Raw genomic sequence first — 288,358 nt, 5'->3', positions numbered from 1 at the left:
AATACGCACAGTTCATGGCGACCGTAGAGGTGTTCCGGGACCGCTGGGCTCCGCGGGGTGTAAATGCCATCATTGATGAGGATGGCAATATATTGGTTTAAGATGTATTGTCTGTTTGTAGTGTAGTAAATATGTTAGTCACTGGTTTTGTAAATATTGTATAGCACCGACATTTGTAATAAAGAATTTTGTTTTAAAAAAAAAGGGGGCAAGAGGAAGAACCCACAGCAGTCCTGGACAGACTACGGGAGAGGCTCGGTAACCTGGCCCCCATACCCACTTCACAGCACGGAGAGAGCCCGACCTGCGTACCCAAAGACCTGCAGAACTGTAAGTTTCTTTTTGTATGACGGGGCGGACACCGGGCACCGCTACAGCGGCCCTACGAGGGGCCGTTTAAGGTGATCAGGAACAACAGGTCCACATTCGTGCTGGACAATGGGGGGAGAGAGGAGGTTTTCACGGTGGACTGACTCAAACCGGCCCATGTGGACTTGGTGCAGCCGGTCCAGGCTCAGGCACCGTGGCTCAGGGGCAGACCTCCCAAACAGAGGCCGATCCGGACTGTGGACATTGGGGAAGGTATCGCCGGTTCTGGGGGGGGTTATGTGGCGACCCACTTTCTAGCACACACGAACCAGCCCACGAAACAGCGTGCGCAGGCAGAGGGCCGGCCCCAGAAAGGGCGCCAGGCCATCTTCACCAGCGGGGGGAAATCCCGCACGCGGAAAGGGTCTGGGAATATGCATTCCCCACAGCAGTCCCACCCCAGGGAGGGCAGGAACGGGAAGGCTTTAAAGCAGGCCGCGAAGTTTGAATAAATCTCTTTATCGCAACTCCAACTCACCGACTCCGTGTGGTTATTCTAGCACTGTGTGTAGCACACCGCTACAAGGTCACCTTTATACTTAATTGTTATAGACAAAACTTTCCACAAAATATGCCTACCATAGGGTGTCAGACCATCCATGGAACTTTTATTTGAGGCTGATATGATCGGAAGGCCATCTTGAAGAAGAGCAGCAAGTTCCTTGTAGCCTTCATTCAGCAATGCATTATAGAAAGATATAACAGCATAATTGTCCTTCTTAAGTATCAAATCGATAAGCAAAGCAGCTCGTTCTTTCTGTGTAGCCTAGAGAAAAGTGAAAATCATAAATGAGAACAATTCTCCAACATAACACTTTCTCATTGTTAACGGGCAGGTTTAATTTACATTTTGAGATCTGTGTATAACTGACAAGGCACATATTTAATAGCCACCTTTGGTGAGATGGTGGTAGCAGCTTTACTTGAACCACTTTAATTCATATATTAAATTACTCTGACAAGCTACTACCTTGGGCATTACAGGCCTTTGGTTAAGCAACTATAAAAAAAAGTCTCAACTGAGGGAACAGGGAACTTGAAGATGTTCCTGTTCCATAGAAATAGGAAAAAACAGAAGCAAGAGCAAGTCATTTGGGACTTCTCTCTTACTCAAGACAAACATAGCTGATCATGCACTTCACTATCATGCTCCTGCCTTCTCGGCACATCTCTTCATTCCTTTGGTATGAAGTTCTAGCTTGCCCAACCTTTCTTCATGAGATGCGTTCTCCAATCCAAGCAGCATCCTGGTAAATCTCCTCAGCATGTTCTCTAAAACTTTCATATCCTCCTATAAAGAGGTGATCCAAGTATGCCCTAACCAGAGTTTTATAGAGCTGCAACATTACCTCGGAACTCTTGAATTCAATTTCCCAACTAATGAAGGACAACACACCATATGCCTTCTTAACCTCCCTATCAACTTGTGTGCCAACGTCGAGGGATCGATGGACGTGGAACCCAAGATCCCTGTTTCTCCACACTGCTAAGAATCCTGTCATTAACCCTGCACTCTGCCTTCATGTTTGATCTTCCAAAGTGTATCAATTCCCAGTTTTCTGGATAAACCGCATCTCCCACTTCTCAGCCCATCTGTGTACCCAGCCTATGCCACATTATAATTTACAACAACCTCACAATCCACAACACCACCAACCTTTGCATCATCTGTAAACTTATAAACCTACTCCTCCACTTCCTCAGTTATTTCTAAAAATCATAAAGTTTTTTTTCTGTGATCACAAAAATCACAGGGTCTCAGAACAGATCCCTGCAGAACACTATCTATCACCAACCTTCAGTCAGAATATGGTCCCTCTACTAACACCCATTGTCTTCTGTCTTCTGAAGGCAAACCAATTCTGAATCCATGCAGCCAAATTCCCCTTGATCTCATGCCACCTAAACCTACTGAGTGAGCCTACCTTGTCAAGCTCTTTACTAAAATCCATATACACATCCACTGCTCCACCTTCATCAATTTGTTTTTGTCACTTCCTTGAATAATTTAATTAGGCTCGTAAGGAAAGACCTGCCGCTCACAAAACCATGCTGACTAACCCTAATCAGACTGTGTTTCTCCAAATGCTCATAAATACTTTCTCTAAAAATTATCTCCAATAGTGACCCACCATTGATGTGAGAATCACTGTCTATAATTCCCAGGATTATTCCTATTACCTTTTTTGAACAATGAAGTAACATTTGCCACCCTCTGATCTTCCGGTACTACTTTTGAAGCTAGTGAGGACAAGAAGACCATTGCCAAAGGAACAGTAATCCTGTCCATAAGACCGTAAGACAAAGGAGCAGAATTAGGCCATTCAGCCCATCAGGTCTGCTCTGCCATTCCATCATGGCTGATCCCGGATTCCACTCAACCCCATACACCTGCCTTCTTGCCATATCCTTTAATGCCCCGGTCAATCAGGAAATAATCAACTTCCGCCTTAAATATGCCCATGGACTTGGCCTCCACCGCAGTCTGTGGCAGAGCATTCCACAGATTTACTACTCTCTGGCTAAAAAAAAAATTCCTCCTTACCTCTGTACTAAAGGGTCACCCTCAATTTTGAGGCTGTGCCCTCTAATTCGGGACACCCCCACCATAAGAAACATCCTCTCCATATCCACCCTATCTAGTCCTTTCAACATTTGGTAGATTAGAACGGCTGTTCCTCACCTTTCTTCTCCAAGTCCTGGTTCATTTCAACTTCTATCACTGGTTGGTCCTACCCTCACTCTAATCATCCTCCTGGTCTTCACATGCATGTGTAACGCCTTGGCGTTTTCCTTAAACCCACTCACCAAGGCCTTCTAGCTTTCTCAAGTACCTTCATAAACTCCTTCCTGGCTACTTTATAATTCTGAAAAGCCCTGTCTGTACCTTGCCTCCTAGACCCAAGTATGCTTCTTTCCTCCTCTTCACTAGTTGCTCCACATCTCGTTAACCATGGTTCCTTCGCCTTCCCATCCTTTGCCTACCTCAAAGAGACAGACTTATTCAGAATCCCAATTTCTCCTGATCTTAGCTCTAAATGGAATTGCTGAGGTTGTGGTCCCCTAGTTCTGGACTCTCCAGCAATAAGGAACATCTTCCCTATATCAGAAGCCTAGTCGTGTTAGAATTTTACAGGTTTCTTCTAAACTCCAATGTAATAATCAAACTATGGACATAACAGGATGCAAATCGATCATACCTTTTATTACATACATCAGCAAATGGTCAATTACCTGAACTTTAACCTTCTGTTCATCATCAAGATTCAGAACTTCTTCACTTATTAAGTGATCCATAATGTATGAGGTCTTGATATCTTGCTCAAGCGCTGAACGATTCCTCAACAAACAACTGCGGGTTTGTTCGTCCATGCTTCCTGTCTGAAGTAGGTTTAATAAAACCATATTAAAATTGAAATATTGCAGCTGAAATCTTCAATATTAAAATTAAACTGAGCACATGTAATAATGTGTTGTCTAACACAACTCAGCCATTTAATTAGTAATCCTTCATGTTTCAAGTTTGAAGATTGCTTCCTAAAAACAATTTTACCACCACAAAGGATTTTCTTTTTACATTTAAACAAAAACAAAACAAACATTAATACCTTCTACGGACAAAAACTTGGGCAAAACTTAGTGGGTCAGGTAACATCTATGAAGAAAAATGCATTTTCCTTATTTGTTCTTACTTTATTTCTCAGAAGTTTTATGTTTCCAATTAATGGATAGTGCTTTAGCGTGCTAAACCTGTTAAAGTTATTCAGAGCAGTGTCTGGGGTGAGGTCTCTGTCAGTTGCTGTCTAATCACCATAGAGGTTTCAAGATCACTTTTAACTGCGTAGTGCAAAATGCTGGTGCAGCAATAGGAGCAAGTGTGTCTGGTTCAGCGTGATCCAGTCCAGTTTGTTTTTAGTTGATTCAGAGAATAAATGCCGGTTTCATTGCCAGGAAACTCCCCTGCTCTCTAAATAGTGCCTTTGGGCCATTCCTATCTTTCTCAACAGGAAAATGCTACTCATCTGTCACGATCTGTCCAGAGAAGACAGAGGGTAGTGGTCAATGGAACTTATTCTGGCTGGAAGTTTGTGATTAGTGGTAAACATCAGCTAACCGTAAGACAACATGATCCTCTGTCACTCATCTCAGTACATGAAGACCAAAGACACAAGTTTGCAAGGGAAACTACAAAATCCTGGCAGAATCACAAAACAAGAAATCAAGAGAGTTCTAAGAAGGTTGGTTCTCAATGGAAGACCAGCATATTGAATTGGTTGCAATTTACAAACCTATGCCAGTGCGGGAGTGGGGCCGAGGGGTGAGCCATCAACACCCAAGGAACCCACACTCATATTGACCAATAATCAGGGATACGGGCCAGCAGAGATCACTCAGCTATCCAGTTGACTGGGATCCAGCAAAGACTAGCAGCCAGTGAGACCGCCAACTGATCAGAACAAGTCAAACCTATAGAAATGCAGAAGCAAAACTCGATTGTGCAACGATGTCACCTTCAGTGGTGACAAAACGTTTGCGACCTAACCTCCAGCTTCAGTGAACAAGCAGCCAAGCTGGGCTACCAATCTCCTCTTTCATTTCAATCTACAGTAGTACACAAGAGGCTCTTAGATTGGCACATGAATGTGCAGTTCATGAGCAGGATATGAACATTGTGTAGGCAGAACAGATTAGTTTAATTGACCATTGGATTGGTAATTTAATTAGTTCGGCACAACATTATGGGCCAAAGGGCTTGTTCCTGTGCTGTACTGTTTTATATTCTACCTGAAAGGCCGTAAGATACAGCAGCAGAATTAGGCCATTTGGCCCATCGAGTCTGCTCTGCCATTTATCATGGCTGATCCATTTTCCCCTTCAGCCCCAATTTCCCCATATCCCTTCATGCCTTGACTAATCAAATATACCCAATGACTTGGCCTCCACAGCCGCCTGTGGCAATGAATTCCACAGATTCACTACTCCCTGCCTAAAGAACTTCCTCCTTGTGTTCTAAAAGCCTCCTCTCTATTCTGAGGCTCTGTCCTCTGGTCTTAAGACTCCCCCACCAGAGGAAACATCCTCTCCACATCTACTCTATCAAGGCCTTTCACCATTTGATAGGTTTCAAAGAGATCACCCCTCATTTTTCTGAATTTCAGTGAGTACAGGCCCAGAGCCATGAAACGTTCTTCAAATGACAAGCCATTCAATCCCGGAATCATTTTCGTGAACCTTCTCCAATGTCACCACATCCTTGCTTAGATAAGGGGCCCAAAACTGTTCACAATACTCCAAGTGAGGTCTCACCAGTGATTTATAAGGTCACAACATTACTTTTATATTCTAATCCTCTTGAAATGAATGCTAACATCACATTTGCCTTTCTCACTACCAACTCAACCTGCAAATTAATCTTTATAGAACCCTGCACAAGGACTCCCAAGTCCCTTTGCACCTCAGATTTTTGAATTTTCTGCCCATATAGAAAATATTCTACCCTTTTATTTCTTCTACCAAAGTGGATGGCCAAACACTTCACAACACTGTATTCCATCTGCCACTTCTTTGCCCATTCTCCTAATCCAAGTCCTTCTGTGACCTCCCCACTTCTTCAAAACTACCTGCCACTCCACCCGTTTTGTATCATCTGCAAACTTTGCAACAAAGCCATCAATTCTGTCATCCAAGTCATTGACATATAACATAAAAGAAGTGGTCTCAACACAGATCCTATGGAACACCACTAGTCACCGACTGGCAGCCAAACAGAAAAAGCTCCCTTTGTTCCCACCCTTTGCCTTCTGCCAATCAGCCACTGCTTTATCCATGCTACTATCTTTCCTGTACCACCATGGGCTCTTAACTTGTTAAGCAACCTCATTTGTGGCACATTGTCAAAGACAGTACCTCTAAGAATATAATAAAAGCACCTCCGAATTCTCCTGAACTTCCAGTTTAGTGTGCATTTTGTTTTCTTTTTACCAGCAATCTGTTAATTGAACAACATGTTCCTTTGGCTGGGCAGCTGTTTGACTGTTCACACCTGATTCATGAAATATAGAACTGAATAAAAAAAAATGTAATCTAACCTAATAAAACATCCATAATGTACAACAGATTTCTGGTTTTGTCGCAATCCATCAAAATCAGTTCACACCACTACTGTGAGGCACTTTGGAGAGATCACATTATTTGCCCACTAGAAATTAGAAGGGAACAACTGCACGGGCCCTTTTCAACCACAGACGTTTAAAGTAACAGCAGCAAAGAGAAAAGTAAAGTGTAGAACAATAAAACACAACACAGCCCATGATCTCTGCCAATCTCAACCTACTGAGATTAATCTCACCTACATCACCTTCCATTTTTCTATCATCCACGTGCCTATAGTTGACTGAAAATGTACATGGAAGCAGAAGACCATTTGGAAAAGTGTTCTTCAAATATATATTAAAAATAAATTCATTAATCATTATCAGGTTTAATACCACTGGCATATGCTATAAAACTTGTTAACCCTGTGGCAGCAGTACACTGAAAAGCCAGGGGTTGCTTTCGACAGAGGGAGGGACCATCGCGTCTCACTGGACAGCTACCGCCCACCTCAAGCTGGGCGGCCCCCAGCCAATTAGGGGCTGTCCCGCCACGGTCTGCCCGCCCCACTGGGTGCACGGGGCTTAGGCATACAAGTAGCCCGAACTGCGGACTGTAAACGCTGCACCAGGCACAACTAGAAGACAAAGGAAGAAGCCAGCACTCAGACTAGGATGCTGGAATATACGAACCTTGACAACTGGTATATCAGATGACCTTCGGGAGATCAGCGACACACGCAAGACAGCAGTGATTAACAATGAACTGTCGAGACTCCAAGTGGACATTGCAAGAGACATGTCTCGCAGAAGCTGGAACCCTAGGTGAAAGAGACTATACCTTCTTCTGGCGGGGAAGGGCTCAGATGAGACCAGAGAGCATGGTGTCAGCTTTGCCGTGAAGAACTCGCTACTGAAGATGGTAGAGCCTAGTGAGAAAGGGACGGAACGAATTTTCTCACTTCAACTCCACACATCAGACAGGCCTGTCAACCTTATCAGCGTTTATGCCCCAACCCTCTACTCTACACAAGACGCAAAGGACGAGTTCTACGACCAGCTCTCAATGATGATACAGGAGATCCCAAGTCAGGAACAGTTGCTACTACTTGGCGACTTCAACGCCAGAGTGGGCGCTGACCATGACTCCTGGCCAAGCTGCCTGGGGCAGTATGGGATTGGCAGCATGAATGACAACGGGCAACGACTGCTCGAGCTTTGCATGCTCCACGAATTGTGTGTCACCAACACCTACTTCCAGACCAAAGCTCAGCACAAAGTGTCTTGGCAGCATCCCCGCTCCAAACACTGGCACCAGCTAGACCTGATAATCACAAGACGCCGTCACCTGAGAAACGTGCTCACGACTCGCTCTTTTCAGAGTGTCGCCTGCGACACAGATCACTCTCTGGTTTGCTGCAACATCAGACTTCGGCCGAAGAAGATGCACTGCGCCAAGCCTCCAGGCAAGCAGCGCATCGATGCCAGTAAGACACAACACCCAGACAAAGCTGCAGAGTTCATCAAGTCACTGGAGGATGCTCTCCTTGCAGACCCACCAGAAGGGGATGCTCAGCGATGGGACTCTCTCAGGGACACTATCCACAGCACTGCACTTAAGGCCTTCGGGAAGAAACGGGGCAAGACACAGGACTGGTTTGAAGTGAGCTCAAGTAAGCTCACCGCTGTCATCGAGGTGAAGCGTGTTGCACTACTAGAGCACAAACGCCACCCCACCCAGGCAACACTGCAAGCGCTAAGGACAGCAAGAAGCAAGGCCCAGGAAACAGCCAGATGCTGTGCAAATGACTACTGGCTACAACTATGCGAAAGAATTCAGTTATCATTTGACACAGGCAACATCTGTGGAGTGTACGAGGAGATCAAGAAAGCCATCAGGCCAACCCAGAGCAAGACAGCACCATTGAAAACCATAACAGGCAAGACCATTAATGACAAAGGCAAGCAGATGGAGAGATGGGTGGAGCATTACTCGGAACTCTTCTCCAGAGAAAACAGCATCTTATACAGCGTGCTAGACGCCTTGGAATGCCCGTCACGGAGGAACTTGATGCATTGCCGACTGCCGAACAGCTGAGTAAAGCCATCGACAGCCTGCCCACTGGGAAGGCACCAGGATTGGATGGCATTCCACCAGAGGCCATCAAATGCGTAAAGGGCGTCCTGCTAAACCACCTGCACGAACAACTGTGCTAGTGCTGGATAGAGGGAACAGTGCCGCAAGACATGAGAGACTGCAACATTGTCACCATATATAAGAACAAAGGGGACAGAAGCGACTGTAACAACTACAGGGGAATCTCCTTGCTGAGTATCGTTGGGAAGGTCTTCGCCCGCTTGGTCCTGAACAGATTGCAGAAAATAGCCGAAAGGGTATATCCCGAATCTCAGTGCGGTTTCAGGTCAGAATGCTCCACAATCGACATGATCTTCTCCCTTCGACGGCTACAAAAGAAATGCAGAGAGCAAAGACAACCACTCTACATCGCTTTCATTGACCTTACGAAGGCTTTCGACCTTGTGAGGAGAGACGGACTGTTCAAAATCCTCGTCAGGATTGGTTGTCCCCCCGAGGCTCCTCAGGATAGTTCAGTCATTCCACACAGACATGAAGGGCATCGTTCAGTTCAACGGCTCTTCTTCAGAGGCCTTCAACATCCGCAGCAGTGTGAAGCAGGGCCGTGTGCTTGCCCCCACCCTGTTTGGCATCTTCTTCGCAGTCATGCTGAAGCACGCCTTTGGAACATCAACTGATGGTGTCTACCTCCACATCAGATCAGACGGGAGGCTGTTCAGTCTGTCCCGGCTGAGGGCGAAAACCAAGTACTCATCAGAAACATGTTGTTTGCAGACGATGCGGCACTGGCAACACACTCTGAAGAGCAACTGCAACGCCTCATGGACAGCTTCTCAAGAGCCTGCCAGGACTCCAGCTTGACCATCAGCCTGAAGACGACCAACGTGTTGGGTCAAGGCGTTGAGCACCCCCTGCTATTACCATCAACAACTACGATCTGAAGGTAGTTCACGAGTTTACATACCTTGGCTCCACCATCACGGACAGTCTCTCCCTAGACCCTGAGATCAACAGATGGATCGGACGAGCAGCCTCAACACTTGCCAGGCTGACAAAGAGAGTCAAGGAGAACAGAAAGCTGATAACGCACACCAAAGTTGCAGTCTACAGGGCACACTTCTTTACGGCAGCGAGACCTGGAGCCTGTACTACAGATAGGAGCGGCGTCTCAACGCCTTCCACCTTCGCAGCCTGAGACGCATCCTGGACATCACGTGGATTGACCGAGTCACTAACAATGAGGTCCTGGCCCACGCCCAGATACCCAGCCTCTTCACCCTGCTCCAACAATGCCATCTCCGCTGGCTGGGCCACGTACACCGCATGTCAGATGGGAGGATCCCGAAAGACCTGCTATACGGGGAACTGGCCTCCGGCAGGAGAGCACAAGGGTGGCCCCATCTTCGTTTCAAAGACGTTTGCAAGAGAGACAGGAAGTCACTGAAAATGAACGTCGAGAGGTGGGAGGATATCGCAAGCAATCGCTCTCACTGGAGGCTGGAACTATGCAGAGGTCTAAACAGAGGAGAAGAGAAGCTGAGGCTTGCTGCTGAAGAAAAGCGCACTCGTCTGAAAAACAGCACCAAGACAACACTGGAGGACAGCGCCTTCAAGTGCAGTCGCTGCAGCCGAGACTGTCACTCCCGTGTGGGCCTCTACAGCCACAACAGACGCTGCTCTAACACAGACTGAAGCAAGACTTTCCAGGCGCAGATCCATGGTCTCACGAGACTAATGGATGCCACCGTCCACACTGAAATACATAATAATAAAAACTCCTTACCAGATGGTGTTGCAGCAGTTAGAATGCTCTCCGCGGTGCATCTATAGAAACTTGTGAGTGCTTCAGAGGCATACCAAATCTCCTCAAACTTCAAATGAAATATAGTCATTGTCTTGCCTTCTTTATAGCTGTATTGATTTGTTGGGACCAGATTAGGTCCTCAGAGATATTGACACCCAGGAACTTGAAATTGCTCACTCTTTCCACTTCTAATCCCTCCATCCCTGTGTTCCATTGTCTTACCCTTTCTAACGTTCACAATCAGCTCTCTGGTCTTACTGACGTTGAGTGCAATGTTGGTGCTGCGACACCACTCAACTATCTGTATATCTCGCCCCTGTACTCCCTCTAGTCACCATCTGAGATTCTGCCAACAATGGTTGTATCATCAGCAAATTTATAGATAGCATTTGAGCTGTGCCTAGCCACAGCTCAAAATGAGTGCATTTTTGCAGACAACTAAAACATAAAGAAAATACCCATTTTTCTCCAGGCAGTCAATCAACATTCCCTCTAACATTTATTGCAGCCAGAAATTGCGTGGCCTTTAATTTTTTTTTGTAATAGGCATAATATGAATATTTAGAATTAAAATTTAGAAATCACATATTTTAGATTTAATTTCTTAATTGAAGGGTATAATGAAATACAGTACAACAAAGAAAATCTTTCATGTTTTGTAAACATTTTCTCGTGTCTTTATACCAGCTGCGCAGCAACAAAGGCTATGCGTGCAGGAGCATTTCAGTTAGAGCGGCCGAGTTAAGAAGGAATAGTGCAGATGGCGAACAGTAATCCTTGACAATTAGATTATTGACTTTCATGACATGAGGAGTGGGTCACTGTAGCAGTTGTTCCAAGACAGTCTGGTTACTGCAGGATAGCAGAAATCTGATTAATGCTGAGCCCCCAGAAACCTGGTTGCTTACTGACAAACTTATAAGATTTTGAATGTAAGGATTTATTTTTAAACATCATTTATCTCAACTCTATTGTGGCTAAAGGAATGCACAAAAATGTAAAGCCAAATAACACTTAGAAAAAAATTTTTAAAACTGTAGGTGGCCTACTTAAAAGTCAGTATGATATACTTTATAAACAACGTGTACAGTAAAGACCAGAGGGAAACACTACAGCACTCAGATGTAAGAGTACACTTGAAGATCATTATTGTGCAGTTTTAATGAAGCAATTTCTCCAACATCATCACAGAAAACTGTTACAAAGAAAACTACTTTTGACTTCACGTATACATTTTTTCTTAACTTCACATTTTTCATAATTATGCAGAAATTCTTTGTTGTTTGAGTGGCTTCTCAACATCTGGCAACAGAACGGTGCATTCACTGCCCGGATGCAGACAACATCAGAACCTCGCTAACAACCTATACCTTTCATTGCAACAGTACGAGTACCACAGAAAAAAATGATTTTCCAGATTGAAATCATTAACATAGTTGATATATTAACCTGATTGACATTGGTAGAATGTGTCTGCTTTCTGATTTTCCTGATCCAATTAGTTTAACTACTACTGACAAGCCAGATCATTCTTTGCAAACAACAGGAATTCTGCAGATGCTGGAAATTCAAGCAACATACATCAAAGTTGCTGGTGAACGCAGCAGGCCAAGCAGCATCTATAGGAAGAGGTGCAGTCGACGTTTCAGGCCGAGACCCTTCATCAGGACTAACTGAAGGAAGAGATCATTCTTTGTGCTGCTTTATGTACAGCAAGCACGTACAAAGAGAAATAGGGTGTGCGGCCTTCTGAATTTTAGTTATGCTGAAATTCACGTCTGATCTGATTGGAATGTCAACACCACATTCTTGCCTATCTCATAACGTTTCATCCCTTTGCTTATCAAGAAACTTACTCTAGTACCTCTGTCTTTATGAAAGAGAATTCCAAAGCCACAGGACCCTCAGAAAAAAAATGCTGTCTTCAATGGGCAAGTCCTCATTTTTTTTAAAACAATGACTGCTAGCTTCTAGACTCTCCCACAAGATTGAACATTCTTTCCACATACATCATGATAAAAAATCCCCTCAGCATCATATATGTTTCAGTCAAATCACCCAATTTTTCTAAACACCAGTGGATACGGCCTGTTCACCTTTCTCTCAGAAATCCTGCCTGTTCTGGGTAGCAACCTTGTAAGCCATCTATGACCTACCCAATGCATTGCCATCCTTCCTCATAACAGCAGGCCGGTGCTGTACGTAATCCTCACAGCCCTATGCAACCAAAGCACAACTGCCCTAATTTTGTATAAATTTCCACTCATAAATAATAAAATTCTGCGAGCTGTCCTATTTTCTTGCTGAGTCTAAATACAATCCTTTTGCAGATTGTGCAGAAATTGTGGGATACCCTCCTCTCGGCATTACATATTATTTAGATCATATGTTTTTTATTCCTGCTAGTAGAGAAAACCCAATATTTTTCACATTATACTTGGTTTCCAGATTTTTTTACCCACTCAGTATGTACATCCCTCTATATCCATAGAAAAAAATACAGACAGTTGTATCTGATTTGACAGACACATCAATTGTATTTATGAACCTGACATGTTTTAACTTTAAAACTAAGACTTTGAAGACTTAAGACTGTAAGAGAAACTTCTGATTATTTAAAATCTCCCACAGGTTCTTTAATATCCATCAGGTTTAACATTTCATTCTTCTTTTCTTATATTGCAGCATTCTCCCACATAACAGATGCATCACCCAAGATTAAACAACGTTCTGCAGTACAGCGCAAACCCATAGCAAACCAAATGAGAAGAGAGAATTTTCAATTAAAACAAGAATGCACCTTGGTTTCTAAGCCAGCACTCATCTTCGGATCTGAATTAATATCCCACAGTTGTCACCAACTTCATCAAGACCTGCATGGAAGCTTTTGAGAACATACTGGAGATACCAAACCAAAAGCAGTGGATAACCAGGAGATTAGTAATCTGGCATTCATGACCAGTGACCCAGAACTTTACAAGAAATCCAGGTACAACCTCTGGGAGGCTATTTTAAGAGTCAAAGAAACAATTCCAATTGAAATTAGAGACAGAATCAGATGCATATCAGCTCTGGCAGGGTTTGCAGGCCATTACTTCCTACAAAACTTAACATGAATGACTGTGATGCTTCACTTCTAGATGAGCTAAACAACTTTTATACACGCTTTAAAAGGGAGAATAAAATCACTGTAGTATCTGGTGACCCTGTGATCTCAGTCTTGAAGGCTGACATCAGAACAGCTTTCATGAGGGTGAATCCTCACAAGGTATCTGGCCTTGATAGTGTACCTGGTAGGAAACTGAAAACCTGTGCTAACCAACTGGCTGGAGTGTTCAAGGACACCTTCGATCTCTCACTGCTGCAGATGGAGCTTCTTACCTGCTTCAAAAGGGTGATAATCGTACCAGTGACCAAGAACAGCGGGGTGAGCTGCCACAGTGAATATCGACCAGTGGCACCACATCTACTGTGAAGTGCTTTGCGAGGTTGGACATGTCCAGAATCAGCTCCTGCCTAAGCCAGGACCTGGACCTGCTACAATTTGCCTTTTGCCATCATAGGTCTACAATAGATACAATCTCACTGGCTTTCCACTCATCCTTGGATATCCTGAACAATAGCAATACCTGTGTCAGGATGCTGTTTATTGATTACAGCTCAATGTGCAACACTGGAGGGAGGAGAAGATGGCAGCACAACACAGCTCGCAGTGGCCACTCCGGTGGTGATATCTGCTATCTGTCAAGTAGGGTGCTGTGCACAATCCTGATTTGATGGAGACAGACATGAGAGCACAGAGGAACATCTTGTGAAACTTCTGAAATGCCTGCTTCACTGCCGCTGCTACTGTGTGATCCAGAATCTCCGGAGGGGAAGGCCCTGAGTCCTCGGCTTTGTGTGTTGCTCGGCGGCCGGGGAGGGGTCGAAGCGCTCGGCAGAGGATGCTGCTTGGTGCTGGAGGGCTGGTCGGAGGCTCGAAGTTTTCGGACGGACTCAGAGTCCGCTACGGTCGGGTGCTTCCAATGGTGCTGCATCCGCTAGGTTGCGGCGCTTAGAGGTTCATGGCAGGGAGAGTTTCTTCCTTCTACCGTCTGCGTGAGATGATGGGACTATCGGGACTTGAAACTTTTTTTAAACCGTGCTCATGGTCTGCTCTTTATCAAATTACGGTATTGCTTTGCACTGTTGTTATATGTCATAATTATGTGGTTTTGTCAGTTTTAGTCTTGGTTTCTCCTATGTTTCTGTGATATCATTCTGGAGGAACATTGTATCATTTTTTAATGCATGCATTTCTAAATGACAATAAATGGGGACTGAGTGTCCTCATAATCTAAAAAAAATAAACTATTATACCCTCAGTTCCATTCAGCAAGATCTAAAATATGGGCCTCTACCTCCCTCTAAAACTAGATCCCTTGACTTCCTGATTGGAAGACCACAGTCAGTGCAGATCGGAAATATCACCTCCTCCTCGCTGACAAACAAAATTGGCACACCTCAAGGATGAGTGCTTAGACCACTGCTCTACTCTCTCTACACCAACGACTGCGTTGTTAGGCACAGCTCACAAACCATCTATAAATTTGCCGATGACACAGCTACTGTTGGCGGTGATGAGGCAGTGCAGATGAGTGAGATAGATCAGCTGGTTGAGTGGTGGTGCCACAATAACCTTACAGTTAAAGTAAGACCAAGGAATTAATCGTGGACTTCAGGAAATGGAAGTCAAGGGAACACATCCAGGAATCAGCAATGGAAAGAGTGAGCAGTTTCCAGTCCCAGGGCATCAACATCACTGAAGATCTATCCTGGGCACAATATATTGATGTAATTACAAAGAAGACACAAGAGCAGCTATACTTCATTAGGAGTTTGAGGAGACCTGCACAGGTACGTCAACAAAGACTCTCGCAAATTTGTACAGGGCATTCTAACTGGTTGCACCACCATCTGATATGCCACTGAATAGGATCAGAAAAATCTACAGAAAGTTGTAAACTCAGCCAGCTCCATCATGGGCACTAGCATTCCCCAACATCGAGGACATCTTCAAAAGGCAATAACTCAACAAGGTGGCATTCATCATTAAGGATCCCCATCACACAGGACATATCCGCTTCTCACCGCTATCATCAGGGAGGTGCAGGAGGGGCCGGCTGGTGGCGCAACGACATCGGCGTCGGACCCGGGAGCGGAGGTTCCCGGGTTTGAAACCAGTCGGGTCCGCTCCCGAGTACGCTTTCCATCCATGCCAGGTTGAGTGTCGAGATCACAACTCGACCTCATAAAATAAAAAAGGGAAAAATACTGCGAAAATGTCTGTGTGAGGAGTGGCTCACCACACAGTCTGTCTCTCGCTCCGCGCCTTGTAAAAGCCATGAAAAATATGACATCATCAAGGACGCGCACACACGCATTCACACACAGACACGCACACACGCATTCACACACAGACACACATACATGCATTCACACACAGACACGCACACACGCATGCAGACACACAGACTCGCACGCACACAGGCACATGCCAAAAAAAAAAGAGGTGCAGGAGCCTGAAGACACACACACTCAATGCTTTAGGAATAGCTTCTTCCCCATCAACAGATTTCTGAATGGACAATTAATCCATGTACACTACCTCACTATCTCTTTCTTTTTTGCTCTACTTTAATTTTAATATATTTCTTAATGTAATTTATTTTTTATTACGTATTGCAGCCACAAAACAACATTTCATGACCTATGCATTCCAATGATTTTAAACATGATTCTGATTAATTTTGAGCCAACACAAGGAATTACGGATAGCAAGGAAGGCTGTCAAAGCAGAATATGGATCAGTTGGAAATATGGACAGAGAGATAGCAGATGGAATTTAATCCGGATGAGCGTGAGATGATACATTTTGGGAAATCAATTGCAAGAAGAAAACATACCTGCAGATTCTGACTGTCTACCCTGTCTATGCCTCTCATTACTTAACAGACCTCTATCAGGTCTCCCCTCAGCCTCTGACGTTCTAGACAAAACAACCCAAGTTTGTCCAACTTTTCTTTATACTACAGCTCATAACTTCTAATCCTTCTATGAGCAGCATCCTTGTAAACCTCTTCTGCACCATCTCCATGTTTTTCCAATAATAAGGTGACTAAAACAGCATGTAAATATCCGTGCAGTCTGACTACTTTTACATAGCTGCAGCATGACTTCCATACTATTATATTCAACACCCCTACCAATGAAGGCGAGCATGCCACATACATCCTTTAACACCTGATCCGCTTGTACAGTCACTTACCTGGACTCCAAGATCCCTCTGTACCTCAATGGTACTAAGGAGGCTACAATTAGCTGCATAATTTCTCCTTTCATTTGACCTCCCAAAATGCAACATCTCATACTTATGTATTTAATGAGATACACTGCAGAACAGCCCTCCCCACCCCACCTCCAATTAAATCCTAGCCTAATCACGGGGACAATTTACAAAGACTAATTAACCTACCATCTTTGGACTGTGGGAGGAAACCAGAGAACCCAGAGGAAGCCCACACAATCACAGGGAGAATGTACAAACTCCTTACAGACAGCAGTGGGAATTGAACCTAGGACCCCAGTACTGTTGTGCTAAGCACTACCCTACTTGTCCAGATTAAACTCCATCTGACACTTCTCTGTAATCAATCTATATCCTGCTATATTTTTGATAGCCCTTTACACTGTCCACAACTCCACCAATCTTAGTGTCATCTGCAAATTTACTAATCCACCCATCTACATTTTAATCCAAAATATTTGATATATATCGTAAACAGAGGCCCCTGCACCAATTCTCCAGAACGCCACTAGTCATGGACCTTCAGCCAGAATAATTTTGCATCCCTACTCTATCTTTTAGGAGCAAGCTAGTTCTGAATATAAATTTGCAATTTATACTGAATTCCATACAATATTTAACTTCTGAATCAAACTATTATGAAGTACATGTAGATACCAACCACTGCCTTACCCTATCAAGCTCCCTTGTCACAACCTCAAAAAGAAACAATCAAGTTTATAAGGCTTAACCTGTCTGTACAAAGGCGCGTTGATTGCCCCTGAGCATAAGCAGGCTGTGCCTTTTCAAATCTGCATAAATACTATCTCTCCGCATCCTCTCCAGTAGCTTCCTTGCCCCTGAGGCAAGGCCCTCTGGCTTCTAACTGGATTATCCTGATTTCCTTTCTTGAAGAAAGACGCAGCCTCTGTTACTCGTCAGTCCTCTGGGACCTCAGCTATTACTAGAGGATATAATGTTTTTTTTCAAAGCCCCAGCAACCTCCTCACTTGCTTTTTTTCAATATTCTGTGACAAGTGCCACCAGGCCCCGGGAAATTATCCACCTTAAAGGTTTTAGGAAGACCCAGTACTACTTCCTCCTTAATCTTAAAATGACCCAGCACATCAGCATGCCCCTCTCCGTTTCACTGTCCTTCATTTATTTCCCCCCTTGATAAATACCAACGCTAAGTACTTATTTAGTACTTTAGCCACTTGCTCTGTCTCTCAGCAAGAATTCCCTCCTTTATCCTAGAGTGAACCTGCCCTCTCCTGAGTTACCATCTTTAAGTATAAAAAGCCTTGGGACTCTCTTTGACCTAAGGGCTCTAAACTGCCTGATTAAGCACTTTCCTGCTGCGGTTATAAGGGCCCAACCTGAATTTAGCTTCCTAAAACTTGTATCTTATGAGGAATGCTGGTCTAAAGGAGCCAAATGTTGGAATCAAAATTGCCGGACGAAATATTAACAACCTCAGATATGCAGATGATACTACTTTAATGGTTGAAAGTGAGGAGGATCTGAGGAAACTTCTAATCAAAGTGAAAGAAGAAAGTGCAAAAGCTAGCTTGTTGCTCCATATTAAGAAAACCAAGATTATGTCGATCAGCCCTATTAACTCCGTAGTAATAGTCATACTTTATTGATCCCGGGGGAAATTGGTTTTCGTTACAGTTGCACCATAAATCATTAAATAGTAATAAAACCACAAATAGCTAAATAGTAATATGTAAATTATACCAGGAAATAAGTCCAGGACCAGCCTATTGGCTCAGGGTGTCCGACCCTCCAAGGGAGGAGTTGTAAAGTTTGATGGCCACAAGCAGGAATGACTTCCTATGACGCTCTGTGTTGCATCTCGGTGGAATGAGTCTCTGGCTGAATGTACTCCTGTGCCCAACCAGTACATTATGTAGTGGATGGGAGACATTGTCCAAGATGGCATGCAACTTGGACAGCATCCTCTTTCCAGACACCACCGTCAGAGAGTCCAGTTCCATCCCCACAACATCACCGGCCTTACGAATGAGTTTGTTGATTCTGTTGGTGTCTATCAAATATGTGGAAAGGAAGTGGAAGCAGTGACAGATTGTCTTCCTCAGTTCAAAGATTTCTATAGATGGTAACAAAAATAAATGGCGCTTACTTCTGGGGAGGCAGCAATGGCAGATTTAGATAAAATACTAAAGAGCAGAGACATAACATTGTCTATGAAGATCCGTATAGTCAAGTCTATGGTTTTTTCAGTAGTGATGTATGGCTATGCGAGCTGGACTATTGATAAGGCCAAATACAAAAGAATCAGTGCCTTTGAACTTGGATGCTGGCAGAAAGTGTTAAGAGTTCGTTGGACAGCAAGAAGATCCAACAAGTCAATACTTGAAGAAGCCAGACTGCTTACTGGGGGGGGGGGGTGATTATGAGACAAAAACTCATATTTTGGCCACATCATGAGAAGACAGGATTCCTTGGAGAAGACACTCACGTTACGTAAAAGAGAAGGTAAAAGAAGGAGAGGACAACAGGCTATGATGGATAGATAATATTACTCAGACAATGTGTATGACCCTGGAGGATCTTAGAGAGGCAGCTTCCAACAAGGCTTGGTGTGCAGGAGTCCACAAGATCACGAAGAGTTGGACTCGACTAAACAACTGAACAACAAAACCTTGTACATATTTTCCTTTCCTTTCAGACTAAATTTAGAACCATTTGGGTCATCCAAGGTTCCCTTACTATCCTTATCCTTACTTCCCACCATAACACGCTAAACACTGTCCACATCAGGCAGAGACTTGTCCAACCACAACAGCTCCCAGTTAACACCTGACTTATCCTGTCTTAATTTGACCTCCTGCAACTTAGTACCCTCCCACAAGATCCAATTCAATCCTTAGCCATAACTACCCGACATCATGAGTTGTGGTCACTGTACCCAGAATGTTCACCCACTGTCACATTGTGTGTAATTCCAGTAGCTACACTCCATAGCAGACGTTCCCAACCTTTTTTTATACCATGAACCAACCATTAATTGAGTGGTCCATGGACGCCAGGTTGGGAACTCCTGCTCCATAGGAAGGAAATGGAGACTTTTTGGAAAGTGTACACAACAGGTTCCACAGGCTGTTACATGAATTGCAGTGTATTAGTTCTGTGAAGCGGCTGCACAAACTTGTTCTCTTTGAAGCAATGGAGGTCAAGAGTCATCCTGATCTAGGTATACAAGGTTATTAGAAGCAATGGTAGGGCAATTATTGTCTTTTTCTCCAGACAAATAATGTCAAATATGAGAGGATAGAGGCTTATGGTGAGAGTGGAAATTTAAAAAAAAGATTTGCAAAGCAGTTGATGTTTGATGGAGCCATTAGCACCTGGAATATGCTGCCAGCAAAAGTGGTAGTGGCAGATGAAAAGCAGCACTTGGGGGGCACACACAAACGGACAGGGTAGGGAAGGATATGGACCTTGTCAGGCAGACGGGATTAGTTAAGATTGGCATCAGTTTAGCAGAGTTCTGGTAGGCCGAAGACACTGTTCTACATCTTATGATGTACTTCAAAAAGATGGGGGAAATGACAGAATAATAGACATCACTCTAACGTGGAATCTGTGCTCAAATTCACCATTCTAGAACGATCTAGGCTATTATAAACTGACCCATACCCCAGGCTATTTGGACAAACGATATCTGGAGTACTGCCTTCAACAGACCAATGATAGGAAACGGATACAGAGGCAATGTAACTGTAGGTCCTTCTGCTCTCCAAGCTGCATGTGCCAGTCAACAATATTCTGGGCATGTTCTGGACTTCTAATTAAAGAATTTGTCACCTTGCAACCTTCCGCTCTTCCAACTCTAGGACAAAACCATACACCCCTTCACTCGCTGGTAACATTTCCAGAACATTGTAGGTTCAAGCACAACTCAGTGCATTTAACAAGCGCTCTCCTCTGCAACACCAAAGGAGTTTTGCATCATCGAATGCAGTCTGACTGAGATACTATAACCGAGACCACAGTCGTTCTTACAAATAAGACTTTTAAATATCTCCATGGCGTTAAAAGCTCAGCCGACATCACTAAAGGGATTGTCTGGTCAATATTTCAGTGTTATTTGAAAATGACCACAGAGACTACACTTAAAAGAACAGCAGCTTTGTACAAATGTAAGTTACTTCTGTTACCCTGGACGAACTGGAAGTTCCGGGCAAGCAGCAGAACCGCAGGCCATCGGGGTCCGGGCCCTGACAAGCCGGGCTGAATCACTAGACTGGTTCCTGGAAAACTTACCCTAGATGGGAGTGACTACCGTCTGTTTTTAGCCCCCCTACTGGGCAAGCCGAACACCCTAGACGCACACCGCCGCGACCGCTGCAAATTCCGGGTGCGTCTGTCCGTACGTGGACGCATAATAAGCCTGGGCCGAGAAAGGCCGCGCAAAGCGCGCAACACGGTCGATCTGAAGAGCGGGCACGCCCCCGGCCGGGGTGCAGCCGGCGCGACAAGCCAGCCATCGGCTGGAGGAATTCAGTGAGTCGAGCGACATCTGTTGGCGGAGGGAGGGAATGGTTGACGTTTCGCACCGGAACTAAGCACCAGGTGCGTGATTTGCGTGCGCGCGATGGAGACAAGTGGGACGGCGTGCGCGCTCCCGACCGCTGCCAGTGAGGTGGAATCGGGGCAGTTGGTGGTGTCAGATGAAAGATCTCGATCCGAAACCATTTCCTTGCACTGGTGCTCCCTGACCTGCTGAGTTCCTCCGGCAGTTTTCGTTTTGTTGCTGCTGCGGACAGCGCCGCTTCTCACCTGTCCACACCCTATTACGTTTCACCTTATATCTAAAATGTAGGCGGCTCCACTTGGCCTGAGGCCGTAATGCAGTTCTTGAAGGATACCACTATCTGCGTCGCCAAGGAAACATTGAACTCACACACAAATGCGCCATTTCTGTGTGACCATGTAGGTTTCCTTCCAGTTATTGTCGTACATTTTAATTGGTTATTGTAATTTAGTCCCACTGAAGTTGGGTGGAAGGAGATTGAGGGGGTGACAATGACAGAATAGGATACAGGGAAATGAGTGGGAAGATGCATTTGCTCTGAGAGCTAGCAGAATTGATGGGCTGAATGGCCCATTTTAAAAACAGAAAATGATAGAAACACTTGGCAAGACAGCAGGCAGTTGTGAAAGCAGAAACACAGTTAACATTTCAAGTCAGTTTTGACTTTTCATAAGAGGCTAGCAATATATAAATACAATAAAAAACTGAAACTGTGAAACAAAAACAAAATGCCCAAGATATGCAACACCTCAGACAGCATCTATAGAGATAAAAAGTGATGAATGTTCCAAATCAATGGCTTTTCATCAAACCTATTGATGTACGGTATATTACAAGCACACTTCTTTGCCATTTGTACTGAAGCTGTGGAAAAGCTGCACTGAGGCTTCTGATAAGTGGGTTGCATGCCAACTATACAAACATTCCTGGTGTAGTAACACGAAGTAGGAGGCAAACTCCCATACATCACACCCAAATGATGAGAAGTTCTTACATGATGGGCCTCTACTGCACCTTGTAACTCAATTGAAATCTCTGGTGAAATAGAGCTCAACAATCATCCATTTTGTTTTGTTACATAATTGCCTGCTATTTTTATGTGAAAATGGCTATCTTCCATTCAATACACCAGCACAAGTGGTGCATGCGAGCTCAATTTCAACATTTAAGCAAAGTTTGGATGGGTACATGGATAGTAGGGGTACAGTGAGCTATAGTCCTGGAAGAGCTTGATAGGAGTGGTCAGTTTAAATGGTTTTGGCATGGACTAGATGGGCCAAATGGCCTGTTTCAGTGCTGTACTTTTCTATGACCATCAAAACATTCTTATCCTGACACTGCGCATGCTTGCAAGAGCCCTTTGATGCAAACACAAGCCCCTTAACTCCTTACCTCATACCAGTCGAAGCCAGCAGTTGGAACAGTCTGTTTAGTACACAGGTGTGCTCCGGAGGGCAGATGTTTGAGCTTGCAACCAGGTCTTCCTTCGTTATTATGGGATCTCAGTTTACATGATGCACATACACAAGAAGGTCAGTGCACAAACGACGACATCAAATACTGTGAGTGGTGGCATGTTGCATTGAGCAGGATGTATATTGACAACCATCATAGCATTGAAGTTCACATTTTTACTGATATACCACTGGAATAGGCTCTTCCAGCCCTTCGAGCCACACTGCCCAGCAGTCCCCCGATTTACCAACCCGTAAGCCTTTGCACTGTAGTTGGAAACCAGAGCACCCAGAGGAAACCCACACGGTCATGGGGAGAACATACATACCCCTTAAAGGCAGCAGCAGGATTTGAATCTGGGTCGCAGGTACTGTAAAGCAGTGTGCTAACCATTACACCACTGTGACACCCCCAATAAATTTACTTTGAACCCACTCATCTTTAGGAGAGAAGCAGAGCACTCAGGGAAACATGCAAGGTCACAGGAGAACGTGCAAACTCCACATGGACAGTGCCAGAGGTCAGGATTGAACCTGGGTCTCTGGACCTCTACCTGCTGCACCATTCCTGAAGCAGGTTACTCAAGCATCTAATGCGGCTGAGAAGGAAGTATTAGCCATGCTTGCTTTCATTGGCCAAGGTACTGACTGTAAGAGGTAGGGTGTCACATTGCAGATACACAAAACATTGTCAGACTGCACTTTAAGTGTTGTGTACAGTGCTGTTCACGGCACTGGAAGATTATGGTAGCATTCAAAAGAGTGCAGAAGGGATTCACCAGGATGTTGCCTGAATGTAGAGATTCACTTTTCAGGAGAATTTAGATAAACTGGGTTTATTTTCACTGTTATGTAGGAGGCTGAGGAACAATCCAAAATTAAGAGCAATGTAGACAGTGTCCTTTTCCTAGAGTGGGGCAATCTAAACCTGGAGGGCATAAGTTTAAGTTGAGAGGGAAGAAATTTAAAGGTGATCAGAGAGGTAAATTTTTCCAATGATTTCACGTTCCAGCTGAGTGTTCTAAGGTCTGGTAGTCACACTGAAAATTAAGAAAGCAAAATAGCAACAGTGATCAGAATTATGAAGTAAAGACTACAATAAAAAGTATCATGAATTAGCAAAAGAACTCAGTCCACTTAAAAGGCTAGAGCTTACTATAAATAGTGCCTACAGAAAAAGTCTAAGGAGATGATATAATTTGACTAGGCTATTCAATGGAGTGGAGGTTCCAGAAGTCACATAACACAATAAGGAAATGAATTCCTCATGATCAGGATGGTTTAGTGACCACTAAGCAAGGACAAAGTAGTAAGCAGTACAAAACAACAGATCATTTCTTGCAACACACATCAAAGTTGCTGGTGAACGCAGCAGGCCAGGCAGCATCTCTAGGAAGAGGTTCAGTCAACGTTTCGGGCCGAGACCCTTTGTCATTTCTTGTATGTTTTAAAACTCTTTCATTCATTGCTATCTTCATGAGATACTTAAAGTGTAAAACTTAATGCAACAAGAGCTGTGCTAATTCATTGCCAGATAAACAAAAGAGTAGTTGACATGCCAAAAACTCAAATTTAATTGGATGTCATCCAAGGTATTTACAGCAATACATTTAGATCTGCATTTTCATCTTAAATTCATTTTTGTGTGACAGACATCTCAACCGTGACACATACAGTATGTATATACCAGTTATTATTTATTGCATTGATTCATAAAAATAGTTCTCCTCTTGCATACATTCTCTTGGCTGTTTTGAGGATTACGGATAGTGGCAGAAACAGAAGCAGAAGCCACTCTGGAACCTTCCAGAGATAATCACACTTCTGTTAAATTCCATCACTTTAGAAGTCCCTGATACTATACAAAGCTGACGTTAGTAGATTGATAGCTCGACGATATGATGTCACTATGAATTAAGAATTATAATGAAGTCCAGTTGCAGCCTAAAATAACCACAAGAGATATTAGAAAATGTTCTAAAACAATTGATACAGAGGAAAAAATAACACCGTGAAAACCATATTTAAAAATAAAACTACTTTAAAAATGAATGTACAGAGCTATTTTATACAGGATGGAGAAATAAAATACATATTTATCAATTGGTAAAAGATACATATTGCAGCGGGTTTACAGGTATACCTCGACAAAAAACTAGACAGCTAGAAGTCAGGGTTCCAATAAGAGATAAAATAAAGTTAAATTAAAATACCTTCATTATTTAAAAAACCTGAAAAAGTTTCCTTCTGCATATGAATAAAAAGAAAACACAGAATATACAGTAATATTTCGCTGAACTCATTATCAAATGTTGTAACCATTTTCAATAGCTCCTCCATTGCATTCTTTAGTGAACAACGTTTAAACACTTTAAAGAAATCATTAAGTCGTTACAGAGTAGAATGGGTTGGTGGATGAGGCAAATTTTCTAGAAATCTGCTAAAAAGCAGGATTGAAAGCCACTATTTTCAGATGCGATAGGTTTAGAGGCTGCAATTCTCTGCAGAATACATTTCCGTCTCTCCTGCTGCAACCAGTAAAGCATCTCCACTTTGTCCCGCTGCATTTTCTCTACATATGGCCGTCCCTGTAAGCAGAGGTTGCATCCTTTTAATACAAATTATTGACAAGTGTACTGTCCACAGTAAGCAGACAGCTACAAAATTGAATAGTTCAAAGTAAATTTACTATCAAAGTACATATGTTACAATATACAACCCTGAGATTTGTTTTCTTGTTGGCATTCTCAATAAATCTAATGAGCATAATGAATTAATGAAACACCACACCCAACAAGGCAGACAAACAGAATACAAACGACAACAAACTGCGCAAATACAAAACACGGGAAATAATAAATAAATAAATAAATAAATAAATAGATAGATATTGAAATCATGAGATGCAGAGTCCTTGAAAGTTAGTCAGTAGGTTGAGGGAACATTTCAGTGATGGGGCAAGTGAAGTTGTTCCCTGTGGTTCAAGAGCCCGATAGTTAAGCGGTAAGATGGTTAATGGCTTACTAAAAAGTGAAAAGAATTTCCCTCTCCTATTATATAAACTTAATAAAATGATTTTATTATTAAGAATATTTAATTAGCACTTAAGCCAAAAACAATTTGAGTGTTTTTGTCTTAGAGTCATAAACACAAAATATTACACCAATAACAAAACACACGGAATGCTGGAGGAACTCAGTAGGCCAGGCAGCATCCATGGAAAAGAGTAAACAGTTGACATTTCAGGCTGAGACCCTTCATGAGGTCTGAAAAGAAAGAGAAGTCAGAGGAACAAGTTGAGGAATACCCTATTTAGTAATACTGTGCAACACATTAATTTGTTCTGGTGCTTATGGACCTAGGATCCATACACTGGCCAATACATAGCCCGTGTATTTTAATAAAGGCATTAGCCTGGGCTGTGCACTGCATTGCGAGGAACTCTGTGCTAATCTTCCTATTGCTGTGTATGGCTGTCTCAAGAACCAAGTACAAATTCCTAATCCCCGCCTACAGGGTGCTCCCACAAAAATAAAGTGTGAGGGCTGAGGCTGGGCAGGCCAGGGTGAATGGATACAGAAGTTTAACGCTGAGGGCTGCACCTAGCCCATATAGCAATTGTGAGCCACGGCTGAGGACTGGCAGTACCTGGACAGATCACACATATCCTACAGTTCTTGCAGGAGGTGACGAAAGATGCCATCCTCTCAGCACTTCCTGGTCCATACCCTTCCACCTGGTAACATATTCAATGGTGACCGCTTGCCATTGGACCATTAAACAAAAATTCCAGGTTGGAGAAAGCTGAAATAAAGAGAGTCAGTGGCTTCTAACATGGAGAATATGGATACAGTAATGTCCTTCAGACAATGTCACAGCCAGGGTGCAGTCTTGTGTCCCCACATCCCAGAAATGAATGGCTGCATCACTTGCCCCAGTAACCCTCCCACCTCCCCCCCCCCCCACAAAGTACCAACTCTCATGGGTGACCTTTCCACATTGAGCCATGAGTGATTGTTGTTGCCGGCGCACCAGCAGAGAGAAGCAGGATTTGTGTCAGTTTCCCAGCACAGCAGCAGGGAGGGGAAAAGTCTGCAACGGGCCCCTAGCAGAGCTGCTCCTGTGGTAATATGTCTCTTTATATAAAATGCAAGAATTAGTACTAATTCCATTGGCACTCTCTGCTCTGGGAATGACTCCTGAGAGCTAAGCAAGGCCTCAACATATGCAAAACATTAAAAAACATCTAACCACATCGTCCAAATTTTGTATTGTAGTTCAGGTGCAAGACAAATTCCCTCAGAAGTACATTTAGAGAGCAAAGAATTGAACACCATCATCTCTACCTTGAAAGTAACTACATCCTCAAAATTATCTTTGATTTTCTTTAGTATTTTGGATAATGGATTTTCAATTTGTGATAAGTCAGAATAAAACTTATCCCTCTTCTTGGACTCCTTTAACCTCATTACTGAAGTACCTGCATAACCTGTGAAACAAAATGCAGAGAAGGCATGATTACCACCATTTTTTTTCAACTAAGTCCAAAAAAAACTTTTACATTTGAGGGAAGAATAAATATCATAAACATCAATCATCTTTCCAAGCACAGTAGGAGGCCATTCACCCAACAGTTCTATCTGCTCACTGTTTGAACAAAATAAAATGTGCCTCCACCATCACCTCTCCCCACCCCTGCTATCCTGCTGGCTTATCCCAGAGCCCTGCATCTTTCCCAGTTGGAATCTTTGTCCAATTAATTACATAAAACCTGCAGCAATCTCTGGAAAGGTTTTCACAGGAATAAAGAATCCTATGAACTTCATAAACCTCCTTATTTCCTTGTTCCTTTTCTTACATTCATTACAAAATTTAAAAAGTCTATCCAGATTAACAGATGTTCAATATCATTAATGGAAAATTATTCTTTTCTGAATCACGGATGTTGAAGTAAATGGATCGCTGAGAGAACAACTGACAAAAATTTCATGTTAATTACTGAGACTGAAAATTTTTACCATCTTGTCCTAAGGGCAAAATTGTCCTTGTGGAAACAATGAGATTTTCACTTTCATTGAATACAATAGCAAGCTTGTAGGGAAAAAAAAACTATCATTGAGGCAGATGAAAGTGGCAAAATATTTATGATGAGAAATTATCATTATTGCACTGATTTTTTATGCCCCTAAATTCAAAGACCTTCAAAATGATGTTTGTAATGCATGGATATGGAATGTATCAGACAAGAAGTCTTGTTTTTAGAGATCCATTTAAGTTCTTCATCCATTATTAACAAAAGAGCACTTTATCTTTTAAAAGCAAAAACAAGAGTAAAAACAAAAAAGGATTCAAACAGCTTGCAATGCCAATCTTATATTTGCAGGCTTAACCTTAAATACCTAAACATAACCTATAGCCACAGAGAAGATATCTCCACTCCCAACATCTTCTAATACCATTTAAAGGGAACCTCGCCCACCTGCAGGTTAGATAGCCAGTGAATTCTTCTAGCTGTCACTGCAATTTGACAAGTATCTGATCCTCTCCAAACTTATATGAATTAGCAAACGCTTATTACGAATGCTCAAGGACTTCTCTTTGACTTCAAGGCTTCAACATAAAGAAGTTGATGCCTGACATGCTGCAATAGTTGGATTAGGATTCAGCATGCCTGGGAGAATAAGGCTACATAAAGCAGGACAAGTTAATGGAAGAGTGCAGGAAAGGAGGAGAATGGTTTTCAGCAGGGGGCTTTTTCAACTAAACGTGGGACTAGTTTTCAACTAAATACTTCTACCTGAACTTCAGCAACAACTAAACTGTGAGATATCTGTACATCAGCAATTCAGTAAAATCTGTGAAGTCACAACATCTACCTCGCAACTGAGCCTAGGCCACATTAAGTAGCTGTTAAGGACAGTGAATATTTTTCAATCTGTCCTCTTTCAGGCTAAAGCCAGAATACTTGCAACATCCACTTCTTTGTAAGGGATACCTGGGAGTCAGTAGTAAATAGAGGGATGTTGCAAAACTTCCATCAAAACTCTCAACATAAAGGAAGCCATCTGCTTTTCACTCTTGCAATAAAGAGTAACTGGACTTGACAGTTGTTTGAGTTTCCCCTGCTGCAAGGTTCCATTTATTTAGCGCACTGTCTACTGTTGCATATCAACTATTCCCTGCAATGATACAGAAAGGCAATAACAACTAGTGTGTGAACATAGGGAACAAATAATACAAGTCAATGTCCTGTATTCTCACCCTAAGGCAGCTGTTATGTCAACTACCCTTCAGCATATTTAAAGGTGGCTAATTGATCTTAAAAGCTATGTTGACAAAAAGGATAATGAGGCCAGTGAGCAAGCAATTTCTAAGTCTATGACACACATGAAACAAAAGCCATGATATTACAATAAATGAAATGAAATTACACCAAGTAGTGGGACTGCAAGGTGAGCGATGGTTAGCTACAATCCTTGATACAAACAACAGCTTCCTAATTCACCTTTTTCAAAGAAGCGGTTGGGGTTGGATGCAAATTGTTCAAAATGTTCAAGTTTGCTCAAAATACACTCTCGTTCTTGAATCAGTTGGACAGCCTTTTCCCATATATCCAGTGCCTGAGACAAAAGAAGAAACAATTCTCATTCTCATAGTCTCAGCATCATTCCAGATGATCTGAAAACAGCTTCAGCAATAATCAGGTGATGAAAACACAAATATGAGGTCAAATTTACGACACAGAAGACATTTTAGATCACCTCCATCCCAAAATAAACTTGAAACTTCTACTATTTCCTACTATAAACTTAATCCCCCATTGTCACTGATTAGAATTTAAATGCCTTATTCCATGTTGTGTCCTTATGTTTAGTAATAATCAGGTATGGTAATAATAACGTGATATCTTGATGGGAGAGGAATAGGGTTTTGGAGATTGAGGGCTGGGAAAGACAAAGGAGATGGAGGAGAATTAGAGAATGAGGATGAGGAAAAGAAAATGATGAAATAAAGTTCAAAGTAAACGTATCATCAAAGTAAATATATGTTACCATATACCTTGATAAATAACTTAAGATTCATCTTCTTGCAGGCATGTACAGGGAAAACACAATACTGTAATTTAACACCGAACTTTACATAAACAGAGACCAATAAACATCAACATGCAAAAAGACAAACCGAACAAATAAAAATAATACTGAGAACATGAGCTGTAAAGAATCCTTGAAAGTGAGTCTGTAGATCATAGAATCAGTTTAGTGTAGTGGTGAATGAAGTTAACCATGTCAGTTCAGGAGCCTGATGGTTGTAGGAAAATAACTTTTCCTGAAACTGGTGTGTGGGACTTAAGACTTCTGTACCTCCTGCCTGATGATAGTAGTGAGAAGAGGGTGTGGCTTGGATGGAGAGATTCTTTGATGATGGGTGCTACTTTCCTATGGCAGCACTCCATGTAAATGTATTCAATGGTGGGGAGTGCTTTGCCTTTGATGGACTGGGCTGTATCCACCACTTTCTAAAGTTTTTTTCAATTCCTGGGTATTGCAGTTTCCATTCAAGACTGTGATGCAACTAATTAGGATACTCAAGCAACACACAACAAAGTTGCTGGTGAACGCAGCAGGCCAGGCAGCATCTCTAGGAAGAGGTGCAGTCGACGTTTCAGGCCGAGACCCTTCGTTAGGATACTCTCCACTGTGAATCTATAAGTTTGTCAAATGTTGTCAATTTTTGGTGACATGCTGAATCTATGCAAACTTTTAAGAAAGCAATGGTGCTGTCATGCCTCTTTGTGACGATACTTACATGCTTATCCCAGTTTGGAACCTCTGATATATTGATGCCAAGGAATTTAAAACAACTGCCCCTCTTCCACCTCCATTCCCCTGATGAAGACACGCTCATGGACCTTCGGCTTAATGCCAGGAACAATTTTTTGTCAATGGAAAAGAAGTCAGACAGCTTGAGGAAAGGTCAGTCAAAGATTCTGTTGAGGAAGCAATCACAGAAGAGGCATGCTAGAGAGTCAGTCGCAGGTTAAGTAGCATGAAGAAATGAAAGCACAAAAGGCAGATGTGGGGAGAAATGACAAAGGAGAAAGCTACATTAGAGACACGGATTGAATTGTGATCACAAAAGGCGGCGAGATTTAAATTATCAAATGGATTTTCCAGTATGTCAGCAAAACCATAACAAAATTATCTTAAAAAGGAACACTTAGTTCTAACCTGTTAGCTTAAATAATGCAAACTAAGAAATTTAAGTTGCTCAACAGCAATGTTAGATATTGAGAGCTTGCAACTGAATTAAGATTCAAGGCAGTTATTTTTAAATCACAATATTTAAATGTGGAGAATGGCTCAACATTGTAAAAGACTGAGATAATAGGGGAATTGTTCAGTTCAATGAGAGGGCAAGTCACATTAGAAAAAATAGAATTACCCGTATTGATCACCATGAAGATGGGATGAATGTTGCTGTGACAACTAAAAGAAGAGCAAAAACAGTGGTTTTTCCTATAGCATTGTACTTGAGAAGAAAGCACAACACTCCAGGGAGACAAGGGGAATGAATTTCTCAGTCTTACATAGATCAATTATTCGCTTGAGGCAATGAGATTTAAGTAAGGACTTTACATTTTATATGTAAAATGTGACCAAATAATAGAATAGAGAAAGCGATGATGTTTGTAGAAAAATAAGAAAATAGAAGTTTACAGCAAACAATTTATAGGTCTTCTTGGGGGCTCAAGACTGGGCCAGCCAGCCCAGCTAAAAATCTCAGGTGATTTCATCCTGCGCAGCACCAAAATTCTGAGATAAAGGTTAATGCCAGAGCCTTTAAGATCTGGACTTTCGTAGAACAGATGGAGCTTTGCAAACAAGTGCAAGTAGCTTTCAGGATACATACCTGAACAAATCCTGCAAGAGAATCACAACATTGTCACTGGGTTTGGATGCCTGTGTGACTCAATTTCCCAGAGAGCGATGTTGGCTGCAGTGAGGGCTTTAAACTTTGACTCTTGGTAGGGTCACCCATTCCAAACAGGTCAAAGGGTAGAGGACAGACTAAGCATGGTCCACTGGTCCTCCAGGTTCAGAGGTTCAACTTGGGGCTAGCAACCCTGACTGCTAAAGCAAAACAGCAATGAGGAATCCTTCTACATCTGGATGTGATGGTATTCCTGAGTCGCCACCCAGGACTTGCATGACTGACAGTGGTGAAAACCGAGAGGAAGCTACTGACGCAATGAAGGAAGGCCTGAACGCTGCCAGAGATGGAACACCCTCATGCTGCCATAAATGCCAGCAGTGTAACAGACAGTATGTAAGTAAGGAGGTACCTTAACAAATGCAAAGGAACCTTGTGGGCAAGAATATTTCAGGATAAAACACAAGTACACAATACACTGATATTTCCTTTAGGAGTTAAGTTATACTTGGCACTGTGTTGTTCTTACAGCATAGAAACAACATTAAGTTCTGAGCAAAACGGGCAACATATTTTTATCTACATACCTTGGAGACCTGGGCTCTGTGTTTTTGTGAGCTATATTTAATGGCCATATCAAGACGTTCTCTATCGGGGACATGGAGAAGGATCCAAATGCGTTGTAGTCTGTTCTGTAAGTGATCTATATCTTCAATATCAGGGCTTTTCCCAAGCTGCATCTGAACCTGTACTTTTTCCTAATTTTGGTGTTGGACAAAGAATAAACAAAAACAAGTGTATGTTGTAGAGATCTATTTTGTACAAATTTAAAACATTATTTTTAAAGAAAGCATATTACATTCTTCAAAGGTGCAGAGACCTGACCCCCCCCTTTCTAATCTCTCATTTTTCTTTTTTCCCCACTTCTAAGCTGCTAGATTTTCTCCAAAAGACTAATGCATGAAGCCATGCATGCAATTTTCAAAAGATTTCTCCCATCCATTTTGTTTTATAAGTCAAGAGTAATGGAAATTTGGCAATAAAACAGATTTGAGATCAAGTTCAGAGTAGCCATCATCTTATTAAATTTCAGAGAAAGTCTGAGAGATCTATTGATTATTCCTGCCCCTATATTCTCATTCATGTTCTCACTTTCTTTATCCCTGACACTGTTAACTGTTTCTCAAAAATCTCCAATTCATTGTGGACTTCAGAAAGAGTAAGATGAGGGTACAGACACCATAGGGATCAGAAGTGGAAAGGGTGAGCAATTTCAAGCTCCTGAGTGTCAACATCTCTGAGGATCTATCCTGGGCCCAACATATTGATGCAGTTGCAGAGAAGGAACAACAGCAGCTATATTTCATTAGGAGGCTGAGGATATTTGATGTGACACCAAAGACATCCTCTAATTTCTACAGATGTACCATGGAGAGCATTCTAACTAGCTGCATCGCTGTCCGGTATTGAGGAGGGGGCACTGCTGAGGTCTAGAATAAGCTGCAGCAAGTTATAAACTCAGTCAGTTCCACCATGGACCTCCTCAGCATCCAGGACATCTTCAAGGAGTGATGCCTCAAAATGGCAGCATCCATCATTAAGGACTCCTATCACCCAGGACATGCCCTCTTCTCATTGCTACCATCAGGGAGGAGGTACAAGGAGACTGAAGGCACACACTCAATGATTCAGGAACAGTTTCTTCCTCTCCTCCATCAGACTTCTGAACAGGCACTGAACCCATGAACACTGCTTCACTACTTTCTTCCCCGCTTTTTGCATTACCTATATAACTGAACTTTTTAAATATATTTACTATATTCACTGTTTTTATTATTATGTATTGCAATGTACCACTGGCACATAACGACAAATTTCACAACATATGCTAATGATATTAAACCTGATTCTGATCACTCTTGGCTAGCCAATAACAAAGATATAGTGTCACCTACTGGGTAGGCAAGGAACTAGAGCTCTTGTGTTTCTCTTCTAGTGAGGAAACATTCACACCAATTTGGCCTGTTTGGTTTGAAAAAGTGAGGGCACAAACTAAGTTACTAACATCAAGATGACAGAGAAGTGATTGGAAATATCTTACAAAGATTCCAGAAAGAATGAATGCAATGGATGAGAGGAATCCTCTGCAGTACATGGCTTTCACAAAGGAGTCTACTGGAGAAGCAACAGCAGCTGAGAATGAGCGGGTAATTTGATAAAATAACTGGTTAGAACATAAAGAAAATACATAAAATAATTTTTCAATATAAGATCACCTTAAATAATCCAAAGGATTCTTCTCAGAGACCATTTCTCTTCACTGTTTTATTAAAAACAATTTGATAAGAAAGGCATCCAATGTCACATGCCATACTAATATAATAGATATTATAAAAATTAAGGAAAAAGCATTAAAGCAATCTAATAAGTTTGTGGTGTGCTGAAAAGGTTATAGACGCAGTTCAGTTTCATGACAAGTGATATGTTTGGGTTGTAAAGTAAAATTCGACTAATATGGCAGAGCAGAGAGGTGTGGTTCAGATTTCTAATCTTAAAAAGTGGGTATGTGGATAAGCCCTTATGAAAGAAGCAAATAGATTACTGAGGATTATTGTAAACTATTTGAAATATAAAAGTCATGGTGTAATGAGAAGTCTGTGTCTAATTGTGGAAAGTCTTGGTTTAAGGAATATGGGTTTGTCATTAAAGGGATGTCATTCAGGCAATAGAATACAGTGCAGACTGAGTTGGATACTATTTGGAATGAAGAAAAGTATGAAAACAGAATTACAACTTTTGTATCATTTTCAATATAACAAAGGTCTATGGGTCTGTTGGAAATTTAAAAGGCAGTGGAAGGAGAACATGAAGTCCAACCTCTTCTAGTAATTGAGCAGTTTAAAATAATCGGAAGAAACTGTAAAGTTTTCAGGTCAAACAGTAGGAAAAAATAACCTTTGTTTTGCAGACTTATGAGGCTGAAGTGGAGTCTAAACGTGAACATTTCTCACAATGTGGTGTTGCATGTAGACAGGGTGGTGAAGGCATCCTTTGGCACTCTTGTCTTCAGCAGTCAGGTCATTGTGTATAGTTGGGACATTATGTTGCAATTGTACAAGATATTAGTGAGGCTGCATATAGAATATTGTATACAGTCTGGTTTACCTTCTTGTAGGAATGACATCATTTAACTTTAAAGAGTGCAAATTAGATTTATGAGAATCCTGTCAAGACTCAAGAGCCTGCATTATAGGGAGAGTTTGGGCAGTCTCAGACTTTATTCCTTGGTGCATAGGAGACTGAGGGTTCACCTTATAGTGGTGCATAAGTCATGAGAGACGTACTGTAGATGGGGTGAATGCCCAGGGAAAGGGAATCAAAAACCAGAAGGCGCAGGTTTAAGGAGAGAGGGGAAAGATTTAAAAGAGACTGAGGGACAACTTCCTCATGTAGAGTGTGATGTAATGGGACAAGTGCTAGAGGATGTAGATCAGGCAGATATAATAACATTTAAATGACATTTGGACAGCTACATGGATAGGAAACATTTAGAAGGAAATGAGACAAACGTGGGCAAATTGGAAAGGCTTAGATGGGCACCTTTGTTGAGATGGATAAGTTGGGCAATGTGATCCAACTCCATGCTGCATTACTCAACAATTCTAAAATATTATTTCCTTACCTGTTTGCCGGTAATCTTACCTTAGCAGCTGAAAGAGAAAACGAAAAGCATAACATGATTAAAATAGTGGAATTCCAATTAACAAAATAACCACTACATTACTAAAGTTTATACTAAGGCAGTATCAAACAGAAGTATTTGAATTTATATCAGAATATCCATGGGCTGTAGTTTGGGTATATCCTCCAGAAATAAGATGTTAACCATATAAACAGACTCAAAGGATTGAATTTAATAGACAACACGTTACAAATACAAAAATGCGAGCAGGCAATTCTGCACACCAGAGAAAAGAAGATCCAAGTCAATCATTCATCTGCTAATAACCTTTTTATGTCAGGATTGAGTATTTTAACGTCCTATTGCAAACCTTTACTAACCACCGGCTAAAGCCTCACAGCCACATCTCACAAATTGTATGCAGTCAGCTTTTCAATGTCACACAACCATATTACAAGGCATCCACTTACATGTGTAATTAATAATGCAGAAGACAGCACATAATCAGCGCATCCATCAACACAGTGAAATGAAAGTGAAGTTACATTGTCTCATCACCTGAAGGACATACTGCTTGCAGTACTGAAGTCACAGGCACACAGTCCATGACCAGTGTCAACAGAATCATTAAGAATGGTGGTAGCCACATTTTTAATTGTCCCTCTCTTTCACTTTCCTCACATCTCAAGAAATCTTATATTTTAGAAGTGGTGTAAACGTGATTTTTTTTTTCTTGCACACCCACACACCTCCTCTTTCAGGTACCCAGCAATTGGATAGAGAGAAGTAACTAAGCAGTAAGAGAGGAATTTTGAAGGCATTCTGTCACTCAAGTCTGACACTTTCATCCACTGGCACAATAACTCTAGGTTAGCTTAGAGATAGAACTGGCATATAATTGAGTGGCTGAACACAAGAAGTTTGCAGCTTTGGCAGCAGGAAAGGATAGCCAGTGTCATCTCTTCACAGGGTGAGGGCTCAGATCAGCATTTCACAAGACATCCAAGAGAAGAAGTTTAATGTTATTCACAATGAAATCCTTTGTGGTTTAATAGGTCTATCAGGAGGCATATACATAGCAATGTTAATAAGTATGAGCAAATCAACTCCAAGCGTGTGAATGCCTTTGTTTATAACTTAAACCCTTTCCTTTTCAGTATGGAAGTAATGGTGATTTCATTTCAATATTTTGCACTGAAATATCCTGCACTGTCTTTTGGCCGATGCCTCTACTTCAATAGCAGAACTAGCAATGTCCAGGTGCTCAATAGAAGTTCTGACATCTGTCAAGCCAGCTCAGACATCTGCTATCTTGCCTTTGGATTTAGTGATGAAGTGTGTTTTCAAGATGACCACATTATTACTTATCTCTCCAACAGATTAAAGGGAATGCTGAATTGGAAGTATTGGGGAATTGGTAGAGGATTCATTGAGTTCAAGCCTGTTCTCTTCTCTGAGGACAGCATTTCTGATCTCACCACTGCTACTGTTCACGGTGAGATAGTGCAATCTGAAACAGCTCGAAACTTCGTCAGATCATCCTTCAGGGCTACCAACATGACAAGTTAGATGCTTTCAATCAGCAACCAGGAAGAACATCACAAGAACACGAGGGCAGGCATGAATGAAATGGATAATAAAGGAATCCCATGAGTAATGGGTAAATTGAGATTACAGTGGACAACAAGAAATTAACTTTTATTGAATATAATGCATTTAATTGCATAATAGTGCTGATGCTTTGCAATAAATCAACTAAGCTAAAAATGTTTTGTTGATGATTTTCGTTTGTCTGAGCGTCCAACAGTAATCAGCAAGCATTGTTGGATTCCAGTCGCTCTGATACAGTTTCTCCATGACCACAATGTCCTAGTGAAACATTTCACCATGCTCGTCAATGACAGCACCAAGATTTGCAGGGAAGGAGTCTAAATGGGAATGCAGAAAATGAATCTTTAGTGACGTGTTGCACTTCACAGTTCTGTATGCTTGAGGTACGTCGGCAAGTAGCTGCACATAGTTTGGTGCTCTCTAGTTGCCAAGAATATTTTCACCAACATCCTTGAATGTCTTCCATCCAATTTTCTTCAGCCTCACTAGCAGTTTTTCGAATTGCCTGTCATTGATTACCTGCTTGATTGTGGACCAACAAAAGTGCCTTCCTTAATCTTGGCATCAGTTACTCTGACTTGAATTATGAACTGAAATAACATATTTAGGTGATTTTTTTAAAAAATGGTGCCTGATAGGGAAATTTCATGGTAATTTTCAACAGCAGCAGCTCAAAATCCATGAGATACACTCAAAAGTACTTAGGAAGCAAAAAATTTGTCACCTAGTGTTACATTCATTGAAAACATAGCTTAATCAGTTGTTTTCTCATTGATCACAAAAGGACACCAGACATTGCCTCCTCCTTTCTTCTTCCTCTTGCTAATCTTTTTCCCCTTCCTCTGCTCTCCTGCTGCAAAGATCCTGGCAAGAGATGAGTCTGCTTCATGGTCACAATGTGGAGAATGGAATAGATGATGGCAAGTTCCAACACTGTGCTGCAGTTTACTATAAGGCACTGTCAATGGTATCATAGAAAATGCGTCATTTCAATATGATCTGCTTAATTCCCCTGCAGATGCCAGCATGATTCTCAATTTATAAAAGTTATTGTTTGGGATGCTGACAGGCAGATGGTTGGAGATTAACTCTAGACCCAAATAGCTGCACTGGAAGGCATAGTGACTGTCCAAGGGATGAATGATACACACAAGAGATTCTGCAGATACTGGAAATTCAGAGAAGCACACACAAAACACTGGAGAAATTCAGCAGGTCAGACAGTATCTCTGGAGAAGAATAAACAGTCAACGTTTCAGACTGAGACCCTTCGTCAGGACTGGCTAAATGATACTCACTTCCCAGATATCACAATTTAACCATCACAGTTTTCTTCTCTACTGCATGATCAGGAAATGAAATTGCAATGTTCTTAATATGATGAAGGTGAATTTAATTACTCCCTGCCCCATTGGAAAGTCCTTGGATTCATAACATTTGCAAGGTGCTCTTTTCCACGTGCTATGAATTTAACTTCCGAAGACTGTTCTCTTTCCCTCAAATAGAGCAAAATTCTACAACTTACTTATGGAGCTTAAATCTGTACAATTTTGTACAAATCTGTACAAATTTGTAAGTCTTTGATGACATATGAAGTGACTACTCCTAGCTCCTAATAAAATAGAGCTGTTGTTGTGCCTTCTTTGTAATTGCATCAATATATTGGGCCCAGGATAGATCTTCAGAGATGTTGACGCCCAGAAATTTGAAACTGCTCACCCTTTCTACTGCTCAATAACGACCGGTGTGTGTTCCCACAACAACTCCTTCCTGAAGTCCACAATCAATTCCTTGTTTCGACTGACGTTGAGTGCAAGGTTGTTGTTGCGACACCACTTAATCAGCTGACCTATCTCACTCCTGTATACCTCTCACCAACATCTGAAATTCTGCCAACAATAGTTGTGTCAATGGCAAATTTCTAGATGGTGTTTGAGCTGCTCCTACCCACACAGTCATGGGTATACACCCTTAGAAATAAGCATACGCATATATATTCAAAGTCTCCTAATGCTGTTTGGCACACTTGCACGGAAAGTACAACCAAAACATCATTGTTAGATAGGATCTCCTGCTGAGCAGCAGCATACTGTATATAAAAATGAAAAAGAGCAGAAACATCTTTCAGTCCTTTGCAGTAGCCCCTCCATACCAGACAGTGATGCAGCCTGTCAGAATGCTCTCCACGGTACAATTATAGAAGTTTTTGAGTGTATTTGTATCCATCATACCCATCATCTGTACTAAAATATCTTCTAATTGCCTTCATTTTGTTCAGAATACCGGCTATACCTAACGTACAAAGATAAACACCAACACCCAATGCAAAACAACAAAACAGCTAATAAATATTATTTGGATGGAATCATTTCCAAGCTCTGTGCAGAGATCTGAGACATTCTCCTCTAAACTTTGAGCACTGTATAAATTGCATGCTCCATTTCTCATTTCCTAGTTTTTCATTTAGAAACAGAGACCTTAAAGTCAATGTTAGATCCATCCACAACAGAGGAAGTATGTGATTTCTTCTCCAGCTATCATGAGTTCCCTGCATGATGCTTACATAATCCCTGAGAAAAGGTGTATGCAGTATACTCCAATTCCCATGCATTCAGTTTTTCAAGTTATAGGAAGTTTTCTTCACATTTATGTTGGTGATTTTCTAACTGTTTTAAAGTAAAAAAAAATAGAGAAAGCAATATCACCTTTTGGAAGAGGTTCTTTTCCTAAACCTCCAAGCATTATAGTATTTATATTCCATGTCCCAGTGACAAATTCTTCTTTTACTAAGCGAATTTCTGAAAGTTCCATTTCTTCTTCTCTGTCATTAAGAAACAAATGATCAGATTACATTCTATTAGATCGTCACTGACTGGAAAAATAAAATATAATTTCAACCATCTTTTAAATTCCTGTTATTAAATAAAATTACACACTGCCACATTAAATAATGTGGGGAAAAAATCTTTCCAAAACAAGTTTACCGTTTCAATTCCAATTCTCGAGCAAAAAGTGCTCTTCTTTCCTCATCTTTCTCATCCTCATTCTCGTAGAAATGATAGAGAACTGCCAAGTAGTCAGACCCCTGACAACAGAAAAGCAGGAGAAAAACCTCTGACTAATTCCACTGATTCTTATTTGGGCTATATTTTACAAAAAAAAGTTTGGTTCTAATGATAATCAGCAGATCAAACATTACATCCTCAAACAACAACAAATTGGAAGTTTTGTAATCCATAACCTAACAAGAAACTTAAAATTATATACAGTGATGTGCAAAAGTATATATATAAGTAGCTGAAGGGTCTTGGCCCGAAACATTGACTGTACTTTTTTTCCCTCAATGCTGCCTGGCCTGCTGAGTTCCGCCAGCATTTTGTGTGTGTTACTTGGATTTCCAGCATCTGTAGATTTTCTCTTGTTTATATATGGCTCGGGTGCCTAAAACGTTTGCACAATACTATAGTAAATTTATATATTGTACTGTACTGCTGCTGTAAAACAAAAACCAATTTCATGACATGTGAGTGATGATAAACCTGATCTTGATATGGGTCTCTATTGTGGACTGGGAGTGGGAAGGGGGCAGGGAGAGGGGAATCATGTTTGGGAAAAGGGGAAGGGGGAGGGGAGAGAGCAGGAAGCATCAGAGGGACATTCTGTAATGATCAATAAAACAATTGCTAGAAATCAAATGACCCTGCTTGGTGTCTCAGGGCTGGGTCTGTCTGCACCTGCACCACCCCCCACCCCTGGCACCCCTGGTTGTCCCACAACCCTCGCATAACACTCCACCCTCACCATTCCTAACATCCTTTGCTCTTGCTAGTTTTACAAACTTGCTCTCTGCTCTACATGGACAAATACAGTACTGTGCAAAAGTCTTAGGCATCCTAGCTGTACAGTATATATGTGCCTAAGACTTTTGCACAGCAGTGTAGATTCTTTAATGAAGCAAAATATCTCAAGGTGTATCACGATATTGTTACTACACAGAAAATGATGTAAGGTTATTAGTGCAAATGACCAACAAGCTTGGTCATTAATGGGTTTTAAGGTGCATCTTCAAAACAGAAAGAGAGGAGGATAGGCAGAGGTGTGAGATGGGAATTTCCGGTTCAGAGCTTCACCAGCTAAAGACACAGCCGACAGGAATGAAGCAACTGAACATAGAACTGATCAATAAAGTGGAAACAAATAAGCGCAAATATCTCAGAGGATTATAAGATGCAGAAAATCATGGGGACAGGGAAGGTTGAGATCATGGAGCAATCAGAAGGCACGTGTGAGAAATTTATATTTGAGTTCCTCCTTAATTAGGTGTTATTGAGCCCAAGCAGCCACTGCAGTGATAAGCAAAAGGGAATTAGGAACTGGTACAATTCAGATATTACCTCATAGTTACAGAGATTAGAATGAGGGAGGTTAAACAGGAGTGCATTTAGTATAGTCAAGTCTCGAGGTAACAGGAAATGTTACAAGTAAAATGCATATTATACCAGCACACAGTTAGCAGCAATAACAGCATAATTATATGGGAATATTTGAAAAAGAAACACAAAATGCTGGAGTTATTTATATCATTCAGCAGCAAGTATGGAAACATATCAACCCAGTGATTATGTAACAAATTTTAATAAAATACAGGTGTAAAGAAAATGGAAAGGAGAATACCTCTGATTCACTGAAAGGCATTTACACTTCCAACAGATCTATTTTTATTTTCTTCACTTGTTTGATTGCCACACTCCCTTATCTTACACACCATCCTCTTTCGTCACCTCTCGTCTTCTACTTTTTCCTTTTTATCCTTTCCTCCCCTTTTTCTCTGCCTCAGCATTTAATCATTTTCCTGATCTTCACTCAGAATTGTTATGTTTCTTTCTCTGCAGATACTACATTGAAAATAGATACCCAAGGGGTAGCAGCAGAGAAACAGTTGAAAAGGGAGTGTACTTTACAAAGTGTCCAGTCACTACGCACCAAGATCATAAGAATTGGGTGGAGATAACAAGTAATCAGTTTTTTTTCTGCCTGTCCTTCTTATTTATTTTCATAGTTTGCAACGTGAAGAATATCTAAACTGAAGAATGATGCTTCAATAATAATTGGGCTATTTCATTCAATCTCAAAAAAAGTCAATCAGTTCAAAGAATGAATCAATTGATTACGTAATTTTTACATTTGGTTTTTACCTGCAGTGGGTTTAATAGTCAACCACTTCAGTTATCAATATTAATCTATTGCTTCAATACAGAGACATATTGCAGTCTAATATGCAAGATGCAAAAAAGACGTAGAGGCAGCAAGCTGCTCAAAGTATTTTATAATACAATAAATAAAGTCTGAATCATGATGTTATGTATAAGTGCAAACATGCCCTCTTCCTACAGTTTGTACAAGAGATTACCAATCTTCCAACATCCTTTATACCTAGAAATATTTTGTAATTACACTCCTGAAAGGCCTGATGTAACTTTTAGACTATGTTCCTCACTTCAGTTTTCAACCGGTGTAGACAGTTTCTATCTACCCTCTTTTCTTTTATAGCTTGAGAATTTCTAGCCCCTTTTGAAATTTAACTTTCACACAGCCACATATTATCCAAGTCAATGTACCATGAAATTCCCTCCAAAGCCCAAGCATATCTTGGTATTCCAGGGATATTCTAAGTAAAGTACACAAAATGCTGGAGGAACTCAGCAGGCCAGGCAGCATCTATGGAAAAGAGTAAACAGTTGATGTTTTGGGCCAAGACCCTTTATCAGGACTGAAAAATAGTCTAGGACTTAAACTTCGACTGTTTACCCTTTTCCATAGATGCTACCTAGTCTGCTGAGTTCTTCCAGCATTTTGTATGTGTTGCTTTGGATTTCCAGCATCTGCAGATTTTCTCGTTTTTGATATTCTAAGTAAAGCTTTGACTATTTGCACTATTCAATTACACCCACACTGTGGCTGTAGGTACTGGGAAAAACCCGTATCATGGTTTGAGTCAAAGCAGTATATTCATTGATAACAAATACAGCCAAATCACTCCCAGCATCAATTTGTAACAACTGCCAATATAAATAAAAATTAGTCAATGCTTAGTAATATCAGGCCCACAAAATGGATAAGTATTTACTATCTCCCATCAGGCTTGTGCTGCCATCTCCATAAATCCAATTCATTCAATAAGTGCAGCCAGTGTACACTGTACAAACTGTTTTTTGAAATAACTAAATATGCTTACCTTAAAAGGCAAATAAATTTAGTTTTGCACATAGTAATTCAATGTGGTATAGATTAATTAAGTGCTACTATAACTAAACCAATATCTCATTTGAAACTTGTAATTGCCTGTGTCTCTTTAGAAAAGAAAGGGTAATCCTTTCAATCATTTATTCCTAAACTGCCATCACAAAATTACTTGTTTAGTAGATTGTTGCTTCTGTTGCCTTAACATCTATAAATTATCTGCCAAGTTTACCTACACTTTTAAAGTAATTCATTGTATTGTCCTGAAGGATAAAAAGGTGCTACACAAATTGAAATGTATCTTTGTTTTGTAGCGTATTCCATAGAAATAAATGAGTGGATTCATTTTACTCAATTTTACTCCAAAAATAAAGACAATGTGTTTTTTTTAACTGATTCTCATTAGGTAGATTAATAAATTTCTTGCATGAAAATAAATTAATTAACTTAAAAGGACTGCAGCCTCAAATTTGCATTATTAATATACAGGTATGTATTTAGTGTAAATCAAGTGCTTTAGTTGAATCGGACTCCAAAGCAGAGTCTCATTTCACTTATTTCTAGTGCCAGATGAGAACCCAGTTCCAAAAGGTTGGGGGTGCTGTGGATAGTCTGGATGGTTGTCAGAAATTACAGCAGGACATCAATAGGATGCAAAACTGGGATGAGAAGTGGCAGATGGATTTCTACCCAGATAAGTGACAAGTGGTTTATTTTGGTAAGTCAAATTTGAAGACTGAATATAGTATTAATGGTAAGACTCCCGGCAGTGTGGAGGATCAGACAGATCTTGGGGTCCGTGTTGACAGGACACACAAACCTACTGCGCAGGTTGACAGTGTTGTACGGTGTGTTGGCGTTCATCAACCATGGGATTCGTTCAAGAGCCGTGAGGTAATGTTACAGCTTTAAAAGACCTTGGTCAGACCCCAGTTGGAGTACTGTGTTCAGTTCTGGTCATCTCACTACGGGAAGGATGTGGATACTATTGAAAGAGTGCAGAGGAGATTTACAAGGATGTTGCCTGGATTGGAGAGCATGCCTTATGAGAATAGGTTGAATGAACTTGGCCTTTCCTCCTTGGAGCGACAGAGGATGAGAGGTGACTTGATAGAGGTGTATCAGATGATGAGAGTCATTGTGGGCCGAAGGACCTGTAACGTGCTGTAGATCTCTATGTTCAATGTTCAAAAAGCCAGCAGTTATCCAGAAGTCTATATAATGTGTAAATGCAGCAGTTAACACAAATATCTACATAATACATGTTCAAGTTCTCAAGTTACAGTATTGTGCAAAAGTCTTAGGCATGTATACATAGCTAGGGTGCCTAAGACCTACGCACAGTACTGTATTTGTCGACGTGGGGCTGAGAGCCAGTTTGTAAATCTGGCAGAAGAAAACGATGTTGGGAATGGTAAGAGTGGAGTGCCGCAGGAAGGATGTGGGATGGGTAGCAGGGAGGGAGTACCACGGTGGAGTTAGCGCAGATGCAGACACACCAGCCCTGGGACATTGGGCAAGATCATTTGATTTCAAACAATTGGTTTACTGATCATTTCAGAATGTCTCTCTGATACCTCCCACTCCCTCCCTTCTCCCTTCTCCTTTTCCACTCTCTCTGCTCTCTTCCCACTCTCAGTACACAATTGAGACCCATATCAGAATCAGGTTTATCATCACTCACACATGTCAAAAAATTTGTTGTTTTTTTTTGTGGCAGCAATACAGTGCAATACATAAAATTACTACAGTACTGTGCGTAAATATTAGGCACCTAGCTATATAAATATATATGTGCCTAAGACTTGCACAGTACTGTACTTCATTATAACTTTTTAACTTAAAGAGCAACATTAATATTTTGGAAGTGTTGCAAATATGCACAATAAATCCAATGAAAACACTCAGTGCTTAATTAACTTCTGACAAACTTTGTTAACATCCCCATAACATACCTGTGTAAGGACGTATGTTAGGTAATCATTTAAATTTATATTTAAATCCTGCTGTGGAACAACTTTTTGGAATTGATTTTCAGATTTAACTTCTCTTTTTTCAATTTCTTTCTTTATTAATAAATACCTGTAAAAATTGGAAATCATGTTTAAAAAGAAGAAATAGATTCTTCTCACGAGTAGCTGAATTTTTGGTCTATAACTTATTAATACGCATAATAAAGACATTAGCTCTACATATTTCAGCAATGTTCATTTCAAATACAGATCAGTTAGTTAAGAAACTGGGTGTCACAGTGATTCTCTTTTTTCTAAAAAAAAGTAGAATCCTAGGTAATGGAAGCCCCTTTAAAATGGACCCCAAAGCTACAAAATGTTTCCTGTTTCATTATGAATGTGAATATTCACCCCAATTGATATACTTGCATAAGTGAGTTCATCAAATTTTTTCTGCATTAAAGTGTCTTGATGGGAAATATGAACCTATATCTCGTTGCTGCACAACAATTTCTTAGAAGGAGACATCATCATAAAAATAGAAAGAAAGTTGCAAATCATTTGATCAGGAGCCTAATTTGACTACATCTATAAGGCTTCATGAACACAATTTTGTTCTAGTTTTGAAATGTCTCTGCTGCATTAAAAGCCCTACATACATTTTCCTATGTACTTCACAAACTTGCTTGCACCAGTTTGGCCTTACACCTTCTAACACTAAAGTATCACAGGTCCTACCATTAAATGAAAAGTAAGCCTGAATCTACCACACAGAAGAAACTGTTCTGCTACCTTCATTGCAAATACAACAAAATATCACTTCTCTGTGGAAAAGCATCAACTCCTGTAGCAGCATATTCTTTCCAACCCAGATTGAAGGTTCCCAATTATAACCTTCCCAGATTTGTACAAATAATTTGTCATCTAGAATGATGTGTCCTCCAAGAGGACCACAACTTTGTTGTGGTTTTGAAGTTTGCATTCCTCAATGACTGGAAGAGCTATGTTGGTTGGAGTCAGGGCCTATGCTTTGGCTCTTGGTAAGGTCATCCATATGAAACAGGTCAAAGTGTAGAGGCCAGACTAACACTGGTCCAGCAGATCTGCAGGTTTTGGGGATTCATCTCAGGGCCAACAACTCTGAATGGTGAAACAAAACTGTTAGGAAACAGTAATGAAGAATCCTTCTACATCTGAGTGCAACACTACTCCTGCGCTTTGATCCAAGACTTGCATGGCTGACCGCAATGTAAACTGAGAGGAAGCCATTGGCATGATGAAGGAAACCCTGAACACCGCCAGAAATGGAACACCTTCATTGCTGCCCATTTGCTAGCAGTGTAACGGGCAGTGAGTAAGAGGAATAATGTGTGGTGTCAGCATAGTAATCAGGTAGTGCTCTGTGATCCGTCTGAAAACCAGAGCTACAGGGCTACAGGAACTCCAGCAGTTCACATCTGCATCACTGATCACACTTCAATTAAAATGGTACCACTCATCCCATTTCCAGCTATAAATGTACATTCTTCCTTTTCAAACATTTATCCTATTGCAGCTTAAATGCTCTGCTGCAATAGCCATGTGCGTTAAACTTCCAAATACTTTACTTTATTTATTTAATTTAAAGATACAGCACAGAACAGGCCGCTCTGGCCCTTCGGGCTGTGCCACCCCATCCCTGCCCCCGATTTAACCCCAGTCTAATCACGGGACAATTTACAATAACCAATTAACCTACCAATTGTTATGACTTTGCACTGTGGGAGGAAACTGGAGCACCTAAAGAAAACCCACGCATTCCATGTGGAGGACCGACAGACTCCTTCCAGATGACATCGGAACTGAAGTCCGAACTCCAACACCTCAAGCTGTCAGAGCTTTGCACTAACCACTACGTTACTGTGGCCATATTATTTACCATGGCCAATAATATGTGTGAAAACTTATTTAGATTACGAGCTTGGATTTTGATAATAATTTTCTCCATTGATTTTTTTGAAATTGGTCTTTTATTGAGTCAAATTTTAACGATAACAGGCTAAGCTTGTTGCATAAAAATGGGCTATTGAGCCTGAGTTGACTCCTTGTAGTGCTACCTAGTCATTCCCATTCTCCTGCTCTTTTCTTACAGTGTAATTACTTCAAATATTCCATAAGTGAACTGCATCTACAACATCTTCAGGGAGTGAATTAGAAGTATTGGATACATGGTGTAGTAAATATTTTTATCTGAAACTTATGTCATACATTTTAAATCAATGTCCTCCTATCCTTGACCCTCCACTATACATGCTCTCTACTTCGTTCATTTCCATGACCATAATTTTTCTTGGCAAATATTCAACAGAAATGATTTGCCATTGTCATCTTCTGGGCAGTGTATTTACAAGACAGGTGACCCCAACTATTATCAATACTCTTCAGAGATTGTCTGCCTGGCATCAGTGGTCACATAACCAAGATTTGTGATATGCACCAGCTATTCATACGACCATCTGCCGCCTACTCCTGAGGCTTCACATGACCCTGATCAGGGGGCTAAGCAGGTGCCACACCTTGTCTGAGGGTTAACTGAGGGAAGGAGTGCTTTACACCTCTTCTGGTAGAGATATAATTCCACCCCACCACCTAGGCTCTCTACTTACCCTGTCCAAATCAGTCATGGTTTTAAACACCATAATAAGTCTCTTCTCAAATTTCTCTGTTCCAAGAAACAAACACAGACATTTTCTCCTGATAACAGAAAGACTTCACACCTGCAATTATTCTGGTAAACACTTTCTGTATGTTTAAAAGGGATTCATATCCCCACAAAATTTAGTACCAATTGAAGCTCATAAGAAAACAGTATGAAGTCCAGTGATATGCATTTATATAATCTTAGGCAGACTTATGAATATTGATTTGAAATAATTCTCTTGTAAAATAACCTGTCATCAAGTATACAAAACTGTGCCAGTACCTGCTTCAAGGAGCAAGTCAGAATCAGGGTTATTAACACTGTCTTATATGAAGTGAAATTTGTTGTTTGGGGCAGCAGTACATCCAGTTTCACAATCAGTCAGCTGCATTTGCCTCTGGCATGCTTGCCTCTTCTGAGTCCATTAATAGTGACCTGCTGGAATTTACCATCCTGATCCAAAATGTGGAGATGCTGGTATGATGATTGGACCTTGTACAATGTAACAGTATTATGTTGTGGAGCCCGAACGATACCCAAGTACTGAGCAGTTAGAGAAACAACAAGACCAAAGTCAGACGGTGCAGCCTCCTGCCTAGTACAACATCACACCACCACTGTTCCTTCTAAGCGGCACGGGTGCACAGCCGCACAGCAACTGAAATGTTCCCATGCACATTGACTTTACTGTCACGCAACTTGAATTTTCTTTTATATAATATTAATATAATTTTGAAGTTTATGTCTGTATAGATATAGTATAATTGTAATATAATTGTGAATACCCTGTAATAAATTACATTAATGAATATAATCCATATATTTTCTAAATAATAAATGTGCCACAATCTTTACGTTGAAATGTTTTAGGGCTTCAATGTACTTATGTTGTCAATGTTTGAAGTTACAGCATTGTTACAAACTGTAATGACAAAGACAGAATGGAAATCGATAGCTCACTGTCAATAAAGTGCCAACCAACACTGTCTAAATTTAAAGGTTTATGAAACATAAAAGATTTTTAATTGTGGTGTATTTCATTCTACCCTTTGACTAATTAATAAAATCAAAAGTATGTGATTTTTCCATTTTCATTGTAAACAATCATTGTATGCATATTACCAAAAAAAAATTTAGAATGCTGTGCAGTTTTCAAGAATCGAAAAAAGTTCCTGATTAGAGCAATGATTGGTCCATGCAGCTGTATAAAAAAATAGCGGGAATGTTGCCCATTGCCCTCATAAACACACATACACCAGGTCTATAAACTGTCAAAGCTATAAAGGACATTCAGAAACATTCATAAAACCATAACTATATTGCAATTAACAATTTAAGAAAATCACTTAAAATATATTTAAATTGGAAAAACATCAAAGTAAACTCAATTTTTAAAAGTATTAATTAACCTACACTTATACTTCTCCCTCATTGCCCTTCTCTTTCAATCAAATAGCCTTGGTTCTCCTGACCCAGTTCAGCAGGCAGATTTCTCAATAGCACTAACACAATCCTATATCACTGCACCTACAGCTGGAACTGAAAAGTTGTTAAAGCAAATTTGGGGCTTCCACTTTGGGTGACAAATGTTGACAGTTCAGTGAGGATTTGCTGATGTTTCCATGCAACTTTATCTACTCATAAGATCATTTTCATGCTGGTATGAACCTTCAAAGCCAACCTCTGTCTTACCTCTTGGTCCCGTAATCTGAATCCAATAACTTCAGCTCAGGGTTAATAACACGCTCCTTCACCCTCCCAGTTAAAGTGTCAGATGGAAAACATCCAGCAAGATCCACATCTACTGCTGGAGGGACTATTACAGGATCCTAGAGAAAAATATGAAACATTCAGAACATTTTATGATGTCTTGCTTTGAATTCATTAACGTGGGTTTGTTTGAAGTGCAATTACTCAAAACCAGAGCTAGTTGGTTCCCATAGCAACTTCTTGAAAAGCAAGCAATAAGCCACATCGAAAAATTCTTGAGATTAAAAATCAATTTCCTGAAAGATATTCTTAAATGCAACCTTCTGGCATTTGTGAGCGGAAGCAAATTTCCATGTGGTCTGCAGCTGGCTGCTTGGTGGGGTGGAGATTTATCACTAACAAAGGAGGTGTAAGGCACACAATTCCTCCACTAGCCTGTAGGTCACCCTTGGGCAAGCTGTAGCACCTGATTAGCCCCCTCACCCCCCGATTGGTGTCACGTGAAACCATGGGAACAGGTGGTGGATGGTCATATGAGCAGCTATTGCATATTACAAGTCCTGGTTATGCAGCCACTGCGCCAGGCGGACAATCTCTGAAGAGTACTGATAATGACAGGGGTCACCCGTCTTGTAAATACCATGATCACCAATGCCATATGACACGACACATAACGAAGGAACAATTGAACAACCACATAACTGGGATGGGAAATATTGTGATGCACTACTCCGATTGCATAATCCCAAACCTGCAATGTGCAGTACCAAGAAGGACAAGGAGGCCAAGTGTATGGAACAATGTTATCTGTGGCTCCACTCCAAGTCTCACATTTCCATATACTGGAGATATATTCCACTCCATCAGCGTACTTTTTCTAAATCCTGGAAGCCCCTGTTCAAGCGCACGATGAAGTACCTGCGCCTGGGGGGGGGGGGGGCCACATTACTTAAACAGAAGTTCATTGCCACTTCTGCAGGATAAGAAATGCTGATTTTTCCAGTGACATTCATGTCTCAAAAGGTGAATAAATGAACAGCCTTCAGCATTAGTTGGGCATCTCACCATTAATATTTTCATGATGAAGTACATGGAAAACAAGCAGGAATGTTAGATGAGGCCAATAATCTCATCAGCCATGATCTTTTAGGTGGAAGAGCAGGCTTTAGTCTGCCTTTACTCCTATTTTTAATGCCATTTTCTTATCCACAGACAACACTTTTTTGCAGATGTTAAGCCAATAAATTAAAACAGTGCTCTAATCATTATAAATACGTAAATGAATATAAGCTGTTTAAATGTGTAAAGATTTACAAATTATTTAAATGCTAAAATTGCTAATTACAACATCTTAAACACAATGTACTGTGTCACAATTTGAAACGCTGTAGTGATTAAAAAATTCAAATTAATAAATATGGATCTCCCCAAATATAAAATATGTTGATCATGATTTGGCTCACCATCAAACATTTAAATGTGCAATCACAATAGAATAGTGTCAGTTTCCACAAATATTTAGGGTTGAAATGAACTGAAACTTTCACTTGTATATATGGTGTGAATGAAGCAGTTTGCCTAAAGACAACTATTATTTAACCTTGGTTTTATATGGAAGGCCATGTGGGTTTCCCAGCGTGCACACCACAAAATACAACTTATATCACAAAAATAGAATATTTTTGCCTAAGATATATAATTTTGCAGAGGCCAATAAATACAGTGGTGTTAGAAAGTTTGTGAACGCTGTAAGATTTTCTCTATTTCTGCATAAATATGACCTAAATGTGATTAGTTCTTCACGCAATTCCTGAAACTAGAAGAGAACACAAATAAACATATTTGTTCATTTATTTATTGAGAAAAATGATTCAATTGACATGTATTTGTTTGAAAAAGTATGTGGACCTTTGCTTTCAATAACTGGTGTAATCCCCTTGTACAGTAATAACTTCAACCAAAAGTTTCCAGTAACTGTTGATCAGCCCTGCACATTAGCTAGGAGGAATTTTAGGCTATTCCTCCTTAAAAAAACTGATTCCTTGCATGAGCTGCTTGCTTCAGGTCCTTCCACAACATTTCTATAGGATTAAGGTCAGGACTTTAACTCAACCATTCCAAAACAGGAGTTTTCTTCTTTTTAAATCATTCTGTTGTTGATTTACTTTTGGTTTTTTTTTTGGATCATTGACTTGTTGCATTATCCACCTTCTATTAAGCTTCATGTGAAGGGCTGCTACCCTGACAATTCACCGGTAAAATGTCTTGATACAATTTTGAATTCATTGTTCCCCCAACAATTGCAAACTGTCCAGGCCCTGAGGCAACAAAGCAGCCCCAAACCATGATGCTCTTTCCACCATGCTTCACAGTTGGGATGAAGTATTGGTGTTGGTGTGCAGTGCCTTTTTTCCTCCATACATAGAATTGTGCATCTCTGCCAAAAAGTTCAACTTTTGCATCATCTGCCCACAGAACTTTGTTCCTGAAGCGTAGAACACCCAGGTGGTCTTTTGCAAACTTGAGACATGAAGCAATTTTTTTTTGGAGAGCAGTGGTTTCCACCGTGGTGTCCATCCTTGTTCATTATTTTTCTTATAGTGGACACATGAACAGAGACTTTAGCAAGTTCTAGAGATTTCTGCAGATACCTTGCTGTTACCCTCGGATTCTTTTTCACCTCTTTCAGCATTGCAACTTGTGCTCTTGATGTGATCTTTGCAGGATGCCCACTCTTAGGGAGAGAAGCAACAGTACTGAGTTTCCTCCATTTGTAGACAATTCCTCTTACTGTTGACTGATGACCACTCAGGACTTTAGAAATGCTTTTGTAGCCTTTTCCAGCTTTATACATCTCTATAATTCTTCTTTTAAGATCCCCTGAAAGTTGTTTTAATTGAAGCTTGGTGCACATAAACAGATCTTTATTGAGAAGACTGGGCGCTACTCAGTAACCTGACTTTACGTGTCTTTTTTATAGGACAGGGCACCTATACAACCCACACCTCCAATCTCATCTCATTGATTGCAAAGGTTCACATCCTTTTTCTGACAAATACATGTAACATTGGATTTTCTCATAAATATTTTTGTGTTATTTATTGAATTGGGTTCTCTTTATCTAGTTTTAGGACTTGCATGAAGATCTGATCACATTTAGATCATATTTATGCAGAAATAGAGAAAATTCTACAGGATTCACAAACTTTCTAGCACCATTGTACTCCTCCTACTTCATAAATAATTGATTCTAAAATAACAAAAAGTCTACAAGTTAGCAGCTCTTTATAGTAGGCTTCATTATAGGAATTGAACAGTGCAATTTTTTGTCAAATTCTGCTCAGCTCTAGATGTCTCCAGTACTTCCTTTCATCCTTAGGATGGGCAGACTAGGGCGCTGCCTACTACCGATTTTGTAACGAAAATCTTAAACTCATGTGACAAACATCACAACCAGAAATATATTTTGCTATCAAATTTCCAACTCGATAGTTTTTATTACCCTTAGTCTGGTAAATTTCTTGTCAAATTATTGCTTGTAACCAAAGAGATTCTCCTTTAATTTTCTTTATAATTATTTATCACAATTCGGTCTTACATAAAATAAGACTTAATTTCTTCAGCATGAGCTTTGCCTTTCTGTACCACTTCCCAGGTAAAACTGTTAAGTTTGTGGAAAACAATTTCTTTTAAACAAAAAATAAAAAATAATGTATTGCTCTTCATTTTTTACTTTCTAAGAAACGTCTATGTTGCCAAGTATTTGAAAATAGTTCCCCATCTGAAAATATTTCTTACCTCATCAAATAACAGGTGATCGTTTGGGATCATTTTCAAAAGGTCCTGATAAATCTCTTGAAGCTCTTCTCCAAAATATAAGTTTTTGTCCATTGTTTTTACCATTTCCTGGTCAAACTAAGAAAATTATATGAAATATCCCTGTGTTAAATAATGCTCTTTTCTCTTCCATAAACTGTAATTCATAAAAGTCCACACAGAACAATACCTGACTTTCCCAGTTGTTGAATTGAAAGATAAAAATGTGCAACTATTCAAGTATTGCTATAACCACAAGAAAAATTGCTTGCCTGAAGTTAAAAATAAACCATTTCTATAAGCCTTTTTTAAATATCGCAAAATAATCAAGACATATGTTATGATCATGCAATGTCAAGGAGCATTCCTGCTTTTGAAATAGAATTGAATTGAATTAACTTTATTACTTACATCCTTCATATACATGAGGACTAAAAAATCTTTACGTTACGTCTCCGTCTAAATGTGCAATTTATAGTAATTTATAATAAATAGTATGTACAACAGGACAGTCAATATAACATAGAGATACAATATTATCAGTATGAATTAATCAGTGTGATGGTCTGGTGGAAGAAGCCGTCCCGAAGCCTGTTAGTCCTGGCTTTTTTATGCTGCGGTACCGTTTCCTGGATGGTAGCAGCTAGAACAGTTTGTGCTTGGGGTGACTCGGGTCCCCAGTGATCCTTTGGGCCCTTTTTACACACCTTGGTAAGGGCTCTGGATAGCGGGAAGTTCACATCTACAGATACGCTGGGCTGTCCGCACCACACTCTATAGAGTCCTGCAATTGTTGGAAGTACAGTTCCCAATATGGGCAGCAATCCAGCCAGTCAGGATGCTCTCAGTTGTTCCCTTGTAGAAAGTTCTTAGGATTTGGGGGCCCACACCAAACTTCTTCAACTGTCTGAGGTGAAAGAGGCGCTGTTGTGCCTTTTTCACCACACAGTCGGTGTGTACAGACCACGTGAGATCCTCGGTGATGTTTATGCCAAGGAACTGAAAGCTGTTCATCCTCTCAACCCCAGATCCATTGATGTCAATAGGGGTTAGGCTGTCTCCATTCCTCATGTAATCCACAACTAGTTCCTTTGTTTTTGCGACATTCAGAGAGAGGCTGTTTTCTTGACACCACTGTGTCAGGATGATGACTTCTTCTCTGTAGGCTGCCTCGTTATTATTTGAGGTAGGCTAATCAGTGTAGTATCGTCAGCAAATTTAATTAGCAGATAGGAGCTGTGGGTGGCGACACAGTCATGAATATACAGAGGGTAAAGGAGAGCGCTTAGGACAAATCCCTGAGGGGCACCTGTGTTAAGGGTCAGAGGGGCAGAGGTGAGGGAGCCCACTTTTACCACCTGCCAGTGATCAGACAGGAGGTCCAGAAACCAGCTACACAAGGCAGGATGAAAGCTGAGGTCTCTGAGCTTTCTTGTCAAGCCTGAATGAAATTATGGTGTTGAATGCTGAACTGTGGTCCAAGAACAGCATTCTCACATAAGCATCCTTCTTCTCCAAGACCCGAGTCCAAAATTTAGGTTGATAACACAAAGATGTGCCAAGATGTACTCTACTGCCAAAGATGCTGTCTTCCATATGAGATTTTTAAAGTCCCTTCTACCCTCTTGGTTGGAGCAAGGAAGTACTTTCTACGTCCTGGCTAAATAGTTGTCTCACCATGACTTTATCTGGTCATTATTACATTACTGTTTGTGGGAACCTGGAATGGGGAAATTTTGAGTGACATATTCTCTCTACAACAACAGATAAAGATTGGAAATGTTTCATTTGTATGCACTTTGTGATGTATAGATACTGTTAAAAGTGCTAATTGAATGCAAATATTTATTTACAAAATAAATCTTATTAGAAAAGGGCATCTCACAGCATTTACATTTTCACAGCGTTACATTTGCTTCTCTAACCTCACGCTCAGGTATGATTTATAATGAATCTTGCCAGGAACATGAGCTAACAAAGGCAGGGAGGCAACTGGAACCTTATTGCACAAGATCAAGTGTGAATCTCCTCAAACAATATGATTTAAGAACAAAAAAAGAACAGTAGGGAAACAACTGAGGAAAATGAGTCAAATCAGCAAAGGTAAAAGAAACAAAAAGAGGAATATAAAGACTGGATTGAAAAGGGGAAGGATAATATTGAAACAATGTTATCCTATTTTACTAGTTGAAGGAATGAGAGCCCAGATATTCAACTCTTTATCTGGACCAGGCAGCTTAGTTAACAACATTAGCAATGAACACAAATACAGCATTGTTGCTGTTAGCTTCAAGAGATAAATTCTGCAGGAAATTTAATGTGCAAATCTAGCAAGCCCTGAAAAACATTAGGGAGGTTCAGGATTAAGTTACCACTGATGCAAAAAGTAAACACACCAGCACATTGTGGTACGAAAACAGAAATGCTAAAAGAACTCAGTCAGCAAAAAGGAAAAAAAAAAGTTAATGTTTCAGGTTGAAGACTCCTCATCAGATCAGTGACCTAACTTCTCTTTCTACAGATGATTTTTGACCGAACATAGAACACAGAACATAAAATAGTACGTCACAGGAACAGTCCTTTCGGCTCAGTGTTTATGCCAACCATAATACTACTTTAACTAAACCCATCTGCCTACACGTGGTCCATATCCATCCCTTTGTTCCCTGCTTGTCCACATGCCTCTCTAAATGCTGCTTAAACAATGTTAACAGAGACTGGCTGAGTTCTTCCAGTATTTGTCTCTGTTTCAGCTTCCAGCATCTACAGTTTTGTGTGTTTACCAAAGTTCATTGTAAATTTATTATCAGAAGTACATATATGTCGCCATATACAACCCTGAAATTAATTTTCATTCATGGGGATACTCAATAAATCCACAGAATAATAATCATAATAGAATCAATTTTAAAAATGCAACAACTTCAGTGTTCATTCAATGTCCAAAACACAACAAACTGTGCAAGTAAAAAAAGAAAAATAATAATAGTAAAAAGGCAATAAATATCGAGATCATGAGATGAAGCAACCTTGAAAGTGAGTCCATTGGCTGTGAGGACATTTCAACAATGGGGTAAGTGAAGTTGAGTGAAGTCATTCCCTTTTGTTCCAGAGCCTGGTGGCTGAGCCGTACTAACTGTCCCTGAACTTAGTGATGGAGTCCTGAGGCTCCTGAGTAAATTTGCATCTTGTGCTAACCTCTTCAATCTATAAAATTGTTAATTTTCTTAGCCACTAATGATAACATGCATCATTAACACATTGCCCTATTTTTCCCAGAAAGATCCAACCCATGTCTTTTTTGTTAAAACAAACAATATTCTTATGTATTACAATACCTCTTCATGTTGGTGATCATATATAGCTGGATATATCTCAAGACAGACTGAGTCAGTAAATTGTCTGTCTGACACACGAACATCTGCTGTTTGTGCCATCATCTTTTGGGACAATCTGATGTTGACAATAGTTGGCTGTACGTGTTTTGGCCCCTTTGGTTGAACTCTCTGCTTTAGTTCTTTTTCCTCTTCTTCCTCAAGTTCCTAAAAAAAAAGCAGACATTTTACATAAAATTTTTGAGCTGCAAATCACTCACAGAAATCATAAAATACATTCAACACACAATCAAAGTTGCTGGTGAACGCAGCAGGCCAGGCAGCATCTCTAGGAAGAGGTACAGTCGACGTTTCGGGCCGAGACCCTTCGTCAGGACTCATAATTTACATTGTTCAGTTTTATTTTTCATATGTTACCTAACATAAAACTGTGTTATTTACTTTAATATATTTATGTTACATTTTGGAATCGGTTGTAAATATTTATTGGGCAACTGAAAAATGTACAAAGTATTGTTAAGTTTTATGCAGGTTACTATATTGAAGATAGCAACATGGAATATTAAAACATTGCTTAGTATAAAACTTATTTTGGAATACAGGTTTGGTACAGAATCTTGATAACTGAAAATCTATTTACAAGGTACTGTTCATTATGAAAAAAACCTCAATGTTTTAGTTGTATAGCATGTGGTTTAAGTTATATTGTCAGAGATTATTTAACATTTTGAAAACCACAATGATTCTTTGATGTTAATATCTTTAAAGTATATACGGTACACGGGCCGAAAATGAAGAGTTTAATTTTTATAAGCAGTTGTTTGTGTGTGTGGGTGAGACTGTTAATTGCTTCACTTAAGTGAAGGGCATTAATTCAGGATAGCATCAACAGCAGAGAGAAACACAAATCGAGGTAAAACTCTACCTTCCTTGCCAAACTTTTTCATCAATGACTGCTATTTTTAATGTCGCTGGCTCATTTCTACCATACATTGTATAGGGAATATTTATTGGCAGTCTCATTAGAACACAACTGCAGAAGATGGAAAGCTAATCCTGAATAAACTGCAGCGCTCATTGCCCATTACTGCAGAAGTCTAATGGACTCCTGTTGGCAAAAGGTGAAAATATGCCAAAAAGATAATGCAAAGTGACATGCAAGGACCTTTTCATTTTTCTCTGCTCTCTTTTATTTCTAAGTACTTCATTTTCATTGATGGTATTTCAATTCATCGCCAACCAATATATTTGGAATAAAACACTAAAGACAGAAAAAGAAATCTCATTAATCTCTAGTCAGTACAAGCATATGACAAAAAGTATTCCCTAACCTGGAAGTAACCACAACTCTACATTTGGATGACTACAATGCATTAGTGTTTGTTCTTTTCTCATTTGACGCAAGAGTCATGATATACTGAGACAGAAAGTACAGTACTGTATATTATACATAAGGCGATGTATTAAAGGCAATGTCAGCATGATTGATAAAATGCTCCTTTGTAATGAGGCATCTAGTATTTTCAGCAATTGCATACACTAATGCTATTAATTTGACCATAAAAAGCCAATTTCATTTCTTGTAATAAAATTACAGTGAAAATAGACTAAACATAAAAGGGTCAGGGTGAGAAGCAAAACCTTCTCATTGATATAGCTATACTTGCCCAAATGACTGAAGGAACTAGCCATTTCGTCCAATTCTATTTTGTCTCCCAGCAAACTTAACAGGATTTATTAATTATGCATAAGGCAGAAAGAAATGGTAAAATAAATCAGTTGCTTCCACAGCATAACGCCAGACGTAAAGTAAAAGCTGAAAACACCAGAAACACACGATGAGATAAGCAGAATATATACAGTATATACATGAACAGAGAAATAAACTCAAGGATTCAGGTTGGAGACTCATCACCAGAAATGGGAAAAAGAGAAGAAATAGATTTTCGAAAGGAGGGAGAAGGGTAGCCAGAACAAAGTGAATATCTCTATTACATTGGGAACAAATGGACTTACACTGCAGCTGGAGGTGGAGGATGCCTTGCTGTCTATTTTATGTTTTGCTAACAGAAAGGTAAGATTATTTTTGCTTCAAAAAGTACACTCGTTTTGAAAAATATGATAAATGTTTTTAAAAGATTCAATGGTTTAATTTAATCTCAGAGATCGTATAGAGTATAGAACCTGAAATTCTTAGTCTTTGCAGACATCCACGAAACATAAACAACCCCGAAGAATGAATGGCAGAAAACGTTAGAACCACAAAGCCCCCCTCCCATGCACAAGCAGCTGCAAAATCAAACCTCCCCCCTCTCCCTCCAACAAAAGCATCAACCTCCACCACCCACCATGCAAGCAATAGCAAAGCCCCCAGAGACCATGAACTATGATCCATCAAAAACTACTGTCCTTCCCAACGCTTCGACATCTCAGACAGGCTCTCTCTCTCTCTCACTAACAAGAGAAAGAGAGGTATCACTCCTGCCACGATGAGAGGAAAGACCAAAAGCTCGCTGTTTCAATGTTGCATTCTAAATTATATCCACAAAGACGCGTGTATTAGAGAGAAAAAGTTAGCATACATATTTTCCATGGGAAGAATTGTTTTTAAGCAGGTGCTCTTCAAAGATTAGAAAAGTTACTGGTTCACTTAGGATATTTAACACAGTATTCATTTCTTTCACATTATGTACCTTTAGCATTTTCTGTTGCTTATGCTTTTTAATTTCATTACTCCTATCATACGTGATTGCTTCAATCAGAGGAGGAAGAGTTGTTTCTGGATCAGCTGCAACCCCTTGACCAACTGTAGAAATTTGCAACAAGCTAAAGGAAATCAATAATAACTGTTATTTATTGCTGAGCATTTCTTTTTTATATCTACATTATACTTTGTATTTTTCACTGACAATGATTTGAAATATTTTGTGACATCTTTTGGATCTTTGGGGACATGAAGACAGTGTCCTTAGGCATTCGTGCTAAGTAGTTCCACAATTCATTATCTGTGGAGATATAAACTGATATTCCAGTGTTTTTAAATTCACCCATTCTTACTGTCATTTGTGCCCGTATTCATTTGCCTCACGTAATGAAAACTATAATCCAATAGAGAAGTCAAATTTCAGGTCTCAGGAACAGGGGGGTGCAGTGAAGAGTGACACTGCTCAGTTTATGAGAAGCTATGAGATCAAAGTGGAAAAGCAGCAGTTGGGTAGGTGGAAGTTGTGAGGAATCCTAAAGTACAAAAGAGATTACAACAAACAAAGAAAATGAAACTTATTAAACACAGAAAGGGGAATAGGGGAGCAAAGAACTTTAAACAAAGAAATCCAGAACATAGATCACTGGCAGCTGAGGGCATAGCTGTTGAAGACAGGGTGTCTCAATCTGGGAAGGTAGACAGGGTAGCCATCTCAAATGGGGGTTTAATTAAAGAACACAAGGTAGAACAGTAATGTGGATGTGTGCCCCAAGGTTAATTTTAGGGTTAAATACAGCCCCAAATTTGTGAATATATGGTTCAATTTCAGTTATTCGATAGGAAGGAATTTTTTTCATGGCTAGTGACCACAGCAGACTGGTAGGACTTAAGAAAATGATTTTGCTTTTATGAATATTTAGATGAAGCACATTTCTGCTCTTTTCCCATTATCTGTGAGCAGCCCAACAATTAGAGACAGTGCAGAGATCAAAAAGGCTGAATTAATGTGGAGCTGTATATGAAACTAGAGTGAAAATTGTTTTGTATTTTCACATTCTGCTGCTGAGGAGAGAAATAGGAGGTATTTCTGATCTTCTGAGCAGTAGAAGTAATGATGTGAAAGTGAATTGAGAAACTAATAACTATAACAGACTGTAACAGTATAGATAAGAGAAGTAAGCCTGCATACTTGCCCTCAGATGAACAATGGTGAAGAAGTCCTGGTAGAAGATGGTGTGGTCAACTGTATTAATGCTGAAGACAAGTCAAGGAAGACAAGGTGGGACAGATGACTTTTGTTATAATCGTGAAAATCACCATTTGATAGTTTTGAGAACAGCAAAAATAGGCATGAATTTGAAAAGCTAAAACACATTCAAGGTCTTGAGAGAAAAGTAAGCTTGGAATACAGGTATCAGTTTGCTTGATTAAAGTTAAAGGGAGGGTGGTCAAAGATCCAGAAGTTCCTACAGTAAGAGTCAGGGTTCTATCTGTATGAAAAAGTAACTTCTCTCTACAATCACACCCCTCTCTAACCAATCCTAAAGACAATAAGACAAACCATGAGTCAAACATGGCAGTTCAGTTTTATACACCCAGTGTTTAGCTTGACAAACAGATGGGTTTGAATTACACAAGAAAGAAAATGAAAAAAATAATCCATCTGTTCATTTGCCAAACCATCAAATGATGTCACTCCCACCAGTACCCAAAGTCAACTATAATTTCCAATGATGTCACACATTAACCTTGCAGTTCAAATGAAAATCGGTTTCAGAGGAGTATCTACAGCACTCTGCTCCAGCTTACCGTGACCATTCATTAAGCTGTCCATTTGCTTGACACAGGTGATTTTCAGACAGTAGACTGATCTATATAGAAATCTCACTCCTCCATGAGACGAGAATTTTATGTGAGACCAAATTCTGCCACAACTTTATTAATGTTCAGTTAAGAAAGCTTTTTTTAAGCATATTACAAATCGGGCTGTGAGATTTTTGAATAATCCTGATAATCCCGCTTTGTACATGCTGAAATTTATTCCTCTTCGAGATGTACAACAATTCAATATTACGTCTCCAGGCCACTACGTTTGCAAAAACGGTGGTCCCATGTCCTGAGGCTTTTGAACACGGTTGATAAGAACATCCAGCCCTTGTCATGCCCAAGCTTAAATCAAAGCAATACAAAAGAGTCCAAACGTACCAGCTGAACTCTAATTTAGTGTCACTGAATAAAAAGAAGAGAAATAATATTTTGGGGTCAGGAGTGGGAATAGTGGGAATGGATGAGATGGTGAAAGAGATTGATCCCAATGTTGGACTGCATCATAGAACGATCAACCATATTTACCTGGATGTTCTCACCCACAATGTTGCAATTTTTTGCTAAGTCTGTTAAGTCTGACTTTTTTTCCCCTTATGCATGATTGTTAGGGCTGTACTTTGTAACTCAGCCACTCTCAGTTCACACCTTGTATGGCAGAGCACTGCATTTGTATTTACTCCTGCATTACACCAGTCTTGTTATCTTATTGACAAAATACTGCAAGGATGATCTCAACAATCAAATACATAACTTATCTATTTAAATCGTAAGCTTCATAAATTATTTTACAATCACAACTTGGATATTGCCCCGCAATAAACGAATTCAGAGAGTTCTGTGAGGCTTACTTCTGCAGATCATCAGCAATGGACAAAGGGTCATTTCCTTCATTTCTTGTCTTTTTGCAGAAACCAAGCAACAAATTGCTGTGGGAGGTTGAGCTAAAGGAATAGCTATTTTGCTGTTCTGATAAACCAGTTTTTGTAGTTTGACTTAATTTCCAATTCTGAAATAGAGACAACATGTGATTAATCATATTAACTCCAACAAACCTTTTTAAATATTTTTCACTACTTATATTCAGTTTTACCATCACCTTGATAAAGTTATCACAAAACACTAGTTACACAACTGAATTCCATATATAACAGCAGTCAAAGTGCTTCAGCCAAATTCTCGACATGGAAAAACAAGTCTATTATACTTCAGTTTTAAACTCCTTAACCATTTCACTACCCCTAGAGGAACAGAAATTGGGTTTATTACAACTCAGTTATATGTCATGAAATTTGTTGTTTTGTAGCAGCATCGCAGTCCAGATGTAAAAATTGCTATAAATTACAAATAAATAGTGTGAAAAAAATCATCGGTTCATGGACTGCTCAGGAATCTGATAGCAGAGGGGAAGAAGCTTTTCCTAAATAATCGAGTGCGGGTTTTCAGGCTCTTGTAAGCAAAATGTGAGCATATCCCAGACAGTGAGGGTCCTGAGTGATGGATACTGCCTTCCAGGGACTCCACCACACAGAGGTGATTAGAGCTGAACTAAGAAGGATCACAAGTACAATTTTAAAAAACACCTTCATACTATTAATATTACCTTTACGTTTACTTGATGTTCTAGCTGCATTTTTTTGGTTACGTAAACTTCTTTATTTTGTTGTTCTTGAAGATTAAGATTTCGTACTGCAACAACTGGAGACAAAATAGGATGTTAATTATTTGCAGACTTCCTTTGAAATATGCTTTTCTTCAGTCCGTAAAGTTGTATCAGTCAAGCAATGACTGAAATGGCCATCTATTTCCAAACCTTGAACTCACAGATGAAGTTATTTCCATTCACACAATGATTTCTTTTAATTTTGACCTTTTTTTCTTGCAGTGAAGTTAGGCTCAATATAAGGTACCTGGAACTCTAATCCAAGGCCTCTTCATGATAGTTTAATCCTTGAACTGTGCCACTGTATTATATGTATAAATGAGACTATCCTCACTCTACCTTGATAGTTTTTTAAAAATCCTTTATTAATTTGACTTACAAATTAAAGTACATGCTGAAGTTTTGAAATCACTTTATGGTTTATGATAATGCTCAATATTATTTAGTAAACTGCTGGCAAACCTCCATTCACAACATTGATTCAAGTTAGTTTGCACAACCAGAGTCACATGCAGAGGTTGGCAATCACTTTCTAGCCACAGAGTTTGTGGCCATTTCTCCTATGTTCACCACAGAAGCCTGAGGCTGATGGGATCAAATTTGAGAACAAATAGTGATTTATTTGATGGGGTATTGATCTTGTTCCATGCTCCTTTTATTGGTCACCACTGTTGACTGTTGATTGGGCAATGTCTTTGAGTAAATCTCAATTCTTCCTTGATTTAAAATCAACATCATGCTTGGTCACAAAGTAGTTTGTGGATTTAGAATTTTGAGTTCATATAAACTATTTGCATATTTCAGACTACAGGTATCTGTGTACTCACAGAAATGAAATCCCACAATTTGAGTTAAATTTGGCATATTTTGCAGTGTCTAGTCACAAATTCTGTAGAGGTTTGAGAATTCCTCTGTCTTGGCTCTTTCTCTCAGGCTTCTAGCTAGGCCTTGAAAGTCAAAATACTCGAAGGATTCACCAGAAATTTCAGGTGAGCATGAACCTGCAGAGCGACCACAAACTTTGTAACACGAGTCTTGCTGGAGTTGGAACAAAGCTTCAATTGCTCAAAGGCTGGAGCATGTTTAGGTTGTCTGTGACTAATCAGTTGATCCCTTTCAATAAGGGTCCTAGATCAGAGTCAGAGGTACTCACATGATTTTGTACTCAGAGTCATACGGGCTGAAAACAAGCCATTTGGCCCACCACATCCACAATGAACAGTGGGCACCCCTCCATAATCTTTCAGCACTTGGCCTGTGATCTTCTAATGCCAAAGCGATTCAAGTACTTCAATGCTGTCAGCAACTCTGCTTTCACCATTCTGTCAGGCAGTGCATTTCAAATACAAATCACAATCTGTGTGAAAAGGTCCCCCCTCAGATCCTCTCTAAATCTCTCACCTTTTACCCTAAATCTAAGATTTTGAGCAGGCTGGCTTCAAAGGTGTGTCCAGGCATTTTAAAGAGTATCACACTGTTAATTTACTGGCTGTAGGAAAATAGAAGTTGGAAGACTGGTAGCTTGTTTGAATTTTGAATGGTTTTTCAACATTTGGCAGGGAGATCCCTTCTGATATATGCCAACTTTTTAGCGGGATTGCTGTTCTCATGAATGCCAAAATGAAAATGCCAAGCTATGTCCTGTGTTAATAGTAAAAATGCAAACAACTTTTACTTACAAACTTCATAAACAGTGCAGTCACTTTTTTATGATGCAATTAGTTTCCACTTACCTTTCACTGTACATCCTGAACATTCTGCCAAGACACAGCTGAGATTGGGGGGGATGTTTGTTTCTAACATTCTGCCTGCATTACACTGGAGGTGACCAGTAAGTGACACAAACAAACCACCCATGTGACCAACTATAAATATTCCTTTGATGTTAAGAAAAAAAATAGCCATTACAGCTTCCCTCGCTAGTATTCTGAAAGTTGGCACCGTGCAATGATTCCATGGAACATCTGTGAGGGCAGGTTCATTTTTGCATCATGTCTTTGTAAACATGTAATTAATAAGATGTTTAAAAAGAATTGGAGCTTGGTAGTGTAATGTTTTGTAACTTCAAAATATTAAACTAATTCGAAGCAAGACATGAGAATCCGAAAGGTGTTTTATTTCAAGTGAGGTGCATGCTTATCACACAGCAGTACGATGATGTATGCAATTCATGTATTTGCACGTATAACTTATAATGAATTATTTAAACAATGTTTGATTAAACAATATAAGATTACTCAAACATTGCTGAACTATTGAATACACAACAGGTAGCACAGCAGCTAACGTAATGCTAGTACAGCGCTAGCAGCCTGGGTTCAATTCCTCTGCTGCCTGTATGGAGTTTGTATGCTCTCTGGGACTGCGTGGGTTTCGTCCCATGTTCTAAAGATGTACAGGTTAGTAGGTTAATTGGTCACATTGGTGAAATTGAGTGGCATGGACTCGAAAGGTCAGAAGGGCCTGCTACTGTGCAAAATCTCTAAATAGTAAAAAAATATAAAGAATAATCTCTTACTCTCCATTGGTTTGTGATCGCCAGATGATTCAGCTTCATGAAGTATCACATTATAAAGCTGCATTAGATCCAGCTGTGGAATACTGTCGTTGATCTATAAAGAAACACGGTGCAAAAATTGAGAAAAATTCCTTCAATCTCCATGACCAAATTCTGCAGTTCACATTGTAAGATTTGACCAACCTCTTTAAGGTCACCTTCTATTGTTTGCTTCTTTGGTTTTGGTGGTCTCTTGGGTCGGCTAAGGTTGAAGAGGTACTTGAAGGTAAAAGGAGCCTCAGGAGATGTTGATTTGCTGATCATAGGTTTATATTTGCCTGCATTTTCTTGTTCAGAAATGTTGTCATCAGTTTCTCCTGATTTGCGCAGGGCCTTGATTTCTTTAGAAACTTGATGTTTTATAGCTCGCATATTCAAGCTTTAAAGTTTTTAAAAAATCATAAAAATAGTTGAATCAGAAGAGCTTAAAATTAATTCAGCCCTCCCATTGTACTCAGTCTTTTCAGAGCTAATATCTATTTTCTATTACTCTTTTCAGAATTCTGTGCCCTTATTTCTAAGTTATTAGCTAATCTTAAGGACAAAGGCAAAATGTGACGTTCCTGTAATTTCCGTAGGAGCTTCCAAAGGATTCTATCAACCCAGGATTTAACCCAAGGTAATATTTTGTTCAAGTATGTTGTGGGCATGCTATGTTGGCACTGGAAACATGACTAACACTCAGAATGTGTTTGTCGTTGACGCAAACAACAGATTTCACTGTATGTTTTGATGCACAACTGACAAATAAAGATCATCTTTAAACGCTTTTGTTGTGGAGCTAGCTAAGTCTCTAACCAAGTTGTTGTCAAGACATTTGCAAAGTAATGTGGAAAATCTCTTTGATACATCCTGTTCATAAAAGGCAAGACAAACCCAAGCCCGCTAATTATCTGGCTAATCAACTCTTAATCAGCACAACAATGGAGAGTATTGGTAATGGTGCTTTATAATAGCTCTTACCCACTAATACCCAGTATAGGTTCTGCCACTGTCTTTAAGCTTCAGACCTCATCATTTTAATTTTATTTATCTTTATTTAGAGATATAGCGCAGAACAGGTCCTCCTAGGCCAACGGGCTGCGCCATCCAGCTGCCTATTTAATATTAGCCGAATCACAAGACAATTTACAATGACCCACTTACTGGTATGTCTTTGGACAGTGGGAGGAAATCGCAACACCCAGAGGAAACTCTCGTGGTCATGGGAAGAATGTACAAACTCCTTACAGAAGATGCTGGAATTGAACTCCAGCTGTAAAAGCATCATGCTAACCGCTATGTTACTGTGGCACCACAACATGATCCAAAAGCTGAATTCCAGTGAGAGATGTGGGAGCCCACCCTTGACAGCATGGCAGAATTTGGCCAAGTGTAGCATCAAAGAGCCTCAGTAAAAATGTTGTCAACAGGTATAATTTTGAAGTATCAACTCACATTATATGTGATGCATTTTAAATTTTAAAAAATGACCCCCAAGAGTTACAAAAATAGGTTAGTAGATTGGTGAAAGATGATTGAGAGGCTAAGAATAAAACTTAAGATCATTAATGGACAACAATATTTAAAATCTACTATACAAAATCTGGTAGTACTAATGAGGTTAGGATATACACCATGAATGATGTTCCTCAGGTATATTGAGCAATAGAGTGACCTTGGTATACTTGTCTAAAGGTCCTTAAAGGTGGCAGTGGGGGTAGATAACAAGGTTAAGAGGTTAGATATTGGTCTTCATTAGTCAGGACTGAATATGTAAGCAGGAAAGTTATCAGATCCGGCACCAGGATTTATTTCAAGAGGTAAGAATTGAAAAGTACGTTATAGTCAACTAATATAGAACTTTGGTTAGACAACACTAGAAATGTGCACTTTCTTTTCGCCATTTTATAAAGGAAACAAAGGAATAATGGAACTGGTGTAGTGAAAATGTACACAAGTGATACCCTTGCATATCAGAGAAGGACTCAGTCATTTTTTTTAGTAAAATAAAGCCAAGGAAAATCAAATAAGAGTCCTGAAAAATAAGAAAATGCTTTGATACAATGAATTCAAAGTGCAAATAAAATTTATTATCAGAGTACATAAATATCACTATATACAACCCTGAGATCGTTTTGCTGCAGGCATACTTAGCAAATTTAAACAACAGTAACTGTAAACAGGATCAATGGAAAACAAACTGTGAAAGTGCAGATATAAATAAATAGCAATAAATAACAAGCATGAGATAACAAGATAAAAGAGTCCTTAAATGAGTGTAGTTATCCTCTTTTGTTCAAGAGCCTGATGACTGAAGGGTAGTAACTGTTCTTGAACCTGGTGGTGCAAGTCCTGAGGCTCTTGTACCTTCTACCTGATGGTAACAGTGAGATAAAGAGCTTGGCCCGGGTGGCGAGGATCTTTGCTGATGGATGTTGTTTTCATAAGGCACTGTTTCATGTGCTCAATGTTTCAGAGGGCTTTACCTGTGATGTATTGGGCTGAATCCACCGCTTTATATAGGATTTTCTACTCAAGTGCATTGGCTCCCCATACCAGACCATAGTACAGCCAGTCAGCACACTTTCCACCATGCATCTAGAGAAGTTTGCCGAGGTTTTTGATAACATTCCGAATCTCAGCAGAATCCTGAGGAAACAGAGGCGCTGTCGTGCTTTCTTCGCAATTATATCTACATGCTGGGTCCAGAACAGATCTTCTGAGATAGTGACAAAGGAACACCCAGGAATTTAAAGTTACTGACCCTCTCTAGCTCTGACCCTCCGATGATTACTAGCTTAAGGATTTCTGGATTCCCTCTTCTGAAGACTGCAGTCAGTTCCTTGGTCTTACTGACATTGAGTGAGAGGTAGTTGTTATTACTCCACGCAACCAAATTTTCAATCTCGCTCCTGTATGCTGATTCACCACCTCCTTTGATACATCCCACAACAGTGATGTCATCAGCAAACTTGCATATGGTGTTGGAGCTGTACCTAGCCACACAGTCATAGGTGTAAAGCGAGTAGAGCAGGGGGTAAGCACGCATCCCTGCGGTGCTCCTGTGCTGATGAAGATCATAGAGGAGATTTTTATGCCAATCCAGACTGACTGGGACCTACAAGTGGGGAACTCCAGGATCCAATTGCACAAGGAGGTCCCAACTGCATATTGAAGCCCAGGTCGTGGAGTTTACTGATTAGTTTTGAGCAGATGATGGTGTTAAATGCTGATGGGTGATTGACAAAGAGCATCCTGATGTATGCATCACAGATGTTCCAGGGTTGTGTGAAGAACCAACAAGATAGCACCTGCTGTAGACCTGTTGCTTCAGTAGGCAAATTGGTGCGGGTCCAAGTCGCCTCTGAGACAGGAGCTGATATGCGTCAGCGCCAGCCTCTCAAAACACTTCATCACTGTGGATGTAAGTGCCACTGAATGATAGTCATTTAGACAGGTTACCACACTCATCTTGGGCTCTACTTGAAAATATGACTATTTCTATTTGTACATGAGCATAAATGGGGAGAGCCAATCTCCTCTGTACAACAAGCATTCATTTAATCTCAACGACAAGGCAGAATTTCTTTTAATGTTATTAAAAAAGGCTTTGTTCACCACTGCAAAGAGCAGGAAACATGTTAGGAACCGGCTTTCAAAGAAAGGATTTTGTGAAAATCAGCAGTGTTTAACAATCTTCTTAATTAAGCTAACGATAAGAAGTCTGTAAAATAAACTGCAATGTATTTAAAATATCAAAAAAAAAACATAAGCATCTATAATCTGCCACCTGGCAACAATGGTCACTGGATAAAAGAATTGTATGTTTCAGTTTAGTGAAACAGTCATGGTTTGCTATGTCCTCTCTGGGAAGAAATTGATCAGCTTTCAACCTCCTTGCTTGTCACCTATAGCAACGGGAGATTAGGTGGAATTTGAGAGCTTTATTGTGCCTCCTTATATATAAGTTTTCACCTAACAGAAGTCTCTTTCTGAACCTACAGTCATCAATAAATCCACTAAAAAATTTAGAAGAAAATTTTGTACTCAAGTTATGAATGGGAATGTGGAGGTTACAGCCTGGGAATTATAAAGCAAATATTATTGTGCATTAATAGAGCTGAGACAAGGAATATTCAGAGAGAAATGGGTACACTGATAGCCCTGGGTGAGGAAAGAGCTTGAGTGGAGTACAAAACATATCATGGGTCTGATTAGGCTGAATAGCTTGTTTATCTGCTGCATCTCCCCTGTAATATCAGAATCAGGTTTAATATCACTGGCATTTGTTGTAAAACCTGTCAGTTTTATGGCAGCAGTACAATGAAATACATGATAAATAAATAGAGAAAAAAAACTGAGTTACATTAAGTGTGTGTGTATATGTGTGTGTATATATATATATTTGTTTGTTTGTTTATTTATTTATATAAATAGTTAAGTTAAAATAAGTTGTACAAAAGAACAGAAATAAATAAGGTAGTGAGGTAGTGTTCATGGGTTCAATGTCCATTCAGAAATCAGATGACAGAAGGGAAGAATAGGAATCGATTAATTATGCACATATGTACTGCACTTCATGTTCTCAAATTAATTTCTGTAAAGAAATTTGTGAAATAAAACTGAGAATAAAATACACAACGAGAGTTGCAAAACTTACAACTTAGTGCAATCATGAGCAAGTTGGACCTTTAATCTAGTCAGGTTGGCCTCATCAGTGAAAACAGAATGCTGTCTCACTACGTTCACCATTCGAAGATAGTGAAGGAATAGCTGTTCACACACTGTAATGATGTGTGTAGTCATTCGTCGGCTCAGCTCTTGGTTTTCCATTTTTGTCAAAGTACCGTCATGAGAATAGAGCTCAAATTCCTTCCAGAGGAACTTTACATCTGATAGAATGATTCCTCCCTATAAATAACAACACCGGATCAAAATTAGTTTACGCAGAAATAGGACAATTTTCAAAATAATACTTGAAACAATTCAAAAGACTTAGTTTGTTATTCCTTTGAAGTACAGGAATGCAGTCATAGGTGAAAAGGGAGTACAGAAGAGGGCTCAGCACACAGCCTTGAGGCACGCCGGTGTTCAGGATGAGAGTGGAGGAGAGGTTGTATAACTTAACAAATATATACAGTACTGCATTTAACATAGATACTTCAGTTCATTTTATAATACCATTATAACTATGTTGTGGGGTGCATCATATTCTAATTCATATGCAACTTTGTTGGTAAATAAAGATGGTATGTCCTAGTGATGAATAAAAAGGAACTCATCACCCTCTGGGGAGAGAAATAGGGACTGTCAGGAGTTCACACTGGACAAGAATAAGTACAGAGCTATTATTGTGTTTTCTGGTAGATAACATTTTGTGAATTTTGGCAGTTTTCTTCTCACTATTTTTGCTAATTTTTCTAAGTGTGATTTTTGATGCACCTAATAACCACCCTTGCACTAAATCCAGCCATTTTTCCTTTGGTCATAACCCAAGTATTTACAAACGTGTAGATGTTGTCAAAATGGGACACGTAAGGCATTTGAAGAAGTCCTTCATGGTAGGCAACTCCAGATAGTTGAGGCACATGGGATCCACGGCAAGCAGTCCTACATGTTCCAAACTTGGTTTGGTGATAGGAGATAGAGGATGGTGGTGGAAAGTTGCTTTCTTATTGGAAGTCCATGATTAAGTACTGTTCTGGAAGAACCAGTGCTGGGATCTTTGTTGTTTATGAAATAACAAAATGACTTGAAAGGAAACGTAGATAGCGGAGTCAAGGGATATGGGGAGAAGGCTGGAAAATGGTACTGATTGTGGATGATCAGCTATGATCACAGTGAATGGTGGTGCTGGCTCGAAGGGCCGAATGGCCTACTCCTGCACCTATTGTCTATTGTAGGGAGAACAATTAATAAATCTGTAGATAACACAAAATCTTGTAGTGCATGAGGAAAGTTGTCTAAGGCTCCAGCGGGATTGAGATCAGAAAGATGAGCAGAGTAATGGCAAATGGAATTTAATCCTGACAAGTGCAAGGTAATGCATTTAGGCATGTAAGGAGTAGGCCATATGCAGAAAATATTGGAAAGATATTTTTGATATTATTTCAACAGTTTTGAATACAGACTTACAACCTCATCCAATTACTGCTATTTTTGGATTACCAATGATAGACTCAAATTATTTAACCTCTTCAGCACGCCAGATGATTGCATTTCTTACTTTAATGGCTTGAAGTTCCATTTTGCTGAATTGGAAAGAGATTAACCCTCCTACTGTATTTCACTGGTTTTCACAAACTATGTTGTGTTTGAATTTGGAAAAAAAATAGAAGTATGGTTTATGACCCTTCCATTAAATTTGAGAAAACTTGGAGGCCATTCATTCAACATTTTCATATGATGTAATTTGACCATTTCCAGACTTATTTTATTTCTCTGTACTGTTGGTTGAGAGGAATGGAGTCGTCGACACTAAGATTTTCTTCTCTTCCATTTTTACGTTGTTAGAATTGCCCAAGTCTTTTAGTCTAGTTTAGTTGTCTAATTGTGTTTAGTTTAGTTTTTTTTTGGGGTGGGGTTTGTTTTTTCTTCTATTTTTTTTTCTTTTTCATGATTTTTCTTCAGTTTTTTTTGTCCTGTATTATTCATTGTTATCCTACACGATTGGGAGTTTTGTCAATTTCTACTATTTGGTCTTATAATTACTCATCTTAAGTACAACAATGTATCTCCAACTATTTGTATTATTGTTATTTTATGTTTATATTTTATGAAACTAATAAAAAGATTGAAAAAAAAAAGAAAATGATAGGGCAATAAGGAGTAATGAACAGAGGGACCATGGAATTTAAGTCCATAGTCCCCTGCAAATGGCAGAAGCGATAGATGGGAGTTGTAGTTCAGGGCACAGAATATAAAAATTGGGAAATTATTTTGCAACTTTACCAAACATTGGTTAGATTGCACTAAGTATGCAATTCTGGTTGCTACACTACAGGAAGGATGTGATTGCAAGGGAGTGCAGAGAAGATTCACCAGAACACTGCCTCTATTGGAGGACTTTAATTATACAGAGAGATTGGTGGATAGTCTCTGTGTATTTTCCCTGGAGTGAAGGATTCTGAAGAGGTGCGATGAAGATCTATAACGTTGAGGTATAAACAGGGTGTTGGAGCGATTTTGGGGTTTAGGACACGTAGCAAAGTATTGATTTTAGTGACCAACCTTCAGATTCGAATACACATTGAAAATTAAATTTAAAATGCAGCTCAGAACAGTAAACTGCAGATCAGGAAACAGGCGCTTAACTAGTTGTCTACATATACACGAATCCAATCCACATCCCATTGCATGGATACAGCAGTAATTAATACTTATTTTGGGTGTGATGGTGGGAAGATCCAGGCATTTGAAACTGTTACATGTAGTTCAAGGAAAACACAGTAAATATGGATTTGTTTGAATAGTCCTGAATTTTTCTTTGATATTTAGCACAAAGTGTTGTGTAGTGCTGGGCCAAGCACAGCTTGTTCTGAAAGTGGATAAGTCAGTCCATCTGTCCCTCCCTCCCTCGACTCCAAAGGCCGGCAGTTTATTTGTGATATTTTGTCAAATAAAGAGACTGCTTTATATCTACCAGTGCTTCTCTCCGGTAACTTCATTCACGCAACAACATTTGGTGTCAAGCGTGGGATATCATCTTGCGACCCACCGTGTGGTCAGTGATCTTAGTCTAAGTGGGTGAGTTTTTTTTAAAATCAGCACTCACACTTGGACCTGATCAGGTCGGTGGTGTACAGGATCATTAAATATCGTGAACATGAAGAGCTGAACTGGTATATATAAAGATAATGAGTGCACATGCACGTGTTTATGTAAGAGATAAAAGTTTGTGTGTTAATTTGGTCAGATGGAACACCCAGTTGCAAAGGGTGGTTATTGAAGGGAAAGGGCGTATACTCATTCCAAGTGCTGTACTTTACCATATGTCTTTGCAAGTGTGCGTGCACCTTTTTGTAACAGTTAGATGCAAAGGAATGCAGCATGAGTTCAGATACACAAAAGTGGTAGATTGCAGAGTACATACTCTGTGCTTTTAAGTGTGTACTGTTTAACTTGTATCTGTCATTTATGGTTTGCATTGCGTGGGAATTAGTGTTGAGATATTTCAGGGAGAGGTTTTTACCCAGATGTATTTGCCAGGATGGCACCTATTAAGGTCAGGGACGTGAGGTTGAGAACCTTAAGACCCAAGCCAGCTCTTGACCCTGATTACCACCATTCATAAGCCCTTCACTCCTGGGGGAAATCAAGCATCTTGGGTACATCTGCATCTGCAGATTTTCTCCTGTTGGCATTTTGTCAGAGTTGCCCTGACTTAAAGTTGCATGTGGGAATTCAGAATCCTGGCGCAAGCTCGAGGAAATGGTTGAAATTCACCAGATACACTAAAGATATACATATGTTGGTAAATGCGAAGTGCCTGAGGAATATGTGGGACAGGATGGCTCAGGGGGTGTGGGATGGTACATGGGCAACTACTGGGAACGCCAGCAATGAAGAGAGATATCGCGTTTTTAAAGGGGAAGTGAGGCAGTGACTCGAGGAAGGTGAGGTTAACTGGGGAATGATAATGGCAGTAATTCAAAGAGCTGATAATTCAAGACATGGATTATGCAGAACGTAAATATCAAGTGTATGAGGAGTACTCGGGGCTGTATAATCCAGGGAGGGATGACCCAGTCTTCCTGAAAATGATGAAGGAAGGCCTGAGCTCAGCCACCAGGAAATTTTAGATTTAGGGATAGCAGTGGGGTCGACCTACTCAGTGATAGTTTCATGGGCCAGTGAGATAGATCAAAGGAAGTGCAAGAGAAATCGTAAAGTGGATATAGTGGATGCAGCTGCTGTGACATCACAGAGGGTTTATTTTGTGTGCCGGCAGCTGGGGCACATAGCAAGGGACTGCTGGAGTAGAAATAGGAGGGTAAAGGAGATGGTTTATTAAAGCTGTGGCTTCTCAGGCCATGGTTCAAGGCAGTGATCTGAAAAACAAGGAAAGTGTAAAAATCACTTACTAAAGCAGGCAGAGTCCACAGCAGCACCCCCTCTTTCTAATCTTTCTGACCAGATTATAGAGCTGATGAGGTCAGACAAATGGCCGACAGTAGCCTCTGTTGTCAGTATTGGTCATCCACAGATTAGTACCGATAACTGAACTAACCTTGCTCAGGATCTGAGAGGTAATTTCCATTACCACTGCAGGAGGTGAAACAACGAAGCCAGCCCAAAGTACTTGAAATTGGCTTCGTGCAGCTTCCAGTATATTTCTGGATCTGTCCAAATAATAAGGGTACTATCCTTTGAATTAGACATCCTAAGAGAAGCAGGAGCTGTTATAAATTCAGGAAAGGGAGAAATAACGTGGACAAGACAGGGACAACTAATGTGTGTGACCCACAAAGCAGCTAACACGGTCCACAGCGAGACCACAGCTCCAAGCAGGAAGGAGAGACAGGACGAGATGTGGCAATCATATCAGGAGGTCCCAAGGAGAGACGCTGAGCACAGTCAGGAACTGTTAGAAGTAGTGCAGTTGCCTGAGGTGATTACAGAAAGAGGAGAGGAAGGAGCACAAGTGTATAGAAAGAAACTAAAGTTGCCAATTTAGTAAGATTACATGGAGATGTGAAGAGCCGTGCAAAGCAACAGCAGCATATTGCTGATCAGAGAGCCGGAGGAAAAGGAGATAGTCCTCCCACAGCTGGCTAACCAAGTCATGGTGAGAGTGCTACCTGAGAAGGCAGGGTTTGCTCCCGGATCAATAGGACCACAGATGGTATTTTTAACAAGTGACACTTGTGTCTCTGTGCAGATTCAGCAAGGCAGCCAGTGGAAACACCAGACTCAAGTTAAACTGTACGACTCACCTTCTTGTTGTCCCCTCAGAAAGAATGGGAGATCAAGTCTACTCAATACCCGTGCAATTACAGAGAACCAAAGACATGAACGCCAGCTGGCCACACCAAACCTGACCACAGCAAATGCGAAGGTAGAAGATACCAAGAGCATGATAGAAACCCATGAATAGCATGCTAAGGTGCAATGGTAACCGTACTCTACAATGAAGGCTGGTTGCTGAAGGTCGATGATTAGTTGAATAGCCTGGATAGAAAAGATATTGGGGAAAATATATTGTTGGGGGGGGGGAATTTGAATTAAAGCAGAGACATCAGGTTCCACAACTTTGATGGCATGGCAGACTGAGAAAGATTGCACATGATATCTGAAAGGCAGTCACCCTCAGCCTGAATGGGGAGTGAATACAAATGAGCTGGCCCCTTTCAGCGGTTGGGCTAGTGATCAGCTGGTTAGTTCAGAAGGGTGTGCCACCAGGAAGCGGTCCTTGCAGTCATTCAAACAGAGACTACCTCTACCCCTTCCTGTACATTGATGAGAGAGCTTGTGAGCCTGATGCATTCACCTTGCTGGTGCCCCTGGAAAAAGAGAGTGTTGGCAACCACAGAGTGAAGGAGTGAAGACATGGAATATAATTACAGCCTGCAGGGAAAGAACCAACAGGCATACGAATGAAGCTGCATTCCTAAAGACTGTTCAAGAAATTTGAACAAAAATCTCTCTGCTTAGCATTTTGTCAGTAGCAATTAGGGATGATAGGGTAGATGTACACACACTTAAATTAATTTGTGGAGGAACTCCGAGGCAGGGCATTTCTACTGCCGTAGAAATCTTTGGACTACGGGAGGAAACCAGAGCACTCGGGGAAAACCCATGCATTCCACGAGGAGGACATAAAGAGACTTCTTACAAGGCAGTGCTTGTATTGAACACTTAGCTTCGGAAAATCCCATGCTGTAAAAGTGTCGCGCTAACAGCTACGTTACCATGGCACTCATGCTGTATAAAAAGGTAAAGTACCGGAAATCTGAAACATGAATATCATGGGTGGGAAACACACAACTGAATTGACACCTGTAAAGATATTAGGATACGCATTTCAGGCTCTCAACCTTCTTCAGGGTTGTGATAGGAAGTACTAGCGCAAAGCCTGAACTGAAGCACATTCCACACATTAAATAAAGCATTTTTTAAAAAAATAATTTACCTACCAGTTCTTGCTGGGTTTCTACAGAAACAGTTTTAACCTCTGATTTTGCAGCAATTCTTCTCTGAATCAATTGATAAAGATCAGCGAGGGACGATGGGGCCAACTTCACATTCTCATCAATAGGGGTTACTGGACGCTCCTGATGCAATACTTGATAAAACAAATTCAATAATACATTTAGCCAGTAACCGACATCATTTCATACATTTTCTGTGAAAACTGTATTTGAAACACAAGAATCCTGCCATGAACGGGGTTGAGAGAAACTAGCCATGTCCAAATGGCAGAGCAGACTAAATGGGCTGAATGGCCTAACCCTGCTCCTATGTCCTGTGACACCACACTGTACCACTTCTGGTAAATAATGTCCTTTGAACAAAAGTAAATTGGAATGGTTCGAAGATGATTGCATTGCCTTCAGTATACTTAGTCTGTACTTCAGATTATTTTGTTTTTAATATTGTTTCTAAATATTAGCAATAGATTGGGCAGCTTCCTAATCATTTCACTTTTCAACCTCATCTCAGCCTGCTTTCCACAGCCTATCTGCAGCTTGCTCCACTGTCCACCCTCATGATGCGCCAGCTTCTCACACCCAATGAAAGATGACACATCAAAGTTGCTGGTGAACACAGCAGGCCAGGCAGCATCTCTAGGAAGAGGCACAGTCGACGCATTCCTCCACCATCAACTCTGTTCTCAAACGCATCTCCCCCATTTCACGCACATCTGCTCTCACTCCATCCTCCCGCCACCCCACTAGGAATAGGGTTCCCCTGGTCCTCACCTACCACCCCACCAGCCTCCGGGTCCAACATATTATTCTCCGTAACTTCTGCCACCTCCAACGGGATCCTACCACTAAGCACATCTTTCCCTCCCCTCCCCTCTGCTTTCCGCAGGGATCGCTCCCTACGCAACTCCCTTGTCCATTCGTCCTCCCCATCCCTCCCCACTGATCTCCCTCCTGGCACTTATCCTTGTAAGCCGAACAAGTGCTACACATGCCCTTACACTTTCTCCCTTACCACCATTCAGGGCCCCAGACAGTTCTTCCAGGTGAGGCGACACTTCACCTGTGAGTCGGCTGGGGTGATATACTGCGTCCGGTGCTCCCGATGTGGCCTTCTATGTATTGGCGAGACCCAACGCAGACTGGGAGATCGTTTTGCTGAACACCTACACTCTGTCCGCCAGAGAAAACAGGATCTCCCAGTGGCCACACATTTTAATTCCACATCCCATTCCCATTCTGATATGTCTATCCACGGCCTCCTCTACCGTAAAGATGAAGCCACACTCAGGTTGGAGGAACAACACCTTATATTCCGTCTGGGTAGCCTCCAACCTGATGGCAAAAAACATTGACTTCTCTAACTTCCGCTAATGCCCCACCTCCCCCTCGTACCCCATCTGTTATTTATTTATATACACACATTCTTTCTCTCTCTCTCCTTTTTCTCCCTCTGTCCCTCTGCCTATACCCCTTCCCCATCCTCTGGGTTTTTTCCCCGCCTCCCCCTTTTCCTTCTACCTGGGCCTCCTGTCCCATGATCCTCTTATATCCCTTTTGCCAATCACCTGTCCAGCTCTTGGCTCCATCCCTCCCCCTCCTGTCTTCTCCTATCATTTTGGATCTCCCCCTCCCCCTCCCACTTTCAAATCTCTTACTAGCTCTTCCTTCAGTTAGTCCTGACGAAGGGTCTCAGCCCAAAACGTCAACTGTACCTCTTCCTAGAGATGCTGCCTGGCCTGCTGCGTTCACCAGCAACTTTGATGTGTGTTGCTTGAATTTCCAGCAGCTGCAGAATTCCTCCTGTTTGCGTCTCCAGATAAAAATCTCAGCTGACGTAATTCCAAGGGAGTTGTTAAACTGAGACTTTGATTGTTTTTATTGACAAACAAGAAAGATCCCAAGACACTACTTTAAAGAAAGGCATGCAATTTATTTTCAATGTATTGGCTGACAATTATTTATCAATTAACACGTTTATTAAAAGATTCACAAAATTACCTACAGATTCACTTGCAGCAAATTGGTTTTGATGATTCCTACAATGGAACAGTGACTACTTAAATGATTACAGCAGGGGTTCCCAGCCTTTTTCTTATGTCATGGACCACTACCATTAACTGAGGGGTCCACGGACCCCTAGTTGGGAACCCCTGGATTACAAGATATTTGAATCATGAAGACGTTTGGTAAAGCACTCTGAGCAACCCAGCTTACTTTTAAAAAAATGAAACATACTTTGTGAATAAATATGTTACTATTTCTCCAAGCACTTAAATCTATTCATCAAGTCTTCATAGTAAGGGAAACATGGGCAGAAATCGAAGCTGACAATTCAGCATCAGTTGTAAAGAACAGCAGTACAGTTCCAGATATGCAAATAAGAGAGGGAATATTTACCCAAGAGTTTAACCCAATAGCTATTCCTCACCCAATATCACAGCGTTTGCTGTGGTGGGGTCTTGCTTTGCACAAATTGCTGTCATGTCTTCAATAATATATTTATGACCAACAATACACAACCACTTCATCGGTCTCAATATGGTTTGGAATGTGATGAAATCATAGAAAGCAATATAATCAATATAGCTGTTTATTTTCTGTCTCTTTCCTCCCATCCCACTTCCCTAAATCACACCAGAAAAGGGAAAATTAAGCGCCTTTCTTCATTATACAGTGGATTCCAGTTAATTGAGCCAATGGTAATCGTTTATACGGGACAACTCTTCAAGAACAAAAACTAATTGAGAAATTAGCTAGGAATCCCTTTACTTATTTGTTGCTTGATTGGAACAGGAGACTGTTGTTGAGGAGTTTCTAACTACAGTCAGTCGCGTGTACTTGTGTGGTCATTAGACACCACACCACGCTTAGAGTCAACAGTTTTTAAATAGCATCACTTGCGTGTGTTTCCGTTAAAAAAAGTTTGATTTTTGTCATTGATAGTTGGCGAGAAATAAGCAGCAAGACAATTCAGAACTGCTTTACTCTCTGGTTTCAAGCATTCAGACTTGGAGATTCCAGAAATGAAAATTAAATGATTTCATTCCCTCAACAAGTTAGGAATGAATGTATGTACAATCATCTTGAATGTTATGATGAAAATGAAGACTTGGAACATGCAATCTATTTACACTAGTGTCTGCACTGACTTTGTTCATTTACAGTCAATCAAAGGAATATGGCAAGGAAGCATGCACTGAAAGAATTCTTCTCTCGATAACTATTAGAAACTAATATACAGTTTTATAGCGCTGCAGTAGTAGGAGTATTCTAATTTATTCCGTATTTTATTTAAATACATAATTTGTTACTCAGTTACAATGGTATTCTGTCTTCTTTACATTTTTTAAAACTATTTCCATGAACCTTTGGCTAATTGGGGCAGCCACTTAATTAGGCCGAAATGTACTGGTCCCAATGTATCCTAATTAACCAGAATCCACTGTACTTCTAAAAACACATTTTAAAATAGTGCATGTTATGGAAATAAATTGGATGTATTTCAACCAGGTGCTTGAAAAAAAATCAATGTGCATGGAACACAGCATATTCCCTACAGGTACCTGGTAAGTCTGTATCTTTAGGTTTGGATGTGAACAGACTTAGAGGTTCAAGTAGATCCTTGTACCGCTGATGCAGGTCCTTAGCTACTGCAGCACTCCGCATCGGAGAATATAGACCATTTCTATTTGGCAGTCCACTGCTTTTATTTTCCACAACGGCTACGCTAAGACCTTTAGTCATCATTGTAGAAAATCACTGTAGAATGGAAACACAACCAAAGTGCATATTACATATAGCATTAATTCTACAACTTACATTTGTTTTAAATTGCTATTTGTTAAAATAATTTTGCATCATCAAGAAAACAGCCAAAGCGTCAAGGTACACTAATGGGAGTCACAAGAGACTACAGATGCTGGAAATCTGAAGAAACACTTAGAAAAGCTGGAGAAACTCAGCGGATCAGGTAGCGCCTTTGAAGAAAAATGAACAGTCGACATTTTGGGCCAAGACCCTTCATCAAGACTAAGGCACATGAAGGCAAGCTAACTGAATTGTTGGTTGTTAAATCATTCTTCTTCAAGTCCATCTCCCCACCCCCAGCTTGGCTTCCCCACTTTAACAAGAAGAGAAAATAAACAAATTTATAACCCTTCAAGCAATATGCAGATTAAAATCACTAGATGTGCTTATTCAAATTGCAGGGACAAGCATTTAGGAAATCATTTACTCTGGAAAGTCTTAAAGCTTTGCAAAATAAGCAAAACAAAAAAAATTAAAAAGCACCTTTTATGCATGCTTTGAAAGGAAGAATAAAGCTACCTCTGTGCGAATCCCTGCAATATCTGGTGACCCTGTGATCTCTGACTTGAAGGCCAATGCCAGACCACCTTTCAAGAAGATGAACCTTGATAAGGTGTTAGGTCCTGAAGGTGTTCTGATTTTAGTTTAACTTTCAACTACCAGCTTTATCTATGTCACTTTCCTGAAGAATAGTGTCCTAACCAATTTCATACAAATCTTTCCAAAGACTTTGCATTTAAAATAGAAATGGAAGGTGTAAGCCATTCAGTGTTTTTAATTCATCATTTTCCTGAAGTATCCTCAGATCCCTCAATTCCATGAACACGAAAAACACTCTCGCTGTGTTGAACAATCTTCAGCAACTAGATTTCACAACTACTGAGGTAGAAATGTCAAAAATCAGTGAAGAAACTGCTCCTTATCTTGTAATCGACTATTTGTACACCTCTACTCCTGTTCTCAAACCCTCTTGTAATAAAGCCAACATATTCTCCCTTCTTGATGCATGTTAACCAGATTCCTCTGAATATCAACACTGCAATTTCCATCACTTAAAAAAGGGCCTTTGTATTTTTCCTATGAAATGTGTATATTGTTACCACATAGTATTATTTCTGTCAAGTCCTTGCTCATTCATTTAATTTGGCGATGTCCTATAAAGCCATGCTAAATCCTCTCATAGGCACATCTCATGTTGCATCATCAGCAAACTTAGATATCAAATACATTTACTGCCTTCATCCAAGTCGATATCACACGTAAATACTGGAGCTCCAGCACTAATCCCCGTGGTACTCCACCAACCCCAACCTCCTAAACTGATAAATTTTTCTCCTCCCTTGCTTTGCCCATTAACCAATCCTCAAACCATGTTGCCCGATTACCCCAATACCTTTTGCTGTAACGTTATTTAATAACTTCTTGCATGGCATGATATAGAAGGCCATCTGAAAGTCCAAATAAACTACATCATTGATTCCCCTGTATTATCTGCTTTGCTGGTGACAGCCCCAAAGAACCAATAGATTTCTCAAAACATTTTCTTTATCTAAATATCCACCCAATCATAAACATCCATTTGCCACTAACATAATTATAGATTTCAGCAACACACATCAAAGTTGCTGGTGAATGCAGCAGGCCAGGCAGCATCTCTACGAAGGGGTACAGTCGACGTGTCAGGACGAAGGGTCTTGGCCTGAAACGTCAACTGTACCTCTTCCTAGAGATGCTGCCTGGCCTAATGTGTTCACCAGCAACTTGGTTGTGTGTTGCTTGAATTTCCAGCATCTGCAGAATTCCTGTTGTTATAGATTTCAGCATTTTCCATTCAACTGCTATCAGGTTAAGCGGACTGTAGCTCTGTCCTTACAGTTGTTATCTTCCAACATGTGGGAACTGTTCTGGGATCTATGGAACTTTAGAAAAATGATTAACTACATCCATCTCCTTCAAAACCCAAGGCTGCAGGCCATCAGCTTTTCAAACATTCAAAGTTATAAGTTACCATATACTACCTTGAGATTCATTTTCTTGCAGGCGTTTAGAGGGGGGGAAATCAATAAAATTTTGCAAAAAAATCACAACACAGTCAAAGACTGACAAACAACCAATGTGCAAAAGAAGTCAAACTGCTAATAAAGATAAAATTGAGAATATGTGGTGTAAAGCGTCCTTGAAATTGAATCTGTATATCATAGAATCAGCTCATAGTAGTGAGTTATCCTCACCGAATCAGGAGGATATTTATCACCTTTCACTCACATATTTGCTCCAAAATAAATTTTACTAATGCTAATTTATTTTAGCTCTTTATTTACTCTGGGCCTGTTTTCCAGTTTCAGCAGGTTTTTGCGTCTTAAAATATTAACTTCTATGCATTTCCTCATAATTTTAATGTGTCACTTTGTAATGAATATTAATTTAATTTTTGCCTCTCTAGAAGCTTCTACAACTTAGATTTATCTTTCTTGCTTGACCATTCTCTTTTCTATTTCCCCATTTCTTATCAATGTTTTAGCCTTTCCTTGCTAAATTCAGAATTTTTCCAATCCTTGTATTTACTCCATTTCTAGTAATATTTTACATATTTTCCCTTTGATTTATATCTTTGCTTGATAGCCATTGCTGGACACCTGTTGGATTTTTTCCCTTTAAAAGGGATAGATGACAGCTGTAAACAGTGCACACATTGAGTACTCCTTATCCAACATGCTTGGGGCTGGAAGTGTTTCAGATTCAGATTTTTAAATAAATAATGAGATAGCTTGCAATTGCCATCATTTCTGACTCAGAATTTATGTGCTACTGGTAAGCAGTTTTTGTCTTACACTTGTTCATCACACATTATTAGATTAGATTAGGCACTCAGTCCTCGTTTATTGTCATTTAGAAATGCATGCATTAAGAAATGATACAATGTTCCTCCAGTATGATATCACAGAAACACAGGACAGACCAAGCCTAAAACTGACAAAAACCACATAATTACAACGTATAGTTACAACAGTGCAAAGCAATACCGTAATTTGATAAAGAGCAGACCATGGGCACAGTAAAAAGAAAAGTCTCAAAGTCCCGATAGCCCATCATCTCACGCAGACGGTAGAGGGGAGAAACTCTCCCTGCCATGAAACTCCAGCGCTGCAAACTTGCCGATGCAGCACCCTGGAAGCACCCGACCACAGCCGACTCTGAGTCCATCCGAAAACTTCGAGCCTCTGACCAGCCCTCCGACACCAAGTACCATCTCTGCTGAGCGCTTTGACCCTGCCCCGGCCGCCAAGGAACAAGCAAAGCTAGGGTCTCGGACCCTTCCCCTCCGGAGATTCTGGATCACACAGCAGCAGCGGCAGCGAAACAGGCATTTCAGAAGTTTCACCAGATGTTCCTCTGTGCTCTCACATCTGCCTCTATCAAATCAAGATTGTGCACGGCACCCTACTTGACAGATAACAGATATTCATCACCGGAGTGGCCGCTGCACGCTGCGTCGCGCCGCCATTTTCTCTCCTTATGTACTTAACATTATGTACTTAACAGTGAAAATTATTACATACCATTAATATAATGAAAATATAATGTGTACGGGGTAACAAAAACAGCACAGCAGCATCGGCCAATACCTGAACAACAGCAAGCTTTCAGTCCCACCTATGATGTCTGGTTTTGATTAAAAGATTATGGTACACTGTATTTGTATTTTACTTTCTTTAGGTTTAATGTAAGGTAAAAAAAAACAATCAGCATTGTACACTTGTTCTGGTGCTAGATCAGCTCCGATCTTCGCAAACTCATCAATGAATTTCTCTGCAGCTTCGTGATCAGCAAACATTTTATCTTTAAAATGTTTTAAATCTTTAAACATATTATGCAGTGCCTCTTCTTAGATTTCTGCAACCAGCGTGCTGAATATGACAATTACATCCAACTTTCAGTTCATTGTGAGAGATGTTTGCTTGCTTCAAAGTTCAAAGTAAATTTATTATCAAAGTACATATATGTCACCATACATAATCCTGAAATTCATTCTCTTGCAGGCATTCTCAATAAATCAAGTAACCATAACAGAATCAATGAAAGACCGCACCAATGGAATGGACAGCCAGTGTGCATAAAACAACAAACTGTACAAATACAAAAAGAAAGAAAAAAAAATTAATAATAAATAAATAAATGATATGGGGACACGAGATGAAGAATCCTTGAAAGTGAGCCCATAGGTTGTGGGAACAGTTCAGAGATGGGGCAAAGAAAGTTGGGTGAAGTTATCCTGTTCAAAAGCCTGATGGTTGAGGGGTAATAATTATTCCTGTACCTGGTGGTGTGATGCTCCTATACCTTCTTCCTAATGGCAGCAGCAAGAAGAGAGCATTACCTGGGTGGTGGGGGCCCCTGCTACAACATTTTGTGTAGTTGTGCTCAACGGAGAGGAGGGTGCTACCCATGATGGACTGGGCCGTACTCGCTTCTTTTTGTAGGCTTTTCTGTCCCAGAACATTCCGTTCTATACCAGGCTGTGATGCAGCCAGTCAATATACTCTCCACTACACATCTATAGCAGGTTGTCAAAGTTTTACAAATCATGCCAAGTCTTCGCAAACTTCTAAGGAAGTATAAGCACTGCAGTGCTTTCTTCATAATTGCAATTATGTGCTGTGCCCAGGACAGATCCTCTGAAATGATGACAGATCCTCTGAAATGATGATTTAAAGTTGCTGATCATCTCCACCTTGGATAGGAGAGGAAGGTGGAATATGGAATAAAGACAGAGAGGTAAGGAGGGCAGCTTCATTTTCTCTCTATTGTTTTTTCAGATTAAATGAAAACAATGTACTACCTTAATTTTTTTTCCAGAGTTTGACTTTATATATCATGATCTAGTCATCTCAATTCCATACCACCCATTTCTAATCTTACCTTAACTTCAGCAATATTGTAACCTTCCTATTCTATCAATTACTGCATCAACTTCAACATATCCCTCAGCAGGCTCTCACACCATGATCCAACTGAAATATTCACTAATAAAAACCACAACCCTGATGTGAGTTACCCTGATGGGAGTTACACATAGGAATCCTGAACAGTAGCCTGGATGTGGGATATGAATTTCAATAAGAAATAGGAAGGCATGTAATAAGGGCAATGTGGTCATGGGGCTTTCAATATGCAGGTAGATTGGGGAAAGCAGGTTGCTGCTGGATCCCAAGAGGGGGAATTTGTAAAATGACTACGAGATGGCTTTTTAGAGCAGCTTGTGGTTGAGCCTACTAGGCGAAAGGCAATTCTGGATTGGGTGTTGTGTAATGAAGCAGATTTGATTAATAAGCTTAAGATAAAGGAACAGTTAGGAGAGAGTGATCATAATATGATACCATTCACCTTGTAGTTTGAGAGGGAGAAGATAAAGTCAGATCTATGGGTATTACAGTAGAGTAAACGGAATTACAGAGGTACAAGAGAGGAGATGGCCAAAATTGGCTGGAAGGGACACCAGCAGAGAGGACAACACAACAGCAGTGGCTGGAGTTTCTGGAGGCAATTCAGAAAGTGCAGGACAGATACATCCCAAAGATGAAGAAACATTCTAAAGAGACCATGGCTAACAAGGGAAGTCAAAGTCAGCAGAAAAGCAAAAGAGAGGGCATATAATACACTCAGACCCCGTTTAACGCTGAGGATGTGTTCCTTGTAGGTGGGGCATTATGCAAGTAATATGATATATTATTTTATGTACAACACAGTAATTTATGGAGTAACAAACACACAAATAGGCCGAACCTGTACATCAGTGGGGCAGCAACACATGGCAAAAGCAGCAGAAGGAAGCAGGAGGTGGTTACATCTTAGAGGAGAGACCAGGCTGTGGGTCCTCCTCTAAATTTAGTTTCTTCTCCAAGTAGACATCGAGACTTGACTGCCTTTTCTTACGTTTCCTCTAATGAAGCAGTTCTCAGTAGCAAGAAATCATGTCAAGAACTCCTCTCTTTGTCTTATTGCTTCGCTCCCAGTCAATATCATTATCAATAAACTGATCCATGATTTGTGTGAACATGGTGATGGCTCCTTTCCCTTTGAAATCTGATTTCAATGGGCTTTGAACCCCTGAACACAACATCACTTTTTCAAAAAAAATTTCTGTTCTTGCACTACTATTTTTAATTTATTTAATATACATGTATATACTTACTGTAATTCATTTATTTTTTCTATATTTAGCATGTATTGCATTGTACTGCTGCCACTAAGTTAACAAATTTCACCATTTTTCTCGGTGATATTAAACCTGATTCTGATTCTGACATTTTCCCCTGACACACTTTAACTTCTGGCACACTGCTACTGTTGCTACAGCCGTTCACAGTGAAGACTGGTGCAAAATACTCAGTAAGCTCATCCACCATTTCTTTGTTGAGGAATTTGGTGGTGAGGTTTCTTGCTAGTGTTTCCTCTTGTCCATCTGTGTCCTCAGATTCACCCAGGATGCATTGCTCTGCCAGTTCTCAAAGTTGTTTGTTATTAAGGCTCTCACCACGAGAATGCAGTAACTCTTCAACATCGCCATCAACATCCTCACAGGATATCACTTGCAGTGTCACATTTGTCATGCTTTTCCTGGACATCTTAGACGTATTACCCTCACTGGAAGTTGAAGGCCATTTTGCAGACATTATGAGTGAAAAAATGGAATAAATTGGTGAAGGAGCAAGAATGTTGCACACTCTGGGGAGACAGAGCATGAACTACTATGTGATTGGCTGTGAGTAGCTCAGAGTGTATGTGAAGCACTCTCATTGGCTGATTGAATGTTTACTGTAACGGTCTTGAGAAGTTTTATGTGTTGCTTAGAATGAATCTGTGTCATTTTAAAAAATTTCAATAATGAGTTGAATAACCACATTGCAACAAATCAGTGTTATGTGGGGTAGCTTTTTGTGGGGTGTGAGTGTATTGCAAAAATTAGTGGGAAGCTTGAGGATTGCAAAGCTTTCAAAAATCAACAGAAGTAAGCTAAAAAAACACAAGGACAGAAAATATGAAATATGAAGGTAAGCCAGCCAAAAATGTCAAAGGGGATACCAAAAGGTGAGAGAGGATATCAGACTACTGGAAAATGATACTGGAGAGGTAGTAACAGGGAACAAAGAAATGGTGGATGAGCTTACTGAGTATTTTGCACCAGTCTTCACTGTGAACGGCTGTAGCAACAGTAGCAGTGTGCCAGAAGTTAAAGTGTGTCAGGGGAAAATGTCAGAATCAGAATCAGGTTTAATATCACCGAGAAAAATGGTGAAATTTGTTAACTTAGTGGCAGCAGTACAATGCAATACATGCTAAATATAGAAAAAATAAATGAATTACAGTAAGTATATACATGTATATTAAATAAATTAAAAATAGTAGTGCAAGAACAGAAATTTTTTTTGAAAAAGTGATGTTGTGTTCAGGGGTTCAAAGCCCATTGAAATCAGATTTCAAAGGGAAAGGAGCTGAATCACTGAGTGTCTGCCTCTTTAGGCTTCTATACCTCCTTCCTGACGGTAACAATGAGAACAGGACATATCTAAGCTGATGGGGATCCTTAATAATGGACGCCGTCTTCACTCCTTGAAGGTTTCTTGGATACTACAGAGACTAGTACCCATGGTGCAGGTGACTAATTTTACAACTTTCTGCTATTTGCTTTGATCCTGTGCAGTAGCCCCCCATCCCCAACACACACACACACACACACATATAACAGACGGTGAGAATGCTCTCCACGGGACATCTGTACAAGTTTTCAAGTGTGTTTGGTGACAAACCAAATCTCCATAAATTCCTAATGAAATACAGCCGAAGTCTTGCCTTCCTTGTACCTCCATTGATAGGTTGGGACCAGGTTAGATCCTCAGAGATATTGACACCCAGGAACTTGAAATTGCTCTCTCCACTTCTTATCCTTCTATGAGAATTGGTTTGTGTTCCCTCTACTTATCCTTTCTGAAGTCCACAATCAGCTCCTTGTGTGTTAGTGCAGTTGCAATGACTAAGGAGGTGGTGTTTGAGAATTTGAAAGGTCTGAAGGTAGATAAGTCACCTGGACAAGTTGGATGACATCTCAAGGTTCTGAAAGAGGTACCTGAAGAGATTGTGAAGGCATTAGTAATTGTCTTTCAAGAATCACTCAATTTTAGAATGCTTGCAGAGGACTGGAAAATTGCAAATGTTACTCCACTCTTTAAGAAGGGATGGAGACAGAACAAAGGAAATTATAGGCCAGTTAGCTTGACTTACGTGACTGGGAAGACACTGGAGTCTATTATTAAGGGAGTGTTTTCAGGATGCTTGGAGATGCATATTAAAATAGTCTAAAGTCAGCATATTCTCCTTAAGGGGAATCTTGCCTGACAAATCCGTTGTAATTTTTTGGGGAAATAGAAAGCAGGATAGTCAGTGGAGAGCCAATGAATGCTATATACCTGGATTTTCAAAAGGCCTTTGACAACAGTCCATGGCATTACAGGAGAGATACTAGCATGGAGAGTAGATTGGCTGATTGGTAGGAGACAAAGTGTCAGAATAAAAGAGGCCTATTCCGTTTGGCCGCTAGAGACTAATGCCGTTCCACCTGCGTAGGTATTAGGACCGTTTCCTTTTACACTACATGGCAACGATCTGGATGACAAAATAGATGACTTTGTGGATGTTTGCAAACAATACAAAGATAGGTGGAGGGCGGGTAGTATTGAGGAAACAGGGAGTCTGCAGAAGGGCTTAGACAGATTGGGAGAATATGCAATGAAGCGGCAGACGAAATATAGTGTAGGGGAAATGTTTGGTCACGCACTTTGGTAGAAGGAATAAAGGCGTATACGTGATTTCCTACCAGCCTCTTTCACTTTTTTTTATACCGACCATCACCCCCCCCCCCCCACACACACACACACACTCTCCGTGCTGGCACAGAATCTCCACCACCCTGTTGCCTTGGCAGATGTTGCTTGGTTTAAGTAGTTCTGCCAGAAGTTTGTTTTATTTTTCTTGGCTCCAAGTTCCAGCATCTGCAGTCGCTTATAACACTTTCAGTTGAGAGTGCAGCGACGTGAAATAATGCTTAAAGGCTTCATTATCGATACTGACTACTCAAAAGTAAAACCACCAGCTCTACAATAAAAACCAGACCTGCGGCAATTAAACGAGAATTGTTGGCTTTTATATCAAAACAACAAACCTTCCTAATCCCCCGCACAAGTAACGCAAGAGAGCGGCTGAGCCTCCAGTTTGCTGTCCAGGCACCGAGCAAACCCGAATCAGGTCGCTGGGGAAAATCATAAACTGTATCGAGTTCAGCCACATCCCCAACTCCTCCTCATCCCATCAGCGCACTTTTTCCACCTTCTCACGCCGATCCCCGGGCTCATCTTCCTCCGCACCAAATTGTCCGCGGTATGGCGGAAGGATCCCAATGAGCCGTCAAGCCGGGTTGCTAGGAGACGGCGGTACACGGAATTCGGCGATGGAGCCGTCCGGCCAGCAGCGTTAGTTACGCCAGGCCCAGCCTGAGTGCCGCTCACTGTCAGCATTCCCCACAAACATCGCTCTCGCCTAAAGACAACTCCCCACCGTCCCCCTTCGCCGTGACAGAACCGGATTCTGGAGCGTCTAATAATAGAATCGCAGAGCGGAGAAAAAGCTCTTTCGGCTCACCTCCCCCATGCCTGACGCCTATTTTGGCAAATCCTGCATTAGACTGGTATCCCTGTACTCCTTTCCTGTCCAAGTACTTGCTAACCTAAGCCCTAAGCTCCCCGTGGAGCATAGGGTATCGATGACCTCCCGTCTCCATCATCCTTTTTAGTCATTGGTATGGTTGGAGTTTATCAACGCTTCGGTAATCCATTGCATCCACTGTACAGGGGATATGCCTATATAACTCCTGTTCAAGTACCGTCCAAATATCTTTAAACGTTCTAATTATATCTGCTTTTACCAGCTCCTCTGGTATCTTATGCCAAATAACCACTTCCTGAGTGAAAACATAACCCTTCGATCTTATTTAAATTTCTCTCCCTACACTAAGCATAGCTTTCATCTGAGAAGAGTAAAGTTTAAGGGAGATGTGCTGTGCAAGTTTTTTCATTAACACAGAGATCAGAAGGTGTCTGGAACACTTCCAAGGGCCGTGGTGAAAGTGCAGTGGTGTTTAAGAGGTAGACAAACACCAATAAACAGGGAATTGAGGGGTATGGTTCATGTGCAGGCTGGTGGGACGTTTCATTTGATGTCATGGTTGACACAAGCCTATTCCTGTGTTGGCCTGTTCAGCGTTTCATGTTCTGTGCCCTATAGTTCCAATGTGATCCCACTGCCTTTCACATCTTTACCTTTCCCTCCCAGACACAACCCTCTCTCCATACATACCAACCTCTTTGGTCTATTTATCCCCCAGGAACCATGGGAGGCATAACCCCTATTCCTTCAGCTCCTCCCTCACCACCATCCAGGAGCCTCCTTCCAAGTGAGGCAGGAAGTTCATCTGCACCTCTTCAATTTTACTCTACTGTATTTAGAGCTTGCGATGTGGCCTCTTCTACATTGCAGAAACCAAGTGTAGAGTGAGTAAATGTTTGGAGGAGCACCTGCATTCTGTCAGCAACAGCCATCTCAAGCTTCCAACTGTGTGTCATTTTAACTCTCATCACTCCTCCTACACTGACCTCTGTGCACAACCAAACACATATTCAGAATCAGAATCAGGTTTATTATCACCGGCATGTCACGCGAAATTTGTTAACAGCAGCAGTTCAATGCAGTACATAAAACAGAGAGAAAAAAATAATAAATAAGATAAAACATAATAGTAATAAACAAGTAAATCAATTACGTATATTGAATAGATCAAAAAAAACATACAAAAACAGAAATACTGTATATTAAAAAAAAGGGAAGTAGTGTCCAAAGATTCAATGTCCATTTAGGAATTGGATGGCCAAGGGGAAGAAACTGTTCCTGAATCGCTGAGTGTGTGCCTTCAGGCTTCTGTACCTCCTACCTGATGGTAACAGTGAGAAAAGGGCATGCCCTGGGGGCTGGAGGTCCTTCATAATGGACGCTGCCTTTCTGAGACATCGCTCCCTAAAGATGTCCTGGGTACTTTGTAGGCAAGTGCCCAAGATGGAGCTGACTAGATTTACAACCCTCTGCAGCTTCTTTCAGTCCTGTGCAGTAGCCCCTCCATACCAGACAGTGATGCAGCCTGTCAGAATGCTCTCCACGGTACATCTATAGAAGTTTTTGAGTGTACTTGTTGACATGCCAAATCTCTTCAAACTCCTAATAAAATATAGCCACTGTCTTGCCTTCTTTATAACTACATCGTTATGTTGGGAACAGGTTAGATCCTCTGAGATCTTGACACCCAGGAACTTGAAGCTGCTCACTCTCTCCACTTCTAATCCCTCTATGAGGATTGATATGTGAATATTAGAGCAATACCTCTATTACACTTCAGTAGCTTTTAACCCAATGATATTAGCACTGCTTTCTAATTTCAGGTCATTTGTACCCTCAGTGTCATTCTCCCATACAGACTCGCCTCACCTGTGTTTTCCTTTTAACTTCCACCCATTCCCCACCTGATTCCATTTACCTTTGATCCCCTCCTATCAATTACCAACTCCACCCCTCCCTGGGCCACTATTTACTGGCAACCTTTCCTCTTCCTTCTCAGTTGTGATGCAGGGTCTTGACTCAATTCACCATTTTTTCCTCCGCAGATTCTTGAACATAAGGGGATAACTACACTCATTCAAGGACTCTTTTATCTTGTTAATTGGCTTCTAAGCTCTTACAGTTTTCTGCTTTTTGTTCCCTCTTCTGCTATATTTTCCTGCCCTGGGAAAAGCACTGTCCTGCCGCTAAACATATCTTTACTCTCACCCCCACCGCTCTACTTTTTGCACATATCACTCCCTCCATGATTTCCTTGTCCATTCATCCCTCCCTGCAAGTGGTCAAAATGCTACACCTGCCCATTCACCTCCATTCAGGGCCCAGTCCTGCCAGGTGAGGTAACACTTCACCTGCGAATTTTCTGGGGTCACCTACTGTGTCTGGTGCCCTTGATACGGCCTAGTCTTCATTAGTGAGACCCATCGTAAATTGGGGGACCTCTTCGTCGAGCAGCTCTGCTTCAAATTCCAGAAGTAGACATCCCAGTGACCAAACTTTTTAATTCCAGTTTCCATTCGCATTCCGACATGTCAGCCCATGGCATCTTCTTGTGCCATGATGAAGCAACCCTGTCACCTGGAACGTACCAGCCATCTCCTTCCCACCCTCCCCCAACCTTCTTTATAGGGCCCCTGCCCCCTCCCTCTTCAGTCCTGATGAAGGGTTCTAGCCCGAGACGTTGACTGATCGTTTCCACGGATGCTGCCTGACCTGCTGAGTTCCTCCAGCGTGTTCTGAGTGTTACCTTACATTCTGTCTGGGTAGCCTCTAACCTGAAGGCATCAATATAGATTTCTCCTTCTGGTTAAAAAACAATTCCCTCCCCCTCCATTCCCCACTCTAGCCTCTCACCTGCTTATCTCCCCCACCAAGGGTCTCAGTCCAAAATGTCAACTGTACTCTTTTCCATAGATGCTGCTTGGCCTGCTGATTTCCAACAGCATTTTGTGTGTGTTACCTATCCCAAGTGTACCCTCCTCCTTCCCTTTCTCCTATGGCCCACTCTCCTCTCCTATCAGATTCCTTCCTCTTCCAGCCCTTTACCATTCCCACCCACCTGACTTTAAATATCACCTTCCAGCTCGCCTCCTTCCCCTCCCCCCTCTTTTTATTCTGGTGTCTTCCCCCTTCCTTTCCAGTCCCCAAGAAGTGTTTCAGCCTGAACCATCAACTATTAATTTCCATAGGTGCTGCCTGACCTGCTGAGTTCCTCCAGCACTTTATGGAAGTTGCTTTGGTCTTCATTAAATCATGTGTGGACTTCATTAAACAAAGACTTACTGTACATTCCCAAATCAAAAGCCATGGATGAACCAGGAGTTATGTCGTCCGCTGAAGGCTAGGTCTGTGGCATTCCAGTCTGGTGACCCAGGTCTGTACCAGAAAACCAGCTATGATTTGTGGAGGGCTATTTCAAGGGTGAAGAGACAATTTGGAATGAGGTTGGAGGTGATATTGAATGTACAACAACTCTGGCAGGGTTTGCAAGACATTACTTCCTACAAAGTAAAACCCAATAGCGTGAATGGCAGTGATGCTTCACTACCAGATGAACTCAACGCCTTCTATGCCCGCTTTGAAAGGGAGAAAATAACTACAGCTATGAAAATCCCTGCTGCACTTGATGACCCTGTAATCTCTGTCTCAGAGGCCGATGTTAGGCTGTCTTTAAAGACAGTGAACCCTCGCAAGCTGGAAGGTCCCGATGGAGTACCTGGTAAGGCTCTGAAAACTTGTACCAACCAACTGGTGGGAGTATTCAAGGACATTTTCAACCTCTCACTGCCACAGTTGGAAATTTCCACTTGCTTCAAAAAGGCAACAATTGTACCAGTGCCTAAGAAGAATAATGTGAGCTGCCTTAATGACTATCGCTGGGTAGCACTCACATTGACAGTGATGAAATGCTTTGAGAGGTTGGTCGTGATGAGACTGAACTCTTGCCTCAGCAAGGACCTGGACCCATTGCAATTTGCCTATCGCTACATTAGGTCAATGGCAGATGCAATCTCAATGGCTCTTCACGTGGCCATAGACTACCTGGACGATACAAACACCAATGTCAGGATGCTGTTCATCGACTATAGCTCAGAATTTAACAGCATCATTCCCACGTTCCTGATTGAGAAGTTACAGAACCTGGGCCTCTGTACCTCACTCTGCAATTGGATCCTTGACTTCCTAACCGGAAGACCACAATTTGTGCAGATTGGTGATAATATCTCCTCTTCACTGACAATCAACACTGGTGCACCTCAGGGGTGTGTGCTTAGTCCACTACACTACGCACTCTATACCCATAACTGTGTGGCTAGGCATAGCTCAAATACCATCTATAAATTTGCTGATTATACAACCATTGTTGATAGAATCTCAGATGGAGATGAGAGGGCTGAAAGAAGCGAGATAGAAACATAGAAAATAGGTGCAGGAGTAGGCCATTCGGCCCTTCGAGCCTGCACCGCCATTTATTATGATCATGGCTGATCATCCAACTCAGAACCCCGCCCCAGCCTTCCCTCCATACCCCCTGACCCCTGTAGCCACAAGGGCCATATCTAACTTCCTTTTAAACATAGCTAATGAACTGGCCTCAACAGTTTGCTGTGGCAGAGAATTCCACAGATTCACCACTCTCTGTGTGAAGAAGTTTTTCCTAATCTCGGTCCTAAAAGGCTTCCCCTCTATCCTCAAACTGTGACCCCTCGTTCTGGACCTCCCCAACATCGGGAACAATCTTCCCGCATCTAGCCTGTCCAATCCCTTTAGGATCTTATACGTTTCAATCAGATCCCCTCTCAATCTTCTAAATTCCAACGAGTACAAGCCCAGTTCATCCAGTCTTTCTTCATATGCCAACTAGTGGAGTGGTGTAGCAGCAACAACCTTGCACTCAACATCGGTAAAACAAAAGAGCCGATTGTGGACTTCCGGAAGGGTAAGATGAAGGAACACATACAAATCCTCATAGAGGGATCAGGAGTGGACAGAGTGATCAGTTTCAAGTTCCTGGGTGTCAAGAACTCTGAGGACATAACCTGGTCCCAACAAATCGATGCAGTTATAAAGAAGGCAAGACAGCGGCTATACTTTATTAGGAGTTTGAAGAGATTTGGCATGTCAACAAATACACTCAGAAACTTCTATAGATGTACCGTGGAGGGCATTCTGACAGGCTGCATCACTGTCTGGTATTGGGGGGGGGGGGTGCTAGTGTACGGGACCAACAGAACTGCAGAGGGTTGTAAATTCAGTCAGCTCCATCTTGGGTACTAGCACACAAATACCCAGGACATCTTCAGGGAGTGGCATCTCAGAAAGGCAGCATCCATTATTAAGGACCCCCAGCACCCAGGGCATGCCCTTTTCTCTGTTACCATCAGGTAGGAGGTACATAAGCCTGAAGGCACACACTCAGTGATTCAGGAACAGCTTCTTCCCCTTTGCCATCTGATTCCTAAATGGACATTGAACCTGTGAACACCACCTCACTTTTTTTTAATATATATTATTTGTCTTTTGCACGATTTTTTTATCTATTCAATCTACATATGTATATTGTAATTGATTTATTTATTTTCCCTCTTTTTCTATATTATGTATGCTGCTGCTAAGTTAACAAATTTCATGACATATGCTAATAAACTTGATAATAAACCTGATAAACATGATAATAAACCTGGTTCTGATTTCCAGCATCTGCAGAAGAACTTGTGTTTACTACTTTATCAATGCTTCTCATTGTTTTTTTATAAACTTCACAGGGATCACCCCTCATCCTCCTACATACTACCTAGACTCAAACCTGTCTATCCAGTCTCTCCTCATTACCACAAATGACATTCCCTGCAACATCCTAATGATTCCCTTCTACATTCTCTCTGATACCACATCCTTCCTGTATTTCTTATAGTGTAGCAACAAGAACGGTACACAATAATCCAAGTGCAGTCTAATTAATGTTTTTCAACCTGCTGATGTTCTAATTGAGGTGGAAATAAGTAGTTTGTAGTTTTGTTACTAGGAGTTGAGGAAGAACTTTTTCACCCAGAGAGTTGTGGATTTGTGCTCTGCCTCAGAAGGTAGTGGAGGCCAATTCTCTGGATGCTTTCAAGAAAGAGTTAGATAGAGCTCTTAACGATAGCGGAGTGAAGGGATATGGGGAGAAGGCAGGAACAGGGTACTGATTGAGGATGATCAGCCATGATCACAGTGAATGGCAGTGCTGGCTCGAAGGGCCGAATGGCCTACTCCTGCACCTATTGTCTATTGTCTATAGCCGTGACACATAGGTACTTCACATCTGATAAAATATCAGAATGCTGTTAGTTCTCTACTGGCAAAACTGAGTCCTGTTCTGTCACCTTATCTCTTACAAAATTGTTTCCCTGTAACAACTTCTTCACATTCATGATCTCATTTAGCCTTATTTCCTCTACCGTGCACCACTAACCTTTCCCAAGGTGTTTTTTAAAATCTGCTAATTTCTTTGTTGCAGCTCAGTAAATCCTTTAAGAGGTACTGTTCAGATTTTCCCTTCGTTACCCATTTGCTTAAATTTCACAGTAGAAGTTTTGGAAAATTGAACACATCCAGTCACAAGTAATTGTTCAAATCATATCTTTTACCTAATTAGATAATAATTCCCAGTGAAATTTGTGGTTTCTTTAGTCTCTTGGCATCAATGCAATATCTTAAGTTTTTAATCAATGCATTTTGAAACCTTGTGGCAGCCTTCTTAAATGAAGAAGGTCTGTGATTGTCAGGGAGCAGAAGTGAGCACCATTGCTATTACAAAGGGAAAAAGTGCTCAGCAAACTCAAAGGTCTTAAGGTGGATAAGTCACCTGGACCAAATGGACTACATCCCAGTGTCCTGAGAGTAGTTGTTGAAGAAATAGTCAATGCATTGGTCATGCTCGTTCAAGAATCACTTGATTCTGGCATGGTTCTGGAGGACAGGAAGATTACAAACGTCACTCCACTCTTTAAGAAGGGAGGAAGGCAAAAGAAAGGAAATTATAGTTGGCCTAACCTCAGTGGCTGGGAAATTGTTGGAGTCCATTATTAAGGATGAGGTTTCAGGGTACTGTAAAAGGAAATCTTGCCTGACAATTCTGTTAGAATTCTTCAAGGAAGTAACAAGCAGGGTGGACAAAGGAGAGGCAGTGGATATTATTTACTTGGATTTTCAGAAGGCATTTGATAAGGTGCCACACATGGGGCTGCTTAACAAGATATAGGCAAGTAACTAGCATGGATAGAGAAATGGCTGACAGGCAGGAGGGAGCAAGTGGGAATGGGCGGGGGGGGGAGCTTTTCTGATTGGCTGCCAGCGACTAGTGGTGTTCCTCAGGGGTCAGTATAGGGATCGTTGCTTTTCACATTGTTTGTCAATGATTTGGATAATGGAATTACGTAGCTGCAGATGCTAGAAATCCAAGCAACCCACACAAAATGCTGGAGGAACTTAGCAGGCCAGGTAGCATCTATGGAAAAGAGTACTGTTGATGTTTTGGGCCGAAACCGGTCCTGCCGAAGGGTTTCGGCCCAAAACATTGACAATACTCTATTCCATAGATGCCACCTGGCCTCCTGAGTCCCTCCAGCATTTTGTGTGGATAATGGAATTGATGGCTTTGTGGTTTGCAGATGATATGAAGTTAGGTGGAGCTGTAGGTAGTGCTGAGGAAGCAATACGATTGCAGTAGGACTTAGACAACTTGGAAGAATGGGCAAAAAAGTGGCAGATGGAATACAGTGTTGGCAAATGTATGATAATGCATTTTGGTAAAAGGAACAATAGCACAGACCTTATCTAGATGGGGATAAGGTTCAAACATCAGAGGTGCAGAGAGATGTAGGAGTCCTCGTGCAAGACTCCCAGAAGGTTAATTTACAGGTTGAGTCTGGTAAAGAAGGCATATGCAATGTTGGCATTTATTTCATGGGGAATAGAATATAAAAGCAAAGAGATAATGCTGAGCCTTTATAAGACACTAGGCAGGCTGCACTTGGTATAACAGTTTTGGGCCTCATATCTCAGAAGGGATGTGTTGTCATTGGAGACAGCCCAGAGGAGGTTCATGAGGATGATTCTGGGAATGAAGGGGCTAACATATGAGGAGTGTTCGGCAGCTTTGGGCCCCGATCGGTCAGGGCATCAATCAGTATGGCGAGAAGGCAAGTGTATGGGGTTGAGTGGGATCTGGGATCAGCCATGAGGAATGGTAGAGCAGAGCTGATGGGCTGAATGGCTTAAGTCAGCTCCTATGTCTTATGAAACTCCAGTTGTACAGCATTATATTTTCATAATTCAACAAATTACATTTTTTCAAGAAAATAGCACATTTTGTAAAAAATATTGATTTATTCCTTTCCATAGATGCTGCCTGACCTGCTGAGTTCCTCCAGCAATTTATGTATTACGAAGAGATGAACAGTGTTGTAACTAGCCTGCAGTGATTTACTAGGAAGAAAATTTAAGAACTCTCAATTTGTTGAGCCACAAGTATGGATAAATGGATCCCCCGAGGAAAGGGTTTCCACTACCCACTGCTGACCAGAATTGAAATGAGCTTAAATATGAATAGAGATCTCTGCAGCCGTTGAAATATTTGAGAACGACCACAAAAAAAGTTCAAAATATACAACAGACTATAAATAGTGCACAAGCTCTTTTACTGATGAATAATACCATTTGTCTCTCACTGCTGTTAAAAATAATACATTTAAATGCTAACATAATTAAACAGTATTATAAATAAATAAGATTTTACATAGTTGGTGTACGTCCATTGTCCCATCATAGGAACAGGTAAATTACAAATAGATCTGTGAAAGTGCTGCTGGCATCGTGACCTTTGTATGTACTCCTGTCAATCTTTATCACCAAAGAGTAGTACCAGAAGTTAATTCTACAAGTAAAGGAAAACACAAAATCCCCTCATTTATGCATATTTTTAAACAATGGACAAGAAAGATGCTTTCAAGATGCTTAAGTCTTAAAACAAAAACAAAGATTAATATAAATCTTTTAAAAAACAAGGATTAATATAAGATTTTATTGTATAAAACTTAAAACTTCAATTTTCTTTTAAAATACAGATTCTTAATGAGAGTTGAAATATGGCAATTAAAATGACAGCACCAACAAAACTTTACTCCCTTGCATTCACACAGATGTGGAAGTAGTTGTATTTTTGTTCTCAGTCTGGCCAAGGTTCAAAAGTTACTTTCTTTCTCATGGTCAATCACGTGGTTTCCTTTAGGTTGAATATGTCTTGCATTACCAATAGAATTATCTACCTTAGATAACCAAAATAACATCAGCATCACCCAGAAAATCATCAGCTTCAGATAAGCAATAAATGGTGAAATCTACATGAGCACTGAAATATAAAAGTGGATAAAGTCTAGAAAATGATAGAGAAACCACATCATTAGCTTTCCTTCCACTATTTCACACAAAAAAGTTGTTGATTATTGAACTATAGTTTCAAACCTTCAGAACAAAATATATCATTGTTTTGGGTTATGTATTGGGCAAAGGACTGAGCAGAAAAATTGGGCGGGTATCCGTGAATGCCGACAATGTTCAACAATATTAAAAGTTGTTCCAATACAAGCATGTAATCCTGCAGCCCGGTTTTCATTTCTACATTGCAGAGGGCTGATCCTTAAATTTTCAAACAATATAACTGTAAATCTGTCCCATACAAAATGAAAGAACATTTTGAATTGATTTAAAACTATGTGGTCATGAATCTCTACCAACTCATGAAATACAGTTGTTCAATGAATAGAATAGTCTGTACGTGGATAGAAATACACATCTTGTGCATCACATAGGAAAAAGTTACCCAACAACGAATGACAGAAAGCATTCCTCAAATTTCCTACTGATAGGGTACTTCAAAGCTAAAATTGAAAAGTTACTGATTATAAACCTACCAATGTAAAATTATTAAATAAATGCCTTTGATTTAAGAACTACTGCTTATGTCAGTTAGCGCTAACATTGTACCTGTAAAAGTCAAAAGCCTGCCATGCAAATAAGATCCCCACGTACTGAATACTGTTCAAATATTTTTGGGTCTCGCACTTAACAAAAACAAGTAACTGAGCACCAATGTACTTCAAGTGTGTACTTACAGCAAGAGTATTATACATGTCATCAATTGGACTACTTATCCTATTCCATGCAAATTAAGCTAGACACCATATATGCAGAATACAAATTTATACAACAACCCAAACCAAATTCAAATATCAATTACAACCACTTTTCTAAGTTGAAAATTTTTAATGTTATAAATGCTAAAGAATCAAGGTCCATGAGCTGCTGATGACATAATACTCCCCCCCAAATGCAAAACAAAACTAAAAAACAAACTGTTAAGTTGAAGGTCAATGTAACTTGTACAACAAGGTATTGATACAGAAACCTTAAGCAACCCCCCTCACAAAAACTTTATATTACAATTTAGTAATGTGTCCCAATATGATTAGTAAAAGCATTATCAAAACAAAATTTGACACCAAGCCATATAGATATTAGAGCCAATAATCAAAAGCTTGTTGAAAGTGTTGATGGAATGTCATAAAAGGAGAAAATCAGAAACATAGAAGACAGGTGAGGGAATGCCAAATCTTCGGCCATCGTCGAATAAGAGTGCAAATATCTCAAAAGTATTGAGCTCGGGTGATGCTAACCTCACTTACACGACTCTCCTGCTTGCTGACCTGCTGATAATGCAATGCTATTGTTTTTAAAATTCATTTTCAAATCCTTCCAGGGCCTTACATTTACCCATTTCAAATCTCTTTTAAAATATTTGATAAAGCTTTATCACCTACCTTAGTACCTTCCATATGACACGGTTGATTTTTTTCAATAATTTCCTGCTAAATGTCATGGGACATTTTATTACATTAAAGATGCTCATTAAAGATGTTTTCTGGTTATCACACAACTTAAGAGCATTTGAACTCTAATGAAGGAATAACCTGATTGGAGGTATTTAAACAGGACAATGGAAACTTAAATCCATTGACCTTGTGAAAAGCTCTCTAATAATTCATTAACCCTTTAATTCCATAGCTGGATTTTTGAAAGGGGCTCCAGCTGATTTAAAATGTGTGAAAAGCAGCACACAGAGTGGTCTTAGCCTCCAAAGGATACCTGTACATCTTACGCATCTTTCTCAATGTTAGGACAATTGAATTCTAATTTTTTTTGCTTGTGTACTAAGGTTGCAAACAATCTGATACAGCTTCAGAAAATTAAATCCCGATTCCATCAGCTTTATTTTTGTGTCACTGGAGCAAAGTGATGTTTATTTTCAGGTATTATTTATTTAGAGATACAGCACGGTAACAGATCCTTCCAGCACACGAGCTGTGTTGCCCAATTACATCCATGTAACTAATTAACCGACTAATCCATACATCTTTGGGATGTAAGAGGAAACCAGAGCACCAGGAGAAAATGTACAAACTCTTAACATTCAGCAGCAGAATTGAACCTGGGTTGCTGGTACTGTAACAGCATTATGCTAACTACTATGCCCAATCAATATTATGATTTCCATGAGATAAAAGGGCACTATTGCAATTACCAAAAAAGTTCTAGTTTAGTATTTTAAAAAAATACTACATAATTTCATAATCATGGTATGAGTTAATAGTGATAGCCAATTTAAAAATACCAAATAACGTCTGAATTACTTAGTACAAATGCATTATAATTTTAGGCTCAAATGATTTTATTAAATAAATTTATATGTCAGCTTTGCTGAAGAATAATAAATGTTATATATTTGCAATTAACTAAATATATTTAAGTGTTTTGCAGATAACACCATTCACTACAGCCAATGTATGAAGATGCAACATAAAACAGTAAAAACAAAACAGACATGCTCCCTCTTATTAACCTTCTTCTTTCAAGGGAAAGGCAATGTTATTGTGCCTGCTGATGCAAGATCACTGAAAAGCAATTTTCGCAGAATGCCAGAATAAAATGGCCCATACACCTGTCTGTTATATTTAATAATAGAGACATATTGGGATCCAATCTCTTCCAGTTCAGCTTGTATGGGTTCCAGACCTCCCAAAGCAACAGATACAGTCTTCTGATGATTCTCTACATTGAGCGAATTTCTCATGTATAGCTCAATCCGGTTATCTGAAAATTAAAGTGTTTTCATTCCATAGTTAAAATTGATGATGGCTCGCAATTTCATCTCAATTTCACAGGTAAGCACACAAGCAGAAACTCTCAAAACTATTAAAAGTAGAACTAAATTTTGTTTATCTTCCCTCTGCTTAATGCCCAGTCCACCAAATATCTTTAGAAAAATCTACATACAAAATCAGAATACTTCACATGCTCAAAATTTTCAGTCTCTATCCTATCTGCATTTTAACACACACTTGTCCTAATTAATGCATCCAAAATAATTGCTTTTATTTGTTCCAATAGTATCCATGTTTGCTCCTTCAAAGCACTGATTCTGTCCCCACCACCCCGCTCCCCCACATTCCTCCAACTTTTGATGTCAAAGACTGGCTCACTTTTTTTTTGAGAAATGAATGACAAAGATGTCAATAAAATTGAGAGAGTACAGAGGAGATTTACTAAAATGTTGCCTGGGTTTCATCTCCTAAGTTACAGAGAAAGGTTGAACAAGTTGGGTCTTTATTCTTTGGAACGTAGAAGGTTGAGGGGGGACTTGATAGAGATATTTAAAATTATAGATAAAGTTGACGTGGATAGGCTTTTTCCACTGAGAGTTGGGGAGATTCAAACAAGAGGACATGAGTTGAGAGTTAAAGGGCAAAAGTTTAGGGGTAACATGAGGGGGAACTTCTTTACTCAGAGAGTGGTAGCTGTGTGGAACGAGCTTCCAGCAGAAGTGGTTGAGGCAGGTTCGATGTTGTTGTTTAAAGTTAAATTGGATAGATATATGGACAGGAAAGTAATGGAGGGTTATGGGCTGAGTGCAGGTTGGTGGGACTAGGTGAGAGTAAGAGTTCGGCACGGACTAAAAGGGCCAAGATGGCCTGTTTCCGTGCTGTAATTGTTATATGGTTAGGGACTGCAGAAAATACACCATGTCACTAATATCCCCCAATAACCTTGGAAAGCCTTATAGAAGGGAAACATGTAGGATTCTGGGACTGAGGGCTAAGAAAAATCATTAAGGATGTTGATAAACAAGGAACTGCTGGTTCTGAACCTTCTGCTGCTGAAATCAGAGATCAGAGATTTACAATAAATTGGTACAAAAATCCAAGGAGATCTCGTTTAAATGGGAAGCATTTTATCTGGAACACGGTGCATTAAAATGTGGTGGAAGTAAGTGAACTAAATAAACTGATTGTAGAAGGGAAAATATACATGATTCTGGGACTGAGGACTGAAACTGTCAGATAGCCTTTATAGCTGGCACTACCATGAATCAATTGTCTTCAATTTTAATGGTGCTACCAGAAGAAACTGAGCCAGAAAGTGTGGAACTAAGACAAGAAATTAAGAGAGTTATCTTTTATGAACAGAATATAGATCTGTACTCAAAAAGTCGGGAGATAATGGTACCTGATAGTAAACTATGAGTCAATCAATTCATTAGTCTTATTGAAATTGACAAATGTTGCAAAGGTGCATTTCATTATCATAACTGTTACTTCCATTAATACTGGAACATAATGAACTTAGGCTAGTCGTGATGGTAAAGTTTAAAATCATAATAAAAAGTCTTCAATTGTTTCACATATATATGAAGCCGTAATATAAAACAGTGAATCTAAATTTTCCACTTACTGATTAAGGTGCGAACAGGGTTTCGTTCTTCTTCAATGCTGCTGATTTGCCCCGTGAGATTCGCTTGACTTTCATTGTTAAGGTCAGGGTATCCATGTTCGACTAAGGCTTGGTTTACTTCACAACATACCCTTGCACTTATGGTTTTAAGTGTTTCTTCAAGATCGAAATTTCTTCACAATATTACCAGTAAAGAAAAACAGTCAAATTAGTGCTGAGTGCATTCGGTTTCAAACTGAATAAATGATTTTCAATGGTGTAACAAACAAAGCCAGACAAAAATTAGGGATGACTTATAAAGACCAGAGAATTATTGAAAAAGGCAAGCAAGTACAATTCAGCCTAAAAACTGAGCGTAAGAAATTGAAATAGGAATTGACACTCAACCCCTCATGCCTGATATACCATTCCTTAAGGTTATGAACGATCTTTTTCGACAGTTCCTCTTTGCTTCCTGAATTCAATTTATATCCAAAAATCTATCAAAATTTCTTGAATATAGTGATGCTGCTTCCATAATTCTCTTGGGTAGAAGAATGCAAAGACCGATTACTTTCGGGATGAAAATGTAATTCTTTTCATTTCAATCCTTGGTGGCCAATTCTCTATTTTGAAACCCCAGTTCCTGACCTCCAGGCAGGAAAAGGAGTCTACATTTGTACCTGACAAAACCATCACAGGATTCGCCTGTTTCAATGAAATGACCTTGTCCTTCCAAATTTGCATTTAGGCCCAGTTCACTTGCTCTTCCCTCAGAGTACACACACTCAGCTGCCAGTCTGTTGTGCATCCTGCGTCAAAATGATTCCCCTTCCTGGGGAGGGGTGATGGAGGGGGCAGTAGAGGTATTAGATTACACCATTCCAAATCCTATCTCACTCACACTGTTAAGTGCTTTGAGACTTTCATAGTTCTCTTCAAAAGCAAACTAGGCTGCATTAGGCCTTTGGCTACTACAGCAGTTTAAATGCACAGTGACAAAATTCAGGGCATCTTTTGCAGGACTATGCAAGCAGCAATTAAAATATGTGTTGAATTTGCAAAATGTCTCCATTTTAAATGATTTTTCCCTCAAATCTGCTTCTTACTTTTCAAATTAATTTTGTTTCATGACATAAACAGCTGAGCCCAAGGATATCGCCCCACTTCCCAATCCAAACATCAAAAACCTAATAAAACTGTTTAGTTCACAAGAGATCACGAAGATGCATCTTGTTGTAACACAGCTCCAATACCGAACTATTGACTGCATGCATTTTGCTGCAAAAGAACGTAAATGTGGCAAATAATGGAGAAAAAAAAACATTCCCAAGCTACTACACACCCCTCAACTCTCTCAGCAGTTTTAAATGCACTTGTACTATCCTAAAAAGGATGGTAGAAGTGAATTCAATAGCAACTCTCATAGTTAGATCAGATGAATATTTGAAAGGAATTTTTTTTTAAAACAATCACATAAATCACAGGGGGACATTTTTGTTGATTTATTTTTTCATATTAAGTAGATGTCAATGACAAGATGGATAATTATTGCTCATTCCCCATCATTGTTGAAATGACAAAGTGGTTTAGAGTCCAGTAAGAAGTTGCTTATTGGCCAGGTGACATAATTAAGGCAAATTGCATTCTCACAGAGTTAGTAATGTTCCAGATCTTTCTCTTTATGAACGTTCATCATGATGCACTACACTGCCCTATCTCAGCAAAACTTTCCTTAATTTGTAATTAAAATTTCAAGGAAATGCAAATCTAAAAAAAAGTCGGTAATCATCTCAGAACTTCATTTCAATAATAGGCAAGCAGACATTTATCCCTGACTGCAACCTGATAAACCAATACCATTTGCTGACGTGGCAACTTTTGTACCTCAAATTCCAAAAACAATTACAACTTTAGGACAAACAATGGAAATCAAACTTACCTTTCACTCATGTCTTCAAGCAAGGCAACTAAAATTCTCTTTACTTTGTCACAGAAGCCTGGAAGGCTTGAGAGTGTTGTTCCCCCGAAGTTGCAGATGATCAGCATCAGATAGGCGACAAGTTTTTGCTGGTTAAGTCTTTGCTGTAGTTTTTGGAGACGAGATTGATCAGTCAAAAGAGTCTGAAAAAGAAATACAATTTGAATAGTACAAGCCTAAACTTTAGTTGTGATTAGTGTTCTTGATTAAGTGATTCTACAAAAGATGCTCTCCTGCTGTTAGTTCTTCCTCTATACCTAGGAGCTGCACTTTACCACAAGGGCAAACACTTTAAAGCATGTATACATTATTACATTAACTGTGTCCTTTCCCAAGGCTGGAAGGCAAGTACTGTTGTACTGTCATTTGACAGTAACAAGATATTCGTTCTGAAAGGCAAGTTCACAATATCACACACTATGCCGTCAGTGGGTCAAAGCCCAAGATTCCCATACAGGCAACATTCAATAAAGTTCATCAGCGCAAGTTATTCATGCGTAGTGCTATACAAAGGTTTATAGATCTTTTAGATTGAAAAGCAGAAAATACAAAGCAAGTTAGACATCATATTTCATTGCATACAAAATTTAGATTCTCCAAACAGCTGCAGAATGCTGGAAGCAGTTAAGTTGATCCTCATAAGCAATGACAAGTGATTTTATGTTATAGAAAGTACAAAGTGAAAAGGCAACAACGATTTATTCTTTTATCACAGAAAAAAGAAGAAAAATATTTTGAATACCATGCTTTGTGCAGAGAGGCACAAACCACAATTCAGAATATTGATAATGACTTCTTGATAATATTAATTTGGGATAAAAAAAATTTAAACATAGTAAATTACTGCACCTTTAAAAACATACTATGGTACATAAAACTTTTCTGCATCTATTACTCAAACAAACACATTATTCAATATTTAAAGAACCAAACTAGACGATTTACTTCAGCAGCCAGATTTCTGGTTCTTCTGCAGCTCCCTTTTCATCAGGTTGTTGCCCAGTATACAGTAACTTTCTACTCTGCTGCTTCATAATCTTGACCTCCTCTACTCCACCTTAGTTCCTGTACAAATGACACTACTTATTTTTTTTCCCTACACTCCAAAGACTGAATGTGCCTACCAGAGCTTCCAGTACAAAATCTGGCAGCTTTACTATATGTTCAGGCTCTGGAATTCTAAATAGCAAGGATATTATGACTCCTGGATTAAGGCATGGAAAAGGAATTAAGTCAGTAACTATATCCCCAAATATTATGGAAAGTAGGTTAGGAATATCTTTTATGATATCTGAAGCATCCAGATTGGATAACCTAACCCTAAGGCAATAAACATAATGTTATACAAATTTAGCGATCCAAAATGGATCACAGAGATTTTAAAAAGCGTGAAAAGAAAGAATTATTGCTCCCCTGTGAACTATTTAACAACAGACTAGATCTTGATGTTGTCAGTAAATGCTCTGGTATATATAACAGCTAAAGCAGATTTACACAATTGTTTGCTGTGGAAAGGAAGCAAATGTCCTTCTACTTGCCCGTTTTAGTTGACCTTGCTGATGGTGTAAAATGTCCAGATAGATGTAACTTAAGGTGTAATATTCCCCCTTCTAATTGTGGTGTTTTTTTAAAAATACAAGTCATACAGAAAGAATGAAAGAAATAGTTATTATGTTTCCATTAAGACTCTAAGTTTATCCCACATCCTAAAGAACAGCAGAAAGCATAGAAGTGCTATGAGACCAGAGAAAATTTCAAAACTGAGAATTAAGAGAAGAAAATTTCATTTCTCTAGTAACAAAAGGTTGAAAATATATTTTGCAATGCCAGTCAATTCACTGTAGTTATTCCTGGGCTGAGGAAATTAAAATCTTTTAATGATGGATTCTTCCGCTGGAAAATAAAAATAAAATTGCCGGTATCTATGTGGCACAGATACATTCAAAGTCCCTTTGTCTTTCCACATATAACCTTTGGGCATAAAATTTGATAGAAGTTCTCAGCTAATTCCTATCCATCTCTAAATCATAAACCCTAAAGGGTCCTAGTTGAAACATGTCGGAGATCTCCGCTTCTCCAAATTTTTGTTTGATAAAACTTTGAAAAGGCATTCCTTTATATATAAATTTACCTCAGGTACTGGCTTATTGCCATAATTCCACTGCAATAATTTCAAATAAGCATTGTTTAGCACAGAAGATGGACTTAGAGAAAGACTGGAGCTCCCATTGCTGGCACAGGAAGTGTCTGAGGGACCCAAGGCTGAAACTTCAGCAATAGACTCCTTAAGCCACTGAGTTGTGTGATCAAGGGCATCTAAAAACAGAAACATTTATGTTTATCCAAGAGTTATATGCAATCCTCCAGCAATCCTCCTCATTGTAAATATTTGTTAATTCTGTACAAAAATAAACATCTTTTGACAAAGAGATTGCTTCAAGTTCACAGATAGGACAGCTATTTTCAATAAAACTAGATAAGGATACAACCAGCTTTACTAGGATATTGCAATGCATGAGGAAAGATAACAAAATAAAGAACACTCATTCAAAAAGTTTACAGCATATTACACGATGTTAGAACCAACCATTACATTGTTAGAACTAACCCCATTATTAGCTCTTATTGATAAAAAGTTTCTAAATAACTATTGCTTAAACGCTAAATAAAAAGTAATTAAATGCTATGTAACATGTTTTATTATTCAAACCTGTTACTGGCATTCTTTCCTTCTAGTGGCACAGAAATTGTCTCACAGGCTATCTTCTATTTTGAGGATTATCAATCGACAAGACCCGAGATGTTTCCGATACCATTCTGCATCCCCCAAATTTAACAAAAACTGAGCAGCATTCCATTGGAGAGCAATATCAAATGTCTGCATCAGAATTTCTTTCACGTAAACTTCTGCTCAACCTCTCAGACAATGGAACATTAATTCTAAACTAATGGCCATTGCACATCAAGAAAAGATGAAACAGTGAACCTTCTGGTTTAAAAGTTGGAAAATAAAAATTGATTATGCACAAATCCACTTATCGTACCAGGTTGTTTGTTGAGAAGATCCTGAAATTTGCTTCGCTCATAATCCACAGAACACTGTTGAATGTGTGGCCGAATATATTGAATGGTGAAGTTGACCATATCCATAGTCATCAAATCAAGAACACGAAATATCTCTCTAATGAAGAAATACACAGCTCATTAAAAGCTTCAGTGGTGATATGTACGAAAAAGCGCAGTTATATTGACAAGTATATAAAGGATTTCTCCTCATTTTAACATCAACTACCAATTATAAAGGAAAATGTTTCAGGGTCAAAAAGCTCGAAAGTAGCAATTTATAACTTTCAATCCACTCTACGAAGAAAATCTTATTTACCTGAACAGCGGCACGGTTTCTGTAATCGATTTTAATTTTTTGACTTCATCATCCCGAACTGGGGCACAAAACTTGCCCATCAAGGTGATTATATAGTCAGCCAGTTTATGAATATCAATAGCATTGTGTTCAGCCTGTTGTCGAATTAGATCCATATCAAGGACCTCAGAGATCTGGTTTCGGAGTCTATTTTGGCCAGGTATCAAAAATGTCAGCAGTGTCTAAAAACAAGCAATAGTTGTGAAATTAAAGAACCTGTGCTTAGTATCTGAACATTGTATTTGATGGTGTTACATTTTGTAAGTAATTTTGTAATAGTATTATCAACATTTACTTCTTTCGCCTTAAGGTTTTTTTTTTGTGATTCTAAACTAAATTGTGCTGGATGGAAAAAATTCTAAAATGTTAGGAAGAAGCAAAGTGAAAAGGCAACTACATTTTAAATGGATGATATCATTAACAATAAATACATGTTATGGTCATGGACCATATTACAAAGTAAGAGGCTATAAAGAAATACTTGAAAAACAGGGGCAACACATTAAACTGCTTCATCCCATCCATGTTTTCTTCTCAATGCCTTCACACACAACAAAACACATTATTCTTTATCAACAACCTGCTAAATTATTTTTTTTGCTGAACTGAAATGAGGTCTGGGCAAGAACTATCAGAAGTAATGCCAGAACCACTTACGTTTGAAACAAAAACTCTCCTTAAGTGAATACCTCATTTCATTTGGCCCTCCAGTGTTTGGGGTCAACCATAGAAGCTGCATCCTAGCTCTCTATGTGATACACAAGCCAGGGTATTACAGTATGGAGAGCAAGCTGTTGCCCATGCAGCAGGCTCTCCCTCTACACACAGCTGATGAATCCAAAGTAACAGCAGAGGCCAATACAGCCTGGCACCAGCTTCTGCAGAACTCTATGTAGGACTGACTGAGGGACTCCAGCTCCAGATTGTTCCTCAGGCTTTACTCCTGAAGCCTTCGCCATGAGCCAGTATAGCCATAAGGCAGTAGAGGATTGAGATCAGAGTTTTCCTTCTACTAGATGAGCTGCCAACCATGGCTGACAAGCCCCATCTATCCAAAGTGACTGGTTTTAAGGTGCGAGTAACCCAACACTGCTCTTTCTCCTGTCAGTAGAGGCAGTTCTGCCAAGCTTATTAGCTAAGCCACACGTGAAGTTTAGGAGCTGGACCTGGTTGTTAGAGACTATTTGAGACACACGACATTGGGAGCATTTAATAGGTAGTGGGAGCTTATCCCCAATACCACCCCCTACCAATAACAATCTTAAGGAACCATTTAAAATGATGGAAATGTTGAATGACAAATGTATTGCAAATAATACTTTTCCATGGAGATTATTTTTTTTTATCAAAATTAACCAAAGAAGAACATTTTTTAAATCACTCCTTTTTGAAACTAGACAATACCCCTGATCAATTATAGCTAGAAGGCAAAACCTAGATGATGACCTGAAAAAAATGAAACACGTAGTTATTTACCTCTTTAATTTCTCCCAAAAGCAAGAGAGCATGTTCATATTCAGGTGGATCTTGCTTTAGCTGAGCCTCCAAACAGTCCCAGAATGCTTTGTGAACTATTTCTTTTACCCTCCTCTGTAAACTGTGCACAAAAGATGGTCCTAAGTAAATTATTTGACATTTACAGTTTAATTGTTCAATTATAAAATTAACATATTTTGAAATCTATAGTAAAAGCAAAGTTCAAAATTATATTCAAATATGATGGAGAACACTCAGAAAATGCACTCCTTACACACGATACACGTGTGTCACCCTATACAACCCTGAGGTTCATTTTCTGTGGGCAAATACAATAAACACAATAAAATCAATGAAAGACTGCACCCAATAGGATGGACTGGGATGGTTCGGGACAGGATAGATGGCAAGCAATAAATATCGAGAACACGAGATGATTGAGTCTTGAAAATGAGTCGATAGGCTGTGGGAACAGTTTGGTGACTGAAGTTGAGGAAAGTTATGCCCTGTGGTTCAAGAGCCTGATAGTTGAGAGGTAATAACTGTTCCTGAACCTTGTGGTGTGGGTGCCGAGGCTGCTATACCTCCTTCCTAATAGCAGCAGTGAGAAGAGGGGATAGCCTGGATGGTGGGGGCCCTTGATAATGGATACTGCTTTCTTGCAACAGCACTCCATGAGGATGTGCTCAATGATGAGAAAGGCTTTACCCATGATGGATTGGGCTGTATCTACAACCTCTTGTAGGCTTTTCCATTTAGGGACATTGGTGTTTCCATATTAGGCTGTGATGCAACGTCATTATAATTGTCACCACACATCTATTTGTGCTGGGCCCAGGACACATCAAGACCCTCTCTAGCACTTATGTGTTGGACGAAGATCACATCCTCTGAAATGATAACACCAAAGAATTTTATGAGGGGTAATTGATAAGTTCGTGGCCTAAGGTAGAAGGAGTCAATTTTAGAAAACCTAGCACATTTATTTTTCAACATAGTCCCCTCCTACATGTACACACTTAGTTCAGCAGTCGTGGAGCATACAGATCACTTCTTTGTAGAAGTGGTCCACAACAGGGGTGATTGATAAGTTCGTGGCCTAAGGTAGAAGGAGATGAGTTATTAACTTCAAACTTTCTGCATTATCACTCAAAGAGTTGAACTGCACGTGCATGTAACGAGAGTGTCTTGGACCTCCAAGTGGTCCACAGCAGGGGTGATTGATAAGTTCGTGGCCTAAGACAAAAGGAGATGAGTTATACTGCTCTCGTTACATGCATATGCAGTTCAACTCTGAGTGAAAATGCAGAAAGTTTGAAGTTAATAACTCATCTCCTGCTACCTTAGGCCACGGACATATCAATCACCCCTGCTGTGGACCACTTTCTGGAGGTCCAAGACGCCGACTTCTACAAAGAAGGGATCCATATGCTCCATGATCGCTGGACTAAATGTGTAAATGTAGCAAAAATAAATGTGCTAGGTTTTGTAAAATTGACTCCTTCTACCCTAGGCCACAAACTTATCAATCACCCCTCGTAAACTGCTGACCCTCTCCACCTCTGATTCCCCCAATGCAGACTGGCTCATGGACCTCCAGTTTCCTCCTCCTGAAAGTCAATACAGGTCGAGCTTCACTAATCCGGCACCATTGGGGTCTGAGGAGTGCTGGATCAGTGAAAATGCCGAATTATAGGAGGATCACATTAGGCATAATCAGTGCTGGATTATTGAAGGAACCGGATTACAGGTAGTCAGATTAGTGAAGGTCGACTATAAACAGATCTTGATCTTGCTAACATTGATTGAGAGGTTGTTGTGGCACCATTCATCCAGATCTTCTATCTCCTTCATATGCTGATTTGTCACCACCTTTGATTCGACCAACAACAGCGGTGTCATCAGCAAACTTAGATATGGCATTAGAGCTGTGCTTGGCTGTACAGTCATGAGTAGAGTGGAGTGGGGGGGGGGAGGGGGAGGCCAAAGCACACAGCCTTCTAGTACACCTGTGCTGATGGTGATTATGGAGGAGATGTTATTACAAATCTGACCTGACTGGTCTGCAAGTGAGGAAACAGAGGATCCAGTAGCCCAAAGAGATATTAAGACCAAGGTGTTGAAGCTTATTGAGTAGTTTTGAGAGTATGACAGTACTGAATGCCAAGCATTCAATGAAGTGCATCCTAATGTATGCATCTTCATTGTCCAGATATGCCAGGGTTGAGTGAGGAGCTAATGAAATGGTATCTGCTGTTGACCTATTGTTTCAGGAAGCAAATTGGAACAGATAGAGTTGCTTTTCAGGCAGGAGTTGATATGTTTCATGACCAACCTCTTGAAATACTTCATCACAGTGGATGCAAGTGCTACGGGATGATAGTTATTGAGGCATGTTACCACGTACTTCTTAGGCATCGGTTAAACTGAAGCCCACTCGAAGCAGGTAGGGACCTCAGACTGCCAAAGCGAGAGGTTAAAGATATTGGTGAGCACGCAAATCAGCTGATCAGCACGGGTCTTTAGTACTTGGCCAGGTACCTTGTCTGGTTGGATGCTTTCCGTGGGTTCATCCTCCAGAAAGGTGCTCTCACATCAGCCTCTGTGACTGAAATCACAGGGTCATTGGGGGCTGTGGGAGTTCGTGAAGGTGCCTCCATGTTTTGGAAGTCAGAGCGAGCATTAAAGGCATTGAGCTCATCTGGGAGTGAAAGCTTGTTGTCACCCAAGTCACTTGATTTCACTTTGTAGGAAGTTTACTGCATTCAAGCCCTGTCACAGCTGTTGGGCATCCTTCAGTGATACAAGTTTGGTCCAGAATTGCCACTTCTCACACAAGATAGCTTTATAGAGATTGTAACTTGATCTCTTGTATTTTATTTGGTCACCAGACCTGAACGCCACTGATCTGGCCCTCAGCAGACTGCAGATGCGGTGGTTCATCGAGGGCTTCTGGGTTGGGAAGACTCTGAATGATTGTGGGGACACACTCATCTATAACTGTTTGTATAAAGTCCATGACAGAATTTGTTCAGATCTTTAGATGAGTTATCCAACATGGCCCAGTCCACAAACTTGAAACAATCCTGTAGCCACTCCTTTACCTTCTGCAACCACCTCTTTGTTTTCCTTACATCTGGAGCCTTGCTCTTTAAGCTTCTGCCTGTATGTAGATAGGAGGACAACCAAATGACCAGATTTCCCAAAGATACATTCTAGAGATCGAACAGTCGGCATTCCTTAAGGTAGTGTAGCAGTGGTAGAGTGTGTTGGGACCCCTGGTGCCACAGGTGATACTTTGATGATAACTGGACAGAGATTTCTTCAAACAAGCCTGATAGAAACCCTTGGCAATGATTTGAAAGGTGACAGGTTGGGCTGTTTCTTGCTTGCTGATCACAGCACTCAGTATCTGGAGTGCCTGTTTGACATCGGCCTCTGGTGGTATATAAACTGTGACCAGGATCACAAAGGAGAATTCACATGGCATGTAGAATGGGTAGCACTTAATCATTTGATGTTCCTGGTTGGGGGAACAAGTGTGCAATAAAACCGCTACATCCAAGCACCACAAAGAGTTTATCATGAAACACCGACGCCCTCCTTTTGCCTTCTCCGAATTAGCATTCAGGTCCATTCATTGGACTGAAAAGCCCTCAGGTTTGATAGCCAAATCCAGCTTGTCCAGAGTTAGCCATGTCTCCATGTAACACAGAATGCAGCAGTCCCTCATTTCCCTCCGATACAGTTGTTTTGCACTGTATATTTGCTAACAAGATACTGGGTAGAAGAATTGTCATACCCCAGTGTTTCAGCCTAGCTTTAATACTTACTATAGAAAATACACAAAAAAAATAGAAACTGACCTATATTGGATTAGACCAAATCAGAACACAGTCTCGCTACAATTTGCCCAACATATGGTGTCAGTCATTTGAGCAGTGTGGGTGGTGTGCATGTGTGAAGCATGTGTTTGTGCAGACTTCCTCAATTCCCATTCTCAGCTGCATTGATAGTAATGAACTGAAGAGTAAACAGATGTGATTCAAAAGCAGAAATGGAAAAAAATATATATATTGAAAATTGCAGCCCAGCAAGAGAAGATAATTAGAGCCTTATTTAAAGGGAATTAAAAAAAATCAGTGGTACATATCCTTACATTTTTATGTATCACCTTGCAAAACATGTCTGTAATCATCTTAACAGAGATGCATTAAAAACAAAATCATTTTTAAAGTACACTAATCCAAGAACATTTAAAGATGAAATAACAACACACTACGATAAGAAATTATTACCCATTACTCATTTTAACAAGATGCCATACCATTTATATTTTAAATACAAATTAGAGACGCTAAGGCACTAAACAATATCCATTAATTTCAATAAGCATTAAAACAACTTGATGTGCAATTTTATTTAATCATCAGAAAAAAATTCATTTGTGAAAGCCAAATGTTCTTTTCGAGCTTCACCTGAACATGAATGAGCCACTTTGAAACATTTGGAATTTGAAAGGTTCAAATCTCTAGTCAATATTTGATTTAGTTAATTTGTTAATGTAAGTGGCAGCAGGAACAACTCCAAGTTCTTGAGTTTAAAAAAAGCCAATCATTCCATTTCTTTCATTAGCTAGTGACTTATGATGAAATCTAATCATTTGGTGGAGAGTTATTTTCTGCTGCTTGAAACTATTTTCTGAAGAAACTCAAAAACAAACCATAAGCAGTCAAACCACTGAAGATACAAAAAGCAACTGAAATCCCTTGCAAAATATGACTGCACAGAGCAATGACAACTATTTTAAAGATTCCACAATCCTCAATGAATGTGCATTCCAAGGAGAAATTAAATCTTCACAGAAAAATGCTGCTATAAAAGAGAAATGGTATTTGAGGGTCCAGTAGGTTTTCAGGGTATATCGGGCAATTTACATTGGGGAAATCAACAACTGTCATATATCTGAATATTCAAAAGGCATTTAACAAAAGGTCAGGGTGTTGGGGGGAGGCAGGGGAATGTAAACATGCTGGAATAGATAAGGAAAAGTTTTAAGAACTGCAAACAGAATGCAATAAATGTGTTTTTCAGGTTGGTAGGTATTCCCAGTTGGATGATGTATCCATTGATAAGGAGCATTTAGCTCCTTTACCAAAGACATTGGTTAGGTCAAATGCTATGAGGTCTAACAACACTCCAGCAATCAAACTGAAAACTTGTGCTCCAGAACTTTCCATGGCCTTGGCCAAGTTGTACCATGACTGCTACAATTTGCAAAACTGCCCGAGTATCTTTCATTCTGAAGCAGGACAAATCCAAAAATGCACAGAGTTGAATTTCCAAGGTGAAGTTAGAATAGCCGTCCTTGACATCAAAGCAGCATTTGATCAAGTATGGAAACAAGGGACCCAGGCTGAATGGTATGATTCAAACCTTCCACTGGAATGAAGGCCTGGATAAAGCTCTTCATTCCAGAATGAAGGAGATGTCCTCCTCCTTCAAATAAAGGGGCTTCCCTTCTTTTACCATCAATGCTGCCCTCAACCACATCTCTTACATTTTGCCCACGTTTGCCCTCACTGCATCCTCCCGCCACCCTACCAGGGTTAGGATTCCTCTTGTCCTCACCTACCATTCCCACCAGCTTTGGTGTCCTGCACATAATTCTCCAGAACTTCTGTCATCTCCAACAGGACCCCACCACCAAGCGTATTCCCTCACCTCACCTTCTGCTTTCTGCAGGATCGCTCCCTATGCAACCCCTTTGTCCATTCAACCCTCCCCACTGATCTCCCTTCTAGCACTTATCCTTGCAAGCAGGCCAAGTGCTATACCTGCTGCGACACCTCCTCCTTCACAACTATTCAGGGTCCTAAACAGTCCTTCCAGGTGAGGTGACACTTCACCTGTGAGTCTGTTGGGGGTCATCTACTGTATCCGGTGCTCCCTGTGTGGCCTCTTGCATCTCAGTGAGACCCGATGCAGATTGGGAGACTGCTTCACTACACTCTGCCCACCAGAAAAAGCGGAATCTCCCAGTGGCCACCCATTTTAATTCCATTACCCATTCCCTTTCTGACACGTCCATCCACGGCCTCCTCTACTGTCACGATGAGGCCACACTCAAGTTGGAGGAGCAATATCTTAGATTCCGTTTGGGTAGCCTCCAACCTGATGGCATGAACATTGATTTCCTCGAACTTCTGAACTTCTCTATTCCCCCATTCCCTTTTCCCTCTCTCACCTTATCTCCTTGCCTGCCCATCACCTCCTTCCAGTGCTCCTCCCCCTTTTTCTTTCTCCTATGACCCATCAGACTCCCCGTTCTCCAGCCCTGGATCTCTTTCACCAATCAACTTGACTGTACTCTTTTCCATAGATGTGGCCTGGCCTGCTGAGTTCTTCCAGCATTGCTTGCAATGATAGTTTACCAGAAAAAGAGTGATTAACAAAGTATTTAGTGGTTTTCCTTATTTTGTTAGCCACCAGCCAGAAGTCATTAAGGTTCACTAGTGTCACCTTAAACCAGAAGGGCTCATCTAACAAAGAGAAATTTCAGCTATCGCAACCCCCCATCTGAAACTCAATGGCCTCATCATCAGCGTAACCCAAACTATTTAAAATCCATAGGGCTATTATTGACTAGATCTGAACTGAAGTACCCATATAGTCAACGTGGCTGCAAGAGCTGTTCAGAGGCTAGGAATACCTTTCCTCCTTACTCCCAAAGCTAGTACACCATCCACAAGGCTCACGTTAGGAGTATATTGGAATACTCTCCACTTGCCTGGATGAATTCATGCACAACAACACTCACCATACAGAATATAGAAGCCTACTTGATGGGCACCTCATTCACAACCATTCAGCTGCAGTTTGTAATGTCTACAAGTTACACTGCAGCAAGCAACTCGCCAAGATTCCTTAGGCATCACCTTCCAAATCCATAACCTCTGCAAACAGAGGACAAGGGCAGCAAGCAGCATGAGAACACCATCACCAAGTCTCCCTTTGAACAGCACATCATCCCCATCTGAAAATATATTACTGCTCCTTTACTGCCATTTACTCCTAAATACTGGAACTGGCTCCATAACTGCAGTCTGGATATCCTGAGTCAGCAAGCTCTGCATCACCACTGCCTTCACGAGGGCAATTAAGTGCTGGATCAGCCTGTGAAGCCCACAGCCATTGAATGAATAATTTTTAAAAATCCATATTAAAGAAGGCACTGTGGTGTAACACTATTACAATGCCAGCGACCCAGGTTCAAATCTGCCGCTGTCTACAAGGAGTTTGTACATTCTCCCTGTGACCGTATGGGTTTCCTCCCACATGTTCACATGGGTGTATTTAGGCAGCAAAACTCATTGGGCTAGAAAGGCCGGTTACTGTGTTGTATCTCTAATAAGAGATAATGGCAATGTTCCAATTCGAGGCTTATTGATGAATTAAAGTTTAGCGGCAAAGGGAGTTCCTAGGAAGACAGAGACTGCAAAAAGAGATGTCAGTTTGAGTGAGTGACAAGGTGGTTTACTTTGTCTGAAAATAAGTTATTCACTGAAAGGAAGACTTTACTAAATGGCAAGTAACTAGGAAATACTGGTAAAAAGCAATTTCTTGGTAATGTAAACAACACATTTTCAGGGATGGCAAACAATTTTCAATTTGAATTATATTATTTTCCTTTATTGTAAGAGGTTCACTTAAAAAAAAGTTTCAATTTTACAACACAAGACTTGATCTGACCTAGACTCACTAAAATGCCACTGAAGAAATTAACTGGATTTGTCTTACAAAAAAAAATTAAAAGCGTAGATAACGCAAATTCAGATCATTTTTAAAACAGAAGATACATTGTGTGTGAAACAAAAGGGAAAGACTTAACATCTCACATGGATTAAATTTGATTAGAATCCAAGGCAAGTGATCAGTAATGTCAATCATGCATTCCTGTTTACACAGGTTTCCACTATCAATTTCACCTTCCCAACAGCTACACCATACATTATTTTTATTATTCAAGATTTGTGCAAAGCTGGTTAGGCAGTATAAAGAATAATTGGTAGCACTAATAACAGTACCCAGTCTGTTTCCTGTGGTAATGTGCTCAAGAGAAAACAAAGTGAAATTTAATGAAATTAACAAGTTTATTAATGTTATTATCTTGAGAGACACTCCAAGGAGAGAAAGTGCACTGATGCAAGGAAAAGCTACAGCAGGACCCAGAAAATGGCATATATTTAAAAGGATATATGGCCAAGGATGATTCAATCACAACAATGTAATTAATCACAACAATGTAATTAATTCAATATTCTCTTGTGATCAGGACCAATTATCTTGACAGCATTCTGCATAATTTTACCAATGGTATTCAAACAAAAAATAAACAGAAAAATGCCGTTGGATGTAATCCCAAGATAGGGGGAAATATTGTTTTGATATTTATCTAATTCTAATGATTGTAGTCTATTGATACGTGATATATCAGAAGAATGTTGGAGAGAATGTTTATCTACTGACTACTGACCGGTCGTGCATGCAGCCTGTTACAGCTGTTCCGACTAGTTTTCTTACTTTTTTCTTCTTACTTTTTCAACTTACGTTATTTTGTTGTTTTTTTTTTCCACGGTAACACCTTGAAGCTGCACCCTCTCTAACATGCTGGTGGAGAGGGGTTTTTAGCGCAGGAAATAGTTACATTCGGACACGTTTCATTAGCAGGGCAGCAGTATGGTCGCATTGTTTATTCCAGGGACCAGTTGATTGCGCTTATGCCGGCCGGTTTAGCGAACTGAGCAGCGGACACCCTGGCTGAAATCTGGAGGAAAACACACAGAGGATGCAGAGGGGGATCAAAAAGGCGAGGAAAGAGGACTGGGTTGAGACAACAGAGACTTGTGGAGAAGAGGAGTTATAAGCCGTGTCTTCCCTCTCTCATATTAGGCAATGTGAGATCACTGGGTAATAAAATGGATGAGTTGACAGCGCTAGCCAGGAGTCAGAGAACATTTCTGGAGAGCAGTGTTATGTGTTTTACTGAAAGGTGGCTGCACGAGGACATACCCGACCAAAACGTTTCCATGGAGGGCTTCCAGACCATTCGGGCTGACCAGAAGTGCACTGAGAGCGGTAAGCGTAAAGGAGGGGGGCTTGCTGTTCTGGTTAACAACGGATGGTGCAATCCTGGTCATATTACGATCGAGGAACGTGTTTGTAGCCCGGATATTGAACTTTTTGCTGTTGGACTCCGGCCATATTCCCCCAAGATGCAACACTGGGCGTCATGGGAGGTTGTTCCTGCCTGTGGCCATCGAACTTTGCACCTCCTACCGTGGAGGGTCAGACACCCTGAGCCAATAGCTGGTCCAGAACTTATTTCTATCTGGCATAGTTCGCATATTGTTGCTTGATTGTTTGTGGTTTTTGTATTGCTATATTTATGCTCTATTCTTGGTTGGTGCAGCTGTAACGAAACCCAATTTCCCTAGGGATCAATAAAGTACTTCTATCTATTGTCTATCTATCTATACCCAGAAAGATTTAGTCATAAAGAGGAAACATTTAATCCTTAGTGTCTGTTGGCTTTAGACCAAGTAATAGTTGTTTGTGTAAGCATCTAAATGAAGGAATGACAGCATACTGCAAATACAGTCAACTCTCCTTGTAATAATAGCCATAATCAACCCCTACAGGTACAAGCTGAGGCTACACTGTGGCTCAGGAAGTAGAAAACAAACAGAAGGTCATAACTTCACATCTCTACCAAAGCAGGCGCCAAATGCATTACGTCTGCCAATAAATCTAGCATCAATATAAATTTCCTGAACATCTGGTCAAGATGGCACCAATGAACAGCGGTTCCTCGGACGACATCTTCCAGATAACAAATTGCTCCAATTATTTCACTTTTTCTGTGCCTTTTGTTTGTTCTTTTTGTCTTGTTTGTGTTCTGGAAACTGTTGGAGCCAGTGACGTGCCGCTTGGAACTCGATCAAAGGATCCAGCGCGATGTTGTGTCTGGAGAGCTATCTCGTGGAGATTAGAGATGGGGGGGGGGGTGCGAAAAAGACCAAGAACACAAGCTGACTTGTGGAAAAGACCAAAGATGAGATGTGGACTCACAAACGACTCCATCTCAAAGCGGCGAGGAAGATTGAAGCATTGAGGTGTATGCGGAGGGAGTCAGTGATGGCTCCCAACAGAGACAGTCAGCAGCTGGATTGGCAGTGTTAGGCCCCGGGTTGGTGGTCACTCTTCATGGAAGGACTGAGTTCATGCAACTACTCTCCTCAAGCACAGACAAAAAGTTGTTTCCAATATTCTGAGATTTATGTGATTATTAGACTGTACTTTAGATTGGTCTCCTTAAGTTTTTTGGCGGCTTCTTTCTTGGAGTCGATCGGCAAGTGGGTGACCTGTTAATTTTTGTGTGTAAGAGGTGGGGTTGGGGGTTTGGTGCTACTGTCGCTGTTTTTTTCTGTGGGGCAGGAGGGGGATTTTGGGGTCTGTGAGTTTTGTTTCTTTTCTTTTTCGTGCCGGGGGTGGGGGAGTTGGTGTCTTTTGTTTCATCAACACTCATGGTCTTTCTGTATTTAATGGCTATCTGGTGTATACCAATATCAGAGTTGTATTGTACATACATACTTTGACGATAAAATGAACCTTTGAAAATTAGAATGAAAGCAACTAGATCAATGACAAAACATCTATACTGATTTTTAGCAACTCTTAGCAATTCTCTGGATCCCAGAAAGTCCAAAGCAACTTCTCATTAACTAAGAGTCCTTAGCTTCAATTCCAATTTGATTCCTGGCGCTCAACCTATACTTCATGTTTGGCATCTCTTGGAAGTATTTTATTTCACTGTGCATCGGAAATCAAAATTCTTTATTGTTTTTAAGTAATGGCTGGAAAGAGAGGGGGGCACTGGGAATGTGGTCTAGGAGCCAAGGAGGCAATAACCCTAAACAATTTAGGAACCACTGATCTAGCACACTAAATCTTGTGGTCAATGTCCTGCTGATGGGTAGTGGGTGTTAGATATTGTACACTGATGAAGCAAACTGTTTCCTTGCAAATTGTGTCAGGATACAAGTCTTTTTCTGGCCTTGCACATGTACACAGAGGGGTCCATTCAATCATGTACTAACTTGCAGATGAAGATCTCTTGGGTGCTCAGACAATGAGATGCATCTCCTCCTCCTATCCCGTGTGATCTTCATTGTGACATGGAGTGATTAATTTCTCACTGCACAAATTCAGGAGATAAAAGTACCCAAGGCTGGTAACATGCATCTGGATTTTAAGCATCATTATGACATATTTTCATTTGATTATTATTTTAGAGCTTTCAAAGAGTGATAGAAAAATTTAAGTCTATCTATTCATGCTTAATTTTTAATCTTCTGAATTGTATCATTATGGAAATCTAAACAAAAAGCAAACTGATTTATTTTATTAACTAACTGAATTCTACTACTATTAATATTTGATACTCTTTTGAAATATATAAAAAAAATTAAATCAAATGACAGACTTCATTTATGAGTCAATGCAGGCAAAATTCCAGACCACAACGCAAATAATCCACCACACAATCAGTGTCGAGACTTCTCCCTACATCGTAATTGAGTTTCCGTATTGACAACTAATCATTTGATTGATTAGTATATAAAGGCCAAGCTGTGGCAACCCACTTTCTACATAAGCGAACCGGCTCACAATATAGCCCGCGCGCGGGGAGAGACTTTTGTAATGCACCTCTGACGTCATTTCCGCCCGGAGAGGGCTGGAAGGGGACTGCTTAAAAGGCAGTGCCGCGAAGTTTGAATAAATGAGTCTTGAGTGCGACTTCCAGACTGCGCGTCGTTATTTCTAGCTCTGTGTGTAGCACTTCGCTACATTGGTGAACCTGACGGTCCAAACGGGATTTGGACCAAAGATGATCGACTCTTCATCTGTTCACGCAGTTTCGCTAAAACTGCCAACTTTCTGGACGCTGCGACCACGCGTATAGTTTGACCAAGCAGAAGCCCAGTTCCAGATTCGGCAGATATCTTCAGATTCCACACACTACTACTACGTGGTGAGCTCCCTTGACCAGGAGACAGCCGCACGGGTTGGGGATTTCATACAGTCACCCCCCGAAGGCGGCAAATATGCAGCATTCAAAGCGCTGCTCTTAGAGACCTTTGGACGGATTGGGAGACAGGCCGTCGTCGGCACTAATGAACGAGATGCTGGCCCTGGCTGAAGGACACAAGCCCTGCCTCATGTTTGAGCAGGCGTTCCTAGAACAACTGCCCGAGGACATATATCTGCTGCTGGCCGACGCAGATTTCATTGACCCATGGAAGGTGGCGGCCCGGGCAGACGTGCTGTGGAAAACAAAGAGGGAGTGCAGGGCGTCCGTCTGACAGATTACCAAGCCATGCGCCCAACAGCAGGCCAGACCAGGCCCAGCAACGGAGCGCACACAACCCAGAGGCAGGAGTGAGGAGGCCAATGAACAGTGGTGTTTCTACCACCAGCGGTGGGGCACAGAAGTCCGCCGTTGTCACCCACCCCGCAAGTTCCCGGGAAATGCCAGGGCCAGCCGCTGCTAATGGCTACGGCGGCTGGCCACCAGGACAGCCTCCTGTATGTCTGGGACAAGCAGTCGGGATCCGCTTCTTGGTCGACACCAGAGCGGAGATCAGTGTCTTACCCCCAACGGGGTATGACACCTGCAACAGGGAGCTGGGACCCACCCTGAGGGCCGCAAACGGCAGCACGATTCGGACCTACGGCACCCGCACAGTGCAGCTACAGTTCGGCGCCGGCCAGTTCATGTGGGACTTCACACTGGCCGCCATGGCCCAACCACTCCTGGGGGCGGACTCCTTGCGAGCCCACAGCCTGCTGGTCGACTTGCAAGGGAAAAGACTGGTCCATGCCAAGACTTTCCAGATGTTTTCCCTGGGTGAAGCCAAGTTGCCGGCCCCACACCTGGACTCCATCACGCGGTCTGACAATGAATTCACCAGAATCCTGGCGGACTTTCCATCGGTTCTGGCACTGCAGTTCACGGCAGCCATGCCCAGACACGGAGTAGAGCACCACATTCCGACCCAGGGACCACCCCTCCACGCCCGCGCACGAAGGCTCCCCCCGGACAAGCTCCGCCTGGCGAAGGAGGAGTTCAAGAGGACGGAGGAATAGGGGATCGTACTGCGGTCCGACAGCCCATGGGCCTCCCCCTCGCACATGGTGCCCAAAGCAGCCGGGGCTGGAGACCATGCGGTGACTACCGCAGACTGAACGAGGCTACGCCTCCAGACCGCTACCCCATGCCGCACATACAGGACTTTACAGCAAACCTGTATGGGGCAAGCATCTTTTCCAAAGTAGACCTCGTCCAGGGGTACCATCAAATCCCGGTACACCCTGAAGATATCCCCAAAACAGCACTCATCACCCCGTTTGGCCTGTTCAAATTCCTCCGAATGCCGTTCGGCCTGAAGAATGCCGCACAGACGTTCCAGTGACTAATGGATACGGTGGGACATGACCTGGACTTTGCATTCATCTATTTGGACGACATCCTTATAGCCAGCAGTAGTCGTCAGAAGCATCTGTCCCACCTCCGCCAGCTCTACTCCCGCCTGAGTGATTTCGGCCTCATGATCAACCCGGCCAAATGTCAGTTTGGACTCAACACCATCGAATTCCTGGGCCACAGGATTACCAAAGACGGGGCAACACCTCTGCCTGCCAAGGTAGACGCGATCTGCCACTTCGCCCAGCCCAACAAAGTCAAAGGCCTGCAGGAGTTCATTGGGATGGTGAACTTCTACCACCACTTCCTCCCCTCAGCAGCCCGTATCATGCACCCTTTGTTCACCCTGATGTTGGGTAAAGGCAAGGACATTACCTGGGATGAAGAGGCCGCGGCCGCTTTCGTTAAAGCCACGGAAGCCTTGGCAGACACCTCGATGCTGGTGCACCCCAGAACGGACGTTCCAACCGCCCTCACAGTGGATGCATCCAACACAGCAGTCGGTGGGGTGCTGGAGCAACTCATCGAGGGGGCGCTGGCAATCCCTGGCATACTTCAGCAGGCACCTACGGCCACCCGAACTCAAGTACAGTGCCTTCGACCAGGAGCTGTTGGCACTATATCTGGCAATCCGGCATTTCAGGTACTTCTTAGAAGGCAGGCCGTTCACTGCGTTCACGGACCACAAACCGTTGACCTTCGCGTTCACAAAGGTGTCCGATCCCTAGTTGGCCCGCCAGCAGCGACATCTGTCCTACATCTCCGAGTACGCGACGGACATCCAGCATGTCTCGGAAAAGGACAATGTCATGGTGGACGCACTCTCCAGACCAGCTATCCAGGCCCTGTCCCGGGGGAGGACCATGCAGCACTGGCGGAGGCGCAGCAGGCAGATGATGAGATGCCCAGCTACAGGACCGCAGTCTCGGGTCTGCAGCTGCAAGCCTTCCTCATAGGCCCAGGTGAGAGGACCCTCCTGTGTGACGTGGCTACCGGCCAACCTCGCCCCATCGTCCCGGCAGACGGCTTGGCGCACCCATCTATCAGGACAACCATCCAAATGGCCTCCAGCAAGTTCGTGTGGCATGGACTTCGCAAACAGGTCAGCGAATGGGCCAAAACGTGCACGCAGGGCCAAACAGCCAAGGTGCAGCGGCCCACCAAAGCCCCGCCGCAGCAGTTTGAATCCACCCGCCGGAGGTTCGACCACATCCATGTGGATATCATGGGGCCCCTGCCAGTGTCGCGAGGAGCGCGGTACCTCCTAGCTATCGTAGACCGGTTCACAAGATGGCCAGAGGTGGTCCCGCTCACCGATACCACCGCCGATTCCTGCACCCGAGCGCTGATTGCAACCTGGGTAGCACGCTTCAGGATACCGGCCCACGTTAGCTCCGACAGAGGCGCCCAGTTCACCTGCAGCCTGCGGTCGGCTGTGGCCAGCCTGTTGGGAACACAATTACACCACACAACCGCCTACCACCCACAGTCGAACGGACTAGTGGAACGCTTCCATTGTCACTTGAAATCGGCTCCCATGGCCCGCCTGAAAGAGCCTAACTGGGTGGACGAGCTTCCCTGGGCCCTGCTTGGAATCCGCACAGCACCCAAAGAGGATCTGCACACCTCGTCAGCCGAGCTGGTGTACGGCGCAGCCCTGGTCGTCCCAGGAGAGTTCATAGCAGCCTCAAGGGGGCAAGAGGAAGAACCCGCATCAGTCCTGGTCAGACTACGTGAAAGGTTCGGCAACCTGGTCCCCGTACCGACTTCACAGCATGGACAGATCCCGACCTGCGTACCCAAAGACCCGCAGAACTATAAGTTCGTATTTGTACGAAAGGGCGCACACCGGCTACCGCTACAGTGGCCGTACAAGGGGCCGTTCAAGGTGATCAAGAACAACGGGTCCACGTACGTTCTGGATATTGGGGGGGAAAGAGGAGGTTTTCACAGTGGACCGACTCAAACCTGCCCATGTGGGCTTGGTGCAGCCGGTTGAGGTTCAGGCACCGCGGCGCAGAGGCAGACCGCCCAAACAGAGACTGATCCAGACTGTGGACATTGGGGGTGTATCGCCGTTTCTGGGGCGGCGGGGGGGGGGCGTTATGTGCTGACCCACTTTCTACACAAGTGAACCGGCTCACAAAATAGCCCGCACGCGGGGAGATACTTTTGTAATGCACCTATGCACCTCTGACGTCATTTCCGCCCGCAGAGGGCTGGAAGGGGACTGCTTAAAAGCCAGTGCCGCGAAGTTTGAATAAACGAGTCTTGAGTGCGACTTACAGACTGCGCGTCGTTATTTCTACCTCTGTGTAGCACATCGTTACAAAGCATTTGGAGGACACCACAATTAACAGTGTATTGATGATGTCTCTTTACATGGTGACAAAAAGTTTGCAGGTAAGTTGCCAAGATCAAAGAACAACTCAACCCAATAGGCCTTCATTCAAATCAAAGTACAACAGTATTTCTCATCAGCAAACAAATCACTTTTACAAAAAATATAGATTTTTTACTCAATTTTATAAATAGCCTTTTTTGCTGCACAAAGCATATAAGGTGCCATTTCTACAAGCGATTATCTTATACAGTCAATTGCAAGCTGAATGCTAACAAAGTAACACATCCCAAACTTAAATGTCAAGTGATTTTAGCAAATTATATCATCTTAAAATTATGTCAATGTATCTTAAGATTTTGCCTGCCAGAGACTCTCACTCGTGGTAATAGGCTTCAGATTATTCCCAATGTATGTTTCTTAGATGGCAAGAATTGTCTCTGCCAACTTATATCATTTAATAACAAGCTTTTCAGAACATTACATATTATTGAGGAGATTAAATGTATTTAAAGAAGCATTAACCTTCAATGCCAAGACGAGAATCTAGCATTCTTGACAGGGAATTCGCTGCAGTATCATTTACATGGTCTGCTAATAATTCAGCAATTTGGTTATAAAGCAATATGGCATAACAAATACTGTTTTAATCTGTTTTTGTGCAATTGAAAAGTTCACTGTTCTGTTCCATCCCCTCCCCTACCTTTCAAATTACATAGCAACATTTCTGAGATCAAGACCTTTAAGTGCCGACTGTATTTTAATAGAATTTATTGAGTTATTACATTATAAAACTGACAATTTTTGTAGGAACTAAATTAGGAACAAAGGAGTGGGGTACGGTAACTAAATTACCAATGAGCTGTGCTGACTGTCAAAACTTCACCTGCATCTAAAGAGCTGTATAAATACTGGCGTGTGTGACAGATGTTTTCTAAATTTAACAAAATCAGTTTGGAGAACAGTAATGTCCAATCTATTCCTCATGTACAACATGTTCGTCATACGTGCTTATATATTCACCACCCCATCCCAAGTTGGAAACTTTTCTTACCTCTGTGGTGGTAGCTCAATTGGCTTCATTTGGAAATTGTGATTCATAACTATTTCATGAGCCAGTGTCAGCTTTGACAACCCATTTGCAGTCTCTATCATATTGTCAAAAGAAACCATTTTCGGAGGGCTTGCTGTTGTAATATAAAAATAAACAAACCTTAACATAATATACAAGCAAATTTTCAGCACAGGCACAAAAACTTCATAATTATAATCCATGTATGAATAGATCCCTTACTGCATCTGCTCAATATAAACAATTTCACATTAAAGATGGAAAAGAACACTGATGGAAACCACACATATTTCCAAAATACACATGTGAAATTATTTCAAAATCTGCCCACACAAATTAGAAACATTTTACCAGAAATCGACAACATAAAAGATGACATTCATAAATGCACAGATGTGTATACTTTTGATATTAACCTGTTGCTCAAAAGTGGCTCACTCAGGAAAACATTAAATACCCATAAAAGCATGGAAGTGTATATTTTTTGTGTTAACCAGTTGCTCAAAACTGGATCATTTGGGAGAACAGTAAACACCATTATTGAGCATATTCAAAGGTTCAGCTTCCTGCAAAATAGGGTACGCAATGGAAATAGAGAGCAAGGTTTATGTCATCTCAAGCTCACAACATCAATATTTTTCCACTGATTGCAATACACCCGAGACAATCCAAACAACAAAATTCAATCCATCTCCCAATTACCGATCATTAATGTCAGAAGAATGCTCTTATATTTCACAAAATGAATGATTCCCTTCAGCAAGATAACAGGGCAACACACTAATATGACAAGCCAATTGTCACATCAAGATTGTACAAGACGTCTTTCTGATGACAAGATTAAAGCTGAAAGAGGCACTACATTTAAGCAATTGACTTACTCTTAAACCAGATATTTGTCCACTCAGCAGTGCACATTGCCTTCACATTAAACAGGAGGAAAATGAATAACTTATTTAGTGATTTAATAACTTATTTAGTCATTTATTCAGGTTTCAAACTTGGAATCAAATTTCAAGTTTATTGCCATTAAACCATCTACATGTATGCATCCATAATGGAACAATTTCCGTTGGCGTTGCCTGGCCTGCTGAGTTTCTCCAGCATTTTGTGTGTGCTTGGATTTCCAGCATCAGATTTTCTTGTGCTTGTGATTTTAAATGCCTTCTTATTTTGACACTGATTATTGCTTTTGAATGTTTCTGAATGTCAGTATTTTAAACTGATGATTAGGAGAGGATGCTGGGATTAGCTGGAGGGAGAGTAAAGCATAGTTGTATTATTTTCCAATGCAAATAATCCACTATATTTAATCACAGTCAATTGAATAAACAATAATAGCTCTATAAAGGGCAAGTGAGCAAATATTTCAATTGACACACATAAAAAGTGCTGGTGAATGCAGCAGGCCAGGCAGCACCTACAGGAAGAGGTACAGTCGACGTTTCAGGCCGAGACCCTTCGTCAGGACTAACTGAAAGAGATAGTAAGAAATTTGGAAGCCTCTTACTATCTCTTCTTTCAGTTAGTCCTGATGAAGGGTCTCGCCCTGAAACGTCGGCCATTTACTCTTTTCTATAGATGCTGCCTGGCCTGCTGAGTTCCTCCAGCATTTTGTGCGTGTTGCTTTTTCCACTACGATTGGGTGGCACTACAATTGGAGGTCATGGGTTAAAGGTAAAAGTTGAAAAGTTTAAGGGGAATGTGAATGGAAACTTCTTCAGTCAGAGGGTGGTGAGAGTGTGGAATGAGCTGCCAGTGCAAGTGGTGCATGCGAGCTTGATTTCAACGTTTAAGAGAAGTTTGGATAGGTACATAGATGGTAGGGGAATGGAAGGCTATGGTGGTCCCAGTGCAGGTCGATGGGAGTGGGCAGTTTAAATGGTTTGGTATGGACTAGATGGGCCAAAAGGCCTGTTTCTGTGCTGTACTTTTCTATGACTCCATAACTCTTATGATTCTAACATTCCTCCAAGGAAGGTACACAGCATAGTACATACAACTCACACACAATACATAAATTAATACTAGCACAAATAAATTAACAAATAATAAAATATACTCCAGAAGACTGATATTTAGCAGAAGCTGCATTTAAAAGGTGCGTTTGAGGTTCACAAGGATGATTCCGGGAATGAAAGGGTTATTATATGAGGATTGTTTGATAGCTCTGGGTCTGTACTCGCTGGGATTTAGAAGGCTGAAGGGGGATCTCATTGAAACCTTTCGAATGTTGAAAGGCCTAGACAGAGTAGATGTGGAAAGGATGTTTCCCATAGTGGGGGAGTCTAGGACAAGAGGGCACAGCCTCAGGATAGAGGGGCATCCATTTTAAACAGAGATGCAGAGACATTTCTTTAGCCAGAGGGTGGTGAATTTGTGGAATTTACCACCACAAGCAGCTGTGGAGGCCAGGTCATTGAGTGCACTTCAGCTTGATTGGACATGGCAACAAAGGTAACAGGAAGAAGGCTGGGGAGTGGGGCTGAGGAGGAGAAAAAAAATGATCAGCTATGATCGAATGACGAAGCAGACTCGATGGGCCAAATGGTCTAATTCTGCTCCCATGTCTTATGGTCTTAAAACATGTTAGATAGTAAACAGTATAACTCTACTGGCACTTCAAACCTGATGACACCTGGTGGCAGGTAGTTCAGTAGTCTCACAGCCTGGGGGAAGAAGCTATTTCCCATCTTATCATTTATTGACCTTCTGCCTGATGGTAGGAGGTCAAAGAGATTGTTCAACAGATGGAAGGGATTCTTAACAATGCTAAGGCCCTTGTGAATGCAGAGCTGCTGATAAATGTTTCGGATCAGTGGAAGAGAGACCCCTGATGATCTTCTCAGCAGTCTTCACAATCTTTTGGGGGTCTTGCAGTCAGATGCCTTGCAATTCCCATACCAGACGGCGACAAAGCTGGTCACAACACTTTCAGTGGTTCTCCTATTTAAAAATGGTTCGTACTGGGGGTGAGGAGGAGCCATACTTGCCACAATTTACTCAGGAAGTGGAGATGCTCTGTGTTATTTGACTGAAGAGGTGGTGTTGAGAGGCCAGCTGAGATTGCCGGTTACGTGCAGTCGCAGAAACTTGGTCCTCCTAACTCTCTCCACAGAGGAGCCACTTATGTGCAATGAGGAGTGACCTTCCAAAAGTCCACAATCATCTCTTCAGTCCTAACCGCGCTGAGACTCAAGTCGTTGTGCTGGCACCATTTTACCGATTGCTCTGCCTCCTTTCTATACGCTGTCTCCTCGTCGTTGTTGATGAGGCCAACCACTGTGGAGTCATCAGTGAACTTGGTGATTTGGTTTGAACTGGATCTAGCAGTGCAGTCATGTATCAGCAATGTTAACCAAGGGGGCTGAGCTCCCAGCCCGGGGGCGTGGGGGGAAGGGGGTGCACCATTACTCAGTGTGATAGAGCTAGAGATGTTTCTTCCAACACGGACTGGCTGTGGTCTTTCAAGAAGTCCAAGGTCCAATTACAGAGAGAGGTGTTGAGATCCAATGAAGACAGTTTACTCACCAACTTCTGAGGGATGATTGTACTAAATGCCGAGCTGAAGTCGATAGACAGCATCCTGACATAGGAGCCACCATTTCCCAGGTGGGACAGGATGCATTAGAAGGCACAGATATGGCATCGTCAGCAGACTGACTTAAACAATAAATAAACTGAAAAGGGTCCAGAGTAGCAGGAAGATGATTTAATGTGATCCTTAAGCAGCTGCTCAAACACTTCATTAGTATTCAGATCGGTTCCATTGAACAGTAGTCGTTAAGGCAGGTTACTTTTGCCTTCCTTGAAGACTATGGGGATTGTGGCCTGTTCCAGAGAGATGTTGATGATTTTAAAAAAGATTTGATGCAAACAGCTTTTCAGAATGAGGTGATAGTATTTCAAACCTGATAGTAAATGGGCAATAGAAAATAAATCCTAATTATTTGTTATCCTTCCTCCAATTATATATTTTTTCTGAACTCTTCAGTTCTGCTACTTCTAGTATTATGCTTTAATAGCTCAGGACTGTGATTTCATGACAAAACTGCTGAAGTTCAAAGAAACAATAGTGAATGAAAGTTTATCTATAACTATTGATGATTTTAAATTTCAATTCTATTTAAACTAAGTCTGCTCACTGATTATACTTTCAAATTCACAGTGCAAAAGCACAGCAATCCTTTTAATAACCAACTGGAAATTATGGTCATAGCCCAGGTCCTCTCTGGAACCTCTAGTAAAGCACAGCACACTGGTCTTTCCAGTATAATAAGTAGCTAGGTAATGGCATCCTCAGAACAATAGACACATTAGGTCAAATTAAAACAAATTTTCAACATCTACAGTAAATGTTCATAACTACTATGGAGTAGTTAACTATGCGGATAGGCCTTCCACTTTAAGATACAAGGGAGAATCAAATCAGTTGAGATAAGTTTAAAGGAAATTATCAATTAACTTTAGTGTTAAGATAACATTCCTTCAATGATGTTCAGCAACCTCCATCCAAATGTAAACACTGTTCAGGTACAAATAAACATTCTTGTTTAGTGGCCTATACTCCTTTAGAGCAGTGGTGAAAGTGGCAGAAGAGTACAAATCCTCTAAACAATCCAACATTACTTCACTATTCTTTTCATATTTTTAATGTGAAATAACTCAAACTTCATGTTTCTGGATACATCATAATCCCAAACCTCTAGACTAATTGTGTTGGATCCAAATAACAGAGCCCTGTCAAACAGTGGGAATGCAAGAACATAGGTAAATTATACAGACACAATATTATTCTCTTACACTTGACGTAACCATTCAGTTACGAACATAACTGAAATGTGATGCACAGCAAATCTAATTTAAAAACAGTATTATGAAGAATGTTCACTGGAACTATTATTATTCATTATGGATTACAACTGATTTTTTTTTTGAAAAAATAAAGACCTACAGGCTGGAGAGCTCGGTTTACTGGAAGAATCACTACTGAAGCTTTGTCGAGCATATTCGTAGTCACTGGAAGAAGTGACACTATCCGACCGATCACAAGATTCAGCATCACTGTTCAATGATTCATCATTTGAGGAGTGTTTCTCATTACTGAAAGGCATCTTTTCTCTGTAAAAAAAAGAGCTAACATGAAAATCCATTTTCTCCAAACAAGTTCTTGGAACCATCTTCAACACATTTAATTGGGATTTTGTTTTTTAAAAAAAGGTCTGTTATTCAAAGATACATTTGAAATAACAAAAGCAAACAGTGTGGAAGAGACAAATGCCTCGAGGTAATTGTACATTGCTCAGCCAAAATGAGCGATTATAAACACAAACACATCAAATTCTGAACTGAGTAAACAGAGCTAGAACGCAAGACAGGAATTATGTCATGTGCAGGAAAAACATTGAATGCCAAGTCAAAGAAGAGCAAGAATGCCAAACAATATTCTTTTGACAATCGAACTGATTTTCCATAGTACTCATATGGAAAAGTAAAAGGGAAAAATATTCAAAATCTCTTACTGCAGCATTCTCACTGTTACACAGTCAGAGCATGAACTGCTAATTGGTGAAGTGAACTCAAAGTGGAATTTGGCAATTACAGATTATTACATAGGAACCCAGTTTGAAGCTGCTTCAAAATATTAGGTTTTTGTGTATTGCTAACAGCTCATGTGCTTGCTGATGAACAGGGGCCTGATAAAGAAATAAAAGCTTTATTGCTGACTGCAGTCTGTTTTTAATTATCTTTCCATTCATACTACCAATTTGCAATTGTCTTTAAAACTAAAATGGAAACGTCTTTCAAATCAAAGTACTTTCATGGTACATCCAATCAAACAATATGGGATACAACTTCTGTACAGAAGAAGATGATGCCAGTGAACAATGCTACCAAGGGTGACATCTCCAGACGGCTCACAAAACTACTTTTTTCACATTTTCTTTTTCTTTCAAATGCGGTACTACTACTGCTGGAACCTGTAATCTACTGTTCAGTGCCCGTGATCTACATTTTGGTGGTGTGCTTTCGGGCCGATGGAGCAACCTGCTGCTTTGCTGTCTCTGAGAGGGTTTCGTGAGGCTTCGGGCAAAAAGATGCGGCCTGCAGGCCAAGAAGCCTCGAGATGGGGCACAAACCCACAACCGACTCCAATTCTCACCGATCTTGCCGATTAAAGCACCAAGGAAAATTAAAATCAGCGAGTCAAGTGCTGAAGGTGAACAGACGTTCAGTGCTGTCTACCTGCTTCTTCCTCACTGCTGCCAGAGGAGGGTGTCTCTGTGAGATGGCCTCTTTCTCCTTCTCCCTTGCTGCCCCTAAAGGAAGGTCCCTGTGTTCAAATGGTCTCTCTCTCTCTACCTCTTACCCCCACCCTGGTGCTGTCAGAGGGTGGTACTGGAGCAAGATTTAATCAGTGCAGTTCGTAGATTGGACTCTGTAGTTCACTTTATGATGTCCTTCTGGTTGCTCCCTTTTGTTGCTATTTTGGGCGATTTTGAATTGGGGGCATCCTGCATATAAAGAACACTGAGCTGAACTGAGCCTGGACTCCTTCAATTTTCTGTTTTATGTTCTGTCTTCTTTGGGGGTTTTTTGTTGTCGTTTCCACAGTTTTTTGTTGGGGGGGGGAAATTTGATGTTTTTCTTTGAACGGGTTCCATGGTGTTACTTTGTTTCACAGCTGTCTGTGGAGAAGACCGATCTCTGGATTGTGTACTGCATACATACATGGATAATAAATGTACTTTGAATCTTTGAATTCAACTATTTACCTCAATTTAGTCAATTGAAAACTAGTTAAGAATCAAAAGAAATGGAAATAATCAGGGTGGGGGCAATTTTTGAATTTACTACATTAACTTTCAGCCTAATAAGTGTTATGAAAACTTAACCACAGATGCTGGAAATCTGGAATGAAACGTTTGAAACATGCAGCAAATCAGGCAGCATCGGTAGAAAGATGAAAGGAGTTAAAGTTTCAGGTCAATGAGCCACTCTTCCTCCCCTTTCCTGGGTCTGACAATGATACTCGCTCAGTATTTCAGTTTTCCAGTTTGCTGTGAGCCTGGCAGCTGGCCACATCCTGTAGCATTGTACCACTCTAGGTTCCTCTCTTTGCATTTCATTTTCTCTCCATTAAGCCAAGCAATCCTCTACATATTGACATTACAAAAAAGGAGGCATTGGCAGTGTTGAAATGCATAAAGGTCAAATTCAAAAGCCCAAATAAATATATTATCGAAGTACATACGTATATATCACCGTATTCAATCCTGAGATTCATTTTCTTGTTATCACAGTAAAAACAAAGAAACAAGCAAAATACAAGCATAATAATAATAATGGTAAAGAAGCAATAAATATCAGGAACATGAGATGAAGTGTCCTTGAAAGTGACTCCACAGTTTGTGGGAACAGTTCAGTGTAGGGGTAAGTGAGTTATCATCTCTGATGGTTGAGGAGTAATAACAGCCCCTGAAGCTGGTGGTGTGGGTCCTGAGGTTCCTGTACCTCCTTCCTGATGGCAGCAGTAAGCAGAGAGCATGGTCTTGATGGTGGGGTCTCTGATGACAGATGCTACTTTCTAGCAACAGTGCTTTATGTAGATGTGATCAGTGATGGGGAGGGGGATCTATCAGCAATGAATTGGGTCGCATCCACTACTTTTTATAGGCTTTTACAATCAAGGACATTGGCGTTTCCATACCAGGCCATTCTGCAACTAGTCTATATCCATACCACTGCACCTCTATAGAAGTCTGTCAGAGTTTTAGATGACATGCCGAATATTTGCAAACTTCTAAGAAAGTAGAAGTGCTGCCATGTTCCTCATAAAGGCACTTACATGCTGGACGCAGGACAGATCTTCTGAAATAGAAAATGATCCTCTCCACCTCTGATCCCCCGATGAGGACTGGCTCATAGAGCTCCAGTCTCCTCCTGAAGTCAATAATCAGCTCCCTAGTCCTGCTGACATTGAGTGAGAGGTTGTTGGTGTGGCACCTCTCAGCCAGACTTTTAGTCTCCCTGTTATATGCTGATTCATCACCACCTTGATTCAGCCAATGACAATGGTGTTGTTAACAAACATAAATATGGCATTGAAGCCATAAAGGTGGATGAATCCCTGGGGGACAGACAAGGTGCTTCTCAAGACATTGTGAGAAACAAGGGAAGAAATTGCTGGCATCCAAGCAGAAATTTTTGTATCTTCATTGGCCACGGTTGATTGGATTATGACGAAGATCTCACCATCCTTAAAAGCTTTGTCAAATCAAATTCTTGTTTAAGGCAGCACATTTCCTGTATTTCAACATTAATAAATATTCTCAAATTTCATCTACCATGGCATTTGCATCATGCATCAGACATAAATAAACATTGTCACTGAACAGTGACTCTGAAAATATCAAATGAGAAGGTATTCTCAATTAAACCATGATGACATCACAATTGTGTTCCTATACAAATAGGGTTACTGTAAAGTAATAAGTATCTAAGGCCACTAAAAACTACATCTGCACTTGTCACTGAATCAGTAAAGTAGCCAGTATATTCAAAATCCTCACCCAGCCCTGGCATTCTCCTTTCTATTTTCACCCATTGGGCAGAAGAATAAAAAGCCTGAAAATACACCATCAAGCTCAAGGACTGCTTCTACCACTCTGCTTTAAGACCATTAAATAGTTCCCAAGTGAGACAAGTTGAACTACTAACCTCTGTCTATCTCATTATGAGCCTGCATTTATTGTTTCCTTGCTCTACACTTTCTTTGCAGCTGGTACACATTATCTGCACTGTTATTGTTTTACCTTGTTCTATCTCAATGCACTTTGTAAGGATCTGATCCGTAGGAACAGTATGCAAGGAAAGGTTTTCACTGAAACTTGGCACATTTGACAATAATAAGCCAATTCCAATCCTAAGTAAAGACCCTGCAAATTTCTCTCCACCAGCTCACATGGGGGTTGAGAACAACTGTACAAACTGGAGTTGATGGGACAAAAGTAGAGACATAAGGAAACCAGACAATGAATTTTACGGCTTATTGGTCAAAGGTCAGTAGCTGCCCTATCTTTTGACAGATAATTGCAAACAGCCACATTGGTTTAGGCTTCAAATGCAGGATTTGATGAAAATTTAAACCCATTTAAGAGATAAACAGTTTACAATCTTAAGATAGTAGTGTGCTGATTCTCAGTGTGGCAAATCAAACTTCACCACTAATGTAACGAACAGTTATTCAGAGTCTTCCGAGAAAGTAATTGTTCTGCATCTTATTTTTATTTATTTTAATTGATAATAAATAAACCTTCAAACAAAGTATGCAACTCTGAAATTCTTTGCTGACAGTTGATGCCACAGCAAAGGTTCAAAACAGCAGAAAGTGAATTAGGCCTGAAAATTAAATATTTGCATGCACTTCCTCTCATCAACACAGGAATTAGAAAACCAATTATGCTTTGCAGCTTATGACAATTAATTGTGGCCTCACACGTTTCCCATGAACGTGCTACAGTTCCAGCGCTGGTATAGAGTGTAATTGCAAGATTACAGAAAAAAATGACTATTGGAATTTATAATGTAAAAGTATAAATAACATAGGACTGAAATTATTAAATGTTACTGAAGTTGGAAATAACGCTGATGCGCACTTTCTGGTTTTAACCAAAACAATTGTAAATAGTCCTAATAAAGCAAATGCATTTCGCCCTAAACTGCAGATTCTATGTTTCAGGCAAAAGAACTTTTACTCGGTCAACAATGATCTTTATGATTAATACTTAAAATACAAGTTCAGGCAGCTGCAATTCGACCAGGACGTCAGCCCCAACAAAGAGGGTGTTTCATATAGAAGGCAAAATCGGAATTGTAGCGACAATTCCTGGGCCAGAGGTGTAAATAGCATCAGAGCATACAGAGTAAAAGTTAGTGAGTAATTAGAAAGCTATTCTTGCACTTGATGCACGATCGCCATAGATGGGTCGCTCGGGAGAGTGGAAGTTCAGTTTCAAACCTCCTATCACGTCGCTCAGCAACCACGTGATCAGAGCGATCACAACATGATCTACCAGCCCTTCACATATATTAAAAAAAACTCCACAACTATGTAAGCAGCCCAGGAAGGACAAGTCAACCACTGAACTTTTTAGTCTACCTACTGTAAATAGGAGAAGAAGCATTTGAATAACTCCTTCCTTCCAAACAGATATGGCTCAAGAAGCCCGAATGGCTTTAAAAAATTTAACGTCAATCCAAAAAGCTGTACTTCTTATGCACCAATATACTTCAAAAACAATGAGTCTGGACGTAGCTGATGATTAATGGACTTCAACAGCAATGGGACGATGGTGAATTGGGTGAAACGGGTGTGTTTACAATCCCGGGCACAAGTTCGCTGAGCTCCAGCTGTCACTCACAGTTAAAGGGCTCCAGCAGCAGGGTGGTACAGTACACAGTCCCAAACACAGACTTGCTAAGCTCCAGCTGTCACCCACAGTTAAAGGGCTCCAGCAGCACGATGGTACACGGTCCCGAACAAGGACTTGTCACTCGCAGTTAAAGGGCTCCGGCAGCAGCTGTCGGGATAGCAGCCGCACCACTACTTATGAATTACCCGAGAGCCGGCGTATCCACTACACCAGCAGGGGTGATCAGTCACTGAGTTGTCTGTTTCTGAATGTTCAGTGTCATCAGCTAGCTAGAGAACTCGTTGGTCGTTTATATTTAATAGCATTACGTGCTGCCGATGCACCGATCTCATGAATTGTGTCTTCTATTCGTATGGAATAGTTGTTTTCCCAGAGTTTCCCCCCTCTCTCGGGATTATGAGCTCTGCCTCTTTGTTTACGGATATGACGTACTTTTAAAATGCTACATTGTTACTAATATAAGGGGAGTCACATGACGAAGATAGCCAATGATGACTCCATAGTAACCAGCAAACTGTGCACAGCTGTTGGACTACTTTTGAGCAGAGAATGGGTTTGGCCAGCAGCGCAACAACTATTATCTTAAGCATTTATGCCGTTTTGGTAATCTCCTCCCCGCCCACCAACGCTTCAAAACAACCGGGTCTATGTTTCCTGCTATAACAGGCTTTTGTCATCTTGTTGTTTCATGTTTCACAATTACTGCCCGTTTGCTGTTGTTAATCGATTGAATGCTACGTCGTGTACAGCCCTCCAGGACCGTTTGCAAAAATATCACAATTGCGCTAATCCGGAAATACATAACGAATATGCAAAAAATGTACGCTCCTCGGCAAAGCAACATCAGTTGTACTTCGACAAGGAAGTATTCTAGTTGTTATTGCTGTGTCGTAAACCATGCCAGTCGTTCAATTTTTTAAATTAATTTAAATGCATGTTCAGGGAAGTTTCGCTCGGCATTCCACCCCTTGAAGGCAATGGAATACAAAAGCTAGGTATTACATCTACTGTATTACTAAAATTAGAAGCTAACACACACTGCCCTCCGAAGTTTTTTTTTAATTTTGTGATTTTGGTGGGTGATGACATCAATGTCCTTGAGATAGCACTAAGTCTAATCTTCAAAAAAAAGACTGGTTTCAGGGTTTCAGGTAAACAATATTCCCAAGGTGCCTTTCGTGAGAATCTTGGTCAAGTGAATGTTTAGCGCAAGGCCTTTGCTCCCTCTGACCTTTTCTATCCACTTACTCGTCCAAATGGTTTTTTTTAAAGTTGTTGCTGAATCTGCCTTAACCACTTCCTCTGGCAGCTCTTTCCATATATGTACCACCCCTTGTGTGTTAAAAAGATGTTCTTCAGGTCTTTGAATCTTCCATCTCTCCCCTTAAACCTAAGGCTTTTATGAAAAAGACTGTGCATTCATCCTATTTACACCCCTCATGATTTTATATACATCTATATGATGAGGAAATATTTGCATCTTTGGCAATTTTAGAGGAAAGCATGCATGCTTTTAACATGGTTATAAGAAAATTTCTAACTGACAACATACCATCCCAACTTCTATACTCAAAGCATTGACTGGTGAGCACCAGTGTGCCAAAAGCATTTTTTCTACTATCCCATCGACACTTATGTCATTTTTAGGGTACTGGTCCCTCTGTTCTACAACACCCTATGTGACCCTATAGTTCACTGTGAAGTCCTACTCTGATTTGTCTTCCCAAAATGCAACACCTCACACTTATCCAAATGAAACGCCATTAACCATTTGTTCTCTCAGGGTGATGCTAAAGATTCCATGGCACTGTTTCAAAGCAGAGAGTGGGAATTATAACTAAAGTCCAAAGTAAATTTATTATCAAAGTGCATATGTATACACTTTGGTACATATACCAGCTGTTCATTAGTATATTGCAGTGGGAACTTGCAACCACTGTGTTTTTGAATCCTGTTGTTAAGGAGCTGCATGTTAGTAAAACATAGAAAACCAAAAATAGATCCTTGAGGTGATGGTATGGGATCAGAATGAGAAGACACTGAGCAGCACAATGGTGTGCTGCTTCAATGACGTGTTTGATTCTAACGTCTGTGTTACCTTTATTGAGTCTGCATGTTCTTCCCGTGACATGTGGATTTTTCCCGTGTGGTTTAGTTTCCTCCCACGTCCCAGGATAGCCGGCTGGTGGAGTCGAGGCATCCGCACCAGACTTCGAGGCGAGCGGTCCCGATTTTGAACCTGGCCAGCTCCTTGCACAGTTTCCATCTGTGCTGGGTTGACTGGCAAGCTAGTAACTCGGCCGATCAGTGGATGTGGTATATTTGGATTTTCAAAAGGCTTTTGACAAGGTCCCACACAGGAGATTAGTGTGGAAACTTAAAGCACACGGTATTGGGGGTAAGGTATTGGTGTGGGTGGAGAATTGGTTAGCAGACAGGAAGCAAAGAGTGGGAATAAACGGGACCTTTTCAGAATGGCAGGCAGTGACTAGTGGGGTACCGCAAGGCTCAGTGCTGGGACCCCAGTTGTTTACAATATATATTAATGACTTGGATGAGGGAATTAAATGCAGCATCTCCAAGTTTGCGGAAGACACGAAGCTGGGTGGTAGTGTTAGCAGTGAGGAGGATGCTAAGAGGATGCAGGGTGACTTGGATAGGTTGGGTGAATGGGCAAACTCATGGCAGATGCAATTTAATGTGGATAAATGTGAAGTTATCCACTTTGGTGGCAAAAATAGGAAAACAGATTATTATCTGAATGGTGGCCGATTAGGAAAAGGGGAGGTGCAACGAGACCTGGGTGTCATTATACACCAGTCATTGAAAGTGGGCATGCAGGTACAGCAGGCGGTGAAAAAGGCGAATGGTATGCTGGCATTTATAGCGAGAGGATTCGAGTACAGGAGCAGGGAGGTACTACTGCAGTTGTACAAGGCCTTGGTGAGACCACACCTGGAGTATTGTGTGCAGTTTTGGTCCCCTAATCTGAGGAAAGACATCTTTGCCATAGAGGGAGTACAAAGAAGGTTCACCAGATTGATTCCTGGGATGGCAGGACTTTCATATGAAGAAAGACTGGATGAACTGGGCTTGTACTCGTTGGAATTTAGAAGATTGAGGGGGGATCTGATTGAAACGTATAAGATCCTAAAGGGATTGGACAGGCTAGATGCAGGAAGATTGTTCCCGATGTTGGGGAAGTCCAGAATGAGGGGTCACAGTTTGAGGATAGAGGGGAAGCCTTTTAGGACCGAGATTAGGAAAAACTTCTTCACACAGAGAGTGGTGAATCTGTGGAATTCTCTGCCACAGGAAACTGTTGAGGCCAGTTCATTGGCTATGTTTAAGAGGGAGTTAGATATGGCCCTTGTGGCTACAGGGGTCAGGGGGTATGGAGGGAAGGCTGGGGCGGGGTTCTGAGTTGGATGATCAGCCATGATCATAATAAATGGCGGTGCAGGCTCAAAGGGCCGAATGGCCTACTCCTGCACCTATTTTCTATGTTTCTATGTTAAGAAGATAGTGTGGCTGACCGTGACAAGTGAGTTAAAAAAGATAGACCAGGACAAGAAAGGTTGTCTACCTTTGTGACAGTTGCTTGAGATCTTTCTTAGCACAGGCATTTGCTACTGCGTCAGAGGGAATTCAGAAAAAGAGGCTTGGAAATTTCCTTATAACCATGTTAAAGACATGCATGCTTTCCTCTAGCAGTGTTTTAAAAAATTGCCAAAGACACAAATACTTCCTCATTGGCATCAGAATCCTCCAATGGGCATGTGCTAGTACTTAGCTACATAGTCTCACACAGAAACACTGAAAACTAGGAGCAGGAGTAGGCCATTTGGAACTTACAGCCTGCTCCATCATTAAATCTAACCATTGATAATCTCTTCAATACCATATTCTCACTGCTTGACCCAATGACCTCATCTGACACTCTTTTGCTGCAGATTCAAGTACCTGCAGTCTCTTGTGCAGACTTTCATAAACATGAGATTCTACAGATGATAAAAATCTTTTGCAATGCGCGTGCACACACACACACACACACACAATGTTTGGAAAACTCAACAGGTCAGGCAGCATCGACAAGGGGAGCAAACAGTTGATGTTTTGGGTCGAGACCCTTCATCAGGATTGGAAAGGAAGGGGGCAGATTAAGAAGGTGGGATGAGGAAAAGGAGGACAAGCTGGCAAGTTGGCATGGCTCTGACCTGGGACTCAGCCTCCTATAGGCCATGCATCCCACCACTTCAGATATGGTTACGATCTCCAGCTAACCATCTCCAGACCATGGGCACTGCCACCTCCAGCTCTGTGTCATGGTCCCTTCTGGCAATCCCCCACCTTGCCAATTGCCTCAAGAATTGGGCCTCAATCACCTCATTTAGATTCCAATCATTCCCAGGTTCCACTAACTCCACACACCTGCTTCCCATCAGAAACGGCAGGATAAAAACCCTGTGAAAACAGCAATAAGCTGCTAGTTCATTGGTCGACTCTAGTGAGAGTAACCTTGTTTCCTGATTCCTGAGAACTGTTAGTTCTAAGCTCTGCATCGTCTCCTAGATACCGGCTCCCCGTTCACAGTGGTGCTAATGCCCCAAGACTCTGCCTCAGCACCCGTGTCCTGCACTTGGGTTTGTCCCCAGCCACGTCCTTGCAACACTTTGGCTGCATCCTGACTGTGGCCCCAGCAACTTCCGGCTCTGGTTCCAACTTTGACCCTGGCTTCCTGATTAAGCAGAAGACTACACATCAGGCCAGTCCTAATGAAGGGTCTCAGCCCGAAACTTTGACTTTGGACATGATGACATTGATTAGTGTTGTTTCTTGGTATACAGCTCCAGTGGGATCCTGTTTAGGACTACCACAGCTGAAATTCATAGTCACAGCTATGGGTACTTCAGTAAGCAACATTGTTTAAAGGTAATTAAAAAATCTATCAATCCTCAAAATCAGCAGAGCCGGAACAGAGACGCAGGATGCGAGTGCAGTTCCCCTTTAAGAAGATGGAAGTGGGGAAGGCATGCTGGACCACATGCACGATTGAAACAGTGGCTTTATAGCCCACGGTCCCGACTGTCCTGCTGCTGAGCGTATAGCCTCTGGAAAATAAAACTGAAGGCCTCAGGGCAAGATTGCAGTACATCAGGGAATACTGTATACTTTGCTTCACGAAAGCATAGCTCACCCCCTCCATTTCCGATGCAACGCTTTAGTCTGAGGCCTTCACCATCCATTGAAAAGACAGGACAGCTAAGCCTTTTAAAGGCAGAGGAGGTGGAGGTTGCTTTATGATTAACTCATCATGGTGCACAGACATGGCGGTTCTGTCTCACTTCTGCTCACCTGACCTGGAACATCTAGCAGTCAAGTAGATTCTTTTGCTGAAGGAGTTTTCTGCTGTCATCCTGGTCATGGTGTACATTTTACCTCTGGTCAACATCAGGCAGGCAGTGGAGGAACTGAACGCTGTGATCAGCAGACATGAAATAATGCCCCTGACGCCTTTGCTATTATTGCGTGGGATTTCATCCAGGCCAACTTGATGAAGTCTCTGAGCAACAACCACCAACATATTACCTGTGAAACCAGAGGAACGAACTCGCTTGACAAGTGGTATGCCACCACTGACAACATTTAACATGCCATCCCATGCCCGCACCTTGGAAAGTCCGATCACCTGGATGTACTTCCACTCCCAGCGCATAGGCAAAGACTGAAGACTGCAGCACATGTGGTGAGGACCAAGAGCGTATGGTCAAGGGAAGCAGACAAGTGCCTTTTTTTTTTAAAGGACCACTTTGAGTTGGTGGACTGGATAATATTTGGGGATTCATCTTAGAATCAGAAATAATATACCACATTTGTCACCGACTTCACCAAGACCTGTGTGGATGAGTGTGTCCTCAAGCTATAAGTTTGCCGATGCCACAACTATTGTTGGCATAATTTCAGATGGTGATGAGGAGCTGCACAGGAGTGAGATAGATCAGCTGGCTGAGTGGTGTCACAACAACAACCTTACACTCAACATCAGCAGGACAAAAGTCCAATGTTCAAAGTAAATTATCAAAATACATATATATCACCATATACAACCCTGAGATTCATTTTCTTGTGGGCATACTCATTAACTCCATAGCATAGTAACCATAGCAGAATCAACGAAAGACTGCACCAACTTGAGCATTCAACCAATGTGCAAAAGACAACAAACTGTACAAATATGAAAAGAAATAAGTAATAATAAAATTAAGCAATAAAGATCAGGAACATGAGATGAAGAGTCCTTGATAGAGGGTTCATAGGTTGTGGGAACATTTCAGCGATGGGGCAAGTAAAGTTGAATGAAGTTATCCCCTTTGGTACAAGAGCCGAATGGTTGTGGGGTAATAACTGCTCCTGAACTGGTGGTGTGAGTCCTGAGGCTCTTGTACTTTCTTTCTGATGGCAGCAGCAAGAAGAGAGCACACCCTGGGTGGTGGGGGGCCTGGATGACGGATGCTGTTTTTGATTTAATAGTGGACTTCAGGAAGAGGAAGTTGAAGGATCAACAGTTCCTGAGTGTCAACATCTCTGAAGATTTATCTTGGGCCCAACATATTGATGCAATTAGAAAGAAGACATGACAGCGGCTATATTTCATTAGGATTTTGAGGAGACTTGGCATGATATCAAAGACTCTTGCAAATTTCCACAGATGTACTGTGCCAGAGCATTCTATTTGGTTACATCCACTGTCTGGTATGGAGGGGCCACTGCACAGGATCAGAAAGTGTTGCAGAAAGTTGTAAACACAGCCAGTTCCATCATGGGCACTAGCCTCCCCAGTATCGAGGACACCCAGCTAAGGAACAGTGAAGAAGATAATCTAAAAGACCATATCAACATATACTGAACAACACAAGGGAATGCCATGCAATAAAACTATAAGATGTGTTACTAACATTATAGATAATGAAGAAATCTGCAAAACTTATTCTTGCCTTTTCATCTGCTTATGAGAAGAGTGAAAGACGTGTTAGAGTGTAAAACATGAAATTATAGTTGAGGCATTGTCTGCCTAAATAGAACAAGCAGCTTTTTCTTTGGTTAACCAATATTACAATTGTGAGTACTCTTTAGTGCTTCAGAGTCAAATTCTTCATGCATTTGAGGCAGATGACTGCAGTATGTTGCCTAAGGTCAATGCTTTAAAGCATTACTCATAATTACAGCAGACCATCATTGCAATAAACAACCTAATATCGCCTTACTGCTTATCATGTGCAGGAGCAGTGTGGTAGTGTTTATGTTAGCAGATGTGTAATTCAGGTCTCGACTTATGGTCCAGACAATGAGTTCATTGCATCTATGGAATTTAAATTCAGTTAATAATCTGGAATTGAAAAGTTAGTCATCATAAGGTGAGTATAAAACTAAAAAACACATAAAAACTGAGAAGAAATCTGTCATTATTGTGACATCATAGTGGCATTCTCCGCTGTGCTATGTGGGATTAAATGGGATAGAGTCTTTACAGATGTAATAGCACAAAATTAGGCTTCCAAGCATTACCATGGTATATCAACAGCAGCAGATATGTACATCAATACAATCTATAACCTCATGCTCTGGTATATCCCTTACATTGCCATTACAATTAAGCCGGAGTTTCAGCACTGGTTCAATGAGGAATTCAAAGGGGCAATTAGGGAATATGGAGCACCAACTGACATTCCCACTAATGAGCTGCCAACTGTGAAAGTTGTCAAACAATAAAAATGCAATAAATAGAATTAAGGTGTCCTATCCAATAGATCAGATCAAGGCTCTGATTGTTGATGGTGGTGGATTTTTGAACATCAGGAGAACGCTCCAAGAGCACCTCCCATCTTCAACATTGGCAGAGGGTAGCCAATGATCCATTTGTTTCTATTTTTATTTAGAAATACAGTAAGAGTGAATTCCAAACTCTTGACACCCTGAGCTATATTAGTGCTGTGCTAACCGCTGTGCTACCATAGCACCTCCTGAGATCTTCATCATTTCAGAAGGATCTTCAGTCAATTTAATTCATTCAATGTTATATCAAAAAAATTGGTGAGAGTGCTGAATGCAATAAAGGCTATTTGCTACTGAGGACTGATGCTCCAGACCCAGCTAACCCTCTGGCAAGGCTGCTCCAGTAAAATTACACTAGCATGTACAAAATTGTCCAAAATCTCTAAATCACAAAATGAAGAAATCCAAACTAGTTTATCATCACCTATTCAATTCCTCAATCTCCAAAACATTCTGTTCTTGATCATCAGAAATTAACAAGTCAAACTGACCCTCTAACAATCTGCTCATTTATGCTTGGTTTAGGTTTTGCTAGGACTACGCAGTCGGCTATAGACTTCAGCACAGCCTTAGTCTAAATCTAAATCAAAAAGCTTAATTCCAAAAATGAAAATGATTACCTCTGATATTGAGGCAGGATTTGACTGAGTGTGACATTAATGAGTTCAGGTCAAATGGAAATTACTGGACATGGTGGGGGAGGGGCACGGTTAATCACTCCAACGGTCAGATTCATGTTTCTGACAAGGGTGACATTTGGGTGTTCACTATCCTATCCTCAGAACATCTATGCAGAAGATTCAGGTGCAATCATAATGTCGGAAGTGGGAATGGTAATGATTGTACAATGTTCCCTTGTTGCAACTCCTCAGCCAATGAAGCAGTCCATCTAACAAGAACTGAATAATATTGAACCATGGACAATTAAGTGATAAGTATCATACAAGGCAAAAGAATGCCAGGCAATATTCATCTCCAACTTCTCCTACCATTTAATGGCAGGGACTTCCTTCATTGACAGGAAAATTAACTAGACCAGCCAGATTTAAAAAAATGGCTGCAATGGCAGGTCAAAGACTGGATATCCTATTTCAAGCAATACCTACTGACAATCCAATGAATTTCCATAATTGATAAGGCATGAATCACAAGTGGTGATGGAATTCTCTTCACTTGCCAAGATGCAGCTCCAGCAAAATTCAAGGAGCTTTTATCCAGGTCGAAACAATCAGCTCAACAAGTATCTTATCCACCATATTAAACAATTGTTCCCTGCCTTTGCTGGTGCACTGTGGTTACAGCATATGCCATTCACAAAAATAGTTGCAATGTAGGACAATCTGAAAGCATTTTCAAACCTGTGATCTCCACCGCAAATAAAAGGTAAAGGCAACAGATACATGGAAATGCTATCCCCTGCAAACACCGCTCCAAGTCACCCAACATCCAAACTTGAAAATATTGCTGCTGAGTGTAATTCCCGAATCTGAAATGATTGACCACCACCCTCTCTTGAGGGAAATTAAGACTCAGCAGTAAATGTTGGCTTTGTTAGCAGCACTCACATCCTGATGAAAATGAATAAATACAAAGAATGCAAATGCACTTTCATTGGGAAAATGCAGTGCTATATGTGAGCACCTATAACATATTTCATTATATTATAGATGATCATTAGAGCAAAAGAAGAAGCCATCTGGTAATTTGAACCCGTACTTGCTGTTCTGGAACACTTTTCATATTTTTCTCCCTCAAATACTTTTCCAATTCCCCTTTGAGTCATCCATCATCCTACAGTTGGTGATATTGGATTCTATATCATGACTACTTGCAGCATGAAAAGATGGTTTTTACATTTTACTCCTTGTAATAATTGCCATAGATCTCCTTTAGTTCTTTACCTTCTTATTGATGGGTATATTAATAAATTGATTATGATTCCTGAGTTCTGGTTCAGTATTCTGCAATCATTGATATTGATGAATAGCAGTGTAAATCATTCAGAATGCACACTCCTGGTTCTATCTTATTACAGTATCCCATCCCATTGACAACATTAAGATGGGATCCCGAAGCTCCTGCCTGGAATTGTTTTTGATTCAGATCCTCTCACTTCCAGACCGGTATTCTGTGTTCTGTAAATCCACTGTGTTTTCATCTGGAATACCTTGGTTGATTGCTTCTTTATTTGCACTTTACTGCTTGTGTCGTGGAATTACTAGCTTCCATTTTTGCATCACTTATTACACAATAATAGCCCCATTAGTATCCTAAGTGCTAGAGAGTGATCGCAAGGGGATTGGCAAAGGAGGAGTTTACAGTGTTTTAAGCAGGCAAAGCTGGTGCAGATAAGCCGAGAGGAGACAGCCTGGTTACAAATAGCTACCTAGTTAGCCTTCCCTCCAATATTGTATGACAAGTCTCCAGGAAACTTGCAAGCAACTAAGTAAAAAAGTCATGAAGGCATCAAAATTAGTTTTATTGTAATTTTCTTTAAACAATCTTGTTTATTAATTGTAAAAGGCTTAAAAACAATACATGTAAGGAGTCGTAGAGAACAGAAATAAGTACTTCAGCTCACATCATTGCTGATTTTTCAGCCCATATAGACTTATCCCATTCGCCTGCATTGTATCCATATCTATCTATGCCTTGACTAAACATTCTAAATATTATAAACTTCATCCCAGATATTGAGTACTCTTGGTGTAAGATGCTTTCCTCTCAGATACCTTTAAAATACCTTCCTCTCATCTTTGATCTATACCCAAGTTCAAGAAGTTATTACCCCTCATGCGTCAGATTCTTGAACCAAAGGGGATAACTTCACTTGCTTCATCACTGAACCATTCCCACAACCTCACTTTCAAGGGTTCAATTAATTTTCTCGATAATTGTTGCTTATTTATTATTTTTTGTATTTCCACAGTTTGTTGCCTTTTGCATGTTGGTTGCTTGTCTGTCCTGTTGGGTGTGGTCTTTCATTGACTGTATTGTTTTTCTTGGATTTACTGTTCAATTTGCAAGAAAATGAATCTCAGGGTGACATACATGCACTTTGATAATATATTGAATTTGAAATTTGAAACTAACCAGGCTAATTCCTGAGATGAGAAAATTCCCAATAAAGCCAGGGTAAGATATTCTGGTGGCTTGTCAGCGTGGATGTTGTGAGATTTCACTTGTGTAAGAATCTTAAACAATGGGGCTGAGTTTCAAGAAAAGGAGCCAGTCATTTAAATATGTGATATGTTAAATTTTCTTCTTGTAGATGTATTTCCAGAATTTGCTATCACCAAGTTGTGGAAGTAAGATCATTAAAAGTATTTAAAATGGAGATAAACTGAGGACAATGGTAATCTAGCAGAGGAAGAATTGAGGCCTGGGACAGAACAGCCATGATCACACTGAGTGACAGGATAGGCTTGAGGGGCCAAGAGGCCTACTCATGTTCCTATTTATTTTTGTTCTTATGCACAAGGGCAGAAATCTTGCTGCAGTTTTTCAGTAAATCCCACCGGGAGTACAGTGTGCTGGTTAGATCTCCTTAGTCAATGAGGAATGCGGTGAAGATGGTGCAACATAAATCTACCCCCTTGATGAGGGGGTAGATCTGAGAAGCAAAATTAAGGAGGTAAAGGTATTAAAGTATAGAAGTTGAATTGCCTTCTTTCATTTGTTACAAACATTAAAGATAAGTATTAACGATAACATAAAGGGACAAGTGTAGACAGACTATTAACTTCCGACATGCTGTCATTTAGGAATTAGATGAGGAAACATTTCTTTATTCAGATTAGGAACCTATGGAATTCTTTACCTTAACCAGTTGTGACATTTGGCCATGAGATCTTAAAGGCCATGTCTATTATATTTAATTGACCCCAAGGATCATAAAATTCCATGATTAAAGTAGAATTTCGATCAGTTGTTATGAGTTATTTCCTAGACTCTTCCCTCACATATCCTGTGCTACCACTGTAAGTCCATCCTCACAAAATACCATCTTTCCAAAGCAACCTAAATATGAAGACTCTTCATTGTTCGAGTAGATGATTCCTTTCTAGCAAACAGAATCTATTCTTTTCACCAATGTTCAAAGTGAATTTATTATTAAAGTACATATGTTACTATATACTACTTTGATATTCATTTACTTGCGTTTGCAAGAAAAATAAACAAATACAATAGATGCTACAAATGATTTTATGTAATTAATGGATGGGTGCTTCAAGAACATGAAAACACTTTCTAAAAACAGTCCATCTCATGATTTTTTTCTCCAACGTACTTCTCTGTTGATGTATTTGAGATTAATCTTCAATTGTCCAATACTGTAAGTTAATTCTGGAAGGTTGGCATTCCTTGTTTGCATTTACAGAACCAATTTTAAGAATCTGCCAAATTAGCTACCAAATAAACTGTAAAGATGCGTTGTTCTCTACGATTGTGACCTTGTGATCTACCTTTTTTAAAAATTGTAAATGTGTCGTGGAAGGGGTACATTAACCTAAGCTTTTTCCATTCTTATCTATTGTTCCTACATTGACTTAAGTCAAGTCCCACCTTTTATGTCCGTTCTTAATAAGGACCAACTTAACATGGGTCTGGGTTTGAACAATTTATTACTGAACAGTGCACATGCAACCAGCTTCCGGTTTGGGTGAACTCCTTGCATTACCCATGAGGAACTGAAGTTCATTACAGTATTATGCACACATAATAAAATGTCATCCCCCTTGAAAGAAAAACAAATGTAATACTACATCCTCATAAACCTGCAAGGAACAGTTATCCTTCCCAACAAAGATATCTACATTCTGTAGCTCACCTCTTATTTTTTTTAAAATTTTCAACTTCAATTATAATGAGCAACTACACAGCCACTCATCAACTTTCAGTCTCTGAGGTGGTTCAATGGTTCTTTTTGGTCTGCTATTTGTTTCCACAGGTCTATTAGTGCAGCGAATGCAAGCAATATTTGTGACTTTCTGAGAACTCAGAACATGTTCATCTTTTACATATGCTGGCCCTTTGGTATACTGACAGTTATGGGCTGGAGCTTGTGATCATAGATCCACTCTGTTCCTTCTCAAAGGTGTCCCTCGCTCGGCCTTGCTTTGGTAGGAATGTGGTGCTGCTTCTTCTTGCACATATCCTTGCATGGATCACGTGCCAGAATTGTGATCTCAGACTCACACTTGATCTCCAGGCTTCAGGTCTGGTTAACTTTTTGCAGTCCTGTCATGATACTGTTTCTTTCCTTTTTTACTTTAGCCAATTTGAACTTGTGTGCTCCTTTAGGTGTCAACAGGCTTTCATGCATTGGAAGGTTAATGTACATGCATCAACCCATCAGCATTTCGGCTGGTGAAAGGCCATTCTGCTGTCCATCATTAGACTTGTGGAAATCCTCTTGTCCTTCTTGTGCTTTCTTCAAGAGGCCCTTCACTACATTGACAAAACTCTCTGTTCGGCCATTAGATTTGAGTTGATGTAGGCCTGAGGTTATATGTCAAAACCCCTAAACATTGGCAAATAACTCAAATTCACAGATCCAAAATTGGGGTGGGGACCACTGTCTGATACTGCTTCACATGGAACTCCATGCCTTACAACCAGTTTTCAGGAAGGTGATGACTTCTCTGCTGGATGCTGATTGCAGTGTTGCAACCTCTGGGTAATTGGAAAAGTAGTCTGTTAAAGCAATATGACTCTTCCCTTTACAAACAAACAAATCCACTGCAACATTGAAGTACGGCCTATCTAGTACAGGCTGTGGTGTAAGCCGTTCTGCTTATACTTCGGTCTGTAGGTAAGGCATATTTCACATGAAGCAATGATCTGGCTGATGTCTTGGTTCATTCTTGGCCAGTACATCACTTCACAAGCTCTGTGTTTACATTTTTCCTCACTAAGATGCCTCCGTGCACCTTCTGCGGCATTTCTTGATGTAGCGACACCGGAATTACAAACCTGTTTCCTTTGAAGACCATATCTTTCACAACTGACAGTTCAGCTCTGCATGCCCAATAATCCCAAATACACATTGGACTGTCATTCTTAGCTGCTAGACATTCATTCTGTATTGTATCTTTGAACTTTCACCCATCAGAGTCCTGACATCAGGTATGCCTTCAGAGGTTATATGGAGGGTTTATGGTCGATTTCTGACGCAGACAGAATCCCATACGGCAACTGAAGAAAATGGTATCTTTCTTCTTGTGCTGTATTAAAAATACAGTCTTGACCTTGCCTCATCAAGCTTTATCTGCCAAAACCCAGATGACGCCTTGAACTTGCTAAACCACTTGGCACTTGCAGATCAGGACATGATCTCCTCCTGTGTTGGCTATTTAAAATGCCTTCTCTTGATGCCTTTATCGAGAGCTCTTGAGTCTAGACATCTCTACCATGCTCCATTTTTCTTTAGCACAATGACAAGTGAGCTCACCCGATCTATTGGTTCTTCAGTTTTCTGTATGACATTCACCTGTTCCCTGCATACTAGCTTTTGTTTAAGTTTGTCTCCAAGTAGAACCTGAACTTTCCCACATGGATGGACAACTAGAGCTACTGTATCATCTACATGAATTTTGTGTACACCAGTTAAGTATCCGAGCCTCTCAAAGACATCGCCATACTCCTCCCTGACTGTTGTGTGGTCATCTTTGGTCTGTAAAGCCACTATGAAAATTCTTTTCATCAGGTTGGGCTTTTCACATCCACTGAGACCTAATATTGGTTGTACTCTCTTTTCTACAATCAGCAGCTGTGACATTAGGTTCTGCCTCTTGTGCTTGAAGGTCACTATACAGCCCCCTTTTACTGGAACATTCTCTCCAGTGTAGCTTGTCATTTATAACTTCAAAAGTTGATTGATTATCAAAGTATGTATGCAGTATACAACTCTGAAATTCATCTTCTCCAGATAGCCATGTGAAACCCCTTTTACTGAGCATCTCTGGAAATGTGGCTCGTTAGCCCCTTGCTAACAGCTACTGGACTCCACAGCGAGAAACCCACCTTTCTCAGATTCTGTATGTCTAGGGTGTATACGACTTTGGTCCTGTAAAATCCGTGAGGTTGGTATGTCTTGCCCACCCAAACCCTGGTTTGTGTGAATGCTGTGTGAATACTGCCCCTCTGCAATCGCCCATTGGCAAGAAATAACAGATCATGCACTGCATACAATTATAAAGTATATTTATGAACATTAACTTAACCAAGAGTTACTAAAGAAAAAAAAACAGAAAAAGGGCCCATTATAATTAAACAGTCAAATGTGCACTTAAGTTGGAGCTCATCTTGAGTTTGTCTGTAACTCACATGCTGGGCCCTTGGCCTGTGTGAAAGCACACACCACCTTCTGAATGTCGCTTGAAATCCATCTCGAACAAATTGGCTCTCCCATGGGAGTATTGGTCCTTCCTCAGTGACGTCATTCATTTGCAGAAAGCACCTTGTGCAACTGGGACATCATCCTCAGCCATCTTCTCTCCTGTCTTCTCCCAGCTCCCCGCAAAAAAGACCTCGACCCACACCAATGTCTCTCACAAAATCTCTCTGCCCAGTGTTCTCTTGAACCTTCTCCCAATTCCACCATCTTGACTGGCTGACACCACGTTTCTAAGTTGAACAATAAAGGCCCTCATCTTAGCTCAAACCCAAACAGGCTGAAAGCAGAACAGACTGCTCTTATAGAATTGTTAAAATGAAATACCTACAGCATAGCAGTAAAATTCTTAACCAGGGTGTTACACACGGCAACGAAGAAAACCATGGAGGTCGTTCAAAGGAAAATATCAAAAACACATCTCGCAAATGGCAACACGGTCATCAACCCCCCCCCCCCCCGACACACAAAAAAATCAGAATCAGATTTATTATCACCGGCATGTGTTGTGAAATTTGTTAACTTAGCAGCTGCAGTTCAATGCAATACATAATATAGAAGAGGGAACAAAGATAGTAACAATAAATAAATAAATCAATTACAGTATACAAATAGATTAAAAATTGTGCAATAAACAAGAAATATATATTTAAAAAGTGAGGTAGTGTTCAAGGGTTCAATGTCCATTTAGGAATGGGATGGCAGAGGGGAAGAAGCTGTTTCTGAATTGCTGAGTGTGTGCCTTTAGGCTTCTGTACCTCCTACCTGATGATAAAAGTGAGAAAAGGGCATACCCTGGGTGCTGGAGGTCCTTAATAATGGACGCTGCCATTCTGAGACACTGCTTCTTGAAGATGTCCTGGGTACTTTGTAGGCTAGTACCCAGGATGGAGCTGACTAAACTTACAACCCTCTGCAGCTTCTTTCGGTCCTGTGCAGTAGCCACCACACCGCACCACCCCCCCCCCCCCCCCCGATACCAGACAGTGATGCAGCCTGTCAGAATGTCCTCCATGGTACATCTATAGAAACTTTTGAGTGTATTTGTTGACATACCTAATTTCTTCAAACTCCTAATGAAGTATAGTCAGGCTTGCCTTCTTTATAACTGCATCGATATGTCGGGACCAGGTTAGGTTCTCAGAGATCTTGGCACTCAGGAACCTGAAACTGCCCACTCTCTCCACTGCTGATTCCTCTATGAGGATTTGTATGTGTTCCTTCATCTTCCCCTTCCTGAAATCCACAATCAACTCTTTTGTCTTACTGACATTGAGTGCAATGTTGTTGCTGTGACACCACTCCACTAGTTGGCATATCTCGCTCTCATACGCCCTCTCACCTCCACCTGAGATTCTACCAACAATGGTTGTATCATAAGCAAATTTATAGATGGTACTTGAGCTATACCTATCAACAGTCATGGGTATAGAGAGAGTAGAGCCATGGGCTAAGCACACACTTCTGAGGTGCACCAGTGTTGATTGCGCAAATGGCAACAAAAACATCAAACCCCAAAACCGCTCCCTCAAAAAAAACTAACAGATTGCGCCAAACGGCAGCAAGAATATCAAACCCCAAAACACATTCCCTCGCTCAAAAAATATTACTCTAAATGGCAACAAGAATCGGCAAAAACACCGAACTGAAAGAGAACAATCTGAACTAGTCCAGAGTCCAATGTATAAATTACAGAACCTTGAGGGAGAGAGAAAGACCACCAGTTGAATGCAGAGACCATCTGAGATCCATCACAGCAGCAAGTAAGAGGCAGGTAGTCGTGCTAAACACTTGTTCACCTTTCACATTCGCCTCAATGTTTCAAGCTTACTCTACGCTTTAATCGATGAGAAATAGAGTCGATCACAGGCTCGAGCCCCAACTCTAAGCTTCTTCACCTTGAGGCTACTTGCACTCACCTTCTGGAATTTTCTCAGACCCAGTAAAGTGCTAGATCACTCAATTGACCTCCAAACTCCAAGTCACAGGCTCCAACAGTTCCAGAAACACATTTAAGCCGTAGAAAAAGTGAAATAAACACTTCCATGGACTGTCTGGAAGACATCACTGAGGAAGTGTTGTTTGCTGGCACCATCTTGACTGGATAAACCTAGATCAATCTTGCTCTTTACTGTGAGAGTTCTGTAATCATCCATGGACAACAGACTTACCTGGGCCCCGGGGTGTCAAATTTGAATGATATTACTGTCTCATTCAGTCTTTGGAACATCCTATTCTGTTTTACCAGCACCAGCAGTCTGTAGAGAATACACAAAGAACTCCTCCAATTCATCATCAACTGTGTGCACCTCTCACTTGGTAGCCCCTTCTTCTTCCCAGTTATTACAAGATTTTCCATAAGTAGGTCATGTCTTTGGATTGCGACTGCCTCCACATTTGCTGTTTGAGCCTTCCTCTGCTTTGCTGGGAAATGCCTCGTTGCTGCTCCCATTTTTTCACAGCATGCACTGCTGTGTCTGCTCTGTGCAGCTCCTTAGCTTGTGCTCATGTAGTCTCTGCTGCCCTGCACATATTCACAGCCTTTTCCAGCGTCAGATCTTTTTTTTTTACACAACAGTCCTTTTCTGAGTTAATTATCTGGAATTCCACAAATTGTCTCCAACTAGTGAGTTTCGCAAATCTCCAAATTCACAGGACTTGCTCACTGGGCGAAGCTCAGCTAAACATTGGTCGAAGTTAACATCTTGTTTCTGGTCACAGGGGGTAAAAAACTACCTTTCAGGGACTAACATCAGGATAGAACCATGATAATTTAGTTTTAGACATGTGAGCTCTGTGTACAACCTTGAACTGTAAAAGGCAGTGGCGAGCACATAAAGAAGTTGAATTAACTGACTTGAGAATTGAATCCCAAACCTTGTCAGACAGAGAAACATTTAAATCATGCTCCCAGGCAGTTTTAATTTTGTCAAAGGGGGCTTGCCTCAAAATCACTAACATATCTCAAATAGTGGATATTAAACCTTTACCCAATGGATTCATATGAAGAAACAAGTTCACAACATTTTTATTAGGTACCTGAGCAAAGTTTGTTATTAAAGGGTTGATAAAATGTCTAATTTGGAGATATCTGAAGATATTAGTCCCTGTTGCGACAAGTGTAATGGGGGCGAAGCTTCCCTTATTCATATGTACTGGGCTTGTCCTAGTTTGGAGAAATTCTGGAGAGATGTTTTTTTAAGTTTATCCCATATACTTAATTGCTATTTGGAACCTAACCCTCTGATTGCTCTTTTCGGCACCTCAGGAGAAGTTGACACACATCTGAGTTCGGCTAAGCGTCGTATATTGTGTTTTACCTCTCTTTTGGCCAGACGTGCAGTCCTTCTTAGGTGGAGGGATGTTGCCCCACCTACTCATGCTCAATGGCTTAGACACATTATGTCCTGCTCAGACTCTGAAAAGATTCATTATTCACTTCCTAATTTGGACATAAAGTTCCAAAAGGTGTGGGGACCTTTTCTTGAATATTTTCATGATTCTCGCTTAGATTAAGAGTTCATCCCTCCTTTTTTTCTTTTGTATTTAAATTCCTTACTTCCAGCTTCTTTCAGTTAAGACTTACGGGTTTTTTTTGTGTGCAAACATATAGCTCAGGTAGTAGGCAATATACCTTCTTTTTCTAAATACAGCTCTGTGTTGATGAAAGTTCTGTTCCACTCTGTATATTGTAAGGTTGGCTTGGAGTTCGGTAGTGGGAGGGTGAGGTGGTAACTAACTTTATACAATTCTACTATGGGTGCTTTTCCTTAATTGTTATGAACTATACATTTGATATGTTTGTTTTGAACTGTATAAACCTTTTTTTTACTTTTTTGTTGCATTGTAAAACAAAAAAAAATTAAAAACTACCTTTCAAACGAGGTTTTTACTTGGGACAAAATACTCGTGATCGTGTCCACCATAAAAGCTGTCTCATCAATATTATGGATGCTTTTACTTGGGATAAAATGCTCCTCAAATTTTGTCATCAGTCTGTATAATGTCAAGCTGTCTCATCAATTTGAAAGCTGCTATAGGTGTCCAAAGCATCTTTGCCAATTACATGTAGAAAAATAGACGCTTTCACTTTATCAACGGTCCATCCCGCTCCGTTAGCAGCTAAACATATATTTGATGTTTGAAGGGTTTCCAGTTATCAGTTACATTGCCTGTACACCGCACAGGTGCGGGAGGACTTAGTTTATCCATGGCGGGAACTCTGCGTCTCTCACTTGAATCTCTTTTGGTAAATCCGGTGACTGCAGAACTTAATGATCTCCCGCCACGCAGGCCAGTTTCTCTCAGTCGTAACTAGCATTCTTGCTGCTAGCTCCTTTCGTACTCACGCAGACTCTTTCTAAGTCGCACACGACACGACACTCACTTATTCTCTGTTTAGACCTCACACCGTGTATAAACACCATGTTACGTTAGAACATTTTATTACTGAAATTGTGCTTAACCCCCTGTTCCAGTGCAAAGACGTCGCCGCCGGAGGATGAACCCCTCGCATTGCCCACTGGGAATTGAAGTTCTATATCATGCTCACATACACAGTCCTGGACATTTCCAAGCTGCGGAACCTTCCAAGAGAGATTGTGGCGGTCGGGGGACGATATTGTAGACGTACAAGAGGGCAGTTGCTGATTGGTCGCTTGGCGACTGTGGTGTACGGGACGATGGCGACCCTGGTTCTGGACAACGGGGCTAGCACAGCGAAGATCGGCTTCAGTGAGGAGGGGGTGAGGTGCGTTTCAGAAGAAGCGGCCCTAGCGTCCGTCTTTTTTCTCTCTGGGCCTTCAGCCGATGCCTGATTCAATGCTTTCCTCTTGCAGCATTTTGCCTAATTGCCAGTTTCGCTCAAGGACTGCTCGTCTCAAAACTTTCACCTCCAACCAGATAGATGAGATCAAAGATCCCTCGGGCCTGTATTATATTCTTCCCTTTCAGAAGGTGAGTGCGTGGGTTTCAGTGGCTGCGGTTTTAGAGTGAGCTTCAAAGCGACGACGCTCGCAGCTACTTTAAAACCTGACCACAAAGATCTTGCAAGCCCCGTGGCATGGACCACCTTTTGCTGACAGGCACCAATTCATTGGTCGTTGATGTCTAATCGCTCTTATCTCATCAGGCTCCAGGGATTCTTACGGGTATCATTGGGTTTCTGGTCAAGAACAGACGTCATTTTTGGTGCTCGATGTATTGTGCGCAGAATAACTGTCCGGATATTGAAATTGTAGCAAAGTAACATTCGAACTGAGATTTAATAACAAAAACAACAGGAATTCTGCAGATGCTGGAAATTCAAGCAACACACATCAAAGTTGCTGGTGAACGCAGCAGGCCAGGCAGCATCTGTAGGAAGAGGTGCAGTTGACGTTTCAGGCCGAGACCCTTCGTCAGGACTAACTGAAGGAAGAGTTTGATGTGTGTTGCTTGAGATTTAATAATCCCGGCTTTATTGGCAACTATTACTTTTCAGTATTCTTTCGATTTTACTGCAGAAACAGCTGTGTAGTCCAACTTTTCTTTATGACTGCTCTGTTGGACTTCCTACTATTTTAAGGAAAGTTTTTAGGTCACCCGTGGTTTCCTCATCAAAAGATGTACACAATCCGTTCATGTGATTTTTTTTTCACACAAATATATCTGACAAGTGAAATTAAACAGAATTAACACACAAAGAATGCTGAAGGAACTTGGCAGGGCTTGCAGCATCTACAGAAAAGAGTAAGCAGTTGGCGTTTTGGGTCAAGGTCCTTCATCGGGATGGGGAAAAAAGATGGAAAGTCAGAATTAGAAGGTGGGAAGGGAGGAAGAAGTACAATGTAGAAGGTGATTGGTGAAACCGGGTGAGGGGGGAGAGGTGAAGTGAAGAGAAGGGAAATTGATGGTTGGACAAGGGGAAATCTGAAGGAGAGGACAGAACACCATGGAAGAAAGGGAAGGGGGAGGAATGCCAGAGGGAGGTGATGAGCAGGTAAGGAGATGATGTGAGAGGGGGAAATGTGAATAGGGAATGGTGAAGTGAGACATGTTCCCAGGAAATAACCTACCCCTTGCCTTTCTTCCACGGCCTTCTGCCCTCTCCTATCAGATTTCCCCTTCTCTGGCCCTTTCGCTTTCACCAATCAATTTTGTTGCTCTTCATTTCACCTCTCCCCCTCACCAGGTTTCACCAATCACCTACTACATTGTAATTCTTCTCATCTTTTATCTCCTGTCTTGATGAAGGGTCTCGGCCTGAAACGTCGACTGTTTACTCTTTTCCATAGATGCTGCCTGGCCTGCTGAGTTCCTCCAGTGTTTTGTGTGTGTTGCTCGGATTTTCAGCATCTGCAGATCTTCTCTTGCTTGTGATTGTGGTTTCTTTTAAATTGAGCTAGAAAACACTCTTGTACACATTGCATGAAGTTGCCCTCCACACTATTGCTGCTTGTTTGGTTTCTACAGTCTATGTAAAGATAGATTATCTTCATAATTTTTGGATAATCTTTTATGACCTTGATGTCTTATTTGGTCTGTGGATGAGCTTTTCACCAGTTTTCATGCCATCACCAGGACTGCTTATTTCCTTTCCTGTGGCATTGCTCGGCACCATCTCTTCTGTAGCTCATTTACTGCTGTAAAATTCTTTCACGCCATTATTACTTCTATCCTTGACAATTTCAACATATTTCCAGATGGCCTGTTTTGATCTACCCTTGGCCAACTTGTGACTATCCAAAATTTTGTAGTTTATGTCCTAACTGGCACCAACTCCTCTCTCTACATCACACCCATGGCTGCCAACTGGCTTCCAGTTAAACACTTCATTTTAAAATTCTTAGCTTTGATGTCAAATTCCTCCCTGACATTCTTGTATCACCAAATACATAGCAATAGTCTTTGAAAATGTTTGTATTTTTTTCATTTCATCCCCCTTGAGTAGATTTAAAAGGTGGGGGAGGGAAGAGAGAAACACAAGGTGATAGGTGAAACTGGGAGAGGGGAGGAGTGAAGTAAAGAGCTGGGAAGTTGATTGGTGAAAGAGATAAAGGACTGGAGAAGGGGCAATCTGATAGGACAGGGCAGAAGGTCGTGGAAGAAAAGGCAATGGGGAGGAGCTCCAGAAGCAGGTGATGAGCAGGTAAGAAGATAGATGAGAGAGGAAAATGGGAATGTCGAATGGTGAAGGAGAGTCGGGGGGTAATTACTGGAAGTTTGAGAAATCAATGTTCATGCTATCAGGTTGGAGGCTACCCAGGTGGAATATAAGGTGTTGCTTTTCCAACCTGATAGCCTCATCATGGCAGTAGAGGAAGCCATGGACTGGGAAGTAAAATTGAAATGGGTGGCCATCGGGACATCCCACTTTTTCTAGCGGACAGAGTGAAGGTGTTCAGTGAAGCAATCTTCTAATCTACGTCGGGTCTCACTGATGTACAGGAGGTCACACCAGGAGTGCTCACCAAGGATTAAACAGAATCATAAGGCATTCTATACATGTATCAAGGACTTGAGGAAAAAATAGGAAGGAGTAGTTTTACTGAAGGGTAAAGGAGGGAACATGTGCTTAGAGACGGAGAATTCCTATATGAATACTTTGTTTCAGTAAAGGACAAAGACGTGGTGGATAGTGAGATCATTGTGTAGATTGCTAATATGCCAGGGCATTTTGAAATAAAAAATACAGTAGTGGTGAGTCACTTGAAAATGAAGTTGGTTCTTCGCTTGCAAAAATCAGGAGGGAAGAAGCATCCTTAGGAGTGATGGCATGATCGTTGGGACAGTGGAGGCCAATTCTGGATCTGCAGACTCTGGAGCAGCAGGGACTCAGGAAAAGTTGGGATGTGGGCACTTGGGTAGTAGGATCCTTCCTGCATCTCCTCTTCAGCAGTTGCTCTTCTGGATTGCTCAAGGTTCTGGACTGCTCCATGGATCAGCATTCTCCAGTGGTCTCTGTCACAAGCCAGCTGCTACCACCTGTTGACCTCGATATTTACCTGAGAGAACTGCTGCTTAAGTTGGTTCTTGTGCCTTTTGCACGGGGCACCACGATCTCTCTTACCCTGAGAGAGCTCTCCATAGAGTACTGCTTTCCATAACCTGGAGTTGTCCGTGTGATACATGTTGCCTGACCTGCAGAGCTGCTTGAGCAGCTAAGTGGTTTCGATGCTTGGAGGTTGAGCCTTCTCCAGGGCCTTGTTGTTGGAGACATGATCCTGCCAGCTGATACCCCTGATGGAGTGGAGGCAGTACTGATGGAAGTGCTTGAGCTTCCGGATTAGCTTGACCTAGGATTCGGAGCTGTGTAGCAGTGTTGTGACGATGGCAGCCCTGTACACCTGGATTTTGTGGCCAGACACAGCTGGTGGTTCTTCCACACACATTTCTGGAGGCACTCAAAAGTACTGCTGGCTCTGGGGAGTCAATTGTCAATGTCTGTAACTACTGTAGTGTCATTGGAGATAATGCTGTCCAGGTGGGTGAACTGCTCACCATGGTGAGAGGGTGGTCATCAATGGTGACCTGAGGTGAGTTGTAGACATCTCGAGGGGGCTTCTGATGGAGGATCATTGTTTTGACCATTAACCCAAAAGCCCTGGCAGCCTTGGCGAACTGAACAATTGCAGCCTGTAGTATGTCCTCTGTGTGCATGAGAAGAGCACAGTCCAGAGATGTACCAGTTGGTTGATTAATTGGTTGTTATAAATTGTCCTGTGATTAGGGTTAAATCGAGTTGCTGGGTAGTGCAGCTTGATGGGCCGGAAGGGCCTGTTCTGTGGTATATCTCAATAATAAATAAATATTGTTCAATATATGCTGCTTCTGTATACTCAGCCACTTTTATAAATAATTGGATTGGGGAATTAGTAATTGTGCAGAAAGCAAATGGTATGGATTTTCTTGGATTAGAAGGTGAAGTTAATAGGTTATCTGAGGGATCAGTGCATGTGTCTGGGCTATTTGCAAAATGTATCACTGATTTGGCTGAGAACACAAAATATATTTCCATGTTTGCTAGTGGTACTACACTAGTAGAATTGTGAGTAGGGCTGAGTAACTGAGTGGACGAGAACATGGCAGTTTGAATGTAATGTGGAACATGTTTTTAAAACGAAAGAAGTATTTCTAAATGGTGACAGAATGAAGGTGTGCTTCCAGATAAGGCACAGAATGTCAGTGTGCATGTGCAGCAAGTGATTAAATGCCACAGAAGCTCATGCTTCATATGGGCACATTGCTGTCCAGCTGTGGATGTACAACTGTTAATTGTGGTCTACTGTTTGCCCTGGTAATCTAATGGTGATAACCTCATTAGAATTATTGCAAGTAGAGATGAGGCAAAAGGTTTTTCAGGTTGTTAGTTCACTTCATTTTCACTTTTACGAATTTATTTTGATTAACTTTCTAATTTGACAATTTTGACTCATTCAGTTGTGTTTAACTTGCAATATAAAAGTTCCCTTAGAAGTGTTTGAGGATTTTTTGTTTCATTGAATGTATTTGCATGATGCTAAGTAACATTTCTCACTTTAGGGATATTTGGTTAACTGGGATGTTCAAAGGCAAGTATGGGACCACCTGTTTGGGAAAGAAATGTACAAGGTAAGCTCCACTGATTTGTATTTTATAGTGCTTTTTAAAATGTATAAACATAACCATATATTTTTTGTGATCTACCATTCCACAAGTAACATGACAAATCTAAGGTTTAAAAGCTTTAGATTGTTTGTAATGCTTCTGCAAAGGATATTTCTAATCAGAATCATTTTTTAGTTTGGTAGTAAATGGCAGTTGAAGTTACTAAATACTACTTTTTTAAAAAATCAGGAAAAATGTGCAAGTAATTGAAGCAATCTTAAGAAGTTATGTTTCCAAAGGAGCCTGATTCCTAAGAAGACCTATTTAATAGTTATGAATTTGTTTTTGAAATTCCTTTCTGTTAATCAGCTTTGTGTAGGTTGGTAGCACAGTTATCTCAGGATCAGAAGATGACCGCTCTTGCTTCCCTTGGGGCTCATAACAGTACTACTGCTTTATGGAGAGATCATTTATTAACACTGTTCGTTGGTCTAGGGGGATATGAACGATTCCACTGTTTCATTTCCTTAATCTGATTAGTTTTCCTCTTGTCCAAGGCCATCATAAAAAGTTATTTCTTGAAATGTTGACAATGTTAGGAATTGTGGCAATCTATCATGATTATCGTGAGAATATATTAACAGCAAAATATAATTTTGAGGTATGAATATTTTATTTTCATTGCATTAAATAGGATTCAGTCTAAGTACTGACTGAATTGAGTTCAGTATACTTAATGCTTCATGAATTGAATGAAGCTAGAAATCTGAAGTCATATGGGAAGTTTAGTGGCCATCTGCAGTTTTGCATTGTTTATGAATAAGTATTTCTGCACATACTTTCAGAAAAAAGTAGAATTTAAAGGTTTTACTTATAATGCAAATTCCTGGATTTTTCTTGGTGTTTGTAGGGGCATTTCAACATTTGCTGTATGACCACCTGCAATTGTTTTGAACATGGGTCTGTGACTTGGAAATCTGGTAATGTCCAATGTATTAGACTATTTGCCTTTGTGCAAGAGAATGCATTTCCATCAAAGGTAAATTAGGCAAGGCCAACTTCAGCACTGGGTCTGGATTGCTCATGGGTGAGGGAGAGCATCATGGAATTGGCAAGATAAGTCAGGATATTTAGCTGCCACTAATAAATGCTGGCTAGGATGAGTTGAGTTGAATCAAGATTGAGCTTGAATTGAGCTTAGAGGTGTGTGGTGTTTAGTACTGGGGAGTGTGAGGAGGGAGGAGAATGTTTGTTAACATAAATGAAGGTCCTCTTTATTGTAATTAATTAACATAAAGAGGACCTTTCAGTGTTGGTTTCCCAGCAGTGGTTTTCAACCTTCTCATGAGAATCACAATCAGTTAATATCACTGGCATACGTCATGAAATTTGTTAACTTAGCAGCAGCAGGACTGAGCAATACATGATAGTATAGAAAATAAATAAATCAATTTTAGTAAGTATATATGTATATTAAACATTTAAATTAGAAGTAGTGCAAAAACAGAAATAGTTTTTTAAAAAGTGAAGTAGTGTTCATGGGTTCAATGTCCATTTAGAAATTGGATGGCAGAGGGGAAGAAGCTGTTCCTGAATCATTGAGTGTGTGTTTTCTGGCTTCTGTACCTCCTTTCTGATGGTAACAATGAGAAGAGGGCATGTCGTGGGTGTTGGGGGTCCTCAATAATGGACACTGCCTCTCTGAGCCACCACTCCTTGAAGATGTCTTGGATATTATAGAGGCTAGTACCCAAGATGGAGCTGACTAATTTTACAATTTTCTGTAGCTTCTTTTGATGCTTTGCAGTAGCTCCTTCATAGCAGACAATGTTGCAGGCAGTCAGAGTGCTCTCCACATCTGTAGAAGTTTTTAAGGTGACAAACTAAATCTCCTCAGATTGCTAATGAAATATACCTGTAGTCTTGCCTTCTTTATAGCAGCATTGATATTTTGGGATCAGGTTAGTTCCTCAGAGATCCTGATCAGGAACTTGAAATTGTTCACTTCTGAACCCTCTATGAGGATTGGTTTGTGTTCCCTTTTGATTCCTACCCTCTTTGAAGTCCACGATCAGCGCTTTGGTCTCACTGACATTGAGTCTGAGGCTGTTGCTGCAACACCACTCAACTAATTGGTATATCTCACTCCAGTGCACCCTCTCACTTCCATCTGAGATTCTGCCAACAATGGTTGTATCATCAGCAAATTTATAGATTGCGTTTGGGCTATACCAAGCCACACGGTCATGGGTATAGAGGGAGTAGAGCAGCAGGCTAAGCACACATCCCTGTAGTGCGCCAGTGTTGATTGTCAGCGAGGAGGAGATATAATTACCAATCCACACAGATTGTTGTCTTCTGGTTAGGAAGTTGAGGATCCAATTGCAGAGGGAGGTACAGAGGTTCTGTAGCTTATCACTCAGGACGGTGGGAATGATAAAGTACGACTTTAATTTTGAAAGGATACGTCGGTTTAGGGCATATTTGCAAGATGGTTTGAGTGCTTACAAAGAACTGTATGATAGAAAAATGCGTGAGGCTAAGCAATTAAGCATACTGTCCTTTTTGAAGCCTTCCACATCAGCCACAGCGGACGACGAACCTCGACCTTCGACATCGAGGCAGGCAGACATAGAAGAAGATGACCTGCCTGCCCTGATCGACAATGAGATGACACACCCGTGTCCCATCACCCCAGTGGTCCCAACCCCCGGGCTGCAGACAGATACCCACTCACGGAGAATGCAGTGGTAGCTGGGAGGCATCTAGCACGTCTAAGAAAAAAGCCGAAATAAACAAGCTAATTATTACATGCCAGGCGGCACCTAATTGATTAGCTTGTTTATTTCGGCTTTTTTCTTAAAGATGTGCTGGGTGCGTCCTGGGCACTGCTGGACCGCTGCACGCTTCGCGGATCGGTATCAGTTCGCTGCCCAGAGGGTGAGGGCCACTGCACCACCCCAACCTCTGATGACTCAGCCTAACACACCATCATCAGTGTGCTCGATCTCTTCCCGATTCCCGTAAGCGATATTACACTGTACATACATTATTTCTACTTTATATCGGTTGTGTATTTTTACGTGTTATTTGGTATGATTTGGCAGCTTCATAGCTTGCACCGTGCTTCTGCCGAGAACGCTTGCGTGAGATTTTCGCTACGGAGAACAGTGCAGGCAATCATTGTAGAGAAGTATTTCTAATTTATGTAGGCTGTGTATTTATCATATCATTCCTGCTTTTACTATATGTTACTGTTATTTTAGGTTTTATGTGTTATTTGGCATGATTTGGTAGGTTATTTTTGGGTCTGCGAACGCTCACAAATTTTTCCCATATAAATAAATGGTAATTGCTTCTTTGCTTTATCACATTCCGGCTTACGAACCGTTTCATAGGAACGCTGTACCTTTGGATGGCGGGGGAAACCTATATGGTTTATTGATAAGGAAACTTATTTATTAGAGATGTTTTGAAGAAACAATGTAATCTGGATAGAGAATTGGTGGATGTACAGAAGACATTGATGTGGTGGCAAATCAAATGTGGCTTCAGACATTAAAACGTCATGGTGTAGGAAATTGCATGTTGGTATAAGTATAAATTGGCTGTCCATCAGGAAATTCAGAGCATGCATAATTGGGTTTTTATCTATTTTGGCAAGATTTAAAGAGCGGAGTGCCTTGGGGATTGGTACTGGGACCTCAACTTTTGTTTTCAATTTATATTTATGACTTTATGAATAAATCAAAGATGTGGTGGCTAAATGTGTAGAAAGGTAATTAGGCAATTAAATTGTGAAGAGGTTGGTTATGCAGGGATGTAGGTAGGTCAAGTAAGAAGGCAAAAATCTGATAAATGGAGTTTAATGTAACAAAACGTGAAATTGTCTATTTTGGTAGGAAAAGTAAAAAAATCATATTACCTAGATAGTGGAAGACTGCAGATCCTTCAAATACAAAGGGATCTAAGTGTCCCTGTCCATGATTTGTAATAGGCTGGAATGCAGGTACAACAAATAATTAGGAAAGCTAACAATCCTATTTTTTATTGCTAGGGGAATGGAATATAAAAGCAGTGTCACTGAAAAGACATTGGTGATATCTCGTTTAGGCTACTGTGTACTGTATAGATCTTACTTAAGGACAGATGTTAATGCATTCAAAGCCATTCAGAGAAGGCTTACAAGACATAGTGGAAATGGATGAGTTATCTTTAGAGGAAAGATTGACAGACTGGGCTAGTATCCACTAATATTAATACTTAGGTGAATAAAAAGGGGATTTGATGGAGAAGGTGAATGTGGAGAGGATGCTTTGTTTCACTTTAGTGTAATCTAGAACTTGATTTTTTTTTAAATGAGTTACCCAGTTAAGAAAGAGATGAGTTGTTTTTTTTCTCCTAATGGTCATGAATGTTTAGAATCCACTTTATCATGTTGCAGTGAAAATTACATCTTTGAATAATTTTAAGGCAGAGGTTGATGCAAGCTTGTTAAGTAAAGCAATGAAAGGTTACTGCAGGTGAAAGGGAGTGCAGAGATAAGGGGCCAAATTTCCACATCTTTTACCAAGTAGGTACATTATACTGTGCAATTGTTGATTGATAGCGCTGTTACTAACTCATTTAGATTCGTTCTTTTATGAGTGGGATATCTGTTGGCACTTAGCTCCATTGCTGGTTAAATCAAAATGTTTTAGCTGTGCAGGAACCGCCTTTCTGACAGATAATTGGAGCTTAAAGGCACTGATGTAGAGATCCGTAGATTTTGATGAGGCCAGTGTACTGAACTGTTTATTTAAATTATGTGATATTTTCATGTTTGTTTATGTCTGGCTTTTGCGGTGAAAGTCTGAGGAACAGGTCAACATAAATCCTCCATTGGGTATTTCTGGCAGAAGATGCTCACAGCAACTTTGGGATTCAGGCACTGCTAGGATTGGACATTTTTCTGTGATTACAATTTAATTTTCCACCCCTATCTTTGGACCTGGTGGAACTGCAGAACTTTGATCTGATCCATTTACAGTAGCTGTTTAACATGAATGTAGTCCTGTCTGTTAGCTTCATCAAATTGATAGTTTGTTTAGTGGTTTGAACATGGAATAGTACAGCACAGTAGAGGCCCTTTGGCCCAAAACGGTTAATCTAATGCATCCTAAAGCAGAGCCTTCCATTCATCTTTCATCCATATATGTATCTAAGAATTCCGTAAATATCTCTAATGCATACTTCCCAGCAATCAATTTAAAATTAGCTGTTTTTAGCTTGGGGGAAAAAAGTGTTAGTTGTACACTCTATCAACGACTCTTATCATCTTGTACACCTCTATCAAGTCACCTCTCATCCAACTTTACTCCAAAAAAAAAAGCTGTAGCTCGTTCAATCTTTCCTCATAAGGTACGCTTTCTAATCCAGGCGGTGTTCTGCTAAATCTCCTCCGTACCCTCTCTAAAGCTTCTACATCCTCCTATAATGAGGCAACCAGAACTGAACACAATGCTCCAAGTGTGGTCCATAGGGTTCAGTAGAGCTGCAATGTTATCACATGGCTCTTGAATTCAATCCCCTGATTAATGAAGACCAATCCACCATACACTTTCTTAACTACCCTATGGACTGGTATGGCAATGTGGGGCAGCCTTATCCCTCTGTTCCTTCACACTGCTAAGAATCTTGCCTTTAAGCCTGTACTCAGCTTTCAGGTTCAACCTCTCAAAGTGTATCACTTCGTGCTTTTCCAGGTTGAACTCCATCTGTCATTTCAGTCCAGTTCTACATCCTTTCAATGACTTGTTGTAACCTATGACAACCTCCTACACTTGCCACAACATCACCAACTTTCATTCCATCTACAAACTTATCACCTTTCCACTTGCTCATTTAAGTCATTTTTAAAAATTGCAAAGAGAAGGGGTCCTAGAACAGATCCCTGCGTATCTTCTCTGGTCACCAACCACCAGGTGGAATACATTCCATCTACTACCACCCTTTACCTTCTGTGGGTAAGCCAATTCTGAATTTGCACAGCCAAGTTTTCCTAGATCCCATTATTCCTAACTTTCTGAATGAACTTATTTAAAATCCATATACACCACATCTACTGCTCTACCTTTATCAATTTGTTTTGTCACTTCCTCAAGAGACATGAACTCCCCCTCACAAAACTGTGATGATTTACCCTAATCAGTTTCTGCTTCTCCAAAGACTCATTAACTCAGTCTCTTAAGAATCCTCTCCAGTAGTTTGCCCACCACTGACCACTGACTGGTCTGTAATTTCCAGGATTATCCCTATTACCTCTCTAGAGCAAAGGAATAACCTTCCAATCTTCCAGTACTACTGTGGCCAAGTTGGATGCTAAGATTATCACAAAAGGCACAGCAATCTCTTTCCTCACTTCCCATAGTGACTTAGGGTATAATCTAGGCCTAGGGACTTGTGCTTCTTAATGATTTCCAAAAGTTCCAGAATGTCCTCTTCCTTAATGTCAACATATTCCAACGTATAAGCATGCTTTAAGCTGTTCTCACGTTCATTTAGGTCTCTCTCACTGGTGAAAACTGAAGCAAGTTATTCATTAAGGACTTTCCCTACTTCTTCAGACTCTAGACATCCACTTCTTCTTCAAATAGGTGTAGAATGCCTTAGGTTTTCTTTAATACTCCTCTCAGTGCCTTCTCGTGTCCCCTTCTAGCTCATTGAATTAATTTGGCTCACTGTATTGATGGTAAAATGGGTGAATTAACACAAACAATAAGGTCTGCGTTGCTAACAGCTGGGATTTTCTCACCAATCCTCAGCTTTGCATTGCAGATACTAGGAACATACTAAATAGAATAATTTTCTCTTGTTCACTTGCCTAAGTATATCAGCAACCACCTTCTCCTCCCACAATTGTTAGTCTTCCAAAGCTTCTCAATTATGGTCAATTACTTTTTTTGACTCTACAGGACGAATAGTAGAAATTTATCACATTGTGTCTTAATTGTTTCAAAATTTGCATTTAGGTAGATTTTCCTGAAACCACTATAATCATCACTGAACCATATTTCAACTTTAATTCCATCCAAGAATCAATGAATGAAATCTTATTTGAAGAATATCAATTTCAAGCAGTCTACAGGACAAATGGTAACTGAACGTACTTCAATGTTTTTTTTATTAATGAGGTCTGCCGATTCCAGTAACTTACTATTTTATAGTCCTTTTTAAACAGGAATGTGATTTTGATATTTTAAATGTATTTTTCAGCTGGAACATTGAGTGCTTCCAAGTATTTTGAAGAAAATGATTCTGAACTTTGCTGTCTTGTGGTGGACAGTGGCTACTCTTTTACACACATTGTTCCTTGTTGTAAAGGGAAAAAGATGAATGAAGGTATTTGCAGGTAAATTAGTTATCTTCATAAATGTTCTTCTATATTGCCATCTGTTACCCTAGCAAAGTATTAATTTTTTTAGGTTATGAAGACACGTAGTCCCCTTTTATTGTCATTTAGTAACGCATGCATTAAGAAATGATACATTATTTCCTCCTCTGTCCTCACAAAACACAGGACAAACCAAGACTGAAAAAACTGACAAAACCACATAATTTTGCATACAGTTACAAACAGTGTAACAATACCATAACTTGAGGAAGAAAGTCCGTGAGCACAGTAAAGTTCAAAGTTTCTCAAATGTCCCACATCTCACGCAGACGGGAGAAGAAGAAAAACTCTCCCTGCCATGCTGATCACAATCTGACTCCGAGTCATCTGAAAACTTTGAGCTCTGATCAGCTCTCTGACACCGAGTACTGAGCGGCATCTCTGCTGAATGATTCGACCTCCTTCTCGGTCGCCAAAAGCAGGCAAGGCTGGGGATTTTGAGGCCTACCCTCCGAAAGATTCCTGACCACACAGTAACGACAGCAGCGGACGGGCGTTTCAGAAATTTCTCCAGATGTTCCTCTGTGCTTTCACGTATTGTCCACGGCCCCTACTTAACAGATACGACATCATTTTTCTCCAGAGAGCTGTGCACGCGTGGCGCGCTGCCATCTTCTCCTCCCGCTATATTTAATTATAACCAACAGATCTATTTTAATGGCAGTCATTAAAACTTTGGTGAAACATTTTGTGCTTCCTTAATTTCTTTCTCAGGTGTTAAGAGATAAATCAAATGGTAACTATAATGTCCTAGTAAAGGAAAGTTGGGTGGGTCTTTAGAATTATTATTTCAATGTGACATCTATCCTGACAAGAGATTGAATTTAGAACTTACTTTGACCACCACTTAAGTGAGGAGGTACAGGGTAATAGTAATAATAGTTCAGCCATTGATGGAAGTTGGAAAATGGGAAAAGAAGAGAAGTGGAAATTATTACTTAAATACAGGAAGAATTTCTATCCATACTTTTTCTAGTGAAAGAATAAATGCAACCTAAAGATTTAAAATCTGGAGGAAGTTTTGTTGAATTTATGACTTGACTAAATTATGTCTTCTGTATGGCGAATAATAGTACAACACAGAACCAGGACACTATGCTAACACTTCTGTGCCAACCATCAAGCACCTATTTTACACTGATCTTATCCCAGCCCATTATATTCTAATCACTGTAGCATAGCTGTTAGTGCGATACTATTACAACTCAGGCGTTCTGAAGTTTGGAGTTCAATTCTAGCGCCCTTCTGTCAGGACTCCCTGTAGAATGCATGTTGATTTCTCCAAGTTCTCCAGTTTCCCCCCAGGGTCCAAAGATGTACTGGGTAGGTTAATTAGTCATTTTACATAAATTGGCCCGTGATTAGGTTAGGGTTAATTGGGCTTGTCGGTGGGTTACTGGGGCAGCTCGAAGGGCCAGAAGGGCCTAATCTGCACTGTATTGCTAAAATTAAAAAAAAAACACCACCTTATTAACATCCTGGCACTCATCTACACACCAAGGGCAATTTGCAGCACTCAAATCTCCTACCAATCTACACATACTTTGGATGGGGTAGGAAACCAGAGCAACTGGAGTAATCCAACAAGATCATAGGAGAGTGTGCAAACTTCGCACAAACAGCACTGGAGATGAGATTGAACCCGGGATGTTGGAACTGTGAGGCATCAGATTTACTTGTCCTGGCACCCTAGATAAATGCTCTGCTCTAGGATTGTTTTGTAATCATGTGAGAATGTTCTGTCAGGTCAGATTTTCCTCCATAGATGATGACTGGAATTTTCAGAATCTTTCTGTTAATAAGAAGTGCATGTATATTTTTGGTGGGTTATGCTCCGTCACTATTCTTTTGTGCACAAGATATGGTCATTGTTGGACTGTTCATCATTACCTCATCTAAAAAGATTGTGTGCTTCTGTCAAATTGAACTTCACTTATTTGGGTTCTGGCAGGTGGCTCTGCAAGAGAAGAATGAATTAATTCTATATTTCTTTGCAGGATTAACGTTGGAGGGAAACTGCTCACAAACCATCTTAAGGAAATAATATCTTACAGGTAAATCTTCCAGAAATTTGGCAGATTAGGAATGGGTTATGATTAATGGTGTTTTGTGGGGGTAGGGGATGCAAGTGATTTGAATCAATAGTTCTGGTTATTACAAATTATTACAGAAAATTTGATTCTTTCAAAGAAATGGTTACTAAACTTGTGTTATAAGTAACTAAGTGGTTGTTTTCTTTACACAGTATTAAACCTATAATTCATCAACCCAGATTTAAATTTTAGATAGCTTAGAAATGCCAATAACTTGGTTACCAAATTTAGGAAATATAGATTCCTTATTTAAAGAATGCACCTCTTTTGAAGGGAATAAATGTGTTGATTAAATTGTAGTCAGAACTGTTTTAGGGTATTCTAAATTGTGAATGGTTTATTGGGGCTAACTGAATAAAAGAGTAATAGATTTTGTTTTAAAAACTTGTACTGATTTGAATGGATAGTATGGTACAATTCAATGAAAATCATATGTTTTGATGTTCAGTGAGTAGCTGTGTTTCCTTTGTATAGAGAATAAACCAAAGCTTCAATTACGATTGCTCTCAGATTACAAACCGTCTCACCCATAATGATGGGACTTGATGAAGTAATGCTGTGTTTTTTGAAAGAAGTAACTATGCTACCAATTGTTATGCACAATGCTTTGTAAACCACTTTTTGTTTGTAAGCTGCTGCATAATATAAATTCACAGTGCTGAACAGGTCCTTTGGTCTATCCCAGTGTTAATATTTTTTCATTGACTACTTCATGTCCTTCTTAATTTAACTTTGTCAACATATCCTTCACTTTTTCTTTCTTCATGTCCTTATTTACCTACTCCTTAAGTCAGACTATCAGGGCATTGAAGGTACTTTTTCCAATGACCTTGCACTCAGAAAAAAATTTAAAACTGTTGATGCTAGAAATCCAAACTTAAAGAAAAAGAATAACACTGGAAACTTTTTGTTTTTGTGTGTTGTAGCCCAGTGGGCATGTCCCAAAGCTTTATTATTTGCTATACATTACACATTATTTACTATATATGGACAAGGAAGGTTAAACTAATGTTAACTGCCCCATCTCTACCACATTAGGTCTTAAGTGCTCATTCTTTCAGAGATATTTTCTTTGTTCTACCTGTGCCCTTCCCACCCTTTCCTGCTACCTAAACTAACTTGTTTTTCTTTCCAAGTTCTGACTTGAAATATTACCTGTTTTCCTTTCAACAGATGTTGCAAGACTGGCTGAGTGTTTCCAGTATTTTTGACTTTCAAAGTTAATTTTTTGAAGTAGCTTTTTCTTGGTAACTGGAATTAGGAATTTCTAATTCCTCCTTTGTTCTTCACCCTACAACAGTGAATTCTGGACAGAATTCACTGTAATGTACCAGATGATCTAGAAATTTAAAAGGAAGTTTTACATGTCTTGTGTCCAAAACCATACTTCTAATTATCTATTAATCATTTGCAAATATGGTGGCAACAATGTTGCTGGTAAAACACTGTTATTTTAAAGATTTTATAAGATTAGCTTTATTTGTTACATGTACATTGTTCCATAAATGGCAACAATGAATATCAATCCAGACAGGTTATATAAAAATAACCAAACATTTCTTAAACACGGATAAACGATAAGGTAAAAAAAAACAAATGAAAACTTTAACCGGAAGTTAACCAATATGCAGCCGTTCAATGACTGGTTCTTAAAGCGTTAAATGCGAAATCAGTTCTTAAAGCGATACACTCAGATATAGTTCTTAAAGCGATAAATTCGAAAGTCCAACAGATCTATACGTTTAATTCGGGAGAAACTTCTCTGGAGAAGGATTGCTTCATAGACGCAACTTTCCTGCTGGTTCTGTCCACAGAATCCATGTGGAGGTAAATAAACAGTTTAAATCAACAGACCTTAAATTCTTTTAGAGAGAGAGCACAAACTGTTGCATGAACTCTTTGCTCTTTTTGGCAAGAGTTATCTCGATGCAGGTTGCTACTCCAACGAAGACTCAATAAGGTCAATCCTTTATTAAACTGCCAAACGATGCGGACCCCTCTCGATCCCTTGATCCTGCACTTCGATAAATTCTGCACTCTCCCTTCTAATGTTGGAATTGAGTAAATCAACACGTCTAGCCAAAAATTTCCAGTCCAATAATATGGTATTTTGCAATAGAATGCACAACCATTTTAAAAATGAAAGTGCATCACAAAAACAAACACACAACAGAAGCAGAGATACAGCATATTCTACCTGGAAATGTACAAGCTAAAAAACCTACTGCATCACCTGGGTCGACCCTTATATAGTCATGGGTCACATGTCATCACGTGACCTCACATTGGCGGGAAAATCACATCAAGTGACCTCCAGAAGACCATTACATCATTCTCACAAAAAAAACGATCTCCTTGAGCATGTAACACCTCCCTCCACAAGTGGACTCACTTTCGAAGGTTCTGCTGTTCATGTTCTATGTGTTTTTGTTTACTTATTTTTACTATTTATGCAATTTATCCTCTTTTTTTCACAAATTCATTATGTGGCAGTCTTGTGTGTATTTTTAGTGAGTTTGATTGTGTTTCTTTGTTAGTATCTGTGAGAAAATGAATCTCAAAGTTATACATTGTATACATACTTTGATAGTAAATTTGAACTTTGAATTTTTGATTTCAGTTAATTTGCCTCACTCCATAATATTATTCCTAAAATCCTAAAATCCTTAAATCCTTCCTAATATCCATGATGACAACATCCACAGCTCCATCTTCATCAATCACTTTTGTCACCTCCTTGAAAATTCCTAATTAGCACATAGTTTTCCAAATATTTATAAATCATATCACTAAGAAACCAGTAACTTCTCTACCACTGATGTGAGATTCACTGGTCTATAACTTACAGGATTATCCTTATTTCCCTCTTTGAATAATGGGACGTTAGCTACTCGCCAGGCTTCTGGGACCTCACCTGTGGTTAGGGAGGAGACAAAAGATGGCCAAGGCCCCAAAAACCTCATCTCTTGCCTATCTCATATTTGTTATTCTGCTTAATAGTTCCAACTCATGAACTATGAAACCAACTGATTTTCTTCAGCAAGGATGTGATTGCCGGAAGTTTAATGTTTTTATTGTGTAAAAGGATAACTTGTGGCTTTGAGGGACTTATGGTTTCTAACCTATATACTACTAACTCTCATGCTCTGTCTGTCTGTTTGTCTGTTTGTGACCTCTAATTAGCGCAAACAGTGCATTACAGCGGCACTTTTTTTGGCTAAATCGAATTAAAATTCACTAATTTACAGAATGCAGGCAAAGTTCAGGGTTATATATTGGTATAAAATTGCTCATTTGCCAAAATCAAAAGGCTCCCTTTCACTCAAGTGCGGATCTGCCATCATGGAAATTGGGACATGACAGCCTGACGCATGCACACAGCCAGCCTCAGCAGTGACACCTACTAGACCAAAAGGGCAGGGCAGCTCTATTTCAAGGGGTCACATTCTGCTAATCACCATCAGCATGTGCAGGATTGGGACAGATCAAACTGGGACCCATCAATAAGAGATAATTAAACCTTATTGTAATGACGTACTTCGAGACACCCATGAAACCCTTTGCTGCAGTCAAAAGACAGCGGTGACTATATCACGTCCATTTAGGAGAGCTCCAACCACATTATCAAGAATAATCAGCATCCTTTAGCGTTACTGGTTCGTATCTTCTATCCGGCATTAGGGTAAAAAAAATGGTCAGCCTTATTATGCCGCGTGGATAGGGAAGGAGGACATTATGGTCAAGAGATGATGCCAAACGTAGTCGGGAAGCGGCAAGGAGAGGGAGAGAACAAGAATCGGATGAGGCCAGGGCCGCAGGACTCCAGGATCAAAGAGTCAGGACAAAAAAAGAGGAGAGAAGAAGAGACAGAGGAGGAGAGGCATGCACGTCTCCAGGATCAGAGACAAACAACAAACAGCAGAAGAGATGAAGAGACGGGGAATGAAAGGGCTGCATGTCTCCAGAATGACAAAAACAGGCACAGAAGGAGGAGAGAGGAAGAGACAAAGGAGCTGAGAAATGCATGTCTCCAAGATCAGAGACAAACAACAAACAGCAAAAGAGATGAAGAGACGGAGGATGAAAGGACTGCACGTCTCCAGAATGACAACAAGCGGCATGAGGGATGCAGATAAATCAGAAATGATGCCATCAAAAGTGTCCGTTAAACGAGGAGGAGCTATATTTGCTTTACTACACGTTGTTCTTTAATAAACTGAGGTTTTCTACTTCAGTTTCCAAAGCAAAGTGATACCAATAACATTCAGGAAAATTTAATGTTCATGCTGGTCACATCAGACTGCACTACCCTTCTCTCAAAGGGTGCCCCAACGGGTCACCCCGTTGCCTAGTTTTTAATAACTGTGTGGAAAAGCAACATGAAATTTTTTTGCACATTCTGAATAATTTTTTTATTTCAAAATTTAACTTTCTAAAATAAAAATGAAAGAATTGCAGAACTTTGAAGGGAAGAAGAACCGGGTTGTGGGATCCAGTGGATCAGGAGGAACCAGCTGGATAAGCTATTTGAACCTGCAGCATTGCTTGAGTGCTGCTTGTTACTTTCCTAAACTACTGGCATGGATTCTGAACAATCTTGGGGTGTTTTTTTAAATCTTATTTTCAATACTGTTGCTCATGATTTTTCATTATCATGGAGAATGCTAAATTATTGTGAATGGCAGGTACAGTCTATTCTTGTAGTTGCTTACAAACATGAGAAAATGTGCAAATGCTGGAAATCCAAAGCAACACACACAAAATGCTGGAGGAACTCAGCAAGTCAGGCAGCATCTATAGCAAAGAGCAAACAGTCAATGTTTTGGGATGAGACACTCCTGAATCCTAAAGAAGGGTCTCAACCTGAAACGTTGACTGTTTATTCTTTTCCATAGATGCTGCCTGACATGATGAGATTCCTCCAGCATTTTGTGTATGTGTTGCTTTGCAGCTGCTTAGTTAGAATTGACTTTGGGCTCTTCGAAGTAACCACTGTTGGTGGTTAGCAGTGGAAGGGCAGTGGTTGGCCATGTTTTTGTCGGCAGTTTGTAAATGTTCACAATGGTCATATTTCCCACTCTGTCTGTAAATGGAATCTTCATCTACTGTTCAGTACATTTGGATTATGAGTCTATTAAAGTAAAGAAAGTCAATCTTACGTTCTCACACTTTGATATCAACGTATAGTTGATGGGACCCCCTGTCAATTGATTGGCCTGTAAGGGGACTTTAACTTGACTTGTTTTGCAGCTTTACACATCAGATCAGAATGTCATTCATGGGCACTTGAGTCTCAGCACACAAGCAAACCACTTATCATAGGGTCTCCTACAAAATGTAGCCACCAGTTGAAAGCAAGAATTTGAACTATGTATGCTTGAAGGGACCAAAATATCTAAACCTGAAGCTTCTTGGATGCATCTGTGACTCAGTGATGCCTTCTCTCTCTCTGCTGCTCTCCCACTTGTGACTGTTCTTCTGCCTCCTCACACCTTACCCCTATCCTGATTGAACCCTTTGCCCGAATCTAGACTTGTGTCTCTAAAATTTGGTCTAAATAAATGTCTTTCAAAGAACTTTGTATAGTAGTCTTGCCAATTTTTAAGGTCTTATAGCTGGAGGGTAAAGGGGGGGCATGGGGTGGGCAGAAGACATGGGGCCGGATGTTGGATTGACTAGTGCAAGTAAACGCAATTCAGTTCCTCTTTAAAGTGCAGACTTTACAGACTGCAAAGCGACAGGTGACAAAACCAAGATCCTTTAGCGCTACCACTGGCAAGAAGGTGCAATTGCAGAGAAATATATTTTCCAGTTTTAATAGAAATTTCTAATGGATGAACAGGAAGTATGAAGAGATGATAAGTTTTTAATGTTTAGAAATTGTAGTCAATAATTGATGGCAAAAGATAATGATACAACTTGAACAATGGTGCAGACTTCTGGATACTTGTCCAGTAACTTAACTGAGCTAAGTAGCTAAGCAGCACGCTCCCGGAGGTTATAGGGATTATTAAAGACCAGAAGTACAACTAATATCTCAATAATTATATAGAAATAGAATTGAAGTCAGCAAGTAAGCCCATCTAACATCTGTTTTACTCATTTTATCAGCATACTTCATGAATTATAATTCAATTCCAGAGTGGTTGATTTCTTAAATTTTTGTTTATTCATGCTTGTATTTGTTTTGCACTAACTGTGCTAACAGTTTTATCACTGATTGGAATCCTTATCTCTTTTAGACAGTTGCACGTCATGGATGAAACTCATGTCATTAATCAAGTGAAGGAAGATGTCTGTTACGTCTCACAAGACTTCTACAAAGACATGGAAATAGCCCAGTAAGTAAATACAGATTTGTAATTTTCTTTTCGCTTAATTTTACCCTTTATAATTGGGGATACTAAGGTTGTAATTTTGGCTATTTGGGAGATGGAGGGAAAAATCTTGCAAAAGATTAGTCTCATGTTCATGATGCACATTTGTTGAAGCAACAATTTATTATGTCTGCACTGATTTATCTTTGTATCTTTGCTGAATCACTACATTCTTATCACTAAGAAAGGATGTAGGGGAAGTCAGAAAATTAAACCTGATGAGAGGATATGGAAAGGATTATTTCATCAGTACTGACTTTTTTCCTTAAGTACCCAAGGGAAGTCTTGTTTTCTTGTGCAAGTTATTTGGGGGGAACCCAGCCTGCTTTCTACTTTGGCTTTACTAGTATCAGTTCCAGTTGCCAATACTAAATGTATTATTTCAGAACACATGACTGACATGTTAAAACCGAATTGAGATCCTTATCTGTAGGATTTATTATCCTTAAGATTATTTAAGTTTGAAATAGATTTAAAGTTTGTATACTTAGTTCAATTTAAAGTTGTCTGAAAGCAGAAATCTTCACTGGTTGCACAGGTTTGCTACAAAAGAGGCATGCTGTCTGGTGGACAATTTTTAGCATCAGTAAGGTACATGTATAGCTAATTATGGTACTACAATCAAAGTTTCCATATTCAGGTTTATTTGCATTGTATTGCAGAACGGGTAAGTAAAAATCAGTAGAAGGCTGGACCATCAAACAGATCAAAGATGTACTGTACACCAACACTGTTTTTCAATCTCCCGGTGAAGAGAAAGCAGAAGAATGAAAAATCTGTGAAAAAAAAATAATAAATATTCAATATTTCGTGTCTTAGGAGTTACAGAATTCTTCTTCATTTTATATAGGCTGAAAGGAGAAGCCAACACTGTAATGAGAGATTATGTGCTTCCAGACTTCAGTACCATTAAGAAGGGTTTTTGTAAGGTAAATCATTTGGAAAATTACTTGCTAATTTGTACTTTAAATAAGCACTGCACAGTAGCATTCCAACTCCATTGTATTACTCATTGAATTGTGTTCTAAAAATGTTGCTGGTCATACAGATTACAGCAATGTTGTAAGATCTTGTATAACTTCATTGAGGGTTATCGTGTAAAGCACTAGGTACTTTCGGTGTTTAGATTGGGTGGGGTTCTAGGACAGCAATGCTCAGACATGAGAAGTGCAGCATCTTTGAGGATAACAGATGTTGGAATCTGGTACAAAAAAACAGATTGCTTGAAGAACTCAGAGACCCTACTTCTACTGAAATGTTGACATGCATCTTCACCCTCTGTTGTAGAATTCTTGTATTCTTCTCAATGTGTATCATGTTCCTGAACCAGTTCAAATCAAGGTTTATTCTGTAACTCTGAGTTTGCTACTTGAAGCCGCCAGTTTTTCTACCTGGATTTTTAACTGTTCTGCCTTTCTAATTGATGTTGCCATGTTGCAGCAGCCAGTTCTGCCTCAGGAAGTTTCCTCTGATGCAAAATCAATTTTGTAATCTACAAGTTGTAAAACATTGGTATTGACACAGAGCGACATGGACAAAGAGACAAGCAAAAGTAGCTCTATGAAGATATAGAACATAGAAAAGTACAGGACAGAAATAGGTTTGTCGGCTCACCATGACTGCGCTGAACCATGATACCAAATTAATCCCATCTGCATGCTTGTCATCCTTTTATTCCTTGCCTGATAGTGAGCTGGCATCCTTATCAGCGCACTTCCTGATTGGATCTTTTTTCTGTCAAGAGTGGTATGCATTTGCTATGGATGCCATTCTCTTGTGTTGGAGGTGCTGCCTTTAAATTTCAAAGTAAATTTTATTGTCAAAGTGCATATGTCACCATTTACAACTCTGAGATTCATTTTCTTGTGGGCATCTATAACGGGATCAGTGAAAGATCAACCAGAGTGCAGAAGACAACAGGTTGTGCATATGCGCATATAAATAAATAATTAGCAAGCAATAATGAGAACATAAGATAAAGAGTAGTTGAAAGTGAGTATATTGGTTGTGGGAATATTTCAATGCTGGGCAAGTGAAATTCAGTGTAGTTATCTCCTCTTATTCAAGAGTCTGGTAGTTGGGGGGTAGTAACTGTTCTTGAACCTGGTGGTGCGAGTCCTGAGGCTCTTGTACCTTCTGCCTGATGGCTGCATTGAGAGGAGAACATGACCTGGGTGCTGGGGATCCTTGATGGTGGATGCTGCTTTCCTACAACAGTGCTTTATGTAGATGTACTCAATCTGGGAGGGCTTTACCCGTGATGTACTGTGCTGAACCCACTACTGCTTGTATGATTTTTCCGTTCAATGGCATTGGTGTTTCCATGCCAGGCCTGTATGTTATCAACTTGCATAATATTCTGATAATATAATATTATCTGACTAAATTGCAAGGGGTTGCTGAACAAAATCAGATACACATACAGCATTTGCTGAATACCAGACTATATTTAAGATAGTTTTCTGACTATAGTGTCAGTAGCCAAGTAATCTGGGAATTAATCACTTTGAAGATTATTGGTTTATATTTTTATGTTTATGCTTAAACAAAATTAGGAATGATAATGTTATCATGGAACACAGTGAAAATTTTCACCAGGTTGGTATGGAAAGAGAAAGACAGAACTAACATGTCAATTCCATGATCTTTCATTTAAATACTTCTGTATTTTTCTGATTTTGAGTTCCCTGGTTTTTGCATTAAGACATAATATTGCTTGATTGTGAAATTGTTCTCATTTCAGCCACACATCATCAACATCAAACATGCCCCAATATCGCACAATCGATCGCAGAATAAAGATCTCAACATTTTTTCTCAGGCTCGCTGACACGACTGTCCTGCCTCAGCAGGTTGTTCATTTCCCATAGCATTTTACTACTGCTGTCTCTGAAAATGCTAATTGGGTTTGTTCTGGCTATGCATGTAAATCACAAAGGGGATTAAAACTGTCCCTAATTAACTATCAATTGGAGACCTCAATCTAATTTTATACAACATCATTCAGGAGCTGGAGAAAATTTCCAGTTTTCACTTTGATCCTTTTGCCAAGATGACAAGTCTTGTTCAGTCCTCTGATGTTTCAGATTTTATTTCTGCTCCAGACTACATAACTTTTAAACTACACTAAAGCCTACAGTAGTGCTCGCTGAAGTCTCTGATATAAACTTGGGATGAAAGGACCAGATATATACCTAAATAGATAGGTTTCCAAATTTGAATGAAATGTCTTTCTGGCTAAAACCATTTTTCATTATGGGAATCTCCTGATGCAAGCTTTGTAACTTTGTGATCTTATGCATATTATTTCTCACAATACCAAAAAGAAGCCTATGAAAGAACATAAGAACTAGGAGCAGGAAGAGGTGCCATACAGCTCTTCCATCCTGCGCCATCACTTAACAAGATCATGCCTGATCTTCTACTTTGGTATTGTCCCATATTCCTTTAATGTCCAAAAATCAATTCATCTTTGTTCTGAATGTACATACTTTATACTACTGCATACTTTATTGTTGCCAAACAATTGGTATTAGAACGTACAATCATCACAGTGATATTTGATTCTGCGCTTCACACTCCCTGGATTACAAATATTAAATATTAAAAATATTTAAAAATAGTTAAAATTAGTAAATATTAAAAATTTAAATTACAAACGTTTGTATAAATCATAAATAGAAAATAGAAAAATGGGAAGTATGGTATTGCAAAAAACCTGAGAGGCAGGTCCGGATATTTGGAGGGTACGGCCCAGATCCGGGTCAGGATCCATTCAGCAGTCTTATCACAGTTGGGAAGAAGCTGTTCCCAAATCTGGCTGTATGAGTCTTCAAGCTCCTGAGCCTTCTTCCGGAGGGAAGAGGGACGAAAAGTGTGTAGGCTGGGTGGGTCGTGTCCTTGATTATCGTGGCAGCACTGCTCCGACAGCGTGCAGTGTAAAGTGAGTCCACTGATGGAAGACTGGTTTGTGTGATGTGCTGCGCCGTGTTCACGATCTTCTGCAGCTTCTTTCGGTCTTGGACAGGACAACTTTTTTTTTAAATTTTATTTTTATTTGGATAAGGAGTTCACAATTATCATGTACTTTTTTCACACATATAACCTTTTCCATTTTTTTATATGTATAAAACTACAATTATTTATACATTCTTAAGTACACATTGAGATGATATAAAAGCAAAATAAACATTTAAATAGATAATTATGTTCTGTGGTAAATCTAACCGATTAGGCTAAGTAATGAAATTAGTTGTTAAGAAAAATGGTAATAATAGTTTCCATACAACCCTTCTGGACCATTTCCACTGGTCCAAAATGTTGCATACAAGCCTATATACCAACCATTGTAGGTGTTTATATCCCAATTTGTTCGTGCTTGTTCCTGCCCGCAGACATAATTATCCAATCCCTATGTACTTATTTACTTAATTTTTTCATTTTTTTTATCCCTTTCCCAAATCTTTCCCTTTACTTGTGTTAATTCTCTATTTTCCAAAAAAAAACAACAAACATTTAGACTAGGGGTGCTTACGTTAGCAATATTACTGTGTTGATGAGAAGAGCAATATAAATCATTAGGAGAGTCATCTAAAGTCTGCTCGCATTGGGGTTATATATTCAATCCATTTATTCCAGATTTGATAAAAATGTTTCTTTTTGAGTTCTCAGGGAGTAGGTCAACTTTTCCATTTTAAATATTTCCAAGATAATTTCGTACCAATCTTCTAATGTAGGTGGTATTGGATTTAGCCATTTTCTAGTGATTGATTTCTTACTTGCCGCTAAGAGGGCCTGCAGCAACTTTATATCTTCCTTCTGTTCAAGGAACAATACATGCCCCAAATAGAGCGTCTCAAAGTTCAGAGGTATCTGGGACCTAAGTACCTTAACTAATGTTCTATGAATACCTTCCCAAAATAGACTTAATTTAGGGCAATCCCAGAAAATATGAAAATGATTTGCCTCCTTGGAGCCGCACCTTCTCCAACACATCACATTTGTATCTTTATATTTTTCCTGATATGGGGTCTTGAAGTATCTTATGATGTTTTTCCAACAATGTTCTCTCCAAGTCAAAGAATTAGTCGAGGACCATTGAAAGCTGCAGATTTTCCCCCAAGCCTCCTCTGAAAGTACCAACCCCGCTTCTTTCTCCCACTTCTCTTTAATATACAGTGTATTTACATTTTTAGCATGGGAGAGTGCATTATATAGGCGAGAAACTGATTTACTAGGTATTGAACTGCAAGCCGAATTCAGAATCTTGAAAAATTCTAATTCTACTGTTGATAGGTCTGTATATCTACAACTCTGGTTAACATAGTTTCGTATTTGAAGGTACCTAAAAAAGTCATTATGTTCTAGGCCATGTTTGTCCTGCAGGATTTGGAAACTTTGTAATACTCTTTTATCTATAAATGAGAGGTAGGTTGTAAGACCTTTCTTTATCCATAGCTCAAATCTTTTATCTCCTCTGTTGGGAAGGAATTCGGTATCATATGCACACCATCTAAAGAGTTTTAGCATGTTATTAATTCCACATGAATTAACCACCTTCTGCCATACTTTTAATGTAAGATTTATCCAGGCATTATTAAATTTTTCCAACTGGGCCATCAATCCTTTGTCAGCTATTGAGGCCTGAAGAGGAAAACTGTCAACTAATCCAAATTCTATTTCCTTCCATCTAGCCTTATATTCCCTATTACACCAATATAACAGAGGGGTTATCTGTGAGGCATAAAAATAATTTCTCAGGCAAGGAAGAACCATTCCTCCCTCTTTCCTTCCCTAACTGTAAGGTGTTATATCGAATTCTAGGTTTCCTTCCTTGCCAAATGAAGCGGGAAATCCATTTGTCCCATTCCCTGAATTGATTATCATCCACCTCCACTGGTAAAGTACGGAAAAGATATAATAACCGAGGAAGAATATTCATTTTTATAGTATTTATCCTTGAATTTAAACTTAAAAAGGGGATAAGATTCCATCTATGCATATCTGCTTTTATCTCTGAGATTAATGGCCCATAATTTACCTGTGACAGTGTTGAAAGATCCTTCGGCAGGGTTATTCCTAAATATTTTAATGATTTAGCTTCCCACCTAAGATCGTATGTATCCTGCAATTTTTTGGATGGTGTATAATTTAGGGACATAACCTGCGTTTTCTTTACATTTATTTTATAACCTGATATTTTCCCAAAGTCATCCAACAGTGTAAACAATTCTATAAATGATTTTTCTGGTTCACTCAGATAGACCAAAACATCATCTGCGAATAACGCCACTTTCTGTTCAATCCCTGCCACCTTGATACCTTTTACGATTTCGCTCTGTCTTATTAGTTGGGCAAGTGGTTCAATATATAGCGCAAAAAGGAGAGGAGAAATTGGGCATCCCTGTCTAGTGCCTCTCTCTAAAATGAAGGAGTCAGAGAGGTCCCCATTTATCTTAATTCGGGCTGTTGGGCTGTCATACAGAGTCTGAATTACTTTAATAAACCTTTCTTGAAAGCCGAATCTTCCTAACACTCTGTATAGGAATGCCCAACTAACCGAATCAAAAGCTTTCTCAGCGTCCAATCCTACTACCATTGTCTCTGTCTCGTTCTTATTAACCTGTTCTAATATGTGCAGAGTTCTCCTTATGTTGTCCTGTGTTTGCCTTTGTTGAATAAATCCAGTCTGGTCTAAATGGATTAGGCCAGGTAAAAGCTTTTCCAATCTGCGCGCTAATATAGATGTAAATAGTTTGTAATCTAAATTAAGAACACTAATTGGCCGATAATTGCCACATTCTAGTTTATCTTTACCCTCTTTAGGAATAACTGAAATAATCGCTTCTCTCCAGGAAGGTGGAGTTTCTCCTCTCTGCAAGATCCAATTAAAGGTGTTAAGTAGTAATGGGGCTAACTGTGTCTTCAGGGACTTGTACCACTCTGAGGTAAACCCATCAGAACCCGGGGACTTTCCAGTCTTTAACCTAGAGATGGCCACGTTCAGTTCTTTGACAGTTACTGGTTCTAATAAACTTTCATTTTGTAAATCTGTAAGTTTAGGTAGATCTAAAAAATTCAATACACTGTCTATATAGGGCTCATTGGGGGCCCGGGGTTGGGAGTACAGCTCTCGATAATACGTTTCAAAACTCTCTTGAATTTTCCCTATTGTACTCTCCACAAGCTTTGTCTTTGGATTCTTTATTTTATGAATTGTATTGTCTGCTTGTTGTTTTCGTAATTTATATGCTAATAATCTAGCTGATTTACCTCCTACTTCATAATTCTTTTGTCTCAGGTAAAGAAAATTTCTTTGAGTTTCCAACGTATAAATATCATCAATTTCACTTTGCAATTTCCTAATTTCCTGTTTTCGATTTGAATTACTTTTGTTGCTATCTCCAACTTGAAGTTGTTTTAATTTTCCTTGAAGGTCTGCTAATTTTTGTGCATTGATTTTTTTCATGTGAGTAGTAATGGAAATAATTTTCCCTCTCAGTACAGCTTTCAATGTATCCCATAAAATCACTGGTGATGTTTCTCCCGTGTCATTAAGGTCTAGATATTCTTTGATTTCTCCCCTTAATCTCTCCATTACTTTTGGGTTATTAAGTATATGTGAGTTTAGCCTCCATTGTGTTTTCCTCATTTTCCTTTCCAGGATTAGAGACATAGAGACTGGGCTATGATCCGACAGATCAATTGTTGCAATATTACAGTTTTTTATCCTGAGTCTATCTGTATTAAAGATAAAGAAATAGTCTATCCTTGAACAGGCTGAATGAGGGAAAGAGTAATATGTATAATCTTTACTAGTAGGGTGTAATTCCCTCCAGACATCTATAATTCCCAACTCCTCCATCAATGAATTCACTTTCCGAGTCAGAGGTTTATTCTGAGTAACTATTCTTGAAGAATCTAATATAGGATTTAATCTAATATTAAAATCCCCTCCACAAATTACTACCCCTCGAGAACTGATCATTAGGTCAAAAATGTGTCTATAAAATGACCATTCACTACCTGGAGGAGCATAAACATTCAGCAATGTTATTTCTGTACCTTCTATTCTTCCTGTGATTTTTACAAACCGTCCTTCTTTGTCTCTAGTCTCTGAAATATGTTCATAATTAAGAGTACTTGATATTAAAGTAGCTACCCCTCTTTTGTGACTCAATTTATATGATGAATAAAATACATGCTTAAAGCCCATTCTTTTTAATTTTCCATGTTCAGATTGGCTCATATGTGTTTCCTGGAGGAAAGCTATTTGTGCCCTCTCTTTTTTCAATTTAGACATAATCTTATTTCTTTTAATTGGATTCAAAACCCCAAAACATTATAGGAAATTATTTTTACCAATTCAGTTTGCATTTTTCTCTAGTAGAAAAAAAGCACTCTCCTTTTCTAACCAAACAGTAAGCAATCCCTTCTCAACAGTAAACCAAGACATATAACCACACCCTAGACATTTCTGAACGTATAACATTTGAAAATTTTCCCCGACTTCCCACAGTGAGGCCTGAGCACCGACCCGCCTCAGTTCAGAGGGATAACCTCTATCTTCACCCTGTGTTAGAGGGCCCTCAGCAGTTTGAGTAATCATAGAGAATTTTCTCCTATTTATGTCTCGACCATATTGCTATCATTCAAGTTATTCCGCCTAGATTATTTTCAGTTACCAGTTTTCATTTTACTTTTAAGTCCGATTTACTCTTTTCAGTCATTTCTCTTAATTAATCTGTATTCTCTGTACATTCGCGTCTGAATATTTGCAGGTTTTCCTTGTAGTTTGACACTCTGGTTCGAGTGGAGCGTCCTCGCCCCACTAACTGCCACGACTTCTGCCGAATCCTCTCCAGTAGCGACTCCGGTTGGGTGATAACTTTAATAGGCAGTCCCCGGTCCGCCAGGTCCGATGTTGCCTCCTCCACCGTAGCGTAAGTTTTTGTCCCTTCGTCGTAAAAGACTCTCAGCCGAGATGGATACAGGGTCTGGAATCTGATGTTGTTTTCCTTCAGGACTCTCCGTGTTTCCGTATATTCCTTCCGTCTGGCAAGAATCCCCGGTGCGTAGTCGTGGTCTAAACTGATTTTGCAGTTGTTCCACATGAAACCTTTCTTTTGCCATGCTCTTTTAAGCACCTCTTCCTTCGTTCTGTAACTGAGAAATCTGATCAGAATCGATCTGGGCTGGGTGCCTGCCGGAGGCTGTGGTGCCAACGCACGGTGAGCCCTTTCTATCTGTAGGTCTTTTGCGGCCGGTATATCAAGGTTCTCTCTAAGCAGCTTCTCCACAAAGGGAATCATCAATCCGGGTTTACCTTCGGTTCCTTCGGGAACTCCGTAGATCCTCACATTTTCCCTTCTCGAGCGGCCTTCTTGATCTATTAGTTTGCACTGGAGTTGGTCTTGTAGCTTCAGCATTTCTGCTATCACCTCCTCTGCATTTTGTAGCTTCTCTTCAATTCCAACAATCCTCGCTTCGGCTTCATCTATCCGCGAGTTAGTTTTTACTATTTCTCCTTCAATATCTTCTAGCTGTTTGCTGTTATCTTGTCGGAACTCGCGAATCTCTCTGAGAGTCAAAGACAAAGTCACCGATTCCCCCTCATTATCTCCATCCTGGCTTGCCGTGGGAGAGCTAGGCCCTTCGCCTTGCTGCATCTCTTTATGTTTATCAGCCTTCAGAGCGGACTTTTTATTCTTGTTCTTAGACATCATCCTTGCCCCTTTTATTAATATAGTTATGCAATATTAAGTATTTGTCTAAATTCGATTTTGGGGCAGTTTACCTTCTTTTTTGTCGAGAGACCTTTTCCTTACGCCGCCATTCCCTTGATGACCCGGAAGTCCTCCTCGGACAGGACAACTTCTATACCAGGTTGTGATGCACCCTAGGAGAATGCTTTCTACAGTGCATCTATAGAAATTAGTGAGGGTTTTAGGGGACAGGCCAAATTTCTTTAGTTTTCTCAGGAAGTAAAGGTGCTGGTGGGCCTTCTTGGCAGTGAACTCTGCTTGGTTGGACCAAGTCAGGTTATTTGTGATATTGACCCCGAGGAACTTAAAGCTTTTGACCTGTTCCACTTGCGCACCACCGATGTAAATTGGGTCGTGCGGTCCGCTACTCCTTCTGAAGTCAACAACCAATTCCTTCGTCTTGCTGACGTTGAGGGATAGGTTATTGTCTTCGCACCATGCCACCAGGTTCTTAATTTCCTCTCTGTACTCAAACTCATCATTACCCGAGATACGGCCTACAATTGTTGTGTCATCAGCAAACTTATATATTGAGTTTGATGGAAACTTGGCTACACAATCATGGGTGTACAGTGAGTACAGCAGCGGGCTGAGTACACAGCCTTGTGGGGCACCGGTGCTCAGAGTGATTGTAGAGGAGAGCTTGTCCCCTATTTTTACAGCCTGGGTCCTGTCTGTGAGGAAGTTGAAGATCCAGCTGCAGATCTGAGTGCCAAGGCCCAGGTTCCGGAGCTTAGGAATCAGTTTATTTGGATTGATGGTATTAAAGGCAGAGCTGTAGTCAATGAAAAGGAGCCTTACGTATGCATCTTTATTCTCCAGGTGTTCTAAGGAGGAATGTAGGGCCAGAGAGATGGCATCTGCCGTTGACCTGTTGCTCCGGTAGGCAAATTGCAAAGCGTCGAGGTTGACCGGTAGGCTGTGGTTGATGTGTGCCATAACCAATCTCTCGAAGCACTTCATAGCAATTGATGTCAGACCCACAGGTCGATAGTCATTCAGGCATGCCACCTTGCTCTTCTTCGACACTGGGATTATCATTGCTTTCATAAAACACGAGGGGATCTTAGACTGAAGCAAGGAGCAGTTGAAGATGTGAGCAAACACTCCAGCTAGCTCGCTTGCACAGGCCCGGAGAACCCGTCCCGGGATGCCATCTGGGCCCGTCGCCTTCCTGGATTTATCTTCAGGAAGGCCCTTCTAACGTCCTCCTTGATGACGATGAATCTCGATGCCACCAGGTCCGGTTCATCCAGAGGGAGCTGGACGCTCTTCTTCTGTTCGAATCTTGCGTAGAATACGTTAAGTTCGTCAGGAAGAGAAGCTCCACAGTTATTGAAATTCCCAGACTTTTCTTTGCGCCCAGTGATCTCATTTAGACCCTGCCATAGTCTACTGGCATCCTGGGCTTCAAACTTGGCTCGATATTGCCTTTTATGCCCTTAATGGCTTACTGGAATTCACGTCTGGATTCTGTGTAGCGACTGGTATCCCCGGACCTAAAAGCCGCAGCTCTAGCCTTTAAAAGGTACTTGACCTCATAATTCATCCAAGGTTTCCGGTTAGGGAATACCCGGATCGTCTTTCGACTGAGCTTCCATAGTTATTGAGATTATAAAGTTTCAATCTTCTGAGTGAAGAAAATTCTCCTCATCCCAGTCCTAAACGTCTGGCTAAAATTACAGTTTGAGAATAGGTAACTCAGTCCACAGGGAAAGAGGCAGTTTATTTCTTTGATATATTATATGGATTATACTCTGCCCAATAAGTTATTGTTATAAGTTATTAGTAATCAAATGCAAAGGCACTATGAAATTTGCCCAACGTTAATCAGGGTATCATTATGTTAAATATTGGCTTTCCTTCAACCTGTAGTTTCTATCCCCGATTTTTTTTTTCTTTACGTTGATTTAAGTGATCAACTGTTGACTCTGATTAACATTACTGATATCTTTAAATGGAAACTTTTTTCTGGAGCTGATAAAGATGTCTTTTAGACAGAGATATTTCCCAGTCCTGAAACATCTACTGTTTTTTTCATTTCCAAAGGTACTGCCTGACTTACTGAGTTTCTCCAGCATTTTCTGTGTGTTGCTCTGGATTTCCAACATCTGCACAACCTCTTGTGTTTAGAGATATCTTTTATATGTATATTAAAATTTAGAAATTCTATTTAAGAATTATAGACATGAATTTAGTTAATCCTTAATCACACTAAAATCTCCACTCTTCTTTCTCCATTCTGATTTATTTTGCAACACGTGCTGTGCAAAACTGATGTAGTATATTAGATATGTTGCGTGTTGGTAAAAGTGCTATTATGTGGTTTGGGAGGCTTATTTTATTACTTTCTATCTCCTGTTGATAACCATCTATGTTAATGATCAGAATCGGATTTAATATCACTGACATGTCGTGAAATTTGTTGTTATATGGCCCATATCTATTCAGAAATCTGATGGCAGAGTAGAAGAAGCTGTTCCAGAATCATTGAGTGTGTGCTTTCAGGCTCCTGTACTTCCTCTCTGTTGCTAGCAATAGGAGAGGGCATGTCCTGGGTGATGGGGGTCCTTAATGAAGGATGCTGCCTTTTTGAGACGTCGCTCCTTGAAGATGTCCTGGATGCTGGGGCGGCTAATGTTGATGATAGAGCTAACAAAGTTTACAACTTTCTGCAGCTTATTTCAATCCTGTGCAGTGCCCACTCACCCCCTACCAGACAGAGATGCGGTGTCTTTGGTGACATACCAAATCTTGAGCTCCTTATGAAATGTAGCTGCTGTGCATCCTTTGTAACTGCATCGATATATTGAACCTGGGATAGATTCTCAGAGATGTTGATACCCAGGAACTTGAACTTGCTCACCCTTCTGATCCCTTGATGAGGTTTGCCCTTGTCATACCCTTTCTAAAGTCCACAGTCATTTCCATGTACTTATGGATGTAGCTGGATTAGGACAAATTGGGGGAATTGGAAATTTTGTACTTTTTAATACCCCTTCAAACCACAATTAATTTGGAAACCTGAATCAATTCTCTTTTCCAATGGTTCCAAATTCTTTCTGAGTGAAAGTTTTTTTTTGTTGTTCATGACAAGTAAAATATCCCTCACCCACTTCCCCTTTTCTAATTCCTTTGCTTCCGTTGAATAGTTGATAATGTTATGGGTGTCTCTTCAAGCAGTGTGCTGTTCTGGGACTGCTGGTAGCTCTTCCATAGAGGTAGCTAACCTGTTGAATATACTCTATATATTTATTTAATTTTTGAGAACTTCCTGAGGAAATTCAAATCTTAAGGTTTTATGTATTCCTTGTAAAGTTTGGAACCTGATACCTTGTAGCCTACACCCTCCCCCATGGGTTTTTCTACTCTAGGCTAATAACCATTAATCTAATCACTAGTTTTAAGTGAAATTAACATTTTATTGTGCAAGAGTATTTTTATTAGTATAATTGAAAGTGTCTTGACTTAAATGTGGAATGTAGCTTAATTCATATTCACATAATCTAATAATTCACCATTTTTTAGCTCTAAGTTTTGTAAAAGCACAGAAATTTACGTTTAACAAGATCAGTTGGCACTTTGTGCCTGCATTGGCTGTACCACAGTACTGTTTTTTTTTGTTGATAACCCCACAAATTCTTCATCCTCAAGTAACCACCCAACTCTTTTATTAAAATCAGTATGGAATTGGTTTTTGCAATCTTCAGATAGAGCATTCCATATCCTGCATCACTCCCTTAGGTACTTAAGCAATCATTTTAAACCTTTGATCTTGGATATTGACCAGTCTGCCAGAGAAAATACTTTTGTATTTTTAGGTAATCCGTTGATCATTGCTTCTACTCTGACCATCAGTGACCTCAGAATCTACAAATCAGTGTGCTGCTACAGACTCTTCCAAAAATGGCATAGGAAACACTTGACAGGGTTGTTGGTGACGTGTTGTACTCCTTGCATTGCTTATGTAGGCCTTCTGTGTGCACCTAATGCGTGGATTCAAGGTACTAGGTACCATCCCAAATGTTACTTCATTACTTTTGAGCAATGATTTTGAATAATCATTGGAGATCTTGCATTTAATCAAGAAGGCTTTGAGCACATCTTTGATTTTTTTTTCTTCTGTTTGCCTAGTTCTCTCTTTCCATGACAGAACTCAGACAAGAGTATCTGGTTCCGGGACTCTGTGGTTGACTCAAAGAAGTTAACTGAGTGCAACTAAGGTTTCATAGTTGCCCTGGCAAAAGATGCTGATGTTGCTTTGTTTATCCTTTCAGTGAACTTGGAGGATTTTGCAGGTAGCTGGTATCCAGTCCAGTGCCTCCTGTAGGTAGTCCAGGTATTTGTATGGCAGGGTTGACAGCTGCTTGGTAGACCATGAGTTTTGTGTCCGGTCTGAGGTCTGTTGTCAGTACACATTCTGAAGGCCTCACGAATCATTTCCTCTTTGATTTGTCCCTTCTGCTTTCGTTAGCTTTATCCCCAGACCTCCCGCATCAGTCTCTTAACTTCTTGCATTGTTTCCCCATAAACTCCTTTCTTCATTTTTGCTCTCATCACATAATTCAAATTATTGTGATAACTTGACAGAAGGGATATTTATGCAATATCCAAGTTCATTTAATTCTTGATATAAACTGTATTTTGACCTTTGAGGCTTCTTTGGGAATGATGACTGCTTTCGTGTTTGTTGTGCCTGTCTTTCTAAAAAAAATCCTTTAACTGTGTGTGGTTTTTTGTAATTTAGCCTTTAGAGGAAATGGTTTTCAGTGGAAAATACAAAACAAGTGAGCAAATTCTTCGTCTGACTAATGAGAGGTTTGCTGTTCCCGAAATCCTCTTTCATCCTTCTGACATTGGCATTCAGGAGATGGGGATACCGGAAGCGATTGTTCATTCTGTGCAAAGTTTACCTGAGGGTGAGTATCTGCAGGGCATAACCCAGCTTTCAAATAGTTCTTTATGAATATACATTATTGATTATCCTAATTCAGTAAACAGCTATTGATTGTATGTAAATAGTGGCTCTAATCTATCTCATCATGGCCCTTGCATCTGTTTTTGTCCACCTGCACTGCACTTTCTCTGTGACACTATATTTTGCAATGTTACTGTTTTTCTTTTGTACTACCTCAATGTACTTGTGTATCGAATGATCTGTCTCTGTGCTATGCAAACAAAACTTTTCACTGTCTCTTGGTGCATGTGATCATAATAGTTATCAATTTATTGTGAGAAATGTTCCATGCATGGTATTACCAGTGCAAAATTGATACTGAGCCAACAAGAGGTACTCAGAGAAGTTTTGTCAAAGAAATTGCTTTTAAGCAATGTCTTAAACAAGAGCAGAAATGTGGCACAATTTATTTAAACCTAACATTTTCGTGTTTTTATTTTAATCAGAGATGCACCCACATTTCTATAAGAACATTGTCCTGACTGGTGGTAATTCGCTTTTGCCAGGATTTAGAGATCGTGTTTATGCTGAAGTACGATCTCTTACACCGTCCGATTATGACGTGTCAGTTTTGCTGCCTGAAAAGTAAGTAGTTTACTGCTTAAGTTAACTTGAGATAAAAATGTGTTTTATAAACCTTATCAGACTTTGGAATATCATTTCCTTTTTCTTTTGCTGTCTCAAAATATGTCTTCTACACTGCAGTTGGAAGATTAAACCCAGAACCTCTTAACATCTGGCAATAGCTTACTGTGCTGAGCTATATTTCCAGCATTAACTCTTGTTTGCATTTTAATTCTATCTTAATATTATGACAGAATGGTAAATTACAGGACGTCATTCAAAGCTCACCATTCAACAGGTTCCACACCCCTCTTACTTTTTTCCTTTTATTATTTATCTAAGTGCCATTTAATAGTTGCTAATGAAACCATATTCATGTCCCAAATCACAGATATTTTTCTCTCCTGTTGGCGGTGGCATTTTCTAAAAGTCACTTTAAATCTGTTCCCTTTTACCTTAGACCCTTCATCGGGTAGAAATCGGTTTGTACTTTATTTACTCTTGAAACTACTGGATTGTAAGCATTTTAAAGTCTTCTTAAACAGTTTTTCCATCAAGCACTATCAGTTTAACAAGTTAGCTATAATCCCTGAAGTTCTAATAATTTCCTCTCTACATTCTGTAAAGCCTCTTCACTCTTCCTAGAGTGGTTTTCAGAATTAGGAGCAATACTCCACTTGGTCCAGGTTAGTGTCTTATGTAGCTTTGGCATAACTTCGAGTTTGGTATTCTAGAGTATTGTATTGGGTACTGAGATAACTTAAGTTCGTTCCAAGAATTTGCCAACGATTTAACACTTTTAAAATTAATGTACATGGACATGATTGCTTGTATTCTCTATAGTTAAGCATGCACCATCCTTCTGCAGTTTATTCCCTTTGTCTGTGTTTACCCCTGTTGAGGCCTCCTTGCAGCTTTGTGCTAATAGCAGGAATGCCTGGCAAAGGAACATGTTTTCCTCTGTAAGTGGCCACAGGCATAACTCACCCCAGCTGTTGTGAGTGAGTGCAAAGAAAGATAGGGAAGTGGTACCTTGGGGATCTGGAACACAGGTGTGAAAAACATACATGGAAACAGTTACAGCACAGACATGCTGTTTTCCAGCAGAACAGTTGGTGTATCTGAAGCAAAGAGCCAAATGCCCCTCTAGCATTGAACTGAATTAATGTAGTATTTTGGCAAGTGCAGATTTCCCCCTTTCATGAGTGAGTTTGCATGTTGCTTTGTTTGTTCTGTTATGCCACTCTGTGTGAAAATGTGGACATCTTTAACAGACCTTTGACCTTTACTATGTAATTCAAGTCCTTGATGAAGGAATGACAGTTTTTTTTGCCTTTCAGTCCTATTACATATTCATGGGAAGGTGGAAAGCTGCTTTCTGAACATGTTGACTTCATGGATATGGTTGTTACCAGAGATGATTATGAAGAAAATGGGCATTGCATTTGTGAGGAAAAGTTTGACATCTAATGCCACAAGAAATTAAGAGACATTTACTTTAAAGAAAACGATGAATATTCTACAGAACTGGTACTGACATTTTCTGAATGGAGGACAAGAGTTTGATTAAGTGCAGTTGTGAACTGTTTGGTATTCAATCTAATAACTGCCTTTGTGGTGGAGAGAAGCCATACATTATTGTTGGAGAAGACCAATCCCCATTATTTGGTCAAAGGCAGTTTTGCATTTTTAGCAAAAAGCAAAAAAACTACAAATGCTAGAAATCTGAACCAGAAATTGAGAATGCTGAAAATACTCAGCAGGTAAGACAGTGTTTGTGAAGAAGGAATCAGAGTCAATGCCTCAAATTAAATGTTTCATCAGAACTAGGAAAAGTTGGTCTGAAATATTTCATCTGACTTAAGGCTGTTCCTTCACTTTTTCTATGGTACTTGGTGTCTGCATTGGTGCTGCTGCCTGCTCACTTTAATTTTGCTGTCAATTTCTACCCTGCCCTCCACAACCAGTCCATCTTGGGCTCTTTCCTTTTGTTTACCATTTCAGTTTCTATCTCTGTAGATAGTTCCAGTCAGTATCTATTACAAAATTCACACACTCCCATGTGTAACCAAACTACACATCCGTGGTTTGTCTTTGCCATTCAATAAAGGGATTAAATTAAGAGGAGAGATTATATTTGATATCTTTCAGCAGCATGTCCACAATCCTGCAAATCACAATTTTTTCCAAATACACATTACAATCAATGAGTTGAGGGAGCCTGTTTCATGTGTCAGTTGTGACTAAGCATGCACCAAATTCTTCTCCAATTTACTCCCGTTGGACTCGTACTGTTTTTTTTTGACCATTCCAATATGTGACATTTGTAAAAGGCTTATTAATATGATGTGATCTATACTTATGCCAGACTGATTGACCCTCCTCAACACTGGATGAGTTGGGCTGAAATACCCATTTATTCACAATGGGCAGCATGTTTGTGCCATTTCATTTTTTCATACTTCAATACACAGGGAATGATTATTTTTTAAAAAAGATCAATTATGGCAGATGTATAGAGCTGCTGTATACATTTGTGAAGCACGAGTTCACATGTTTTCATCCATTATCTGTAAAAGGGGCACATTTTCCACTGTTTTTATATTAAGTAGTCTTCCATGCCATTGCTAAAGCAGCAGCTAAGATACACAGTTTGAAAATGGGACACAGATCTTGTGTAGAAATGAGACACATCTAACATTATTTTGTAGATCTTTATTTAAAAGTGCATAGCTTTATTTAAAAAAAAATCAAAACCTGACAGAGTTGGAGTTATTTTGTTTTCAGAGGCAAACTCAGGTGAGTTTCCACGGTGGTTATGACCCTGAAAGGCAAATATGAAATAAATTAACTTCTCTATCAAATAGATGTTAAGAGTTGACATTTTACTCTGTGGACTTAAATCTAAGCTAATGCTTCAACTTGCTACTGAGTTATATTGTTGGAATTTTCTGTTTCAGCTGAGGTGTCAGCTCTCTGTTGGGAGTTTAAGATTTATAGGAACTATGTAGTAAAGAGCAGAGCGTGTTCTGGGCAGGGTCCAATGTCACAAAATATTGGGCTGTTTTTATCAGCTTTTTTTGTAGAAACTTGCCATCAATTTGACTCTTACATTTCTTGTGACAGAAAATATTTAATGGATGGTGTTTGCTCCAGAGGTTACAAATTGGTAGACAGTCCCTTTCGGTCTCTTAAAATCTTAGATCTGACCAGTAGATGGCAGTCTTTCTTAAGTTGACAGCAATAGATTAACAAATCTGTGGGAAAGTTTCTCAAGCCAACAGGCCATCCATCACAGATAAACATTTAGCCTGAAAATCTATTTAATAATTTAAAGTAAAAATCAATTTAATTTGAACCTTGATAACTGACTTACCAGTCTCATGTTGATTATCCTTTAAATAAACGAAAACCAATTTCCCCTGGGATCAAGAAAGTATGACTATGACTATGACTAAATTATCACAACGCAGTAGAAACAGAGATAAGCATTTGTATTTATCAGACTTTGGAGAGAATTTCAAAGTTAACATTAAAACTTCAATCTTGCAAGTACCTGAGGTTTGTAATTCTGGACAGCTGTCCTGTTAATTTAAGATTATCCGATACATGTTGGCAGTAAAAATTGTGTGGATTACTCACTCAATCAATTCCTTTGTACTTTGATGTCACTGGTATTTTGCAGGTCGCTTGGGAATTGAGATCTTCAGGCTTCAGTTTTCCCAGAGCACAACTGAGGAGCAATATCCTCCAATGTTTCCCATTCGGGATTTGGCACAAAGTTAGGATCTCCCATGTGTGGATGAATGTCAGTGGTGTGGTGTGAATGCAGCCTGGGCCCCACTGAGCATGAAAATTAGTTTTTGGCATATTCAACAGGCATGAAGTAGTTCTGATGGCTTAACCAGTTAAAATATTCAAACAATTATAAGAGTTTTTGGTGTGTGTATTTATACAATTCAAAACTCAACATGAAAATTAATTTTTGGGATATTAAATAGTTGGGACAAAGTTCTGATAGTGTAACCATTATATGATTGTAGAGCCTTTTTAGTGCAAATTATAATTACTTGAATTCTGAAGCAAGCTGTGTATTAATTTCAAACCTACTTCAGTTTGATATATGCAATGATACAGCCACATTTATTTGTACAGATGTTGTCCCTTCCACTTGGCTGTGTGATGGAGCAAGAGAACTCATTCTGATTAAGGCACAGGTAGAACAGTGGTAGTGACAGCTTCATAACTTATTGTGTCATCACCAATGGATGCTCATGTAATCCAATCAAGCAAGGTTTCACAACCTGGGGTCCACAAACCCCTTTCTTAATGGTATTGGTTCATGACATAAAAAACATTGCTGAAGGAACTATTGGTAGTTCTAATGCAGAGTCAGAGGATAACATTTGATCAACTCGAAGTGGAGCCAACATGGTCCAGTTGTGTGCCAGCTACACCATCATTCAAATGACTGACATGTTCAACAAAGAAGCCACAAGAGGGCAGTCTTTCACAATTGCTCAGTTGGTTTACGCAGTGGTGGGGGGGGGGGGGAGTGAGGGAAGAAACCGTAAACTCCAGTTTTAAATTCATTACTTATCACAGCTTTGTTCTTCCGAATGTTTAAAAGGGAAAAATAGGTTAAAGTTTCAAGCTAAACATTTCATTACAAAGAGCAGCACAAATAGCCTTCTGTTTGAACTTTAGGATAACTCAATCTTCACATGGAAAATGTATTTGAAATTATATTCCTGATTTATTTCTGAATTGGTCAGAGCTTACACCAGCATCTTTTACAGTCACAGGGATAGATTTTTCATCGTGATCCAATATTTGTACAGTAATTGTATTTGAATGAGACTGATCTTTTTGTCATCCAAGTCAAGACCATGACACAGTAGTAGTTTGGATTATTCTGCTACATAAATTCTTCAGAACTGCATCTTTGTATTTGGATCTTATTTTGAACTCTATGGTTCATTTCCCTCAAAGCACCAACTTGTTTGTAGTTCAGGGCATGCCTAGAGCAGCAATTTCGGACAACTTAGCCTGGGCATCATGGTAGCACAACACTATTACATCTGGAGTGTCGGCGTAAGGACTGTATGTCCCCCTCCCCTGTAGAATGCATGAGTTGTCTTTAGATGCTTCAGTTTCCTCGCACAGAACAAAGCTGTACCAGTTAATAGGTTAATTGGTCATTGTAAATTGTCCCATTAGGTTAGAGTTATCGGGGATTACTGGGCTGTGCAGCTGGAAGGGCTGGAAGGGCCTGTTCTGCACTGTATCTCAACAAAACCCAGCCAGAACTTCCTTGCAAAATTTAAGCACAACTTGTATTTGTGATTGAGATCATAGGAGGAAGGTAAATGATCAAAGGACAGACATAAAATAATATCCTAGAGCTTTCCTGATCTGAATGGTTTACTTTACAAAGTAGCGAGGAAAGTTGAACGTAGGAGGTTTCCTCCTATCCTTAATCAGATCCATTGTAAATAATAAAATATAAAAAATTGTTAATTATACAAACACTACATTCATTAGCAGTCATTGAAATCATTGGCCCTGTTGTGTGTATTAATGCAGACCCTGGAAGTTACTACCTTCTTTTGGAATAAAAAATTTTACAAACTTGGAGAGCAAGCAGCAGAACGGAGTCATCTGGGTATTAGAGGGCAATTAAATCAGAATCAAGGCTGTGATGAACATTAAAAAAGATCAATGTCTTTAACAGCAAAATCTAGTCCTCAAACTTTATTCCAATTTCTTCAGTACCTTCAGCAGGTGCTGTAAGAGATGAAGGTATAAAATGGGCCTGGGGATGTAAAGGGAACATAGACAATGGATGCCCTGGACTTAAGGGCATTGTTTCTGCTGGAGGAGAAGGTAGAAAATTGAGGAAGGAAAGCGAAACTAAAACGTGTATAAGATCATGTGCCTGTGTTTGGGACTGGATGATCATAGTATTACTTATTTACATCTCTACATTTGTGACCTTATGGTCTTTTCATTCCTTATTCTGTATATTCTAGGATTGTTCTCCCACCCCCAAAATCTACCTCACATTGCAACTTCAAATTAGGCAGAAATGGCATAGTGTTGTTGCAGAGCTTCTGAATCAGATGAAATTTTCTAAAGCATGCTCACAACTGTTTCTCTCTCCACAGTTGTGACCTGACATTACTAGATATTCACTATGCCTTGTCCTTTAAGAATTGTAAAATCAGTGGGAATATTTATTGTTCCTTATTGATAAACAAAAAAGAGCACGGGCAAATCTACTCTTCAATATTCTTGGCCTTCACCAGTTTGCGAAACAGATAAAGGACATTTTTGTTTAGGTATGTTCTTGGGTTTGGTGATGACACCCATACACATCACTGCTTTGCAACTATCTAGAAATGATTTTGTTCAACATGAGTTTGAAGGCTTGCTCAGTTTGACTGCAGTGGTAGTAACACAGTTTCAGTATCAAAGTAGAATATTGTCCTTGTCCTCCTTTGATATTAAAATGCATAATGCCTTTTCCACTGAAATGCTTCTAGAAGACTTCTCTCATGAAAGTTATTTTATTTTTGCAAACAAATTCAGTCTAATGTAATTCCTGCACAAGCTACTGTAAAACATATTACTTACATGGTTATTAAATCCATGCCATGTTTAATGTAATTGTAAATAAAAATGGGTTAAACATTAGCTATAAAAAGTGAACTACACCAATTTTTTTTACTTCATTGAATTTAGTCACTAAAATGAATAATACAAAAATACTGAGTTTAGTTTGTATTTTATCTTAAGCATTTGCTTCTGGAAATATTTCAATAAAATGTATTGAGTAAAAGATGCATTTAATAATTCATTCAATTTATTTAAAAAATTACGCTTGGAATTGATTGTTCTTCAGCATCAGTAGAGTACTGACAGGTAACTAACTACCTGTGAAGTAATCCTCATTATAAACAAGTACTATAGATAGCAACTTTCTGACTGATTGTCTGCAGCAATGTGCGTACATCTTCTTCCAGTTTTACCAACTGCTGTGCCTTTTCTTCCAAGGCTTTTTGGTTTTCTTCATAGCTTTTTTCCAGTTCTGTTGAAAACAAATATTTGAAAATTACTATTATGGATAGTTTGTTATAATTTTGAGATTTCAGCCTGGCCACACATTTCCAATTGGATTTTGTACCATAGTTTTCAGTATCTAATACAATCATTAGAGGTTAATGCCATTATTTGCCACTTAAGCTCCTAATGTTTACAAATAAGACAGGTCTGCATCTGCTTACTGATGAGAAAATAAATTCTTGACTTATAATGGCTAATCTAACTGCTCCAGATGTAGCATCTACAGCAGGCGTTCCCAACCTGAGGTCAACTGATCCCTTACAGAATGATGTCGGTCCATGGCATAAAAAAAAGGCTGGGAACCCTTGATCTACAGTATCCAGTCAAAAAAAAGAGAGCAATAAGTAAAGGCTGCTAGTAAGTCTGAGTCACTTAAATTTATTTGAAATATAAGATGGGTATATAAACAACATTCACCAACTTTCTTCAATCACAGGTTGAAGCCAATGGGAAAAAAACAGATTGGAAGTTTAGGGGGCTTAATGACATTGTTAACCCCTCACTCCTCAACTCACCCACACCATCAGGAGTGGGATAAGCAGGGGCAAGAAGTTGCACGTCAGCAATAATGCAGGGTGACTAGTGAAGTCCTGCATGGTGTAAATCAAAGAGCCACCTATATAAGTGCTTCAACAGGCAGTTTAAGCTATTGCCCCTACCCCCACCAACTAAACCTCAAACATTTGACAGTCATAACTTGCAAAATTTTCAAAAACTAAACATTAAGTCATTCTTCAGTGAAATAATTTTGAAGTTTCAAATCCTTTCTCTCTCAGATAACTTACTGAATAAATGAATGGAGCTGCTCCAAACAATTCAAGCTTTGGAGTGTGGCCAAAATGACAAACGACCTCTTGGGAAGCTTGGAATTCTACAAGCATGTGAGAGACCCTCCAAAGTGATCTGAACTGACAATAAGGCCCTCTCTGCCTATAGATTGTATATCACTGTTCTACATTAACTTTCTTCTCATTTCTGAAAGATAGTTCATATTTGTGCTTTCCTAGATAGTCAAAGAAATGTTGTGTATTGTTCGGCTGCAGTAAATCAAAGATTTTATTGCTCAAGTTAATTGCCATCATCAGTGCCAAGATCTGTGTAGCCTGAATCATATAATTAAATATGAAGGCTAACAAATTTCAGCTATGATTAATCTATAATACTGAGAATTTGGTTTGGATGTTATTTACTCAATAAACTTCAATGGGGCTAAAGAGACTGCAATTCTGTTGTGCCTGGCTCTGTTCAATATTCAGTTTGATTTTTTCCAAAATATGTTAGCAAGGAGAGCATTGAATGGCTGGCAGACATCAAAAGTCCAGTGAAAAGCACAGTGGGAAGGACATTGCACAAAGTACCAAAATTCTTTATTTTAAGCATCATCGATATCTTTTGCCAGTGGAGTTCAAATTCTGAATTACATAAACACTACAATAAAATCTGATAATATGGTATACTCGTGCCTGTGCTTGTTCCAGACCAGATTTTCTGGATTGTTGGACATTAACACATTTTAATTTATCCAGATGTTATAAGAAATTTCCCAGTGAATCTTTAGGGAGTATCTGGGAACTGGAGGAACACAGCTGCTGCATCTTCGGGATTTCTGAATAGATAGATGATTTTCACAAACTATAGAAAAACTGATAATGATTTTATTTGAGTCAGAACAAAGATTTAAATAACAGCAACATACATCAAAGTTGCTGGTGAACGCAGCAGGCCAGGCAGCATCTATAGGAAGAGGTGCAGTCGACGTTTCAGGCCGAGACCCTTCGTCAGTCTTGACGAAGGGTCTCGGCCTGAAACGTCGACTGCACCTCTTCCTATAGATGCTGCCTGGCCTGCTGCATTCACCAGCAACTTTGATGTATGTTGCTTGAATTTCCAGCATCTGCAGAATTCCTGTTGTTTACAAAGATTTAAATAGTGATTTTCCTCTAGCCATGATAAGCCTTTCCCAATGTATTGTCTAATGAACTATCACTGCAGATTTCAATGTCCAATAATCCATTATCCAACTGTTTGGGGGTTGCTAATGGTTCACTATCAAGTTCTCCTGTAAACTTTTAAAATCTTCCAATCAATCCAGCACGTTTGTTGTTCTACTTTGTAACTTTTTAAGAACCTATTTAAGAGTATTAACAGCAACAACAAACACAGTCCCAAAAATCTCCTAGTTTGGCACCAAGTCCTGAGGGTGCTGGATTAATGGAGTTTTAATTAGTGCTCTTCCATACACAAGTAGTTTGTGTATGAATCAACATCCCTTACCCCTCCTCTATCTGCTCGGCATTGAGTGGAAAAAGATCAATCTGGACAAATTTCTGTTCTTTTTAAGAACAACTATGAGAAAACTTAAGAATCTTGTCAAATTGAGATTTTGGCTGGGTAGATTTTTATTTCTGCCAGAAACAAGCAGAGTATTAGTCCTAAATTAAACGTGCCAAACAGCTGGACTTAGTTATATTAGATTACAATATCAATAATGAGTATAATTACAAACTGAATTTATGTTTCTGTGACACACATAAAAGTTGCTGGTGAACGCAGCAGGCCAGGCAGCATCTCTAGGAAGAGGTACAGTCGACATTTCGGGCTGAGACCCTTCATCAGGACTAACTGAAAGAAGAGCTAGGGGATTTGAAAGTAGGAGGGGGAGGGGGAGATCCAAAATGATAGGTGAAGACAGGAGGGGGAGGGATGGAGCCAAGAGCTGGACAGGTGATTGGCAAAAGGGATGAGAGGATCATGGGACAGGAGGCCTAGGGAGAAAGAAAAGGGGGAGAGGGGAAAAACCCAGAGGATGGGCAAGGGGTATAGTGAGGGGGACAGAGGGAGAAAAAGGAGAGAGAAAAAGAATGTGTGTATATAAATAATGGATGGGGTACGAGGGGGAGGTGGGGCATTAGCAGAAGTTTGAGAAGTCAATGTTCATGCCATCAGGTTGGAGGCTACCCAGATGGAATATAAGGTGTTGTTCCTCCAACCTAAGTATGGCTTCATCTTTACAGTAGAGGAGGCTGTGGATAGACATATCAGAATGGGAATGGGATGTGGAATTAAAATGTGTTGCCACTGGGAGATCCTGCTTTCTCTGGCGGACAGAGCATAGGTGTTCAGCAAAACGATCTCCCAGTCTGCGTTGGGTCTCTCCCTAGGCCTCCTGTCCCATGATCCTCCCATATCCCTTTTGCCAATCAACTGACCAGTTCTTGGCTCCATCCCTCCCCTTCCTGTCTTCTCCTATCATTTTGGATCTCCGCCCTCCCCCTCCCACTTTCAAATCTCTTACTAGCTCTTCCTTCAGTTAGTCCTGACGAAGGGTCCAGGCCCGAAACGTCGACTGTACCTCTTCCTAGAGATGCTGCCTGGCCTGCTGCGTTCACCAGCAACATTTATGTGTGTTGCTTGAAATACCAGCATCTGCAGATTTCCTCATGTTTATGTTTCTGTGAAAAGCTTTTAGGTTTAGGTTTGTGTTTCTCTTCCACACATAGCTGGCTGGTGGTATAGTGGCATCACTGGACTTTGAGGTGAATGGTCCTGAGTTCGAATCCAGCCAGCTCCTTACACGCCTTCCATCCATGCTGGGTTGAGGGTTTACTCATAAAAAACAGTCAAATGCCACAAGGCATAAAAAGGAGCAATGCAACACTCTCCAAATCACGTCAGTTCAATAGAGTACTTACTCTTCAATAACTCCAGCTTTCGGCTTGCATCTGCTAACAATGATTCGGCCTCATTTTGCAGCATCTTTGCTTTCTGCTGAGCATCAGAAGCTGCATGTGTTTTTTTCCCAACATTCTCTTCTGCAAAACTGTACTTTCCTTTAAGGACAGTGTCAAGAACCTAAGTTTAAAAAACAGTTTTGTTAGATACAGACATCTCATGGATTGGCAACTGATTTTCGGTTGTGGTAGTTTGGGAAGCTATTTTAAATGTTAGCCACTACCTGCCAAGTGTCGTGGCCTTTATAGAAATAATACATGAGGTACAACAAATATGCATTATAAGGCACAATTGGAACAATAGATGAAATACAATTGGAACAATGAATGAATTAAGGATGGTATTAGATCAAGGAAAAGGGCTTATAATGTTGGAAAAATGGTAAGCCCAAGGACTGGAGTGTTATAGAATTCAGCAGGAAATTTAAAAAAAATAAGAGTAATCTGATAATAAACTTTAAAACTGACCACAATAACTTCTGAAGGAATGTACAAAGATTCATTGGCAAAAGGACTTGAAGTAACAACCGACACAGATGAGTGGGTTCTGCAAAGATGCCGACAGTTTATGGCCTAAGGAAGAAGGTCTACCTGTGAGCTCATCCTACACAGAGACCAGCAGCAGATTTGGGGGCAATATAGTGCTTCAGAAGCGAAGCATTCGATTGGACTTTGAGGGCAGTTAAATATTCCTACTTTTGAATTTTAAGTTTAAGATAGACAAGATGATCAGAAACATCTTTAGTTAAGAGGGCAACTATGTATTTTGATTACATTCTATGTAAAATGGCCTTTCTTTAAAATATTACAAATATGGCAGGGGAGCCAAGTCCCAAGTTCTAAATTGCCTGCAGCATCTGTAAGTTACTCAATGCTCTTTCAATTGTTAAAGGCCAATGTGCAGAAAATGCCATTAGCTTGACCAGCTTTCTGAAGTGGCCGTCCCATGGGTTAAAAGGAATATAGTCAGAGATATTTGGTGATAAACGTGTGAAGTGAGGGAGAAAGTCAGAAAGGTCAGGGTAGCTTCTGAGTGTGTCTCACTCCAGAATCTGGCAATCTTCCTTTGGTTATTGCAGCCAGAGTTTAGGACAGTAGTAGAAGGAGACTCTAAAGTAGGGAAACAGGTTATGTACTTCTGCAGCCATAGACATGAATCCAAAATGTCTGCTGACAGGCTCAAAGATTCATAGGCATTTTTGGTTGAAGAGGGTGGGGGGGATCTGTAGGCAGACAAAGCCTACAAGTTGACATTGTGGGGATATCAAAATGATTGAGATGGCTGTCCTCCAGAGCTTAGAAGAATGAATACATATCTTTGAAACATAAAGACTTGACAAGGTGAGTGTCAAGGTCTAGGGCATTTTAGAACAAAAGATGAGAAGTAAATCCTTCATTGAAGATGTTGCATATTTGGACCTCTGCTTCAGAGGGCTATGGTGTCTTGATAGTCAATTGTACTTTGACAGATTTCTCTATATCTAAAAAAATCAAGAAACATCGATATAGAATAAGGAAAGTGTTCAAGAAAGCTCAGGTACATTCCTGTTGAAATGTTGGAGCGTGGGTTTGAATGGCTTGCTGCTTCTCTTATTTCATGATCCGTATCACAAAATGAAATTGGTCTCCAACAACCTACTTCGCAACCAATCTTTAAAAAGGAACATCGGCCAAACCCAGAATATTTACCATTTTTGTTAACTGTAGGTTTCTTGAAAAGGAGAACATTGCAAGAGAATTCAATCTTGCACTTTTTAAAAAAATGGACATCCAAAGCACTTTAAAATATTCCATTATCTGCTAAGTACAGTCACTGTTAGGGCAACAGAAAATCTTCGTAGCAAGGGATGCACAAACAATGATACACAGGATTACATAACTTGTCTGATGCCAGGTGATATTGGTCCACTTTAAAATGTATTACTTAATCAATGATACCTATTTTGAGGCAGACACAAACTCAGTCTCGCACTCCATCAGAAACACAGTGTGGTTGACAAAGCAACATTCTTTTCAATAAAAAACATCTGCATTGTGCTGTGGTCTTGGAGTTTGAACATGAACGTACATTTGCCTGAGGCTAATATGCTTCCACTGAGTTAACTATCCAGGCAACAGGACAGACACCAAAATGATCAGCCAGACTGATAACCACTATGAAGCACTAGAGATAAGAAAATAAGTGAGGCAGCCATAATTCTTTCACTTTGGAAGAATGTGCAAGGGGTGAAGCTATTTGACAAGTATTTAAAGAATAGAATAAAAATTTAAAAAAGGGAATGCTGAATGTACTCCAAGAAAAGTGGCGCAAGGACGAAACCAGATATGGTCAGGCAATAGCATAATAACATAAAAGATGATTTAGCTTTAAAGTGGGTGTTTAGATAAAACAAAGAAAATTAGGGAACCAATGGATAAGAGCATGCACTTACTCTGAAACACTATCCCCCCATGAGGAAAACATTTTACAGTGTTAGTAACAGTGCTCTATAGTCTGTTGTATCTAGCAAAGATTTAAAAATGGTACAGCACTAACACTCCCCCACGAGTCATCTGCTGTCAGCCCCCAACCAACACATATTCCACTCTCCCTTCCTACTCCTCCTCACAGTCCCCCACCCTGCACTCATGACTATATACCTTCCCCACACGAAACCACCTCGGTGGGCTTCACAGCTGAACAGGTGAGAAGACAGCTGAAACGTCTCAACCCAAGCAAGGCTGCAGGACTGGATGGTGTCCGTACCAGGGTGCTCAAAGCCTGTGCCCCTCAGCTATGTGGAGTACTTCGCCATGTCTTCAACCTGAGCCTGAGGCTCCGGAGGGTTCCTGTGCTGTGGAAGACGTCCTGCCTCGTCCCTGTGCCGAAGACGGCCCAGCGGCCTCAATGACTACAGATCGGTGGCATTGACCTCCCACATCATGAAGACCCTGGAGAGATTTGTTCTGGAGCTGCTCCGGCCTATGGTCAGGCGACACTTAGATCCCCTCCAGTTCGCCTACCAGCCCCGACTAGGAGTTGAGGATGCCATCGTCCACCTGCTGAACCGTGTCTACGCCCACCTGGATAAGCCAGCGAGCACTGTGAGGGTCATGTTTTTTTGATTTCTCCAGTGCGTTCCACACCATCCGCCCTGCTCTGCTGGGGGAGAAGCTGACAGCGATGCAGGTGGATGCTTCCCTGGTATCATGGATTCTTGATTACCTGACTGGCAGACCACAGTACATGTGCTTGCAACACTGTGTGTCCGACAGAGTGATCAGCAGCACTGGGGCTCCACAGGGGACTGTCTTATCTCCCTTTCTCTTCACCATTTATACCTCGGACTTCAACTACTGCACAGAGTCTTGTCATCTTCAGAAGTTTTCTGATGACTCTGCCATAGTTGGATGCATCAGCAAGGGAGATGAGGCTGAGTACGGGGCTACGGTAGGAAACTTTGTCACATGGTGTGAGCAGAATTATCTGCAGCTTAATGTGAAAAAGACTAAGGAGCTGGTGGTAGACCTGAGGAGAGTTAAGGTACCGGTGACCCGTTTCCATCCAGGGGGTCAGTGTGGACATGGTGGAGGATTACAAATACCTGGGGATACGAATTGACAATAAACTGGACTGGTCAAAGAACACTGAGGCCGTCTACAAGAAGGGTCAAAGCCGTCTCTATTTCCTGAGGAGACTGAGGTCCTTTAACAACTGCTGGACAATGCTGAGGATGTTCTACGAGTCTGTGGTGGCCAGTGCAATCATGTTTGCTGTTGTGTGCTGGGGCAGCAGGTTGAGGGTAGCAGACACCAACAGAATCAACAAACTCATTCGTAAGGCCAGTGATGTTGTGGGGATGGAACTGGACTCTCTGATAGTGGTGTCTGAAAAGAAGATGCTGTCCAAGTTGCATGCCATCTTGGACAATGTCTCCCATGCACTACATAATGGACTGGTTGGGCACAGGAGTACATTCAGCCAGAGACTCATTCCACCGAGATGCAACACAGAGCATCATAGGAAGTCATTCCTGCTTGTAGCCATCAAACTTTACAACTCCTCCCTTGGAGGGTCAAACACCCTGAACCAATAGGCTGGTCCTGAACTTATTTCCTGGCATAATTTACATATTACTATTTAACTATTTATGGTTTTATTACTATTTAATTATTTATGGTGCAACTGTAACGAAAACCAATTTCCCCCAGGATCAATAAAGTATAACTATGACTACAGGCCAGTAAAAATGTTAAATCTAATTGAATGAAAGTGGCTGTATTAATTGCATAAAGGTGTTAGTTCAATCACACACACACACAAAATGAATATTTGTTTCAATTTTTACTGAGATCATTTTAGGACATGTAAATTAATGCCTACCTGTTTGGCCTCAGTTGCAGCCTGTTTTACTCTCTCTGCTGTTTCTCCAATGTTTTCTGCAGCATTTGTATTTTCAGCAGTCTTTTGCTTTAGATCAGTGATATCTTTCTCAATCTGTGCTAAGCGCAGAGTAGCGTTGTTGAGACTTTGTTCTGATGCAAACGTCTCAGATTCAATCTAAAATGTATTCAAAGAGACAAAAATTGACACCATAGAACAAATACACAATGCAAGAACAATTCAATTCCTGCATTTGTTATAGAAGCAACAATTCAACACTACCCTAATCAACATACTTGCAGTCAGATAATATAGGTGTGTAAAGATCTGGTTTAGATTTACAGAAGTTTTTCTACAGGACAGCAAAAGGAACTCTCACAAACCCATTATCCAGGTGGAACAAACTGTGGATCGGGGAAGAAACATCGTCACATAACTACAGGAGATTTTTGGTTTTGCCTTTCCCCAAAGACAATATATTGCCGTCCACAAAACTCCGAACATTCTGACCAACTGCACCAACAAATGATAGTTTTACATGATCCAAAATATGAGGGTAGCCTCACGTCCCAAACCAGGCATTTCAACCAGCCTATCACAGTGTTTATGGTGGCATCTTATTTCCTGACCAATATTCCTCTCAATCACTAGCTTCACATGATCGAATTGGTAGAGTATCATATAATGTGAAAGAAGAACAAAAACAACTATTAAAATCTACAAAGGCACAGAAAATCTAGCAAGTTCAGATCAATAGGAGCTCTGGGTGAATCAGAGATTGAATGCGAGATTAATCTGCATTCACTATTAGCATTATGTATTAACCTTCCTTACCATACCTAACCCAACTGCAACAAGATTCTATTCCCCCTGTAACATTATGATTTTTCATGTATGTAGGCTTGCAGGGCATTTCATTGCAATAGTCATGGACTTTTCCATTCTTCACTACTTTTTGTCATACATTTGCTTTACATTTCATTTAGATAAGACATTTAACCAAGCAGGTGTCTGTCTGCAAGCATGAATGGATTATTGAAACAGACAAAGCCACATGCTAAAACTGACGATGAGACAGAGATAAAAGACAGATTTAATTAGAATAGATTACACTGTGCATTTGCTGTCAAACAAAAATGCACTTAGGAGTCTGTAATAGTTAACTTTGCTCTTGTTCTTTGATCTAATCACAGAAACTGCAGCGCCTTAGACTGAGCATGGGCCATTTTGTTGATATAAATGACAATGCAGCTCCAGGCAATGGATGAAATGCTGCCATTTACAGGAAACATGGACCCAAAAATGACACTTCAAAGATTTTTCAGAGGACAACATTGGCACCCAGCTTTGGTGCTCTGGGGTTAGCTACAAACCCACAAGTATCAGATAACAGAGTCATGGCTATTTAACAAAATTAATTGCATCTGACAGGAACCAAACACAATTAAAACCCTAAAGAAATAAATAGCTTTATATCTGTAGCCACCTTTGAAGAATTGTTATTTGATAAATATCCCAGACAAATCAAAAGAATAATTCCTGAATCCTTTCCCTGGCTTGGTGGGTGGCTCCATGCTTTGTACGAGCTGTCTAGATCATGAAAGTCTTAAGATTCCTGGTACATGTGAATTGTAGGCAAATACCTTCAGTGTGTCTGGACAATGGTTACAGCAATTCCCTCCAGATTCCAAACTGTGTTCAATACCATGTTACGGTCAGATTAGTCCAACTAGCTGTGACATCCAAATAACTCACTGACACCGTTAAGTCTGCACCTCCAGTCAGGGGGACAGTACATCTGTAAGAATGCAGCTTTTGGGGTTGTGAAGGGATAACTGGGTTGCATTAAGCTACTATTACAGATTAACCCCAAAGTCCTCCAAGGTGAGAAAAAAAGATCGACAAAGAAATAAACAATATGTCACAAGTCAAATGATTGACAGAGATTGTTCAAAAAATATTATTTCCATGCAATGCATGATAGAAGAAACATTATCTGACATGAACAAATTCTTGTGGTCACTTAGGACTATGAGCATTAATATTGACAATAGAACCAAGATCTGGTTTAATGGTTTAAAGATAATTGAAACTATACAACAATGATCACAAATATGATTATAGTCATATACTGAAGTCAGCAGATCTTGTGTTCCCTCGATGTCTTCGTTAGCTTGTTTGATGGCCTTTGTTGCTGAAGTTTGTGCCCTTTCAGCTTCGTGTAGGGCCTCCTTTACACGATCAGCTGTGACTTTAAGATCTGTTGCATGAATTCTGTAAGGCACACAAGAGGGTAAGGGAGACTTCCATTTTTCCAGAAAAATAATCTGTTTCCATTGTAGGATTTATAATCTAATTGCATTGGGTCCTGAAGGTTTGTGCAAACTAAAGGACATTAAAATGAAGAACTTCAAACGACATCCAGGAGACCAGTAATTTGTTGGACGGCATGTGAACATTAATGTGCACTGGGTTGTTAACAACAGATGGTAACAAATGAGAAAATTAATAGCAATAGATTACATTAACACGATGAATTTAGAAAATCAATTACAAACTTTGAAACAGTATGGTTAACATACTAGAAAAATGAGAGGTCAAGTAAAATTTATTAATTTATAAAGAATACTTCAAGAAGGTAGCCGGAAAGTAAAGCAATTATGATTCACCTAGACCTCTTGGCCTCATCCAACAGTGCTTCCGCTCTTTGAATATCTGCTGCACTTTGGTTTAGGATCACCTCTACATCTGAGAGACTCTCCACCCGGTCACGAATGTCATTGGTCAGGTTCTGAAGCTGCTGAGGAGTAGTCGGCATTTCTAATTTCAATACTTCATTGGCAACCGCTTCAATGCTCTCTAAATCAGCACCATCCTCTACAGCAGAAGAAAATAAAATTACTGAAATACTTCTGGATTAAATAATTAAATGTTTTTAAGGAAATTGATAAGCAATATGCAGCTCTAAAAAATGCAACAGAATTCTGAAGTTTGACTGAAATTACTGTTTGTACAGGGGAGGAGAGTGGAGGTTTAGGGTTCTGATGTTACTATCATTCATTCTTTGGGGTTTCTTGTTTTGTGAATGTCGCTGAAGAACAAGAATTTCAGGTTGTATACTGTATACATTCTCTGATATTAAATTGAACCATTTGATCTTCAGAAGGATGTCATGATCAATTGTCTAAATATGTAAAGGTATTAATAAATCTTGTTTTATTGCATTGCTAACTAAAAAGTCTAGAATATTGACCATATCTATCTACTGAATATAGATGGTTGAAATATCTGTGAATGTGGATTGCAAGTAGATAAAATCTGGTGTTCAAGATGCTGTACCTGTATGACAGAAGTACACCATCACCACAATTAATTCCTCCTCTACAGATGATAGAGATTGGTAACTTTCAAAAATAACTGATAAAAGGCTTGCTCTAAAATGGCCTCAATTAACAACTATTGGAACCAATGACTGGAACTTATTCAAAACCACTACTCAGCTTGAGACATCTACAATCTTGAGAAATAAGCTTCAAGTATGGAAATATTGTGAGTGGATATGACGAAAGCCAATTTTATAGATTGCTCCTTAGAGTGCTTTGAATACATTACTATGATACAATAAACAAAATTAGAGCTACATATTGCTTATCATAAGATATATTGTACCATAGTAATGTACTCAAAGCACTCAAAAGACTAATCTATAAAAACAATGTACACATAATTAATTGTAGTTAATAGTGTTTAGCTTTAGCTATGTTTGGGGAAAATAACAATTATGAAGGGTGGATTAGAAACTTGTTAGGATGATACCAAGGATATGCAACTTCAATTATGATCAAAATATCTTTGTTTTATTGAAATATTCCAAAATTGTTGTTTTGATGAGGTAGAAGGAAAATAATTTCTTTAGATTGAACTATCAATAAACAGAATAAATTTAAAGAACTCCAAAAGAACAAAAGGCAATGTTTGTATTTGTGCAAAGGATTGCAAAGGCTTACCAAGAAAAATCATTATAAATGCAAGGGGTTTGAGGTCAGGGTACGGGAGTGGTACAAAATGGCTAGCTATACAAAATGTGGAACAGTTATAGGAAACACCCAATTAATACATTCCTGGATAAATGTGGCAATGTGCAATCCAGCAACTGGGGCTATGACTTTTCCATTCCAGGATCCCTACAACTGTTAATGTTCATGGATCAAGGAAGCAAGAACAATAATCTAATTTCTACCTTTCAGCCGAAATCCTGCATACAATGAACGAGCAAACAAACCAGTTAACCCTGATATATCAATAAATAATAATTTAGCACTGTTACCCATTTTGCCTTTCATCTTGAAGCTCACGAAGGATAACAGTGAGAGGCACAACTGGCAGAGATGCTGCTTCACATCTCCTCAATCTTGTACCAGGCAATTACATTAGTTAAGTAGCCATGATTCTAGTTACCTGATACTTGTGAATTTATAGCTAACCCCAGGGCACTAAAGTTAGGTGCTGATGTTATAACCTTAAGTGTCTTTGAACTGTATAAGGCATCACTGTATTAATGTCGAAGATGGAATGTGTCATACTGAAATTAAAAAAAGACATTTCAATTTTGATTTATATGGAATGTATCAAGAATACTATGCAAATAAGCAAGAATAAGTATGTGTAATAGACTGTTTTAGCTGGCCGGTGGAGCAGTGGTATCCGCACCGGACTTAGAAGCAGGTGGTGTGGGTTTGAATCCGGCCGGCTCCTTGTATCTATGCTGTTTTGAGCATTGATCTAGCAACTCGACCTTGCCAAACAAATGGTAAGGTTGCTGCCCGATGTGCCACAAGGTGCGGAAAGGAATGGAACAATAATAGACTGTTTTAGTTTTCTTGATAGTAATAGCAAGTTTAATTTTTAAAATTACTAAACACAGTGATCACTTGGCTTTCTGCGACCATCTGGATATTCCTTATGACAGTCACTTTAAATAATCATGCAGAGATAAATGCAATACATTAAAAGCTATTTCAATTCTTACGTGTAAGAAATTCTCTGATTTGCTTGATTAAATTTCTCAAATCTTCATTGCTTTTATCCACTTTTTCCTTTGTGGCATTTGTTTTTAACAGGACTTTTTGAGCATTGAGTTTAGCCTCATCTGCTTTAACTTTTGCATCAGTGACCTGCAGGGATACACAAATGCCACCCATCAGAGCCCCTTGAACACATGAACTAGGCAAACACCTGGTGAAACCTGCTAAATTACAACTGCACAGAAATTGTGTTAGATTTGGAACAATGAGAAAAACTTTCTTTGGCAGGTGAACCAGTATACAAGTTCTTTAAATATAATTTATAACAGCTACATGTACTGTGGCAAAATGGTAGGAGAATGATTATCCACAGCAAATAACACAATTAGAATCTACATCCAATCATAGTGTGATCTTTTCCTCTTTTATCAGTAAGTCCTGTTCTTGCCAAGTACTCCTGCCTTCTATATTCCTTATCACTTCGGTTTCGTATCATTTTCAAAGAAATGACTTTCAGTTATGTCCATCATTATAGCCAATAGCAATATATACCTAAAGTACTGTACTTACGAAACAGTTATATTATACTTAGGGAAACGTAGCATCAAGCTTACCAACCACACAACAAGCTCCCACCAACAGCAATGATGTTCACATTCTTGCTTAAGGGGTTGCTCAAATGCCAGGAGGAACTCCTTTGGTTTTCTCCGAAATAGTATTGTGGATTCCTTACATTCAGGTTTGAGAACAGACGGGATTTCTGATTAATACCCCTCTGACTGTGCTGCACTCACTCCAAACAAAACAGAACTGAAAAGATTCCACTGCTCAGAACTTAGTTAGGTGACAATGCAAGAATGCTACCAATTAAGTCACAACTGGCAGATTTTTGTTAACTACAGATCCAACTGTGCACCAAAAGCAGTTGCAGCCACATTATCTCACAAATGGATGCCCAAACTCAAGGCACTAAAACATAGTTGCACCTTTTCCTAATCTGACCATCTGGGTAAGCTTTGCACTTCTTCATCCCTTGCTCAATGACATACAATGATTTAAAAGTCATATTCTTGGTTTCAATCTCTCTCCATCTACAATTTAGAACTCACTATTCTCTTAGTTCCAATGTTCCCTCTAAGGTGAGCGCACGCACACATCTTTTGTACTAACGCACAAAGGAATTTAAACTGTGCACAAAAGGTTGTCACCTTCTACCTCACTGGCATGTTAAGTATATTTCACCATCGTACATAATCACATTTCCTTTTCCTGTTTCTGATGCAGACAGTTTTGACAACGTGGAGTATGCAATGATTTGTCTGCAGATTTTAGAACTGACTTATTTATACTGCTTTTACTGAAGAAATTATTCAGTGCGCACATGTTGTTGTCACTGAGTAAAAAAGATGCACAGCACAAGAATTTTGCGCATTCTGTTCATTACAAATTACAGGGATCATTGGCTAGTTCCTCTAATTCTGTTCTGTTATGCCTAGTTAAGGTGGCTAGTCACAATCAGCATGGGGTACACAATGCCAGAGATGAGTGAAATAGAAATTTCAGGATATACTTAGCATATTTGGCAGCATCTAGGAAGGGGTGTGTGACTTAATTGGGTCAATTACTGAATATTCCTAAAATATTCTTTTTTATTTGCTTTTTCTGAAACCTGCAGTGCTTCTGTAATAGAACATTACCTGTCACTGCTCGTTTCTGAATACTGTTCACATATAATTTTAATATGATGACAATCTATAAGAGTTGTGTACTAAAACTAAATTCAAACAGCCCAGCAAATCATACCAAAGGCAGGTTAAATATTCTATGTCAACCCCACTACCCACAGAAATTTAATTTAATCAAATTTCATATTTAATTTAGTCAAACAATTTAAGAGATTACTATCTATATGAATGTGATGCAGAAGCTAAGTATTTATCTTATTCCAATCTTTGTATGGAATGTTATTGGTGACCGAGATTTTGGAATTAGTACCAGTATTGTAGTAGCAAATGGTATCATACATCTGACTGCTGAGGCAGGGTTCCTGTCAAAACAGATCATGGTCTTGGGATCATAATCATGGAAAACCAAAATTACCAATTACTTAAAATAATTCAAGTTAATTTTTCTAACTAAGTTTCTGGAAAGAGGCATACCATTTTAGAGAGCTGATCCACTTCTGCCAAAGCATTTAGGATTTTTGTATCAAAATCCATAGAATTCTGCCATGCATTATGAGCCAAAGTTACAAGTCCATCACAGCCAGGTCCTCCACACTTTCTGTTTCCGTCCTCAGTGCGACAGCTTGGACCTCCACACTTTGCTTCCTCACAAGATATTCCTGCAGGGCTCCCACAAATCTGGACAAACATGCAAGTTTAAATTAACTCCTGTGTGGCTTTAATTTTTAAAATTAGGACTGAGAGAAAAAGTAGATTAACACTGGAAAAAGTTAAATCACAGTTTACATCAGGGGTTCCCAACCTTTTTGATGCCATGGAGCCTTACAATTAACCAAGTGGTCCATGGCTCCAGGTTGGAAAGCCCTAGTTTAGTTGGAATATATTCATTCTGCACTCAACTACGAGGAATCAGCATTGTCCGACAAATGTACCTTACTATCACTGCAGATATCTTTATGCAATTGTTTTACCCACTGCACCACTAGTAATGGTCAGTTAAACCAAAATTGGCATGTTTTAGATTATAATTAACCATAAGAGGTGTAGAAACAAATATAGTACCTTTTCGCTTAATGGTGAAAGGTCTAGATTGTGCAATTTCTCAGCCAATTCTACCAGACTTTGTGAATGCTCCTTTTGCCGTTCCTCAAAATGCTCCTCATTTTGTGTGATCATTTCATCCACTTTTTGTCGAATGGTGGAAGACTGTAGCAATATATTGTCAGGATCAGTAGTGGAAGCATTAACTTTTATTTCGGCCTCCACAGATTGTTCATGGTATTTCTGGACACTGTCCAAGGCGCCTAAAATTGTAAAGGTTAGAAAACATCAAATCATGCTCTACATTTAATATTGATAAAGTAAGAGGAACAGAATATTTGGTCTTCTAAATTATACATCTTAACTAATTTGGACTGTGGAAAACAAACTTTTTGCACAGAAATAATGAACAGCAGTTCCGCCCAATATAGAAATTAATGGTGTGATACGTTAAACTAAATACTTTGAACAAATCATGATGTTTACATTAAAAGACATACTAGAGAACTGTTTAAATCTGTTTAGACTAGGTTCATTCTGAAGTCATCTGAAATATCTAAACATATGTTGGAGTTTGGCTGGGTGATTTGCATTTCTAAAGTACACCACACACACCATTCAAAATCAACTGCAAATCAATCACAGATGTGCAGAGGAGGTAATTTTTCCCCATTGAGACTAACATTACAATTCTATAAAACACAATTAAATACTTGCCATGGATATCAGAATTCTTAATGTATTCCAACTGCTCTGCTAGTTCACTCACAATAGCTTTTACGCCCTCAGTGTCACTCTGAAGGTCATTCAGTTCTGCGACAGTCACATTATGTTGGTCTTCTGTGGTTGCAAGATCTGATTCAATTCCATTCACCTTTTCTGCAAGATGAATCACTTTCTTCCTAAAATCAAGAATTTAAAACTTCAAATCATTATTTCATTTAGGAATAGTATTTAATAAAATACTTCAAACTTTTAGCGAATGTTCAGACGAATTGGGATATTTTTCAAAATTGAGTGTGGTGGACCGAAGGGATCTGTCCTGTACGACTACGGCTTTGGGTTACCAGCTAGGATGGTGAACAACATACAAACAGTTCAGATTCTGAAAGAAAGTCTTTTTTTTTACTCCACTTAGATTCAACAAAGATAAAGTAGCTTGCATGTTTGGAACTTCATCTACGGATAAAAACAACAATGTCTCCCTCACCACCAATGCACAGTGGATCGAATGTGTTCCTTCTTCAAAATTCACTGCAGTTTTCATCCTCTCCTCCTGACAGCATTACATAAACCTCCAACCACAGAGGGACACTACCAAAGGTTCTTATTATATCCATAGACTACCCCCAACTTACTCATATACAGCTATTCATTCATTTTCAATGAATCTGATTCCCAGAACTACTTCTGAGACACCAACTTTAGACCAAGGACCAATATCTTTTTACAATATATTCAAGCATATTCAAGATGGAACTGCAGACCTTGGACTCAAGCAAAACAACCATGGCATTCAAACAACATGTGGATTTGTGCACCTCAAATTAACCAAACTGCACATAATAGATAATTAAGCTTTAAGAGTAGATAAAACCACTTCACCTTGAGTGCAGGTACTTCGTATTTCTCAGCGACAAAATGGAGAGCACAGAACAAAGTAACACGTAAAATGCTGGAGGAACTCAGCAGTCAAGGCTTAGCATCTACGGGGGAAAAGAAAAAGAGTACAGTTGACATTTCGGGCCGAAACCCTTCAGCAGGACTTGGCTTGAAGAGTCAACTATGATCTTTTTCCATTGATGCTGTCTGACCTGCTGAGTTCCTCCAGCATTGTGTATGTGTTGCTTGGATTTCCAGCACCTGCAGATTTTTTTCTTACTTATGCACAGAACAAAGTGCTGTAGTGGACCAAACCAACAATTACATGGTTGGTCAGGAATTAAACATTCAGTGAGTAGTCTGCAGTTACATGCTAGACTACATTTAGAAAATTGGGGAAAGTTATGTACCACAAAATACCAAATATTCTCCCTTTAACCTTTCTCTTTTAAAATTGAGGCTTAACTGAGATGTTCTGCAATTCCAAAGAAATTCTGGAGCAATACACCAAACAAGGGTCTCAATTGTCAAATCAAGCCACAAAAAGTGTTTGTAAAAAGCATGAAAATTTACTTCACAGCTGTGGTGCAGATGGGCTCTCTTAACAATATTTCCAGACTGAATAAATGTACTGCCAGACCTCAAGTCAAATAAGCTAAAGACCAACATAATGAAACCAAATTTAGTGTATAGATGTCTGTACATCAACCAAGATTTCCAAATTAAAAATGTCTGCTGGCTCAGATTCTGTTTTATCCAAGTAGTTTCCAAAACAACATTTTAATCATCTGCTTTTAGGAGCTTGCAGTAAATAAGGAAAAGTAAAACTCTCAGGAAACAAGAATCTCTTTTACAATTTTGGTGTACAATAGGGCAAATTTACAATAGGGAATAAAATTATTTGGATACCTTGTGTTTTAACTTCATACTAATGGATTAAAATGATACCAGACAAGACACTTCCTATTGCATAGCAAGCATACTGAGGTTGGAATATTCAGTCAAACAGGATTAGGACATGTACAGTAGAGTCAGATACCAAGAAGTAGTGACAAACGGGGACCAGTGTTCACTCCACGGGAGACAAGCTATATTGTGTTCGACTGCAGATTGCTGCAACATTCACGGACTCAGGGACTTGGGCTATATATTTTGAGTGACTGTATTTTACTGCTTTCTTATATGTACTTGCTACCTTATATGTGCTGCATGGGCCTTGGGCTATGCATGGCTGCTGGTAGTTTTACACCGTGGCCCCAGAGTACAGCTGTTTCGTTTGGCTATATTCATGGGTATTTATGTACGGTTGAATGACAATTCAGCTTGAACCTTAGTGTTCAAGTCCTTGGTCCTTTGAAAGTGTCAGAGGTAGACAGGCTCCATCATTGGTCAAATCACAGAATATTGAGCTGGGTCGTCATTTACAAAACACTAGTTAGGCAGCACCTGAAGTACTGTATGCAGTTCTAGTTATGACACTTTTGGAAGGACACTCTTTACACAGGGAAAGGACGTTCACCAGGATGATGGACTTTAGTTAGAGGGATAGATTGAATAGGCTGGGCTCATTTCCCCTGAAGCAAAGGCATCGATACGGCAAATAGTCAATATTTATTCCACAATAGAATAAATGGGCCTTGTGCTTTGACTCTTGGTAGGGTCACCCATGCCAAAAAGGTCGAACAGTAGAGGCCAGACTAAGAGTAGTCTACTGGTCCTCCAGGTTCAGGGTTTCAGCTCAGGGCTTAGAACCTTGACTGATAAAACAAAATTATTACAGAAACAGCAATGAAGAAAACCTTCATTGCTGCCCTAAACATCAGCAGCATAACAGGCAGTAAAGTAACAGGCTTCAGAGGCATTTGAAAAGGCTAGACCTACTGAGGGGCATCTGTGCTGCACAACTCTGACTTTAATATAGTGACTACGCTTCACTGACTATGGGGTTTAGTTATTTTGTTAAGAAGGTGAAAGCCAACATTAATCAAAGTCTTGCTTTCACTTTCTTTCTAGATCTCAACCACTTCCTCAGTAAACTGAGGAACCTGATGTTGTAACATACAGGACTCTGCCTGTCCGTGTAGCAGAGAGAGCATTAACATAAATTGAGCTTACTTACTTGGCTTCTTCCAAAAGCTCCTCAATATTGTTAAGTGGCTCTGTTGCAGGATTTTCAGCAAGCAGCAATTGTATCTCATTCATCTTTTCCTGCATGGCGTTAACAGTTTCTTGGTAAGGGCCAATAACTCCATTGGCTTTGATTGCATCAGCCTGCTCCACAAGTCGTTTGCTTTGAGTAGTCAGCTCTTCAATCTTTTTATCCCAGAGACTGAAGCACGCGTGGCACTGTTCACAATGAGGGAATGTACCGAAGTATCCTCGGGCACATCTATCACACCGTTCACCAGTAATCCCTTCTCGACAGACGCAGTGCCCATCTGTCTGGTTACACTGCCGTGTCTCGATGCCAAGTTCATTACAATCACATTCTTTAAAAAGTAAGAACAAAGTTATTAAATTGACTTCATGAAAACCCCTCACATTTATAAAGCACTTCCATATGGCAAAGTTGAAAGGACCGGTCCAAGATCTGTTACATTCAAACAAAAGCTTGTTGTCTACATTTTCTCCTCCTGGCTCAAACTGCTTTTACAGATCAACATCCGCATTGGGACAATAGATCACAAATCTTGTTACAACTGGTGCAGAGTTCTCTTCATAACTGTTCGCTGTGTAACTGGGAATCCAAATAACTGTTCTCCAGACAACAGAATTTGTCTGAAATTGGTGGATTAAAAAACGTACAAAGAGCCACTAATCAGTACTTTCTGGTGAAAGACTGAAAACCTGCACTCTAGCGCTGACAGTATCAATGAGAGAAAGCCCAGCTTTCATGACAGATACACCAACAATAATTGCAACACTGGAGTGCACAAGTCCAATTGTCATTCGACTATACATGAATACAGCCAAACGAAATAGGATTACTCCGAGGCCAAGGTACAGTCAGTCCCAACAGTCATACACAGTGCAAGGCACACAAAGCACATATAAAACAGCAGTAACATACAGTCACACAAACAAAAATATAGTCCAAGTCCCTGAGTCCATGAGCATCGCAGCAGTCTGTAGTCAAACACAATACATCTTGTCTTCTAGCGAGCAAGCACTGGAGAGCAGCACTGACTCCAACAACCTTGGAACTACTTACTTCAACATTCTATATTCATGAGTTAGAGTCACTTGAATGCTTTGGCCAATAACAGCTATCATGCTATTTGATTTTTTTCTCTTCAGCTTTGAACAGGCATTTTCAACCATGAGTAGGTCTTCCCTCAGCAATCATGAAAGACAGTACACTTAGTTACTCCCAGCCAACAAACAAAAATATTTTCATGTGTGTAATATCAAGGCAGACACTGTGAAGTACTAAAATTTTCTATTTTATACAACCACGTTCCATAAACAACTCAGCCTTTCTTTGAACATGTGTCTGATTCAACCTATCCTTATTAAATATTTTTTGTATACTAGTTTTAGAGTGATGTCTTTTGCCATTGTGACAAACTCCATTGCTGCAATCTGGAAACTCACTACAGTTTTCAAATGTGAACATGCTTTCATCCCCTCCTTCTAGATTCTCATATGGGAACCTTGACAACTCGTAGAAGTTTGAAACAATCTTCAATTTCAGACATTTGATTAGGCAATCACATTGAGGAAAATAACTAGGGTCATTCATTGCATTCTCTGTACAGCTATTGTCAGTGATCCAGCCCTCAATAGCATTACCAGATCAATAATCTAACCAAAACAACTCCCCATCTCCCTCTCATACATACAGCATCATGGAGTATAAAAATTATGGCAACTGTTTGACAAGAAGATCAAAATAAAATTATGGAAAATATAGCAGTTATCCGTTTGAGTCAAACAGGGTTGTGTTCTCTCATCCAAGCTATCTAACCTTTATAGTGAGAAGATTCTAAGAGAAATTAGCAGTATTCCAGGCATGATAATTGGTGGATATAACTTGAACAGCCTATAATATGCAGACAATACAGTGCTGATAGCTACTTCTAAAAGAAGCTCCAAGAAATGGTCGACAAAGTCCTAGAAAGTGCACAGAGAAGATTGACCATCAACTGCAAGATGACAAAGTACCTGGTCACAAATAAGACAGACATACAGAGAAGTGAACTGAAAGTGGGCTATGAAACAAACGTGATAATTCAGTTGCTTAGGGTGCACAATTACATCTGATGGTTGGGCTGGTGTTGAAATTAGAAGGATTGGGATTGCAAGTTCGAGTATTTGAGCATGATACTAAAAAATATTGTAATTTCTCTGGGTGTGAAAGTGTTGTGGTGCTACATTCATTCCACACCAACACATGGAAGCGAATATTAGATAATATCAAAGCAAAACGAGGGAAGCCTCAAAGCTACAGAAATCTGGTTTTTGAGAAGAATGTTGAAAGTATCATGAAAGGACAGAGTAACAAATAAAGTGTTGTGAAAAGCTGGAATAAAAAGACCTGATATCATCAATCAGGAAATGGCAGCTGCAATTTCTGGGATATGTACTGAGGGAAGAGAAGCTCGAACATCTTTCAGTGATGGAAGAAAAAGTCATGGTCAACAGCACGAGACATTCATGAGTTACATCAAGCGATGGACAGATAAAAGTTTTGAAGTGCTTATTAGAACTTAGGTTAAAGATGGATGGAAGACCATAGTACATAATGAATGAATGATCCAGTTGAATGCAAGAGCTGACAGGGTAAGGACTGAGAAAGTTCACCCTGCTCTGAATCACATTGATGCAGTTCCCTCCAGAGCAAATACACTCAGACCCCGCTTAATGCTGAGGACGTGTTCCTTGGAGGTGGAGTGCTATGCAGAGCCATTATAACATTACACGTGTGCTCGATAAAAACCATCAAACCCAAGATATATGATATATTATTTTATACATAAAATAATATGTATAACACAGTAATTTGTGGAATCACAAACAAATAGGCCTAACCTGTACATCAGTGGGGCAGCAACATATGGCAGCACCAGAGGAGGGAACTGGGAGGTGGTTACATCTTAAAGGAGGGACCAGGCTGTGATTCCTCCTCTAACTTTGGCTTCAAGTAGGTATCGAGATTTGACAGTCTTTTCTTAAGTTTCCTCCCATGAAGCAGTTCTTGGTAGCAAGAAATCATGTTGAAAACCCCTCTCTTTGCCTTATTGCTTCACTCCCAGTCAGGGTCATTATCAATGACTTGGTCCATGATGCGTTTGATCGTGGTGATGCTAGTACTGAGTGTTTTGTGGTGAGGTTTCTTGCTGATGTTTTGTCTTCTCCAGCCATGTCCTCAGATTCACCCAAGATGCATGCTCTGCCAATTCTCAAAACTCTACATTATTAAGGCCCTCACCGTGAGAATGCAGTAACTCTTCAACATCACCATCATTAACATCCTCTAATCCTGCTTCACTGGCCAGTTCAGCGATGTTTTGGATGATTGCTTCTGCCTGAAATACTAGGAGCTTCACATCCATGCTAATGCTTCTCCCTGACATCTTAGATGCAACTCCCCTCACTGAAAGTTGAAGGCTGTTTTCCAGACATTATGGATGAAAAAAACTGGAATAAATTGGTGAGGGAGCAAGAACATTTACATATGCTGGGGAGGCAGAGCATGAACTAATATGCAATTGGCTGAGAGTGGCTGAGAGTGTATGTAAAGCACTCTCATTGAATGGGTACTGTAATGGTAACCGCTTGAGAAGTTTTAAGTGTTGTTTAGGATGCATTTTTGTAATTTTTGAAGATTTCAATAAAGAATTGAATAACCACGTTGTAACAAATCAGCACTATCCGGGTTGGAGTGTTAGAGGGGAATTCTGGCTGGAGGGAAGGCCCTAAAAATGCTGGTATGAGTATATAGTCTGAATAATTTAAATGCTGAAACTCCATGTACAGTGTTACTTCATGTCATACCATATACATTTATCTTTTAAGTTTTTATTGCTGAAGCAGAGCTCTGCATGTGTACAACTCTCTTCTTGGCAGGCTGTATAAAATTTCAGTCACATAATGAATGCATTTCTACCATTCCAGCACAGAATCCGGATACTGAAGACTATTCATCCTTAAATGGACATGTGGTTAAAGGCACCACTGGCAGAATTTGAAAGGCGTAACCTCATTTGGATTAATCCCAAGTTAAACGTGAATCTCAGCTAGTTCCCACAATTTCATTGAGTTGGAAGGCTCTAATATACAAGAGAAAACTTTTCACTGCACCTAAAAGTAGGTGTTCAGTAATCAATTCAGCTACAGAAACACCAGGTCCACATTATCTGCTTGTTAAACTTCAGCATGGACCCCTTCAATTTAATACTTTGAAAACAGTTAAAGTTTACAGAATCCTCTCAAACAGCTGGCACAATTTAAAAAAATATGAACTCTGAATGAGGCACTTATCAAAACAGGGATGCTGGAGCCAAACTAGAATACTTCCAACTTCACTGACAATTCCAAACATACCAAGGTCACAGTGATGCTACTTCTACTTTTGTTCAAATTCTTTTCCTGCATAGACTAGTGACATCTTTTCCCTTCAGGACTAATGTGACATTTTTCCTTTTTCACCACCAGTGTTTTGATGTATTTTGATTAAGCTACTGAATATCTTTAACACGCTGCATCAGTAAATGAAATCTTGCCTAATCTGGAAAGCCTCATTTGATAAATACCATCCTATCATGTCCACTTTTGTACAAAATTGTACTTTGTTTTATATTGCAATCCACACTACGAATTGATGCTTCCTTTCTTCTCCTATCCCCTATTTCATTAAGGGCTCTGATTCAATCAGAATAATCATGAATTCTCTCAAGAAATGTTAGCTTGTGAAATAAAACAAATTTATCTTCAGAATGCCAGGGAAATTGTGTGTGTCCCTGATGACCTGCATCATTTTTCGTAAAGGCACCACAGAAAGTATCCAACCAAGATGCATCACAGCTTGGTACAGCAACTGCTCAAGGGCATTTGTTCAGGGGCATTGGAAACATTGCTTATTTATTTATTATTCTTTCTTTTTCTATCTGCACACCAGTTGAATGCCTTAGTTGGGCGGTCTTTCGTTAATTCTACTATGGTTATTATTCCATAGAACAAGTATGACTGCAAGAATCTCAGGGTTATATATGGTGAAATACAGTACAGGCCCTTCGGCCCACAGTGTTGTGCCAACCTTTTAACCAAATGTAAGATTAATTCTGACCCTTCTCTCCCACATAGCCGTCCATGTGCCTGTTTAAGCGTCTCTTAAATGTCCCTGCAAACTCACCACCCTCTGTGTAAGAAAACTACCCCTGACATCCCCTTTACTTTCCTCCAATCACCTGAAAAATGTTCTGGTAAATCTCCTCCTAAGAGACAGTATCTTGCAGACAACCTTGCCTATATGCCCTTGTCATTTCACATACCTCATCCACATCCCCTCTTCTGCTCCAGGGAGAAGAGACGCAGCCTCTCCTCATAACTGATCTGCTCTGTGCCAGGCTGCATCCTGGTGAGCCTCCACTGCACCTGTAACAGCACCCTGGGGTGGGGTGGGGTGGGCAGCTGAGGAGGTGTAACGTAGCTCTGGGGGGAAAGGGTTGTGCCACGCACGCAGGAAGTGAACGCTTGAGTGACACGCCTCTGAGACTCTGTCTGTGCTTGGAATATAAACAGAGTATATCTGAGTGGGACTTTCCTCATCTGGAGAGTGGAACATACTGTAGAAGAGGAGGTGCTGGCAGCTTTAGGAAGTTTCCAGGTGGCATGGAAATGGTACAGGACTCAGAGCAAAAGGCGGAAGGTTTTAAAAGGGGTGAGTCTTGGGACTTCCTGTGCAGTGTCAAACTAGCAGGAGCCCATAAGAGGTGCATTTACCAAAAGGTTAGTTGAAAATTGATAGGTTAAAGTTTATGTACTTTGATTATAAATTTACTTTGAACTTTATTCTGCCCAATACTATGAGAAATTATAGAAAACTGCAGTCTACCCCAGTCTATCATACAAAAACCAAATCCCCCATTGACTCAGGCCGCACTTCCTGCTGTTTCAGGAAAAGTACCCAACCCAGCCATTCTATCTTCTCCTTCCCTTCCCACCCCAGTCATTCTCCATTCATATAAGACTCTTGAATGGTCCCTTATACAATGAAGAGTTACAATTTACCTCCTCATAGCCCTTACATCTCGTTTGTTTTATGTCCACTGTACTTTCCCTGAAACTATAACATTATACTGTCATGATACCACGAGTCCACACACAGTTTGAAGCAGCAACACCTTATATTCCATCTAGGTAACCTTCAACCTAATGACATAAATATACATTTCTCCAGTTTCTGGTAATTTCCCCCCCCTCCAGCATTTCCCATCTTGTTTCCCTCTCACACCTTCTCTTCTTGTATCTCTTCTACCCCAATCAACCTCCCAGCTCTTTACTTCATCCCCTCCCCTTCTCCCAGTTTCACCTATCACCTGCCACCTTGTACTTCCTCCTCCTCTCCCTCCCACCTTCTTATTCTGACTTCTTCCCCCTTCCTTTCCAGTCCTGATGAAGGGCCCCGGACCGAAACATCAACTGTTTATTCGCATCCATAGATGCTGACTGACCTGTGGAGCTCCTCCAGCACTTTGTGTGTATTCCAGCATTTGTAGTACATCCTACGCCGACAACATTATGTCCTGCATTCTGCTACTGGCTTGTCCTTTAGTTCTACTTTGATGATCTGTCTGGACAGCATGCGAACAAAAGCTTTTCACTGTACCTCAGTGGCAATAATAAGCGATTTACCAATTGTAGTGGTGGAGTCTAACTTGTTTTACTGAATCAATGACGCCTCTCCAAAGAACAACAGCAATGCCACATGGTACTCCGGCCAACATTCACTATCAACCAGTCTGAAATGTGAATGTTTAACTTGCTGACTTTTTAAAGATGGTTTTCTACACAAAGTAACTGTATTAATAAACTTAAATACTCTAATTGTTTCTTAATAACTGAATAGTTTTGGTACATTGAGACTCAACGAAATGCTAAAAAAAAGTCATTTTCATTCTGAATTTCATAAAAGTACCTTGAAAATTGGGTGTTTCAATGCTTAGTCAATAAAGCTTAATGAACAAACTGCAACAATTTGGACTTTGCAGCCAACAGCCAAGGAATTGTGTTTGCTGTTAACTTTAAAAACACAGAAGCTGACATCAAAGCGCAATACTTCAGTCTAGTTTTTTGCTAATCTAAACCAAATGGTGCTAACTAGAGACAACTCTCTGGCATCCATTAGCAAGGATTACAAGAAACAGACCAACTAACCTATAAAAGTGAAGAATCTTCAGACAGCAAATGATAAAGTTAAAACTGTATAAATTATAATTCACTACTTCATTACTGAGATCAAACTGAAAGCTTGAAAATCAACTTCTGCCTTAATTATTCCTCATAGTATTTCAACTGGATTACACAGAGCCTCATCTTCTAATGCTGTTTTCTTTTTAACCATTGAATTAATGTACAATAACCTTTCCTGTTCAAAGACTGACATGTCCACCAATAACTACAAATATTTTCTTTTCCCTGCAGACAGCTCCTCTGGGTCACACCTGATGTTTTCACTCCCATTCTGTTCTTTCTACACATCTCCACCTGCCCCACCCCTGCCAAAAATCCTCAGCTAAACAGCAAACAGTTACACCATTTGCTTGACTTTCCCTAAAGGGTACTAGATATATTCGAAATAAATGCATCATTACTTCCCAAATTACAAATATTCCACATCTTGGGGAAAAAGAAAACTTTCAGCGGAGCACATGGAACTATACAGGATGGAAAGACAAAGGAAAAAGAATCAACTTTTGTTTCCAATTTATGAATTAATGTCAACCAGTCTGATCATGCTCAAGATAAAATTAGTGCTTCTTTTTGGATTCCAGACCTAATCAGTTCGCCTCTACCACCACTCTGCTCCGTCTAGCGGAATTAGTCCTTACTCCTAATAGTTTCTCCTTTGGCTCCTCCCACTTCCTCCAAACTAAAGGTGCAGCCATGGGCACCCGTATGGGTCCTAGCTATGCTGCCTTTTTGTTGGGTTTGTGGAACAATCTATGTTCCGTGCCTATTCTGGTATCTGTCTCCCACTTTTCCTTCACTACATCGACGACTGCATTGGCGCTGCTTCCTGCACGCATGCAGAACTCGTTGACTTTATTAACTTTGCCTCCAACTTTCATCCTGCCCTCAAGTTTACCTGGTCCATTTCCAACACGTCCCTCCACTTTCTAGATCTTTCTGTATCTGTCTCTGGAGACAGCTTATCCACTGATGTCTACTATAAGCCTACTGACTCTCACAGCTATCTGGACTATTCCTCTTCTTACCCTGTCTCTTGCAAAAACACCATCCCCTTCTCGCAATTCCTCCGTCTCCGCCGCATCTGCTCTCAGGATGAGGCTTTTCATTCTTGGACGATGGAGATGTCTTCCTTTTTTAAAGAAAGGGGCTTCCCTTCCTCCACTATCAACTCTGCTCTTAAACGCATCTCCCCCATTTCACGTACATTTGCTCTCACTCCATCCTCCCGCCACCCCACTAGGAATAGGGTTCTCCTGGTCCTCACCTACCACCCCACCAGATCCGGGTCCCACATATTATTCTCCGTAACTTCCGCCACCTCCAACGGGATCCCACCACTAAGCACATCTTTCCCTCCCCCCCCCTGCATTCCGCAGGGATCGCTCCCTACGCAACTCCCTTGTCCATTCGTCCCCCCCATCCCTCCCCACTGATCTCCCTCCTGGCACTTACCCATGTAAGCGGAACAAGTGCTACACATGCCCTTACACTTCCTCCCTTACCACCATTCAGAACCCCAAACAGTCCTTCCAGGTGAGGCAACACTTCACCTGTGAGTCGACTGGGGTGATATACTGCGTCCGGTGCTCCCGATGTGGCCTTTTATATATTGGCGAGACCTGACGCAGACTGGGAGACCGCTTTGCTGAACATCTACGCTCTGTCCGCCAGAGAAAGCAGGATCTCCCAGTGGCCACACATTTTAATTCCACATCCCATTCCCATTCTGACATGCCTATCCACGGCCTCCTATACTGTAAAGATGAAGCCACATTCAGGTTGGAGGACCAACACCTTATATTCCGTCTGGGTAGCCTCCAACCTGATGGCATGAACATCGACTTCTCTAACTTCTGCTAAGGCCCCACCTCCCCCTTGTACCCCATCTGTTACTTATTTTTATGCACACATTCTTTCTTTCACTCTCCTTTTTCTCCCTCTGTCCCTCTGAATATACCTCTTGCCCACCCTCTGGGTCCCTCCCCCCCTTGTCTTTCTTCCTGGACCTCCTGTCCCAAGATCCTCTCGTATCCCCTTTTGCCTATCACCTGTCCAGCTCTTGGCTCTATCCCTCCCCCTCCTGTCTTCTCCTATCATTTTGGATCTCCCCCTCCCCCTCCAACTTTCAAATCCCTTACTCACTCTTCCTTCAGTTAGTCCTGACGAAGGATCTCAGCCTGAAACGTCGACTGCACCTCTTCCTACAGATGCTGCCTGGCCTGCTGCGTTCACCAGCAACTTTGATGTGTGTTGATAAAATTAGTGTAGTTCCTTAACAAAACTCCTCAAATCTAGATCAGCCTGGATACAAATCAGTTAGATCTCCAAATCTCCAGATGCTACTTAAACAGGACATTGCTAACCTCAAAGGACAGATGTTTTAACAATGGAAATCAATCTAATTAGCAAAAGAAGAAATTACAGTCTGGAAGTTCTCAGAATTACCCAAGTTTACACAAATGATTACCATCATGTTCTGGTATTGTCCTGGATAGAACAGACACTAAGAGGATAACAGATCAAAGCCAGCTGTAGGATATCACATCTGACTGTGAAAGGCCAACAGTGTAACAAACTTTACAAAGGTTTGTTCACACTCAAACCATTTAAAGTGACCATGCTCCAAAAATGTGGAAAATTAAATTCTGAAATTATACAATGCATTAATTGCCATATTCATTCAAACATGCACTTCCCCTGAAAGTGAAAGGAGCTACAATATGGTGCTTTACTAAATTTGTGTCTCATGGTCCAGAGTAAAACAACACATCTATGTCCTATATATCTTCACAAATTAATACAGAAAATTGATAAAAGCAAAAGTAGTTGAACTCAAAAAATACTAACATTTAAATTATAGCTGATATTTATTAATTTAATGTTAATTTTGCTCAAACATTAAATGACATAAGTTTAAACAAAGTTGTTTATTAACCTACTAGAAGTACTGTGGATCTCTTATTTTCAATATTGTGACATGTTTGAGTGAAAATTTCAGGGTAGTTTGAAATCTTTATCTTTGTTGACCACAGCTATCATGGCATTCAGGGACATTGCAATGTGGGTAGCTTGGGAGCATATTAAGTTTCTCTAAGTAATTTCATCTCATCTGAAAACTCTTTTCCGTTGAATAAACTCACTTTCGCGTAATCAAATTTGGCATGAACAACAAAATGTGAAAATTAGCCATCTTTGACTTCAACTACATAAGTGAGGCCCAAGATAATTTTTTTATTGGGTAGGTAGGTCCAATTTTCTAAGAATTGATGCAAGTTTCTCATTCCAATTCTAGTCATTACTTTTGGAACAGCTCAAACTATGCACTATGAACACATTTCAAAAAAGGTATTGAATTATTCAATGTTTCTAATTCTAAAACCATATGTGATGATCATATCTATCTTTGAAACAATCAGCAAGTTTTACATTTTAAAAACATTACAAAAATAATGTTAAGTTCTTTGTTCATTCACAAATTAACCCCTTCATTTAAATGAAGCAACATCTGGGTTTCCAAACGTTGCTTTAACAATGTTCCTAGTTTACATGGCTAAACTCAAGCAGCAATACCAAATAATCCATTAACGAAGGTGATCCACAGTAAGAGACAATAGATCGAGTGGATAGCCAGTGCTGTTGTCTCAGGGCAGACATGACTAATACAAGGATAAGGCATTATTTTAAAGTGATAGGAGGAAAGTACAAGGGGATGTCAGAGGTAGGTTTTTATTTAATGAGTGGTGAGTGCATGAAATGCTCTGCTAGGGACGGTGGTAGACATTAGGGACATTTAAGAAACTCTTAGGCATGCATACAGGTGTCCCCGCTTTTCAAACGTTCGCTTTACGAAACCTCACTGTTACGAAAGACCTACATTAGTACCCTGTTTTCACTTTCAGAAGGTGTTTTCACTGTTACGAAAAAAATTCAGCACGCAATTAAAAAGCAGCGTGCGCCCCCCGGATTCGGAACGGCATTCTCGCCAGCATTGCTTTAACACCAGCCTGTGAGCAGTCGTTTGCAAGATGAGTTCTATGGTGTTGGAAAAGCCTGAAAGAGCTCGTAAGGGTGTTACACTTAGCGTAAAACTAGACATAATTAAGCGTTTCGATCGTGGTGAACGAAGCAAGGACAAAGTGAGTTTGGCTTGTGGAAGCGAAAGAAGATGATGTTGAGGTGGTTTTGGCATCCCATGACCAAGAACTGATAGATGAAGAGCTGATGCAATTGAAAGAGGAAAGGATAACAATCGAAACTGAATGAGTAATGATAAAATACGACTTTAATTTTGAAAGGGTATGTAGGTTTAGGGGATATTTGCAAGATTCTTTGAGTCCTTACAAAGAAATGTATGATTGAAAAATGTGCGAGGCTCAGCAGTCAAGCAAGCCTTCCACATCAGCCGACGAACCTCGACCTTTGACATCGAGGCAGACAGTCATAGGAGAAGATGAGCTGCCTGCCCTGATCGATGATGAGATGACACCCCAATGTCCCACCACCCCAACACCCAGGCCGCGGACAGATACTGCACCGATTCGTGGAGAATGCAGCAGTAGCCGGGAGGCACACAGCACATCTTTAAGAAAATAGTTGAAATAAACATGCTAATTATTAGGTGCCGCCCCACACATAATTGTCGGCCCAGATCAGAGGCGATGCAATCGGCACTGATCTGGGCTGACAAATACGTGTTGGGCAGCACGTAATTAATTAGCATGTTCATTTCGGCTTTTTTCTTAAAGATGTGCTGGGTGCGTCCCGGCTACCACTGGACCCCTGCATGCTTCGCGGCAATGTATTAGTTGGTGGCCCGGAGGGTGGGGCCACTGCACCACCCAGCCTGCGACGACTCTGTCTAACACACCATCATCCGTGTGCTCTGCGCTGTCCCGATTCCGGTAAGTGATACTACACTGTACATACATTATTTCTACTTTATATTGGCTGTGTATTTTTACGTGTTGTTTGGTATGATTTGGCAGCTTCATAATTTAAAGGTTACTGGAGAGCGCTTGCGCCGTGTTGTTGCCAACAGCGCTTGCGTAAGATTTTCGCTATGGAGAACAGTTCAGTAATGATTGTGGAAAAGTATTTCTACTTTATATAGGCTGTGCATTTATCATATCATTCCAGCTTTTACTATATGTTACTGTTATTTCAGGTTTTATATGTTGTTTGGCATGATTTGGTAGGTTATTTTTGGGTCTGCGAACGCTCACAAAATTTTCCCATATAAATAAATGGTAATTACTTCTTCGCTTTACGATATTTCGGCTTACGAACCATTTCATAGGAACGGTCTACCTTCGGATGGCGGGGGAAACCTGTATAGACAACGGAAAATTGGAGGGCCATGTAGAAGGTAAGCATCAGATTGATCTTGGAATAGGTTAAAAGGTCGGCACAACATGTGTGTTCCGTGAAGCAGCATGCCGCATACTTCCAATTAGTAACTTAGGGTACATTCAGATAGCTTTGTTTAAAAATCTCTCCTTTTCAACATGAAATGGAAAATTGATGAGTTTTTAAATTTAAAACAGAATTTGCAATACAGGCAAATCTTCGGCTCCATCCTGACTACACACACAAAAAGCAGCCATCAGTTAATCCCATTTACCAATTCTTGCTCTGTAGCCCTTCAAGCTTTGAAGTTTTTTTTATACAAAGAGCAAATTATTCTGTATATATGTGTGTGTGTACATATATAGTTTTCTGCTTTCGCCATCCTTTCAAGCAGTGGGAATGAGAGCTTCATTGCTACTATAAGATTTTAAGACTACAAGATATAGGAGCAGAATTAAAACTTTTCTTGCTCTCTGGTATAAAAAATTTTTTTTTTTTTTGTTTATCCTCTAGGATTTTCCACTTTATATCAGTGTCTCAAAGAAAGATAACCCAGTCAAGATAAATAATGAATTGTTCAACAATATCCTCATAAATCTCCTGTGCCTTCAAACCCTTCCTGTGGCATGGTGACCCGAACCATGCCCTCAGCAATAAAAACAGCTTAAAGTTTGTGTTTACAGTTTTCACATTCTCCTTTTTCAACCAAGATAGTCAGAATCTCATTTGGATTCTTAATCTTATCTGCCAAAACAATGACCCGCTATAGTCAGGAATCTATGACCACACATTCCAATACTCCTGTTCCTCTACATTTGCAGCACTCTCTTATATTATTAGACATTCCTTTGCTTGTTTGTCCTTTCCCAGATGCATTAACTCATTTCTCCAAACTAAATTTCAATCACCACTTTCATACCCACATAACCAGTCCATTGAATTTTAAAATACACACACAATTTTGCTACTGCATTTATAAACTCTAAACCAGTACTTGTCATACATCAGAGAAATGCTAGAAAGTGCCATGCCCCATATCTGTATAAAACAATAGCAGAATCAATCTTACTTTTCACTCAAATGCAACACTATTCCAGTGAGTCAGAGGCTGACCTATCAGACTGTCCACAAGACCATTTTTGGAGCAGTTCATTTGCCTGCTCAAAAATCACAATATTTACTGAGTTTAAGATGAAATACTGGCTCCAGCTGCATGTAATCACCACAGTGCTGTAGTTCACTCACATTTCCGTACAGAATTAAAAGATACCACCACATTGATAGTACTGTTTGCCCATTATAATTAGGAACTTTTTTTTTACTTTTGTTCATGACAATATTCGAATACTGACATCAAAAGTATATAAAAGCAAGCATGTAATGTTGACAACAGGAATTCTGCTGGAAATTCAAGCAACACACATCAAAGTTGCTGGTGAACGCAGCAGGCCAGGCAGCATCTCTAGGAAGAGGTACAGTCGACGTTTCAGGCCGAGACGTTTCGTCAGGAGATGCTGCCTGGCCTGCTGCATTCACCAGCAACTTTGATGTGTGTTGCATGTAATGTTGAGACTTTATAAATCACTGGTGAGGTCTCACGGAGTATTCAGAGCAGTTCTGGGTCCCTTATCTTAGAAAGGATGTGCTGACATTGGAGAGGGTTCAAAGGAGGTCCATGAAAATGACTCCAGGAATGAAGGGCTTGTCACATGAAAAGCGTTTGATGGCTCTGGGTATCACAATAATGAGCAGTGACCGATTGAAACCTATTGAATGGTAAAAGGCCTTGACAGAGTGGGTATGGAGAGGATGTTTTCTATGGTGGGAGAGTCTAAGTCCAGAGGACACAGCCTGAGTAGTGGGGCACCTTTTTAGAATGGAGATGAGCTAGAATTTCTTTAGCTAGTGAGTGGTGAATCTGTGGAATTCATTGCCACAGGCATCTGCGGAGGCCAAATCTTTATGTATATTTAAGGCAGAGGTTGATAGATTCTTGATTGGTCAGGGCATGAAGGGAACCCAGGGTAGGAGGGAGAGGGGAAGGTTGGGACTGAAAGGAAAACTGGATCAGCCATGATGGAATGGGGGCTCAAGCTCAAGGAGCCAAATTGCCTAATTCTGCTCCTATTACGCTTTAGTCTTATGGTCCAAAAGACTTTTTCCCAAACCCCCACAATCTATTGTTGATTCATATTCACCTTCACTTGAAGCTAAGTAAACTTAATTAGCATGTACAGAATAAAGGCAAATATGACTCTGAAATATCACTCAAACGAGGAAATCTGCAGATCACTGATCACTTTCACAGTTGGTGTTGAATTCAATTTCTAGGTTTAGATTTGATACTGTTCTTCTTAGGCTTAGGGTGACTATTTACTTGCACTTGGATTTTGTGGACTATAGCTATTGAGATCAATGTAAGAGCTGCAGATACTTCCAAAGTTGAAGTACGTGAGCCGGGCTTCAGTATGCTCTTGAGGCATGGCCTCAGTTCTCACTACTATCGCAAATGTTTCTACTCCACTTTGAGTGGGTATTTCCAGGGATCGATGTAGACACTGCATTCATTAATGGGACAATGGGTATATCCTTGATCCGTATGCTACTCTTTCCCCTGCTTTGGGACTCTTATGTTGGGCTTATGAATGACAGCACTACACAATTCCATTCTAATATTATAATTATCCCTATTTTATCATCCCTACATTCCCTTCAACTCCCCATGGATTCTACCACTCGTTGTTCAACAGAGGTCATGTACAGTGGCCAGTTAACCAACCAACTCACACATCATTATTTGGGGCAGAACTAGAGCACTCTGAGACACTGACAGGATTGAACTCAGGTGCTGGCACAAAGAGGTTGTCGGTGTTTGAGCCACACCACTGATGCTGCCTGGCCTGCTGCGTTCACCAGCAACTTTTATGTGTGTTGCAAATCAAGGGGTTAATGGGATTAGCCATCCAGTGCATTTGCTTATACTCCTAAAATGATTCATTCAGAAAGAGTTACCAAATTTAAAGAAAATACTAATCAAGTTACTTGAGATTCATTTCCTCTATCGTAAGTTTTCAGTCAGTGTCAAACAAGGCTGCTTCAATGCCCTAATGCGTTCCACAAACTTTCGAGTTTGCATCATGGTTGAGTTCTACAGTGTGCACATTATATATGGAGTAAATGCTACTATGTCCTGGGACAGAAACCCATTTTATTAATTTTAACAGGAAATTCCCTAAGAGCTCTAGACTAATTCGTGGGTTGAAGTTAATTTTAAAGCAGCACTAAAAATTTTTTAGACTTAAGCAGAACTCCATAACTTTCTTCAAGCCAAAGTAGCAATTGTTAAGATAACACAGGATTTAAATTTATTAACCAGGGAAAAAAAAGGAATGTGGATTATAAACAGGAAGTGCACATACTGCAGTCAATGTCGTCCTTCCCAAAGGTACCCCTCTAAAGTTCATTGCATGCAGTTAGTACTCTTGTCCACAGCACAGAACTCAATGTATACTTTCCAGCAGGAAATTGCAAAATAGTGATTAGCAAAAAGGAATGCTCACAGATGTTTATCAAGCTTAAACATTTCAAATTTAACTATGCATCATACACAGTGGATTTCAATTTTGGCAACAGCTCAATATATACTGTCATTTGTTCCATTGCTAAGACCCTAATGAACCTTTGCAGATGGAATATAGTAATCAGTTTGCTTGTACATAATTTAACCATTTGTGATTAAGCATTTTCCTTTTACTCTCCTAAGATCAAGCTCAGCTTATTCCACGCCAGTTGTGTGTGCTCCCAGGTAACTTATAAGACCACTGTGGGAATGACATACTGCTCTCAGTGGTATAGGTGATGCGCAGTGCAGCGTTGCTACCAATGGGATATGTAAAGTACAGTGCACTGGGTACTTTGGAAAGAGGTGCAACCCCTCCTTCAACCTTTAAGGCATGTGTATCTCCTATGATTGGACTACAATGCCATCACCAACATTCCTCCTCCCTAGCCAAGAGTCTTACAAATTTTAGTATATTACACCTTTTACCCAAAGCTTTTTCTCCCCCCTTCTGCCTACTTGTTCATCAAATACATGCACAAATGACAAATGTACAGGTTGCATAGCATTTGACAATTTTCACACTATGCACAAATAGCAAATTGAGAATGAAAATGTTTACAAGTTTAATGACCATCAAAACTAGCACACTGCCACTACAAACAGCAGAGATGAGCACTGGGAACTCTGTAGACTGAAGACCCTGCATCAGGGTAGAATAGTACAGGAGTATAAAGGATAGTTATAGTTCTATAACTATGGAGAGAGTTCAGAGGAGGTTCACAAGGATGACTCCAGGAAATAAAGGGTTATCATACGAGGAACATTTGATGGGTCTGGGTCTGTACTTGCTGGAATTTAAAAGGTTTGGGAGGGTGGGTGTGATCTCATTGAACCTTTTCGAATGCTGAAACGCTGAGACAGAGTAGATGTGGAAAGGATGTTTCCCATGGTAGGGGAATCTAGGACAAGAGGACACAGCCTCAGGATAGAGCGGCGTCCATTTAAAAGAAAGATGGGGAGAAATTTCTTTAGTCAGAGGGTGGTGAATTTGTGGAACTTGTTACCACAGGCAGCTGTGGAGGCCAGGTTGTTGGGTGTATTTCAGGCAAAGGTTGTCATAGTCATACTTTATTGATCCCAGGGGAAATTGGTTTTCGTTACAGTTGCACCATAAATAATTAAATAGTAATAAAACCATAAATAATTAAATAGTAATATGTAAATTATGCCAGGAAGTAAGTCCAGGACCAGCCTATTGGCTCAGGGTGTCTGACCCTCCAAGGGAGGAGTTGTAAAGTTTGATGGCTACAGGCAGGAATGACTTCCTATGACGCTCTGTGTTACATCTCGGACGAATGAGTCTCTGGCTGAATATACACCTGCGCCCAACCAGTACATTATGTAGAGGATGGGAGACATTGACCAAGATGGCATGCAACTTGGACAGCATCCTCTTTTCAAACACCACTGTCAGAGAGTCCAGTTCCATCGCCACAACATCACTGGCCTTACGAATGAGTTTGTTGATTCTGTTGGTGTCTGCTACCCTCAGCCAGCACACAACAGCAAACATGATCGCACTGGCCACCACAGACTCGTAGAACATCCTCAGCATCGTCCGACAGATGTTAAAGGACCTCAGTCTCCTCAGGAAATAGAGACGGCTCTGACCCTTCTTGTAGACAGCCTCAGTGTTCTTTGACCAGTCCAGTTTATTGTCAATTCGTATCCCCAGGTATCTGTAATCCTCCACCATGTCCACACTGACCCCCCCGGATGGAAACAGGGTTCACCGGTACCTTAGCTCTCCTCAGGTCTACCACCTGCTCCTTAGTCTTTTTCACATTAAGCTGCAGATAATTCTGCTCACACCATGTGACAAAGTTTCCTACCGTAGCCCTGTACTCAGCCTCATCTCCCCTGCTGATGCATCCAACTATGGCAGAGTCATCAGAAAACTTCTGAAGATGACAAGACTCTGTGCAGTAGTTGAAGTCCGAGGTGTAAATGGTGAAGAGAAAGGGAGACAGGACAGTCCCCTGTGGAGCCCGTGCTGCTGATCACTCTGTCGGACACACAGTGTTGCAAGCACACGTACTGTGGTCTGCCAAGTCAGGTAATCAAGAATCCATAACACCAGGAAAACATCCACCTGCATCACTGTCAGCTTCTCCCCCAGCAGAGCAGGGTGGATGGTGTTGAACGCACTGGAGAAGTCAAAAAACATGACCCTCACAGTGCTCGCTGGCTTATCCAGGTGGGCGTAGATATGGTTCAGCAGGTGGACGATGGCATCCTCAACTCCTAGTCGGAACTGGTAGGTGAAATGGAGGGGATCTAAGTGTGGCCTGACCATAGGCCGGAGCAGCTCCAGAACAAGTCTCTCCAGGGTCTTCATGATGTGGGAGGTCAATGCCACCGGTCTGTAGTCATTGAGGCCGTTGGGACACGGCGTCTTCAGCACAGGGACAAGGCAGGACATCTTCCACAGCACAGGAACCCTCTGGAGCCTCAGGCTCAGGTTGAAGACATGGCGAAGTACTCCACATAGCTGAGGGGCACAGGCTTTGAGCACCCTGGTACTGACACTATCCGGTCCTGCAGCCTTGCTTGGGTTGAGACATTTCAGCTGTCTTCTCACCTGTTCAGCTGTGAAGCCCACCGAGGTGATTTCATGTGGGGAAGGGGTATAGTCATGAGAGCAGGGTGGGGGACTGTGAGGAGGGGTAGGAGGGGAGAGTGGAATATGCGTTGGTTGGGGACCGACAACAGATGACTCATGTGGGGGGATGGTCTGGGGCCACAATGTCAAATCTGTTAAAGAACAGGTTAAGTTCGTTGGCCCTGTCCACAGTGCCTTCAGCTCCTCTGTTGCTAGTTTGCCGGAACCCAGTGATGGTCCTCATCCCACTCCAGACCTCTCTCATGTTGTTCTGCTGGAGTTTCCACTCAAGCTTCCTCCTGTACTTGTCTTTAGCCTCCCTGATTGATAGGTTCTTGATTGAATACAGCATCCAAGGTTATGGGGAGAAGGTCAGGGAGTGGGGGAGAAGGTCAGGGAGTGGGGCTTGAGGGAGGATCAGCCATGATTGAATGGTAGAGCAAACGCGATGGGCCAAATGGCCTAATTCTGCTCCTATGTCTTATGGTCTTATACAGATGTTTTCCTCCCTACTCCATACCCCTACATACACATAACCACAAATAAACTTGAGCACAAATCAAGAATTTAGATGCGGCTACATCATTAGGAACAGGAAAGATTATGCTGATGGAGACAGATGAAGACTTATGTGAAGCATGAACAACATCATGGAACTGTTGAGTTAATTGATCACTTTGTGCTCAAACCATTACCAGCCTGCTCAGAGACATACACCAACAAACTCCCTCAGAAATAAAAGTGCTACATGGTGGTTATTGGGAACCCTCCCAAGATCAGAGAAGTTTCAAGTATATAGATGTCACCATATACAACCCTGAGATTAATTTTCTTGTGGGAACTCTCAATAAATGCAATGATCCTAATAGGATCAATGAAAGATCGCACCAACAGGGTGGATAACCAGTGTGCTAAAGACAAACTGTGCAAATATAAAAAGGAAAAATGAAATAACAATAATAGAAGAAAAATCATTTCAGGATGTATATTGTATACATTTCTCTGACATCAAATTGAACCTTTGAACAATAATAATTATAATAAGCAATACACATCAAAGACATGAAATGAAGAGTCCTTGAAAGTGAATTCATAGGTCATGGGAAGAGTTTGAAGTACATTATCAAATAATTTATAAATTACATAACCTTGAAATTCATCTACTTACAAGCAATCACATGGTAAGAAACCTGAAAGAACCTGATAAAAGACCAACACCCAATGTGCAGAGAAAGAGGGGGGGAAAAAAATCACAAATCATGCAAACAATAAAAGCAAGCAACAGCATTCTGAACCAAATCGAGTCCATCGACCCAGAGCCCACAGCCGGAGTAGGCCCAAAGCCTCAGTTTTCAGCTCATCGCACAACAGGGCAAATTGTTGCAAAGCTCACAGAAAAGAACCGCATAGCAGACAGAGCAGTTCCACAGCCTCGGCGCTGTGGGGAGCGGAGTGAACGTCGTGGAAGAGGGAGCAGAATCAGCCTGACCCTCACCCTGGTCCCAACACCCCACCTTATCGGCCTATCTGGGCTGGCACTTAAATCGCACAAACACTAGATTGTGCCCAGCACTAGGAACCAGGCCCTGCAGCGATTCGCTTCAGTGGTGGAGCAAATGAAGCTGAGTGAAGTTACTCCCTCTGGTTCAAGAGCCTGATGGTTGAGGGGTATTAACTGTTCCTAAACCTGGTAGTGAAAAGTCCCAATAGATCACAAACTCCTTCGCCAAAAATTGTTCTAGTGCGGTTGATAGCTAAATGGAAGCAGAGTTGTGAGATAGAAACTAACAAAGCCTGTGGAAGCAGAGTCATTCACGATATGCATCAGAGCAGGGGCTATAAGGTAAAAGTACACCACTTACTTCAAATGGCTATCTCAATTCTTTGGCATTTTGAGTACAAATTCTTTTAAGTCACTAATCATTAATAAAATTTCCAGTGCCCACTATCACCAAAGCCAGTTAAATTCATTCTGCTGTCAAGGATAATACAGCAAGGCAACAGGACAAGACAACATCCATTATACTTCAGAAGAAACTGCTGGTACTCAGCGAATCGAACAGGATCCGTGTTGACAAAGAGATGCGCCAATTCTTCAAATCAGGATCTTGTATAAAAATTGAAAACTCAGACTCTTGATTTACAAAATGAAAGTTTATTAGAACCAGTAACTGTCAAAGAACTGAACGTGGCCATCTCTAGGTTAAAGGCTGGAAAGTCCCCGGGTTCTGATGGGTTTACCTCAGAGTGGTACAAGTCCCTGAAGACACAGTTAGCCCCATTACTACTTAACACCTTTAATTGGATCTTGCAGAGAGGAGAAACTCCACCTTCCTGGAGAGAAGCGATTATTTCAGTTATTCCTAAAGAGAGTAAAGATAAACTAGAATGTGGCAATTATCAGCCAATTAGTGTTCTTAATTTAGATTACAAACTATTTACATCTATATTAGCGCGCAGATTGAAAAAGCTTTTACCTGGCCTAATCCATTTAGACCAGACTGGATTTATTCAACAAAGACAAACACAGGACAACATAAGGAGAACTCTGCACATATTAGAACAGGTTAATAAGAACGAGACAGAGACAATGGTAGTAGGATTGGACGCTGAGAAAGCTTTTGATTCGGTTAGTTGGGCATTCCTATACAGAGTGTTAGGAAGATTTGGCTTTCAAGAAAGGTTTATTAAAGTAATTCAGACTCTATATGACAGCCCTACAGCCCGAATTAAGATAAATGGGGACCTCTCTGACTCCTTCATTTTAGAGAGAGGCACTAGACAGGGATGCCCAATTTCTCCTCTCCTTTTTGCGCTATATATTGAACCACTTGCCCAACTAATAAGACAGAGCGAAATCGTAAAAGGTATCAAGGTGGCAGGGATTGAACAGAAAGTGGCGTTATTCGCAGATGATGTTTTGGTCTATCTGAGTGAACCAGAAAAATCATTTATAGGATTATTTACACTGTTGGATGACTTTGGGAAAATATCAGGTTATAAAATAAATGTAAAGAAAACTCAGACTCTTACTCCAGAATCTTTTCACCTGATAGCCAAGTTGTCCTAATATATCTCCCAAATTGTAGGCAGCTATTTAAGTGTACGAGAAGTTCTACCAGCAGTATTTACACTATAATCTACGTTCGTAAACATTCAGTCACTCATACAATAAAGTCAGATAAAAATACTTCCAGTAATTTTCAATTTTCCCTTGAAACAATATTACAGAGTAAAATGCTGTATAACAGACGCGATCTTGAATTTCTTTGAAGGTAGAACTGCTAACAAGTTAAGCATTTCCAGTACTATGGATATATGCACCTCAATTTCATGAAACTCCATTTAAAAAAGAAAGCAAATATCAATCGTAAAAAAAAAGCCACATTTTTAACACCACCACAAAACCCATAGGACAACAGGCGGTAGAGTTTTCATAGTCACGCATAAATCATCAATGTTTACTGAATAAACATGTCTGAGAATGTTAATCAGGAGAAACCACAGATAAGCACCGACATTCCATGCACAGTTACTTACTCAAACATTCCACATCAGGATCTCCCCAGAAGAATTCCTGGCAGTCGCTACAAGTTCGTCCTCCAAATCCAGCCATGCACTGACACTGCCCTGTAAACTGGGGAGAAAAGGTACCATATTCCATTGATAGTCATTATTTTTGCTTATTTGCAGTCATGCGTTAACCAGCCAAACATCAAACCTCAAATCTTGGAAGGATCCACTAGTGTAACCACATCTGCAGCCTCACATTTCTGAGGTTCTACTGGTGTTTGCACTTTTTGGAGTTAATATTAATTTCAAAAAAAGTACAGGCTTGGACTGTCTTCATATCAAGACAGTGATGACTTGATGACCCGAACGCCAAGTTTCTGGTGTTACAACCATTCTGTGACTACAGCAGTGGATTTTCAACAGCAAATGAATGGTCCTTAAACCTCCTTTCTCCTCACGCTCTCCCCACTCATCTTTGAGCATCACCATACACGACTACTTTAGTGGTGGTACAGTAGCTCGGTGGTTAGCAGAATGCTTTACAGTACCAGTGACCCGGATTCAATTTCCACTGCTGCCCATCACGACTCTGTACGTCTTCCCCCTGACTGCCTGGGTTTCCTCCAAGTGCTACTGTTCTCTTCCATAGTCCAAAGATGTACTGGTTAAAAATTAATCGGGTCATTGTAAGTTGTCCCGTGATTAGGCGAGGGTTAAAATCGGGGTTGCTGGGCAACCGGGCTTGAAGGGCCGGAAGGGCCTATTCTGCGCTGTATGTCAATAAATAAATGTGTTTAAAAGTTTACATTTTACAACATCACACAGGAAGCTCACATTGGTTTGAGTTCCCTGTGCAAAAAACAGCAGTAACCTGTCACATGGATGATAAAAGCTCAGCTAGTGATTGTCCGACACACACTTTCCAAGACAGTAAAATAAAGTGCATTTTTTCATGTCTACCACTTCCCTTTCATGATATTCCATAAAGTGCTTTATGACCAATGAAGTCTTCAGTTAATACAGACATCATGAGAAACACCTCAAATCTAACTAAAAATATTTAAAATAGTGTTAATAAATTGTATCAAGTACCTTTCAGTCTTTTCCTGTAATCTTTAAAATGGAGCACAATGAAAAACAATGCTATTTTTCTAAACGTACCGGTATTTGTTTAGGTTCAAAAGACACTTCTGTGTTTAGAGAAGGAAATATTCTTACCTCATTACAGGATGATGCACGCGAGTGGACTTCATTGCAATTGCAGAGTTCACAACCAGTTCCACTTGCTAGCTTCCAGGTATTAGGTGCACAGTGATCACATGTTAGACCGACCACATTAGAAAGGCAAGGACACTGACCAGTGGTTTGATTGCAATGGCATTCATCTGCAGAAGGGCACTCGGCCTGTATTGTCCCCAAGGAATTACAGACACACTCTGAAAATTAAACCAGAGAAGCATTTTTACAATTCAAATCACAAACTATAAATATCAACTATTCTCAAGAAAAAAAAAAGCAAAATTTGCAAATGTATATATTGTATAGACACACACATTAAGACTTTTGCACAGCACTGTATATAATAAGGTGATTGGGAAAACAGAAATAAGAGTACTTAGCTTTGCATTTGCTCAGTAGTATTAAGTGTTATTTGGTAACTGGAAAGACATAAAATATAATACTGTGCAGTTAAGCAAGGCACATCATTCCCACATGATATTAAATGGAGGCACTATTTAGGCAGAGTATTAGTTACAGCTGTCATCTCTCCTTCAATAATCATGAAAAAGGAAGGTGTATTTAACTGAGTCCTTTGTGTACACAGGTGATGGTCAGCTAAGAGACCACACTTCAAAAGTAGTTTACATGACATGAGATCCTCTTCCTTATAAAATGACATTTGGGAAAAAGAACAAAAGAACCAACATTGTGTAAAATCATTAACTATTTTGGGGAGGAAGTTATAATTAATACTGGGCCATAAAGCTCAGTACTACTTTCTTTTAAAAACTGATCTACTTTATAATCCAAACCAATTTACAAGATAACCAATTTGTTCTTTAAGCTCGTTAAAATGACTCATAAAAAAACCCAAGTCATTTGCTTGAGCGACTTCACCTCACTCTAATGTTACCAACTCTCTCTGCTTTAGTCCCTAGTTTATATCCTCAGCAAAGTCTGAGCCCATTGCCTTTTCCATCCACATGGCCACAGAGACTCCAACCTACTGTGCCGCATTCAGATTCCTGCTCTGTGACTTAGGTTAAAAAGAGGCTAAATAAACAGCCAAGAATGCACACTGAAAAATGAATAGAATTAAGTTTCTGCTGGAGATCTACAACTCCAGCTGATCGTTTTAATTACTTTATGCTTGAAGCAAAGATGGCAAAGAATGATTATTTTCCTCATTATGCAATCCTTCATTTGTCCTTGACTAGTTAACCAAACACAGAACCATCATCATCAGAGCCAATAAAGCAAGTAGCCAAGAAAGTTCTCAATTACTGTATCATTGTGTTCTGAATTTTTTTAATTAAGGGTACTTATTGTCAAAGTTAATGCGTGCAAGAGGTCTGTGAAGCCACAGAGAACAAACGAATTGAGCTAGTGATCAAATGAAGCACGGAATATGTGTAAATCCAACCCTAGGGGTATGCATATTTTCATCACTCCCTTAGGAAACTCAGTTGAATGTCAAGGATCATTAAAAACAGCATTAAGAACAAAGGGAAACAGTTAAGGATTGATAAGGGCCTTGGCCTAAAGTGTCAACTATACTCTTCTCCACAGATGCCGCCTGGCCTGCTGAGTTCCTCCAGAACTGTGTGAGCTGCTTGGATTTCCAGCATCTGCAGATCCTAAGGATTTTCTACAGGGGCACCATTGAGAGCATCCTGACTGGCTGCATCACTGCCTGGTATGGGAATTGTACTTCCCTCAATTGCAGGACTCTGCGGAGAGTGGTGTGGATAGCCCAGCGCATCTGTAGATGTGAAATTCCCACTATTCAGGACATTTACCGAGCCAAGTGTGTAAAAAGGGCCTGAAGGATCAGTGGGGACCCGAGTCACCCCAACCACAAACTGTTCTAGCTGCTACCATCCGGGAAACTGTACTGCAGCATAAAAGCCAGGACCAATAGGCTCCAGGACAACTTCTTCCACCAGGCCATCAGACTGATTAATTCATGCTGATACAATTGCATTTCTTTGCTATATTGACCGTCTTGTTGTACATACCATTTGTTACAAATTACTGTAAGTTGCACATTTAGACGGAGATGTAACGTAAAGATTTTTACGCCTCATGTATGTGAAAGGACGTAAGTAATAAAGTCAATTCAATTTAAATAGATCTTCTCTTGTCAGTAAAAGGATTAAGATTTTATGTCTATAAAGTTTACAGGCATGAGCATCCTTAAATCAACATTTTTTAAAAAGGGGTCATTGTAATTCTTCGCAACGCGCATAAAAGTTGCAGGTGAACGCAGCAGGCCAGGCAGCATCTCTAGGAAGAGGTACAGTCGATGTTTCGGGCCGAGACCCTTCGTCAGGACTAACTGAAAGAAGAGCTAGTTAGAGATTTGAAAGTGGGAGTGGGAGGGGGGTATCCGAAATGATAGGAGAAGACAGGAGGGGCAGGGATGGAGCCAAGAGTTGGACAGGTGATTGGCAAAGGGGATATGAGAGGATCATGGGTCAGGAGGCCGAGGGAGAAAGAAAAGGGGGAGGGGGGAAAACCAGAGGATGGGCAAGGAGTATAGTGAAAGGGACAGAGGGAGAAAAAGGAGAGAGAGAGAAAAAGAATGTGTATATATAAATAACTAACGGATAGGCTATGAGGGGGAGGTGGGGCATTAGTGGAAGTTTGAGAGGTCAATATTCATGCCATCAGGTTGGAGGCTACCCAGACGGAATATAAGGTGTTGTTCCTCCAACCTGACTGTGGCTTCATCTTTACAGTAGAGGAGACCATGGATAGACATATCAGAATGGGAATGGGACGTGGAATTAAAATGTGTGGCCACTGGGAGATCCTGCTTTCTCTGGCGGACAGAGCATAAGTGTTCAGCGAAACGATCTCCCAGTCTGAGTCGGGTCTCGCCAATATATAGAAGGCCGCACTGGGAGCACTGGACGCAGTACATCACCCCAGCGGACTCACAGGTGAAGTGTCACCTCACCTGGAAGGACTGTCTGGGGCCCTGAATGGTAGTGAGGGAGGAAGTGTAAGGGCATGTGTAGCACTTGTTCCGCTTACACGGATAAGTGCCAGGAGGGAGATTGGTGGGGAGGGATGGCGGGGGACGAATGGACAAGGGAGTCGCGTAGGAAGTGATCCCTGCGGAAAGCTGGGGGGGTGGGGAGGGAAAGATGTGCTTGATGGTGGGATCCCCTTGGAGGTGGCGGAAGTTACGGAGAATTATATGTTGGACCTGGAGGCTGGTGGGGTGGTAGGTGAGGACAAGGGGAATCCTATTCCTAGTGGGATGGCAGGAGGATGGAGTGAGAGCAGATGTGCGTGAAACGGGGGAGATGTGTTTGAGAGCAGAGTTGATGGTGGAGGAAGGGAAGCCCCTTTATTTAAAAAAGGAGGACATCTCCTTCATCCTGGAATGAAAAGCCTCATCCTGAGAGCAGATGCGGTGGAGACGGAGGAATTGCGAGAAGGGGATGGCATTTTTGCAAGAGACAGGGTGAGAAGAGGAATAGCCCAGACAGCTGTGAGAGTCAGTAGGCTTATAGTAGACATCAGTAGATAAGTTGTCTCCAGAGATAGAGACAGAAAGATCTAGAAAGGGGAGGGAGGTGTTGGAAATGGACCAGGTAAACTTGAGGGCAGGGTGAAAGTTGGAGGCAAAGTTAACGAAGTCAACGAGCTCAGCATGCATGCAGGAAGCAGCGCCAATGCAGTCGTCGATGTAGCAAAGTGGGGGACAAATACCAAAATAGGTTTGGAACATAGGTTGTTCCACAAAGCCAACAAAAAGGTAGGCATAGCTAGGACCCATACGGGTGCCCATGGCTACACCTTTAGTTTGGAGGAAGTGGGAGGAGCCAAAGGAGAAATTATTAAGAGTAAAGACAAATTCCGCTAGACGGAGCAGAGTGATGGTAGAGGGGAACTGTTTAGGTCTGGAATCCAAAAAGAAGCGAAGAGCTTTGAGACCTTCCTCTTGGGGGATGGAAGTATATAGGGACTGGACATCCATGGTGAAAATAAAGTGGTGGAGGCCAGGGAACTTAAAATCATCGAAAAGTTTCAGAGTGTGAGAAGCGTCACTAACATAATGCTTTGCCAATTTAAACCTGATTTTGAATAACTACTAAACTCTAGAATGACTACTAAATGTTAACAATCGACAGATTTGACTCTTTTATGCCATTTACTCTGACGCCCAGTGTTGAAGATTATCCTGAGAACAAAGGCCAGGATATCAAAAACACAAGACTGTAAGTTTTTTTTAAAGAAAAAGACTAGCATTTAAAAAGGAGTTTCTCTCAATCTTTGGATGCCTAATCTGCATTATGGAAAACAAAGGAAACTCAGCTGTCAAGATTGTGGACAGCAAACCCATACAAACAGCAAGTGATAAGAATGGGTAGTCAATTTTTTGTGATGCAGTAAGAAGAATTCACCCATTCTTTAAAAGGTAAATTTTGGGATCTTTTATGTTCCATCAAAGGGCAAACAAAGTCTCTGTTCACTATCTTAATTTGAAGATGGGACATCTCACAAAACTGCACTCTCAGTATGGCACTAAATTATTGTACTAGTCTCAGGACTGGGATATAAATAACTGTTCAGAGATTGACAAGAGGTGAAGCATGGCAATTAGATAATAAACATCTAAAGGAGAAGGGTTACTGAAACGTAATCGTTGATGTAGAGCCCATATTTAGTTTCTAGCCATTGACAACATGAACTTAGATTAAAATAACCAATTATTTCAGTCTATCTTCTTTCAGTATTCAGATGCTGAATTGTCACTGTGACTTTGGTTTTTAACAAAGCAGTAGGCCTCTGATTTTCTCCAAAACTATCCATACAACTTAAAAGGCAACTGTACTTTGCAAATCTGCCACACATGCTCCAGGTGATCTTAAATCCTCCACAAACTGTAAATAAAGCAAAGTTAGTACAGAGAAAATTATATGAACAGGTGACAAAATATAAAAGGCTACAGAATCCCGGAATTGAGGACAAGGCATACAAAATATGCTGCAGATATCAAGTCCAAAACAAAACAGTAAATATTGAAAATAACAATGAAACTCAATTAACTTATAACTGTTTCTTTCCCTTCTTCAGCAACAATGCATTTACAGTGCTTCACAAAATATTGAAACCTCAAAAAAATGTAATTCATTCAAGAGAATGCAAATAGGTATTCCATAATTCTTAATTCTGTGCAGTTTTAAAAATGTTTTGTGCATCTTACTTATGCAGTTCTGCTGCTTAGCATTCCCATAGTAGCCAGGTTTGCAGAGGTTGCAGCTTTCACCCTCTGTATGATACAGGCACTTTAGACATTCGCCAGTACGCTTGTCACAGGATTCTGGGTCAGTCACGTCAATATTGTTGTTGCAACGACACTCCTGACAAGATCCTCTGGTCTCATTAGGGTTACCATAAAACCCAGATGCACATTCATCGCATCTAGCGCCTGGAAGGCAAAAGCATTAAATTGTTTTAAACAAAAATATGAAGTGATTACCAAAGTGATTTTCACATTGTTGAAGTTACATGAAAACAGATAGTTGACAACAGTACAAATTGCAATTTTGCATTTTCTATTGTCTCCTCTTGAAGTCAGCTTATAAATTCTTGATGGTTGTTGCCACATTGTTAACTCTAGTTCTTCATTTCATCAACCTTTGAATCTCTGTGTAGTGATCAAATATTCCTATCTCAAATCTTCTGAATTTAGTCTCTCACCCATGGCCTTTGTGGTACCAATCACCTCCTCGCACTAACCAACACTCCCAGATTCCAGCATCATAACCATAAGATACAGGAGCACAATTAGGCCATTTGGCCCATTGAGCCTCCCCCACCATTTCATCATGGCTGATTCATTATCCTTCTTAGCCCCAATCTCCTGCCTTCTCCTCACATCTCTTCATGCCCTGACTAATCAAGAATCTTTCCACCTTTCTGCCTTAAATATATCCAATGACCTGGCCTTCGCAGCCTGCCTGTGACTACTGTTACGAGAATACACATAAAATTAAGATGTTTGCTGGCCTGGGCTAGCATCAGTGGCATCAGCAGTTGGTTTGCCACCTGCCCTCAGGGGAAGGAGAGATAAGGAACAATGGAGCAGCGTCTGGAGATGTGTAATGAAGGGACGTGGGAGAGAGAGAGCTGTCTGGAGCGGCTCCCCCCTTTGAACCCTGAACTGTTTGAAGTGATGGACAGGCGATACCCCAGCAGGGGGATAAAAAGGGACAAGTTCGCTAAGGCGACACACGCCACCCGAAGTAACGAGACCCTGGAGGCGGTGCGCCTCTCACGAGTGGGTGAGAAGTACCAGACAACGACCAGGGTGGAAAGGTACGATCAGCGGGAACCCGGTGTGTGTCCGCCCTTGCCTGGGTGCCGGGTTCACTGCAGAGGATCGACCGCATCTGGAGGAGGGGTCACAGTCGGTGACCTCAGATGACATCACCAAGGACCCACCCAAAAAGCTGCTTGTGAGCCATCTCGCCGGTCTGTGAGTGAAGCTGTGCTGAATGATCAGTTGTTCCTGTTCTCTCTGTCTCTCTTCCCCCACGTTGTCCATCGCCATGGCAACGATTACTGCGGACTGAACTTTGAGTCACTTTTAAATTTGGTCATTTACCCCTAGACAACGATCGAGCTTGATTGATGCTGTTATCTTAATTCTGTGCACATGTGTGGTTATCATTGCTGAACTGTTGCATTTATTATCCTTTCGATTACTGTGTTGCTTGTTTCTTTAATAAAACTTTCTTAGTTCTAGTAATCCAGACTCCAACTGAGTGATCCATTTCTGCTGGTTTGGCAACCCAGTTACGGGGTACATAACACTACAAATTCCACAGATTCACCACTCTCTGGCTAAAGCATCATAGCCTACACTGCTGGCATTTTCTGCATTAATACTGGCATCAGATTCCAAATTTAGTTTTATGCAGTCCAGGAAAAGGCAATTGGGTCATGTGGACAGCTGTAGAAATGATGATACAAGTTAGAATACAATGATACAATGATGATGCAGACTTTAGGGCAATTCAAATATTTCAATATTCCACCCCAGTCTAAAACATCAGTGCTTATGGTTTCAAAACATTTGATTTTAAAATGCTAATGTCCGGTGGTTTAGATTTAACAATAACATTAGACTTGTTGGCCAACATGAAGTAACCGTCATCTTTGTTCTATCACGTACCTGTGTATCCAGTTTTACAGAGGCAAACAACATTGCCAGAATAAAGATCCTGATAACAGCCAGCAGCAAACTGTCGCTCACTACTTGGCCCATCTGGGCAAGGACATGGGCGGCAATGGTCACCTGACCCAAGTACAGGGTCTCCATAATAACCTGCCAGACAGCTACAAGAGAAAGAATGTTTTACTGAAAGCTGTTCAGTTACATGAGACAGTTCCATTTTACCCAGGATAGCAAGCGTGAATTAAAAGGGACTGTCAATACCTCTCACAGTTCTGTCCACTTGTATGATCTCTGCAGTTCAAACATTCTCCAGTTTCCAAGTCACAATGATCTGCATGTCCATTACACTGGCATGGGCGGCAACTAGGAAATCCCCAAAATCCAGGCTGACACTGGTCACAGCGTTGGCCATAGACTCCGTCCTTACACAGACAATAGCCAGTAGCTTGATGGCAAAATTCACTGACAGAACCTTCTAGATTACATTCACATGCTAAAAATTAAATGCACAAATAGTAACAGATATATAAAACTGTTGCTTTGATCTGAACAGCAAATTCACAATTAAAATTCATGACTAAATGTTCCTTTACTAAAGTGTAACAGAAATCTCTGGGACATCTACTTGGGAGGGTTGTTGCAGTGCAAATTTCCCCAGAGTTTTCAAGGCAAAAATCCAGTTTCCTACTCATTCAGGATGGGAGGTGGGGTGGAGATACATCCCTACAAAGGAGGTGCAAGGCTCTCCTTCCCTCTGCTAGCCTGCAGGACACCACTGGGCAAAGTGTAGCACCTGCTTAGCCCTCTGATTAGGGTCATATGAAGCCATGGGCACAGGTGGTGGATGGTCGTATGAGCAGTTGGTGCATATCACAAATCCTGGTCATGGAACCACTGATGCCAGGCAGAGAATCTCCAAAGAGTATTGATAACAGCTGGGGCCTCCCGTCTTGTAAGGACACTGCCTTGAAGGCAGCAAGGGCAAACCACTTCTGTAGAAAAAATTTGGTAAGAACAACCACGGTCATGAGACCACGATCGCCGAACCCAGGCTGGATTGTCAAAGTTCTGAAAAACATGCAAGTTGAAAACTGGCAGCCACGAGAAACAAAATTGGTTTAAGTTATAAAGATGTTTTTAATTACAAAATCATGAGGGGAAAAAAGTTTGAGCATAGTAAAAAAGGGAAAATATTCAACTTTCCAGTAGTGAGATTTCTGCTATGAAGAACACACGAGTTTGAAGGAGTAGGCCATCTAGCCTCTTGAGTTTCCTCTGCCATTCATTAGGATTTTCTACTGTGGCACTATGATGTAATATCCTGAAATCTATCTCTGTTCTGGAATGGATGGACTCACTGATCAATACTTCACAGACGAGAAGAAACTTCTTTGGTGCTAATTGGTCTGTCCTATATTTGTGACTATGTTTTTCCGCATCTAAGCACTGGAACGTCCTCACTGTATCCAACCTGTTGAGCTCCGTAAATATTTTCTGAACTTCAGTGACATCTCCTCTGGATTTTTCTCAAACTCATTAGTCTGTTTCTCAAACTTATCAACCCTGGAGCCAGTGGAATGAATTTCACTGCACTCCATAGTTAGTTCATTCCGTTATGTATCCACAAAGCTTCAACAAAAACCTTTTAGAGTTGCAGCAAGATTTCCTGACATCAGCATTAAATTCTTGCGCTAACATGCCATTTGCCTTCGTCACTGCTTGCTGCACCTTCATTTTGCTTTCAACGACTTAAGCAAAAGCATAAGTATAAACACGAGAAAGTCTGTAGATGCTGGAAATCCAAAGCACCACACACAAAATGCTGGAGGAACTCAGCAGGTCCGGCAGCATCTATGGAAAAGAGTAAACACTTGACATTTCGGGCCAAGACTAGTTAGAAGCACAGATAGTTTGCTTTGAAAATTTATGCTACCCAATCTCTTCATTTGAAATACTTGACTTTTTCTGAAAAAAAACATTATGCTTCATTCAGAAAACTCAAGAGCAAACAACAAACTTGATTTACTTCACATAAAAACTGCCTTCCCCCTAAATTTCTTAAATTGAGATACCATGTAGAGTGACATAACTATCCCTCTCCAGATGGAGATCATGATGGTAGTACAGCAAGTGAGTGGGATTTTTTTAGTTTAGAATTTGTAACTACCCCGCTCCTCTCTCAACTTAATCAATACACATATCGCTGAAGGAGCTCTGCAAGTCAGGCAGCATCTATGGCAGGGGTCCCCAACCTTTTTTGCACTGTGGACCGGTTTAATATTGAGAACGTTCTTGCGGACCGGCCGACCGGGAGGAAGGGGGGGGGGGGTGTTAAACTCACCTCAACATGTCTTTTTACAGTTAGGGCTGCCAACTTTCTCACTCCCAAATAAGGGACAAAAGTAGCAGTCAAATCCCGGGACACTTTACCACAGAAAAGACTACTGTGACCATGAAGCCTTGCGCAGGCACCTGTATGCGCATGCTCATATGTGCCAATTTTTTTCCACAAATCAGTTTTGTCTTCATCTCCCCAACTACACTGTACATACATTATTTCTACTTAATATAGGCTGTGTATTTATCATATCATTCCTGCTTTTACTATATTTTAGGCTTTATGTGTTATTTGGTATGATTTGGTAGGTTATTTTTTGGGTCTGGGAACGCTCAAAAATTTTTCCCATATAAATTAATGGTAATTGCTTCTTCGCTTTATGCCATTTCGGCACGAAAGGTTTCACAGGAACGCTTTACCTTAGCGGGGGAAATACAGGACAAGGGCGGTCCCGTATAGGACAAACCAATTTAGCCGAATATACAGGATGTCTTGGCAAATACGGGACATTTGGCAACCCTATGTTCAAGTTCAACAGTGCGTGACGGAATGAGGAAAGGTGCAGCTGACTCATATTGTTTCCTCGCGGCCCGGTAGCACATGCTCTGCAGCCCGGTACCGGTGGTTGGGGACCGCTGATCTACGGAGAGGAATAAAAAGTTAATGTTTTGGATCAAGACTCTGTAGGTCTGATGAAGGGTCTTGGCCAATTGTTTATCCCTTTCCATCGATGCTGCTGGGCCTGCTGAATTCCTCGGGCATTTTGTGCATGTCGCTCTGGATTTCCAGCATCTGCAGAATCTCATATATTTAAAGTAATCAACCTGTTTTTTTAAAAATATGTGCTGTTCTTCAATGATGGGTTTCGCTTGCCTTTGTATGCCATTTCAAAAGGTTTCTTTGCTTTAGAATAAATTTAATTTAGAAGACCTCCCGCAAGCCCTACCCTACCTCCAACTCTTGGACCGAAAGTGTAGGGGACAGTAGACACTGACTAAGAATAGATGTATGAACTCAACTGAATTAACATCTAATGCATCTAAAGCTGCTTACAGATCAGAATCAGTATCACCAGCATATGCTGTGAAAAATTTGTTAACTTTGCAGCAGAAGTACAATGCAATACACGATAAAGAGAGAAAAAATAAATTATACTAACTACATATATATTAAGTAGATATATTAAATAAGTAGAGCAAAAAAAAACCCAGAAATAACAAAAGTAGTGAGATAGTGTTCCTGGGTTCAATGTCCATTCAGAAATCGGATGGCAGAGGGAAAGAAGCTGTTCCTGAGTCACTGAATGTGTGCCTTCAGGCTACGGTACCTCCTTCCTGATGGCAGCAATGAGAAGAGGGCATGTCCTGGGTGATGGGGTGATGGTACCTTGCGAAGTACCTCTTCCTCCCGCCACCCACCCCCACCAAACAGCAAAATGAAAAAGGTGAATAACAGCACTGACCAATCTGCTCTGAAAATCCAAGTAACGATTAAAATGCAGAAGGATTAAATGCACTATTTGCACGAAAGCACTACTCACGTCTGCAGCCACTAGGACCAAAACCATAAGTAGCGGGAGCACAGCGGTCACAGTTTCGGCCGACTACATTGGAACGACATTGACACTGTCCACCATTTGGATTGCAAACAGAACTGAGAGAGCCTTGAGGGTCACAATTACATGCTGGGGAGAAAATAAACTTATTAGAGCATCGGCACCACAAGGAAACTATCACTTCAAATCAGAATCCTCTGAAATGAAACCAATCTACACTGTCGCTTACCTGCCCCAAACTAATGACCTCCAAAAAAATCTTTTAAAAATTAAATATTCCTTTGATCCTTGTCATGCCAGTCTTAGTAACATGAACAGTAAGGACTAATAAGGGCCTCTGAGCAAAATGAATCACTCTTCACTTCCCCCTTCCCATTATTTCAATTAAAATTTACTTTGCCTCAGGCATGGAATTTGAAATGCTACTTGAAAACTCAAGATTTAAACAAAAGCCCTTATACTCCAAATTTAAATACCTCCTCAAAGCATTCCTCAAGAGTCATGACCCATAACTTTTAAAACTATGCTGTTTCAATGAATACTGATAGCATCCTATTAAAACACTTCAACAGAATGGTATCTGTCTAACTGGTTGGGTCCTCAACACATTTAACTCCAAGTATATAATTACTGACAACTTTCATTTTAAGTTAAACAAATCTAACATAAGCTAACATTGAGGGGGAAAAAAACCTCCTAAAATCAGCATGGCTTCTAACAGCACTAATTAAAATAAAAAACAAAAAACTAAAATTATTCAAGTTTACTCCATTAATACAGATTAAAATTCCACTGCAAAAATCTTTTAAAAATCTCTCTTCAAGTTTTAGTTGCTTTTGCAGAATCATGGAGTTTACAGCCGGGGGTGGGGTGGGGGGGGGTGAGGTGTGGGAGTGAGGGGTGGATTTTCTGCCCACCTTAAACTTCCTGTGTTAAATGCTCATCCAGTTTCCTTATTTATATGGAGAAAAGGCTAGCAATCGGCAGTGATGCATTTCGTAAGCAACCCGTTGAAAAGAAAATGTAGTCTTGACCTCCCTTTCCAGTTTCCCACACACTTCAGCCTCTACCGATTCGGTGACCAATTAAAGCACATCTTTCACTACTAGTTCTGTCAACCTTTAAGCAACTTGGAAACCTTAATGACATAATTTTGTTACCCGAGGGGTTTTGTACAAACTCATATTACACTGTTAACACATCTTCTGTTTAACTTGGTTCTAGAGACACCTTTTCAATGTCTAAATTTCCTTTCTATAATGGATTTGCCCAAACCTGACCCGGTGCTCAAGATACAACTTAGCTGTACTGACATCAAAATAATTGCAAGGCTATTCACAACTTTACTCCTGTGCTCCCCCACCCCCAAACTCCAAATGCAGGCAAATGCAGGCAAACCACCAAGTAACTCATGGAAACAGTTTAAAATAGGCTTACGCAGAGCTCCTTCATGGATTATGGAAGATATACTGGTCAGAATGCCTCTGCAGACGTCAGTCATTGGAGTCTTGGTAACACTCTGACTGTTCTCAAGGCAGCGGTACCGCTGGAAGGTATCCCACATGCTGTTTGTGACAATCTCCCCCGAACCTCCTGTAGAAAATATATCCAATGACCTGCAGTGGGGCATGAGTACAAGCTGGAAAAATATTTGATAGTTGGTGAGAAAATAAAATCATCCACTTTTGCAGGAAGCATTTTTAAAAAACTAGCACATGGTCTAAACTGAAGAGAGTGCACACCTGAGAAACAGAGATATCGGGGCACATGAAAAGCAAGAAAGTAACGTACAACCGATTAGGAAAACAAACAGAATTGTGCACTTTATTGCGAAGGGCAACAGCGGAGACCTCATCCGCAACATGTTACAGCATTGGTGTCCTTCGGAAAACCAGAGGGAGTTTTCGAGGCTGATACCAAGTTGCTGAGGATTGTGGGCATGCTATGTTTGCGGTGGAATGTGAGGTGACACTTGTGGACATCCTTGGGTGTGTGGGTTGGTGACATAAATGACACATTTCACTGTACACCTTGGTGTACGTGTGATAAATAAATAAACCTGAACCTCAACTTGGACTGAGCAGTTAGTCTCATGATAGAAGGCCAGACAGAATTCTATCAGCTGGAGTTCATGATAGCTATAGGGTAATTGACTGAAATATACAAATCTCCTTGGGGGTCTTGACTGGGAGGGAAGTAGTAAGGTCACTTCCTCCTGTGGGAGAATCTAGAACGATTGATTACTGCTTAAAAATAAGTGATCATTTGTTCAAATAGCAAAATTTTCTCATCATCAAAAGAATTTGGAACCCTCATCCTCAAAAACAAGTGGAAATAGAGTCTTTGAATACTAGGGCAAAAGTAGATAAATTCTAGAGTTTTAATGAGCAAAGGTCGGTGAGTGAAGGCAGAACTGTGCGATTAATAATATCTGCCATTATCTTAGTAATTGTTGTTCCTCTCTGCGCCTCGTGGCACATCGGGCAGCAAACCTGCTGTTGCTTTACCATTCTTGTTTGATTTTTTTTTTCCATGAGACCAAGTTGCTAGCTCAACGCTGAACCCAGCACGGACGGAAAGTGTGCAAGGGGCTGGTCAGATTCAAACGTGGGAACACTCACATCAAAGTTTGGTATGGATGCCATTACACCACCAGCTGGCTCATCTTACTAATGGCACTGCTAAATTTCTCTCTCCTAGTAATGATGTTAAAATGAAAATGTGACATGGGCATGCAAATTATAAAATTATTAATTTCAAATTTCAAAGTAAAATTTATTATCAGAGTACATACATGTCATCACGTACAACCGAGTTTCTTTCTCTGCGGGAATACTTAGCAAATCCACAGAACAGTAACTGTAATGGACAGCAAAACTGTGCAAATGCAAATATAAATAAATAGCAACAAATAAAGCATGAAATAACAAGATAAAGAGTCCTTAAAGTGAGACCATCGTTTGTGGCAACACCAGAAGTAGAATCAGTGTAGTTATCCCCATTTGTTCACGAGCCTGATGGTTGAGTAACTGTTCTTGAACTTGGTGGTGCGAGTCCTGAGGCTCTTGTACCTTCTACCTGATGGCAGCAGCAAGAAAAGAGCATGGCCTGTGTGGTGAGGATCTTTGATAATGGATGCTGCTTTCCCACGTCACTGTTTCAGATAGATGTGCTCAATGGTTGGGAGGGTTTTATTCGTGATGTACTGGGCTGAATCCACTACCCTTTGTAGGATTTTCCGCTCAAAGGCATTGGTGTTCCTATACCAGGCCATAATGCAGCCAGTCAGCACACTTCCCACCACACAATTATATTTATATGATAGCTCCAGAAAAAATCCTCTGAGACTGTGACACCCAGAAATTTGAGGTTTTTGACCCTCTCTACCTCTGATCCTCTGATGATTACTGGCTCATGGACCTCCACAAACAGTTCCTTGGTCTTATTGACATTGAGTGAGAGGTTGTTATTACACCACTAAGCTAAGTTTCAGTCTCCCTCCTGCATGCTGAGCCATCACCTCCTTTGATACAGCCCACAACAGTGACGTCATCAGCAAGCTGGAGTATGGTGTTGGAGCTGTACTTAGCCACACAGTCATTGGTGTAAAGCTAATAGAGCAGGGGGCTAATCACACATCCCTGTGGTGCTCCTGTGCTGATGGAGATTGTAGAGATGTTTTTGCCAATCTGGACTGACAGGAGTCTACAAGTGAGGAAGCCCAGGATCCAATTGCAGAAGGGGGGTATTGAGGCCCAGGTCTTGGAGTTTACTGATTAGTTTTGACATTTTAGTAACATCTAAAACAGTAAACACTATATGATTAATGGTATGATGCTGTGTTCATAACTTATCGTACATTTGCCACAGGAGTAAAAAACTGAACCCCACAGGATGAAATATTTATATTAATTAGACATGCACCCAATTAATTTTAGGATTCCAATAATCATTTTTAGTTATACCCACCGAATCTATGAAGATATAAGGGGTATCCATTTCATCATCTGAAGAATATTTTGTTAATTCTAACCGGATGGTGTAGTTTAGTCCTTTTTCGAAGCACACAGGCCGAGGAAGAACCACATACCTAGAAAAATATTACCAATGTCGAGAGTTAGTCAACTACTGTAGATGAACAAGCCTCACCTTAAAATCATTTTAGCCACTTCCAAATGGATTATTTTTCCCCCTTTACATATATAATTATAATTATTCCAACCTGGATCCTGATGGCAAAGAGAAGACTTGGTTGTCATCATCAGGAATAGTATTCACACATCGACTGCCAGTATGAATCGCACCAGGTCTTAACACTGTTATTTTTGCCTCCTCCCAGTTCTTTGGCAGCTGAAAAGAAAACAAACCAAAAAAAATCATATTCATCCACAATTCTTTTTTTAAAAAAAGATTTTAAGCATGTTCATAAATGCAGCTTAATCACCTGTGGTTCATAGCGAATCAACACGTCGTATTCCATTGAATATGGAATATCATTTATGTGGAATTCTAGATATGCTCCTTCAGGAACACGTCCAAATCCAATTCCTGTCCAGGTTGGAGAACGATCCTGTGGATATTGTCGCTGTATTACAGTAACTCCCTGCAAAAATGCCACAGCATTAGACTGAAAATAATTAACATAAATGAACAGTTTGCCTCAGTCCACAGAACTAACTTACTGGACCCAGGTGAGCTTCCTCAGCCTCGTAGGTGTAATGGTCCAATGCAATAAAGTAAAACCCGGATTCAACTTCATTGCACTGACGCCCAAACATATGCTCTTTACATGGACACTGGCCTGTCTCGGATGAACAACTAAAGCCAGAGAGAAAAAAAAATTTGCTTTTGACAACTTTGACAAAATCTTTGTGCAATACATCAAGTAATCTATTTAACATGCTTCGGCGTCAAATGTCTACATGGACAGCTCATTTGAACTAGGGATTAGTTTGCAGATAAGATTCTGCAAATTGGCAGAAATGCACAGAGTTTATTTCCAAACTGCATCGCATGGAAATTTAAGTTTGTTTTTGTTCCATGTTGAAGTTACTCAAACTATAGACTTTTCACTAGCAGCAGCAGTATCACAAAAGACAAATTGTCAAATCTTACAGTACTCACTTAATTTGCTATTAAACAATTTTAATGCACATGGCAACACAAATTAGCAAATGCAATTCATGAGGATGAAGTATAAAATGTTCATGTGACTACTCTTGAAGATTGCTGATAGCTAAACAAATTTCAAGAGTAACACTTTCAATACAAGTTAGGAATAATACAATATATTTCTTTAAAATGCAAAAATAAATAAAGCTTTAATTTGTCAAGCATTTATCACAAATATTAAAGATGGCCAATTATCTTCAACTATGATAAGCAACATAACCAGATAAAATAAGATGTCTAGCAGTTTGAGATACCTACTTCTTATTCAAACTTCTGCAATGATTAATTCGTTGTGAACTCAAATTTTGTTCGTAAATTATTAAGAAACTAGTCTTACTCATTACTGTAGGAGCCCCCTTGGTCACAGTCACAAGGGCGACACCCATCCAGATCACTGCTGAGTCCCCAGTACTGAGGCTGTAAAACAATAAATCATTTTAGTTTTAAACTCATGACCACATTTGAGCTACAAGGAAAAAAATCATGCATGTCCTAAAATCATGTGGTGCAACTCAAATCAGAAGAATCAGGTTTATTATCACCAGCACGTGTCATGAAATTTGTTAACTTAGCAGCAGCAGTTCAGTGCAATACATAGTATAGAAGAAAAAGAAAGTAATAATGTCAATCAATTTACAGTATACACATATTGAATAGTTTAGAATTGTGCAAAAAACAGAAATAATGTACATTAAAAAAGTGAAGCTGTGTTCTCTGGTTCAATGTTCATTTAGGAAAGAGATGGCAGAGGGGAAGAAGCTGTTCCTGAATCACTGAGTGTGTGCCTTCAGGCTTCTGCACCTCCTACCTGATAACGGTGAGAAAAGGGCATGCCCTGGGTGCTGGAGGTCCTTACCAATGCATGCTGCCTTTGAGACACAACTCCTTGAATTCACTGGAAAATTGCAAATGTCACTCCAGTCATCAAGGCAGAGAGGCAAAAGAAAGGAAGTTATAGGCCAGTTAGTCTGACATCAGTGGTTCGGAAGATGCTGGATGTTAAGGATGTGGTTTTGGGGTACTTGGAAGTACTGTACATGATGAAATAAGCATTAGTCAACATAGTTTCCTTAAGGAAAAATCTTTTCTGACAAACCTGTTGGAATTCTTTATAAGAAATAACAAACGAGATAGACAAAGGAGAATTGGTGTACTTAGATTTTCAGAAGGTCTTGACAAGATGCCACACATGAGGCTGCTCAATAAGTTAAGTGCCCATGGTATGACAAGAAAGATACTAGCATGGATAGAGCATTGACTGATAGGTTGCATGCAAAGTGTGGGGGAAAAAAAGGGAACCTTTTCTGGTTCACAGCCAGTGACCATGGGTCTGTATTGGGACCACTTCTTTTTACATCACATGTCAATGATTTGGATGAGGGAATTGATGACATTGTAGCCAAGTTTGCAAACAATACAAAGATAGGTGGAGGAACAGGTAGTTTTGAAGAAATCAGAGAGACAAGAGAAGGACTTAGATTAGGAGAATGGGCAAAGAAATGGCAGATAGAATACAGTGTATCACTTTGGTAGAAGAAATGAAAGGTAGGCTATTTTCTAAATGGAGAAAATTCAGAAATCTGAGGTGCAGAGGGACTTGGAAGTCCTCGTGCAGGATTCCCTAAAGGTTAATTTCAGGTTGAGCCTGTGGTGATGAAGGAAAAGAAGAGTAGAATATAAAAGCAAGGATGTAATGTTGGGTCTTTAAAAAGCACTGGTGAGGCCTTACTTGGAGTACTGTAAGCAGTTTTGGGCCCCATATTTAAGAAAGGATGTGCTGACACTGGACAGGGTTCAAAGGACGTTCATGAAAATAATTCCAGGATTGAAAGGCTTGTCATATGAGAAGCATTTAATAGTTCTTGGGACTCTACACACTGGAAATCAGAAGAATGAAGGGTGACCTCATTGAAATCTGTCGAATGTCAAAAGGCCTCTATAGAGTGGATGTGGAGAGGATGTTTCCTATGGTGGGGGAGTCTAAGACCAGAGGACACAGCATCAGAATAAAGAGATGTCCCTTTAGAATGGAGCTGAGGAAGAATTTCTTTAGCAAGAGGGTAGTGAATCTGTGGAATTCATTGACCCAGGCAGCTGTGGAGGTCATCATTATGTACATTTAAGATAGATTGCTAGGTTCTTGATTAGTCAGGGCGTGAAGGGATGTGGGGAGAAGGCAGGAGTTTGGGGCTGAGAAGGAAAATGAATCAGCCATGGTGAATTGGTAGAGCAGACTCAATCAGCCAAATGGCCTAATTCTGCTCCTATATCTTATCAAGGACAGCACATAAAAAGAATGTTTTATAAAAATCACATTACTGCTAAAGTACAAAAAATATATTAATTTTGAACTCAGTATGGGATCTGGTAAACAATCAGGTAACTTTTCAGTAACTTATTCGCTGTGGTCTTTTTGCCGGTTATCAAATACCGCAGTCTCTCATTATTGTACATTAAAAATAAGACAATATTTGAGTCAGCATAAACGCCTTCATAATTTCACAAATCAATTCAAACTCTGCATTTTTTTGGGGTTAGCGGTGAGGGAGGAAAAACTTTGATGCACTGTTGTATTCTAAGTTCTGGATTACATGTTAACCAGACCCTACTTATTGCTTCCTAATAGAGTCAACTTGTTACAACATTCCACATCCTGGTGTCTGAAAACCTACGGATACGTTCCCATCTGTACTGTTAAAACAATAAAAGTTCCATTATATTGCACACTGTTCTCCTCACAACCCAATCTCCACCTCCCAGAAGAAGGCAACTCATATTGCAACATGGAGAGGCTGATTAGTGATTAGCTTGCCCATGTGACATGGGGCCCAGGGCAATATTCCAGCCAGTACGGCAAGCGTGAGCCTTTGCTGGGAGTGATGGCACCTCACGTTAACTTCTAATCATATTTTAGTGCAATTAATTTGAAAACTCGAGACATTCTTTCAAATCTTGTTCAGCAATTCCAAAGCTATTCCAAGCAGAAAATATTTTACTGGATTATCACCCATGTGATTCCCAGATAATTGTGCATTGTTATGAAAGGCAGGAATCTTGTGATTTTTCTTCCAGAGGTTTTCAAAGAACAATTATCTAAGTACATATGTAGCATACAATCCGGAGATTCATCTTCCCCATAGCCAGCCATGAAACAAGAACAACCATTCAACCCGTGCAAAAAAAATTGTGCAAATGGCAACAAAAAATTGAGCAGAAATCACAGAATATAAAACGCAAAATGAAAGGGCATATTTCAGTTCAGCTCGGTGCTCCCTACCTGCAGTACACCCCATCTTTCTACCTTTGCTTTTATATTTCACTTACCAGACACTGATCGCAGTTCTTGCCCATCACCAGACGTTTACAGAAGCAATTCCCTGTGATGTCATCACATGGAGATCCTCCAGGATGAGTTCCCAAATGGTTACAAGCACATGCTAAATGACCAAGAAAAGCCATCGTCTCATTTAGAAAACTTTCATCAGTAATCTAGAAAAGGTTTAAAATAACTATTGGGGCAGGGACAAAAATTTTAACTCTTGGCTGAAATTTAACCTTGGACAAAATGTATATTCATTACTTTCCTTTAACTTCCTGAGACTTTCTACTTGCATTAAAAACAGATGAGGCACAAATAAAAATGCCGATTACTACTCTATTATAGCTGCAGGTCTGAGATATTGATTTCCTAGGTGCAGAGTATTCTAATATTAAGTAACAAGGGCCTTTCCAGAAGTAAACTTGCATTACGATTTTTGTTTACATGGACAACAGTATTACTTAAGATTATTTTTAAATCACAGTATTTCTGCAACCTGGGGCATAAGTGAGTGTAGTCACTATTACTAAGGAGAAGGTGCTTGGGAAGGTGAAAGATCTGAAAGTTGACAAGTCACCAAGATCAGATGGACTTCACTCCAGAGTTCTGAAAGAGGTAGCTGAAGAGATGTTAGAGGCATTAGCAGTAATTGTTCAAGAATCACTAGTTTCTAGAATGGTTCTACAAGGCTAGAAAAGTGCAAATGTCACTCCACTGTTTAAAAAGGGAGGGAGGCAAAAGACAGGAAATTATATGCCAGTTAACCTGATTCAGTGGTTGACAAGATGTTGGGAGTCTATTATTAAGGATGAGGTTTTGGGGTAACTGGAGGAAAATGATAAAATAGACCGAAGTCAACATGGTTTCCTTAAGTGGGTATCTAGCCTGACAAATCTGTTGGAATGTTTTAAGGAGGTAACAGGCAAAATAGACAAAGGAGAGTCAGTAGATGTTTACTTGGATTTTCGGGAGGCCTTTGACAAGGGGAAGCATGAGGCTGCTAAACAGAAACACATGGTATTTCAGGAAGGATAGTAGCATGACAGAAATTTAGCTAACTAGCAAAAGGCAAAGAGTGGGAATAAAAGAAACATTGTCTGACAGGCTGCTGGTGACTAGTGGTGCTCCTCCAGAGATCGGTTTTTTGTCCACTACTTTCAACGTTCTAATGATCAGGATAATGGAATTGATGGTACCGTGGCCAAGTTTGCGGGTGATACAAAGCGGTGGAGTAGGTGGGATTGAGGAAGCAGGGCTGCCTACAGAAGGACTGGATTGATTAAAATGGTCAAAGAAGTGGCATGTGGAATATAGTATAGGGAATTGTATGGTCATGCAATTTGGTAGAAGAAATAAAGGCTTAGACTATTTTCTAAATGGAGAACAAATTCAGAAATCCCATGTAGGGCCACAATGCCATCAATTCCATCGTCCAGATCATTAGAACATTGAAATTAGTGGACCAAAATCCAGCCCCTGAAGGAACACCACTAGTCATCAGCAGTCAATCAGACAATGCCCCTTTGTTTACACTCTTTGTCTTCTTCCAGTCAGCAATCTTCTGTCCACGCTAGCGGCTTTTCTGTAATATGATTCGCTTTAGTTTAGCGGCCTCATGTACTTCACCTTGTCAAAGGACTTCTGAACAGGGTGGCACAGTAGCGTAGTGGTTAGCACAATGCTTCACAATGTCAGTGACGCAGGTTCAATTCCCGACGCTGCCTGTAAAGAGTTTGTATGTTCTCCCTGTGACCACATAAGTTTCCTCCGGGTGCTCCGGCTTCCACCCACAGTCCAAAGACATAATTGGTCATTGTAAATTGTCCTGTGACTAGGCTCGGATTAAAATCGAGCTATTGTTGAGCAGTGCGGCTCGAAGGCCCAGAAGGGCCTATTCCAAGCGCTCGCTCAATAAATAAATATATAAATAATAATTATGCAAAGGGACTTGGAGTCCTAGAGCATGATTCCCTAAAGGTTAACTTGCAATAATAAAGAAGGCAAGGGTTAACATATGAGGAGTGTTTGAAGGCTCTGGGCCTGTACTCACTGGAATTAAGAATTTAAGAATTGTTGGGGGTGGGGGGGGGAGAATTTTATTGAAGCCAATTGAATATTGAAAATGGACCTGAAGAGGACATTTTCAATTGTGGGGGAGTCTAGGATCAGAAGCCACAGCCTCAGAATACAAGGATGTCTCTCTGGAACAGAGATGAAGAGAATTTTCTTCAGCTAGAGGGTGGTAAAATCAGCAGAATTCACTGGCACAGCTGTGCAGGCAAAGTCATTGGGTATATTTAAAAAGGAGGTTGATAGGTTCTTGATTCGTCAGGGCTTTAAAGGTTAGGGAGAAAAGGCAAGAAAATGAAATTGAAAGGGAAAGTAGGACAAGCATGAACAGAGTCGATGGGCTGAATGACATACTTCTGCCCTATGCCTTATGGTCTTGGTCTTCCTTAGCTAGATTGCCCTTTTGCCTCCGAACACCCACTTTGTCACCTTATCACAAAGCAACACCTGTCAATTGGATTGACACAGAAGCCAGTAACAGGTGAGCAATTGTGGAGCATTTGCCTGATGCTTATCTCGCCAGAAGTAATTCAAATCAAGCTTCAGTTCACTTCTTTCCAAATAACAGGCTCAGGCAGTAACTTCAGGCACAATACCAACTTTTAATCCTCCACAGAAGCTGTGTTTTAACAAGCCAAGAAACTATTTCCATGACACTCGTTACACTTTAAATTTTTGTTCTGCTTTACCCATTCTTACTGCATTTGTGATTATACATTTCACTGTCCAGCTTTCACAAGAATCAAGAGGGGCAACAAACCATGAAAGGAAACTAGCGTCTGAAAAACACCAAGGAAGTTTCTCACAAGTTGGATCCGGAAATTATTGAAAAATACCTGCTAAATTCAAGTAATCCCATAAGGTTTAATTTTCATTTCTTCTTTGGGAATATATATATATATCCTCCACAGAAGCTGTGTTTTAACAAGCCAAGAAATAAATATATATATATATATTTGACATGAGTTTGGGATTCTCTTCCTCTTCCAAATAAATATTTTTGATAAAATGTCAAAACCGAGTTGTTAAGCGTACCAAATATTTTCTTCCATCAACTGAGCAGTAAATCGTTCTAAAAAATCTTTATAGCATTGACAATAAAGCTCTCTTTTAGTAAGTGATTGTTTAATTACAAACTGCACAAGGGAAAGTAATTTAAAGAAATCCGGTGTCTGCTAAGTAGACAAATTGTATTTGAAATCTGCCAGTGGAAGTTTGATTAGCACAATCAAACTGATTTTTGATAACGTGGAAATCATATCCAACTGATTTTTGATAATGGAAATATGCAAGATTTTCAAGTAAATACAATTGTAAACTAAAAACTAAGTTTAACTGTAGCTTTCAGCACTCATAAATCAAGCAATAGCAGCAAGATAAATATCGAAAATGAAATAGATAATTTTCAAAGATAGGTGACAACTTACGTTGACATCCCAGTGCTTCATCTGCACTTAGTCCAAAGAAACCCTCTTTGCACAGATCACAGCGCTCACCCTCAACATTTAGCTTACAGCGACACTGCCCTGCTATGAGGTTAGCTGCCAGATCAGTGTGACTATCACAGATTCCACCATTCAGTGATCCAGCTGGGTCACAGTTACAAGCTGCATTAAGAAGGCGAAAAAAGCAATATTTCGTGTCAATGTAAGAAACATCAATTTATAAAACTACAAAAAGTTGAAGTTAACTTGGCAGGTAGAACTTAACTTTAAAACCAGGTTCACAAGAATAGCAAATTATTCAATTTATTAAATTGAATTATGCTCAATTCAGTCTTGTAATTTAAAGCATGAACTATTTAGGCAGAACAGAGAATATTTGATTTTCTGTCACACATCAAATCCATTTCTGTGTATACTGAATAAGTAATTTAACATTTTGGAATGACTTTGAAAACTCTGGAAAATCACTGTGCAAAAAAAAACAATTTATCAGATGTACCACAGAAAGAATACCCAAGACAAACATTCCATTTAAAACTTCTGAAGCGTCCCACCATCAAATAAACGAATTACGAGGATCAGTGTCATTTACTTCTTGCACAGGTCACGGTGTATCGAATAGCAGTACTTACGCTCACAGATGTCACTGGCACGAATACTTCGTTCTGGATGCTGGTAGTAGAAAGGTTTGCATTGTTCACAGTGCTGTCCCATTGTATTATTCCGACAGCCATCACAAACACCACCACTAACATTACCAGAGGCTAAATACACAGCCATGTCAAAGTGACATTTGTTAGCATGTCCATTGCAGTTACACTCTGAAATTTAAAATACAGAAAGATTAAGATTAGATACAGTTCAAAGTACAAATTAGGATCACAACATTAAAACAAAATTCAATGCTCATGTAGAGGATAAGATGTCCCAATTGCCCTAGTGTTGATTTTCGGCTACTAATCTGGAGAGAGGTTCTACATTCCAGTTACTCATAGTTTACCAGCATCTGTAAGCTTAGACTTACTTTTGCATGAATGAGGTGTCTTTAAAAATCCTTTGGATGGTTACAAAAGGTCTCCAAATGCAGCAACAAGCCAAGACTTTAGATTGTTGCAGATCACATGATAGAATTCGCTCAGATCAAAAGTATTTAAATAGACAGAGCAATGGGAAGAATAGGAATTGAATCAAAAAGGTTTAAATAAATCTTTATTAAATTTATTTACAAACTTTTAATGTAAATGTAAAAATAAACATTCTTGCACCCTGAAAATGACACCCACAGTATATTTTTAGTAGCAATTTCATTTTCTAAGCAATCACTACTTTTCTCCAGCAAGCCATTAAAGTACCTTTGTTGCAATGACAAATGCTAGGAAGATGCATGACAGCAAGGAAGCACAAGAACTAGGGTTTTATAACCTACTTCTACCAATGGTGAACAAGAACAGGAACTACAGACAAGAATACGTGCATTTTGCTACCACTACACTATCCCTTAATGAAAACTGTCACTTAATAACAAACATATCTGCAAGCTTCTGAAGTGGTTTAGTAATTGCCTCTTATCACTAATATTGCCTTGGGTATAATCTACTCAGGATGCTACAGTGGTTTCACTACTTTGCAGTCTTATAAGTTTATACAAAAGAATTATCATTAAATTATTCATCAAAATCTCAAAAGGTCATGAGTGTGGACATTTCATTAAATTCAAACAGTGCCTAATTTGAACATTATTTATTGATTTGCTTTTTAAAAATCTGTGACGCAGATGAGGAAATGAGCAAGTTATCTGGCAGTGCAATTCTTTCTGTTAAATCGGCACAAAAAGATGAGAGGCTGTACATTTGGTGCGGGGGAAAGATCTGAATCATGTGGCATAATTTTCTCATTCATTGCATAGGTGTGGTCTGGACCACCAAGAGTAGTGGCCTATCTTCTGTGAACAATTACACTCAAAGGAAGCTTAATCCACAGCAGGAAACATGTTTCCTTTTCTCCCCTCATGCTTGGCTATTCACAATCGTCTTTCCTATTAGCTCAGCCTAGAATAATAAACAGAGCCCAGACAGAACAGAATATTCGTATGTGCTCCGTGGACAAACTGGCCTGCCATTAAGAATCTTACTACTTTACATTTTAAAGACTTTGATACCACCTACAAGCAAATACAACCTGTTAAATGAAGATATTTATTATCGAGTGTGAAATTCTGCTATGAAACCCACTTTGGCAAGCATTGCTGTTGCGTCCTTCAGCAGGTTTCCAAGGTACATCCTGGTGGAAATCTTGACACAGCTCACAGTTTAAACCTTTAGTGTTGTGCCGACACACACATCGACCATGTACCTAGAAAGGAAATGCTTCAAATTTAATTCATTGCTCAAAGATCTGTTTCAGTGTTGTTTCTGCACCATAGAAAACAGGTTTATTGGCTTTGATTTGTAACAGGTTCATTCACAATCATTTAGTATTATTAGATTCAACAGTTATGCATTTGAAGTAGACATAACAATAGTGTGAATAACAAGAGACTTGAAATTTCTATGAGCTCCCATAATGAAGAATTGCAAACAGTAAACCAAGTGCTTCATTTACCTTAAAAACTAAAATCTATGGCTTCCTGCTCGCACATATCATTAGACTCAATTCTTATCGATACAGATATTTTCTCAAAGAACTGAGGGAAGCATGAAAATAGTAGGAACATGCTTTTCTCTCCAAGTCAATTTCTGTACCATGTATTAATTCTCAAGAAAAGTCTCCAAACTTCAACAGTAATTCTGGTCCTGACATTGAAGCATTTATTGTTTAATCAAAATTGAACTTGTTTTACTTATAAAGAAGTATAGCACAGAAAAAGGCCTTTCAGCCCATCTTGTCCACGCTGAAACCATTTAAGCTGCCTACTCCCATCGACCTGCACCAGGTGCAATAAAGTCACAGAGAAGTACTTACAACAAAAAAAAGCGCCTGTTAAACAAAAATGGAGGGAGAATTCAACTTCTTAAATTAGAGGTTAATGATTAAGCTTTTGTAGCATTTCTCCAATTCCATCAAGTTTTTGGTCTTTATCACTAAGACACTGTGTTAAAGAATCTTGGTATTATGAAACAAGAAACTGTGCTCATCAGATTCTACTCAATCTTTAACAGATTTTCAAATAATTTGATGGTAGTCGGGGTGGAGATAGAATCTACCAAATGAGGTGTAAGGCGCACCTTCCCTCTGCGAGCCTGCAGGTTACTCTTGGGCAAAGTGTGGCATCTGCTTAGCACCCCTAAATCAGGGTCACATGATGCCATGGAAACAGGTCGTGTGAGCAGCTGGTGCACATCACAAGTCCTGGCTATGTGACTATTGATAACAAGCAGACAATCTCTGAAGAGTATTGATAACAGCTGGGGTCACCTGTCTTGTAGAGACACTGCCCAGAAGGCGGCAACGGCAAACCACTTCTGTAGAAAAAATTGCCGAGAACAATCACTGTCATGGAAGAACCTTGATCTCCCATGTCATATGACATGGCACATCACAAATGAATGAATAAATGAGTCACATGTATTGAAGCATGACATTAGAAAGTGCAGCACAAGAATCCCACATTCAGTAAAACAAGTGAATTATTGATCTCAGACACAAAACAGCTGGAAAACTGAAATCAGAGGCACCAAGAGGGGAGCAAGGAGTTCTTTCCTCACTCATTCTTGCTTACATCTTATCAGCTGGTTAACAGACAAGCCTCAAACAACTCAACTGCCATTCTTATCTTACAGCTGGGTTGCAACTCAGGAAAAGTAGATCTTAAAAATGGCTTTAAGAAAATATCTGCTTGAGAGCCTGCAATCTGAGTCCTGCAGAAGGAAACTGAAAATCTATCATAGTTGCTAAGAATGTGAATTCAAATACAAAGGCCTGTCTTAAGACGTACAACAGGAAATGGCAGAGTCAGGTCAGGGAAAGTTTTGTCTGGGTTCAATTAAGCTCCAAAGTAAACTCCATTGAGAGGCGGTTTATGACTGGAGAAAAAAAAATGTCTGACCACATTTTGTAACCATATTAGGTCTAGTACCGCAGAAATTTGTGCTGTAATATTTAACAGGGAAAAAAAAACAATGAAACATACTGAACATTAGTTCAAGACAAGTTGAAAATAATTTTTTAAAACTATTTTTGCACTTGCCTTCCCTTCAACATCCTGATCATCAGATTCATGAACGGGAGCACATTCACTGGCATGTCCATAACAGAAACAATTGCCTCGAACCACCATGTCATAGATAGCATAGTAATATTTTTCCTTGATTTCCATTCGCGAGTCTAGTAAGTTGTCACCCAAAGTATGGAGCTTAGTAAACCTTATCCTCAGGTTAGTGATCTTCAACATATCTTCAAAACATAATATGCAATTACATCAGAATTTGTTGCAGTATCTCAACAATAGCACAATTTACCTCAAATGCAAGCTTACTATTAATATTAATTCCACCAGAACTCAACACTCATCTTCAAATTGCAACATTATATTTTTTAAAAAAAGGCTAATTAAAGTAGCTGCTGAGCCAATTTATTCATTTATTGCGATACAACGTGGAATAGGCCTTTCTGGCCCTTTGCATCATGCCACCCAGCAATCCCACAACTTGACCCAAGCCTAATCACTAGATAATTTTACAATGACAAATTACCCTACCAACCGGTACGTTTTTGGACTGTGGGAGGAAACTGGATCACATCGTCACAGGGAGAACATACAAACTCCTTGTACGGGAATTGAACCCACGTCATCTGTACTGTAAAGCTCCCATACTACCCCAATTAAGTAACTGCATTAGAATCTTCTGTAAATTATTGCAAAAGATACTTCTATTAAAAGGTGCAAATCTCACTAAAAGCACATGAAGAATGCCAAATTGAAAAAGATCACATCTACTGTACACCTATTTGAACAAAAATTTTAAAATGTATTTTATCTATAAAAGTTTACACTAAAAAGAGGAACAATGACAAACTCAAAAAATAAACTGAAAAGATTTAGTATGCAAATAAGATAGGAGAACTGGTGCACAGGATAAAAATTCAGCTCGACTAAGGCAGGTGTGGACTCTACCTACCAACTTCTGAATGATTCTCAGTTCTCTATCAATTAGGAACTTACCACAATAAATTTTAATGGGAATGGATTCATTGCCAATTTTTTTTAACAGGCAACATTAATATTTAAAACTAGTTCAAATATTTCAAAATATTTAAGAGGAAGATGTTTTCTTCGCAAAAAAAATCTCCCCCCCCACCCCCACCTGTCAATATTTCGCTTTGACAAAATGGAATATGGTTGTTATTTCATGAAGAATGTAACAGACAGAACCAAACAAAGGCTGGAAGTAAAGATATTTTTAAAAATGTCTGTATATTCTAATTCTCTGCCAAAAAATACATCCTGAAAAAGGAACTTTCTACACTTATTAACAGCAAAGAGGTTTTAGTCAACAGGAAGCATGCAAACCCCAAGGGGGAAGTAGGTCTAATACAAATCCATCTGAGCAGTTGTTAGTGTCAATGCAGAAACAATCAGAAAAACAATGTATAAATATTTAGTGATCCAGATTGGTTGTGGCAGGAAAAGTAACTCATAAGACCAAATTTAACAATTACTTTGTATTCTTCGGCTGTAAGGATCTTCGATTTTAAAAGCTGGATCCAACACACGATAAATGACCTAAAGATAAACAACAATAATATAAATGACAGAATGCGCACGTCACAAATTTGATTCATGAATCATATCCATAGAAAATGTATCTTGAATTTTACTATAATACTCCTTACACTTGCACAAAGTTTCAAGCCAAAGACTCATGACAAACCTCTCCTTCTGTAGAAGGTTCAATATCGGAGTAGCGAGAATCACAGATAATGTCATCCACTTTCTTCAGTGATCCTGCTGAAATACCTGGGAAGGATGCCTCACAGTCATAAGCATAATACCTATACACCTGCCAAGTCTTCCCAAAATCTGAAGATCGTTCAATCATCATAGCAGCCGGACGAAACGTCTGAGCACAAAAGAAAAAGTCTTTGATTTGATAGTGAACAAGTCTTCATCACATTCTCTTATTCATAAAGCCAGAGTTCATACAAGTATAAGACCAAAAAAAAAGAAACATTTGAAAGCAACCATTTTCATTAGCACATCTTTACCTGAATGCAGCTTCATCAGACAGCCCTTGATTGGCCGACCACTAGCAAATGTTCTAAACTGTACAAATCCTGGCTGCTTCAGAAAGTGTATCAGAGTGATTTAAAATGACTCTTATGAACAAAATGGCACTTATGAACAAAAGTTCGAACTCCTATAAGTTAGTTTGAGAATGGAAATTTTAATACAAAAAAAATCTGGAAGCAGGTTGGTGTTAGTGAAGTGGCCATGAAGCTGCAGATTTGTCCAAATCAACCACCAATATCCTCGATAGGGAACATCCTCACCTAATTTGGCAGTGTGCATCCCTGTCGCTATCATCAATGCATCTGGCACCCAGTTGTTCTCGGAAATAGATTAGCAAAATCATCCAATGGTGCAAGGTCAATGAGGGATGAGAAATAAATGGTGACCTTGCTGACACATCCCTAGAATTGTTTTAGCAACACAAGATGCAAAAATCCCTAACTAGTGCCCATCCTATACTGTCATAGCATTACACTCATGCCATAACTATCACGCACAATCACACAAAAACTGCTAAAACTATTCCATTTCTTATATGGACCTCATTATGCAGCAGATTTCACTAAGAGAACCCCTTCAAATACAGCAGAGGCTCTCCCAATGTCAGCCACTGGTTGTACAGCATATTCCTAAACACGCTTGTTTTAAATAGAAAAAGAATTTAAAACAATCTGTGTCACGTCACCATCAGTGGCATCTGAAATGCTCTCAGAGAATGTGACAGAATGCATGCTTGAGCCTGATAAAGCCACAAAACTATTCATTAGTATATTGTTGGTACGTAGCCAGATTCATAACCCAAAGGACATTTATCTGCACATGAAAAATTCACATTAAGATCACTTTTTTGGAAAAAAAAGCTTAGTCACAAAGCAGGCTTTGCTCATTCTAAAAGAAAATCACTAATAAAGTCATTTCAAGTATTCCTTCACTTATGTAAACATCAAGGCTGTCAGAACATCCATCATTACAATCCAACTCTTTACCTTGAAAGTCATAATGAGGTGGGTAAAATGGAACTCAGCCTCCAGATCCAGTTGAAGGGAAACATTTTCGATGCCTACAAAAATAATTTTATTTTTGAAAAAATTACACTAGTTTAAAAAATTCCAGCCATAATACTTAGGTTAAGAGACAAAGCAGAAAACGAATTACATGGACACACGAGAATATATCACAGGTATTCCATACAACCAACTGCTATCGGCACTCCAAACAACCTCACACCATAGAGGAGAGGGAAAATAAAACGTAAGTGATCCATGATAAAAGCGTCATCATGTTGTTAAGAAGGCGTATGGTGTGTTGGCATTCATCAACCGTGGAATTGAGTTTAAGAGCCGTGAGGTAATGTTACAGCCATACAAGACCTTGGTCAGACCCCACTTGAAGTACTGTGCTCAGTTCCGGTCACCTCACTACAGGAAGGATGTCGATACTATAGAGAGTGCAGAGGAGATTTACAAGGATGTTGCCTGAATTGGAGGGCATACCTTATCAGAATAGTTTGAGTGTACTTGGCTTTTTCTCCTTGGAGCGATGGAGGATGAGAGGTAACCCGATAGAGGTGTACAAGATGATCATGTGGATAGCCAGAGGCTTTTTCCCAGGGCTGAAATGGCTAACACGAGGGGGCATAGTTTTAAGGTGCTTAGATGTAGGTACTGAGGGGATGTTGGGTCAAATTGCTCACACAGAGAGTGGTGGGTGCATGGGATGCACTGCCGGCAGTGGTGGTGGAAGCATTTATAATAGGGTCTTTTAGGAGCTTCTTAGATAGGTACATGGAGCTTAGAGAAATAGAGGGCTGTGCACTAAGGAAATTCTAGAGTAGGTTACATGGTCAGCACCACAGTGTGGGCCGAAGGGCCTGTAAAACGCTGCAAATTTCTATGTTCTATGTACAGTTCGGGAAGCAGAGAAATGAACCAAAATGCCAAATCCAGAAGGAATGTCATTTATGGGCAGGTGGCTTATGATTCTTTTCTGAGGGTACCGCTTTTAAGGATTATGTCAACAAAAGTTTTTACAATGTGTATCTTCTGTGAAACACTGTGTACTGAGGCATCTTGCACAGTTAAAGTAATAATATGATTAAAGAGAACATATGTAGCATTTTATAACATTGCATTGTAATATCAAAATACTCTTCCGTGTAATTTGCAGAAGCAGTGCCTTGGAAAACTTAAAACTATCTCATTTCAAAATGAAGCCAGTAAAATGAAAAGGCTCAGATGTACATCCAAGAATACTATCAGAAATCAAAGGATCTAATATATTTCTAAATGAAGGAAGCCAAATCGCTTTCTTCATCCCTGTCTACTTTCAAGTTTTATTGCTATTGCCACATATTTTCCCTCAAATTAGACAACACGTAGAACTCTATGACATTTGATGTAAAGATGCAACCTAGAAGTGGCAGGTCACAACATTGCACCATGATATTAATAACAGAACTAGCTTCCTCTACTTACAGCTGTTGGTCAGGCACAAATGCTATGGGGTCCAAAGTGAGATCCATGGGCCAAATTATTTCAAATGAATCTCATGGGGAATCTAGTTACACTTCAGACTTACTTTTCTAAATAAGACTATCCAAGCCAACTTAAACACTTGAATTAAATTCATCTTTAACGCTCTTCATAAATTTTTACAAAATAATTTTATAAATGAAGATCAAAATCACTTCAGCTGCACAATGTTTGAGAAAATACTTGTATCAAACTTTGCCACTGCCTGATTTTAATGTAATATTTAAGTTCACCTTTCTCAAATGAAGAATTCACCACAATGCAGTTACAACATGCTCTATAAAAATCACCTTTGATCTTTCCAATTAGGAATGTATCTCATATTTCGTTTTTTCTTTACAAACTCTTTGAATTGCAAGCTTGACTAAGGTATTGTTGCGTTACAAAACAATCCCTCAGGCTTCAACTGAGTGATATTTTATCTTTTGATCAGTCGCAAATTGTTGATTTAAGGAGGGTCCTTGCTTATTCACAATTAACAGCAAGGGGTCACTGGGCAGAAATGAGCACTGGAAACTTTCACTGATTTTGTCCACACTCTTCCCTCTACAATCCGATTCCTGGCTTTTCCATAGTTCAGATACACCAAAACCAATTGGCAAGAATACAAAAATAGACTTAGCTGGTCTGCGTAGTTCATGGGCTACAGAGGCATCTTTTAAATCAACAAATCATTAAATTGCAAGCTTAATGTTACTGTATTAAGACTTCACTAACTGCTGAAAGCTCGTTAGTCTGAACAGATCAGATTCTAAATACAAACAAGAGAAAATCTGCAGATGCTGGAAATCCAAGTTCCTCCAGCATTTTTAGTGTGTTGCTCAGATTCTAAGTACCTATCAAATTAATAAATTAACAATGAATTTATTCAATTCACAGAGGATCTAACACATACCATTTTCAGACTGCCACCAGGTATTCAGTCGGTTGTGAGCAAAAGTTGTGACCACATTCTCGATTCTGTGACTGTTTTGATTTTCGGCAAAAGGAGTCCGTGAATCACATAAAAAGCATTTCGTTACTTCCTGTAAAACCAAGTTTAAAATGTATTTCTTCTATTTTTCTGAATGAGATCAAAGATTTGTCAAAATTACAACAGACCAGTATCCCTATTGATTGATTGGAAAAATACAAATCTAGTGTCACCATGCTATGAAGGTATCACTATTGGTATCTATCGCCATTGAAGGTGGAGACAAGAGAGACTGTAGATGCTGGAATCTGAGGCAACAATCTGCAGGAGGAAATCAGTGGGTCAAGCAGCATCTGGGGTGGTACTGTAGGCATAGTGGTTAGAACAATGCACTAAAGTGCCAGTAACACAGGTTCAATTCCTGCCACTGCCTGTAAGAAGTTTGTAAGTTCTCCCCATGACTGGGTTTCCCCTGGGTGGTACGGTTTTGTCCCATAGTCCGAGGAAGTACTGGTTGGTAGATTAATCAGTCATTGTAAATTGTCCCGTGATTAGGCTAGTATTGAGGGATTGCTGGGCAGCGTAGCTCGAAGGGCCGTTCCAGCCTATTCCCCGATTCCGCACTGGATCTCAATAAACAAAATAAATCTGTGGGAAGAAAGGAATTATCAATTTTTCAGGTTAAAACCCTGCATAAGGAGTGACATGGTTTTCCCACCCACATTAACACTTTCTTTCCTTCCAAGATACAGCTTGACCCCCGAGTTCCTTCACCAGATTGACTATTGGATGGTGCATCAAAATGAGGGAAGATGGGTGGGGGGGGGGGGGAATAAGATTAATAGTACACTACAGCAAAACAACAGCACAACGTGTAGGAATGTGGCACTTCTATTATAGTAACACCACAAGACTTTTCACACAATATTAAAGTGACAAAACCATAAAAGCTATTAAGACAATCTAAATTTTTATCAGAGATTTAAGATTGTAAGGAACATTCATTTTATAAAGTGTAAAAAGGTAGGGTGTGGAGACTACCTATAGCAATGGGTATCCAGAGCTCAACAGCCCAAGGACACCAAAGGGAGAGTGATTAAAATCAGGGCTATGCAAGAGATCTTACAGGGGTGCAGAAATGTTTACAGAACAATAGAAGAGTCATAGGAGGAAATGAAAATTTTAACCAGATCAGGAATTATAGCAACCTGAGCGTGATTAAGTTGGCATACCATTACCACTTCTGGATGAACAAAATGGTACACAGTGGAGGCCAGCTAGGATGTCACTGAAATAGCTCAACCTAGAAGTGAGAAAGGATTCAAGAGGAAATGCGATAGACCAGGAGGAGAGGAAGAATAGATAAATTTGAATGGTTTTCCATCAAATGCAGCTCAGGTAGTAACAATAAGATATCCTTTTTCTTATGCCTATTTCAGGGCTTCCCAACATTTTTTTAATGCCATGAACTCCTACCATTAACCGAGGAGTCCATGGAGCCCAGGTTGGGAACCCCTGGTCTGCCCTATCCAACTGAAGTACTTTAATTTGCATTGTTTAGTGCTTGGGGAAACAGAACATAGAACTGGGATAAGCCAGTTCCACACCACAGAGCAGACCAGAAGCATCTTGAATAATATTTAAAGAGACAGGTGTTGCCAAGTATAAACTTGGCCCAGGCTTGTGTTTACAATACTTTATATCTGACACCATCTCTCACCGTTACATGAAGTATACAGAACTCTGTACAGTGGAACTACATATCACAAAGTACACACCACAAACATAAAAATGGTTTAAAAAGTTCAGTTAATGCAAACTCACATGAGCTAGATATTACAATTTCATACCATAAAATATTCAAAAATAAACTTTATGACTCCAATGTGAACTACTTATGGTAGGAAGAATCAAGTGCCCTTTTCGTATGGAAGATCCCAGCACCATAATTACATGCTTTGTGACCATTAGTCTTGCATTTTAGTCATTCCCATGCATGTTTACCAACCACTTTTTCAACAACAAAATTAAAGACTTTTGCAAATCATAGATTACTACCTTCGTCAACTGGTTCAAGGCTTTGATTGCTTTTAATTGTAATAATTTTCAAACAATCAAGAATAGACAAGCCAATTTAACCACCAGTAATTTATCTCTGGCTTCTCAATAAATCAGGTATCATTAAAAAAAAACAATTCAAGGGTTAAAAATCAACTTCAATAGGTACAGTATCAGCTGCTCTTTACAGAATATTTTTCCTTTTCAAGGATTAAAGCTTTGAACAAAATGTCTATCCTTAAGTAACTTAATAGCAGCTGGCCATGGAATTTGATAATTACTGGCAAAACGTCCAAAATACTAAATAGCTTTGTACATACGGGAGCATCGTGCTTTTTTAATCCTTTGCTGTTTCCTTGAAAAGTATAATTCATTAATCAATTGTGCCTGTACTTGGAGATATGATTTTCAGAGAAATTTGTGTAAATTTCAGCATGTTTCTTAGGAATCTATTAATGTGCCTGCATTGACATGAGCCTCCATGGCGAGGAGTAACCAATGGTGAGGTTTTGATTGTCCCTGTCAGCAATGAATGAAGTGGTCACACTCACCCAATTCCCCCAAGGCATGATGGTTACATAATATATTGAATAAATGGCCAGTGCAACCTCTCAAAACTAATTGTCAGAGACACTGCTAGAACCATGACATCCTCTTTTGCCACGTTGAGGTCACCCTCAGGGTAGAGGAGCAACACCTCATATTCTCTGGGTAGCCTCCAACTTGATGACATGAACATTGATCTCTCCTACCAGTAATTTTTCCCTCCCCCTCCCCTCTTCTTCTGTTCCCCACTCTGGCTTCTAACCTCTTCTCTTCAACAACCTTATCACTTCTTCCTGGTGTCCCTCCTTTGTCCCTTCCTCCCACGGTCCATTCTCATCTCCTAGCGGATTCCTTCCTCTCCAGCCCTTTACTATTTCCACCCACCTGGCTTCACCTTCTAGCTAGTCAAAGTTCAAAGTAAACTATCAAAGTACATACAACCCAGAGATTCATTTTCCTGCAGGCAATCACAATAAATACAAGAAACACAATAGAATCAATCAAGATCACACACAACAGGGTGGACAACAACCGATCTGCAGAAAATCTGTGAAAAACAAAATATAAATAAATAAATAAGCAATCAGTATCGACAACATGAGATAGAGTCCTTGAGAGCAATTGCAGTCCGTTGGGGACAGTTCAGCGATGGGGTGAGTGAAATTATCCCTGGCTGTTGAAGGTTAATAACTGTTCCTGAACCTGGTGGTGCAGGTCCTGAAGCTCCTGTACCTACTTCCAGATGGCAGCAGCGAGAAGAGAGCATGGCCTGGATGGTGGGGTCCTCGATGATGGATGGTGCTTTCCTGCAACAGTGCTCTGAGTAGACATGCTCAATGGTGGGGAGGGATTTACCTGTGATAGACTGGATTGCATCCACTACTACTGTACGCTTTTCCATTCACGGGCATTGGTGTTTCCATACCAGTCAGTGATGCAACCTGTCAATATACTATCCACTATACATCTATAGAAGTTTGTCAAAGTTTTAGATGACATGCCGAATCTCAGCAAACTTCTTAAAAAGTAGAGCCGCTGCCATACTTTTTTCGTAATGGCACTTACATGCTGGACCGAGGACAGATCCTCTGAAGTAGCACCAAGAAACTTAAAGTTGCTGAGCTTTTCACCTCTAATCCCCCAATGAAGACTGGCTCTTGGACCTCCAGTTTCCTCCTCAAGGCAACATTCAGCTCCTTGATCTTGCTGACATTGATGACAAAGTCTGTTGTTGTGGCACCACTCAACCAGATCTTCAATCTCCCTCCTAAGTAGTGATTCATCACCACCTTTGATTTGGCAAACTTAAATACAGCGTTAGAGCTGAGCTTCTCCTCATAGTCATGTGTAGAGCAAGGGGCTAATGGACACAGCCTTGCAGTGCACCTGTGCTGAGGGATATTGTGGAAGAGATGTTGTTGCCAATCCAAACTGACTGGGGTCTGCAAGTGAGGAAATGGAAAATCCAATTGCACAAAGGAGGTATTGAAGCCTAGAACTTGAAGTTTATTGATTAGTTCTGAGGGGATGATAGTATTGAAAGCCGAGCTGTAGTCATATGCACCTTTGCTCTCCAGATGTTCCAGGATTGAGTGAAGAGCCAATGAAAAGGCATTTGCTATTGACCTGTTGTTATGGGAGGCAAATTGAGTGGGTCCAAGTCACTTCTCACTTTCACTTTATTTTACATGAGGAACTTTGTGCAGTGGCAAGGACAACATCACAGAGCTGAAGATACAGAACACCACACTGTATATAGTTAAATACAATATAAAATACTCACAACAGATAATAAATACTAAGAATTAATGCATGTTATTTAAAATACAAATACACACAATAAAACTGACAGTTTTACTGTCAAAGGTGCTATCCATACTACATATTCAAAATTGGATGTTGAGGAGGCAAATGGAGGAAGGCACAAAACTGGATAAGGCTCTGCTGGTGCTGATGGGCAGGGACCTGTAGCGGCATCCCAATGGCATAAGAGTGTAGTATGTGTGAAGTGTACGTGTAATGTCTTCCACTATTTGTTGAGCCTTATTTATTGTCCATCTCCTACGGATGCCGCTGAGTGATTCTTGTTCCTGGCCAATGATCTTACTACTTATTCTGATAATTCTGTTGAGTGGATTGAGGTTCATAGTGCTCATCGCTCCGACCATGCCGTGATGTTGTAGGTTACTATTGATTCAATGAAGCATTTATAAAATGTCTAGAGAATTGATGGCTGGACCTGAAGTTTCTGCATCTTCCTAAGGAAAAATAGCCATTGTTGGCACTTGGAGAGTATCCACCCATCACCGGTCTTAAAGGTGATTTTATCTATAGTTGTGCCGAGGTACTTGTATTCTCAGGTAAGAGTTGATATTTTTCATCACCAATTTCTCAAAGCACTTCATCACAATCCTCCTTCCACTTCTCCCTCCTTTTCATTCAGGCATCTTCCCCTTTCCTTTCTGGCCCTGAGGAGAGGTCTTGGCCTAAAACACCAACTATTTATTTATTTCCATAGATGCTGCCTGATCTGCTGAGTTCACCCAACATTTTGTGTGTGTTGTTGGAGGCACTTGCAAAATGAAGACAAAACAGGACTGCTGATTGCAGACAATTCTCTCACAAAGCAGCTGTCAGTCACCAATTGATTAGGCCTATTGAAAGATTGTCTTTACTATGCAATCATGGGAAAGGCATTAACTATTTAAACAAGCAACACACACAAAATGCTGGTGGAATGCAGCAGGCCAGGCAGCATCTATAGGAAGTAGTACAGTCGACGTTTCGGGCCGAGACCCTTCATCAGGACTATTTAAACGATTTGTTTATTCATTTAAAAATATTTACAAATCTGTTCTTTGTGTTTATCTTGTATCAGAGAACAAAAAGAACCAAAACCTTACAGCAGAATACTCATGTGGGCAAATCCAGCATTCAGAATGTACATCTGCAGACTGAACAGTATCAATACATAAAATACACAACTAGTACCAATCAAGCTAAAACTGATTAGGATAAACTTTGCAGCTGATGTAGTCTTGAGCTGGGAATCCCAGGTACAAATGCAATGGAAACCATTCCAATTCTTTTTTTTAAAAAAAACATTTGACGAACTTAAAGGCAAAAACTGTCCCAACTTTCAAGCGGAGGGAGATGGTGCACTGGATGACTGAGGTTTACCTCTCACTTTTGATCTGCATAGCTACTAATTACCTTCTTTCTCCCCTTCTAAGTTACCACCTTTGAACAAAGATATTTACTTTGAGTGCTGGTTGACAATGTTGCCATTACTGGTTAGTTACAGAGCACCTTTACAATCCACCTTGCCCAAGTTAAAACCACTGTAATATGATCTCACCACTTATCTATGTTACTGTGGGCCAAAAAGGCATGCAACCTCATCTGGACTGATTGGAAGACACTGCTCATTTGCTCTGCTTACATCAAAGGACGGTAACCTTCATTCACAAATCTCCAGATTACTATAGTCAACCGCTGGCTGAAATGTGTTCAGAAATATACTGTAAAAACACTTTGTAGTTATGTTGCTGGTACTCACTGCCCTCGTTTTGCAGGAACCATCACTTAAACCAGACAGAAATATACATGCACACATTTGTGTGAAGTACTGCTGCAGCAGGCAGTTGGACTATTCGCATTACACAGTAGAGATTACAAGGAGAATGTAAAGTTTGCCACTGGCTACATTTCGGTGATGCAAAGCTATTTGACATGGTAAACTGCAGAAACCAATACTCTATGAATTGCAACTGCAAAATCAAGATCAAGAATGTACAGCAGTAATTTCCTAGGGATTCGAAACCTCAAACCCGCTGAGCAGAACTTTCTTAATATTAAATTTCTGATCTTACACCTTCCAAAATCTTGCTCACTTGAGGCTCTACTCCCCAATAAGTCAGGGCCCCATGTCTCATAGTTTTCCTCCAGGTTGTCCTGCTGCTCAACCATATTCAAGCCCATTCCTCTCCTGCACAAAGCTTTTACATCAACCATGACAGGCTACTCTGCTTTCAGACTTAAAACTTTCCTTAGACTATCCCAGTTTAACTCATCACTTTTGAGAGTTCTCGGTTTGTATGTGGACCAGAAACTTTCTCCATAGTAGAATAGCTCCTTGGGATCAGAAAAACAAAATCTCCTTCCCTGCCCATTGCCTCCCTCTGGTGCTCCTCCCCCTTTTTCTTTCTTCCATGGCCTTCTGTCCTCTCCTATCAGAATCCCCCTTCTCCAGCCCTGCGTCACTTTCACCAATCAACTTCCTAGCTCTTTACTTCATCCCTCCCCTCCCAGTTTCACCTATCACTTTATGTTTCTCTCTCCCTTCCACCCTCCCCCCCACCTTTTAAATCTACTCATCTTTTTTTCTCCAGTCCTGCCGAAGGGTCTCGGCCCAAAACGTTGACCGTACTCTTTTCCATAGATGCTGCCTGGCCTGCTGAGTTCCTCCAGCATTTTGTGGGTGTTGCTCAGATTTCCAGCATCTGCACATTTTCTCTTGTTTGTGTCAGGATCAGAATAACCTGATTCTGATACTGAGATCTTTTACATTCACATGAACAGATAGATGGGTCTTGGTTTAATGCGGGGGTTCCAAACCTGGGGCTCACGGACCCCTTGCTTAATGGTATTAGTCCATGGCACAAAAAAAAAGGTCGGGGAGCCCTGGTATAATGTCACATCCATGTCAATTCTACCAAAGTGCAGCAGCCTCACAACGACGTATTGAAATAATATGGCCAAAATTGTGTTAGTGTGAAGTTTTCACTCAAGAATTTTCATTGGTGATACAAATAACGTTGTAGTTTGAAGTAATTACTTCAAGTAGAAGTTACTGACCTCTAACAGAATAGAACACATTAAGTGCTGGTATCAAAAAATAAATTCATTAACTCCAGAGTAGAACTGTGTGAAGCTTTAAAAAAATGATTTGGAGGCAAGTTCCTCTAATGATTAAAAAAGCTCAATGAAGGAATCATTAGCCAAGTTCAAAGACTAATTTTTGCTTCCTCCGAACAAGTCAGATAACTCACTTTCTGGCCTCTGCTTGACAAACCTCATCAGTCACAAACAGAAGTGAGACTTCAAAAAATAAATCTTCAGAACACAATGTTAAGGAGCTGCTCTCACTATTTCAGTATGGACTTTTGGTGTGTCGGTTCACAATCCAGGCCAATCTAACCTAAAAGCATCTTAAAACTCCATTTGCGCAAGCACACACATGAGCAATTCTTTTTTTTTTGAGGCGTGCAATTTGACCCAGAGAAGAATTGCATCAGTTTCTACATCATTGGGTGCCTTGGGGAATATTGTGGAGCTGCTTTTTAAGTAATTGCGTGATACAAATAGTTAAATAGTTCCCATCAAGATATACTTGAACTATCTTAGGTTATCTTGCACAGGTGTTTCGGCCATACCTTCAGGTGAGACATCACAAAAAGGCAGCTCAAGACTAAGCAATTTGTGAATGAGGCAGGTAGTTAACTTAGGCACAAAAGCAAATCATAGGATAGGCTTTACTGCAGAAATATTTTCTGAATTGAATGTACCAGTATGGCTTCTTGTTCTTCACTCACACACAAATCATATTCAATAAAACATACATCATACCTGAAGGTGGCTGACAATACAGAATGGCTCAGGTTTATGTAAACCACAAGTGGAGGTAGCAGAGAGCTTATCAGCTCGCCCAATCAATAGATCTCCTGTGGCTGGATAACAACTTCCTTCAGCACAGCCATAACTGTATTCTGGCTCTTGAGAGCGCACACAGTGCCAAAGGGTGACTGGAAGACAAAGCAGAGATGATAGTAAACAGTAGCTTCAAAGAAACAGAACATTACCTATCCTGCTTGGGGCAACTTTTCCAAGGTGTCGCACAAGACCCACTCCCTCCTCCCCCCACCACCAAAGCCTAGTAATTTTCCTCTCGGTATTGATGCAGCAACAAAGAAGGCAAGACAGCAGCTGTATTTCATTCGGAGTTTGAGGAGATTTGGCATGTCATCAAAAAAACACGCGCAAATTTCAACAGATGTACCGTGGAGAGCATTCTGTCTGTGTCACTGTCTCTCACTTCTCATTTTGCTCAAAATTTTGCTATTACTAAAACATACAAGGATCTTAAGACAGGTCATAGGTTAGGAATCAGACAACTTGAAGTTTACAAAATGGGAATCATGAATTACTTCATTTGGTTACCAAGCTTCTGTCACGCCACTCTCACCGAAATTGGTTGTGTGCACACCTGCATTCTTTCACGCTTTGAAATGTTGATATCATTGCCAGTTATATTAGTTGTGATGGAAGTAAAGGAAGTTAATTAGGATTCATGCTGATATTTGTCTGCAGACCACGAGGCCCATTCTGCATAAAGCAATCTTTCACTCCGCGGAGAATCAGATTACCAAACTGCTTCACAGTGCTGAAGGACAAGCCTGCACTGAGGTGGACATTTCAGACAAATTAAAATACTGTACAGGTAGAAACATTTTAATCAGAGCTAGTAAATCTAAAGAATCAAACAGACAGTTTATCTTAAGAACAAGCTTGGATTTCCTTAAAAAAACCTGACTGACATATCACTTAAAGTTTACACCTTTTAATTTAATGAACACCTTAGTGAATTAATCCTAAAAATAGTAGCATGAACACTTTTGAGGTTGTACATGTACGTGAAATAGGTTGAGAATTACTGGCAGATTGAGAGTTCCTTTGAAGAATGGCATTCAACAGCTGGTCCTATTGGAATCACACCATGTATCTTGACCAGCACTATGTATCAGAACTGGGAGCCAACTCCTTAAGAAAAAGTTTGCGAAACGAGGTCAAGGGTTCTACCGGTAATTTAGGGAATTAGTAACGGATCTACAACAGAGCATCAGTTGTAGAAGAAAATAAGTATTAAGGACAGTGGGAACTTTTCACTTCACTTTTAACTGTGCGAGCGTCACATATGAAACAGCTACAAATTTGTCCCAATTTATTTTAAACTTTTGGAACTGGGTACAGAGTAGATAAAAGTTGCAGCATGCAGTTATAATTATTCTTTAAATTTCAAACACGTCCCTTGAAAACACTCTCAATTTGTTTGGGAAGAAAAAATATCCTTTATTCCCCCCCCCAAAAAAAACTTACCCCAAATACTAAAACTTCCGAAGAGCAACATAGTCGTATAAATGGCAAGAGGCGCAGTTCTTTTGGAGGACCGGTTGAAACCTCTCACTTATCCCTCAGCCGGCGCCGCTCCCACTCCTGCAGCGAACAGACCACGCACGCATGCGTCCGCCCACTCCTCACTCCACCCGCTTCTTCCCGCCTCGCTCGGTTACGTTCTGGTGCAGAAGGACTGCTGGCCGTGGGAGATGTTCGATACTGATGTATAATGTTTGGCTTCAAAACAAAAACCCCGTCTCTGGAGGCACTGTTGTATGTAGACGTAATTGGCTGAAGAGAGAAGCGAGTGAAAACCACAAAGACATGAAAGGGTGAGAAAAAAAAGACTAGCGAGCAACACAAAAGTAGTAAAGGATCAGGAGGTAATTAATTACAGATGAGAGAGGCACCCAAAATCCCTATGGGCCTCCATTGATTTCAGAGATTCCATCTCAGTTAACATTAATGAGTGTTGAATGTTTATTAATATTTTGTGATTTATTACACTTTCTCGACGTTGTAATATATAATATTGCTTAATATGGAGAACCCTGCATTCTATCGCTGAATACTTTGAAACTCTAGAGTCTAAAGTATTTATTTAAATAATGAACATTGTTAGCCTGACATCCGATTTCTGGAACATCACTTACATTATTTTGAAAGAGAAGTGAGAGACTTAAACCTCTCCTGCGAGTGAACTGTGCTTTTTGCCACTCTATTAGCTGACCTTTCTTCTATGTTAGTTGCTGAGATAGTAATCGTTGCTGTTTGGGAATCCGAATAAGTTTTGCAAATTCATCTTACCATTCATTTGGCAGTTATTTCCACGCTCCATGTGGCTCTGATCCTAATCGAGAATCAACTTAATTCACCAGTAGATACAGCAGTAATTTGTCAAAAGGAAATCTCAGAACAGAGTTTTGTTATCCTGCCTCACCATCTTCTTGCTTTCAGGAGACTGGGTTTGTCTAATATCATTTTACAAAGCATTTTGGGGCATTTATGCTACATATAAAGGAAGAAGTTGTTGAAAACAGTTTTAAAAATCTTATTTAATTTGTAGCATCATCCTTGGTCATTGTTTTTACTCAATGAATAACCATCCATCATCTGGGACCCCCACTACCCCAGACATGCTCTCTTCTAGTTGCTGCCAACAGGAAGAAGGTGCAGCAGCTTAAGAGTCAAGTCACCAGTTCGGGAACAGTTAGTACCCCTCTTGCTCTGTTGAAATGTTCCCACAACCTATGGACTCACTGTCAAGTTCTCTTCATCTCATGTTCTTGATATTTATTGCTTATTTATTTATTATTATTATTTCTTTGTTTTTGTATGTGCACATTTTATTGTCTTTCGCACACTCGTTGAGCGCCCAAGTCAGTGC

At 40.3% G+C, this 288,358-nt stretch overlaps 6 protein-coding genes across 13 annotated transcripts in view; 1 reads left to right on the top strand and 5 right to left on the bottom strand.

Moving 5' to 3' along the window:
• Positions 1–21,152, bottom strand: part of apaf1 (apoptotic peptidase activating factor 1) — a 246,539-nt gene extending 225,387 nt beyond the window's left edge. For 3 of the 4 annotated variants that reach the window (XM_063072508.1, XM_063072510.1, XM_063072511.1), the window contains exons 1-3: positions 20,985–21,152; positions 3,604–3,750; positions 949–1,135 (exon numbers count right to left, since the gene is read on the bottom strand). In XM_063072508.1, coding sequence (XP_062928578.1) covers positions 949–1,135; positions 3,604–3,741 — 325 coding nt within the window. In that variant the 5' untranslated portion in view covers positions 3,742–3,750; positions 20,985–21,152. The other variant, XM_063072509.1, reaches the window with a different exon arrangement.
• Positions 21,153–24,314: 3,162 nt separating this feature from the next.
• On the bottom strand, positions 24,315–34,099 carry LOC134359182 (coiled-coil domain-containing protein 87-like). Its single transcript, XM_063072142.1, has 4 exons — positions 32,231–34,099; positions 29,215–29,329; positions 27,056–27,198; positions 24,315–25,297 (listed from the first exon to the last, which is right to left on the bottom strand). Exons 1-4 carry the CDS (start codon positions 32,381–32,383, stop codon positions 25,139–25,141), a joined length of 570 nt encoding a protein of 189 aa, XP_062928212.1. The 5' UTR covers positions 32,384–34,099; the 3' UTR covers positions 24,315–25,138.
• Positions 34,100–35,119: 1,020 nt separating this feature from the next.
• On the bottom strand, positions 35,120–89,710 carry ccdc87 (coiled-coil domain containing 87). 3 transcript variants are annotated; one of them, XM_063072140.1, is made up of 16 exons: positions 89,574–89,710; positions 80,113–80,308; positions 76,535–76,683; positions 70,060–70,310; positions 65,562–65,796; positions 65,379–65,472; positions 62,801–62,895; positions 62,049–62,206; positions 59,363–59,495; positions 56,673–56,876; positions 53,317–53,433; positions 49,501–49,637; positions 45,132–45,258; positions 39,921–40,021; positions 39,642–39,757; positions 35,120–35,353 (listed from the first exon to the last, which is right to left on the bottom strand). In XM_063072140.1, exons 2-16 carry the CDS (start codon positions 80,294–80,296, stop codon positions 35,322–35,324), a joined length of 2,133 nt encoding a protein of 710 aa, XP_062928210.1. In that variant the 5' UTR covers positions 80,297–80,308; positions 89,574–89,710; the 3' UTR covers positions 35,120–35,321. The 3 variants fall into 3 exon arrangements, with proteins under 3 accessions (XP_062928210.1, XP_062928209.1, XP_062928211.1); XM_063072139.1 differs by lacking the exon at positions 35,120–35,353 and having other exon boundaries at positions 39,525–39,757; XM_063072141.1 differs by lacking the exons at positions 35,120–35,353; positions 39,921–40,021; positions 45,132–45,258 and having other exon boundaries at positions 39,525–39,757.
• An 11,904-nt stretch (positions 89,711–101,614) lies between these two features.
• Positions 101,615–138,308, bottom strand: tcp11l2 (t-complex 11, testis-specific-like 2). Of its 2 annotated transcripts, none has more exons than XM_063072505.1 (10): positions 138,141–138,308; positions 132,671–132,837; positions 127,699–127,831; positions 110,758–110,878; positions 109,243–109,463; positions 108,905–109,041; positions 107,992–108,176; positions 105,822–106,003; positions 103,901–104,073; positions 101,615–102,262 (listed from the first exon to the last, which is right to left on the bottom strand). In XM_063072505.1, exons 2-10 carry the CDS (start codon positions 132,828–132,830, stop codon positions 102,021–102,023), a joined length of 1,554 nt encoding a protein of 517 aa, XP_062928575.1. In that variant the 5' UTR covers positions 132,831–132,837; positions 138,141–138,308; the 3' UTR covers positions 101,615–102,020. The 2 variants fall into 2 exon arrangements, with proteins under 2 accessions (XP_062928575.1, XP_062928577.1); XM_063072507.1 differs by lacking the exon at positions 138,141–138,308 and adding an exon at positions 137,883–138,122.
• Positions 138,309–157,975: 19,667 nt separating this feature from the next.
• On the top strand, positions 157,976–198,644 carry actr6 (actin related protein 6). Of its 2 annotated transcripts, XR_010021096.1 has the most exons (12): positions 157,976–158,131; positions 158,220–158,337; positions 162,904–162,972; positions 169,959–170,082; positions 170,203–170,338; positions 172,378–172,434; positions 178,716–178,814; positions 179,701–179,779; positions 193,362–193,533; positions 194,018–194,156; positions 195,476–195,898; positions 197,821–198,644. XR_010021096.1 is itself a non-coding variant. In XM_063072504.1 (11 exons), the coding sequence occupies exons 1-11, from the start codon at positions 158,064–158,066 to the stop codon at positions 195,603–195,605; spliced, it is 1,191 nt and encodes a 396-aa protein (XP_062928574.1). In that variant the 5' UTR covers positions 157,976–158,063; the 3' UTR covers positions 195,606–198,644. The 2 variants fall into 2 exon arrangements, 1 of the variants encoding a protein (XP_062928574.1); XM_063072504.1 differs by having other exon boundaries at positions 195,476–198,644.
• A 118-nt stretch (positions 198,645–198,762) lies between these two features.
• Positions 198,763–287,125, bottom strand: lamb1a (laminin, beta 1a). The gene is made up of 33 exons (XM_063072503.1): positions 286,954–287,125; positions 285,427–285,602; positions 277,177–277,306; positions 274,737–274,810; positions 273,392–273,580; positions 273,180–273,243; positions 271,708–271,913; positions 269,753–269,873; positions 268,154–268,342; positions 267,504–267,683; positions 264,012–264,124; positions 261,025–261,104; positions 260,198–260,333; positions 259,960–260,118; positions 259,738–259,865; positions 259,485–259,605; positions 256,953–257,154; positions 255,501–255,644; positions 251,884–252,115; positions 251,620–251,783; positions 249,646–249,870; positions 244,422–244,639; positions 243,231–243,327; positions 220,826–221,195; positions 217,822–218,006; positions 217,126–217,367; positions 216,538–216,741; positions 214,384–214,528; positions 212,024–212,231; positions 211,487–211,628; positions 209,355–209,531; positions 204,953–205,112; positions 198,763–201,225 (listed from the first exon to the last, which is right to left on the bottom strand). Exons 1-33 carry the CDS (start codon positions 286,982–286,984, stop codon positions 201,089–201,091), a joined length of 5,349 nt encoding a protein of 1,782 aa, XP_062928573.1. The 5' UTR covers positions 286,985–287,125; the 3' UTR covers positions 198,763–201,088.
• Positions 287,126–288,358: the final 1,233 nt, after the last annotated feature.

This window comes from Mobula hypostoma, chromosome 20, assembly GCF_963921235.1.
Source record: "Mobula hypostoma chromosome 20, sMobHyp1.1, whole genome shotgun sequence".
In the NCBI taxonomy this organism is placed as follows: domain Eukaryota; kingdom Metazoa; phylum Chordata; class Chondrichthyes; order Myliobatiformes; family Myliobatidae; genus Mobula; species Mobula hypostoma.
This window is presented reverse-complemented; position numbering and strand designations above follow the sequence as displayed.

Coding starts and splice junctions, on each gene's coding strand:
- tcp11l2 (XM_063072505.1), bottom strand. CDS start 132,830: ATGCCTTTCAGTAATGAGAAACACTCCTCAAATGATGAATCATTGAAC. Junction 109,464..110,757: donor TTTTGGGAGAAATTAAAGAG/GTAAATAACTAC, acceptor GCTTGTTTTTAG/ACACTGCTGACATTTTTGAT. Junction 108,177..108,904: donor TCTTCTCAACAAACAACCTG/GTACGATAAGTG, acceptor TTCTGTTTTTAG/ATGCCCTTGATCACACAACT.
- ccdc87 (XM_063072139.1), bottom strand. CDS start 80,296: ATGATGACTAAAGGTCTTAGCGTAGCCGTTGTGGAAAATAAAAGCAGT. Junction 70,311..76,534: donor TAGAAACCCAGCAAGAACTG/GTAGGTAAATTA, acceptor TGTTATTTATAG/GGAGGAATCATTCTATCAGA. Junction 65,473..65,561: donor TAGAAGGTGACCTTAAAGAG/GTTGGTCAAATC, acceptor GTTTCTTTATAG/ATCAACGACAGTATTCCACA.
- LOC134359182 (XM_063072142.1), bottom strand. CDS start 32,383: ATGCAGCTTGGGAAAAGCCCTGATATTGAAGATATAGATCACTTACAG. Junction 29,330..32,230: donor ACAGAGCCCAGGTCTCCAAG/GTATGTAGATAA, acceptor CTTTTGTCTCAG/GCACTGGATATATGGGAAAA. Junction 27,199..29,214: donor CAACCGCTTCTTTGAAAAAG/GTGAATTAGGAA, acceptor TTTGTTTCACAG/GTTATGCAGGTACTTCAGTA.
- lamb1a (XM_063072503.1), bottom strand. CDS start 286,984: ATGTTGCTCTTCGGAAGTTTTAGTATTTGGG. Junction 285,603..286,953: donor CGGAAGTTTTAGTATTTGGG/GTAAGTTTTTTT, acceptor TTTGTCTTCCAG/TCACCCTTTGGCACTGTGTG. Junction 260,119..260,197: donor AGGAAGCTCACCTGGGTCCA/GTAAGTTAGTTC, acceptor GCATTTTTGCAG/GGAGTTACTGTAATACAGCG.
- actr6 (XM_063072504.1), top strand. CDS start 158,064: ATGGCGACCCTGGTTCTGGACAACGGGGCTAGCACAGCGAAGATCGGC. Junction 170,083..170,202: donor AGCAGTCTACAGGACAAATG/GTAACTGAACGT, acceptor TGTATTTTTCAG/CTGGAACATTGAGTGCTTCC. Junction 178,815..179,700: donor AAAGACATGGAAATAGCCCA/GTAAGTAAATAC, acceptor CATTTTATATAG/GCTGAAAGGAGAAGCCAACA.